We start from the raw sequence: 274,179 nt of genomic DNA on the forward strand, positions 1-274,179 counted from the left end.
TATACTTACAAGTTTTCCAGTTGAAATCAAATACCAGTTTTTAGATTTTATTTGAAGTTAGCTAAAATCAAATGGAATTTTAATTTCCATTTCTTATTCACATCAGCTGCATATCAAGTGCCGAACAGCCAAGTGTCTGGTGGCCGCCACACGGGACCACACAGTTCTGTCTTCATAGGGGTTCAGGTTCCACAGTATGTGCATTTGTCAAAATTTATTTCTTGACATAGTTAAAATCTTTAAATTTTACCTTAAACAAACAAACCTCCATCTAATGATATGCATGTATGTAAATTTTACCCCCCAAAACACCTCTAGTTAATGATATGCATGACGAAGTATTTAAAAGCAAAGTCGCTGATGCTTCCAACTTACTCTGAAATGCATCATAAGAAATAAAGATTGATGGCTACAGGGGTAAGTAGATGGATACGTATGTAATAAATCAAATATAGCAGAATGTTCATCGTAGATTCAGGTGGCTGGGATATATGGGTATTCAGTATACAATTTTTCTAACTTGTCTGAATGCTTAAAAATTCTAATAAGGTGTTGGGGAGAAAAAGAGACATGTCTGCAACGAGCTGCACCTGCATATAATCCCACTGCTAAATCTCAAAATTACAATGCTGAGTGAAAGAAGCCAGACCCCAAAGAGAATCTAGGCATGGCTCCATTTACACAAGTTTTTGGACTTTATAGGTAAGAGGTCAGACACAATTGATCTATGCTGTCAAAGGTCAGAATGTGGTTATCTGTGATGGGAAGGATGCCTAAAAGGGGGCACAAATGAGTTCTCAGGTGTAGATGAAGTTCTATTTTTGATTATGTGTGTGGGTTACAGGTGTGTGTGTTTGTTTTGTGACAATTCACCAAGGTTTTCGCAGAAATTTGCACTTGACTGTATATATAGCTCCATCATCAACTCTGTTGTTCACACTGCCACATAAAGGAAACCAGACCTCTTGAAACCACACTGCCTTGATGTGAAGATCTAATGGAGTGTGAGGGAGATCCCGCCCTGGTCCTAGGTGGGTCACCGGGACTGAGGATGCACCGGGCCTTGACGCTATGTGTTTGGGGAACTTTCTCTCTGTGTGGGTCTTGATTGCATTCTGGAACATGTTCTACAGAAAACAAACCCGTGTTCCTCAGTCCCACGACTGCACCCCTCATGACTGCCAAGATTTCAGGTAGTCCTATGCTCCCACCACTCGCCAACATTGACTTGCCTCTTAATGGCTTCACGGATCAAATGCCTTCTCTTTGGTAGCTCCAGGAACTATGCTCAGAGAACTTAAAGCACAAAACAGCGGGGCGCGTTCTCTAGCTCTTACAGGGTGAATGGTAAGAGCGGCAGAGAGGAGAGAAGAGGGACAAACTGAGGCAGAATAGAAGGAGATTTGTGGGGGGCCAGGGAAACTAGCAAATCAGCAGGGTGAGTAGAGTCCAAGATGCTCAGGGTGTGTCTGACTCATCCCAAGTTTTAGGTTCACCTTTCAGATACCCCCCCCCACTCCCCCACCCCTGGAGGACCTTCTGGTCCATACAGTGCTTGTCCTGCAAGAGCAAGGCGCCCAGAGTAAATTAAAAGCGGGGACATCTAGAAACCACAATTTCTCTTACCAGGGTTATTCAGCAGAACTTTGAGAGCACGCGGGGGGGGGGGGGGGGGGGGGGCGTTGAGTACTCTGGGCCCAGGACAGGGAGTGGGGGAAGAAAGGCCCAGTTGGCTCTGTCACCACGAAGTGTCTAAGAGAAGGGCAGGGGTCCTTGGCGGAGAGATGACCGCTAGGAAAGGCCAAGGAAGTTTCCAGAACTGAGGCTGAAAAGGGAGAGAGGCCTGGGGTGAGGGAGGAGGGAGCCCAAGGCCACAGAATTCCTTGCATCCAGCTCATTTGTGGGAAAAGCCTCCCGCCAAATCACAGGGAGGAGGTCTGGAAGTTCTTCAAAACGCAACCAATTCCTGTAAAGGACAGCGCCTCACCCCCACCCAGAGCTGGAGAAGGGGGCGTCCCTGCCCAGGGCACCACCTGGGCCCCATGGGTTCCCGGGCCGGGGCGGGGGGACTGGGGTTAGAGCTGGGACCCGAGCTCCCGCACCCCGGGGGTGGGGGGAAGGGGCCCCAGGGCCCGCCCGCTCCCCCCTCCTCCTGCCTTCCCTCCCCCCCCTCCTCCTCCCCTACCCCGACGGGACCCAAACCCGCCCCGCCCCCTCTTCCTTATCTCTTTCTAACCTTTTGCATTTTTTAGTCTCATTTCCTGTCGGGTTTTGCATTTCCCTCCCCCTGCCAGCCTATGACACACTTTCTCTCCTTTTTTCTCTCTCACCTCCTCCGGCCTCGGGACTCCGGCCTGGGCGGCGCGAAGCCCCCTGCAGGCCCTGCAGCCCCGGGCGGGCGGCGCCTGGACAGCGGCCGGCCAGGCGGTGGCGCGGGGGGCCGGGGCCCAAGGGGAAGCCGGCGGCCTGCGCGGAGGAGGCGGCGGGCGCGGCTGGCGGAGCATGAGCGCCCCAGGTAGGCAGGGCGGCCGCGGGGGAGGGGGCGCGGGGCGCGGGGCGCGGGGCGCGGCTGGGGGTGCAGCGTGGGGATGCCGCTGCCTGGGGGGCGCCGTCCCGGCGGGGTGCAGGCGGCGGGGGAAGGACACGCGGGGGTGGGGGGAACCCTGACGCCGCGGGGCCCCGGCGGTGGGGTGGGGAGAAGTGGGGGGGTCGTGGGAGATGGCGCCGCGGGGGGGGGCGGTCGCGATGGGGGCGCGGCCGGGAGCAGAGCACGCGCGGGGCGGGGGCGACCTGAGAGGTCCGGGCGGCTGGACCCCATCCCTCCCCCACTCTCCCGGCCGCCCCCCTCCCCAGGCCTTCCCCTGCCATCCTGATTGCTTCCACTTTCCGCCCCACCGTGTCCCCTCCATGCCCCCCTGGGACAGTCTGCGTCCCGGTGTGTCCACCTGGCACAGCCCCCACAGCCCTCCCAGATCGGAGGGATGGACCGGGAGGGGGTCTGCGGCCGTGGCCTGGCAGGGTGCCCCTCTGTGCACCTGCCCCACAGAGAGGAAAAGAACCTTCTCTCACACCTGAAAGGACAGGAAGTTTCCAGACCACAGCGAGGAGGCCTGACTCAGACGCTCCCGAGAAGGTGGGGCCCCTGGGTGCCGAGGGGGGAAGGACAGCCTCTCCCATGGGGAGTGTATGAATGGGGGCAGGAGGGGCCCCTCCTTTCCAGCAAAGCCAGGTGGGACCACCCCAGCACAGGGTTAGGCTGAGAGCCTCCCCCTCCCCCAGCTCTCCTAGGCTCTGGGCCACAGGGATTTGAGGTGAGTTCTCCCTCCATGGCTTCAGAGCTCAGAGCACAGTTGGAGGGGCCACAGGGAGACACACAGGCTGTGGGGAACCGCAGCCTTCCCGGCTGCACCTGCCCTGCATGGACCCAGAGCTTTCTCTGAGCTGGGAGCTTCCTGGCACAAGCTCAGAGCGCGTCCGCAGAGGGCCGTTTGCTTAAACCTGGTCTTGGACCAAACTGACCTCTGTGCCCAGACTGCCCTAAGAGACTTTGATTTATAGTTCAAAAAATGTGTCCTGACATTTACAACTCTCTTGAAGGGATAAGGTTATCAACCTACCAGAGAGGGAAAACGCGTTGATTAGTCGCTTGACAATTTCAGAATTTAGCCAAAACTCTCCACCTCTGTCCTTTCCCTGAATGTCCACTTCTGTTCATTCCCCCAAGGAAGTCATAATGAAATGATGGTCCTGCGGTGGGCCGGGGGTGATCTGAGGGCAGAGGGAGCCTCACTGCCCTCCAGCAAAAAGATTTGGACGTGTATGGATTATGTTAGTACCGGTATCGAGAGGGAAGGCTGCTAGCCTCGCCAGTCCAGTCTTGAGTCAGTGCATGAATGATTCTTTATGTGATTTTTTTCTTAATGGTGGTAAAGTGCGTAACATAAAATTTAGTTGGGTCTGCAGTTCAGTGGTATCAAGCACATTCACACTGTTGTGTCCTTACATTCCGAACTTTGTCATCTTTCCACTCTGAGACTCTGTCCCCCATTAATCACTGACCCCCCACTCACCTCCCCTGGTTTCTGGCATCCACCCCTCTGCGTTCTGTCTCTGTGACTCCTCCAGGGACCTCCTACAAGGGGGTTCATACAGCATTTGTCTTTTTCTCGCTGGCTGATTGCAACGATGAGTCCTCAAGGCTCATCCATACTGTAGTGGGCATCTGAATTTCCTGCCTTTTTAAGGCTGAGTAATATTCCGTTGTGTAGGTGGACCTGGTTTTTGTTTTATCCGTTCATCCTCTTTTTTTTTTTTAAGATTTTATTTATTCATAGAGACACAGGTGTTGGGGGGGCAGAGACACAGGCAGAGGGAGAAGCAGGCCCCATGCAGGAAGCCCGACGTGGGACTGGATCCAGGGTCTCCAGAATCACACCCCAGGCTGCAGGCGGCGCTAAACCCTGCGCCACCAGGACTGCCCTATCCGTTCATCCTTTATGTGATCTTCTAAAATGACTTGACTTGTGAACCTAACTGTTGGTCTAAAGATGAAGATCCTTGTTTGAGTTAGCCAGTGGGTACTGTCTAGGTGACACTGCACTGGGCACTGTGGGGGACACACAGAAGGGATGTGAGACCCAGATGTCCTTGCCCTAAGTAGGTCATGCCGTGCCATCTGTGCACACCATTGCCAGAGCATACTGAGTCTCAAACCAGTTGGAACAGAATTGAAGGGAGGAGGACGGTGGGAGGTGAGGCTGGAACATGATAGAAGGTTCTAGAATGAGACCAGTGCAGGCAGGGCAATGTCCTGGCCTAGTCTTCACTTTGCTACATAGTGTTTCTCTACCCTCCCAAGAGGAAACTAGTTTCCCAGGACCAAAGGGCTGTGTGTCTGGTATGACGATGACAGCAGGGCTGTGTGTCAGGTATGACGATGGCAGCAGACGGTGGAAGATGGAGGCAGCTCCTTGCAGCACGTCACGCATGGAAGGCCAACTTGGGTCCTGATGTTCAGATGATAGAGATGAAGAGGAGCTTCGGAGGTTCAGTGGAGTTCCTCAAGTCCATTTTAAAGTCCCTTTCTGCTCCCTCTTCCCTTGTGCCCATGCTCAGCCTTGGAGGCAGTGCTCCCTATGATGGGGACAGGGTTTACAACTTCGTGTGGACCAGGATTCCCAAATGACCACCCAACACGAGCGTGACTGCTGTTGTGTGCACAATCTGATCTGTGAAACTATTTAAATAATCTAATCAAGGGAAGAAGGCAATAGGAGGTCCATGCTCCACCTTTTGGGTCCGAGGCTGGCTGGGACGGTGGGTAGATGCATCAGGCTGCGGCCCCAGACGTGGGTGCCAGTCACAACAGTTCATCTGTGCTCAGCCTGTGACCTTGGACAGCCCTGTCACGTCAGCCCTCTGAGAGTCATTTCTCCCCAGTGAAATACAGATATTAATACTGATTATTTTCAGGATCGTCGGTTACACCAAGCATAAAATGAGAAAACACGAAATGTGACAAATGACAACCTTTGCTAGAATTACCGAGATCCGGGGAGGAGGAGAGATCGGACACCGAGGTCCATCCAGATTGGGGGCTGGAATTCCAGCTTTCCCACACAGCCCAGCTGGGTGGACTCCCCTGCCTGGTTTCCTTGTCTGCAAACCCCACCTTCTAGGCAATTGTGTGGATATGCTGTATTATGCGATCAGCCTAGAAAATATTTGAGTGGATTTGAACATAGGGACAGAAATAAATGAAAGGAGAACTTTCAAGGTATCCCCCTAAAAACACTTCTCTTTTAAGGACAGTTGAAAGCTGCAGGTGCCCAGATGCCAGCCCCGACCTGGACACGCCTCGTGGGAAGAACATGCCCTGGGCATCGTCCCCTGAACTCTTTATGAGCTCCTCTTGCTCTGTGGGTCAGTGGTTTTAATGGGGTGACTGTTGTCAGGAGGGTAACCTCTCTGGTCATGATCTGTTTGGGGCTTTGAGATTATGATGTCACGTTTGTGTTAGGGTGTCCATGGCCCAGCACCAAGGAGTCATAGGAGATCTGTTCCCACCCTCCTGGGGCTTGTGTGCTCTCTTCCTGTGCCAGGACCGTGGTCAGGCTCCCTCAAGCACATCTGTTGTGTCACAAAGCTGGCAGGGGGGTCATTCCTCAGTGGATGATGCTCCTCACTAGTGGCTGAGCCAGAGGGAGGGGCGTGCAACTCCATACCCCAAAAGAGGGCTCCCTCCTCCCCGTGTGGTTTCTGTTTCAAGGGTGTAGGCTTCCTTCCTGCCCCACTCCCACTCAGGAATGAGCACTCTTCATACACACATGTAGCAGCAACAAGGTGGGGCCTCCCGTGCCCTGCCCACAGATCCTGGTGGTGCCATAAGGCAACATCTGTCAGACTCTGTTTTCTACAGCCACTGCCACTGCCTGGTGTTGGCCCCATCTGCAAGGAGGCGAGATCCTTTAGTGGGAAGATCTATGGTCTTGGAACCAGGCACACCGGGCATCCGCCCTGGCTCTGCAACACACCAGCTGTGTGACCTCAGGGAAGTCATCATGACTCTGAGCCTCAATTGAACATGTGTAAAATGGGTATAAAAAGGCCACCCCTGAATTAACATAGACCAAAGTGTTTCCAAATGAAGGTGCCCAGATGACTTCTGCTTTCAAGCTGTACTTCTGACTTGCTTACTTTTGATGGAGATGGGGGCAGGAGGTAGAACAGAGAGATGAGTTCAATACAACAGAGACCGCAGTGCTATCTCCTAATTTACAAAAAAATCAATGAGACGCAGGAATTGGCAAACTCTCCCTGTAAAGGTCCAGATAGTAAATATTTTAGGCTTTTCAAGCCAAATGGTCACTGTGGAAACCGCTCAGCTCTGTCCTTGCAGCGTGAGAGCAGCTGCAGGCATGAATGAGTGTGGCCAGATTGGACAGTGGCACAAAATGGGCAGTGCCGGATTGGTCCTTGACCATAGCTCGCCAACTCCAGAATTGGGCAACTTGACCCAAGGAGAAAATTCTTTTTTCTTTTTAAGATTTCATTTATTTATTTGAGAGCGAGAAAGAGAGAGAGAGAGCGAGTGCACAAGCAGGGGGAGGGGCAGAAGGAGAAGCAGACTCCCACTTAGCAGGGAGCCAGACTCAGGGCTCCATCCTAGGACCCTGGGGTCATGACCTGAGCCAAAGCAGCCGCTTCACCAGCTGAACCAGCCGCTTCACCAGCTGAACCACTCAGGCTCTGTAAGAGGAAAATTCTTAAAGGACATAGGCAAACAGAATATGAACACAGCAGCCGACACACTTCATTTATGAATTGCATGCAAAGTAATACAACAGGGGCGTGCCATTTTACACCTGTCACACTGGCAGAGGTGAAAAGGTTGAGGGGCAGCAGGCACTCACACACCATGACTTTGATAATATTTACCAACAGGATATGTGAATAAATGCTTTAGACTAGGAATCCCGCTTCTAAGAAATTATCACAGGTAAGACTGTTTCTGCACACCGATATTCATTGTAGCATTGTTTATCACAAGAAAAAGTTTGAAGCCACAAATGTGCCCCAGGAGTGAGGTCCATCCAATACCATGGAATTCTGTGAAGCCATTAATAATGGACCTGGCAGGACTCAAGAGGACGTCAGAGGAGTTTCTGGAACAAAAAAACATTAACACATATAAGAAACTGCTCTATAGGGACCTTGGGGAGAGGGTCTTGGTATTTATTTTGTATTTTGTACTGTTTATTTTGTGTCCTTGTCCCTCTTTTTTTTTTTTCTTTTTTGTTTCTTAGCATCTGTTATCTTTTTGATTTAAAAAAAAAACAAAAAATAAAAATTAAAATTAAAAAAAAAAAACAAAAAACAGTTATGGGCGCAGCCTGGGTAGCTCAGTGGTTTAAGGCTGCCTTCAGCCCAGGGCCTGATCCTGGAGTCCCAGGATCGAGTCCCACGTCGTGCTCCCTGCATGGAGCCTGCTTCTCCCTCTGCCTGTGTCTCTCCCTCTCTCTCTGTGTGTCTCTCATGAATAAATAAATAAAATCTTAAAAAAAAAAAAAAAAACCGGCTATGTAGAGGCCTCTAGATGGCTCAGTTAGTTAAGCACCTGCCTTCAGCTCATGTCATGGTCTCAGGGTCCTGGGATCCAGCCCCTGTCAGGCTTCCTGCTCAGCGGGGAGCCTGCTTCTCCCTCTGCCCGGCCCCCTGCTTGTGCTGACTCTCTCTCTCTCTCTCTCTTTCTCTCTGTCAAATAAATAAATAAAATACAAACAACAGGGGATCCCTGGGTGGCTCAGCGGTTTGGCGCCTGCCTTTGGCCCGGGGCGCGATCCTGGAGTCCCGGGATCGAGTCCCACATGGGGCTCCCAGCATGGAGCCTGCTTCTCCCTCCTCCTGTCTCTGCCTCTCTCTCTCTGTCTGTCATAAAATAAATAAATTAAAAAAAAAAAACAAACAACAACAATATAAAATTAGCTTAGTAGGAGACTCCACTGCTGGTGTCCTAGCTTCTCTGGGTCTCATCTGTCACCCTCTCAAGAGACCCTGACTTCTGATTTCAGCTGCATCTCAATAAGAGAAATCCCAGGGCCTCAGCACCCCTATCAAAAGGCAAGACACCTCCCAAATCTGAACAGCTGAAGAGTTTGTCCATCCACCCACATAGCCACACACCCAAGTGGAGACACAGGTCCCTTCAGGTGCCCGGGATCGGGGAGTGTCTCGAGCCCCTGCTTTGCCTGTCCTTGCGTGTCACCTAAATGGAACCATAGGGCATGTTCCCTTTTACCTCCAGCTTGAGACTCATTGGTTGGTGCAGTGTGCAGTGAAACTGGGGTCCCTGTAGCCGCGTAGCTGGGCGGCACCGTGTAAATGCACTGCAGTTTCTCTACTGTTCTGGCACCGGTTAGCATCTGTGGGTTTGCACTTCAGGGCTATTATGATAAAGCAGCCCTGAATATTCTTATGGAAGTCTTAGTGGCAATGATCCTTTTTTTTTTTTTTTTTTTTTTTTTAGTCTAAAGACGAATAGAAACCCTGTGCCAACATTATTGAGCTTCAGTAAATTGTTATTTTCGTGGATGAATGTTGGAATTAAGCACAACTGTGTCTTAATGACATGAGTGCTTCCTTCCTGGCCTCTGAGTAAAGGATTATGTGATTCATTGACATTTCCTAATGAAGAAAATGGTCTTTTTTTTTTTTTTTTTTTTTTTTTTTTAAAAAAAAGGGATTGGAGTGCAGTTGGTTTGGAGGGACACGTAAGTTGAATAGTAGTGATAGCTCACACTTGCCTCCCAGGCTCCAGGCTCCAATTCTCAGGGGCTTTTCGAAAACAGGCGTGTTAAGCTCCATCATTCCTTGTGGGCACCATGGCCCTGAGCCATCCCTGTTTGTGGACCAAGAGAGGGGTATGGGGAGATCCCCTGTTCCTGGGAGTGTTCCCCATTTCTGCAAGTCCTGTCTTCCGGGGCCCCTATGGGAGGTTCTGCAGCATGGCTTCTACATTCAGGGAGGTTTTAGGTCTCAGAGGAAAGTGGTTCCAGGTAGGGGAGCCTCCTTTCTACGACTACAGCAGAGCACGGGGTGTTCACAGGGAACGGACCCATCCCTTTTACCCTTAGTGTCGGATACCACTTTTATGTAGTGTTGCATCTTTCTTAACTAATTTTAAAATATGCTTTTTAAGGGGCACCTGGGTGGCTCAGTGGTTAAGTGTCTGCCTTTGGCTCAGGGCGTGATCCTGGGGTCTCAGGATTGAGTCCCGCATCAGGCTTCCTGCAGGGAGCCTGCTTTCCTTCTACCTATGTCTCTGCTTCTGTGTGTCTCTCATGAATAAATAAATAAAATATTTTTTAAAAAATTTTTAAATAATAAAATAAAATATATTTTTTAAGCCCAAACTTCTCTGTTTTGTGGTAGTCTGATTTACAGGGCCCAAGAGGCCCTCACGCCCTAAGCCAGTGGCCATCCTCCCTTGTGTGTCTGGGCGCATGGCACCCTTCCCACTCTCCTCCACCTACCAGGCCCGCTGTCCCACACAGGTGCCAGAGACCATCCTGTCTGTGCAGAGTCCTCGAGTGCCGGTACCCTTGCTTTCCCACATCATCCACTCTTCCCTTCTCTCCAAGGACCATTGCCATCCCAGTACAGATATGCTGCAGCTCCGTGCGCCTTTATTTTATTTTATTTTATTTTATTTTATTTTATTTTATTTTAATTTTTATTTATTTATGATAGTCACAGAGAGAGAGAGAGAGAGAGAGAGAGAGAGAGGCAGAGACACAGGCAGAGGGAGAAGCAGGCTCCATGCACCGGGAGCCCGATGTGGGACTCGATCCCGGGTCTCCAGGATCGCGCCCTGGGCCAAAGGCAGGCGCCAAACCGTTGTGCCACCCAGGGACCCCCTCCGTGCGCCTTTAAAGAAAAGACCAGGTCCCTCTGGGTTTCCTGTCCCCTAGCGGCTCCCTGCAGACATGGCTCTGCACTGCTCTCTACCAGCCTGCTGCTGCCACTGTAGCAGGATTCCACAGTGGGGACTTACTGTCTCTCAGCCCTGGAGGCTGGAAATCCCAGATAAGGTGCAGGCAGGGCTGGGATCTCCTGAGGCCTCTCCCCTGGGCTAGTACATGGTCGCCCACTTGCTTATCCTCTGTGGCCTTTCCCTCTGTGCATTTGTTATGTTGGATTGGGGCTCACCCTCACAGCTTTATTTTAACTTAACCACCTCTTTAGCGGCTTTATCTCCAACTACGGGTACCGAGGTTAGGGCTTCAGTGTGTGAATTCAGGAGATGCAGTTCTGCCCATCACCTTTAAAGCAGGTGTCTTTGGATATGTTGTCTACACTGTCATACCCCTCCACTGCCCTCTGTCTGGGACCCAGCACTCTATTTAAATAGTTCTTATCAAGGCCACCGATGGCCCCCTAGCAGCTTAGTCTAGAGGTCCATTCTTCATCCTTCCCAGACCTGACCCCAGCCTCACGTGACAGTCCACCCCCTCCTCCTCAGAACACAGCATTGGTTCGCCCTCTTGATCTTCGTCCCGCCTTGCTGACCACTCCTTCCTACTTCTGATTCCTCCATAATCCTTGACCTAGGGTCTAAGTGCCTTGGGCCTCCTCTCCCTGTGCTCACCTTCAAGGGTGGTCTCATCTGCTCTCACAGCTTAGGAGTGCTCCCTATTTCATCACTGCTAGGTCTCTATCACCTTAGGCCCCCTCTTGAGCTCTAGATGCTAAGAGCCAACAGTCTCAAACTTGTCTCCCTGGATGTGGAGGAGATCTGGAATCCAATTTCTGACTCACCAACCCTGCCAGGAGCTCAGGCTTAAACATCTCTGAGAGGCTCCTGATTCCTGTCTCAGAAACAGGAGTGTTTCCACTTGCTCAGTGCAGAAATCGCACCAGCTCTGGCTAGGTCACGGAGAATGCTATTCTTAAGCTTTGTTGGGGCATCTTTGGGTGGAGACTTGGTCACCAGCAACTGGAGTATCGCATGGTGTGCTGGAGACACCCCTGGGCTCAGAAAGAGGGTATGTGGGGTCTGAGCCACTAACCCATTGGGCAGTCTTGGTCAAGTCCCTGCTCCCCTCTGGGCTCAGTTTCCTCTGATGTTAAGCAATTATACAGGACTTGGGATGGCACATGGGTTCCATCTTGAGGGCCAGTTCCAGGCAGCTAGTAATGGCTTGTGTGAGAAGGACCGTGCTCTGTGATCAATTACCCATGTCTGCTGTGGGTGTAAAACTGAAAATTGAAGTCTGGGTGCCCTGGATTAGTCATCTGTGCACTTGCTTGTCATGACCAAGAACCCTTAGAGCCTTAAAAATCCATGATTGTTCCATGACCTTGAGCAAATCACTTCATTGCCACAAGATTTTGCTTCTTCACGAGCAAGATGGAGATAAATCATCCCTGCCTCCCTACCACCCCAAATTGCTCTGAGCAACACATGAGATGGTGGGTGAGAAATTGCTTTGAAAATAACAAAATGTGAGGTTTTATTGTTATTAATTGACATCTCTGGTCATGAATTCATGTTAGTCATGCCTTCCTCGGAACCATCTCTCTGGGCTTTGCTTTCATTTTCTCCCACTCTGGCAGGACAATGCCATTTGGATTTCCCTAGTGATGATGAGGAAGGGGATGACCATGATGTTGGGTGTGGGGCATAATCTTCTGTGCTTAGAAGATCTCAACATCTTTAACACCAGGGAGGGTGGCTTCCTCTGAGGACTTGCAGGCAGCCAGGGGTGTACCTCTTGTACTACCAGCCGTGCTTTGGTCCCCAGCACTTCATGATGCTTGTAGGGAACAAAAATCTTCCCCAAATAAAATTTTGTCCCCCTTCAGAGTTCATCCTTACTACCCAAATTCTGGAGTTAAATTAATTCTCCGGTTGGGCAGCTGGGAGTGGTTGGTCTTGCTCTGGAGTGGGCACTGCCCTGCAGGCTGTGGGAATCCAATGGAGAGACCCACATCGATCTGTTTTGTCACCTGATAAAAACATCCCTGTCCCCAAATCTACCCGTCTCTCTTCTTTCACCTTGAATGTTGTTAATGCTCTGTGTTTTCTGCGAAAATCCCAAACAAGAGTCCCCATTTGCAGCCTCCTGTATGCATTAACTTTTCCCTCAGACCCAGGGGAGCCATCTGTTCTTATATTATTTGGCTTAAGCGAAGCTTTGGGGGCATTTCTTCTTGCCAGTGGTATATTCTGAGTCGGATTCATTGGCCGGGCTCTTATTTATTAGCGAGGGTGTTTTATTGTAATGCGATTCATTTCCTCTGGCTTCATTCTCCAGCCTTTGTCAAGTTTGTCATGAACAATGTTTGGTGTGGTGTGAAATGAGAAGCATTCAGAACTTTTCTAAGACATAAAGGGTCTTTTTTTTTCTGGTTTGATTTCTTTTGTTTCTTTCTTTCTTTCTTTCTTTCTTTCTTTCTTTCTTTCTTCTTTCTTTCTTTTTGGTTAGGGGCAGAAAAATAAAGGACTCGTGTTTCCTGTAGGCCTGGAAACAGTGAATCAGATTTTTGTTTTGTTTAAAACCTGAAAATCTCAGGCAGGAGTTGAAAGTCTCTGGACAGAGCTGAACGCCGTGTTTAAAGCACTGGGGTGATACCCCTTCTCAGTGGGCCATTCCGCAGGGGAGGGGGTGGCTACCCACAGGGACTGATTTGAGCGGGACCAACAGTATTGCCTGAGTCAAAGCACTGCCCGGGACAGAGTGGGCAGTGACACTTCCTCCCTTGCCTTTCCTGTCCCGAGGGACATTTTCATGATTCAACACCTGGTTGTTGTTCACAGAAGAAAAAGTATAGTAAGTGTGGGCTGTGCCTCCCGGCAGCCACAAAACCTTGATCGAGTTCACTGAACATCTCTACACCTCTCCTCATCTAAAATGGGGATAACAGCATTAGTAGACAAGATACCATCTACCGAGTGCCCAACATCTGCAGCAAGCACATCTCTCAGGGAGACACACAGTGAGGGTGCACACTCACGATACAGGTATACACTGCTCGTTTGCGGGGCTCTAGATCAAGCTCTGAAGGGCCCCTGCCAAATCTAAAATTTATTAAGAACAATTTACTCCTTTATCAGACCTCCCATATGTGAACCCCCATTACTACTCTTATCCACTTATTCATCCCTCACATGTGTCCTGCCCCGCATGCACCATCCACGAGCCTCCTGCTAGGTGCTAAGGATAAAAGGATGAAAAGCTGGAGTCCCTGCGACAACCAGCCTGTAGTGTGGTGAGGAGACAGGTGTGGATGCACCCAGTAAAGGGGAGCAGCCGCGTCTGCCCTAGAAAGTCGGAAAGACTTCCCAGAGCCGGTCAAAGCTGAACAAAAAGTCTGGGAGAAAAGGCTTTTACCAGCGGAAGTGGAGAGGGCCTTCTAAGCAGAGAAGCAGCCTCCACCAAGCCAGGGAGGTGCAGTTAGTGTCAGGGTCAGACAAAAAGATGGGAAGGGGTCGGGGCAGAGGAAGGAGAGGCCACTGAGAGCCCTAGGCTGCCTTGCCAAGGAGGCAGATGCTGTCCTGCGGGTGAGGGCCAGCCGCGGGGCTGAGCAGGACCCACAAGCCGGGATGGATGTGCAGGTTCGAAAGATCACGAGTGGCAGCAAGAACAGATGGGAGACTCCAGGCAAGATGCAGGGCCCCCTCTGACGGGACACAGGCCAGGATTCATTTTATTGTTATTTCAAATAAACTTCACATTGAAGTGTAACATTCATACAAGAGACGTGCACAAACCCTAAGCACTCAGTCCAGGGAGGTTACGCAAAACACACGTGCCTGCGTCACTAGCACCCCGATCAGGAAATAGAAACCAACTGGCTAAAAAATAGTGTAATGAATGATAATAATGACTTTCAATATAGTTATAATTAATAGTATAGATATCTCCCAAATATGGCATGGGACATTGAGGTACTAAAAAATATTGGTAGTCAGGATGCCTGGGTGGCTCAGTGGTTGAGCATCTGCCTTTGGCTCAGGGCATGATCCCAGGGTCCTGGGACCGAGTCCCACGTCGGGCTCCCTGCATGGAGCCTGCTTTTCCCTCTGCCTATGTGTCTGCCTCTCTGTGTGTCTCTCATGAATAAATAAATAAAAATAAGTTTTTAAAAAATAAATAAATGGGCAGCCCAGGTGGCTCAGTGGTTTAGCGCCACCTTCAGCCCAGGTCATGATACTGGAGACCTGGGATCGAGTCCCACGTCGGGCTCCCTGCATGGAGTCTGCTTCTCCCTCTGCCTGTGTCTCTCCCTCTCTCTCTCTCTGTGTCTCTCATGAATAAATAAAATAAAAATTTTAATTAATTAATTAGTTAGTTAATTAATTAATTAAAATATTGGTAGTTTATTCCAAGTACAAACCTAATTGAGTGCTGGACAGAGCTGAACGCCGTGTTTAAAGCTTTGCGGTGATACCCCTTCCCAGTTGGCTACCGGAGCGGCACCCACATTTTGCACATAGCCACACTTTGCACGTAGTGCTTTGTCAGTGACAGTCTGTTTTATGAATATTCCACATTTTATCTGTACTACTGTTGAAGGCTATCTGGGTTGTTTCTGATTATTTTGCCTTTGTGAGTAAGGCTGTTGTGAACATTCTTATGCTCATCTTTGGGAGGTTCATGCCTGTATTTCCACTCAAGGGTGGGTCCACTGAATCATAGAGTATGCTGATAGCTCTAGTAAATACTGTCAAGTCATTCTCCAAGAATGTTCCAGACTTACACTCCATCAGTGCCACATGCTAGTTCCAGCTGCTCCACATCTTTGCTCACACGTGCTATTGTCTGTTTCTTAATTTTAACCATTCCGGTGGGAGTGCAGCCAAAACAAATAGCTTTGTGGTTTTAATTTGCATTTCACTTATGACTAATTAAGTCAAGTCCCTTTTTGTGTGCTTATTGGCCATTTTGAATTTCATCCTTGGTGAAGCACCCCCTCAAGTGTTTTGCCTATTACTCTTTTAGGTTGGCAGCTTCTTATTGAATTATAGTAGTTCTTTATATGTGATATGTAGGAGCCCTTTGTCAGATGTAAGTATTACGGGTATCTTTCTTCAGTTTATGGCTTACTTTTTTTCACCTTCTTAATAGAGTCTGCTGATGAATAAAAGTTTTTAATTTTAACATAGTCCAATTTATGTGGATTTTTTTCTTATAGTCAATTATTTTTTGGAACCTTTTCAAGAAAGATTTATTTACCCCAGAGTTTATGGCTTCTTCTAAGTCTTTATTGTTTCATCTTTCACATTTAGATCTATAGTCCCTCTAAAGTGAATTTTTTCCTTTAAAATTCATTTTACTGAAGGATAATTTACATACGATAAAATGCACCCATTTTAAGTATACAGTCCAGTGTGTTTTGACAAATATATATAGCCATGTAATGACAATCACAATCAAGGTATAGACTGTTTCCATGACCCCATAAAGTTGCCCCAAGTCCCTTTGCCACTCAGGTGTGGTCCATGGACCAACAGCAACAGCCTCACCTAGAAGCTGGTTAGGAATGCAGACTCTCAGGCCCAGTCCCAGACCTGCTGAATTAGAATCTGCATTTCAACAATATTTGAAGGTACTTTGTATGTACATTAAAGGTTTAGAGGCAATCTTAGTTCCTTTGGAGAAAGATGACAAGCCAAAAATGCTGTTTCTATTGTTATAAATAGCATAGCCTGAAGCAAGGCAGAGTAAATGATAGATCATCCAGTTTGGGAGAAAAATGAAAGTGAGAAGAAGGACTAAGTTGGGAAGAAGTTTCGAAGTCATTACCGGAGCACCCTCTATTCCCTACACGAAAAACTTATCCTCCTAGAGTCCTGGCCCCACCCATGTTGGGGCCAGGCTCACTGGAGGATCAGGATTTGCCACTGGGGAGGCTCATGGGGCAGCTGTGTCCTGCTCTGTGCCCTAGACCAGAGTGGAGAAAGCCATCCTAAGGACCAAGCTCAAAAGAGATTTAATTTGGGTATTCTTATTGTTACCTTTTGGACTTTGTTTCAAGTTTAATTTTTATCTTTATCTAAGAAATACATGTGTTGGTTTTATTTATTTATTTATTTTTTTATTTTATGATAGTCACAGAGAGAGAGAGAGAGAGGCAGAGACACAGGCAGAGGGAGAAGCAGGCTCCATGCACCGGGAGCCCGACGTGGGATTCGATCCCGGGTCTCCAGGATCGCGCCCTGGGCCAAAGGCAGGCGCCAAACCGCTGCGCCACCCAGGGATCCCCATGTGTTGGTTTTAAATGTCCAATATTTCCATGTGGCTTATAATAAAAAATAGCAGCCCCTCAGCCACATCTTTAGCCACGCCTCCTGGTTTGAGCCGTCCCCCGAATATCCACTTTCTGCCTCTATTTCCTGAACCTTGCTGGGCTCTTCTGGACAGCTCTTCGACCATTAGGCACTAGATTTCATCCTTCTCTAAGTCTCTAAACATTTCTAAAACATAAATTAAATTTCTTTTAAAAATTCAAACAAATTATACACATACATATATAATAGAGAATACTAATGTATATCCTAATATATAATAATACTAACAAAAAGATTTCACATTTCAGTCTATGGAATTTATTTTTGTGAATGTTTGAAATATCTTTGAATGCATTTCCAGGGGCTGTCCCAGCATATCCTTTCCCCTCTGATCTGCAGTGCCAAATTTCTCAGGAATCAAATTTTCCTCTACCCTGGCTCTAAATCTGAGTTTATTGTTGTATTCCTTAAATATGCTTGTCTTTAGCCAAACAAATACTGGACTGTCTTCTTCCCCTTTTGTTCTCTGCCTTCTCAGGTTTTAATTAAATATTTCCTGATTCCATTTTATCTCCTCTCTTAGGTTACCAATTATACTTCTTTAAAACCTTTTTAAAGAGTTTAGAATATACATTTTTAACTAATCCAAGTTACCCTTCAAATGACACCATACTGCTTCACATGTAGTATAGGCATTTGATCACTGAGTATTTACTCCCAGTTCTTTCCCCCAAACCTGTGAGAGAGATGTCAGTCACCTCACCATTACCGTGCTAGAATTACCGCAACGTGGTTACTATTGGGGACCAGCCACAAACATTACTATCATAGACTGACCCTGACTTATAATGGCTCCACTTACGAATTTTCATTTTTCGACTTTACAATAGTGCAAAAGCAGTGTGCATTCAATAGCAACTATACTTTGAGTTTTGAATTTTGATCTCACTCCCAGGCTAGCAATTACAGTATGATTTTCTCTCGAGATGCCGAGCAGCAATGAGCCACAGCTCCCAGGTATGGGAGCATACCCTATACACTTACAACCACCCTGTACCCATACAACCATTTTTCACTTTCAGTACAATCCATTGAATTACATGGAATATTCAGCACTTTATTATAAAATTGGCTTTGTGTTCAATGATTTTTCTCAACTGTGGGCCAATGTCAGTGTTCTGAGCATGTCTAAGATAGGCTAGGCTGAGCCATGATGTTCAATAGGTTAAAGTGTATTAAGCGCATTTTCAACTTAACAGTATTTTCAATTTACAATGGGTTACTAGAGGTAACCCCATCATAACTTGAGGAAGATCCATACTTGAGAAAACAGTCCTATTTTAGGTCAATTAAGGAAGAGAAAAACGAAAAGATCTTATTTTATATTTATTTGTTCCTTCTCCAGTGTTCTTTTCTTTTCTTTTTTTTTTAATTTTTTTAATTTTTATTTATTTATGATAGTCAGAGAGAGAGAGAGAGAGGCAGAGACATAGGCAGAGGGAGAAGCAGGCTCCATGCACCAGGAGCCCGATGTGGGATTCGATCCCGGTTCTCCAGGATCGCGCCCTGGGCCAAAGGCAGGCACCAAACCGCTGCGCCACCCAGGGATCCCCAGTGTTCTTTTCTTTATACTATCTTTTTTCTGCCTGAGGATCAACTTTTAACACATCTTTCAGGGCAAGTCTGCTGGCCATAAATTCTCTGCACTTTAGCTTATCTGGGAGAGTCTGTATTTCTCCTTCCCTTTTGAGGATGATTTCATTGGATATAGAATTCTAGGTTGGTAATTTTTTCTTTCTTGATACTTGGAATACTGCCCTCCATTCTCACTGCGTGGTGTCTGACGAGAAGTGCACTGTGATTCTTATTGCTTTATAGGTGTTTCCTCCCTGCTGTGAATGCTTTCTAGATTTTCTGTTTATCTTTGGATTTCTGTAGTTTGGATCTGATGTATATAGGTGTATTTTTCTTGTTGTTTATCCTCTTTGGTATCCTCTGAACTTCCTGGATTTGTGCAGTGGTGTCATTAGCTTTGGAAAGTCCTTGGTTATTATTAATTCAAATATTCCTCTTGCTTCTTGTTTTCTTCTTCCATTGCTTATCTAACTACACACATACTCCACCTCTGATATTATCTGGTAATTCTTGCTTATTCTACTCTGTTTTGTTTTTGTTTTACTCCTTTATCTTTCTACACTTCAGTTTAGGAAGTTGTATTGACCTATTTTCAAACTTTTTTCCTTGGCCATGTCCAGCATACCAATTAGCTTGTCAGAGGCATTCTTCATCTTTCTATTTCTTTAGGTCTTCTATAATGTCTTTCAATAAACTTTAAAAATCTCTTTAAAGGTCTTGCTTAGCTTCTATTCCTCTAATCTTTTGGTCTTTGCTGCTCTTATAGTGTCTTTTAAAACCTGGCATTTATGTTTTTACTAGTGTAGAGAAGCACAGGCTTTTTTACATATTTAATCTTGGATTCATAACTATACTGAACTCTTTTAAGTTCTGATGATTAGTCTCCAGGTTTTTTGGTTTTTCTATGCAGATAATAATATCATTTGTGAGTGATAATACTGGTCTTTCCCCTTCTTTTTCATGTCTTAGATCTTTTCTTTCTTTCCTTCTTTCGTTTTTTTACTACATTGGCTAGCATCTCTAACAAAGCATTGAATAGTAGCAGTAATAGTGAACATCTATGTTTTGGCTCCAATCTTGAAGGAAAAGCTTTCAGAGTTTCACTTTTAACTATTATGTTTCCTGGAGGATTTTTGTGCACTTATTTAATTCATTTCTGAACATTTATTTCCTTTTCATTCCTAGTTTTCAAATATATTTTATCTCAAATGCATGTCAGATTTTAACAAGTGCTGTTTCTAGAGTTACTGAAGTGTGTACAACTCTTTGCCTTACTCTTAATTAATCAAATCTCTTTATATTATTTTCTAAACTTAAACCAATTTTGTATTTCTGGAATAAATGTAACTTGATCATGATTTTGTTTATTGTAGCTAGATTTTTTTTCTACTTGGACAATCTTTTTGAGTTAAACCATTCATTTGGGGATCCCTGGGTGGCGCAGCAGTTTGGCGCCTGCCTTTGGCCCAGGGCGCGATCCTGGAGACCCAGGATCGAATCCCACGTCGGGCTCCCGGTGCATGGAGCCTGCTTCTCCCTCTGCCTGTGTCTCTGCCTCTCTCTCTCTCTGTGACTATCATAAATAAATAAAAAATTTAAAAAAATATAAAAAAACCCCATTCATTTGTGCTTTTTCTATTCCCCAACATATGTGTGTGTGTGTGTGTGTGTGTGTGTGTGTGTATAATATTTTTCTTTTCTTTAAGATTGAGATATTTATCGTGTTTCCTTCCAATTCTATCCCTCTCCCACTGGCTTCTGGTCTGAAAGTTATACACTCCATTTTTTATTCACTTAATGGAGACTCAAGACATTTCAACATTCATATTTAAAAAAATGTAAAGTTAACTAATATCTTTGCCCTCCTCCCCCAAACACAAGGACTTTTGCATTCATCTCCAAATACTGAGCATGCCAATGCCAATTCATGAACTGCTGTCCAGTATTTAAATTCTATTATTTTTATTCTATTTTTTTAAATATTTTATTTATTTATTCACTAGAGACACACAGAGAGAGGCAGAGACAGAGCAGTGGGAAAAGCAGGCTTTCTACAGGGAACCTGATGTGGGACTCGATCCCAGGACCCAGAGATCACAACCTGAGCCAAAGGCAGATGCTCAACCACTGTGCTACCCAGGAATCCCTAAATTCTATTATTTTTAAACCCACAAAATAAGCATTATTAGTTTTATTTTCTATAATGTTTGTCTAGATTTATGTTTATATTTACCATTTTCTTTAGTCACTATTCCTCTTTGCATCTAGACCTAGTATTTTTCTTCCTTCAAGAAATAAATCCCTTAGAAATTTCTTTAATGAGAGTCTATTGGCAATAAATTCTCTATTTTTGTTTGTCTGAAAATGCCTTGATTTTGCTATTGTTCTTGAAATAAAATTGCACAGAGTATACAGTTCTGAGTCAGCCAATACATTCTCTCAGTACGTTGAATGCATCATCATCCACTGCCTGAGGTTTCCCTGGTTGCTGACATTTTTCTCATCCCTGAGTGACTACTGTTCCTTTGAACATAGTCTTTTTCTCCCTTGCTTCTTTTACAATTGCTTCCTGTCTCATGGTGTTTGTTCTGCAGTCGTGCCACAAAATATATGGGTGTGGATTGACACTTTTGTTCTCCATCTCAGAATTCGGTGTACATGCTGTATATGGAGATTCACATTTTTACCAGTTCTGGGAAATGCTCAACCATGCCCCCTTCGAGTATGGCCTCTTCTCCTGGACATCCCAACACACGTGATATTCTTTCTGTTGTTCCTCGGTCAGGAGAGAGAAGAACAAGCACGGAGCGTGATGCTTGGCTCAACTGCAGGACCCCAAGATCATGACCTGAGCCTAAACCAAGAGTCAGATGCCCAACTGACTGAGCCACCTTAGTGATTTCTTCATATGTTTTCAGTTGACTAATCTTCACCTGTGGTGTATCTATTCTACTGTTCAACCATCCTTTAAAGGCTTTAAAAACCATAGTATTAAAGACATTTTCAAACGTACACAAAAATAGAGACTCAGATCATGAACACTTTCCATGTCATTATCTGCACATGTCCCTTTGCACTATCCAGTGTGCTTCAGAGCATATCCCAGACTCTGCCTAATTTCATCTAGAGCCGTGTGCTTCCATGAAGTTTTTAACATCAGTTATGATTGGTTCTCTTAGAAATCTACCTATTTGTTCTGAGTAAATTACTTTTTATATTTTAGGTCTTTAGACCTATTGAATATTTGGTTATTTAAGCGTATTAAGATAATATGTCTGCATTCTGCATTGTTCAATTTCTAATATCTGGATTCCTTGTGGATCTGATGTTGCAGCTGCTGTTCTATGATTGGTGACTGGGCTTTGTTTTATCATTTTTTAAATTGTTTTCTGTGTTGGTTTCTTTGGGAACCATCAAATGTTTCACTTAATTTCATAAATGATTTGTATCAGTTGTGAATTCCAAAATAAAAAAATTTGAGTTGGCAGTTTTACAGACAATTTTATTGAACTTAATTTTTTTTTAATTTTAAATGTTTAATTGATGTATGGTTGGTATATCGTATTAAATTAGTTTCAGGTGTACAGCATAGTGATTCAACAATTATAACATTGCAAAATGCTCACCACATTAAGCATATCACAGTTTTGTTGACTATATTCCCTATGTTGTATTTTTTTGTCCCTGTGACATATTTATTTTATGACTGGAAGTTTGCACCTCTTCATCCTCTTCACCCATTTTGCCTCTCCCCTCCACCCCCTCTTTTTGACAATCACCAGTTTTTCCTCTGTACTTATATGAGACCATGTTCTTTGAAACTTTATCTACAGAAAAATTTTGAGGCCTGAATTGAGTGTGTGCTTCTCCAAAGATGATGTGGGTTTGCTTCTGCCCGATGCCTGGGCACCCTATGTGCAGGATCACTTTGTTTGTTTGGTTAATGTAAACATTTTAGTGAAGAACAATGTACATACAAACAATATGCAAATCGTGACTGAGCAGTTTTGTGTCCAGGTGACAGAAAATGATACAGAACTACAGAATTCCCCTGCTGCATCTTCCCCTCCTGGATGCATGTCCTCCCTCAGAGGTCACTACTATCCTGAGCACAGAGCAGTTCTACCTGTTTTCTTTTGAATGGAACCACCTACTCTATGTTCTTTTTTCATATCTGGCCTCTTTTACTCAGCACACGTCTGTGAGACTCGTCCGTGTGGATGCGAGTAGTTGCAGTGTTCATTTACATTACTGTATAGTATTCTACTTTCTTTTTCTCTCCCATGGTTGATGAGCATATGAGTGGCTTCCCTTTGGGGGGTATGATGAACAGTGCTGCCATGAACTTCTGGTGTGTGACCCACGTGAACACACTATGCTTCTCTGTCAGGTCTCCAACCTAGTAACAGAGGAATCAGGGGCACAGGATACTTGTGTTTCTGCTTTCACACTAACAGTTTTCTGTGGTGGTCCTCCTCACATATTTCCACCAGCAGCACAAGAGTACAAGACGATTTAAACTAAATCCTCAGCGTGATGCATTTTGGTCCATGAAATCAGGTAAATTAAGATCCTTAATCTGCATGAAATTGGTGCTACAGATTCACAGAAAGACGTTCTCCTCCTCTCAGCTGAGACTGAGTCAAGTGAATTCTCGTGCTGTCTCCAGTTTTTTTTTAAAAAATTTTTTAATTCTATTTATTTATTCAGAGAGAGAGAGGAAAAGAGAGAGTGAGAGTACGAGCCAGGGGAGGAGCAGAAGGAAAGAGAGAATCTCAAGCAGACTCCCCTCTGAACATGGAGCCCAACACAGGGCTCAATCTCACAACCCTGAGATCATGACCTGAGCCAAAATCAAGAGTCTAGCCTTCTCTAGCAAATGTTTTAGACTACGTAGTCTTCCCAGAAGTAGTAGTTTCTGTCTGCTTTCCATTTTCTGTGTCCATGTGAACACACAACCCATGTGTGTGTGTGTTTCGTTCCTTTACTGTCACATTGGTACAGTTTCAGGAGGGAACAGAGAGAAATGTGTAGACTTTTAACTAGAAATCCAGCTTGAAGCATTTTTAAGTAGTTTTTTTTCTTTCTGTATTTGCTGATGACTTCTCTCCTGATGCCCCTTTCTCTTGCTTCTCAAAACGTGGTCCTCAGACCAGCAACACTGATCTCTCTTGGGCTTTTTTGGAAATTCAAGCCCCGGGCCCCACCCCAGACTCTCCAAGCTGTTTCCCCAAGAGCCCCTGGGGATGCCTACACACAGCAGACCTTGAGGGGCACCACTCAGTGCATCAGGCTCCACATGGGCCCCTTCTCCTGGTTCTGCTTCCTCTCTCATCCTGGCTCCCTCTTTCTTCTCCACTTGGATCCCTGTTCAAGCCAGGAGTTCTGCTGCAGTGGTTCTCAGCCTGCACATTACAAGCAACTTCCAAAACTCACCCTTCCTGGACTACACCACAGCTAATCCCATCCTTATTTGGGACAGGGCCCTGAGCACTGAGCATCGTATTCTAAAATCTCCACAGGTGAGCCAGGTGTACCCAAGAGATGCAAAGATAGTAAGAAACAGCCATGGCCTTAGGAGGTTCTCAGCCTGGAGCTGAGGGAACATTCTAGAGAATCAGAAGCATCCCTGAGGGCTAAGAGTAGATTTCCAGGCATTTAATGTAAATTACCTGCAGTGAATGAGCATAGCATTATTTTAGAGTCAGATGCCTGGACTCTTGGTAGAAGTCTTAGAGCTTTGTTTCCTGAGATCATGGATTCAGTCCAAGCTCTTAGTATTGTCCTGGCCATGCTCAAGCCCTGGTGACAATGTGGCCAAACTGAACTCAATCACTCAGTCCAGGAGCCCCAGCAGGACCCGGGACTGATGTGGAAAGAAACCCAAGGGAAAGGGACCATCCACCAACACCATCCTCCTGATGTCTCTCCCCAGACACCCTGTCCTGATGTCTCTCCCCAGACACCCCTGTCCTGTACTGCTGACAGGTTGAGGGGCCTGTGCATTTCAAGTAGTGAGCCTGGTGGCCTTGACACCACAGAGGTAAAGCAGGCCTCTGCTGCCTGATGTTCCATATTCTTCTCTCTTCATCCTATGTTCTGCATTTTCAAAGAGCCATGCCCTAATGCATCCTAAGGCTAGTAAGTGGAGGATGGGCCCTCTAAGAGCTGGGTTCTCCAGAACCTACTGTCTCATCTGCCAGCTGGACCAGGTACCCTGAGTTTTAATCAATGGTGTTGTGCATGCACCACATGCAGCTTGCGGTGAGCTGGTGCGTGATGTTGCTGTGTGAAGTAACAGCTTCTCAGCACACTTAATGACTTCCTTGAGTGGGTTCTGGAACTGGCTCTTCCTTGAGTGGGTGTCTGTCTCACAGCCAGACAGAGTGACCTGACTTGGCCAGATGAGGAGGGGGCTGACTTGGAAGCCACTCCAGTGTTGAAGGCCTCTCCAAGTTATTACAGGCTGAATTGTGCTCCCCCACCAAAATTCACATGTTGAAATCTGGATCTTCAGGATCCCAGAATGGACTGTGTTTGGAGACAGGCCCTTGAAAAAGGTAGTTAAAGTGCAATGAGGTCAGCAGAGTGGGCCCTAATCCACTCTGACTGAGGCCTTCATGAGAAAAGGAGATCAGGACAGTCACACCCAGATGGACAACCACAGGACACAGGGAGAAGACAATGGTATGCACGGCAAGGAGAGAAGCCTTGCAAGGAACCAACCCTGCCAACACCTCGATCTTGGACTTCCAGCCTCCAGAACTGAGAGAGAATAAACCTGCTGTCTAGGCCACCTGGTCTGTGGTACTTTGTCACAGCAGTCTGTGGACTGACCTTTGCCTTCTCTGGTGTGACTCCCTGCCCCCACAGCTGCAAGAGCCCAAGGCAGGGAGCCAGACACTCCCCTCTGTGCACCAGAAGCTGTAATGTAGTAAATATTACAGTGGGCTACAGCACCAGCTCCTGGAGACTCCTTGGAGGACTTTCAAACACCTACAGCCCTTGGATCCCAAGAGCAGAGGGGAAGGGGCTGCAGTTTGGGTTTGTGCCTTCCCTACTATTCCCCAGCATTGCCCCCACTACCATGGAGCACCTCGGTGGACGCGGTGCTGAGCTCATTTTTTTTTTTTTAATTGGCATTCCTGACCCACTGTGGGAGCTTCTGGGAGTTCATTTTAAAGTCAGAGAGAGAAGCAGGCGCCGGCTAATTCCCTGGTTTGATTGCATGCTAAATCTAGTTTGATATTTTCCCCACTTGGCACATCTCTTTGACGATGGTTGGAAGCAGATGAATGACAGCTCTGGGTGTCCTGCCTCTGCACCTGAGGGGTCAGGACAAAACAATGACCTCATTACAAGGCCCATTGTACTTTGTCTGGTCTTGTCAGCCTTTTATTGTAGAGTTCCTGTTATCTGCTTAGAGGTCAGGAGGCATAGGTGACAGGGATGAGGTCCCATGCCAGAGCCCCGTCTCTGCTAAAGGGCCCTCAACCCACTCATCAAGTAAACTTCCTATTACTAGTTACCTGGCAGAGGCCCGCCCTGCCCCCAGCTCTGGGGCTCAGCCTGGGCTCCCTCCCTGTGCTGCCTGCCTGTCCTCTCTGCCTGTGCTGACGACCCACCCTGTGGTCTCACTCGGGCCCATGAAACCTCTGCTGAGTGTTTTCCTCCACACTGCTGTCCCCCTCTGAATTTCTATTGCATTTTGTGATTAAAAACGAAATCATGGTGGGCCTGCAAAATGGTGCAGGTGCTATGGAAAGCACTTTGGCGCTTCCTCAAAAAGGTTAAACATAGAGTTTGACCGTATGACCCAGCAATTCCACTCCTAGGTGTGGCCCTGAAAGAATTGGAAACAGGTGTTCAAACAAATGCTTGTACATGGATGTTTGTGGTCACCCTACTCACAAGAGCCAAATGGTGGAAATAACCCGAGTATATATTAACAGAGGAATGGATAAACAAAATATGGTAAATTCATATAATGGATGGGTAATTAGCCACAGGAAGGAATACTGACACCTGCTACTGGGAGGGCAGCCTTGAAACCGTCATGCTGAGTGAAGAGCCAGACACAGGAGACCACAGCTTGTTGCACTACATGAAATGTCCAGGATAGGCAATTCTGGGACAGAGAGCAAACCAGTGGTTGCCCAAGGCTGGGGTGGGAGGACCTGACTGCTGAATATGCTTAGGACCAGATAAAGGTGCTTGCACAACACGGTGAATGTATAAAACGCCATCAAACAGTACGCTCCAGGTGGTTGATTTTATGTTATGTGATTCTCATCCCCATGAAAAGGAAGAAATTGTGGACTCTTAGAGCCAGAGGGAACTTGAATCCAGTCCACCCTGTCAGTAAGGCAGGGCTCTGTGTGGGGTGCCTGGAGGTCGAACAGCCCCTGATGTGTGAGGGGCACCACATGATGAGGAGAAGGGGTGGAGGCAGATGGACAAGTGTCCTGGCTGGGGAGAACAGGCAGGTGGACAACTGTCCTGGCTGTCCCTGCCTCCCTGCCTCCTTTCCCCACTCCCCTTGTTATATAGTCATGTAGAAACTTATCATTTTTCATTTTGGCTTTTCATTTTCCAACCATGGCAGTTTAGAGAAACAGCGTAACTCAGTGCTTCCATTCCTGGGCTTTGGTGTAGTAGGCTTGGCCTCCACTGGCAGGCACTCTGTGATGGTGGTCAAATCCCCAGCCTCTCTTAAGCAGCAATTCCTCTTCTGTGAGATGGCATTGGCACCTACCAGATATGTTTAAGGGAGGTACTGACAGGGAGGTGCTCAGGGCCACACCTGGCACCCAGTGCGCTGTCAACAAAGTTAGTCATTAACAACAAAGTTAGTCATTGACAACAAATCATTAGTCATTAGTTAGTCATTAGTCCCCTTCACTGTTTTTGTTTGGGTTTTTGCATTGATCACCAACTCATCCTCTCCCTGGATGGTTAGGGCGACCGTATACCTTACTGTCCAATTCAGGACACTTTTTGTTTCAATTAACATACAAAAAATTTACTCCCTTTGCTGCGTAGTTCTGTGAGTTTGGGTACATATGTGGATTCGGGTGACCATTGCCGTAATCCAGATGCAGAACAGCTCTGTCACCCCAAAACAACTCCCTCGAATTAGTAACACACGTCCCTCACTCCAACTTTGGCAACCACTGATGTCTTCTGATGCTATACTTGTTCTTTTCAAGAATACTACATACTTGGAGCTTTGGAGACTAGCTTCATCCATCCAGCCTAGTGCTTACTTTTTTTTTAAAGATTTTTATTTATTTGAGAGAGAGAGAGAGAGAGAGAGCACGTATGGGAGACAGCACCAGCAGAGGGAGGGGCAGAGGGCAAGGGAGAAGCAGACTCCCCCTGAGCAGGGAGCCTGACTCAGGGCTGGATCCCAGGACCCTGAGATCATGCATGACCTGAGCCAAAGGCAGATGTTTCACCACCTGAGCCACCCAGATGCCCCACCAGCATAATGCCTTTGACATTCATCCACATTATTGTGAATATCAACAATGTGTTCCTTTTCTTGCTAAGTTGTGTTTCATGGTATGGATGGACTATGTCTGTCTCTTCACCCTTTGGAGGACATTTGGGTTGTGTCCAGGTTTTAGTGATTCTGCACCAGGCTGTCATGAAGGTTAGTGTACATACAGGCTCTTGTGGGAATTTAAGTTATCATTTTTCCAGTAGGATTGCTATGGTGTCCTGGTGTGTCATCACAGTGTAGATTGCATGTCCCTGATGGCAAACAATGCTGAACGTCTTTCCGTGTGTTCACTTAGCATCCATATTTCTTTTTTGTCAAAGTACCTATTCACATCTTTTGTCCATTTTTTAACTGGGTTGTTTTCTTAGCATTAACTTTTAAGCATTCTTTTTATATTCTAAATACAGGTCCTTTGTGAGGCAGGTGATGTGCAATTGTGTCCTTCCAATTTGTAGCTTGTCTTTCATTCTTTTAATACTGTCTTTTGCAAAGTTTTTAGTTTTTTGAAAGTTTCCATTTGTCCATTTATCCTTTCATGGACTGTACTTTTGGCATCTTGTCAAGAACTCTGTCTAACCCATGGTCACAAATATTTTCTGTTTTCTCCTAAAAGTTATATAATTGTATGTTTTATTCTTAAATAGACGATCGATTTTGAATTAACGTTTATACAAGGTACAAGATATATGTGGAAGTCCTTTTTTTTGCATAGGGATGTCCAATTATTTCCTCAGCATTTATTGAAAAGACTGTTCTTCTATTGAATAGCTTTGAACCTTTGTCAAAAATCAATTGGCCATATTTCTATGGGTTTATTTCTGGGCTCTATTCTGTTCCTTTGATCTATGTCTGTCCTCCACCAATACCATACTCTGATGACTACCCTAGCTTTATACTAGTTTCAAAATCGGGTTTTCACATTGTTTTGACTATTCTAGTTTCTTTACCTTTCCATATAAATCTTAGAACTAGCTTGTCTATATCTACAAAAAATCCTGCTGTGATTTTTACCGGAATCACATTAAATATATAGACCAATTTGGCAAGAACTCATATCTTTATCACGTTGAGTTTTTTAATCCTTGAACACCAGATGTCTCTTCGTTTGGATCTTCTTTGATTCCTTTCATCAACATTTGTTCAGCATACAGATCCTGCACCCGTCTGGGGAGAACTGTGCCTGAGGTTTTGTTTTGTTTTCTGGGGAGCTTCTTTGCATCAAACCAGGAAACTCTTGACAGAAAGAAGGGACATTGTTAATAATTACTGTAGAGCAATCGACATGAACTAAAGTTGTGCTGGGCAAATGCGGAAGTATCCTATGAATGGTGCCCTCTGGTCGTGAATGTCTCTCTTTGAGCATGATGCTCTGATGGATCACGAAACCACAAATATTGTCTGGCCCACCCACCAAACAGGGGGACTGTTGCTTCTTATAGTTTGGATATCCTACTCGCCCCATGATGAAGTCACCAAAGATTGCACTGGTGTCTGGTTTTGTTTTATATTTTATTTATTTGTATTTCTAAAAATTCACACATGAAAACATTCTTCTAAATTTGGCAAGTAATGTAGACAAAGCTATTAAGTCTTTGTTTACAAGCATATCATCAATCTTGGTGTGCTCCCCCAGTGAAAGCATTGTTGTCAGTTTAGTGCATCACCTTTCAGACCTCTTCCTGAGCACGCGTCCGTAGCTAGGGAAATGCGTGTTTTAGTTTGGTGGCATCATACAATACTTATCACTATGCAAATTTTTTTCTAAATTTAAAAATACGTCTTAGAGAGGTGTCTAGGTGGCTCAGTCAGTTGAATGGCTGGCTCTTGATTGTGGTTCAGGTTGTGATCTTGGGGTCCTGGGACTGAGCCCCAAGTTGGGCTTCCCTGCTCAGCAGGGAGTCTGCTTGGGGTTTCTCTCTCTCCCTCTGCCTCTGCCCCTCCCCCATTCATTCTCTCTCTCTCTCTCTCTCTCTCTCTCTCTCTCTCTCTTCTCTCTCCCTCTCTGAAATAAATAAATCTTTAAAAATAATAAAAATTAAAATATGCCTTGGAGATCTTTCCATGTTAATATAAGCTCTACTTTGTTCTTATCAATGCCAGCAATGTTTTCCACGGTATGAAAGCAGCATGTTTCATGTAATTGGTCCCCTATTGTTGGGCATTTAGGATTCTTTCCAGTCTTTGCTCTTCCTCACCTGCACGTGTCTCCTGTAAAGAGAAGTAAATGTCTCTCCAGGTTAGGTACCAATGTGGAATCGTTTCATGTAGGTTAAACACCGTATGTGTTAATGATTATCACCAAATTGTCGACCAAAATTTGCTGGACCAATTTATAATCTACCAAGACAATGTGAGAATACTTTTTTCCCTGTACCTTTGCCAAAATTTTGTATTACCAAGATTGAAAATTCTTGCCACTCAAATTGCTAAAACATGCTAAAGACAATAATATTAACTAATGCTTATAGACAGTTGACCATGTTCTAGGCACTGCTCTAAAAACTCTACTTATATATTTATATAGGCTCAGTGAATCCCACAGCAACCCTGTGAGGTGGGGTTCTTTATTGTTCTTGTTTTACAGCTGAAGAAATTCAGGTGCAGAATGAAATCTCATTGTTTCAACTGTTTTCAGCACTTAATTATTGCTTCTGTTTATTGATCACAGAAACCTTTGTGACTTGCAGGTTCATTTTCCTTCCACCACATTCCTTGTCTTTTTCTTATTGATGCTCTGTGCATTAATCTTTATTTCGTACATTACAGATGTTTTCCTAGACCATAGCTTACATTTTTAACTTTGTTGCACTGTTTTCCATCATACAGAAGTTTTAAATTATGATGTACTCAGACACATCAATCTTTTCCCAAATGACATTAGCATATTATGCCTTGTTTAGGGAGGCCTTCCTGGTCCCAAGGTCGTAAGCATATTTTGTTTCTTCTAATACTTTTAGAATTCATTATTTAATCTTTAAGTCATTAATCTACCTGCAAATTATTTTTGCAACAGAGCAAGGGAGGCATAGAATTTCCTCCAAATTGTTAGCAAATTATCCCAACAGTCGTTGAGTACTCATTTTATTCTCTTCCTGATTTGGAATGCCACCTTAATCATGCACTGAATTTCTGCACATAGTTGAGCTGTTTGCTAGACTTTTGTTCATTGATCTAATTATTTGCCTCTGTGAGCTTCTATGGCCTATTATTTTATAATATGTTTTAATATCTGTAAAGATATGAGTTGATCTTGTATTTAGCCACCTTGCTCAGCTCTCCTATGTGTTCTAGCAGTTAGTGTTCTCTTTAAAATTCCTTTTTAAATAGCTTTTAATTTATGTTTTTATATTTTTGGGTGTACAGATTGGAAATGATATTCTTTTGCAGTTTTTTTTTATTTTTATATTTTTATCAGCAAACATGCCATATGTTATTTTTGCTTTTTGTTTGCTTGAAATTTCCTTGTGGCTAATACATGGTAAATGTTTGTAAAATTTCTATGTGTATTTGAAAAGAATTTGTTTTCCCTATTTGTTGGGTACAGAGGTCTGTAGATCCATTAGAGAAAACATGTTAATTATTTTTGATCTTTTGCAACTGTACTCATTGGTCAAGGGCTTTATGAAGTCTCTTACTGGGGCAGTGTCTTTGCCAGCTTCTTCTTGTATTTCTCTTAGTTTGCTTTATGTGCTTCAAAGCTGTGTTATGAGGCACGTAAACATTCATAGTGGTTGATAGTTCCTCTTAATCACATAAAAATTTTCTTTGTCTTTTTTAATGTTTTTCCTCTTGAATTCTATTTTCTCGTAAACCCTTTTATATTTGCTGTAATTTATGACACATTGGACTTAGTACCTCATCTTGTGATTCCCATTTCTCATGGTTTTTTAGACTTCTGCCTTTTATAGGAGTGATCAGGTATTCCTGTTCTATTTTTTTTCCTGTAATGATTTGCTCACCATTGTTTTGTTTTGTTTTGTTTTGTTTTGTTTTGTTTCTTATTAGAGGTGGGAGAGGGACAGAGGGAAAGAAGAATCTTAAGCAAACTTCACATCCAGCACAGAGCCCAATCCAGGGCTCGATCTCATGACCCTGAGATCATAACCAGAGCTGAAATCAAGAGTCAGACACTTAACCGGGTGAGCCACCCAAGCACCCCTCATCACTGTTACTCATTGGTCTGGTTATTCTATTCATTGTTGGAGGTGGGTTATTAAAGTCTCCAACTATTATTGTAGAGCTATTTCTCCCTCTAATTCTGTCAACTTTTGCTTTATGTAATTTGGGGCTTTGTTATTAAGTGTACATATGTGTATAATTGTTATATCTAATTGGCTGATTAACTCTTTTATCATTATATAATATCTTTATTTGTCTCTTGCAACAATTATTTTATCTATCTTTTCTGATATTGAGACAGCTGCCCACCCCCAGCTCTCTTTGGTTATTATTTGCTTAGACTATCTTTTTCCATTCTTGTTAGAATTCCATCCTATTGACTTCATTTTAATTTAATCACCTCATTAAAGCCTGTATCTTCACATACACATACATTCTGAGGTACAGGGGTTGGAGAATGTTAACATGAATTTTGCAGGGCCCCTGGGTGGCTCAGTCAGTAAAGCATCTGGCTCTTGATCTTGGCTCAAGTCTTGATCTCAGGGTTGTGGGTTCACACTACATGTTGGGCTCCACACTGGCATGGAGCCCACTTAAAACAACAACAACAACGTGAATTTTACAGACAAAATTCAGATCATAGCAAACAGGTACCATTGTTTCTTCCCCTTGAAATTCTTTCCTCCTTACTGAGGTCCATTGCTTGGTTATTTTTTTCATTGTAGGTCCATGGATGGTAAATATTTTGAGTCCTTGCATGTGTGAAAAATGTTTCTTTCCTTTTTTTTTTTTTTTTACATGAGTCATTGTTAGCTGAACATAGAATTCTAGTTTTAAAATTATTTTCTCATGGAGTTTTTTTCTTGTCTTCTTGAATCTGGTACTGCAGTTGGTCCTTCTGATTCTATTTCTTTGTAGGCAGTATATCTCTGTCAGCTTTTAGGACTTTTCTATATGAGCCTAGTGTTCTGAACCTCATCACAAGGTAAATAGATGAAGTCTTTTTTTTTCCTTCATCTTCCTAGCAAATTGTATGTCCTGTTAGCAGAGGCCTCTTATATCTTTTCAATACTGGAGGGTTTTTTACCCCTAGAATATCTTAGAATTTGCCTTCCTTTCCATTCTTTTCATTTTCTCCTCTGGATCACCTGTAAGAGAAAGGCTGGACCACCTGGCTATGGCTTCCATTTCTCTTTACTTTTCTTTTATTCTGTCCAGCCTTTTGTTTTTTTCCCTTGGATTCTGGAAAAATTTCTCAGTTCAATCATCCAGCTCGCTAATTCAGTCATGAGCTGTGTCCATTCTACAACTTCGATGCACTTGATGATTTTTGGCTCAGTGATGTTTCAAATCTCTACTGATTGAGCCAATATTCTCTTGCATCTTTCTGAGGACATTAAATATACATGTTCTTGTTTGTGACTTGTTCTGCTGGATCTTGTGAACAATTTCTCTGGAGGAGGTTGTTTGTTTTACTTGGTTTTCTTTTGTGGTGCTGGTGTTCTGCAAATGTCCACAATTTCTAGTGAGGGGACTATATATACATTGAATATTCGCTATCACCTGTCTGTTATGGCTGCATCTGTTCACTTCAGCCTTTCTGTGAGAAAGATGATCGCAAGTGTGTTGTGGGGAAAGATACTTCAAGACTTCCTTTTCTTGGCTTTGAATCTTCCTGTGCTCCTGGATCTTGCCTGAGCATCCCATCCCTCATCCTTCTTCCCTCACCCAGGAGCTGCCCTGCCTCTCTGGCCACTAGGCTTCCACCTGCAGGAGGACACCTGTATAATTTACTGCCTGGTCATGGCTGAGGGTGTAGGAGTCTGCTGAGCTGCTCCTGTCCCAGTGGGGCTCTAACCTGTCACCCTAGGGCCACTCCTGTGTCAGACAATTCCAAGCTTGGAATTTGACCTTTCTGCAGCCATCTGGACTTGGGTTTCTCTTTCAATCTTCTACTTCTACTCAAAATAGTCCTCACAATTTCTCCTGCACTGGCTAGGGGTGGGAGAGAAGGCAGAAATTACGTGTTTTACAGAATTTCCCTTCTTCATACAACCCTATATTATGTCTTAAGTAACTGTGTTACATTATTGGGTCATTTTCAACATTTAGTTCATTGAAAGCCCACGGTGCATATGCATTTTTTTTCTGTGTTTTGCATAGGCTTCTGCCATGCTGAGTTTCCCCTATCCTGTCCTTTTACACGTTTTTAAAAAACAAAATTCAGCATTTTACATTTATTTCTATTGAATTCCATCCTGTGGTTTGGACCCTATATTCTTGCCTGTCAAATCTCTCTGAATATTGATGAGTGCATTTATCATATTAACTATCTCTCCCAACTTTGTGTGACCTGCAGATCTGATAAGATTCTCCTTTACACCTTCCTTCACTGTCATTGCCAAAAATGTTTAACACAACAGGGCCCAGAAAGGAGCTCTTTGGTTTTACCACTTGAGACCTTGTCCAAGGTTTATTTATTTATTCAGCAAACATTTATAAAGATAGAGCTGTTGTTGGTACTCTTTAGGTAATGCTGTTCAACAACTCATGAGCTCACTTGTTGGGAAAAATAGTCAACCCAAATTCTATTATCTTATTCTCAAGGTTATCATAAAAAATTAGTCAGAAACTAAAATCAGGATGTACCGTTTGTTAATCCTAGCAGATTAGCATGTAATTGTCTCATTGTTTCCTGATTGCTCTGATATACTGGTTTGTCTCCCTAGTTGGAGTATGATCTGCTTAGGGGAGGGTATTGGTGTCGGTTCCTGGGGAGCTATATAGTCATGCACATGCTCATTCTGACATGGAAGCCATTGTGTTCAACACTACAAATACTAATTCACCATATCACAGTTGAAGAGATGTTGCGATTTTGACTCTATAGATGAGAAAATGTTTTGCGTAAGTTATCCATCTGGTTATGGTGGCGTTTATTTGACTGTCTGACTCCAAGCCCAGACCCTCTATAGTGTACATGCTCCCTCCCCAAGTGTGGCACCACCCATTCCACAATTTGGGGATAGGCTCAAAAAACACTACCGTCTGAAATTCCACCTGACAGGAATTGAGGCAAAATGAATGAGATGATCCCTAGCAGGAGGTCACCCAACCTAAAAAAATGAATTGAACTGGGCTGCTGGAATGCCTATGTCCTTCCCACACCTCATCAGTAGACACCAAGCCAAAGGTAACCCATCTCATTCGTTGGGCTTGTCCACTGTGAGTACCAGTGCCATGACAGAGGAGGGGAGTTCGTATCTGAGAGCAAGAACTGGCCATGTGTTTTTTACCTGCACTATCCTGGGGAAGGCATAGCCTGGTGCTACTGATAACTCCCTGTTTTTAGAACAGACACATCTCTGGAGTGAACATGAGTTCATCATACTTTTCCATGTTGATGAACATGTAGCTGAGATGATGCTTCTCAAAAATGTTTAAGAAAGAACACCAGCCCTATGAGTTGCTCCATAAAGGAAGGATTCTGTGGTCAAACAAGTTGGGAAAGGCTGCCTGCTGCTGTTCCCTTAGGGAAATGTACAAGCTAAGGTACTGAGAAGTCATGCAGTATCCAGGCTTCCAATCATTTCAACCATATCACACACTCCCACTGCTCACTTTTTTTTTTTATTTTTTTTAATTTTTATTTATTTATGATAGTCACAGAGAGAGAGAGAGAGAGAGAGAGAGAGGCAGAGACATAGGCAGAGGGAGAAGCAGGCTCCATGCACCGGGAGCCCGACGTGGGACTCGATCCCGGGTCTCCAGGATCGCGCCCTGGGCCAAAGGCAGGCGCCAAACCGCTGAGCCACCCAGGGATCCCCCACTGCTCACTTTTTGTTGTTGTTGTTGTTGTTAAACATACTTCGAGGGAAATTTTGACCCAAGAGAACTATCATTCCTTGCTGTCATTTTAAACTTGCTCATGGGGCAGATACCTCTTACAACCTCAATTCACTGCTTCAGATCTCATATCACAATGTCTTAACATGGGTTTGTTATTATGCTTATTTATTTCATGCTGACGTCACCCACTGGACTGTAAGTTCCACAAAGGCAGAGATCATACCTGGTTTATTCACCACTGCAAACAGTGCCAAGTGAAGTACAGGCACGTAGTAGCTACTCAAAAGTGAGTACCAATAGAGTAAGTGTGTCTCCAGTCATTATTTTGGTCTCTTGGGGCAGAATTATGTGCAGTTAATAGGACATACTAATTGAGTTTCCATGTGTCAGACCCTGGGCTAAGCTCTTTCTACACATTACTTCATTTACTTCCTGCAGCAACCCTGTAAAGTTTCTAGAGTCATCATTCCCCTTCTACAGATAAAGCATTGAGTCACTTTCCCAGCTCACTCAACCAACAAGCAGCAGAGCCAGGTTCGATCTTAGGCCTGCCTCACTCCAAAGTCTACATTGCTATCCTTTTCTGAAGGAAAGTGACCGCTTATACTAGAACTAAAATGAATTAGCATCCTGCTTTATGAGTCAGCCTCAGAAGAGTCCGGTGACCCAGATGACCCAGAACGAAGGGGAAAATATTCAATTCCCCAAGTTTATAAAACTAAGTCCCATATCCCAAGTGGGGGGTGACCCAGGTGACCCCAAGTATGGCGTAGCCGGGGTCTTGGTCTCTTTCTAGAGATTTCACTTACCTCTCCGTGGTCAAACTTTCCTGCCAAAAGAGACCTAGCATGGCGCCAGGCACATTAAGGCATGCCTTAGCAGCAGAAGTAATTGAGATTCGCTGGCAAGAGTGCTTCCCTGGGACGGTAGGCTGGGTCTTTATGTAGGCTGTGAGCTTCAGGGGAGCTGCTGACCTCTCTCCCAGCCCAGAGTTGTGCTTTACAGTCAGGGTCTGTTCTCTGTAAACTCACTGGAGTTTGGCTGTGGCTTACTGCAAAATGCCCCAGGATGCTGCCCACACTCATATGCACTCCCAGCAGCTGCTTCTCCTCTTTTGGCCACTCTTGCCGCTCCTTTGGAGTCCTGAAGTCCCCACTCTGCCTGGTCTCATGGTCCCTCAGCCCATGGTCCATCAGCTCATGACACTTATTCACCTGGGAGCTCTGCAAATATCCTGTCTGGTGGGGACCTGACATTCCATCTCCATGGTAACCTACAGGAGGCTTGCAATGCTCTGGCCTGGAGTGGAATGTGTTGCAGTCTTTGGATGTGGCCTCCTGCCACAGTGACCCCAGGTGGGGAAGAAGTGAGTCAGGGGAGGGGAAAGAGATGGTCCCAGCACTTTCTGGACCTATCGTAGGTGGAGGGTCAGTTCCCATGCCCTTCTTGACTTTGAGTTCTTGCCAAAACACATCACTGAGCTGATATGACAGTAGGTTAAGGTTATAAGAGGCCCTCCCAGCAAAGATCCATTATTCATAGGCCAGGCTGTGATGAGTAGTTGGGCAGGAAAATAGACTGCACAGGGGAGCTTGTGCAATCTGCTCCAGTATGCATGGCTTCCAAGTGTCTGTGGGGCCCAGGACCAGTGAAGGTTCCACTAGCGATCTAACTGCTGAGCTCCAGGCTCTGCTCAGGGGACAGCAGGGTGAGTGAAACAGACATGGGCTCTAATATCAAGAAGTGTTTGGGGTGGCGTCAACAGTAATATCTTGCATGCACACACTATCTGGTACCTTAATAAGGGTCTTTTATACTCCAGGAGTTAGGTGGTGAGATGAAACAGTCAGCCTTTTTGTCCACTGTTAGCATCCAGTGTCCAAGGCTCACCCTGGTGCCCTGAGTTGTCCCTGCCTCCACTCTTGTCTCCCCAGAGTCTATTTTCACAGAGCAGTCTCCTCAATTTGTTTAAGATGCAGACCATGTCATGTCATGCCTCCTGTCCCCATGGATCCAACACTCTCACCCCTTTAGCCCTCTGGCAGGCCCTCTCTGTGCTGCTCAGGATGGCAGCCACTCCCCAGCGTGACCATCGGGCACTTGAACACAGCGTCTCAACTGGGATGCACCATATGTGTAAATACACTTTGAATCTCCAGGTCTTAGAATCTAAAAAATGCAGGCTATCTCATCAACAATTTTTTTTTATTAATCACATGTCAAAATGTTCGTATTTTGGATGTATTAAGGCAAAATGCATATATTACCGAAATTACTTTTACCTATTTTCTTTTGATGTTCTTTAACGTCACAGCTAGAAAATTTAAGATTATACTCATATTCCCAGCCAATGTGATCTTCCCAGTGGACAGCATAGTTCTGGACCGCTGCAGGCCTTTTCTTATATATGTTTGTACTTGCTTTTCTCTTTGCCGGGATTCCTGGCTCCCTGATGCTTCATTTACTTGGTTCCTTTTCATCATTTGGGCCTTGGATTAAGACTGACGCAAACTTTCCCTGGTTGCCTCATCCAAGGGCCTACCATACCGTCAGCACCTGCTTGCTTCTTTCCTGGCATTAATCACATGGTGTGATTGGCATAATTTATTGACTCTGTTCTCCAACACTCACCTGTGCCAAGCACATTCTAAGTCTTTCACATGTATTCACTTTCTAAAGCCTCCCTGAGACCCTCAGAGTAGATTTTCCCCGTTTTACAGATGGGGAAACTGAGGGATCCCAACCCCAAGGTCTGGGCTCAGTGCCTGCCATTCTGACTCCATGAGGGCAGGGTCGCTGCTCACCTTGAATTCCCATTTGGCACATGTTGGTGCCAAATAAGTATTTGTTAACAATCCAAACGTCTATCACAGATGTTTGGATAAGCAAAATGTGGTCTGTCCATACAATGGCATAGTATTCAGCCATAAAAGGAATGAAGCGCCGGTACATGCTACAGTGTGGATGAAAACACTATGCTAAATGAAAGAAGCCAGACACGAAAGGCCACAGGTTGTAGGATTCTGTTTATATGAAATGTCTGAAGAGGGACTCCATAGAGACAAGCCAGATTGGCTGTTGCCAGGGGATGCGGAGAGGGGAGGGTGAGGAGTGACTGCTAACCAGTACAAGCTTCTTTTAGAGGTGATGACAGTGTTCTGGAATTAGCTGATAGTGGTATATACAACCTTGCAAATATATAAAATGCACTGAATCATACACTTGGAATGGTAGATTTCATGATATATAAATTAGAGCTCAGTTAACATAAATAACTGTGCATTGTGTTGATTGCACGAGTCCACACAGAGGCAAACATGAAAAGACCAGGACTCCCCACTCTTCTCAGGGAGCCATCCAGAAATGCTATGCACAGATGCAAAGTGAGGTTGTACCCATGCCATTCACTCCTCAGGTATTTCTCTGCATCTGCAGATATGCCAGGCCCTTTGCCAGCATGTTGCTGCTACAAACAAGACAGACGGGGTCCCTTACCTGGGGGTTCCTGCACCTGCTGACAGACGCAGGGAGGGTGTGCCCCGGGGCAGCCTGCTTAGCCTGGAGCGCGGGCGCCCCCCACCCTGGGATCCTTGGAGAAAACTCAGGAGCCCAGGAACTTGGCTGGAAGAAATCACATCTTTCTTTTTTTTTTTTTTCATCAGTTCTAATGAAAGTTCGGGATTTCCTTCAATTATGAATTCAGGTGACAAACCACAACAGCATCAGTGACACTTTTAACTTTGTCACAACAGAAATCACAAATATTTTCATATCCCATTATGGTTATTGCAGATACCTCAAAGTATTATTTGCAAGTCCCTATTTCAAAATTGGTGGAGTTTTTGGGCCCCATTTGCAGACATTATTGGCTGTGTTAATAAGGAAGCACACATATTAGAGGATCATAACTTTTAAATGTTTGGTATTTCAAAGTAACGGTTTCCCTGTGTAATCCTCTGTATGTTACATCGTGTATTTATTTATTTTTTAATAAGATTTTATTTAGGGACGTCTGGGTAGCTCAGCGGTTGAGCATCTGCCTTTGGCTCAGGGCATGATCCCAGGATCCGGGATTGAGTCCTACATCGGGCTCCTTGCAGGAAGGCTGCTTCTCCCTCTTTATTTATTCATGAGAGACACAGAGAGAGAGGCAGAGACCCAGAGAGAGAGAAGGAGAAGCAGGGTCCTCGAGGGGAGCCTGATGTGGGTACTTGATCCCAAGACCCCGGGTCACGACCTGAGCTAAAGGCAGATGCTCAACCACTGAGTCACCCAGGCATCCCTACATCATGTACTTAAAAACATCATTCTGGAAGTGGTCCCAGATACCAAATGATAAGAGCGCTGTCCGTGGGGAAGAGTTCCTTGTCCTGGGCACGTCCCAGAGATCCCTGCAGTGCGTGGGCCTGAGAAGGTTGACAGCCCAGGTGACCGTGAAGGATGGTGGCCCACCAGAGATTCGGGAATGCTTCTCATGCCCTTGGAGTGACCACAGTGCAAATTGAAGCTTGTGGTGTCCGGTCCTCAACTGGCCCAAGAGAATGGGAGTTCCCATGTGTTGAGAGGAGGACAAAACAGAGGGTTCTGAGGTCCTAGGAGAAAGGACAACTTCTTCAGAAGGAAATGAGCCTTCCAACCAGCTTTGGCTTGTAGGATTGGCCTTTGTTGTGTGAAAACGGAGTTCAGATGAAGAAAGCTCCAAACAGCTTTCTGAAATACACAGCTAGGGGTGGCGAGCCATCTCAACTCATAGCAGAACACGAGGGGAGCCCTCCACGTCAGCAAGGGCCACCTTCCTGATGGTGAAGTGGATCCACGTCTCTGTTGTAGAAACAGGCAAAGGAAGACACATTACAAATGGCGTGTCAGCCACGACTATAGGATTCCTGGTTTTATTGGTGTGTGTCATAACCTTAGTGTTACTTAAGTATGGTGTGTTGGTGGTTTTTTATTACGGTTTTCCCCTCTTTCTCCATGGCTGCTAATATTTTGTGCCGCAGCTCCCCACTCTCTTGTCACCCATTATCCATTACTGTCACTGCCCTGCCAGGATGTCCTTGGAGGCGAATCTTAATGGAGCTGTCCTGGTTAAAGAAATTCAATGTGATTGAACTGCAGTGAAGAATCAAAATCCAAATTTCTGAAAGGGATGAATAATAACTAGGTATTAAAGCATATTGGTTATTTATTACTGGCAGAAGGCAGGAAAACATTAGCATGTAAAAAGCTGTAAATTAATCACGGCCGGTGATAGGAGACCTGAAAAAGTCACCTCTGTCTTTGTTACCTCTGTTTTGTTATTCTTGATGTGTTCCCGAGTCCCCATTTCTGTCCTTCCGTGATAGATTTTCATCCCAGCTGGCTAGCAGAAGGCAGGAAGAAGAGAGATTCAACCAAAAACATGGTCAATCTCACGTCACCTGGCATTTAAAAGAAGGTGGCAGGGAAATGAGCATCTGTTACCTGATCTGGATTCAAATCTTGACCATACCACCCACTCCAGGGACCTTGGACCAGTCACCTGCTGTCTCCAGATGCTGGGTCCCTGTCAAGTGCACGTGATTCCAAAGCCGTCCTCTTGCGGCTGTCATAAGGATTTCATGAGAAATTGCCTTTATGGGTTTAGTCCCATGGCTGATGGCAGCTGTTGGTGACTGACAAAGGGGCTGAAGGCTTTGCCACTCAAAATGGTACCTGCTGGCCAGCATCGCATTAAACATGCAGATTCGAGGCTGCACCTCCGACCTCCAGCATCAAGAATCTGCATCCCAGGCCCAGGGAACAGCATGGGTGGGCAGATGCAGGGGCATGAGGAACCAAAGCTCTTGGGCGGGGCTGCTGTGCTAGTCCCCATCTTCAGGGATAGCGTCGCCCCACACAAAGGGACTGGAATCCTTCCCCTTTGGGATTCTCAAGCTTTGGGACCATAACTTATAAAGTGTCACTGGGAGCAATTTGGAGGCAGTTCTGTGAGATATGCTGAGCAATAGCAGCATTGCAAGAAAGAGTCTGAAGAACGCTGTTCATCTGGCTGCTATCAGCAAAGTCCCCTTTGTTTAAAGACGTCCATGTGGTTCACACGTCTTGTCAGGATGGAGAAGAAATGGCATGCTTAATTACTGTCACTGTCATAAGAGGAGGATGCAGGCACACAGGGAGGCTCCCGTTTGCAAGCCAGGAAGAAGTTCTTGCCAGAAGCCAACCCCGCTAGCACCTTGATCTTTGGACTTGGAGCCCCCAGAACTACAAGAAATAAATATCTATTGGTTAAGGCCCCAATCTGGGGGGCTCTGTTACTGCAGCTGGAGCCAGTGGAGTTACCAGCAGAGACCTGAGCACTTTTGACTGAGCTTCAGACATTTGTGCAGACTTCTGAGCTTCTGTCCGGCAAAAGCATTCATGTATAGAACCCACGTGTTCAACCCTCTAAACGTGTTTTTTCTCTTTTAAAGATTTTACTTATTTATTCATGAAAGACACACACACACACACACAGAGGCAGAGACACAGGCAGAGGGAGAAGCAGGCTCCATGCAGGGAGCCCGATGCGGGACTGGATCCCAGGACTCCAGGATCACACCCTGGGCCAAAGGCAGGCGCTAAACCACTGAGTCACCCAGGGATCCCCCAAACGTGTTTTTCCCCCATGTGTTCCAAGTTTCTCAGGGCCCTAGAGATTTCAGTCGTGCCTCCAAGTGGATCAAGTGCCAATCTAGGATGGCCACCAGACACCTTCTCCCAGTAACCGCAGGAAGTGCCTTCTGCAACCCTGTGTTGGATGGAAGAGTGGCCTGAATGAGTGCCCATGTTGCTCTTTTGAATTTTAATGCAGAAAAATATGCATTTGCTGCACCTCTGTTGCCTGGGCCTGCATATCCCAAACCTAGATGTGGGCTGTTCAAAGCCCCCTTAGAGACCCAGGCCCTTTGCTGTTCCCTGAAGAAGCTCTGCCCGTTTCACCTGGGTTGAAACTTACCTGACTTTGTCTCTTCTGCCGGGGACCAGGATCCCTGAGCCTTTTAAGGCAAATTAGAGCTTTCCGATGGGACATACCTGGAAGAGATATGCCAGTGCAGCCTCTCTTCCCAGGGGACTTGTGTATGTTAACAGGGGCCTTCTGGAGACAGTTACAGACTTAGGGGGTGAATGTATTTTGCAGGTGGAATGGATGTGAACTTGGGGGACCAGAGGGCACACCATATGGGTTCAGACTGTCCTCCAGAATTCATGTCCACCTGGAATCTCAGAATGAAACCTTATTTAGAAATAGTCTTTGTTACAACCTAGCAATTGCACTTCTATTTACCCCAAAGATACAGATGTAGGGACCCAAAGGGGTACCTGCACCCCAATGTTTATAGCAGCAATATCCACAATAGCCAAACTGTGGAAAGAATCCAGATGTCCTTTGACAGATGAATGGATAAAGGAGATGTGGTCTATATATACAATGGAATGTTTACCATTTACATAGACGTGGACAGAACTGGCGGGTATTGTGCTGAGTGAAATAAGTCAATTGGAGGAAGACAATTATCATATGGTTTCGCTCATATGTGGAATTTAAGAAACAGTGCAGAGGATCATAGGAGAAGGAGGGAAAACTGAATGAGAGGTCATCAGAGAGGGAGACAAATCCTGAGATTCTGAGTTTGTTTCTGGGAAGCAAACTGAGGGTCACTGGAGGGGAAGCAAGTAGGGGGTTGGGGTAACTGGGTGATGGGCATTCAGGAGTGCATGTGATGTGATGAGCACTGGATGTTCTATGCAATTGATGATTTATTGAACACTACTTCTGAAACTCATGATATACTGTATGTGGGCTAATTGAAGTTAAAAAGAAAAAAGAAATAGGGTCTTTGTAGAGGCTCCTGGGCGACTTACTTGGTTAAGCAGCCGACTTTTGATTTTGGCTCAGGTCTTAGTCTCAGGGTCCTGGGATCAAGCGCCGCATTGGGCTCCCCTGCTCGGTGGGAAGTCTGCTTCTTCCTCTTCCCCTCCCTCCATTATGCTCTCATGCTCTTTCTCAAATAAATAAGAATAAAATCTTAAAAAAAAAAAAAAAAAGAAAGAAAGAAATGAGTCTTTTCTGACTGAACTTTTCATAGTTCAGATGAGTTTATACTGGTTAAGAGTAGCTCCTAAATCCCATGACTGGTGCCCTTGTAAAAAAGAAAAGAGGATCTACAGATTTGCAGAGAAGAAAGCCAGAGCCAGGGAAGCAAAGATTGGAGAGCTGTGGCTACAAGTCAAGGATGCCGAGGATTGCCAGAAACTGCCAGAAGCTGAGAGAGAGAGGCCTAGAATAATAGATACACTCTCTTCGAGCCTCCAGAAGGAACTAATCTAGCCCACACCTTGACTTCAGGCTTCCTGCCTCTGAAATTGAGGCCTGAATAAATTTCTGTTGTTTTTAAGCCAGATAGACTAACGAGGCAGTGCTCAACCGTTTCGTACTTCCACACACTTGGAGATTGGTGCTCACACAATGCCAAGGACTCCAGTGGGGTTGAGCTCATCCCTGGGGTGGGCTGTCTGCCACAGTTCTTCCTCCCTCCCCCACTCACCATGAGACCATTTCAGATGGTAGTGAGTGAAAGTACAACTTTGCATCACAGCGGTCACCTTGAATCCACTAATTCTAATTTCTTTTTCTAATGGAGACCTCATTGTACCCTGTAAAACACAGACCTGAAGGGTAGAGTATACGATTTCATCCTTTTTGAAAACTGTGACCCATATCCCATCCAAATATAAACCACTTCCCAACGCCAGGCAGCAAGTTCCCTGGTGTGTCTCCCAGGCAACACCCTGTCCCACCAGAAACAGCCAGTGCTCCTGCTTCTTTGGTGTTGGATGCCTTGCGTTTGAGAACTTCACACAGCGAGGATCCCACGCCTGGCATCTTTCATTCTGCGTATTTTTGAGGTTCATCATATGTATGTTCATTCCTTTCTATTTCTTCCTGTTACTACAGATTGTTTATCCATCCTCCTGTTGATAGACATTAGTTTCCAGTCTTTGACTATCATGAGTATAGCTGTACTAAATATTCGTGTGCCAATCTTTGTGTGGATGTGTTTTCACTCACTGGAGTAGGTACCAAGGGTCCTGCATGCTAGGACCCCAGGTCTTTGCTGGATCATGGGACAAATGTATGTTTAATTTTGCAAGAGCTGCCAGACCATTTTTCAAGGTGGCTATATTATTCCACAACCCTACCAGCTGGGTATTGGAGTTCTCGTTTGCCCGGTCCTCCCCACATTTGGTGTTCTCAGTTCTTTATTATATGTTCTAGTGGCTGCGTGATGTTATTCTTGTTCTTTTAATTTGCAGACCCCTGGTGACTAGTGATCTTGAGTTCTTTTTCATGTCTTATAGGCCATTTTATTTCTTTCTTTCTGAAATACTTGTTCAAGTCTTCCATCCACTTTTGGATTCATTACTGTTTGGTTTTTATGTTAGGGGTTCTTTATATATTCTAGGTACCAGTCCTTTATCGGGAGTATATGTACTGCAACAATTTCTACCAAGTCTGGAGCCTCCCTATTAATTTTTTTTTTTTGATGTTTTGTTTATTTATTTAAGAAAGAGAGAGAGCACAGAGGGAGAGCTAGGAGGAAGAAGCAGACTCCCCGCTGAGTGGAGAGCCTGATGCAGGTCTGGATCCCAGAATCCTGAGATCATGCATGACCTGAGCCAAAGGTAGATGCTTCACCAACTGGGCCCCCCAAGCACCCTGCCTATTCATTTTCCTACTAGTGTTTTTAATGGGTGGTTTTTCAAGTTTTTTATTTTGATGAAGTTAATTGATTTTCTTTCCTTTCTTCAGTCTTGTGGCTAGTGCTTTCTGGATCTAGGAAATCTTTGCCCACCTTGAGATTGTAAAGATAGTCTCTTTTTCTTCTCCAAACATTATAGTTTTGGATTTTAGGTGGGGTGTTTTGTTTTTGTTTGTTTTGTTTTTAGGTTTAAATCTGTGCTCTATCTTGAGTTAATTTTAGCATCTAGGGTGAGGTAGGAGTTGAGGCTTATATTTTTCCATGTGGATATCCAGTTGTTCCCAGCACATTATAAACACTTTTCTGCCACCTTTGAATTGCTTTGGTGTCTTTGGCAAAAATTAGCTATGTAGCTATAGATCTATTTTGGGACTCACTACTCCATTTCATTGATTTGTTGCCTAAGTTTACTCAACAAGAGTCTTGTTGATTATAGTTTTAGAGTAAGCCTTGAAATCCTATCTACTGGGGCGCCTGGGTGGCTCAGTGGTTGAGAGTCTCCCTTTGGCTCAGCTTGTGATCCCCGGGTCCTGGGATTGAGTCCTGCATCAAGCTTCCCACAGAAAGCCTGCTTCTCACTCTGCCTATGTCTTTGCCTCTCTGTCTGTGTCTCTCATGAATAAATAAAATCTTAAGAATAAGAAAAAAAGAAATCATATCTCTATATAAATATATAAGCTATAATTATACATTATATAATAATGTAATATATAACATATAAATGGGTATATAACATATACATATATAATTAATATACATTAATTTATATCATATTCTTCCAATTTTGTATTTTTCCCCAGGATTATTCCTTGCCTTCCTATATAAATATTAGAACTAGTTTGCTAATGCTATACCAAAAAAGCTTTTTGATATTTGATTGAAATGTATTGAGGTTGTAGGTAAATTTAGACCTAACAGACACCTTAATATCTTAATGATATTGAAGAGCCTTCCAATCCATGAATATGATATACCTCACCATTTGGTTTAGGGCTTCTTTATTTTATTTATTTTTTTAGCAATGCTTTGTAGTTTCCAGTGTGGACATTTCATATATCTTTCATTGTATTTAACTCTAAAGTATTTTAATGTTTCTTAGTTTTTTTTTTAATTTTTGAATAGTGACCTTGCATTCTGTGTTGTTGCTAAATTTGTGATTAATAATGAGTAGTTATTATTGATATTCTAGTATGTTTTTATAGATTCCTTTGTATTTTTTTCTGTACACAATCATGATGTCTGCAAATAATGACATTTTTACCTCTTCCTTTCTAATCTTCATTTCCTTTATATCTTTTTCTTGTCTTATTGCACATCCAGAAACTCCAGTACAATGTTGAAGAGAAATGGTTTGAGTAAATATCTTTGCTTTGTTCCCAATGTTAGAGAGAAAGCACTTAGCCTCTTTATTTATTTATTTTTTTAAGATTCTATTTATTCATGAGAGACACAGAGAGAAAGGAGGAGACATAGGCAGACGGAGAAGCAGGCTCCTCTCAGGGAGCCCAGTGCGGGACTTGATCCTTGGACCCCAGGATTACACCCTAAGTTGAAGGCAGACGCTCAATCTCTGAGCTACCCAGGTGCCCCAGCACTTGGGCTCTTATCCTGAAGTATGGTGCTAGCTGTTATCAGCTTGAGAGCAATTCCTCCTATTCTAGTTTGCTGAGGGCTATTAATGTGAATGAGTGTTGAATTTTGCTGAATGATTTCTGTACCTATTGAGATAATCATATTTTTTTTTCCCCTCTAGTCTCTTAATATGATGAATTACATTGGTTGATTTTTGAATGTTGAACTAACCTTGTATTCCTGGAATCAACCCGCACTTGGTCATGATGTATTATCCTTTCTATATATTTCTGAAATTTTGTGCCAAAATTACATTAAGGATTTTTTCATCTATTTTTGTGAAGGGTACTGGTTTTGTTTTGTTTTGTTTTTTTTCTGTACTGTCTTCATTTGGTTTTGGAATCAGCATAATGGTGGGCACATAAAATGAGATGGGGAGTATTACTTCTCTCTATTTTAAAAGAGTTTATGTAAAATTGGTGTAATTTCTATCTTAAGTATTTGATAGAATTCACAAGTGAAACCAGATGAGTCTAGAGCTTTCTTTGTGGGAGAGTTTCTTTTTTTTCTTTTTTTTGTAGGAGAGTTTCTGATAATGATTTCAAATTCTTTAATTGATAAGCTAACTCAAATTGTCTCTTTCTTCTTAGGTCAATTTTGGGAATTTGTGTCATTTGAATAATTTTTGTCCTTTTCATCTATGCATAGGATTTGTGGACATAAAGTTTTTCATAATATTCCCATACTATCCTATCAGTGCCTGGTAGATCCATAGTTACATGTCATCTCTGATACTTAATATTGATTATTTTGTTTTCTCATTTTTTCCTTAATCAGTCTAGCTAGAGGCTTATCAATTTTGTTAATCTTTTCAAAGAATTTATTTTGTGTATTTTTTCAAACTGCTATTATATTTTCTATTTTATTGTTTTCCACTCTTACCCTTATTGTCTCCTTTCTTCTACTTACTTTGATTTTTCTAGCTTCTTAATGTAGATATTTAGATAATTAATTTTAAATCATTCTTCTTTTCTAATATAAGCCTTTAAAATTATAAATTTCCCTCTAAGCATTGCTTAGCTAGCTATATGCCACATATTTTTTATATTGTGTTTTTATTTCTATTCAGTTCAAAATATTTTTGAAATTTCTCTTGCTTCTTCTTTGAGCAATGGGCTATTTAGGACTGTGTCATTTCATTTCAAATATCTAGATATTTTTAATGATCAATTTCCAACTTAATTCCTTTTCTGCAAGAAAACATATTTTATATCATTTTCATTCTTTTAAAGTTATTGACACTTGTCTTATGGCCCAAATTAAGGTTTTGGTGAGTGTTTCATACACACTTGAAAAGGACATGTATTCTCCAGGTGGTCCACAATTGTTAGCTGTCATGTTTTATAAATGCCATTTAGGTCAAGTTGGTTGATAATGCTGTTCAAATCTTCTGTGTCCTTGATTTTTATCTACTTGTCCTGATAACTGAGAGGAGTGTTGAAATCTACAACTATAATTGTTGATTTGTATAATCCTCCTTTCAGTTTTATCCATTTTTTGCTTCATGTGTTTTGAAGCTCTACAATTAGATGCATACACATTTAGGACTGTTATAACTTCTGGATGAATGGACTCTATTATCATTACAAAATGTCCCTCTTTATCTCTAGTAATACTCCTTTTCCAAAGCCTACTTTTGTGATACTAGTATAGCCATTCCAGGTTTTATGAATAGTGTTTCTTTGTTTATACTTTTATCTTCTTTCTTTATATTTAATATGTGTCTCTTATACACAACGTATAGTTGAGTATTTTTTTAAATTTGCCCTAATAGTCTCTACCTTTTAATTGAAGTGTTTAGGCCATTTACATTTACCATCTGAGTGTTTTCTTTATGATGCACCCATTCTTTGTTTTATTTTTCCTCCTTTCCTGCCTTTCTTTGGATTAATCAATGTATTTTTTAGTATTCCATTTTATCTCCTCTGTTGACTTCTTAGCCTACCTCTTTGTGCTGCTTGTGTGTATGCACAGTTGCTCTATGGTTTATAAAATGCATCTTTAACTTACCACACCTACCTTGTACTTATTTCACTTTACATCTAGTATAAAGACTTACAATAGTATACTTTGATTTAATCCTCTCTCATCCTTGTGTTCCATTGACATGTATTTTCTACATGTTATAAAATGCACAATAGATTGTTGCATTTTTGCTTTAAGTCATCACTTATCTTTTAAAGAAATTAAAAATGAAAAATATATACTTACATGTTTACTATTTTTGGCACTCTTCCATTCTTCATGCAGATCCAATTTTCCATCTGGTATCATTCTTTTTTTCCTTCTGAAGACTATTTGTTACATTCTTCATACCACAGTTCTGCTGTGATGAATTTTTTCAGCTTTTTATCAAAGAAAGAGCTTTTTTCCTTCTGTTTTTGTAAGATATCTCACCAGATAACTCCAGGTTGACTTTTTTGTGTCAGCACTTTAAAGATGTAGTTCTATTTTTTTCTCTCTTATATTGTTTCCCATGAGAGATAAACAATAATTCTTATCACTATTCCATTGTATAGAGTGTATCTTTTTTCTCTTTGGTTGAAATTTTTTCTCTTTATATTCAATTTTCAGCAATTTGAGATATGCCTTTGTACAGTTTTGTGTTTATTTTGCTTCAAGTTCATTGAGGTTCTTGAATCTGTGGGTTGATATCTTTCATCAAATATGGAAACATTCTAAAAGTAATTTCTCTCCCACAATTTCTCTTTCTCTTCTCCTTCTGAGACTCCAATTACATGAATGTTAGACCACAGGATATTATCCCACAATTCACTAATTTTCTGTTCGGCTTTTTCAGCCTTTCTTCCCCTCTGTGCCTGAGGTTATTGGTTCTGTTGCCCTGTTTTCAAGTTCACCAATTATTCTGCAGTGTCCAAGTGGTTGTTAAACCCATCTATTTGAATGTATAACTTATATATATTCTAATTTTTACCTCTGGAATTTCCATTTAGTTGTTTCTTGTTTCATACCTGTTTTTTTATTATGTTCATTTTCTTTAAATCTTTGACATATTTATAATAACTGTTTTAAAGTCTTGGTGTGCACATTCCAAAATTTCTGTAACTTCTGGATCTGTTTCTATTGACTGTTTTTTTTCCTTCTAGTTATGAGTCAAATTTGTCAGCTTATACACATGTCTAGTGAAAATTTTTCTTGAATTCTGGGCATTGTGGATACCAGGTTTCTGGATTTGATTGTAATTTGTGGTAAGTTTTGACCTAGCAAAGAGTAAATTTATATATGAATAGGCCTGATCCATTTGAACCTTATTTTTAAGCTTTGGTAGGTATATCTAGAGCTCTCTTTATTTTGGAGTTAGAGTAGTCCTACTCCGAAGATATAGACTTTCTGGGTCTCTGAACTCTGAAGTCTCTCCAGTCTGGCTAGTTGGAGCCCCAACATCTCTGAGTCCTGTGTGTCATCTGAAACTTCTCGGGTCATAAGCAGTTTTTCTCTGCCAAGCTCATGGAGTCTTACTTGTTTAGCTGTAGTTCAAGGAACACCTGGGTGGCCCAGTGGTTGAGTGCCTGCCTTTGGCTCAGGGTGTGATTCTGGAATCTCAGGATTGAGCCCCACATCGCGCTCCCTTCATGGAGCCTGCTTCTCTCTCTGCCTATGTCTCTGCCTTTCTCTCTCTCTCTCTCTCTATCTCTATCTCTATCTCTATCTCCTATGAATAAATAAATAAAATCTTTTTTAAAAATGTAGTTCAGTATTTAGCCACTCTGTGCTGTATATTTCGTCTTGGTGCCCTTCCTCTCAAATTGCAGACTCCAGTAGTCCTGAACTCTAATCTCTGTCTCCTCAGTTTGGTGAAGCTGCCATGCTCTGGGCTCCACCTTTTTGCCTATACTATGTAAAGTACAACCAGGCAAAAAGCCAGAGCAGTCATGAGGTTTACCTCCTGAACTTTATCTTCAGTTATGGTCATCCTAAGCGACCTATTCCAGTGTTGACAAACAGTTGTTTCAAATATCTTGTCACACTTTATAATTGTTTAATATTTTTACTGTTATTCACAATGTATTACTTTCTGCATACCTCATGATTGATCTGAATTTACCAACCAGGTAAGAAAGTTTTATAAAAGGTATGCAGTCATTTAGGATTTATTGTAAGTAGAAATCATGGGGAACCCTGTCCACAAATAACACTTCAAGCACACCCAAAAATCGTGTTGTATAAAATACAGGAATTTTATAGGAAATAATCGTGGGGCTTAATCCTTACTTTGCAAAAGAATCCTTACTTCATTTTACAGAAGGACTAGCTACAAGTAAACAGTGTTCTTCCATGACTCATTGGAAGATGATTGTTGGAAACAGAGATTTGTAATGGGCAGCAGAGCCCGGGTCCTCAAGTTTTTTTGTTTTTGTTTGGTCCTCAAGTTTTAGAAATTGTTTCCAAGTGATGTTGTTGATCAGGAGTGAAGCAAGTGTACCTGAGCTGTTGCCTTGCATACAAGGCCATGACAAAATGAGGGCCACTGAGGCATGAAGTAGGAAGACCTGGTCCCATTCAGGGCTCAGTCACCCCTAAGATCTTGAATATGTTGAGCCAAAATGGAAAGTCAGAAGCTCCATCAAAGGCCAGGCAATTTGTGGTCCAGGAGAGACCAGCACAGGTGTCAAACAAACATTCTAGAAGACTTGGAAGGGGAGTGAACAGGCAAGTCAGCAACCTGCATCTCTGCAAACAGTGAGGATTGAGTTAGAACTGCACTTCTGTGTGCATGAGTCTCCCAGGGAGTTTGTTAAAATGCAAGCTCTGACTCAGAAGATCTGAGATGGGACTTGAAGATCTGCAGGTCCAATATGCTCCAGATGGTGCTGATGCCGTGGGCACACCGATCAGTGAGAGATTTCAGACTATGAGCCAGAGCAGTTCCTCATATGGGGAATCATCTGATGCCTGTGGTGTAGAGGAGATCATTCCGCTAATCCTAGTAAATGGAAACAAGAGGTTTGGATTTACATAGCATAGTTTATCTATGACATTTAACCCTCAAAGCCAGCTGCACCTGTTGGGGCTGACAGTTATACCTGAGGGAGTTCAGGCTCTAGCATCCCAGAAATCTCAGTCGTGACCCTAGAAGAATTCCCTGCAGAGCCACAAGGAGCTGGAACATACTCTTCCTACTTGTTCAAGAACTCAAATGCCAGCAGAATTGCAATATGCTTCAATTTAAAAAAAAAAAAAGGCAAGAAAGAAAACAAATCTCAAAACTCTATTACCTTCTGCCATAAACTTTGTTCTAGAATGTAATATTGTGCGCCCTGACTGCAAACTAAGTCTGAAGTTCACTGCTTCAGCTTCTATCAGGAGGGAAGGAGGCTCTCAGGTCTAACAGGAGTTTGTGTTTGCAGAGTCTGTGCATGTGCACAGCCATGACCTCTGCACGTGAGGTCTGATGCACCCTCACCCCATCCACACACACCTGGGTCTTAGACACTGTGACACCGGACACACTTTGGTTGATGTTTGCATTATTTTAGCACCGATTGTATGGATTGGGTTTTTCATGTTTCACCTTCAGCTTCTTGAATGATGCTTGAAATAGTCCATTTCTTCTCAATAAGACTTCAGAATCTTAGCGAGTTCTGGACTTTGAATTTAACGAATGAACTCATACAAGGATAATAATAATGAAGTCTCCCATTTATCAAGCACCTGCTATATATATTCCAGGCACGGGCTTTAGAAATACGTTCCATCATCACTAAAATTCCACCAGCTGTGGGTATTATGCCTATTTTATAGATGAACTATTTATAGATTATTTATAGATTTTCATTTTATAAAAGAGAAACCGAGGCCAGGCACAGGGTGGGCACAGGGTTTTGCGTGTTCAGTCAAGTGTGAATTACCCCAAGTTGATGTCCAGTGAAGCAGAGTATCGGCAGCTCTTTCTAAGCGCTAGTGCTTTTTCCTTCAGCCTCTTTCCAGCACCCCTGCCCTGCTGTGGAGACAGAGCCAGGCCAGAGTGCCCAGGGGCTTACCACCAACTGGGAGGGGACATCTGACCCGCATCCCAGTCTCTAAGTGACCTTCCAGATCCGAGGCTGCTCTCTGCTCTCCAGGCTTCGGGGATCTGGGCGAAGGGCAGGGGGAGAGGCAAGGGTTAACAGGGCAGCAGATTCTGTTTAATGCGGGATGTCTCTTCCTGCTCTTCGTCTCCAGGCTGGCTTCCATGGCGACTTCATTAGCAGCAAGCTGCTAATTAAATTTCATATTTATGGTCAGAAAATAAAATCATTGGACCTTTTTGAAATAGGATTTTATGAGTTTTGGCTCTGGCAGCTGAGTCAGCAGTCAAGGGCCTACACTATTTAGAACTACGGTTTCAAGGCGGAGATAAATAAAACAAATAACACAGAGGAAGAGTTTGAATCCATCGTCCTTGGGCGGGCCTGAACGCATTTGGGACCTTGGCAGGACAGGCCAGGGCCTCGGGGATGCGGCTGGTACACCAGAGCGCTAGTCCACCTGGGGCGTGTTTTGTGTCCAGGGTCCCCCAGCCCCCATGAGGCTGCTGTTTTTATTACAGGGCCGGATGTTTTGTGTTGGTTTTTTTTTTCCCCCCTTCTTCTTGCCATATTAGAGAAATCTTTCTTCACCTACTACTCAGGCTTAAACTTCACTGGGTGTGTGTGCAGGAAGCTCTTGGATGCCACTTCCTTTCACATGTCACTTAGTGCCTGCTGCCTCCCCCGGAGGGGTCAGGGAACCTTCACTAACTCCTCGGCGGCTGCTGGTGAGAATTCAGCTGCTTCTGCCCTTGCCTGCCTGGCACCCTTCATCTGCATCCTTTGGAAGCCTGGTGGGCATCACTTCATCCAGTCCAGAGAAGAATTCTTAATTAAGTACATTCTTGTCTCCCTGGTGGGGACGTAAAGACTTGAAGGGCATCTGGCCCCGCCCTTCCACTTGGTCGGGCAACCTTTCCGCTGAAGTCCCTTTGGGAGTGAGCAGCTTCACTCAGCCTGGTGCTGGTAGGTTTATCTCCACTTAGAAGGATTTGTTTTCTCCATGGGAAGAAGAAAAATGTGAAATGATGGAAAGACCAGTGTGCAGAGGTAGAGAAGACCAGGGGTGGGCCCTGGTGTCCAGACCCTCTTCTGCAACATGGAGGGTAAAGCGCCCTCCGCCACAGGGCAGCCATGGGGAAGGCTACCTGCGGGAATGCCCACGAAGGGCCAGCTGAGTCTGCATGTAGCAGGCATCGGGCCACTCATGGATAGTTTTCCTTCAGCGAGAACTCCATGCCACCTGTCGGTACTTGGATTGGCTACCTGGGAATTCACTGTGTGGGCAGCTGAAATGATGCCAGAGACCCCTCCTGGATCTGAAACCCATTACCTTGTGTTCTGACCATCAACGATGGAGGCTTCACCATGGTGCTTCCTTTCCATGGATTTGCTGGGGAGTCAGGGAGTCGTCACTCCGTGGACAGTGCCCCAATGCTGCCCACAGCAGACCAGGTAGAGGGAGGCCCTGTGGGAGACATGGGAGCATGCCTTTGATCCCACACAGAGCCAGACCATAAACCCTCCCGCAGCAGCCCGTGTGTTGTGGCCCCCAGAATTCATGTGTGGAGGCCCCAAGCCCCGATGGAGTAGTTTGGAGGTGAGGTAGTTAGGGTTAGATGTGGTCATGAGGGTGGGGCCCTGGTGATGGGGTTAGGGGTCTTATAGGGAAAGGAAGAGATGGCACAGCTGTCTTTATGAGCACACATCAATGAGAGGCCAGGTGAGGACACCATGGGAGGGCGGCCACCCGGGAACCAGACACCGAACCTGCCAACACCTTGACCCTCCCAGTCTGCAGAACCATGAGAAATGAGTTGTTTAAGCCCCTGGGTCTGAGGGATTTTGTTGTAGCGACAGGAGCAGACCAAGACTCTGTGCAACCTCAGGCAAATCCCACGACTTCTCCCAGCCTCGGCTTTCTGGGTAGCGGCCACTGCCACATGGGACTGCTGGCCAACTAAAGGGTTTGCAGTGGAGCAGCACTTCCCTTCCATGCTGTTCGGGTAGGGCCCAGCTTTCAGAATCAGAGCACAGGAACCCAGAAGAATAAAGATCAGCTTCCCCTAGGAGGTTCTCCTGGAGCTCCTCCCTGCCCAGGGAGGGGGACGTGCTGACCTCCTTCCTGTTCGTTTCCACTCACACAACAGTTAGGACCAGGAGATGCCAAAACCCCTTCCTGACCTCAGGACCGACACTGGCCTTCTGAGCAGAGCCAGGCAGGGGCACCCTGATGGGAGAACAGGCAGCGCCCAAGCCCTGAGCGCTGGTCACCTGCAGGTGCTGGGCTCACATTCTCCAGACGTCACGTCTTCATCCTCACACCCCCAGTGAGGCTGGCACTGTCATGGTCCCCATGCGACAGCAGAGAACCCGGGGGCTCAGAGGATGCACTGCAGCCCGGCCGCACCCGCCATGCCCAGAGGTTGCCCTGAATGAGCGCGTCCACAGGCCCCTGACCTTTGGCTTCTGCTTGGCTGTGACGGATGCAACGCAAAGGGAGGACACGAGGTCAGGCAGTGCCCTCTGAGGGGTGGCCATGCCCCTGTCTTGAGGGCCGCCTCCACCAGGCAGCCCTCCCGGTGTCTCCGTCCAGCTCCCCAGTCTCTCTCTCCAGCCCCCCGGTCTCTCCCTCCAGTCCCCTGGTCTTTCCCTCCAGCCCCCAAGTCGAGCAAGAGCTCCTGAGGTGTTGCAGGGCTCTTGCCTCCCTGAAGCTGCCGTAACAGATTACCAGGAACCAGTTAAACAAAGCAAAGTCTAGAGGCCAGAAGTCGGAAATCAAGGTGAGAGCAGGGCAAGGCCACGCAAGGCCGCGCTTCCTTGGAGACTCCAGGAAAGGATGCTCACCTGCCTCTTGCAGGTGTGGGTGGCTCTGCTGTTCCTCGGCCTGCAGCCACCCCCCACCCCTGCTTCCACAGCCACATGGCCGTCTTTCCTCTGTGTTTGTGTGTCACTGGATTCAGGGACACCCTATTCCAGGGAGACCTCGACTTAGGTGCGTCTGCAAAGATTCTCTTACCATATACGGTCATGCTCTCAAGAGGGGCACACTGTCCAACCCAGGACACATGGCAGGGGGACATCAACCTGAGAGGACCAGGTAGAGAAACAGGCAGGAGTCACAAGCGTGGGCTGGCAGCGGCGGTGGGACAATGTCACCACTCTGCAAGCAGAAGGCCTGCCCCGAGGAACCCCACTCCCGGAGCGCTCATGGACATGTGGCAGAGCCAGGACTCTCACCTGCTCCGCCAGGAGGACAGGATGCCAAGGCCACTTTGGAAAACAGGGTGACAGTTTCTTACAGAGTTGAGCAGAATTGACCCAACAATTCTAATCCTAGGTATTTATCCCAAGCAAATGACAACACATGTCCGAGTAACAATGTGTCCGAGAATGTCCCCAACAAGTGAACTTGGGACACAACTCATACGTCCACCAACAGGCAAACAGATAAACTGTGGGACACAAGCTCGGTGTTGAGGACCGAGCCCGTGGCACACACCACAGATGCACACACCCTGAGGAGCTGAGAGGAACAAGCCAGGCCCTACACACTGCTTACTGTGCTTTTCCACTTTTTTATGGCAGAAATCCCAGTACTGGTTGCGGCTGGGGGTGGGGACCCAGCACGGAAAGGGCCATGAAGGAACTTTCTAGGGTGCTGGCCATGCTCCATTTGTTAATTGGCCATAAGGGTGTCTTCTTCTCAAAACTCATTGAACTGTATACTTAAGATGCGTGCAGCTCACTGACTTTAGTGCAATATTTTAGCAAAGGGGAAAAGGAACAGTCCTTTCTCTGTCGATCCATACAGGCTGGGACATAGGAGTGAGGCTGAAGTGGATCTGGCTCCGCCGCCCCTGTAGGGACGTGTTAGTCCCAGGGAAGCCAGGTGGAGGGAAGAGGGGAGAGGAGCTTCTAGGAAGGGGGCAGGGCCAACTTTTATGAATCACTGGCGGGTGTGTGTGTGTGCATGCGCATCACCTGGATCCATCCACCCACAGCTTCCGCTGCCCTCATTTCCCCCAGAGGACACAGACCTCTGCTCCCCCAGGAGAATGGGGTGATCAGAGGCCTGCAGGCAGCGCACAGGATAGGAAGGCAAAGAAGACACAGGTAGTCAGAGAGGAGCTGAGTCAGTGGCCAGCTGTGGATGCCAGGATGTCTAGAGTAGGATGGTGTGTTTGGCTCTGGGCAGCTCGGTGTGAGGCTTGTGGAAGCATCTTTCCTGGAATGTTCCAGGCTCCATCCACACTTCCTCCTCAGTACAGTTCACAGTCAGGAGACCGTGGTTCCTGGGCAAGGTATGGCACAGGGGCAGGCGCCAGCAGGAGGACAGAGTGCGAATGATGCCAGTCTCCTGCCCGCCCCTCCCTCCACTCCTGCACCCCATCCTCTTTGCGCCCCCGTGACAGATGTGGCCCCACCTGCCAGAGAGAGCATAGTCCCCTCAGCTTCTCCAGCCTACCCCCTCTGTGGAAAGTCACCCACAGACTCTGCTCAGAACAAAAATAAAAAGGGAAGTATGGCAGCCCCCTCCCCCAGCCTCCACCTCTGCCCCTGCTAAAAATAGAGGCGGTCTCAGAGGGGGCTGTTGTGTTGGCTTCCGGGGAGGCCGCTGCTCCCTGCAGCATCAGCATTTTCTGGGGGCCTGGCAGGCAATGCGCTGGAGGAGAGGGAGTTTGAGGGGACCACACAGAGACCCCCCTCAGGCAAACCCAGTACCGAACTAGTTTGCAAAGATGTGAGTATATTTTTCCTACTGCCCTTCCTTTTGCTCGGAGGCACGTGGGCACTGAGCTAGTGAAGCCATCTCTCCTGGGAGGGGGGGGTCTGCAGCAGGCTGGGGCTCCTGCATAACCCCCGCTCCCTACACCTTATCCCTCTTGCTCTCATCCACACCATGTGTTTAATGACTTCATGCACGTTCCTTTTTGTTTCTCAATTTCTTAAACAACACAGTAGACTCTCAGCAGCTGGTGCTGGGGCAACTATTTTATGCTGTCACTTTGATTGCACAGAGCATGGAATGCAGCCCAGAGAAGGCCCTCGATAAATGCCTGATCGATTTGGACCAGAACGCTGTCATTTTTATGTGCTGGTGGGTTTGGGTTTTTTTTTTTTTTTTAACTTTCTTCCGATGAGGGATGGAGCAGAGGGCAGAGGAGTGGGTGTGAGTGCCCAGAATGTGCTCTGGTGGGGCAGAGAGGTGCCGGCCCTTGCCCTCTGGGGATCCCCGCCCTCCCTGGGAGCACCCTGCAGCCTCTGGGAGCTTAAGTAAGATAGCATATGCAAAGAAAGTAGCCTGTTTCTAAAGATCCTTCAGAGAACCCAAGGCCCAGCCCCTGCCCAGAGGCAACAGGGAGGGAGAGATACACGCTGGAGCCAGAGCCAGGTGGGAGACCTTGGATCATAACACAGGCAGAAAAGGCACAGCGGGCTGTGAATGACTTTTCTAGGAAGCAGAAGGGCCAGGGCTGGAGGGCAAGTAACTGCATTTCCTACTGAAATGCTTCCGGAATCCATTAAGTCCTGCAGGGCCAAAACTTTTGCAGCCCCTGGGCTCTTAATGCTTATTAGACACAGCGTTGAATGATGTCATGGGAAGAAGCCAGCAGGGTCTGAGGCATCCTTGAAAATGCCAGAACGTGGAATTCCGGGGGTGTCTCAGAGTCACGTAGAGCATAGGGTCGGTCGGTGGAGGAGCCTCCAGGCCTGCAAAGGAAGGTCCCCCTGGCTGGCAACGCACCCAGGGAGCACCAGACGATGGCCTTCAAGCCTGGCTTTGCACACAGACTCCTTCCCAGATCCCCAAACACGGGCAAAGAAAGGGTCACAGCAGCAGTGGGTTCCCCCATCCCCTGCTAACAATACTTGCTCCCAACAGCCTCCAGTCCGAACAGATCTGTGGTGTCGGGGTGCAGATTTGACGGGAGTCTTATTTAATTATAGGTGATCGAGTCATTTGACACAAGCCAAAAAAAAAAAAAAACCGACTTTCCGGTTTGCATCTGATTTATGAGCTTTCGTTTTCACACGAGAAGCTGGAGATTATCTCTGAGAGTAGAGATCCCCACATTCCTGCTCCTGTTGCTCTCGGAGACTGGGGAGAGTGTTTGCATCCCACTGTGTAGGAACCTAGAGCAGCAGAAAAACTCGCCTACAGTGGCTGGCGCCTGCGGGGCGGGGTGGGGTGGGGGGTAGAAAGTGAAAAGAAACACCCACCAGCTCCAGGCCGGACAGATTCATTTAAAGACACTCTTACCTAATAGATCATTAAAAAGGAGAGATTTATGACAGAACTCTCTCCTTAACAAGGAAAATCGAAGTGTTTTGAGATGTTCTGCGACGTTCTCGTCCCATCCTCCCACCCCTTATCATGCACAGATGGGTGGAAAATGTGAGTCTCTGTGTTTTCATGTTTCCAGCTGCCTGGGGGCTTCAACACAGGTGAGCCGGCCTATGGGAAATCACTCAAGTTCAGGGGCTGCCCGCCAGTGGTCTTGGAGGTTCCAGGAGGAGGAAGGACATGACTGTCCTTTCCTGGCCAGACCCCCGGCCAGTGCCCACTGGCACCCGCCTCCCTCCCTCCCTCTGCTGTGCACCTGTGGGTGCTAAATAAAACTGTGAGTTCCTGTTCCCTTTTCTCTGCCCTGGTCCTGCCTTCAAACCCGCACGCCGCGGGCCTTGGCTGCCTCTGCCTCCCTAGGGTCTTTCCTGCACTCAGCAGCCCCTGCAGACTCACTCCTGATTCCCACAGCTGCATGGACCCGGGGCTGACCAGCCGCCACCAGGGCGCTGCAGGGAGGAGCACACGTGCTGGCCTCACTGGTGGACCCGGCCCCGCGCCTGCCAGTCCCATCCCCCACCTCCAGTTCTCTCATTTCTTCATCAGAGTGGATGGTGCCTTCCCAGCAGGGCCCCAGCATGTCATGTGTGCTCAAGAAATTATAGCTGTTTTTATTTATTTGATCTGATCTGATTGATGGAGGTGAAATTCATGTAGCACCTTCCCCCCCTTTTATTATTTTTTTTTTTAAGATTTTATTTATTTGTTCATGAGAGACAGAGAGAGAGAGAGAGGCAGAGACACAGGCAGAGGAGAAGCAGGCTCCCTGCTGATGCGGGACTCGATCCCAGGACCCCAGGATCAGGATCATGACCTGAGCGTCCCTACCCATCCCCCCTTTTATTTATTTATTTATTTAAAAGATTTTATTTATTCATGAGACACACACACACACACACACACACACACACACACACACACACACACAGAGAGAGAGAAAGGCAGAGACACAGGCAGAGGGAGAAGCAGGCTCCATGCCGGGAGCCCGATGCGGGACTCGATCCCAGGTCTCCAGGATCAGGCCCTGGGCTGAAGCCAGCGTTAAACTGCTGAGCCACCCGGGCTGCCCTCCACCCACCCCCCCCTCCCTTTTAAAGTGAACCATTCTGTGGCATTCAGCACACACCTCATGTTGCACAACCACTGCCTCTACCTAGCTCGAAGCATTTCCAACACCCCCCAAAATAAAACCTCATCTACGTAAGCAGCCAGCCCTCTGTCCCCTCCAGCCCCCAGCCCCTGGCAGCCACACACCTGCTCTCTGTGTCCCTCTTCTGGACATTGCCCATAAATGGAATCACACAACACATGGCCCTTTCGAGTATGTGATCTCCTTCGTTTGTATCGTTTTCAAGGTTTGCCCGTGTTGTAGTGAGGATCAGCCCTCGGTCCCATTTCGTGGCTGAATCGTATTCCGCTGTACAAACGTCTTCATTTCTGGAGTCATTGGCTTTGAGGGTTCGAGGCTGTTGCCGGGACTGGGAAGAGAAGCGGGGCACAGGGGAGGTGGCAGAGGGGAACCTTGCTTGGCGCCACAATGCTGCAAAGGCCAGGAGCGAGCCGTGAGGGTCGCTGCCCACTGCCCTCACCCCACCACCACAGTCTGTATGGACTGAACCCCAAGGAGGCCCACGGAGGGCGTGCTGGAGGGGAGCCTCTCCGGCCAGCCTTCCCGAGCGCCGTTGGCTCTGCTCCTGAGTACATTATCACAATTAATTACAGCCAGCCCTTGATTCTCGGAGGTAATCGGGGACCAGAATAACACAGAGCTAATTGAAATGTGGGGCTGCAGGGGCGGTGGAAAGGAGGGGCCCCATTCTGTGGGGGAGCTGTTTATTTTGCAGTTAATTATGAGTGAAGAGACCCTTCCTGGGTGCTTTCCTCCTTCTCTCTCTGCCTCCCAGAAACCTGACGTTTAACTGGACGCACAAACCTATTTTGCTCCCAACATAGTGGATGCTCAATTAATGCATTTTAACTAACTTACCCCCACCCCTTGCCGTCTCTCGGCAAAACGCCCCAGGACAGAAAAACTGACTGGTTTGAATTTCACTTCCGCACCTGCCCAGTCTCACCTGGAAACGCTCCTTGTTACAATAAGTAACAAGGGTGCCGGATGCGGATGTAGGCTCCGTGCTTGATTCTGCCCAAAATGTCTGCAATACATGTTGACATTAAGAGACACACAGAAGGAGGAGAACAGGACGAATCAGGCATCTGGAACCCCCACAAACTGGGTCATTGGTCCCAGAAGGATCGGGAGGCAGAGGTTTGCCCCGGAGTCCTTTCTGAGCGAGTGTGCTGAGTGGTGAGACACCACTCTTATTTTGCTGCCCAGTTGAAGCTAACAAGCACTGACGCGACCTACAGCTTTCCATCACCAGAGTCTTGATTGTCCCTTTCTTCCCGGGAAGCGTGAGCCGAGTTTAGCGTAATCCTAGATTAGGTGACTGACGCCCTCAGCGTGGCACAGTCAGTTACCTCCTTTGCAGAGAGTGGATTTTCCAGCTCTTCTGCACTACGGCCGCCTTTCCTTAGACTCTGCCCACCTTCGCCCCCGCTGTCGTTGTGGCTTTTGTCACTGAGCCATTCTGTCCTGTCCTCTGACATGGAATGAGGACCCAGGGCATGTCAGACACCCACAGTACAAGGGGCGTTGCGCCCCGCTTGGTCCAGGAACATGTCCTCTGAAGGTCAGCTGGTGACCTCCACGATGAGAGACTAAAGCCCTCAGTGGACTCCTGAAAGTGCTGGCTGCTACTGGGTTATCAATGTGCAAAGAATTAGGATTGCAAACCGAGCTGATCTCCCCCACACCAGTGGCTAGAACGAGCTATTCTTGATGACGCAGAAGGCCCTTCAGACTCGGGGTGGGGCAGTGCACCCGGAAGGGGCACTCTGCAAAGAGAGATTGCTGCCCCAATATTGATGCTGTGTTTGGGAACGCCAGCAGACGAAAGAGTCCCTCCCGACAGAATGTAGGACCAGTGGGCTTTTCTGCAGCTCACCCGGTCAGCTTGGTTTGTGACAAGATAGCTCTGTCCCTGGTCAGAAATTGGAAAGACGGGGATTCTAGACTTCTAATCCATGACTGATTGAGAGGCTGAGATAAATTGGTGCTTAGATCCGAATTGCAGGCACAGCAAAACAGGCGGGGTGCAAATGAAGGGCATGTGATCCCATCAGCAGGCTGTCAGGGCGAAAACCCTCACCAAGCCTGCGGACATAGCGGTCTTCCCCGCCGAAGGGAGCAAACTACACCAAGGAAACGAGAGCCAGCGCTTATGCATTGGAAATCAATCACTTTATAAATATTAAACGCCCATTTGTGTAAGATCCTGGCTGGGCCACGGGGTGTACTGGGGTCCCTTTTCAGAAGCTGTAAGCAGCATGGTGGACCTAAAGAGCTGCTAACAAAACCGGGTGGGTGAGATGCCAACCCAACGCCCAGACCAAAGAGTTGAAGACAAATCTTTTACATTTTCGTCTAAGTTCTGTTTGGCGTGGAAGTGATTACACAGGACGTCCGGCAGAGACCTTGTTTCCAACTCCAGTTTGCCATTGGCTTCTGATGCGCTGGATTAAGTGATATTGATTATGTGTCTACTGCGTGCACAGCAGCAACCCTAAGATGTTAGAGCTGCTTGTCCAATTCTACAGACCAAGAATTGGGGGCTCAGAGAGGGTAAGCCACATGCCTAAATCCACACAGCAGCAAATGGCAGAACTGGAATTCAGACCCAGGATGCTCACCTCAGGACCGTGTGCTTTGCAGTAGCACACACAGTGATACCTCCTTATGCAAAGAGTCTTTTTGGCTCGACTCTTTTTAATTTGAGTGGAATTCCTGTGATTCTTTGCCCACGGCCCCTGTCTTCTCTGAGGGGCGATGTCACTTCACACTAACAAGCAAGCGCACTTTAACCTCTCCCGGACAGGCTCCGCACCTTCCTTGCATGTGGGTGCCCTGCAAGTGGAACCCCAGCCACCCAGCTCTGTGGGTCTACAGTGAAGAAGTCTGCAGAGACCGCGCATCTAGCAAAGCTACTCTCTCTTGGCCCTTAAAGCCCCTCCCTCTGTCCTTTTTCTGCTGCCTGCAAAACTGCCCGGGAAGTTGATATAGGAGAAAGTAGAGCTCTGACCTCAAGCCTCGAACACCTCAGGGTAAAAATAAGAAAGTCTGAGGTCCACGTAACACACCAGTCTGCTGCTTCCTGCCCCAGTGTTTCCACCAGACCCAGAGGCCTTTAGAGAAGAAGTCTCTGGGAGTCCCTGCAGCCAGAGCCTCACATCTCTTAGGGGCTGCCCTCCTCCATCAGTGGGGACTCCCTGATTTCACTTGGTGTATGCTCAGACCGTGGTGGAAGCATCAATAAGAGCTGGAGGCAGAGACAGCCCACCCCCAGCACTACCTCTCTGCTCTCACAGTAGGAAACCTGAAATCTGCATTCTTCTAGATACAGTCTGCTCCCTGATTGAAGTCATCGGCAGAGTTATTTTCAAACATGTGGGAACATGTTCAGAAGTGTCGCTGATTTGCCAGTTCTCATGATATTTCACAAAACAGACAGCCCCACGGCCACAAATGCATTTTCAGTTGTTTACCACATGGGTTCGGAGTATGTTTTCGGTGGGCCTCATAAATGCAGAAGAGAGAGCCCAGTGCTCCTTGCTGCTGGGGCCTCAAAGGATGCTCTGAGGCTGTGGGCCAGCCCTGGGCCCTGGAGATAAGTCCATCTGAGCGGCAGAGTGGCCCAGCAGCCCCTTCTACATTCCCCCTTTTAGATCCCTGCGCTGTGCCTCTGAGCTGCATTCTCTGGGCCCAGGCTCACCTGCCAGTACAGCCTCCTGCAGCCTCCCTGGCCTTCCTCCTTCCTCTTTGTCCCCAGCCCAGCTCCCTCTCTACCTTTTGTTCCCATGAACCCAGAGGCTTCCTCACCTCTGGCCCCACCCCCTCTGCCATCCTAACCTGGGCTTGTGCTCCCCCTTCCCCCGGGGTTGCAGTGCCAGCCACAGGACACCAGGAGGAGGTAAAGGGGAAAGATTTAAGGCCTGGATGTGCCTCCCACAGAACCTTCCAGGCTTGTTCCTGGCTGCTGTTAGAGTAAGGCTCTTACCTGATGACACTAGTGACCTTTTCCATGAAATGCAAGGGCCGAGCCTTTTCACTCAGAAGATCCTCACCCCACACACTCACACGCCAGCCCCAGGTGCAGGATTCTGCTTGTTAAGGGTCCACTTTGGGGCTGTGCCTTTCCTATGGCCAATTTCTTCCAAACCACCTCCTTGTTCCCCAAATCAAAAAGTAACTCATGGTTTCCTTCCACCTCTCTTGTAATTCGGCTAGAATTACATCTCTCTAAGATTCCTGCACCAGAATGCATGCTCTGTGTCCCACTTTTGGGTAGTAGAAACCCCAAGCGTCAAGGTCAGACTCTGGGAGGAGACCTGTTTGATCACTTGCTGGGCAGCCCTATGGAGGGAGAGCACCCTGCGTGCAGGCAGTGTGCTGCAGACTCACAAATGAGCACAATACAAGCCCTCTCAAGGAATCACAGCAGGCGTGCAAATGAGCAATGGCAAAACCGGATGAAAAGCACAGGAACACGGATCCTTTCCACAGCAGGGACCTGGGTTCCATGGGGAGAGGTCCAGCAGAGTGGCCACCACATACTGCCAGCTGTCACCAAGTCCTTCTTGGCTAGCTGACTACGGAATACAGTGCTGCAACAATGGAATGTTCTTATCATAATACCTTGGGTCATTAGAACTGTTGCTTCAGCAAATCTTTATTGAAAATCCACCACACGTTAGCACAACTGCAAACCCGATCTTGGCATGAAGCCTTCAGAGGGGGACCGTGGACTCTCCCAAGTTTCTCCCAACCCAAATAATAGAAGAGGAGCCAAACAATCAAGAGTATGCTAATGGAAAAGAATTGCACACCCAGATGAAGCAAAGGGTCCATCTTTGAAAGTACAAAGGTCTCCTGAACTGGAATCAACTGGTGGTCCCTGTGACATAACAGACCCCGTGGCAATGACGGTGTGCTGACCAGGCTTCTAAGGCCAGCGCAGGACAGAGCTGTATGTCATTATCACAAGGCCAAGGCTCCTCCACTGGCCAGCCCCCGTAGCAAGACAACACTTCACGGATTTGGCCAAGTGGTCCAGCCGTGGCTCCTGGAGACCATGGGAGCTGTCAGTTTGCCGTGTGCACGGCTCTGGAATCCAGATGGAGCGAATGCTCATAAAGAGCCAATGTGATAAATTGATACGCATTTCAGGACAATTTAAATCTGTCATTCCTAATTGTGCTTTTTTCTAAAGCTTCTCTGCAGTCATGGTAGAAAAGCAAGAGCTGGAAGGGAGAAGTATCCTTTGGTAATGCAAGAGGTGTGTGCCCTTCCAAAGTTCTTTGCTGCCGTGCCCGTGGGAAGCTGCCATAGAAGCCGGGATGTGTGACAGGCCTGGGGCTGGTGGAGGGCTTAACGCTTGCCATGCCCCTGGTCTCACTTCAGTTGATGTGCCTTGCTCCCCACTGCCCCCCAACGCTGACCTCTACTGATGCCTCCACCCTTCCTAAAAGATACCAGGTTGAGATATTTTTATCCCACAGAAACCATTGGCCTTTTGCCCAGGTCACCTGAAAATCAGTGAGTGGAGTGCCTTGAGGAGCTCCAGGTACGGTTACAGGTGGCCTGGTCCTTGAGGAGATGGTTGGGGAGGGGTTGGGGGTGCTCTGGGTTGACAAACAGGTGGTGCCTAGGATGCTTGGCTGTCGGGGGAGCTGGGGGGGGGAGGGTGGGCTCCTGTAGAAGAATGAGGGCTGAATGAGAGAGGAGAGAGATTCCCATGGACGTGGCAGAGGCTGGAAACATTAAAATGAGGGGCACAGTTCGGGATCTGAGGCAGGACCACGGCAGGCAGGTGAGATAAACTGCCCTGCTCTTGCGCTGCAAGCCAGGAATGTCATCTGTTTGTTCCATTTCCTGGGCTGTGCCTTAGCTCCTGTCCATCTGCTGACCCCTTGGGGGACACTCTATACATGGGCAATACTCAGTCCTTACTGATCTCTTGCTCATTCTGGTTTTGGATCCAGAAAAAAAGAAACTGCACAAATAGAAAAAGCAGTTTCTCAGATTGTGAGACTCAGAAGTCTGGAGCTGAGACCAATATGATTTTCTTAGAAGGCTTGGATCTTATCTGTTTGAAACAAAATCGGAACTTTACACATGTTAGGGGTTTTATTCTTCTCATGAACCAAGAATTCGAAGGTTAAGCTTGGGCCCAAAGTGCTTGTGGCATCCTACTCGGCCATAGACCTTTGTCTTCATGGTCACAAGATAGCTGCTCTGTGGCAGGGCATTGCATGCACATTCCAGGTAGGAAGACAGAGACAAATAAAAGGCTCCTCTCCACTGATTCTGCCCCCACCTCTCTACAGAGCCCTTCTAAATGTCTCCAGAAACTTCCACTTCCATCTCAGTGGTCAGAATTGTGTCACATAGCCATCTGTAGCTGCAAGAGAGGCTGCAAGCACGGTTTCCGATGGGCATAGTAATGCTCCACACAAAATTGGGACTCTATTAATTGCCGAGAGAGAATGGATGTTAGGTCGGCAGCCAGCAGTGTCTGCCACTCCCCTGTGAATTTAAAACGTTAATTGCTGCTTTCAAAATATGTATCAGGGAAACTGTGCTGATTGCTGCACACATGTTAATTGATGGGAAATACTATCATCTCTGTGTTTCGGTTGAATGTGCTGAAGGAGATAGGTTAAGAAGTTAACTGAGATCCCAGGGAAAAATCCTGCAGGGGGGATTTTCTAGCTGTTTCTCTACGTGTCCTTTTTATAGGAATGAGGATTGGGGGAACAGGGCCCACAGGAAGGGAGGTTCTGGTCCTGTTCCGTAAAGCTTCATTTCCAGGGCCATGAACACATACATGGCTGCACCAGTGTCTCCGGTCCTTCTTCACAGGCAATAGATCATCCTTTTAAATAATCCCCCCCCCCTTTTTTTTTTTGCCAGAAGTCTTTTCAATTAAATGGAGGTTTCTTTGGAATAATTAAACCTTCCATCTCAAGCCTCTCACTCCAATCATCCAGCAAATCAATTAACCAGAGATGCTTTTATCTGACTGACTGCTGACCCCTTTCTGGTTCCAGAGCTTTTGCCCCCAGGGCAGCTCTTGGAGAGAAGAGGTATCTGTCCCACAAACAGCTCTTTCCCAAAAGGCTGGACACTATTATTTGAAATAATAACAGCCTTATTGTTTATTTTATTTAGGATTTGATTTTAAAAAAAGGATTTGATTTTTATTTATTCACCCAACAAATATATATTGAGCAGCTAAGAGTAAGTCCCCATGATTAGTTCTATGGGACATGAGACAGACTCTGTGGCAGGCAGCTGAACCTCCCTGAGCATCTCTTCTCTAAAATGAGGATATTGGCATATACCTTATAGGGCTGTTGTTTGAAATGAGATAATCCACATGGAGCATTTAGCACAGCGTCTACCTGTAGCTACTACCGTGTACATTTTCATGGACAGCAATTAGAGGATATGCTCCTGCAAAATGAAGGAATAAACCCATAAAGAGAAAGATATAGAGCCTAGGAAACAAGGAATCTAATTGATTAGATTGAATACTATGCTTAATAAATGTTAGTTGTGGATTGCTAGTTTAATTAAGATCAGATCACTTGGAGTCAGTGAGGGCTGAGTTGGAATCTCCACTCTGCCACTTAGTGGCTGTGGGATCTCACCCCCATTATTTAACTCTCTGATCCACCTCCTTCTCGTAAAGGGAAAAATAAAACCTAGAATAGTAAAACCTATGTAATTGAGCTCCTGTGAAGCAAGGTGACATCTGTGAAGTGCCCAGCACACAGGCAGCACTTTTATGGTTTATGAAGAGGTGAGCTGTCTGACAAGCACTACAAAAGGTAGAATATGTTAAGTGCACAGAATGGAGGTAACTGTTTGATTCTTTATACTTGAATGCATTTTCCCTATTTCCAACTATTGGCATATGTTAATTTTTGTTCATTTTTTTACCAAGATAATCTATGTCATGCAGAGTTGAAATGCAAAGTAGGCTTGTAATAAAAACATCAGTTCCTAGTCTAGCCATCACCCCAGCCCTGATCCCCAGAGGCAACCACTTCTAACTCTTATTCATCTTTGCTTTTTTCTGTTATTTACCTCCATATTTCTAAGTTATTGGTGATATATCCACTTTAAGGCATTATTTATTGAGATCTTCTTAGGCAGAGGACCCATTAGCCCTCTTTTCTGAGCACCCCACTCCATGCATCTCTCCTTCCTCCATTCTCTCAATAATATATTTAGAGCAGTTTCATGTGTTACATTATTTTCACTAGGGAAATATTGTTTATGTTGAGTATGCTGTGATTATTTCCTTTCTTACCTTTTGTTTTTTTCCTAGAGTTAATATTGCCTTTTTTTTTAATTTGTTGAGTTTTTTTTTTATGTGCCTATCCTTCATTATATTTCCATCCAATTCACAGTCCTGTCACCTGCCTGTGACATAATTTATTTCCTAAATTATGAACTATATCAGATTATCTCACTTTTCCCCTGGCTACCTCCCTCTAGTGGACCTTCTGTGATCCTGCCATAATCTTGGCCAGCTCCTTTTTGTCACATCTCTTTCATTCTGGAACTTTCCTTGCTGCTTTGTCCAATTAAATTTTCTGTCTCCTGAGCTCCATACCTTCCTCTTTATTGTTTTATTCCTTCACTTTAACTGGAGCATATCCTCTAGTAGCTTCCTAAGAAAGCGTACATGAGAAATAAATGTTTAGAGTCTTTGGCTTTCTGAAAATAATATCATTCTATTTTCATGCCTAATGGTTTCGGGGTGGGGGATGTAACAGAATTCTAGGTTAAAAAGTATTTTCCATAAAAAAATTGAAGGCATTGCTTCATTGTCTCCCAGCTTCCAGTATTGCTATTGAAAGGTTGAACGCCAAAGTTACTTCTGTCCTTTGCATATGACCTGATGTTTCCTCTCTGGAAGCTATTGGGGTCTTCTCTTATTTCATGATCACCTAAAATTTCACAAGGATGTTCTGAGAAGATTCTTTTTCCATTGATTGTACTGAGCACCTGAAAGGCCATTTAAATCTGAAGACACATGTGCTTACATCTAGAGAATCCTCTAATATTATTTCTCTGATAATTTCTAGCCCAAAAGCTAGACAAGAAAGGAAACAACCTCTGTGCTCTCTTTACAGGATTTCTGTTTTTTTGGATATTAGAGCTAAATTAACCTCATTTTCCCCACTATTTCTTATCTTTCTTCTCCTTAACTTTTTATTAACTTTTTGGAAGAGTTCCTCAACTTTGTCTTCCAAACTTTTTATTGATACATTTCTGATACTTTATTTTTTTTTAAAGGTATTTTTTTTTAATTTTTATTTATTTATGATAGTCACAGAGAGACAGAGAGGCAGAGACACAGGCAGAGGGAGAAGCAGGCTCCATGCACCGGGAGCCCGACGTGGGATTCGATCCCGGGTCTCCAGGATCGCGCCCTGGGCCAAAGGCAGGCGCCAAACCACTGCGCCACCCAGGGATCCCGTGATACTTTATTTTAATTGCCAAGAACTCTTTCTTGTTCTTTGTTCCTTTTTCATAGCATCCTACTATTGTTTTATAGACGCAATATCTTATTTCATTTCAGTGGATTTTAATTACCAGGTTGTGGGGTTTTTTTCTTAAGTTTTCTTTTATTCTGTATTGTCTGCTTCCTGCAAGTTCTTTGTATCAACTTGTCTCTTTTGATCTCTTTCTTTCACATAAAGACTTTCCTGCAACATCCAGTGATCCTTGGCTCTCTGTTTATTCCTAAGTAGAGGCGACAAAAGCAGTGTGTACAAGTTCTGCTTGTTGATTAAACAGCTTCACTGTAGGGCGAATGGGCACCAACTGTGTTTGAATAAATACTAATAACTCACTAAGCAGTTGATTCCTCTTTTGAGAAGCAATAGTTATTCTTTTTAACCCTGAACCCATAGCTGCCATCTTAGAACTCAGTTTTCATTCTGTCTTAAACTTGTGTAAAAATGCTTAAGGTGTGTATGTACATACACTTTCTGGTTATAACCCTTCTAAAAGTAAATTCTTATTTTTTAGAAAGCGATTCTAGGGGCTGTATGGAAATAGGAGTAAGTCAGAGAAACTTGGGTCTAAATCCTGACTTGTGTACTAATTACATGACTTTGAACCTCTCCCAGGCTTGGTTTTCTTGACTATAAAATGGTGATAATGATAGCAATAATAATAATAATAATAACACCTATCTCAGAGAGTTTTGAGGTTTATCATTTATGCTTAGCAAGTGCCTGGTACATAGTAAATAATCTGTAAGGACCAGGGATGATGTTTTAGCCAGTTGAATGTTATACCAATAAGCTAATCTCTCTAGAGACATATCCTATAAGTTTTCCCAACCTTATGACCAAGTCCTTGAGGGTGTAATCAAAATTCTAATAGCAGAAATAGAAAGTTCAGCCTCATTATTGGTTGTCTTGTGTCTCAGTTTTTCCAACCTATGTTGACATGTTGGGTAGTTGTACAACCCTGTGCAAATCTGTTTTTCCTTTCTCATCATTAGAATCTTTCTTACAATTAATTTTGTAAAAGCCTTTTCTTCTGATGATGAAAGAAATGTGTGTTCTCTTGCAAATGCAGAAAAGTACAATTTTCCTTTGCCTTTGCTCGTTGGCCTCTGGACTGCCTGCTGGTCTTTGCTGGGGCACTTGGCCCTGCAGATCACCTGCTTCTCCAGCCCTTGCTCGCAGTGCAGGGCAGCAGTACAGCTGTTCCTGTCCTGACCACGGAGCAGGGAGGCCATGAGGAGACAAAGGAGATGGTGTCCTCCAGAGAAGCATGTCACTGCCACCTCCCCGGGGCAGAGGGCCTGTGACAGCTCACTCCGATCCAAGCTGACACCCGACAAGAGCAGCTTCTATCAGCCCTGGGAGATCTGGTGTCACCTGTGATTAATTCTCAAAGCTGAAACCAAGCAAGTTCCTGATTAAACAGTGATGTCCCAGGGTCCCTGTCACTGCCGAGTAAGAGTGGCTGGTCATGGAGCAGCTGCCTGAAGCCCCCACCACAAGGATCCCAGCAGCTGTCAGGACAGGTGTCAGGCCCAGTGTCGGGCACCCCCTCACCTTCTCAAGGGTTGCGCCTCATCTTTCCACATCCTTGGCCTTCCTCCCCCCGGCTCCTGGAGTGGCCACCCTGGGCATTCACGACGGCCTTGTCAGTCACTATAAGGAACACCACCTTGGGGAAATTACAGTGCATGCCATGGTGTGTTCCTGCCCAAACCCATGGCATGCCGGGGGCTGAAAACATAATTCACAGTGAAGGGAACTCTTCTGGGTTCAGGAATGTGGTTTGCCGCTTTTGACCTAATGAATTAGTAGCTTATTAGAACATCTCCACTCTGCAAACAGTCCTAATGAAGACTTTGTGAAGACCCCCACCCTGGCCAGGACTAACCCCAAGGCTACCATCTGCCCTGCTCTCTGGGCCCAGAGGTCTCAGGTCCTGTAGCCAGTGGCCTTCCAGGCTGGCCATGGGCTGCAACAGAACCCTTCTCCCCAGCAGCTCCTGGCCGTGGTCCACTGTGTCACTGTCACCTGGAGAGAAGGGTGTCTTGGGATTTTTTGACCTTTTCTTCCAAAGCAGGGCATCACTCTGATAGTAGAATGGTTCTCTCTCCAACCTCTACCCTTGTGCCAAGTCAGATTATCTTTCCTTTTATAGATTCCAGCCTTCGCAGCTCTAGATCCAGAGGAAGACTGGCTCAGGGAAGGATAGGCACCAGCCTGGAGGAGCAAGAGTCAGACCTCCATAACGGGACAGCGGCCGCTGTCTGCTGAGCACCAACCACATGCCAGGTACTTTGCTTATGTTATCTCAGGTGTATTAAAAAAAAAAAAAAAAAACAGTAAGTGAGGCTTACCTAAGACTTGACAGGGGAGTGGTGTGGGGAGGTTCAAGGCAGAGGGAGGTGTGGAGATCAGTGAAGTGTGCGGATTTGGTGAAGAGCAGAGGATTCAGTCAAGATGAAACTCCACGAGTCAGCAGGAGACAAACCCTACAGGGCCTGGGGGTCAAGATAAAGACGTTGAGGGTTCCTGGGTGGCTCAGTCAGTGAAGTGTCTGCCGTTGGCTCAGGTCGTAATCCTGGGATCGAGCCCTGCCATTGGGCTCCCTGCTCAGCCAGGAGTCTGTTTCTCCCTCTCCCATGTCCCACTCATTCTCTCTCTCTCTCAAATGAATAATTGAAATCTTAAAAAAAAAAAAAAAAAGACAAAGATGCTAGATTTCATTGGTAAATGAACATTAATACTGTAAATGTTTCTCAGTGAGGGAGGCGAGTGAGACCAGGAGCTGCTAAGGGGTTTGTCCACAGGCAGGTCATCTCACTGTCATGTAAAAAGCTGGGTAAGGGGGATCCCTGGGTGGCTCAGCGGTTTGGCGCCTGCCTTTGGCCCAGGGTGTGGTCCTGGAGTCCCGGGATCGAGTCCCGCGTCGGGCTCCCGGCATGGAGCCTGCTTCTCCCTCTGCCTGTGTCTCTGCCTCTCTCTCTCTCTCTATGTCTATCATAAATAAATAAATAAAATATTAAAAAAAAAAAAAAAAAAAAAAGCTGGGCAAAATGGCCCTTCCTGTAGAACCTGGCTCAGGAGCCTTGACCTTGCTTTTCCCATTGTTTGTGAGAAGGCTCACGTGACCTAGGGTGTGACTCAAGAGTGGACGCAGGCCCCTGCTGGGGGTTGGGGCAGAGCTGACCGTGGTGGGGGGGACCATCCAGCTTGGTAGGCTGTCAGCACCTCAGTGTCTGTGGGCGCGAACCTGGGCAAATTGTTTCCAAGGAAACTGCCCCGAGCTGGACACCAGTTGCCAGATTGATCCCAGAAGACCAGGCTGAGTTAAGCTGAGTCACAGCCAAGTGTGTGGGGGAGGAAATACATCTGAAATTGTGTCCAAAATGGTTTTCTCTTCGAGGCTAGCTACACTATCCATAGTTTTTGCCCATGAAATACTTAGTGCGTTTACATCTGTGTGTGTTTGTGAGACAGTAATACAGTGGACACTGTGTCACCAGAGTTTCCAGGGTGTCCCTGGGCATCACAGCCACTGTGCCGCCCTCACCAGGGGAGCCACCATTCTGGTTTTTATCAGTTACTCACCCCTCAGCGTATATTTTGCTGTATATCCTTAAGAGCATAGGTTAGTCGTGTGTTTTAGAGACACATAGTGTCCTATCGTGTGTGCTCCGTGACCGGCTGCTGTGCTCAGCGCCACATTCCCAGGTTTATCCACGAGGATGGGGGCAGGCTTCTCCTCCTCGCTGCACTGCTGTAGCAAGTGGCGGCCCCGGAGGCACACGTTGCTTATCCTCCCTCTTCCCTCAGGACACTGGTGTGCTTCCTCGGGCTCAGATGCACACTGCCACTGCCCCCACGGACTGTCCTTACACAAGCCTCCTGACCTATCAGGTGGTTTCTCTAGAGATCACACCGAGGAGGGGAGCCTGGGTGTGTGCCCTGCCTACCAGGTCAAGTCAACCTCTTTTCTGATCCCAAAGTTCATTTCAGCCCCTCCGGGATGCCGGGAGGTGAGTCACTGCTCACCTTGGTCTTTGGCCCTTGAGTGGGAACAGGCTGGCTGGGTCATGGTTCCTAATCTGGGAGGACACCATTCAGCCCGACAACATGTCTATAATAAACAGGGACAATCCCACCCCCTCTCTGGGTTGCTGTGACAATGACAGTAGGTGACAGGTGCATCACGCGGCACATGGTAGCATCTCATCCCGGGGGGTACTCTGTCCTTTCTCTTCTGAGGCCCTCCTCATGACCTTCCGCAGCTGTCTGTGCTGATGGCCAGCTCTCATCAGCGAACTGCAGGTGCCTCCCAAGGACAGGGACTGTGTGAGAAACGCCTCCGAGTCCCTGCTCGTGGGACAGTGCTCGGCGCTGGCAGGTGCTCACCCTCCCTCAGCTGGTGGTGGAGGCGATGGCATCCAGTGAATGGCCCTGCGGCTCAGGATGTTCACCACCAAAGTAGGCAGTTCTTACGAGTTTGACTTGACCAGTGTTTGCAAAGCAACTGGGGTATGAGTGATGGAGCAGACGGACACTAGATCGAGGCTCTGTCGTTTCTTTGCATATAAAGTAGGAGGGTCCCCTTCATTTCCACTTAGTGGAGTAAAAGCTTGGCTCTACTAATTTCCTGCTTTGTTTTCATTTTCCTTCTTCCCAGCAGAGGCCACTGACAGGCCAGTCCGGTCCCTGGAGGAGGTGTTTCTGTTGCACTGGGCATGCACATAACAAGTCTCACAAGTGCCTGGCACAGCCTTCTGTGTCTGTGAAGGGCCGCCAGAAATGCTTCTCTGCTCCATCCACACCTGCTTGCCTCCCTCCTTGAGCTGCCATTTAACTAATTTCTAGGTACATGCCTTTGACCCGGTAACAAGCATAAGCCTGCAAGCCTCTGGTTCTCAGTTCACTGTGCTTAGCTACTCTTTGTATGAAGTAGATACATTCATTAGTCAGGAGGCTTTGGGGTGCATGTAATAGTTGATCCAGTTTAAAATGGCTCAAGGCGAAGGGCATTTATTATCTTGCATATGAAGCAGTTCAGTGGTGGGAGGGGTCTGATGTTGATGAATTCAAGACCCAGGAGAGGACATCAAGGACCCAAGTTCTTTCCATCTTTCTGCTCTTAGGGTATTAGCTTTTATTCTCCGGTGATTCCTCAGGTCACAGAATGGCTGCACAACTCCCAGCATGGTGCACACACCTTCACCTGCTGGTATCCAAAAGCTGGATGACAGTGTTCCTTCCTGTGTCCCTACTGAAGATCTAGGAAAAGCACCAGAACTGACTTGCCACAGGTTGTGTGTGTCACAAAGCACTTCACGTGCTTCTTCTTAAACCACTGGTAGAAACCAAACAAGATCTCTCCTCACAGCTCAGAAGATGCCTGGCCTCCCTGGAGTATAAGGCAACTCGATTCCTGAAAAACCTGAGAATTCTGTAAGCGGGAGGAAGTGGGGGGCGAGGGGAGTGACATGGATAGACACAGCAGTGGCTGCCACATGCTCAATAAATTTGTTGAATCGAGTGCTTAGGATACTGAGTCTTTTAAAAATAGTCTAGGTAAGTACATTTTGCTTTATGAGTAGCAATGGTCATACTGACTCTGTGTTGGGGGAGTGGCTGCAGTGGGCATGATCATGTCGCAGCAAACCACAGGCTCGCTACATGATCCGGGTAGCCATACTCTGTATCAGGGAAAGGGCTGGCAGAGGTCAGGACTTTTGTCTGTGAGGCAGGGTTGTGGTGTTGTGCCCAAGATCGCGAATCCGAGAAACCACCGAGGAGTCGACACCGATGCAAACACACGAGGGTTTATTTACAAGCTCGAGCTTGGGTCCAAGTATACCCTACACAGCGGAGCAGGGACCTGAACCCCGAGGTGGGTTTCAGCTTAGTTTTAAGGACTGGTCTAGGGGACCTCCAGAAGGGGTGGAGCAATTCCTCAAATTCTGTTTACATTTTGATATGGGGCCTTCAAGGGCATTGAGCTCTGTTCTCATTCTAATAGGGGCTTCCTACCCTTGGCTTGGGCTCTGTTTTTATTCTAATATGGGGCTTTCTAGGACGTTAAGCTGTAAGCTGTTTTCTTCCTGTAACTGAAGTAAGGTAAAGTTCAGCTCTTATTCACAGGGGCCTGGGATGGCTGTACTTGTGGTAATGCTGAATTTAAAGTGGAATGGCCTTCATTTTCTCGGCCTCCACAGTGGCTGTCTGTGTAAAGTTCTCTGGACGGAATGGGGACTGGGGTTTCTGTTTTTACTCCAAATCAGCTGCTCATCACAGCAAATATGTATGGTCATTCATGTCCTCCAGGCTGCATGAAGCCAACACCCACTTCAAGTAGCTCAGATTAATGCGGAGACTATCGGAAGTTATCGGAGGTCCACAGCAAGGACCATGCAGTGCAGGTGGCCAAGGAGTATGGGGCCAGCCCTGGAGATAGACCTCTTCTGCTGCTTCTTCTGGACCTCGGGGTTTCTCACTGAGGCTTCCCTCAGTAGACCAGCTTCCACTGCCTGCCTCCACCTACTCTGCCTTTGCAGCCTCCCCGCTGCCTGTGCCTTGGCTTCACTGTGACTCAGCTCTGCTCACCCCATGCCACCTTCTGGCTCAATTCCCCAATCACACTCACCGCCCTTCTGTCCCTTCGGCCCTATATGGACACCTCAGCCTGTGGACCCAGTCCTCAGTGAGACAGGTCAGTTGACTGGCCAGGGGGTTTGCTTGGCGCAAACAAGCTGTCAGGGCTGTGATCTCCCCAGAAGACATGAGTGGGGAACAAACATTGGATATTTGTTGGCCTACCTGTTGTGCCATATTTGGCTTTCATCTTTGTTAATTTGTCTTTTTTTTCCCCTTCCAAACTGTATAAGTAATGCCCTGGTACGGGCTTGCTGTAAATACTAATACGGTGTAATGTCCAAGTCCTCCTTGATCACTAACCTCTGAACTTACTCCTCTTCCCAGACACTGCTTCCGGTTCTCTGGACCCTTTCCCTGCACTTCTCTCCCTTCTTTTTTGCACGCATGCACGTGCACACATACACCTGTGTAATTATAGTCTTGCTTGGTAGTGCATTACATAAGTGGTTTTATACGTGTTGTGATGTCTTCTTCCTGACACCAAATATGTATCATTTTCCACACACCAACCAATTCTCTGACACCGACTTGGTGTCCAACAACTCGATTCAATCCCAACACTAATTCTCCAGAGTCAGCAAAGACACTACCCCTGCACAGAGCCTGCTCCAGCTTCAGATGACAGTTTCAAGTCCCCAGGGCCACCCATACTCTCACTGAGCAACTTCAAATCCGAGGTTCCCACAACCCTTTGTCAGGTTTAGTAATTTGCTAAAATGAGTCATACACCCCAGAAAGACACTATACTTATTATAGTTTAAGGGATGCAAATGAGCAGCTAGAAGACGAGGCACAGGGGACTGGGTCTAGAAGTGTCCCAGGTGTGGAAGCCTCTCCCCGCCCCCATCCCTCCCCCATGGATTTATTCACCAGCTCAGAAGCTCCTTGAACTCCACTGTTGAAGGATTTTTATCAAGGTTTCATTACAGAGCCATGATTGATTAAATCATTCACTCTTGATGACTGAACTCCATTTCCAGCCTCCCTCCCCTCCCCAGAGGTAGGGGTGTGGGGCTGAAAGTCATAACCCTCTAACCACTTGGTCTTTCTGGCATCCGGCTCCCCCTGGAAGCTATCTCAGGGGCCCCTTAGCCAAGAGTCATCTCATTACCATACAAAAGACACTCATCACTCAGAAGATTTCAGGAGTCTTAGGAGCTCTGTTCAGAAACCAGGACCAAGACCAAATTTTTTCTTTTTTTGTATTATACCTCATGTATGTATTCTGAAATTTGCCTTTTTTTAAAACAATATGTCTTGGGATGTTTCTATGTCACCACATCCCTTTCAGAGTTTATCCATAGCACAAAAGGATTATGAAGTACTGACTGATGAGCATCTAGCTTGCTTCTGTTGTTTCCTACTACAAATAGCAGTAAGTGTCCATGCAAAACACTGGGGAAAATTAAATATTCATCAGTATAGAAACGGGTAAATAAATTATGGTATATTCTTGCAATGGAATAATACATAAAACAGTCAAATTGAACAATTAACTGAATAGTTGCAGATTTTAATTCCCTGCTTTTAATAATGGATAGAACCACTAGCCAGGAGATCAACAAGGAAACAGAGGATGTGAACAGCCCCATAAATGAACTAAATCTAAGACATCTATAGCACACTCCACCCAATAGCAGCAGGACACATTCTTCTTAAACACACACCTGGAACATTCTCTAAGATAGGTCATTCACTGGCCCATAAGCTAGCTTCAAAAGCTTACAAGGATTGAAATGATACAGAGTGTGTTTTCCAGCCACAGTGGTATTAAATTAGAAATAAATAACAAAGAAATGTGGGGAATTCACAAATATGGGGGAAATTAAACATCACACTTCTATGTAACCAGTAGGTCCAAGAAGGCATCAGAAAGAAATTAGAGAACTTACTTTGAGATGATTGAAGATAAAAATATTACCTACCACAACATAAAGGATGCAGCTGAAGCAGCGCTGGGAGGGAAATGTATAGCTCTAATGTTTTTATTTAAAAAAATCTCAATAACCTAGCTTCATTTCACCTTATGAAATTAGAAAAAGAAGCAAACTAAACCCAAAGGAAGCAGACAGAGGACATAATAAAGATTAGTACAGAAATAAGTGAGTTAGAGGGCACCTGGGTGGCTCAGTCAGTTGAACATCTGCCTTCATCTCAGGTGGTGATCCCGAGTCCAGGGATTGAGTCCTGCATCAGGGTCTCTGTTCCATGAGGAGTCTGCCTCTCTCTCTCTCTCTGCCCCTCCCCTCATTCTCCTTCTCAAATAAGTAAATAAATAAATAAAATCTTTTCTTAAAAGAAATAAGTGAGTGAGGAAGTAGAAAAACAATAGAAATCAGTGAAACCAAAAGTCCGTTCTCTTTTTTTAAATTTTTTTAATTTGACAATATTTGACACACAACGTTATATTGGTTTCAGATGAAAAGTTGGTTCTTTGAAATAACAAAATTGACAAATATTTAGCTAGATTGACCAAGGAAAAGAGATGTCTCCCCACTACTCTCGCCCTTTCCTTCTCCCCTTCCACTTCTCTTCCTCTCTCCCTTTCTTCTCCTTTCCCTCCACCTCCTCCTCCCCTTCTCCTCTTCCTCCCCTCCCTCTTCCTCCCCCACCCCCTCAGGTTAATGAGAATGACAGGGAACTGAGAAAAGAGAAACCATGGATTGAAAGTATGATGGCTGGGGCAGTAGCAAGTTAAAATAGGTATTTATTTTGTTCTCCCTGATTGAAGCAACATATCCCTCAATGCCCTGGTTAGAGTTTCAAGGGCACCTAGATCCAGGGGAACATGATTCTGATTAGTAGAAGCAGAAATATAAAGAGAGGACATTACTACCAACCTTACATAGGTAAAAGCATTATAAAAGAATAATATGAACAATAGTTTCCAATAAGTTATACAACTTAGATGAAATGGACAAATTCCTAGAAAGACACAACTACTGAAACTGACTCAAGAAAAACAGGAAATCTGAGCAAACCTATAACAAGTAGAGAATTAGTAACCAAATACCTACCCACAAAGAAAAGCCCAGGCCTATGTGGTGAATTCTACAAAACAAAAGAAAAAATTCTTCAGAGACTCTTTCAAAGATAGGAAAGGAGGGAACATTTCCCAACTAATTCTGTAAGGCCAATACTACCCCAATATCAAAACCGGTCAAAGACATCATCAGAGAGCAGCCCAGGTGGCTCAGCAGTTTGGCACCGCCTTCAGCCCAGGGTATGATCCTGGAGTCCTGGGATCAAGTCCCATGTCAGGCTCCCTGCATGGAGCCTGCTTCTCCCTCTGCCTCTCTCTCTGTCTCTGTATCTCTTATGAATAAATAAATAAAATCTTAAAAAAAAAGACATCATCAGAAAAAGAAAATGACCAATATCTCTTATGAACATAGATGCAAAAGCCCTCAAAAATACACTACCAAATTGAATCCAACAGCATATAAAAATAATTACACACCATGACTAAGTGGGATTTATATCAAGAATGCATGGTGTTTCTAATACCTGAAAATCAATTAATGTATACACCACATTAACAGAATCAAAACCAAAAAATCACATGGTAATCTCAACAGATGCAGAAAAGCATTGGGAAAATCAAAGACCCTTTCATGGCAAAAGTAGTCAACAAACGATGATTGTAAGGGATCTTCTCCAACTTGATAAAAGAAATCTAAAACACACACACACACAACTAACTGGCATCATACTTATTGATGAAAAAAATGGATGCTTTTCTCCTAAGATCAAGAACCAGACAAAAATGTCTATTCTTGCCACTTCTATTTAACATTGTGCTGGAGGCTCTAGCCAGGGCAATTAGACAAGAAAAAGTAACAAAGATGTCCAGGTTGAAAAGACAGAAGTAAAACTATCTCTAATTTTAGGTGACAGGATATTGCATATAGAAAAATCACAAGAAATCCACTAACTATTACCACTAAGAAATTATATTGGTAAGATTGCAGAATGAGAGATCAACATAGAGCAATCAATTGTATATCTATGCTCTAGCAGTGAACATTCCACAAATGAAATTAAGAAAACAGTTCACATTTACAATGTCATCAAGTGTCCAGAAGTAAACACAGTGGGTTGATTTTTGATGAAGATGCCGAGGCCAATCAAAGGGAAAAGGATCATCTTTTCAACAAATTATGCTGGGACAACTAAATAGCCACTTGTGAAAGAACACAGTTGAAACTTTACCTCACACCATACACAAATATTAATTAAAAATGGATCATGGGCCTAAATGTAAGAGCTAAAGGATAAAACTCTTAGAAAAAATAGAAGCAAATCTTCACAGCCTGAGTTAGGCAGTGGTTTTTAGACACACACCAAAAGTGCAAGTGAAAAAAAAAAATAAATTGGACTACATCAAAACTAAAAACTTTTGTGCTACAAAGAATACCTTTAAGAACGTGAAAATATAACTTTTTCTCAAATAAAAATGTAACAAGAGAATGGGAGGAAATACAAATTGTATATCTGATAAGAGATTTATATGCAGAGTGCATAAGGAATTCCTACCACTCAATAATAAAGACAAGCAACCCAATTTAAAACTGGGCAGAGGTGGTTTTTTTATTGTTTGTTTTTTGTTTTTGTTTTTTTTATAAATTTATTTTTTATTGGTGTTCAATTTGCCAACATATAGAATAACACCCAGTACTCATCCCATCAAGTGCCCCCCTCCGTGCCCATCACCCAGTCACCCCCACTCCCTGCCCATCTCCCTAGTTCCCTAGTAGAACCATCCCTAGTTCGTTTCCCAGAGTTAGGAGTCTCTCATGTTCTGTCTCCTCTTCTGATATTTCCCACTCATTTTTCTCCTTTCCCCTTTATTCCCTTTCACTATTTTTTATATTCCCCAAATGAATGAGACCATATAATGTTTGTCCTTCTCCGATTGACTTTTTTCACTCAGCATAATACCCTACAGTTCCATCCACATCGAAGCAAATGGTGGGCATGGGCAGAGGTTTTGAATAAACATTTTTCAATACACAAATGGCCAATATGCACATGAAATGATGTTAACATCATTAGTCACTAGCGAAATACAAATCAAAACCACACTTCCCACCCACTCAGATGGCTATAATGAAACAGACAGAAAACCACAAGCGTTGACAAGGATATGGATAAATTAGGACCCTCATACATTGCTAGCAGGAATGTAGATTGTTGCAGTTTGGCAATTCCTCAAGATGTTAAAGATGGGCTTTCCAGGTAGTTCAGCAATTCCACTTCTCCATATCTGTCTGCCCAAGATATAAGAACATAGATATAGGGGTACCTGGGTGGCTCAGTCAGTTAAGCAACTGCCTTCTGCTCAGGTCATGATCTTGGGGTCCTGGGATCAAGCCCTATTCAGTGGGAGTCTACTTTTCCCTCTGCCTCTGCCCCTCCCACCTCCCCGCTCTGTCTCATGCTCTCTCTCTCAAATAAATTAATTAAGAAAATCTTAAAAAAAAAAAACAAACTTAGATCTACACAAAAACCCATACGTGAATCTTCATAGCAACATATTTTATGGAAGCCACCCACCCAAATGTTCACCAATAGATGGATAAACAAGATGAGATGATTTGGGTTAGGGATGATGAAAATATTCTAAAATTAATTGTGATGGTTGCATGACTGTGAATATACTAAAAACTACTGAATTGTACACATTGAATTTTAAAAGGTGAGTTGTATGTTCATGAATTACATCTCAATAAAGTTGTTTTCAAAAAATGAATGATTAGATCTATATGTATCAACATAGATAAATCTCAAGAAATGTAGAGAGAGAAAAAAACATGTTGAAAAAGGAAACAAGGAAGCATACAATATGATGTCTTTTATGTGAAATTGTAAAACAAATGCAATAGTATATATTGTTTGGGGAAAGATAAATTCTTAGTAAGATATAAAAACTTGGATGGAAAGGATATACTCCAACTGCAAAATTTCCCTTCTCTATAAATAATTTTTTAAAAATTTTATGGTTTATTTGTCCACTGTTTATGTGTAGTGTATAAAGAAATATATATCTATGTTCGTATCCTTTCCTTTCTTAAATAAGAGGTAAAAGACCGTATGTACTTTGCTCTACTTTCTTTTTAACTCAACAATATATTCTAGAGATCACTCTAAAAGAGTTTATGGAGCTATTCCAGGGAGGCTCCTTTATTAACCTTGTTGGGGCTTCTGTCCAAAAGGAGGAGGGCCAGAGATGGATGACTATATGGAGACATTGAAGGATGAGGAGGATGCCTTGTGGGAGAATGTGGAGTGCAACCGGCACATGCTGAGCCGCTACATCAATCCAGCCAAGCTCACCCCCTACCTGCGCCAGTGTAAGGTCATTGATGAGCAGGATGAAGACGAAGTGCTCAATGCGCCAATGCTGCCCTCCAAGATCAACCGGGCAGGTAAACCTTAGGAGCCGCCCAGGAGGAAAGAGTGGGCGACCTCTTGTGGCGCTTCACAAAATACCCTGTAGTTGGCTCAACCCAAATGAAGTTTCTCCACGACGGAAATTTTCAAACGGGGGTCCACCAACTTCTACCCACCCCTGTTCCCCCCACCAAGCTCTCTGCGTATGGAACTGAGAGGGTCCATGCATTTGGATGGGGAGAAATTATATCTTTATCTACTAACCTAAACCGAGATTTAGCGTTTCCATCAATTATGAATGTAGGTAGGCGATGGATCACAGTAGGGATTAGCAATACCTGTGACTTTGTCAATAACGAAATTACAGATATCTCCATACCACATTACAGCTGTTACACATCTTCCAAAATATCATTTACACTCATCTCACCCTCAAAATTTTAGTAGTTATTAGACCTGCCAAGAGATCGTGTTATTAATGCATTAGTAAAGAAGCACTTTTATTACTGAATCTCAAATGTAATATTTGATAACGGCATCTTTTTAGAATTGATTCCCTTTATAATCCAATTTCTTTTTATCTGTTTAAAAATATTATTCTGAGAAGGGGTCCACAGGCTTTTCCAGACTGTCTAGGGATCCATGACACTTTATCCCAATCTTCAAAGGTAGTAAGTTGGTTTGTAAAACTTATTTTGGTTTCATATACATATGTGTGTATATACGCGCATCTGTATTTGCATCTCTGTGTATAGGCGCGAGGTCACAATGTAAACCTCTATTTCATACTGTGGCTCACAGTTGAAAAGGTTTGAAAATCACTTTCCCACAGTCTGGTGATAAGTAGCTCATATGCTGTGACTCTCTTTTGCATACGTAACAGACATCACTAATCACAGCTTGCTTTCCTACTGAGCTCGGATATAACTTCAGAATCCTCCACACAGTGCTCCAGGCAGCCTCGCCAAACAGCCCGTTAACACAAGATGAAACTTATTAGATCTACCCTGGGACCTCCAGGGGAAAAAAATATATGAAAATAAAATTTTTGAGGGAGGGCCAAGAAATGTAAAGGGTTAGTGGAACTAGCGTAACAGAAACCAAAAACATAAGGCAAATTATATTTAGGTTAAAGATGTTTCTGGACTCTGAGATAATCCCCAAGATCATGGAGCTGTGCCTGCTTCCCATGACTTTTCCTAGCTCTCCACCCCAAGATTTGTCTTCCTGCTCTGAGTCTCAGAGAACCGTACATTATTCTGTAATTGCTATTAAACGTCCAGCCTCCTTCGATCGCAGAAGAGCTGGTGCCCGTATGGTTAATTTCAGCCCTGGTCAGTCAGGAAGCTCTTTGAAACTGTTGGTTTCCTATAACTGCTATTTCATTTATCTTGGTTCTACCAATTTCTTAGAGAAAGGAAAACTAACAGCTACTGAATCCCTGTTGAGGGCCTGGCACTTTGATTTATATTATCTGGACTCCCAGATACCACTCTCGAGCGACAGAATGTGGTGAGACTGTCTTCTTAGAGTTTATTGGGGGATAACAGTCCAGGATAAGACCCGACATGGAGACTTGCATCCAATCAACAGTGTACTCTTCTTCTCACCGGGTGATTTCCATTCCCCTAGGCCGATTATTGGACATTCTACATACAAAGGGCCAAAGGGGCTATGTGGTCTTCTTGGAGAGCCTGGAATTTTACTATCCGGAACTGTACAAACTGGTGACTGGAAAGGAGCCCACCCGGAGATTCTCTACCATTGTGGGTAAGTGGCTTTGCCATCTGAGGCATTTGAACACTGGCAGGAGGGTGTGTGCCTGTCCAGTGGTGAGACAGTTTTCAAGCTATGAATCTATGATGTTAGGACAGTGTCCCTGTGGCACTTTTGGGCTGTCAACCACTCATTTCTGCCTGATGATCAAAGGTAGGTGACAGAGGTGAGCCAAAGTAGGAACCAAGAAAAGTGGGTGTATGCATAACATCCCCCACGAATGTTGGTGGGGTGGAACAGAAATTCATGCTACCCTCTGGATCCTGTCCTGGCCTTGCCTGCTGTCTTGCCAGTACCCCTGAGCCAGACCATTGATAGCCTCATCTCAACTTAACTTCCTAAATATTCCTGAATCAGCCTTCTCTCCCATCTCCACCATTGTCCTGGTCCAGACTCCTCCAACCCCATCTGCCCTATATCCATTCCTGCTCTGCTCCAATGCTCGCTCCACCCTTCATATTACCCTCCCTGCTAAAAACCTTTGGTGGTTTTCCACCTCATCCAACTAAACACCCATGTCTTCAATGGAGCCCACAGGAACCCTACCATGGTCCAGCCCCTGCTGACCCTCCCAGCTTCCCCCTTCTGCCTCTCCATCTCTCTGGACCCCAGCCACTCTGGTCTTCCTTCAGCTTCTAAAAGGTGCCAAGTTCCTACTTCCTCCCTCTAGGGCTTTGACCATATCTTTCCACCTTCCTAGAACGTGTTTTCCCTCCTCAACATTTGAGCTCAACCATTAGGAGCCTTGGAACCTGTCTGCCCAGCAGGCTGGATCTGACCCCCTGCTGCCCACATCCTTAGCTCCTGCGCCTTTACTTGGCAAAATCCTCACCATCTGTAATTCTGTTTGTGTGTGATCATGTGCCCAGGGCCTGGAGAGCTCAGTGCCATGTTGATGTGCGAATGAGTGAATGAATGACTCCCGCCCCACACCTGGGGCCTCTTTGCTTTCCCCCTCCACGGGCTTGATGGGGCACCCCCTCTCCACAGTGGAGGAGGGCCATGAGGGCCTCACACATTTCCTCATGAACGAGGTCATCAAGCTACAGCAGCAGATGAAGGCCAAGGACCTGCAGCGGTGCGAACTGCTGGCCAAGTCACGACAGCTGGAGGACGAGAAGAAGCAGCTGACACTGACACGGGTGGAGCTGCTGACCTTCCAGGAGCGGTACTACAAGATGAAGGAGGAGCGCGACAGCTACAATGATGAGCTGGTCAAGGTGAAGGATGACAACTACAACTTGGCCATGCGCTACGCCCAGCTCAGCGAGGAGAAGAATATGGCCGTGATGCGGAGCCGAGACCTCCAGCTCGAGGTGAGCGGCCTGCACCGGGGGTGCTGCTGGGACTCGGGACCACCCTGTGAGCAGGTGCATGCAGGCACACACAGGCCACCAGAGCTGCTCACTCAGCTGGGTGAGGAGAGTGGGGGACACAGATCTTGGGGGGCACCTAGACCCACTGTGCCTGTGTGCATGCCAACACAGAAGCTTAGCATGACCGCTGAGGGCCCAGGGCCACCATGTGTGTGTGTGTGGACATGTGTACATAGAACCATGGGGGGGCCACTTGCTCAGGACCCAGAGCCACCATGTACATTGTGCAGATGTGCACACATGGACCCAGTGGTTATTCCCACCACCTGCTCAGGACCAAGAGCCACCATGTGAGTGTGCAGACATGTACTCACAGCCCCTCTGCAAAGCCAGGTGAGGGGGAAGATGGAGAACCCAGGGGCCCAGACCGCGAATGACCCTCAGGAAAATCAGCGAGGAGATGAACACACTTGTTCTGTGGAGACCTTCTCAACTGTATCCACAAGGCTCAGCATGGCACTGTGGGACTGTCAATGTACTTATCAATGAACAATCCACCAGCCAAATGATTGATGTCATTAATGAGTTTATCTCCAAAATGGAGAACGGGAGGGGAATTTGCTTAACTCATTCATCCCTTTTATTTATCGAGTGCCACCGTGCACCAGGCTCTTTTCCAGGGATACATAACTCAAGACCAAGGCCCTGCTGTCATAGAGCTCACATGCTAATCAGAAAACAAATATGTAAGCACCTGGTAGTAATAAGTGCTATTAAGAAGAGGGAAGGAAGAAGGATGGGAATAGCAGATGAGGGATCCTACTTTAAGAGGATGGTCAGGAAGGGTCTCTAAGAAGGGGACATGTGAGAAGAGGTCCGAGGTTAGGGAGGGAGCCAACGTGCAAGGCTCAGGGGAAGAGCAAAGGAAAAGCCCCAAGTCAAGGGTATGCTTGGTGTTTTTGGGAACCATCAAGAGAGCCAGTGGGGCTGGAGCCAAATGAGCAAGTGGCACAGAGAAATGGCCAAGGTCCAGATCATAAGGGCATGGTAAGAACTTTGGAATTTATTCCAATTGTGATGGGAAGCCACTGAAGGATTGAGAGCTAGAGAGTGACAGCTGATTTATATCTAGAAGGATTACTCTGGCTGCTGGGTGGAAAATAGACTCAGAATATTTATTAAGCACCTGCCAGATATAAGGCATAGTGCTAAGCACTGAGGGGGACACAGGGATAAATAACCCGATTTCTGCTCAGGTCACTTACAATTTAGTTGAAGCAGACAGATCAGTAAACAATCCACTCGAATTCAGGTGAATTGAGTCAGTGGTGTAGTGGGCAGTAGAGCATTTTTGTCAAGAGCACGAGTTTTTAAATCCTACACATCTGAGTTCAAATTTGACTTCCGGCTTCTGGCTTTTCCGCTTAGTTGGCTTTTGGCCTGTTTACTCATTTGTAAATGGCAAACATGGAAAATAATTCCCATGCCCCAGGGCTGCTGAGACACAGCATCATGATTTGGGCAAAGTCACGGCTGACCCGGTAAGCACTCCATAGCACTGGCAGTCCATGCCCACTTAGATGCGACAGAGGATCTGGACCCAGCACGGAACACGGGCTGACCTTCCAAGATGCCAAGGAGGATTTTTTTTTTTTTTTTTTGGCATGACCAGGAGGAGAGGTTTCTGTGCTGTTGTAGCTAGGATTTGGAGAAGTTAGCCTGTGGCAGCGACTTACATGTTTCTCTCCTAGGACTGTGTCCTATATTATATTTCCCTGATGATATAGTGGGAAGCATGTCTAGAACTTGAAAGAATATCTGGCCAGCTGAGTCCCCAGGCTGCCTCCGTGCCTGCCTCTTCCTTCCTTTCCTTCCACAGGGGCCCAGTGGCAATACGTTCTGTGCTAAAGCCACCACCCTCTGGCTGCCGGGTACCTTGCACTTGTTCTCCCCATGAGCCTAGAATTGTACAAAGGTGCTCGCCTCTTGGGTGCCTCCCTTTCTTGCAGCCCTTGAAGACAGTTTTGAGGTGGGTGTTCTGTGAGGTCAGTTTGGGGAAGCAGACACATTTAGGCACAAAGGTCTAAGAAGTCTTCTCCTGGGCCCACTTCCTGACATTCACCTCTCCAGGACGGACCTCAGCACATCTCCACTTGTCACATTTCCCAACGTAGTAACTGCCTCCTCTGGGAAGCCACTCTTCCAGCCCTGAGTGTGGGTCCTTTAGGCCAGAGATACTGTGAACCCACAGGGCCTCACACTGTCCTTTATACAGCAGTACGGTTTGTCTGGATAGAATTCTGTGGGAAACCCGCAAGGACAACACTGTGCCAGAGGCTCTGGGGTAAAGCCAGGTCATGGGGCCCAGAACCCTAAGCTCTCAGCCACCTCACTCCCTGTGATAACATGAGTTCTTAAGGGGAGTCCCCGAGGGAATTCTCTATAGCACCTTTCAGAATTATCCTCAACGAATCAAAGAAGATGGCACTTTGCTTTACTGCAAAAGGTTTCTTTGAGCTCTTCACTGCAGCTAACTGGAAGAATAGGTGTGGGCATCACAGGTTTTGTGGGGAGTCTGCTGGGGATCCAGGGGAGCATTGCCTTTCCTGAATGTTGCCTGCCAACTGTATTGTCCCCGTGGCACCCTTGGGCATTTCAGATTGACCAACTAAAGCATCGGTTGAATAAGATGGAGGAGGAGTGCAAGCTGGAGAGGAACCAGTCTCTAAAACTAAAGAATGACATTGAGAACCGGCCCAAGAGGGAGCAAGTTCTGGAACTGGAGCGGGAGAATGAGATGCTGAAGACCAAAATCCAGGAGCTACAGTCCATCATCCAGGTGAGGGCCAGGGCAGGGCAGTAGATGGAAGGGGCAGTGAGGGTCTGGGGGCAGACCCTGCCTCGGCCTGTGTCCCACTTGCTGACTGTGTGGCCCACGGCAATTCACGTCATTCCTGCCCCCTCTGTAAAGTAGGGTCACCACTGCACCCCCTCGTCAGAGACATGACATGTGAGCTAACACTTGCAATGCCACAGAATCACTGCCCCAGGCTCTGTGAGACAGGGACAGCCGGGAGACCTGTTTGTCCTTAAAGATCCCAAGAAATTCACCTCTCAGCTCCGCGTGATTTGTTAAAACGACAAGTGCCTCCCTGTATTTCCTATCGCAGACTCATTTTCGGGTATGAAGGAGGAAGTAGCTGAGAAATAACAGCCCCAAACACATCTACGGGGAAAGAAAAAAGGCTTCCCTCCCCTTCCTCCAGAACAATTCCCCCAGGATTGGCTGCCTGGCATTTGAGGTGCAGATTTGGAGCAGAGAATGAATCCCAGGTTAATCGAAGCAGATTAATTGATATTTCAGGGGATGCATCTGGACGGCAGATCAGCCCTCTCTTTGTTGTCACCTACGAAGTGTTTGCAGGAGCAGCAACTGCTTCTCTCGGCTCAGATAAGAGCTGGGGCAGAACAATAGGCGTCGGGATGTTCCTGAGCAGAAGTGGGTTTTATGCTTCTTTCCAGGTGATAAAATTCTTAAATAATAAGCTGCTTAAGGACCCCGAGAGGCAGCGACTCTTTCTCTGCTTCCCTAGCACAAAACCTTCTGCTCTCACAGAGCATCTGTCACTGGCTCTGTTGTCCCCTGCCTTCCGGGGCCACCTGGCTCCCTGCCCCACCACACCCCCAGCATGGTCAACCCTTCCCGTCCACCCACCCAGGCCGGGAAGCGCAGCCTGCCCGACTCGGACAAAGCCATCCTGGACATCCTGGAGCATGACCGCAAGGAGGCTCTGGAGGATCGGCAGGAGCTGGTCAACAAGATCTACAACCTGCAGGAGGAGGTCCGCCAGGCAGAGGAGCTGCGGGACAAGGTGGGAGCCCCCCGATGGAGGAGCAGCATTCCCCCAACCAGTGCCCTCGGGTTTCTGTGCATTAGCAAGATCTCCCCGGCACCCACTCTCTTCAGGGGACTAGGTTTCAGCATGGCACAGATGCCCCATGCGTGCCGGCAGGAGCACCTGGCTGTGCATTATTGTGCCACCCTAGCATCCGCTTCCCCTCCTAACTGCAGGCCACATGAGGGGACACAGTGTCTGCCCTGACCCGCTCCCCATCCCCCCTTGCACACAGTAGGTGTAAAGCAAATCTCAGCCAATTGACTGACCTACAACTGTGGCCCTGCTCTTCAGAGAGCTGATTCTTAGAAGGACATGCGAAGGAAGGAAGGGACAGGCCCATAGGGAGGCTGGGCTGGAAAGCTGCTGGCCCCGATCCATCTCTCCCCATTGCTTACAGTACCTGGAGGAGAAGGAGGACCTGGAGCTAAAGTGCTCAACGCTGGGCAAGGACTGTGAGATGTACAAGCACCGCATGAACACCGTCATGCTACAGCTAGAGGAGGTGGAGCGCGAGCGGGACCAGGTACGGGCAGGCATCTGAAGGTCGTGGGGGCCTGAACCGGGCCCCGCTGGCTCCTACAACAGAGCATCATCCTTCGATACCTCTCTAGGGTCACAGCTACGTGCAGGCTGGGTCACTCATCAGAGGTGTGACTGCAGGCTAGCTCTACCCCGTGGACGCCTCACAGCCCTCTTCTGTAAGATGGAAGTGATAAGACAGCATCACCTGCTAGGGGCAAGGGGCAGGCTCCAAGAGATTCCACCCCAGGACTCTCAGTATAGGGCCCAGCCCCTGGCAAAGGCAGGACACACAGCAGCTGTGGTATGTACTCTCAGGAAAGGTAGCGATTTTTTTTTTTAAGATTTTTATTTATTTTCTCATGAGAGACACAGAGAGAAAGGCAGAGGCAGAGGAAGAAGCAGGCTTCATGCAGGGAGCCCATTGCAGGACTCAATCCCAGGACTCAGGGATCACGCCCTGAGGCAAAGGCAGACACTCAAACACTGAGCCACCCAGGTGCCCTGCAGTAAGGGTCAAGAAAAGAGCAGGAGCCAATGTGGCCAACCCTGGACATCCAGACAGAGACCACATCCTGGGTCTGATTTGGTTGGGTCGGGGTGAAGAAGCAAAGTGGCCTCATCCTCCCCTCCCTGGCAGGCCTTCCATTCCCGGGATGAAGCACAGACCCAATACTCACAGTGCTTAATCGAGAAGGACAAGTACAGGAAACAGATCCGAGAGCTGGAGGAGAAGAACGATGAGATGAGGATTGAGATGGTCCGGCGGGAAGCCTGCATCGTCAACCTAGAGAGCAAGCTCCGGCGTCTCTCCAAAGACAGCAGTGGCCTGGACCAGGTGGGCCCGGGGTGGGGATGAGGGGGCAGTGGGGCCGAGCAAGGCCCCCACACCTGTAGCTGGGTGCCTCCCCAGACTGCTGAGGTGTCCCCATGCCTGTGCGGCAGCCCTGCCCTAACACACCCAGAACAACCCATATCCTTGACCCTCCTGCTCGTCCATAAATTTTGCACGATGAATTTTGAATTTGGAAAATGCAAGATAAAACCCCATCCTGGCCACTTGCTAGCCAACTTTAGACAAGTCACTTCACCAGGTAGCATCAGCTCCTTCTTAGTTGACCATGGCCACCTGTTAACGTCCCACCCTGCTGACCAGCAGCTGCCACCACCATGTGAATGGTTACTGGTATCTGATGCCCACTGAAGCCCTAGCACCTATGAGGATGCTATCCTTTACGGACTGCACGATACTTAATACATGTCACTGTATAAGCCCCAAGGGCTCATGAGTGGATGCTGACATCAGAGCAGATGAGGTTAACGTCAGCATAGCTGTGCATTTGAGTGTTGTCACACATGGGTATATGCTCAGTGCCTTCTGTGCATGAGCTCCTGCCCACAGAACTGTCCCACCAGGAAGGTACGATTATTGTCCTCAATTACCAAGGAACCCTGACCCTAGCAGCTGAGGGCATGGCTGGTCAAGGCCTGCAGAGGTCAGGCCCTCAGAGACTCAAATTTACTGCTGGAGATTAATCCAGGAATGTGACATTTCAGCAGTGTTGTGTGTGACAAGCTGGGTTTGGGCCATGGGGTCTCCGGGGGCCAGGACCTTGGCTCTGGCAGGGTTTTAGGAAAGACTCCCTGCAGAGAGGCTCAGGACTGTGTGGGAACCTCTGCTTGCAGTGCTGTCCCTGGCTCTGCTCGGCCCCTGTAAAGGAAACTGGAAGCTTCTGCATTATGCTGTCAACCCTTTGAACATTTATTGTTTGCAATTATGCAGAAGCTCCAAGAAGACCGAGCCCTAGCAGGGGGCCAGACTTTGGGTAGACCCTTGGGGAGCATTTGCTCCAAGGAGAGATGAAAGCTGTGGGGGCATCTGTCCTGGGTAAGGGAAGATGGGGCCAAGTTCTGGGCCCAGGACAGCCTGAGCAAGGTCCTGTGGGCGTGACACACAGCATGCTGGCGGCAGGCCACAGTGGGTGGTTCTGCTGTCAATGGAGTAGGAGGCAGGGCGGAGCAGGTGATGCACCCCGAGGGGTGACAGCAGGTAGCAGAGTCGGCTTGTGGGCTAAGGCCGTTCGTTGTTCTTCTGGGACCTTGGTGCATTTTGTGCAGGGAAGTAAGGCAAAGAGCTTTGGGGTTTGGAGGCAGCAGCACAAAGGTTGTGTGATTTGGGGGGCAGCTTGCCCTGAGGCCACTGGTAGGACGGTAGGCTCGCATGTGAGGACAGAGATGGTCACACCATCATTCAGCGACAGGTTCTGCTTTTGGAGCTCAGGCCCAGAACTACATCTGGGATTGTGAAGGCAGCATGTCCGACCCCGGGGCCCAAGAACCCCCCAAGGGCCATCACCCTGCTGCTGTGAGCATGACAAAGAGGGAGGAGACAGGGACAGGGAGGTTGGTGACGAAGAACAGGTGGTGCTAGAAGCATGAACTGGGCATCTAGCGGGAGGTGGTGCTAGAACCATGTACCTGGGCTTCAGGGGTGGCGAGGGACACGGGGGTCAAGAAGAAGAGTGGGTGTCCTGAGTTTGCAGCTGGAGGCCCCTGGGAAGGCTGGCCCGCCCCCCATAGCTGCTGGCCACGCTGCCTCACTGGTGCCTGCCTCTCTCCCAGAGTCTGCCCAGGAACCTGCCGGTGGCCATCATCTCCCAGAACTTTGGGGACGCCAGCCCCAGGACCAACGGGCAGGAAGCTGACGACTCATCTACCTCAGAGGAGTCGCCGGAAGACAGCAGATACTTCCTGCCCTACCACCCGCCCAAGCGCAGGATGAACCTGAAGGGCATCCAGGTGCTGAGGGCGGCCGTGGGCGGCTGGCGGGCGCGGGCCCGATGGGACTCCGACAGCTCCGGCCCCATCTGGGGAGGTCCCGCCAGCCCCAGATTTTCCCTCATTTGCGTTAACAAATTCTGCCCCCATCGCTCATAAGCGTAGCAGAAGTTAGAGAGAGAGAATGAAGTAAGCGTTATTTCGAAATCCGTTCATTTATTCAGCAAATAGGTATTGAGTGTCTCTCCTGTGTTTATTGACGCTGATGGCTTGTGAGAGGCCCGCTGGGGAGCTGGACTTACAGCAGCAATCCTGTCCGCTCCGCTCAGCGTCCGGGGCTGTCCAGGGCTCAGTCTCCACGAGGAATGAATGCACGAAATAATCTCACATGAGAGGGGCCGGGCAGCTCAGGGAGGGTCCCCACCCCACCCTGGCAAGGGCCGCCTCATGCCAGGGAAGGGTGGCCAGGGCAGGCTGCCCGAAAGCCTCATGCTTTCCAGAAAATACCCCTGCGTCTGCATTGTGTATGCAGTTCTGCTGGGCCTCATGCCCACACGTGGTCCTTCCTCCATGGACTGTGTTTCCGGCCTTGTCTGATTTGTCCCCTCTGTCCTTGGTCCTCTCTTCCCTCTCACAGCTACAGAGAGCCAAATCCCCCATCAGCCTGAAGCGAACCTCAGATTTCCAAGGTTGGTGCACTCCCAGACCCTCTCCTGTCTTTCTGTCTGCCTCTCCCCATCCTTTATTTCCAATGGGGCAGTCAATCCTGTGCAGTCAACCCGGGACAGGCCTGGGGACCCCAGGTGGAAGGGTGTCCGATAGAAATTAATAGTCATTGTCACAGGACAGGGCAGGAGCTGCAACGTAGAAAGGTCCCAGCTGTGCTACACACACACACACACACACACACACACACACACTGAGATCAGCCCTGAGCCCCTGATACCTCAGCTGGACTCAGTGCTTCTGCTCTGGCTTAGCAGAAGGCTGGCCTGACCTTCCTTCCAGGCTTTTGGCCAGGCAGTCTGGGTCCATCTGTGAGCCCCTGGTTCTCCAAGACACAGCATCTTCAGAATCCTTGTCACTCATCCTCACTGTGACTCTTGGGTGACAATTGGCTAGGGACGGTTTGCCTGGGTAAATCAAGCACCTACTGTGTACCAGGTGCCAATATGTCCATGTGGATGCCCAGAGCCTCTCCTGAGACAGGGCCATCAGTGAAGAGGTAGCAAGTGCCTCTGGACACCCAAGAAAGAGCAGAGGGAAGAGGGCTGGAGAAAGATCCATCAGGAAGGGACACAGTCTCTGGAAGGGCACTCAGGATAGAATGGGGTGCGGGGGCAGGTTTGAGGAGCATGGCATGCTGCTATTCTAGAGGTCGGAGCAGGGAGTGCCGGGAATGAGGCTGCAGAAGGTCACAGGGAAGGAGCTACACGCTGACAGTGTGCATCCCTCCTGGGTCCACAATGGGGCAGGGGAAGGAGGAGTCCTTGGACCTGCTGGAGGCCAGAGGAAGAGCATCTGGGGACAATGTAGCCCAGGGTTGGGGGTCCACCCATCCCTCTTATTGCCAGATCAAGTATCTATAGCACCTTCTTTATCAGAAGGGACGTGTAAAGGCCCTGCGGCCTGTGGGAAGTAGAGAAGTGTTTGCCCCAAGAAGAGGGAAAGGAGGCAGCAGGGTAATGGAACTTCTGGACTCTCCCCAAGCCTTTGCCATTGTCTAGCATGAGATGCCCACAGATTATGATGTGTGCGTGTCTGACGGTCCATGCACAAGGCACAGGGGGCCGGGTGGGAAAGCTGGCTCTCCTGTGCAGCAAGGCAAGAGCTGAGAGAAGTGTGCGCAGAACCCCAGATGGCCCCTGAAGGAGCAGAAGTGTCACCGGGAGCTTTACTGAGGAGGCCACAGACTCTGCCACGATTGGCCCAGTTTCCAGTCGGCCTGTTTCATAGAAAGGGTGGGATCCGTATTGAGGATGGGGTTGCTGGGCAGGGACGTTTCTACTCTACGAGAGACACATGCTCCCAGTTCCTGTTGTTCCACAGAGTGTCGGGGAGATGGGGGGGCCCGCCTGAGTCCTCAGAGACGAAGGACATGGCCCAGCCTCTGCAGAGGCTGCCCCGGGCCCGGCCATGGCAGGATGCACCCGTGTACAAGACCGGGCTCCCTTCTGGGAGCCTACAGCTGGGGAACCCAGAGGAGGGAGGAGGCTGTCCCCACGCTCCCCCCAGGAGGACAGGCCACCCAGACAGGACAGCACCCAGGTGCTCGGTGCCCACAGGAGCTCTTCATCCCCTCTTCCCTGCCTTTCCCTTTGCCTCCTGCCTCCATGAGGATAGGGCGAGGCCACGAAGAAGAAGGCATAGACGCCAGCCCCAGTTCCTCCAGATCCCTGCCCATCACCAACTCCTTCTCCAAGATGGTAAGCCAGGGCCCCAGCGTGTCCCCTTCCGGCTCCAACCTGTGCCTGCCCCCACACTTGCTCACCGTCCTCCGCCCAGCAGGCTGGGCCCCCTGCTTTGCTCTCTGCACCGATCCTGTGAGCAGCATCACTCCGGGGCTGCAGCCCAGACCCTCCTTATGTTTATTTAAAGATGTTTCCACCAGCTCACGATGTATTTACACCTTCTCGCCGCCTCCTTTCCCAATTTAACACTTGGTGGGAGGAACGGATGGGCCTCTGAGGAGCGGAAGTGAACTGCACAGGCGGCGGCTGAAAATTCTGCTGCAACTTGGGGGCCCTGGGCACCTCGGGCAGCCTGCTGGCGCTGCTGGCGCTGCTGGAGCCCGAGACCACGGACCCCAGCCCCAACCCCCCACCTCCGCCTCCCCACGCCCACGGGGTCCCAGCCCCTGCATCCAGTGTCACTCCCCACAGCCAGGCAGCAGAAGGCATGGGATTAGAAATTCTAACCCCAGAGGCGAAGCCCTGGGAAGCTTGTCAGCTCAGCTTCCAAAATCAGGCCCTGGGGGACACAGAGGTTTGATAAGGAATGGCTCCTGTCTGGTTGCAGCTCTGGGGGACAAAATCTGAGGCTTTTATTTAAAGCAGCTCTTGCCAAGAGCTGGCAGGCCTCCTCTCAAAGGGTCGTCCTCCAGCAGCCATACCGCCTGGTCAGCATCTGTTGCTGCCACCACCACCAGGCCCACAGGTCCTCTTGTTGTGCAGAGTAGGTGCCCATGGCTGGCACAGCCCAGGAGCCACGGAGCTCAGCCTGTGCAGGACACAAGGCACTGCCCTGCCCCCCACCCCCACTGCCCCAGCCTTGGCGGACTCCCGCCTGCATCCTCCCCGCCCCCTCCTGAGGTGAGCAGATGTGCGAGCAGATGTGAGCCAGGCTCAGCGCTGCAGCCGCCCCAGGCTGAGCTCAAGCCTTCTCTGGCCAAGGTCGCTGCTGAGAACCAGCTCAAGCAAGTCGGGGGTGGGGATGCATCCGTGTTCAGTTTAGTCCTTGCGTATACAATATTTATGTCCGCGGAGGCACGGGGGTGGGGGTAAACACCCAGCTCCCCATCACACATCTGTGTGTGTTTTGAAGCAGCCCCACCGGAGCCGCTCTAGCATCATGTCCATCACTGCCGAGCCCCCAGGAAATGACTCCATCCTCAGGCGCTATAAAGAAGACGCACCTCACCGCAGGTGGGTGACAGGGGAGGGAGCAGGGTGCCTGCGGGTGCCTTTCCACATCCACTCACTCAGTCCGTGAGCCAACCTTGAAAGGTAGGCAGGATGCTGCCCACTTTAGAGATGAGGCTGAGGCTCAGAGAAGGCAGGTGGCCTTCCCAGGGTCACCCAGCTAGCTACCAGCTGACTAAGCCTATGTCCATTTGCCCCGAGCTGCCCAGAAATCAGGTTCCCCAGTGCCTAGGCCCCAGGGGGTGGCTTTTTTGCCAAAAAGTGATAGACCCCAGAAATTGCCTCCCAATTCCTGCGTCCTGTCCCACTTCCTCGCCTCTTGGAAACCATCAGCATCCCCAGCTGGGAAAACCACAGTGGAGCTCTTCCCCAGACATTCAGATGCTTCCTGTCAGCTGGACATTTGGTGTCTCACACTCAAAGTCAGAGATCACTGGGTGGTTTCCAGAACAGCTGGCAGCATGGAGTGGCCTGCAGGGTGGGATCTGCATCTCTGGTTCTGCAGACAGCCCGGTCTGGGCCTCATTGCTCTATGGCAAGAACCACATGTGAGGAGCACCCTGCCACCTTGCCCCCATCCCGTCCTGGGTGAAGGGCCCAGGTGGGGCTGTTGGGGACTCTGTGACCTGCCCTTCACAAGCCTCCTCGCTCCAGCTCCCTGGGACACCCTGTCCTCCAGCGGAGCATCCAGCCTTATCCAGCCCTCCTGCCCATGCTGCCCTCTCAAAACCAAGGCCTCTCGGAGAGCTGGAACTTCCCAGAATCTTCCCCACCTTCAACCAACCACCACATGGCCTGGAGAGCTCCCACGCACACATGCACTCCCCCCACCCCCATCACCCCGTCCTTCCCTTGTGTCTTACAGCACAGTCGAGGAAGACAACGACAGCGGTGGGTTTGATGTCTTGGACTTTGATGGTAGGTGCCTGGCAGATCTCAGAGACATACCAGTGTGGGGGCCACCTGCCTTCCAGCGGGGACAGGGCCACACCCACCATGGCCCTGACCCTCTAGCTCAGGACAGAGCCCTGTGCCCCCTAGGTCCTCAGGAAACATATGTGGCGTGGATTTGGGGAGGGTAGTGCTTGCTGTCTGCACTGGAGAGCAAGGCCTCATCCCTGGGGAGCTGCCAGGTGGGGGTTCGAGAGTGGGGGTACAGCCTGAGGAGCCTGGCTCCTCTGGAGGCAGCAGGGGCTGTGTAGCTGCTGAGCACAGAGTCGGGTAGGTCTAGATTTTTAAGAAAGAGTTCAATCAACCACAACTGTTTGCAGAAAGGCTGTTGGGACCCTCCTTTTGCAAATGCAGGCATGGAGCCACAGAGAGCTCAGGGAACAGTGGGATGGGGTGGGTGTAAGGCAGGAAGACAGCCTAAGAATCTTTGTATGAAGCTGTCAACCAACCTGAAAATAACGAGTAGTAGGAGCAGGGAGGGGGATAGGAAATGAGGTGGGTGAGCCCTGGGGAGACCCAAGGGTATGTAGCAATCCTAAAACAGCCCCACGGGCTGTTTGAACTGATGTGATTGTCAGGATATTCCCTGGGCCTTGAACATCTGTACAGAGAGCCAGGAATGGGGGCTCAGTCTCCTGGGAGCCACGGACTCTTCCAATGGGGAGGGGGGCGTAGATTTGGTTTAGCCCAGCAGACACTGAGCCCCCGCGCCTCACCTTGCCTGGGGCACAGGACACGAAAACTCATGTCCCTGAGTCCTTGACTTGACCAACACCCAGGTAGTATAGCTGTGAACCAGTGAATGTACCATCCAGAGCACTCGACTGTGTGCAGAAGACGAAGGGGCAGGAAGGGTTCAGAGGCCTCCTGGAGATGCCTCCGTGCCTTGGGTGGCCCCTGTTCCTCCCGAGCTAGAAGCACGGGGCTGGCCCAGACTCCCCGGGTGTGGCCTGCCAGCCCTCTCATTCCCAGGGTTCCCCCAACTCTGCCTCCACCCTCAGCAGCTCAGGCTGCCAGCAGATAAAATGAAGGATTAGCAGCTCTCCCTAATTGGGGACCATCAGAAGCTATCAAGTGTTAAAGAGAGGTTAGCACCTAATAGAGGCTGGGTAATGAGAAGAATTGAAGGAGTTTTGGAAAGGGGAGAGCTCAAAAGAGAATTCTGGGCAGCCATCCAAGGCATTCTGCAGCGTCAGGACAAATTCCCTTTGCAGAGAAGCCTTTGTTATCAGCCCAGAGCCGGGTCTGCACATCCTCCATCCCTGCACCTGGGCCGTGTGGAGTGGATGTCTTTGCACCAAGTCCTCGGAGTCCTTCCCGCTGAGTTGGGAAGAGGGGGCTCCTATACTCAGTGCAGACTCTGCTCTTTGGGTCCTGCCCCAGTCCACATCCCCAAAAGTGGCAGATGGTAAGACCTCAGGTGGTCCCAAGATAAAAACATGGACCCCAATTCAGAAGCAGAACCGGTGCCTGCTGGTACAGACTCCTTTCCCAGGTATAGAAACAGGAGGCTTGAAAAGCAGATAGCTGGTGAGACTTCCCTTAAGAAGGGACTCCGAGGCAAGGGGATGGCTCTGCGGAAGAAGATTCAGTGTAAAGCATCTTCTAGAAGCTTCCTGGCCCAGGCCCAGCAGGAGAACCTCCTGGGAGGGAGGTGGGGGGGGGGCAGGGATTGGTCCTCATGTGCACTGGCTCCTTTGCAGATGACAGTCATGAGCGCTCCTCCTTTGGACCCCCATCTGTTCACTCCTCCTCCTCCTCCCACCAGTCCGAGGGCTTGGATGCCTATGACCTGGAGCAAGTCAACCTCATGTTTAGGAAGTTCTCTCTAGAAAGGTACTGTGGTCATGGGAAAGGGGAGCCAGAGTTGGGAGAAGGGATGGTGGGGTAAAGGCCACTCACCCCCTAGAACTCCCAAAAAGGGACCATCCACCTCCCCTATGTTCTAGAATCAGGAACCACGGTGTCCCAGAACCAGAAACCACCGCCACCTCCAATCAGGCCCAGAGAGGATGGGGGTTGCCCAGGACCACACAGTGTGGTAGAGGCAAGGGGGTGGCACTGGATGTCTGACTGGCCCCAGCGCCCCCCATGAGATGGGGGAAGCCCTGTGGTCTGTGCCCATAGTGGCCCACCTGGTGTGTGAGGAGGAACAGAGCAGCCAGTGTGCCCTTGTTGGCCCAGCCCACAGCGGTGGTCAGCCAGGGTGCAAGCACAGTGTGGCCATGGCCACTGGTTGGAGGACAGCTCAGCATCTTGTGTGCTTTCCCGGCAGGAGCAGGTTGCAAGCTCTCACCTCAGGTGGCTGCTCTTGAAGCTCTCAGGGATGGGATCTCCATGGCATGGCCAGGTAACAGGTGTCCTAATCACAGCCACCTAACCACTGTTTCCTTCCCTGACCCAGACCCTTCCGGCCATCTGTCACATCTGTGGGGCACGTGCGGGGTCCCGGGCCCTCGATGCAGTACACCACACTGAACGGCGACAGCCTCATCTCACAGCTCACCCTGCTCGGGGGCAACGCACGAGGGAGTTTCATCCACTCGGTCAAGCCAGGCTCCCTGGCCGAGAAGGCTGGCCTCCATGAGGGCCACCAGCTGCTACTGGTGAGGGGCCGGGGGCTGGGGGAGGTGGTGGCACAGCCAGGGTGCCCGGGGTCTTCCCCTACTTCCTCTGCACATGTCCTGGCAGAGGGCACACCCCCACCCCCACCCGGAGGAGGGAGTTGGAGGGAGGCAGGGAGCAGCCCCCTGGCCCTAAGTCTCTCTCCTTCCATCTGAAGGCCCTCACTCGTGTGTCTAGAGCCTGTGCGTGCACATGCACACACATGTACACACACCAGTGCACGGGGAGGCAAATGAGTTTAATTGGGATGCTTCCTTTGCTCTCAGCGACATTGAGCTAGTTACTGTTTGGGGAGAAAGGCTTTGGTTTCCCTGTGGGGTGGCCTCACCCCTGCAGCTCTGCCCGCCCATGGAGCCGGGAAGAGCAGTGTGTCTTTGATATCTAGCTGGAAGGCTGCATCAAAGGCGAGAGGCAAAAAGTCCCCTTGGATACGTGCACAAAGGAGGAGGTGCACTGGACCATCCAGAGGTGCAGCGGCTCTGTCACACTGTACTACAAAGTCAACCAGGAAGGTAAAGCCACCAGACTCAAACATGCGCTCGGCCACGGCCAGCAGGACACCAGATGTGGGTGGGACCAGGGGCAAGCATCCTCTGCTGGCTCACCTTTTCAGTGGGAGGAACAAGCCAGGCCCATCCCCATCAGGAGGGACTGGCAGGACAACAGGCAGGGAAGGGCAGATGAATGTGAGCACAGGTGAGCACACACCTGCCCTGGCACACCTCGGTGTAGATGGCATGCCTGGCCACGTGTGGCCGGCCCCTTCCCTGCCTGGCCTGGCTCACCCCTCCCCCTGCCAGGTTGAAGCTTACTTCCTGGTCCTGACTCAGGCAGGGACTCGGGGCTGGCCGCTCCTGCACCAGCAGGTCTGCTGAGCCAAAGCTTGGACCAGGCCTTTTGCTCCGTGGCTGGGCTCCAGAACAATCCCCAGAAGGCCTCACTCCCTTCCCATCTGGCCCCTTCTCTTTCTCGGCCACAGCTCCCAGGCAGTGAGCAGCAGGCTCTGTCTTCCATTTCCCAAAGTCTAAGGCCCCATTCTCACCTCTGGGTTTTTTTCCTGCATGATTATCTCTGCAGCTGGATCTTATTTTTAACCACTAGGGCTCATGAATGTTTCAACAGAGCATAAATAGCCACTTTCTCTCTAGCCGCTCCCCACTGCTGCCTGCTAGCCTGCCCTCCTTCCTGGCAGTGCCCTGTCATTTGGTGTGGAAGACAATCGTCATGCTCTGTCCCTACACACAAGGCCCAGCCTTCTCCTCCTCCTCCTCCACTTCGTCCTCATTACAGGCAGGCTCCTCCCATCTTCCCAGCCTGGCTTTCCAGCTCAGCAGACAGTCTCTGGGCAGCACCCTGCCCACTGGCCAGCAGCGTCCCCAGAGTTGTAGCCCTGTGATCTGGACTCCAGTCCAGGAAAGGTCCTATCCAGCAGGTCCCATCTGTGGGCCTTTCTCTGAGGGGCAGAGAGCTTGGATAGTGATGGGCGTTAACCCTGAGCAGGGGAGTGGGAAGGACCCAACCAGGAGTCCGACACTTCTCAGGAACACTAATCACACAATCCTGCTGATTCCAGCCTGCCTGGTGGGTGTGGCGTGGACATGCTGGGTCCAGCTCTAGGACAGTTGTAGCTTCCACTATCTTATGCAGCTCTGTGCACGTGGGGCTGATTTGGGGATTTATGTTATGGATTTATGCTACAGACATTCAGTTTGCTGGATTTATTGTATTTGTGGTTTATGCCCAGCTTCCTTCCAAAGGGATTTGTAAAAACTCACGCTATAAAGCACAATGGTATTAAATAAGGTTGAAACAGCATGTGCCGTGGTCCTACCACTTTGGAAAACCTCTGGGCACTGTCTACAGAGCTACACGTCTAGCTAATCAGGGACCTAGTGATTCCACTTCTGTGAGTAGAGTCCAAAAAATGAGCATGCATGTCCACCAAAGACACTTATGAGGAAGTTCACAGCAGAGCAAGCCATTGCAGCCAGAGCCCGGAAAGAGCACAGGTGTGCACACAGGAGGAGCGGTAAATGAGTGCCCGTGGCATGCTCGCAGTGATGAAAGAGGACACATATGCCATGTGGCAGCATTGCGGCGAGTGTCACAGATGTAACATGACCAGCAGAAGCCAGACATGGAAGGGCATGTCCATTTCCATGCCATGTGGCACAGCTCTGCTGTGGTGCCAGCATGGGGAATCACAGGGGGGAACAGTATTGACCCAGGAGGCATGAGGGAGGCTCCAAGCGCACTTGCCCAGGTGCATGCATTTGTAAGAACGATGCATGTGTATGAGTCGTGCAACAATGAAAGGGAAGAAAACCCCCCAGTGGTGAGCTAGGCGTAGAGATCATAGCCGAGGTCCTAGACTTGAGGCAATTTGGTGCAAAACTTAGCTCTGAGCTCCTGGGCAGCCAAGGCAAAGAGGAAAACCCACACATGACACAGCTACTGGCTTGTTGGGGGTGTCCCCATGGGCCCCAAGAGGAACATGCCACACAGGCGTGTCTCTGGGGGGTGTCAAGGAGGGAATTTGCGCCTGGAGGTTCTTGGCAGCAGGAGGCCCTCCACTGATGGACGTCCCGAGCTTCCTTTACCCTCTCTCCGTGCACAGGGTACCGGAAGCTGCTGAAGGACATGGAGGAGGGCCTGATCACATCAGGGGACTCCTTCTACATCCGGCTCAACCTGAACATCTCCAGCCAGCTGGACGCCTGCTCCCTGTCTCTAAAGTGCGATGACATCGTGCACGTCCGTGACACCATGTACCAGGATAGGCACGAGTGGCTGTGCGCACGGGTCGACCCTTTCACAGACCATGACCTGGATGTGGGCACCATACCCAGCTACAGCCGGTGAGGCCAGAGCCGGCACCAGGCCGGGGAACTGTGGGGGGCCGCTGCCCCGTAGAGGGGCTCATAGGGCAGCCTTCGCTTGCTGACCAGCAAGCCGCCCATTCCCTCCTCCTCCTGCAGCCTCCCCTGCCTGCCCGGGGATATAGCTCCCTTGGGTCCTGTTGCATCACTAGTGCTGAGGAAACCCTCTTTCGGGCATCGCCAGAGCATCCTGGGCTCTTGATTTTAAGCTCTGTGCTAGTCCTTGCCTTGCCTTGCTGTAGGCCCCCTCCCTGACATATGTGACAGCATAGCAGTAGCGCATCAGGCTTCCCCGGGTTAGGCAGGCAGGCGTCTGTAAAGCACCTGGTGTCCAGCTGCCGCCCAGGCCAGCCCCGTGAGGTCAGCCTCAGCAGCCCCCATCTACCAGGGCCCAGAGGAGTGACTTTGCCACAATCAGCACTGGCTGCGGGACTCAAGCTGAGCTGCTGGGTGCCGTGTCCTCCCTGGTGTGCTCCCAGCACCCCATAGTGCTCCGTGCACTGGGGCAGGCCCGGCCCTAAGGCTCTGCCCTCCCGTCCCGTCCCCCCAGAGCCCAGCAACTCCTCCTGGTCAAGCTGCAGCGCCTCATGCACAGAGGTAACCGAGAAGAGGCGGACACAACCCACCACACCCTGAGGGCGCTCCGGGTAGGTCACCCAGCGGCCTGCCGGCTCCATCGCACCCCCCAGGGCAGGTCTGGGGAGGGGTCCCATGGGAGCCACTAATCTCAAGGGTGATGGATTACGGGACTTGGTTCCTCGGGAACGGAGGAGCCTGCCCCTCGGGGACCTCCCCTCTCTGCACCTCTGGTCTCTGCTAGAACAAATCTCGGGGCTCCTCTTACCCCCCATGCTTGCTCCCCGCCTGGAACGCTTTGATTCCATGACGGGCGCCCTTCCCCTTAGCACAGAGGGGGCTGGAGGACGCCGAGCGTCCTGCCCCGCCCAGCGCGCCTGACCTACTGCTCACTGGTTTCAGAACACCCTGCAGCCTGAGGAGCCACTTTCCTCCAGCGACCCCCGGGTCAGTCCGCGCCTCTCGCGAGCAAGTTTCCTTTTCGGCCAGCTCCTTCAGGTAAAGCGCTCCCGAGCGCCTGCCCACTGCGATCACCGTGGGCTGTGGCTCCGCCCTCTCGCTGCCAAGAAGAGAGGACTTGGCCAAAATAACTGCTTTGTGTTTGTACACCACTTCTAGCTTTTCACGGTGCTTCACAATTCCCATCCCATTTTACTCTCACCGCCACTGGTCGGTAGACAGTCTCTGCACCTGTTGGAAGCTACATCGCTCTCAGAAAAAGATTTGAGGAATTTATGGCTAAAAGAACTGAAACAACTTAGCTATTCAAGTATTAGTAGAAAGATCAGAAACTGTATATCAGGAGAAGAAAACAAAAACACCGTAGGTGTCCGGGTCAGTTGCATCCCTCCGATCGAGCATGAAATTTATCTCTGAGCATCCTAGCAGCCAAGGAAAAAAGGGAAAAGCTATAGATTCTTTAAATCTTCCCAGGCCACAGAAACATTTTAGTTCTTTAGGACCAGAAAAAATTTTCCCTTATATTTAATTCTAAAATGGATTTTTCTTTTTGCATGAATCATTTTACAAGGACATTGAATAGCATAGTAGGTGATAGCTTCAGAAGGGATTTCACAGAAATGCAGAAGCATTCTGTGTGGCCCTTTCTTCTGTTACCTGCTGACAAGAGCTAAGGGAGTAATGTTAAGGTGTGGTCCTGCAAGGATGTTCCTGTGTTGGTACTGTGCTAATCAGGCCCCAGGGAAGCTTGTGTGTCACTCCGCCCCTCCCAGAGAACATAGGAAACCCAGAGAAATGGCTAATGATGTGACCCTGAAACTAGGTAGATACAGACAGGTGCCAGAAAGAAACTCAGAGTTAGGAGGAATCCTAATGAATCTCAGCTGTTCCTACTGCCCACGTCACTGGCCACATGTCATGCAAGAGTCAGAAGCCTTGGGCATCTCTGATGGCTCACTCTGGGGGCCACTTAACCACAGAGCCAGACTATGATCTCAGCTCCTGGATTTTCTTTCCTGCAGGAGGGTGTAGAGGAAAGATCAGAATAGCCCAGGGAGTAGGTGGGAATTTGGATTCTGTGTCCATCACTGGGGCATCTCTCTCCACCCTCTAGGGCTCGGCTCTGAATTGTCCAAGGGAGCAGGGACCCGCCACCCCCTCCCCAGAGCTTACTGAGGCAGGGGGTTCTGTGGGTAGTCTGTGAGCCGTCCTGCCAGTGGGGGCTCCCTGCCAGGGACCTTCCACCCGTGCCCCGCCCCACCCCAGGAATGCACATGGGATTACCAGAGGGACTTGTTGAGGGCCTATCCGGACCAGGCCGCCCCATGCACCCCACCCACACCACCCCTCAACAGGCTTCAAGCATGGTTAGGGAGGAGAGTCGCCATTTGTTTGCTTGCTTACCTACTAATGATTCCCCAAACAGCCAGAGGACCCTCTCAGCCTGCTAGGTGCCTCCTGTGTTTGCAGGGGGCCAGGGGAGGGGACTGAGTCGGCCCCCCAGGGGCAGAGCTGGGGTCTAATCAGAGGTCTGTCTGTGTCTGGGTTGAGAGGCAGCTCTGTGTGGTTAGAAGCAAAAGCTCTCGCTCTGTCCTCTAGTTCGTCAGCAGGTCTGAGAACAAATATAAGAGGATGAACAGCAACGAGCGAGTCCGTATAGTCTCGGGGAGCCCGCTGGGGAGCCTGGCCCGGTCGTCACTGGACACCACCAAGCTCTTGACTGAGAAGCAGGAAGGTATGGCGCTGATGGCCTGGCCCCTCCCCACCTCCTCCTGGCTGGGAGGCTGCAGGGGGGGCTGTGCAGGTCACATGGGTCCCCACTGGAGTAGCTGGAACACCCACTCCCTCCAAAGAGGGGTCCCGGCCTGGGAGGAGCTGCCAGGGGACCTGCCTGGCCTCGGCTGGGAGACACAGCCTTGCGGGGTGGCGTCCCGCCAGGCTCACCCCTAACGAACACTCGCTGCAGTTGGTTTGAGCCCAGATGCCCGTGTTAATTGGAGCTGTTTGCTGTGAAGTGTTCACTTATTGATTTTTCTCCCCACAGCGTGCTTCTTGCCATTTATCAAGCCCGCCAGGGGTCACTGGGTGTATAGTCCCCTGCTGGTGGCAAGCCAGCCCTCCCGCTGTCCTCATGGGGCCAGGCTGGCCCGGGCACCAATGGTCAGAGGTGCTGGGCTCCTCTCCAGACTGGCCCTTCGACAGCCAGGTCAGGGGGCTGCTGGTCCCTGGGGGAGGCAGTTCCTGGAGCTGCCTGGGGCTGGCTCTGCTCTGCTCCCCACACACCAGCCTTGAAAAGGCAGCAAGGAGTCCACATTACTCCCTGCCTCTGGCCCTGGTGGCTTCCCAGAGCTTCCAAAGTAAGCCCTAGGCCCCTACTGCCACCCCATCAGCTCCTGCCACCCCCTCTCTCACCCCCTGCCACCCCCTCTCTCACCCCCTGCCCGCCCACCCCTCTGCCCACACTGCCCTCGCTCCAGCTCTCCACACCTGGCTCCGTGTCTAAACACCAGCCCCAGGCCCTGACTGTCCTCAGAAAACCCATCCCTGTCCATCCCGCTCCAGCCCCCTCCTTGAGAGCTCAGCCCTACTGCCCAGAGTGAGCAGTGGGGCTTGCTATATACTGCTTACCTATCACCTGCCGCCACCACCTCCCTGGCCCCAGCTCCCAGAACAGGGCCCGGCCCATGGGTTACTGTGTGAATATTCCTGGGTGGCCAAGGGGTGTCTTAATTTCTGCAGGCTCCTTGGGACCAGCCAGGCTCCCAGGACATCCGTGCCCTGCACCCTGACGGGCAGGCCGGGGTCTCACAGCCAGCCCTTTCCTGTCCTCTTGCAGAGCTGGACCCAGAGAGTGAGCTCAGCAAGAACCTCAGCCTGATCCCCTACAGCCTGGTGCGTGCCTTCTACTGCGAGCGCCGCCGGCCGGTCCTCTTCACACCCACCATGCTGGCCAAGGCTCTGGTCCAGAAGCTGCTCAACTCTGGGGGTGCAATGGAGTTCACCATGTGTAAGCCAGGTGAGTGTGCCCCGCCGGCCAGGAGCCCATGCCTGCCCTCCTCCTCCTCCTCCATCAGATCAGGTGGCCGGGCAGGAGAGCAGGAAGGGCCACCCACACTCCCTCCTGGCCTGGTGTGCATGGGGAGGGAGAGTCTCGGTCCCTGTTGCCATGCCAGCCCTTGCTGAGTTCACTGTGGCCCCAGAGCAGGGAACGCTGGCCTTCCCTTTGCCTTTCACACTGAAGGTTCAAGACGAAGGGGACATAGTCAGTTAGGAGACATGACCTGGGGTCCCCACTCTGGCCCCCACTCTGGTCAGAGCCAAGCCATCCATCGCTGGGGCTTCCATGCCCTTGATGTGGTTAGGAGGAACCATGATCGTACACCCTACACACAGGAGGCTGCGTCCCAGTCTCAGCTGCAAACTAGAATCATCCTCAGCATCATCTGTATTGAAATAGTGGACGTGCAGGGACGCACATACCAACCAAATGTCAGGTGTCCAGAGGAGGGTAGTTTTGTTGTTGTTATAGTAAAATATACATAACATAAAATTCACCACTTTAACCATTTCTAAGCATCCAGTTCATGGGTATCAAGCACATTCATCTCCAGAACTTTTTTGTCTTCCCAACCGAAACTCTATTCCCGTGAAACACTCATCCCTCACCCCAGACCCTGGCTCTCACCACCTAGTGTCCGCCCCTGTAAATTGGGCTCCCCTGGGGACCTCACGGCGGGGGGGTGCAGGCTACGGTGTCTATCCCTTTGCCTCTGGCTTCTATCACTCAACAGTGTCCTCAAGGTCCATCCCAGTGGTAGCAGGTGTCAGCACTTCCTTCCTTGTTAAGGCCAAGTGGATATTCCAAGGCGTGGGTGTGCCACACGGTGTTTATCCATCATCTGTCTGTGGACACGTTGGGTGCTTCCACCTCTGGGCTATTGTGAATAATGCTGCCATGAACACGGGTGAGCAAGGATCTCTTCAAGTGCCCACTTACAGTTCTTTTGGGGATAGACCTAGCAGCGGGATTGCTGGCTCACGCGGTGATTCTAGAAGTTGTGTTTTGTTTTTATTTTATTTTATTTTTTTTAACAGTATCCTATAGTAGGATACTGAAGCCTTTTTTATTTACTTATTTATTTATGATAGTCACACACACGGAGAGAGAGAGAGAGAGAGAGAGAGAGGCAGAGACATAGGCAGAGGGAGAAGCAGGCTCCATGCACCGGGAGCCTGACGTGGGATTCGATCCTGGGTCTCCAGGATCGCGCCCCGGGCCAAAGGCAGGCGCTAAACTGCTGCGCCACCCAGGGATCCCTTGTTTTTATTTTAAACTTCCACCATCGGGATCCCTGGGTGGCGCAGCGGTTTGGCGCCTGCCTTTGGCCCAGGGCGCGATCCTGGAGACCCGGGATCAAATCCCACGTCGGGCTCCCGGTGCATGGAGCCTGCTTCTCCCTCTGCCTATGTCTCTGCTTCTCTCTCTCTCACTGTGTGCCTATCATAAATAAATAAAATTTTTAAAAAAATTAAAAAAAAATAAACTTCCACCATCATCTGCAACAAGGCTGTACCATTCCACATTCCTACAAGCACACACAGGGGCCCAGTTTGTCCCCACTCTCACCAACACCTGTCATTTGCCCTAATGGTAGTTATCCTGGTGGACATGAGGTGGAGGTGTCAGGGTTTTAAGTGTGCCCTCTAAGGCACCATTCACATTCAGCAACCCACTCCCATTTTGGGTGTGGGGTTGAATGCGTTCAGGCAGGTGTCTACACCCCGTGACCCCAGCCGTAACCAGGAGACAGAACATTGTGCCCCCTTGAGCTCCCCTCCGTCCCCCTGCCCCAGGCACTGTTGAACAGCTTCCCATCACACATCAGTTTGCATTTTCTAGACTTTTCTACAAATGGAGCCATGTAGCTTGAAATCACGTATACCTGGCTCCCTTCACCCCACATAATGTTTCTGAGATTCATCTGTGTGATTGCTCCTGCTGCTGCTAACATCCCTGTGAGCAGGGGGGCCATATCCATTGGGAGTCCTTTATGCAGAGCTCCCCTGAAGGTTCTGGTGAGGGGCCAGGGCTGGGAACCCATAGTATGGAGCTTTCCAAATAGCCCCTGGCCAGGATGCACATTTTGTATGTGTTCACTCCTGTGTTTATCAGTAAGCTCTAACATCAGGGTGGGATGACACCTGAGCAGAAGCAGACTCACCTGCTGAGTCCTGAGAGATGGCTCCCCACACAGCCTTCTGCTGCATGTTGGCACCGACGCACCTGAGGTCTCCCGGAATGCCCGGCTCCGTGGGTAGTGAGAGGCCGCACCCCCTGTGTTACTCCTCTACAGCCCCTGGCCCCTAGGAGGCCCTCAGCAAATAGTATGGTTGGTGGGAAAGATCGTGTACTTTGAGACAAGTGGCTTCCAGCTCTGGTCTACCCCTGCCCACCCCCTAGCTGTTTATTTGGGGTAAGTTATCAACCTGTTTCCTTGCCTATAAAACCAGGATAATGGTGGCCCCTTCTTGTACAGGTTTGAAGCTCACAGATGGGCAGAGCCCACCCTGGGACCAAGTGTACCATGGGTTCCAGGTTCTCAGCCCCCATGTGGAGTGGGCAGGGCACAGACATGAGTTCCACAGCTTGCTGAATGCCAGCTCCTGCAGCCACTGCAGCAACCACCTCCCTTCTCCACGGGGTCCAAGTACTTCCAAAGCCCTCCATAGCCCAGCTTCAGGTGCAGGAACCTTTCAGGCATGTGCACCCTCATGCCCTTCCTCTGCTTGGCTCCCTGGGAGCCTCACACATCCTGCAGGGAGGCTCTGGGCAAAGGATTTTACTCCTGCCTAGGGTTCCAAGGATTTTTGACCTGGCTCCCTGACAATATGAGGTTAGGTAGAAAGCCTGATTAGGAAATCTCACTCAGGGCAGCCCAGATGGCTCAGCGGTTTAGTGCCACCTTCGGCCCAGGGTATGATCCTGGAGACCTGGGATTGGGTTCCGTGTCGGGCTCCCTGCATGGACATGCCTGCTTCTCCCTCTGCCTGTGTCTCTGCCTCTCTCTCTCTCTCTCTCTCTCATTCTCTCTGTCTCATGAATAAATAAATAAAATCTTAAAAAAAAAAAAAAGGAAATCCCACTCAGCTGCTCTAAACTCTGCAAACATGATCTGTCTTCCCCTTGGGGGCCTGTAGGCCTTGTGGGGTGGACGCTCTAGGCTCCCTCCCTCCCCTGAAATCAACTGCAGCTCCTTTCCTCCTGGCTCTTCCCCGGATCCCTTCCCACTCACTTCCAGTGCACACTGAGGACTAGTGTGGGCTTCCCCGGCTAGCCTAGGCTGAATCCACCCTCCTCCTTTCATAAATGGAGAACCTGAGGTCAAGAGATTAAAGATATGTTGGGATCCCTGGGTGGCTTAGCAGTTTAGTGCCTGCCTTTGGCCCAGGGTGTGACCCTGGAGACTCGGGATCGAGTCCCACATCGGGCTTCCTGCACGGAGCCTGCTTCTCCCTCTGCCTATGTCTCTGCCTCTCTCTCTCTCTCTCTCTCTCTGTGTGTGTGTGTGTGTGTGTGTGTGTGTGTCTCATGAATAAATAAAATCTTAAAAAAAAGAGAGAGATTAAAGATGTGTTCAGGGTCACCCAGCAAGTGAGTGGGGCCTCCAGTACATACCTCCTCCAGGAAGCCTGCCTGTCCCCTATTCCCTCCACATTTCCTCACTCCTGCCACAATAAATAGCCCATCACTGCACCTACTAAATTGTTTCATTGTCTTCTGTATCCCACATTTTTCTCCCCAGCTAGGTCATAGGTTCTCAAGTACAAGAACAGCTGTGTTTTTATTCTGGCTGGCCCTTAGTAGATTTTCAATAAATGTTAAATTTCAATAAAAATTAGCTTGATGGATGGAGGGATGGAGTGGGGGGATGGATGAATGGATGGGTAGGTGGATGGGTAGATAGGCAGATGAATGGTGGATGGGTAGATGACTGGGTGGATGGGTGGAGGGATAGATGGGTGGGTGAATGGATGGATAGATGAGTAGATGGATGGATGGAGGGATGGATGTATGGTTGGGGTGAATGGGTAGATGGATGGGTGGATGGATGAATGGTTAGATGGATGGGTAGATGGTTGCATGGATGGATGGATAGATGAATGGTTGGATGCATGGGTGTGTGTGTGGATGGGGAAGGATAGATGGGTGGATGGATGGATGGTTGCATGAATGGATGGGTGGATGGATGAATGGGTGATGAGGTAGATAGATGGATTGATGAGTAAAGCAGGAAACCCTTCATCACCAGTACTGCACCTAAGTGCCTGAGCTACTTTGTCCAGTGAAACTTAATGCTGAGAATTTACCAACCAGCTCTTCTGTGGGCTGCTGTGGAAAGTGTAAAGAACTGCGACCTTGACCCTACCCTTGAGAAGCCTCACAGTCTAGTAGAGGAGCTACGGTTTGTTTAAACATGGCCAGGAGGGGATCAACATGGAGTTTTGTTGAGCCCAGAAAGGGGAGTTTTGTGCTGCCCTCAGGACTGACCTTCTGTCCTCAGATGTTGTCACCAGAGACGAGTTCCTCAGAAAGCAAAAGACAGAGACCATCATCTACTCCCGAGAGAAGAACCCCAACACTTTTGAATGTATTGTTCCTGCCAACATCGAAGCTGTGGCTGCCAAGGTGAGGTGGGAGGCAGGGGGCTGGATCAGGTGACACCACCGGTTGTCTTTGTGGGGCCACCTCAGCCATAGACAAGGGTGGGGTGCAGAGTTGCTCTCGCCTCCCTGTGGGCAAGCCTCCTTCTTTTCCTTTTGCCTTCTGCTCCGTGTTACCTCTCCACATACCCTCATTCTCTGGGCTCCAACATGCACATTTATATTTTGAAACCACCTTCTGTTTCTGATGGTTCCCTGGCACTAGTGTTCTGATTCACATCGTTCAGGGCTGTACATGTGCCTAGTTGCAAGAACAAGGGCCAGAGGCAGGGGGAACATATATCAGGGTGAGAGACAGGGAGAGCGAATGGGCAACAGGAGTCATGGGGGAAATGGAGCGGCAGAAGGGTTATCGGCCGCAACGGAGGAGAGTCTTCTGGAGCCAGACAACGGGATCCTTGTGAGCCGCAAGCAATGAGTTCTTTCTCCTTCTGGGACCTTTCCAAAACAAAGCTATCAGGCCAGCCCCTGGGGGGGTCAGCTCTCCTGGGTGACCTTGGGGTGGGTAGGCAGAGCAGGTGCCCACTGGAGCTCCTCATCTGCCACCCAACACCCCCCATCCGCCACCCCACATTGTCACTCACACAGATGAACACATGGGCAGAGCTGTTAGCCAGCCTGGAGCAGTTAGTTTGGTTTTCAAGTCTGGGCCACAGCAGCTATAGGGAATTCTGATATTGGAGTGGACAGGGCAACAGTGGGCGGGGTCCGAGCTGAGATGGTTGTCCCTGGAGAGGGGAAGCCACCCAGTGGATCTGTGCTGTGAGGAGTCTGGGCAGTGGCCACGCCAGCAGGGAGCCAGCGAGCGCGGTGACCAGAAGGAGCACAGGGACGAGGGCATGTTCCGGGTGTGGAAATTCACTGAGCTGCACACTTAGGAACACACACACTTCCCTGTATTGACCTTCTCTTTCAATGCAGAGCATTTGGGCTTTGGGGGGTTTGTTTTTGAAGTGACACTTCCAGCAAAACAGAGATTGTCCTGCTTCAGAAGGGATGAGCTCATGGGTGCCCGAGAACCCTTGCAGATGCTCCCAGGACTGTCCAGTCCCACCTCCCCTTTCGAGGGTTTTCCACCCTTGACAGTACCAAGAACGCCTTTGTAAGCTGAGGGGAGCAGCAGGTGTTCTGGAAGCCGATTTTGATTTTGATTAAAACCCCTTCATGCCGCCCGCCTCCCCTCAGGCTAGGAGCCTCGGCTCTGCCGCTGCCCACCGCTGTGTGCAGCACTGTGGAACCAGGTGTCCACGCGATCAGGGGCTTGTCCTACAGAGGTCGGGCTTCCCCTTGGGTCTCTCCCCAGTGCAGCTGGGGGTACTCGGGGCTCTCGTCCCTGTCCCTGACCTGCAGAGCCTGGCCCTGCATCTCAGGCCCTGCCCCAGCTCCCCAGAGGGGCTGGAGGAGCTACTGACCACTGACTGCTGTGCTTGCAGGACAAACACTGTCTTCTGGAGGCCGGGATCAGCTGCACTAGAGACTTGATCAAGTCCAGGATTTACCCCATCGTGCTCTTCATTCGGGTGTCAGAGAAGAACATCAAGAGGTTTAGGTAGGGCTCTGAGACCTCTCCTCTCCCTGCCACACCTCTGGGGTCCCCACTGAGAACCACTGGCTGCGGGGTCCCCCTGCTCACCCCATTAGGGGGTCCTCATTGAGGACCTGACTGCAGTCCAAGGCAGCCACGACCTCCAACCTCTAGCAACGGAGACAGTAACACACACAGAACATGTCGGGGGGGTGGGGGGGGACAAGTGCTGGGAGGGATAGCTGCAGGACCCAGGTGGCTGGGGAGGGAAGCTGATGTGGGAGCAGCCCCAGAACAGTGAGGGCAGGCCAAGCAGGTGATGGCAGAGAAGGACCCAGACTTTGGGGTGGGGACAGCTCCAAGAGGCGGTGTGGTGGGCAGTGTGAGGTCAGTGACCTTGCAGCTGAGGGGTCCAGACCACACCAAGGGACATGATCCAACAGGACATAGAAGGCTCCCTCCAGCTGCTGTGTGGTTGGGACCACCCCTGAGCAAGAGCCAAGACCCAGATCCTATCTGGCAGGTGGCAAGGAAAGGTCTGAATCTGTGTTCAAGGTCAAGCCTGTGGTGTTTGTTGCAAGGTTGGCTGTGGGGTTTGGGGCCTGGCCACTACGTGGCACTATCCCTGACCTCACCTCTCCTATAGACAGCTACAAGGGAGAGGAAGAGAGGTTAGGCCACTTGCCTCTTTCACCAGATCTTTACTGGGCACCTGTTTAAGTGCTTGGCACCAGGAAACCCATGAATGAGCAAACGACAAAACTCCCCACCCCACCACTGCACACGCATTCTGATGGCTGCTGTCCAAAACCCATAAACGCCCATGTGGTGGTGAGGATGGGGAGAAGCCTAGCGCACCGCAGGCGGGAATGTGAAACCACGCAGCCGCTGTGGAAGACAGAGGGTCCGCACAGAATGGCCGTGTGATCCAGCGGTTCCACCCCAGGACATCTGCCCAGAAGAATCCAAAGCATCGTCTCAAAAAGATAACTGCTCACCCACAGTCAAGGCAGCCTTATTCCCAAATGTCCAAAGGCGGAAGCTGCCCAAGTGTCCATCAATGGATGGACAGACAAACAGAAGGTGGTCCATCCATGCACTGGACTATGACTCAGCCTTGGAAAGGAAGAACATGCTGGCACCTGCTGCCACCTGGATGAAGCTTGAAGAGATGAGGCTCGGCGAAATCAGCCAGACACAGAAGGACGAATACCATATGATTCAGCATCCGTGAGGCCCCTGGAGGAGATGGATTCACAGAGAGTAGATGGTGGCGCTAGGGACCAGGGATGGCGGATGGGGAATGAGCGTGTTTGTCGGCATGGGTTTCAGTTTTACAGGATGAAGAGGTACCAGAGGTTAGTGGCCCAACGAGGTGAATAAACTTACCATGACTGAACTGTACTCTTAAAGACTGTCAGGATGGGGACTTTTACATGCATTGTACCACAATTAAGACCAAGGAGGGTAATAGCTCCCCTGCCCCATCAGCTAGCCCTGAAAATGGAAGAATTAAAAAAAAAAAAAGTAAACCAAATAAAAGATTTTTTTTAAGTCCCACCTCTTTGGATTTCCACAAGTGACCAGAGTAGCAGGGTTCCCCCCCGCCCCGCCCGCCGCACAGCCCTGTGCTGGAAGGCGGTGGGCACCATGGAGACCCGGCGTGGCAGGTGACAGCCGTGGGGCGGGCAGGGGTCAGGTGGCACAGCGCCCTCCCAGCCCCCACCCCAAGTCTCCCCGCGCCTGGGCTCCCACGCGGCTCCCACAGCCCCCGTGTCCCCCCACCCCTGTCCACAGGAAGATGCTGCCCCGGCCGGAGACGGAGGAGGAATTCCTGCGGCTGTGCCGGCTGAAGGAGAAGGAGCTGGAGGCCCTGCCCTGCCTGTACGCCACGGTGGAGGCCGACATGTGGGGCAGCGTGGAGGAGCTGCTCCGGGTCCTCAAAGACAAGATCAGTGAGGAACAGCGCAAGACCGTCTGGGTGGACGAGGACCAGCTGTGAGGCGGGCCCCGAGTCTGAGCGCAGCCCCGGGGGGTGTCCGGACCCCAGCGGCCAGTGCCGTGGGGGCGAGGAGAGGCCTCTGTCCACCCGGTCAGGGGGCTCCCCCGCCAGGGAGCCCCGGGGCAGACGCAGCTGAGCGGGTGGACACTCAGGTGGGAGCGGGACAGGTTTAGGGCCCCCCCACCCCAGGGCTGACCTGGCCGAGTGGTCCTGCCCTATGGAGTCAGCAGGGAGGCCGGGCCCCATGATGGACACGATGCCAGGCCCGAGGCCAGCGGCCCCGCGGAAGCCTGAGCAGCGGATGAATGTAACGCATGGAACAGGGGTGCTACCCGTGGGGCAGGGACCTGAACGCCAGGGCACCCACCAGCCCTTGGGACGCTCCAAATACACGTTCCCCAGTTGGGGCGGAAGGGGAAACGTGCCATGCTATTATTTTTCTTGCATTAAAATGAAGACATTTCCTTGTTTTCAGCCTTTTTTAAAAAATTCATATTATTTCATCATTTGCAGAGGCATTCCACTCTTGCCGCCACTGTAACCTGCAAACCACTTCTGGAAAGCTTAAGTCAGGCCCTGAATTGTGCATAGGGGTGCAGGCAGGGAGGCCGTACATCCCTGCTTACCCAGGACAGACCTGATTTGTACCGGGGTTTTGGGTGCAATTCCTGGCAGCCCCCTCTTTGGCTAAGATATGTCCTGATTTGGGTGACAAGCTATCAAGCCACTCTGGGAAGGGCCTGTCCTTCCACAGGCTACTTGGGAGCCCCTACCTCTCCAACTCCAGCTCTGAGGCCAGGGCCCCTTAGTCAGCTCCCCCTGCACAGCCTCTCTGCATCTCTGCACATTACGTTCATACATGCAGCCTTACTTCATCTTCCGTTTCAGCGGGTAGGGGTCTTTGTGGGGTGTGCTCCCACTGCCCAGGAGCTGGAGGGGTGTGGGTATGTGCAGGAGAGCTGTGCTTCCCTCCCCAACAGATAGCAAAGGCCCTATGGGTTCTAGAGCTACTCTCCTCCTCGACCCCTTAATGCAGATTTTCCAAGTATGGACCCAACAGGGTGTGGCCAAAGCAGGCCACCATACTGAATATTCATAACCGGGTAGGTGGCAGGCTGGGCTTCAATTCCAGGTCTGTGGGTTCATGGGAACTATAAGAGCAATTGCTTGTTGACAACCCAATACCCACACTCCCTTCCTTACCAACAGAATCCTGTTTTATTCTGGGAAACTATGTACGGCTAAAAGACCACATATCCCAGCCTCCCTTGCACCTAGGGTAATCAAGAAAATGTAAGGTGACAAGGTTTGGAGGAAAGACAAAGCAGACAAACAGCCCTTCCTCTAGTGTCCTGCCTGGAATACAGATGTGATGGCTGGAGCTGTAGCAGTCATACTGGATCTTGAGGTGACCTTGAGAATGGAAACTGCACAGAAGATGGTGGAGCAGAAAGAGAAAAGGAGTCCGAGTTACAGATGGTGTGTTGGAGCCCAGGACTACACTCGGGTTTTGTTTGCATAAGACAGAAATAAATTTTTATCTTGTGTTCAATGGCTGTTATTTCAGTCTTTGGTTATAGCTTGAAGCAATTCCTAACAGATGCAGGAACAGCCCTTGGTCTTAAATACCGTGGGCATGAGTTGATCTGCCAGGTTTTTGCCACATATTCAAGATACGAATAACGAGTACACAAGCTTTTGATAAATATCTCAGTCTAAAAAACAAACGCTGTGGATCCTGCAGCATTTTGACCCTGAGAAGTCAAATGAGCACCACAAAGCTCAGGGAGGTCAGGGGCGGGGGGTCCGCGGTGGGGGTCCTGGTCCCCTCATCCCTCTGTGATGACAAATCGTCCCTACAACACTGAGATCCCAGTTTGCCAGGGAGAGCGGTGCCTTAAAAACAAAAGGCATTCTCCCAAGAGCCAGTTAGTGATGCTTTTTATTTTCTGAAACAGCCCCCAGAATCAAGCTGAATGTGCTAGGTCTGGAGGGGCCATGCTTCGGGAAGCCCAGCTATGGTTATTTAGGGCCGGATAAGCCACCCACCTTGAGAGGCGCTGTGGGAGCTGGAAGGCCTTCTGCTTCCATCTTGGTTGAGCTTTACATTGAACAGTAAATCTTCCCCAAGCCGAGGCAATCGTGGCTCACCACTCAGACCCCGTGTGCTTCCTCGTAAAGTACTTAGAGCCAAGGGGGCAGATGTGATTGCAAGAGGGCTCCAGAGTGAAAGGTCTGCTGATTTATTTATATTTATCTAACTTCAGATTCTCAGGCTTGTGCAGAATAACCAAACTCGTGAATTGCATGTAACTTGAGGGATGGGAGGAGACAAGAAACCACACGGGGGGAGAGAGACCTGAAAAAAATTTCCTGTGGGTTCTTTCCCCCCACCCCCAGTCCTGCCCTCCTCCCACCCCAAGTCATTCTCACCAGGCTCCAGAATGCAGGGCTGTGGGGCCGTGCGTATGCTAATAAGATGGGGCTGGAGGAAAGAAGGTCAGGATTGAGTTTCTGTGTTCTGGGTCAGTCCCCGGATGGAACCATGAAGTCAGCAGGAGGCTGGGGTTTGGCACCCCGGGGAATCGGTCCACGTGAGCAGAGAGCTTTCAAAGAAGCCCCCTGACATCATCTGCCGGAGCTCCGGGCTCTGATTTGTCAGCCGCCAGCAGCCCAGCTGTGGGCAGCTCCGAGGCTGCCTGGGAAGGAAAGCGGGGCCTGCCTGGGGCTGGGCGACCGCAGAGAGTGCCAGAGCTGTCTGCAAAGCCCGGCTGCGGCTCGAGCGATCGCACCAGAGTCTGCAAGCCGTGATTTCCCTGTGGAGCCGGCCCAGGGCTCGGGGAGGTGCCCGAGATGCACACTGGGGCTGGCTGCCCGCACCTGGAGCCCGGGGCCCAGGCTCTGGAAGGGAGCCTGTGCCAGGCTGATAACACTAGTGATGAATGCTTGGGCTACCTCCAAGGACACCAGCCACACAGCTCGGAGCCCCGGAAATCGCGTTGTATGTGTAGATCTACACTTTTCTGGGGAGACACTGCAGGCTTTCTCAGATTCCCCAGGGGCCCTACAATCCCTAGAAGATTAATGGCTGATGCTCTCAGGTTTGAGACATCTCAAACATTAGCAACTGTCTTTTGAGTTCCTACTCTGTGCCAACAAGCACTTTGTAAGTGTTCTTTTACTTACTGATCCGAAAACTTTTCTCCATTTTCTACAGGAATAAACAGGCCCAGAGAGGCTAAGTAGCTAGACCAAGGTCACACAGCTGGTAAGCTGACTTGCCAACTGCAGCCTCTCCGCTGGACCTTGCAATTCAGAGGCAGAGCCCTGGTGGCAGCTGCCGTGGCTCTCTGCTCTCCCAGTGACTGGGGAAGTGGTCAGCGCGGTGCCCGGGGCAGTGGCTGGCTTGGGGGCAGGTCTCAGGATGATCAGATGGGGGAGGATGTGGATTTCCTCTCTGACCGAGGCAGCCTGCTTGGGTTTCTACCTAACCAGGCCACACTTTGGGGGTGGGGAGGGGAGTGCAGGAGGGGATGTCTTTGAGCCCTGGCATCATGCTGCCCTCAAAACCCGCTGCTATCTAGGTTGATGCCCCACTTCCAGCCCCACTACCCTGCCTCTCCTGGATTTGTCTTTGGCCGTCCTGCCAAGGTCAACCAGGATATTATGGCTGCCTGATGGGGAAACATGGTTCCAAGCACCTGCTCCAGCCCCTATATTACCCAGAATGTTCTGCAGGGCTTCTAACAACATCCACGAAGTCTGCCCCTAACAGGAGTCCTGCATGGGTAACCCCATACATGGCACAGACCCCAGCACCCCCCGACCGGGTGGCACCCATTCATGGCCAGGGATTCCATGGTGGATGACCACAGCGGGCCTGGCATTCTGGTCTGGGACTTTTCTCATGGGCCTATCTGACCCATAGGGGCCGTCAGTCAGTGTATGGACAGCCAATTGCCACACCCTCTGGCCTTGGTTAAACTTTGAAGTTCTGAGACCCCAGCCCCTGGGGCTGCTCTCTGCTGCAAAGCCGTGAGCATGGTTTTTGAAAGGAGAGAAGCTTGTGCTGAGACCCCACTCCCCCTTTCCCATCCGGTAAGGGATACTAGTCCATCCAGGGCCTAAAGCCAAACTCACCCCCTTATATCCCAAACCTGCCCCACGCCACCCACCCCTGACTCCATCACTCAGCCAAAAAGCTGGGTGACACCAGCTTTCTCTCACTGAGTCTCCTTTTGTATCTTTCTCTGTGTCTCTGTCTCTCACACATACACCCTCTCCCCATCCCACACCTGTCACACTGGTCCAGGCTGACCTTGCCTCTCACTGACGGCTGGGACACCCCCAAACCACACATATCACACCCAACCACATTAGCCCTCTTGCTTTTCCTCTGGCTTCTAGGGCTCCCACATAGGCTGTTCCTCTTCTCTGATATGCTGCTCCCTTCACTCTGCCTAACTGCTACTCATGCATCAGGCGTCAGCTGCATTGTCAACTCTGGGGGAGGACAGCCTGACCTGACCTGACCTGAGGTGCACACCCATCACAATTCTCATCAGCCCATGTTGGAGTGACTCTCTCTCTTTTTTTTTTTTTTTTTAAGATTTTATTTATTTATTCTTGAGAGACAGAGAGAGAGAAGCAGAGACACAGGCAGAGGGAGAAGCAGGCTCCATGCAGGGAGCCCGACACGGGACTCGATCCAGGGTCTCCAGGATCACACCCTGGGCTGACAGTGGCGCTAAACCACTGAGCTACCTGGGCTGCCCTGGAGTGACTCTCTTGACTGTGAGCTTCACAGGGTGGACAGCAGGTCTGTCTGACCCCTTGGATCCAGTAACTGGGTGCTAGCAGCTGCTGGGATGGACATACAATTAAGTGCAAGTCATCGCATTGCCTTTGGCTCTGCCCAGGGTCCAGCAAGGATGTGAGTGAGTAATGTGGGCCATAGTAAGGCCATAGGGACCTGTGGGGACCATGGGAAATTGGCCAGCATATAATCCATCTGAACGAAGTAGCTGGGACTCAGCTGAATCTCTTGGTGTCATGTAGGAAGCAAACCCTGTCTTACCAGACCTTCTCATTATTCAAGAGAACACTTGGCTTTCCTCTTCAGGCTAATCACCTCATCATTACGAGATGGCTGCCACAGTTCCAGACATCACATCCTCACCTCTGGTGCCCAAAACATGAAGGGAGGATCTCTCCTTTGTTGTGGAGGAACATCTTTCTCAGAAACCCCCAGTAGCCCTTCCCTGATGCCTCATTTAGCCAGTATTGAATTGTATTCCCATTTTGGGGCTGTGCACATTGACACTCAAACACAGAAAACAAGACTGGTCTTTATGGAAAGAAACAATAGCATTTGTCACAGGAGAGCTTGTTTAGATGGTATGGCCTCCTTGAAGAGGTGACATTTGAGCAGGAGCCTGAAGGGAATGGCAACAAGCCGTGAAAACAAAAATATGGGGCAAGAGCATTCAAGCAGTGAGCACAGCAGGTGCAAAGGTCCTGGGGCAGACACCGAAGCCTGCCCAGGCTAACTCAAGTGAAAAAGAAAGATGGGTTCTTGTGTGATGGGATACACTGTCCTCTCCACTGCTAGAGTTCTGACTCTGCCAGTTCAGCGTCTTTCCCTCCCTCCCCACGGAAGGGCTCTACAACTCCCACACTTGGAGCTTTGATATCAGGAGTGGGGAGAGAGAGGCATTTGGGCAACAACTTGGGGGAAATCCTCCAAGAGAGGAGGAGGTGGCTGCAGGGAGAGAAGTCAACAGGAGGAGAGAGAGCACATTCTACAGGGTTAGCATGACCATGTTTGATCCGCAACATTTAAGGAACTCAAGTCTCAGGATTCCTTTTTTGGTTGCTAGACTGTGTTTCTTGGCTTCGGCCATGTTTGAGAGGCCACCCTTGGGTCACATCACCAGAGCAGCTGAGAATATCTGCAACCAGAAAGTTCCAGAACAGCCAGGCCCCTCGAGGGTAGGAAGTGGCCAGCAACCACGGTGGCACTGGGGGTGGCGGAGCCAGACAGAAACAAGGAGAGCCTCAGCGTGGTGGCAGTGTTGACACCAAGGGATTGGGGGAAGCTCCGAGTCAGCAGCCCCTCTCTGTCTGGGGAGAGGTCGTGCCATCTAACAGCACTCCTCTGCCTACCCTCGCTCCTGACAGGAGGCAGGTGGCTCCCCTCACCCCTGCCTGCTTTCTCTGAGTCACTCGTCTTACACTTGGCCTCACATCTGCAGGGCTGGTGTCCTACAGATGTCCCCTGAGCCAGCTGCCGCACGTTCCTGCCGAGGGATGTGTTTGGACCGGCCCATGTCAGGTGTCTCCCCTGGCGTGAGCAGCTGTGGGCACAGGAGAGGCAACCCAGGTACACGCACTCCCGCAAGCCTCAAAGGCCGTTTGATTCTGGCTCGCGATGTCAGAGAAGAGAAAGGCCAAGAGGGACACCAGAGGTGGTTTTGCATGTTGGCAGTCCCCGAGAGCAGCACACAGTCACTCCTCCCTCCGTGACCTTTCCCTGGCTCATACCTAATTTCTCCCGATCCAGTTGTTTAATTGAATTTTTATTCATTTGAGAAAAAGTCATAAACCGAAGGTACAGGTCACCTTTGCTTACAGGGGTCTCTGGGGTCTCTGGGGCTGGGCCAGCCGTGCTCCTCCTGCAGGGTCCAAGCGCCCCCTCCACACCAGCCTGGGTTAGGGACACCGTGGCCCCTCCACGCGGCCAGCCCTCCGCTGGGTGGCTGCCCTTCCCGCCTAGCACCCTGGCCTCTTGTCATCAGACCTCTGTGGATGAACTGAGCTGCATCCATGGGGCTGAGGGCATCCCCGGTGTGGGCAGCCCTTCCTCACCCACATGACTTTTCTACCATTTGTGTTGCTCATCTGCTCACCACCTGGGCCTCTGAGCATCACCTCAGGTGAGCTAGGGAGGGATGGCCTGCACCCTTTGCTTCGAGGCTCCTGGACCTCTGACTTTGAAGAAGACCCTCACGCCAGCTGACGAGTGAGGCCCTCTCCAGCAGATGATGCCACTGCTGTGTGCCAGGCACTCTGCATGTCATTTCCAAGCCTGGCACCGATCTGTCCCCGTGGCAAACATCATCCCATTTAACAGATGGGAGAACTGAGTTTCAGTTGCTGAGAATGGACAGAGATTTGAGGGGGGGACCGGGGGGTGCTCCTCACAGCTGGCTGGGGCATCCTTGGCAGAGCTCACCTGGACCGCTCATCAGGCTCCACTATATGGGCGGAGGTGGAAGTCATACTGGAGTGCCCAGGTCTTCAGGAGGGACAGGGACAGGCCCCCCCATGGAGGGTGCTGAGGGGCAGGTGGGGCTTGCCTCCATCCCTCCCTGTCTGCACTGCCCTTTGCACTTTGTGGTGCCAACAAAGCCCTCTGCCCACAGGAGTGCAGGCCTGGGTCCCTGGGTCCCTTGGTCCCCAGGTCCTCGAGTTCCTCAGTGTCTGTGTCCCCAGGTCCCTGCATCCCTGGGTCCCCAAGTCCCTGGGTCCTTGGCAGGGCCACAGCAGCATGGCTCGCCAGCGACAGGAAGTGTGGGGTTCACAGGAAGGGGGCGGGTGAGGAGGGGACGTGCACCAGGAGATGATGTTTGGCTCGCTGGTTTGTTTGGATGCTAAAATTAGCCGCCTGTGAGTGAGGGGCCGCGGGCTCACACTCTTCTCTTAGCGCTGGCTGCTTCGAAACCCCAGGTGCTCGTCTAAAAATTGTATCGAAAGTTTCCGAGCCGGTATGGCTGACTGGAAATGAGTGTCTAATACAGGAATCTCCTTCTTTCCTATCACGTGTCATGTTTGGCTCTGACCTTGTTTTGACCGATGCAGCGAGTCTCCCCCAGCTTGTCTGACTGGACACCAATGTCGGTCTGAGGCTGTGTGTGTGTGTATGTGTGTGTGTGTGAGAGAGATAGAGACAGAGGCAGAGACAGAGAGACCCAGACCAAGGTTCAAAGGCCATTAGTTCCTCCAGTACAAACTGCTCCTTACCCTTCCTGTCCCCAGCCCAAGGGTGGACAGCAGGTGCCTCGGTGACAGCATGCCTGCACCATGAGGGGTCCTCAAGGCATCTGTGGGCTGGCAGATGCATGATCCCAGGGGACATGGAAAGGGGACATTGGAATTTCTAAGATAGCTTTCTGTAACTCCTTGAAAGTCACCCGCTGTAGAGTGAGGCCATAAAACCTGGGTGATGAGCCACATGGAGTAGCTGTGAGGCCCACACAGTGGAGCCCCCAAATGGGCCACTCTAGTAAGGCCAGGGCCCCTGGGCTTCTAAGGTCAAATTTGCCCAAATGTTCAAGACCAAACAAGTGTGCCATTTGCCCCCAAAACAGATTCCTCATCCCCTCCATACGTGGCACGCCCACCAGCCGTCAAACAAGAGGCCCAACATTCAACCTGAGTTCCCAGACTAACGGGCTGTGCCCTTCACATCCTCTCCCCCGACTCTCAGACCTCCCCACCACCGGTCATCCGGCCCCCACTCCCCTGGCATCCCCCCGGCCAGCAGCAGTTCTCACCGCTTTGTGCACCAGGAATCCCTCAGGCATCTGAAACCCCTCAGAGACCCCCGCCTCTCAAGGTAGCATTTTCTCATGCATAACATAAAGCTCATAGGATTGTAAAAGAAAACATCTTTGTTGAAATACAATTATCAAAGTATTTAAGAGTAAACTCTTAGACTGGTCACTGATGCGCTTTCTCGCGAATGCATTACGATAACAAGATTCGACAGCAAAATCTAGGGCTGAGGATGCCAGCGTCACTGTTTCTGTCCTGATGAGCAGGAGACTGTGTCCAGTCGCCTGCGGGAGCATCAGCGACATGCCCAGACACCGTGTTTCTGTTGGCGAGCAAGCCCCAGGGACACGTCCACCCCCCATGGTTCATTGCCCCGTCTGTACTGGAAGGAAACACAAACATCAATCCAGAGTTAGACAAAATGAGGCTGTGATTTTGTCCGGTCGGAACTCGCACACAGACCCCCTGGAGTCTGCTCACAGCCCCAAATGAAGAAGCCCTGACAGAGGGACCTGTCCGGAGCACAAGTTGGGTCTTGTTCACCCTTCTATTCCCAAACCTAGCAAAGCCTGGAGCCGGCAGGAAGCGGCACTGAGACAGGGCCAGGGAGCCCAGCCCGGCCTCCGCGGTACAGGACAGACAGACCAGGGGGCCTGGGGTCCCAAGTCCCGAGGGTGGAACCGGCGCCCGCCGCGTGCTTGCTTTGGGCTCGGGGGCCCGCCAACAGCCGAGCGTGTGTCTGACCTTGAGCATGGCTGGGGTGTGCGGTCAGGGACCCCTCAGCATAAGGAGGCAAATCTTCAACTAAAGCTGGAGCTGGGGAGGCCTGGCCCAGAACTCACCTAGGGCCTTCACCGAGGAACAGCTACCCTGCACACTCACAGCCAGACTTTGCACCAGATAAAAGGGAGGAACATCCCGATGAGGACACAGGGGAACAGCCAGGGCTAGTCCTGCTTCTCTGTGCCCAAGGGTGAGGGGCCCCTCCTGGGGCTGCGTAGGAAGGTAGGAAGCCCGGGGGGGCAACAGGCTGCCCTCTGACAGGGCTCTGGGCCCAGCAGGAAGGGTGAGGGCCGGGCACTCAGCAACACTTGCAAGACCAGGTTCCTGCTGCGTTCCAGGTTGAGATGAGGGGACAGGAGGGCTGCTAAGACTCAGGCATGTTGCCATGGGAAATGCGATTTCTTGCCCCCACACCCCCTACTCGGCTCTTACTGGTTAGAAGCGGATGTTGGGAAGGAAAAGTACCAGATGCCCAAAACCTGGAGCAGGGGCTAACTCGGCAGGGTGTACACGTCTGGGAAAAATCTCCATGCAGCCTATTGCTCTGGGAGGGAAAGCATTAAATATCTCTGTTAATCTAGCACTGTTCCTTTCATGCTCGATTATAGTTAGCAGCCTCAAGGATCTAAGACCTCGTCTGCTTGGATTACCATCAGCTGTTGTGGGTTTGTTTTTGGTTTTTTTTTTTTTTTTAGGGATTTTTCTTTTCTTTCTTTCTTTCTTTCTTTCTTTCTTTCTTTCTTTCTTTCTTTCTTTCTTTCTTTCTTCTTTTTCTTCTTTTTGACACACCTTGTGTGTGTGTTTGTGTGTGTGTGTGTGTGTCCACAAAAGCACATGAGCATGCACACCTGTTTCAGCAAGTGCACTTATAGGCTGGGAAGACTTCGAGTACCCTCTAGTGGCAGGAAAGGCTTCACTGTGCTGTGCCTGTGTGTGTGTTTGGGTGTGCACATGCATGCATCTGTGTTTGAGCTGGGTGTGCAAACCTGTGTCTACTGTAGTGTGGGGTATTAGGTCCATGGCGGGGGGGCACACACACATTCATGGAGCACCCCTGCCACCACTTCCCTCCATCACCGCCAGCCCCACTGGCAGCCTGGAGGGAACCAGGGAACCTGGCGGCTGCTGTCTGCCCTCCAGTGTACCCCCCTCCTCTTCAAATTCCCCCAGGCAGGCTATGGCCACCTTATCAAACCCTGTCCCCCATAGATCCTCATCTTTGGGCCCACTGACCCACTTTTCAGTCAGAGAGACAGGGACAGGCCACTGGTCCCACTGGGACCCCCATTCCCCTGACCAACAGTTCTGCAATCCTTGGTGACATAAATCTCCCAGGATTAAGCCTTCCCTGGTTCTGCAAAGACTTGGCTTCCTGTGTCACCTCCAGGGCCACAGGCTTTTCCCACACCAGCCTGCCGGAGCAAAGGGCTATTGACTTCTCCTCTGTAAAATAATATGGTGCCAAAAGGGCAGGCTCTTCTTGGCTTCTGCCATTTCCCCCAGTAACCTGGACCCTGTGACGCCCGGCGCTCCCCCAGAGGTCCCCTGACCCCAAAAGTCATATCAATAAATCCAGCATCCTCACGCTGGCCCCGGGAGACCTATGCCAAGGAGAAACTTCTCTCGGTGATTCCTGAAGCTCAGTGAGGGGTGTGTGAACCTGGCCATGCCACTCACACCTATATGAACTTGCACAAGTGTTTCCAGCTGTAAAATGGGCGTGACGCCTTGTATAAAATTGGAAGACAGTGCCGCGCGGACTGTTTACACGGACATCCATGCCCAATCATAGTATAAATTCCTTTAATGGAATGATGAATAGTCGCCTGCAAACGTGGCTCTTTCCCAGATGGGAGAAAAAGGAAAAGGCTTTGGGGCAGGGAGGGGGAGAGGGACCTCAGTCACAGCTGTCATGGTCTATTTCTTGCACGAAATCCAAAAAAGCACCTGCAGGGCAAGTAATAGAATTCAGGGGAGCTGGAAGGCAGGTACAGGGCAGGTCCATTCTGCTACTCTCTAGTTTTCTCTCTGTTTGAATTATGTCATGAGCAGATAGTAAAATGAAGGAGGAACATCAACATTCCCTCAGGGGACTGCTAGGAGGCCAGAGCCATGTGCTCACCCCGTGTGCATCGTGCCTGCCACCTGCTGCCCAGCACCCACCAGTCCTGACCTGGGGCCAGACTGTCCCCCTCAGTGGTCCTCTGTCCCTTCCCAGCCCTGGGAGAGCCAGCCGATCAGGTCCTCCTTGGGAGCGGGTTTGCTTTGGCTTGCGGGGTACGCAGTTTAGCAACAGACCTCAACCTGAAAGAACAGAGTGACAGGCTCAGGATTAGGGAGCTTGTCCCAGTATGCAATATGCAAGTGACATTGGGAACTATACAGACTTTTAAAAAATAATATATAATGATGTGTATGTGATATACATAAATAATATATATGTAATATATTAAAATACATATATCATATAATATACAGTATAATATGAGCATACAGGACACATTGGAGACATTTTTTATTTTTGTGTTGTGGTTTCAGAGAGCAATGCTGGCTTCTCATAAACATTCTTTATAGAAGAAAGTTCAGTTTATGCTGAAGAACAAGTGACTTCGTCTACAGACGCTGAGGTGGGCATGTCTGCAGTGAGGTGGGGGTCTGAGTGGGGCACAAGTCCTGCCTCCTCCTGCTTACCATAGGATGGGCAGCTTTTTTTTTTACTATACAAAGGGACCATCCACTCACCAAAAAATTATAAGGATTAACTAGTTTGTCTGAAAGACAATGGGATGGTACCACACTTGGCTTCCTTTCTATCTGAGGACCCAGGAACAACCCACACCTTTGCACCCGCTCATTCGAGGGGGCAGGGGTGTAGGCCTAATGACATCTCGCCTGGGCCCATGCCAGGGTGACCCAAGGTGGTCCCAACTCTCCTGCTCACCTGCTCACCTGCTGGGCTGCCTCAGGCAAGTGTCTGTCCTCTCTGGGCCTAAGTGTCTCCATATGTAGAATCAAGGCGCCCTCAGCACAGACAGTCTGGGGTTCCCTCTCCACCCGACTCCTCTGTCACACACGCAGCCTGTATCCAAACTGGTGGCTTCACCCATCAGCTGCTGCCTCATTGGCAGGTCCTAGCTTACTGATGGAGGCAGCACTGCCTGCTGGGTCCCTCACCAACCTGCTGGTGTTTGTAGACTGGAACCAGGACTGGCCCAGAGGCCTTACAGGTACCTTAGTGGGAGACGGGCAGGGCCTGAGCTGGGGAGGGGTCCAGACACCCAGGAGCTAGGCCATCCCCCTGCCTCACTAGCGGGAAGGTTGCACCTGAGGTATCCTGCCCAGCGTCACACAGGAAGCCCCGAGCAGGGCCCAGATGGATGTCCAGGTGCCCTGATGGGGACCACTGCATGGGAAAGGCAGGGAAGTCTGGTGCTGCTCCCAGCCTTTCAAGCAGGTCAGGCTTAGCCTCTCCTGCCCCTGCTTCCAGCCCTTTGGGCTCCCCCCAGGCAGGTCTGACTCTCACAGCAGGACCCCTGCTCCCGGGACACCTGCACATCCCCAGCCCTCTGTGAAGCCCCCTCCCCCTGGGCCTAAAGGAGACCCTCATTCTCCCTTGGCCACAGGGCTGAGTCCTGGTGATGTTTGCCCCTGCAGTCCCCACCCACACTGCCCATGACATCTGGGCCACGCCTGGGGAAGCTCATTGGGAATTGTGGCTCCTGCCAATCTCCCCTCCTCGGTGGGCCAGACACACCACTCTTGAAGCCTCAAAACACCCAGGAGGTAGGTGCTCCCACCATCTCTAGCTTAGGAGGGGAAACAGGCCCAGAGAGGGCAAGTGGTGTATTGAGGCCAGGAAACATGTAGCTGAAATTCAGGCCAGTGTCACCCTGAAATATTGACTCTGTGATGAGCCCTCCTCACCCACCCAGAGCATGTGGTGACATGGACGAACGTGCTCACAGGGATAGCGCCCCACAACTAGCAGGCCCTCGAAATTACTTTAACTTGGCACTGAGCAGCAGCAGGCTTTAACGTGTCATTTTTGGACAGCCGGGAGGGGTGAGTGGGGGACTCCCACAGAGCCCCAAGAATCATTAACCTCCCTGGGACATCTCCACTTCTGGTCCTAGCACCTGGCAGGGCTCCCAGCCCCCATGCAGGGAGGGGACAGGGACCCTCCCTTCATCCAGCTTGTTGTGGGTTTATACCTGAGCCAGGCAGGTTTGCTCAGATGAGGGATGAGGCTCCAGCAGATGACATGACTTTCCCAAAGCCCCCCTGACCAGCAGAAGCTTGGAGCTTTGGGGAGCATGTGCCACCCTGGGGAGCCCGTTGCTCTCTCCTGTAGGATTTGGCTGCAGCGCTGTGGCCCCCGCCCCACAGAAGAAGCCCCCTGAGGCTGAGCCCACCTCTGCGGAGACATGCACCCCCCCACCCCATTGTGGGCTGAGATATAAATTAAAATTCAATTTCATTAAGCCAGTGAGCAATCAATCCCTGGCTCCAGCTAACAATGCCGGGCAGGGGGCCGCTTCCTCCGTAGCTGTAATTCACCGGCCTCCCCCGCTCTTGTTCACAAACTGCTAGAGCAGCACTTCCCGCCCAAATTTATGGCGCTGGCAGCGTCTGGGGCCTGAGTTACAGCTGCAGGTTTGATCAGGGACTGCATTATTCTGTATGTAATCCTCACGCCCTGACAGGCGGGGAAGGGCCTGTTGTTCTCCCAGAGCTGGGCATTGTTCTACTGCCAGCCAGGCTCCCCTGGAGCCTGGGATCCTGGGCCCTGGGCCCCAAGCCATCCAATCCCAGGCGGAGACCCACAATCAGAGAGCTCGACCCCCCGTGGCGCTAATGCTGGGCTGAACATCCACCCAGGAGGAGGGCGTGCTGGAATCCCATTTCACAGATCGACAAACTGAGGCAGAGTTTGCTCGGGCAAGCCAGGCCTCAGCCCAGGCCAACTAAGAGCAGAGTTCACTGCTGAAATATTCCTCCAAGTGCCCACCGATTGTGTCCATGCCCACTGCAGCATTGCTTGTAATAGACCCAAATCAGAGCAAAAGAAAGTATTTGGTAGTTCACAGAGCACCTAAATTATGGACCCACGGAATTCTAGGAAGAGCGAGGCTGTTCTGGGTGTCCTGACATCCAAAGAAGTCCAAGATGTACCGGCCCGTAGAAGAAGAAAACTAAACCTTATATGCAATACGTGCATGAAGCACATGTATACATAAAAATGTGTATACACATGCAGGCTTGTGAATGTGAAATGTCAGCACAGCTCACCTCTGGGCTGCAGAATTGGAGGGAGGAGGGGAGGGTCTGCTTCCCACCTTGTAAAGATCTGAATGTTACAATGAGCACATAATACTTCTGTAATGATAAAAACCATAAAGCTTTTTTCAAGACCCATATGCTCCCCCGCAGAGCATCTGGCTGCATCTAGAAGTTTCCATATCCCCATCTGGACGTCAGATGTTCACACCGGTGCCCAGAGTTCAGCCATCTGTGCCCCCCCCCGCCCCCCACCCCCGCTGTTTCCTGCACCCACCTTGCTGGAACTCTGGGCACCTCTTGCAAGGACTGGGGCATCTCTGACCTTTTGGGGTGGCCCTGGAAAGGGGTATGATGACTCAGGGGCTGCAGAGCTGCAGGACATGGGGGATGGCCAGAGCTGGAAGCAGAAGGTAGGGAAGAAAGAGGATGAGGCCCAGAAAAGCAGGGGCCTTGCCCAGAGTGCAGCCCTAAGGTGATGTCTCCTGACCTCTTTCAAAGATGCTGTGGGTCTGAGTCAGTTTTCTGCTCTGATAATTCCTGCCGTGTTAGGGAATTCCCAGGATCATGGAGCAATGTTGCCCCAATGTGGGGGACGAGAAAGGTGGGCCCCTCCCCATTTCACATTTTTCTTTTTTGAGAACCAATATTTATTAAATCCTATTTTACATCCCCAAGGGCTACAATTTCCAGACACGATCTGTGCCCTCCATGGACTCACAGGCTTCGAAGCAACGTGCATGAAGTCAGCCTGGACAGTGGTCCAGCACGAGAGCCTGCAGGACAGGCATGCTCAGGGAGAGGTGCCATGCCCAGTCCCTCGCTCCATCATCAGCCCTAACCCAAGTGCAAGCTACCTCACCTCCCACTGGACACAGGAAGGGTCTCCCACAACCACTCACGCTCCCTCTGCCTGTTTGACCCTCTGCTTCCAGAGAAATCTTTCTAGATGCAAAGACAGCCTGGTCCCTACAGCTCAAGGCCCTCCAGGGCTCCCCATTGCCCTTGGGACAGAATCTGCCCTCCTGTCTAGTTTCCAAAGCCTGCACTATCTGGTCTCTGCTTCCTGTCCCGACTCTATCACCTTACCCCTTACACACACACATATGTGCATACACACTCACACCCACACATGCACACAAGGACACAAACAACATACACTCATGCACATAGGAACATATAGTCATGTATACAGGTACACATATATACACACCCCCACTGACAACATGTGCACACATGCACACACTTGCACATACGTGTACACACAGAGAAGCTATTTCTGTGCGTGTGTGCATATATACCCACACATGTGCACCCTCAACCACACATGCACACAGTCACACATGCATGCACACATATACTTACAGGTGAACATGTGTGTACGTATTCACAGACAGACACTCATGCATACACCCTCACACCCACCCATGCACACAACTCACACTCCAGCCGTGAAGAACCCTATGCTCTCCCCCTTCTCTCCCGTTGCTGTCCCTCCCCTTTCTGGCTACTTCCTACTCTTAGGACTCAGCAGGGGGCGGAGAGGCTCCGTTGCACCTACACTATCACTGTGTTCCCCCACCTTCAGGATCTATGGCTAATTTCTACTTCCCACCCCCTCAGATCGGGCCACACCACATGACCAGTCATGGCCAGTGAGCTGTGTTGTTCCTTAGAGCACTGAATTAACCATGGGAAACTCTCCTGATCCTTTCCCTTCACAGACCAGCACACGTTGGGGGCTCAGGGAAGGGGGATGCCAAAGGTCAAAGCTGCCTGGTCACTACCAGAGGACAGCTGCCTGTGCGCGAGATGCATGGACTCACAGACAACAGCACATGACCAATACAGGAAGCCTTATCATTCTAAGTGACAAGGTTGGGGATATTTGTTACAGTGCTGTATCTACAGCCCAAACTGACTGTCACATACATCAAGCCAAGCTTCCCTCTAGAATTCCCTGATCACCAATTCCTCCTCTCCTGCCCTTCTTCTGGTGCCCACAGCCCCTGAGTTGCCCCCAGTACACCTCCAAACACTATATCGGCACTGCCTGCCCAAGGCTCTGTATGCTGCAGCGACACGGCTCCAAGGATCCTAGATCCTACTTCAGGACACCCAGCACAGAGGAGGGGTCCAGTACATGACTGATGAGCTAATGCCCAATTGGAAATCAGCTGGGCTTTGAATGGGGCACGTCCCAGGTGGGGGAGTACTGCATAAGCCATGGCATAGAAGCAGAAACAGCCCAATGGAGGAGATGCTGGAAGAAGGTGGGGGCGGGGGGCAGGCACTGGCTGGTGGGGCAGCAGCAACGGCAGTGCGGGGGGATTCAGGGCAAACTGCCTCCATAAGTATTACTGAGCATCCTTCACCAGGAAGATGGGGCCCCAGCCCAGAAACCTGGTCCTCAGCCTAGAAGTCAAGACTCCACGAATCCCACAGGCAGGGCACCAGCCATACCAGCTGCACAGGGTGGGCGCAGCAACTAGGGCTGCCAGCAGTCCCACCCTCTCCCACCTGGGTGCTAGCACTTCCCGGAGCCCCATGTGTCCTTCAGTGGGAAGGGTGGACAGCAACGTATCCCCAAGAGCAACAACCCCTTATGGGGCCGAGCTGGTCTTTGCTGCTCACTCGGCTTCTTTGTGAGTTGAAATGTATTTTTTTTTCCTGTTCCTAATTAACTCCCTGCCACCCTGCTTGCAGTAAAGCCTGATTTATCTCTGCCTTTCTGCATGCAGGGGACGGGCTATTTAATCTTTGCTGCGTGGACTCCAGCACACCGTCTCAATGAAATGCACATCCCTCATCCTGTTAGTATCCTGCCAGCCCTCTTCCATCTCCCTGCTGTCCGCGAGCCCGGCTGTCCCGGACCACTGCTGCTGTAAATCACAGTCTCTCCTCTATAATAACACCCTCTGCCCTTTGGCCTCACCTGTCAGCATGGCTCGGACTGTGCCAAGCAGCAGTTAGTTGCTCACTCCCGTTGGCAAACCTGGCAAGCCAGAACCCGGACCCAGGTGTCCCCCAGCCCGGCCTCCTGTGGCCAGTGCTCTGCGCACTCCGTCAAGCCCAGAGGTCCCCTTTGGGCAGTTCCCACGCATGCCTACTCCCCGGGGGGACCTTTGGCCAGGGGAGCATGCTCTGCCCACTTGCAAGGCAGACCAGGCTGTCAGAACTTAGCATGCCAGGAGCCACCCCAACCACAGAGGGGCAGGAGCAGTATATGGTGAGCTGGTGACTGGAAGGGAAAGCGAGCCCCGATGGGTAACGTTCACCGGTTCTGTGTCATCCACGGCTCACATCAACCAGCCACATGCTGCTGCTGCCACCGCCGCTGGAAGCAAAGTTAGGGAAAGACAGGGTACCCTGGGTCTTCCCCACTGGTCCCAGCTGCCTCTGCACACCCTGGGTGGGAAGGGGTGGACTCAAACCCCAGCCCCTCACCCTCAAGGGCGCAGGGCCAAGGAATGTTCCACACAAGCATAAGCAGGAAGGAGGGGACTCCAGGGCAGGTGCCCAAGGACAAGTGGGCGGAGCAAGGAACACAGCCTGAAGCCTGGGCAACTTTCCTGGCACTTTGTTTGTTTGGCTGTTTCAGAAACTGTCTGCAGAGCAGGTGGGTCTTGGCCAGAGCCGTCCCATGGCTCCCAAAACTGTGCCCGGCATGGCACCAACCCCATCCTCTGAATGCTGATGAACGGATTTCTTTTCCAGAAGAATGAGCCTGTGAATTCTATTTCATGCCAACCACCCAGGCATTTCTCCCCAAATCACAAGTTGGGTCCCTGAGGCATTTTTTACTGACGGCATCAACTATGTTCTTCACAGCCTACGGGGCTGGTGTGCTGTCTGGCCCCACGTGGCCTCGGCCTAGCTGCAGCACCTAGAGCAAGGCTCGGGACGTAGTCCACCCACATGTATAGCGTGGAGCTGGCCCTAGCCCCGGGCATCCCCCAGCCGGAATGCACAGAAGATCCTCAGCTAAGCTTACGGAAGGCCGATTCCCGGATGCCATCTCCGGGCTGGGGGTCTGAGAATCAGCTCTGGGTAGTGCCTGAGAATCAGCATTCCTCATGAGCTCTCAGGCGATGCTGCTGCTGCTGGACCACGTGGCCCACTTTGAGCCTCTCTGGAGCCCAACTCTACCACCCATCCCCACCCCCAGGCCAAAAAGCTGGTTCTCTAATTTGCCTGAGAGCATCAGGCCACATATCAGGCCGGAGTGCCCAGAATGCCAGAGGGACTTGGCAGCAATCTGACACCGGTTGGTGGGCCCCAGGCCAGACCAGCCGGGAGATTTGGTCTGAGCTGGACTGGCCATTAGAATCAAAGGGAGTTGGTAGCCAGGATTGAAATCCTACATGTCACCCACAGTCCCTGCAAGACTGGCCCTTGCCACCTTCACAGCCTCGTGTCGGATACAATTCCTACCCCTATGTGCTCCCACGATGCTGTTTGTAGTCCATCCCTTGGCGATGTTCTGGTCCCTTGTTCTCTGACACCACTGGCCCCTGGTTGACATACCCCCTGGGTCAGGACCCTAACACATCAGCCTGGCTGGCAGCCTCATGGCAGTAATGCTACAGCCCCGGGGCAGCCAAGGGAGCCCACTGAGCTGCCCGGCCCAGGTGGAGGCAGCCCGTTCCTGCCCTACCGACTACTTCCAGTGAGCCCCTGCTGGCCTGGCTGAGATTGTTGGGAGTTGCCCTGCTATTCAAGGCTCTCCCTACACACCCTCCTTCCTTCTGTGCATCGGACCTGCATCGTAGTCTCAAGCTGAGTCTTCTCACGTGCTGGTCTGCCAACCAAATACTACTTTGGTGAAGTGTCCATTCAAACCTTTTGTGCATTTTTTGTTGGGTTGTTTCTTTGCTCTTCTTTTTTTTTTCTTTTTTTTTTTTTTTAAGATTTTCTTTCTTTATTCATGAGAGACACAGAGAGAGAGGCAGAGACACAGGCAGAGGGAGAAGCAGGCTCCCTGTGGGGAGCTTGGTACAAGACTTGATTCCAGGACTCCTGGATCATGACCTCAGGCAAAGGCAGATGCTCAACCACTGAGCTCTCCAGGTGCCCCTTTTTGCTCTTGAGTCTTGCGAGCTCTTTATATATTCTGGATATGGGTCCTTTGTCAGATATGGGCTTTATTGCAGCCTCATTTTAACACCAAGGCCCAACCCCAAGGGTGGATCTCTGTGCATCTCAAGGTCAGCCATTTATTTGTAAGACAAATCTGTAGCAGGACCCACTCAGAGACCAGGTGCCAGGCCATCCTGGAAGGCTGGGGGAGAGCAGGAGCTGACGGGCCAAGAGGGGCTAGCCAGATAAAGGCAGAGAATGTGTGTTGAGAGGAAGAGGAGAGAACATTCTAGACTGCTCTGTCCAGTAGAGTAGCCACTGGCCACATGTGGCTACAGAACATTTTAAATGTGGCTCGTGAGACTGAGGAATCAAATTTTTTATTTTAATTTGAAAACTGACACTGAATTCAATCATTGGGAAACTTTTAAGTACGTTTGGTACACCTGGGGTAGGCGAATCTCTTTTCCAGTTGTAGGTTTTGTGAAATCTAAATGCAAGTCAAGTATTTCTCATTAAAATGTAGCATCAGGGTTGAGATGTGTTCCATGGGTAAAACACATACCGGACTTTGGACACTGAATCTACATCATCAATAACTTTTATATTGATTACCGTTGATATTTTGCACATATTAAGTAAAGTGTGGGTTTTTTAAAAAAAAGATTTATCTAGTTGAGAGAGAGACAGAAATAATGAGAGAGCACGAGCAGGGAGGAGGGGGAGAAGCAGGCTGCCCACGGAGCAGGACCCTGGGATCATGACCTGAGCCAAAGGCAGACGCTTCCCCCACTGAGTTACCAAGGTGCCCGGTAAAACATGTTCTTCAAATGTATTCTAGTTGTTTCTTCTTCCTTTTATAATGAGACTACTAGATAATTCCAGGTACCTACACGGCTTGTGTTTGCAGCCTGCATGCTATTTGCAAGGTCAGCGGCTCTGCTCTGACTGTGGGAGGAGAAGCCCAGGACGCCATTAGCACCTGCTCACCGCCCGGCACACACCTGCACACACCTGCCCCAGCTCACGGCAGGCAGCCTCCGCAGGCCAGAGCATTCTCCGTGGATCCTAGGAACGATGGCACGCCCCTACCACGTGGAACAGGTGTGTTTGTTTTAGAGAGACCAGTGGTAATCCTGGGGGCATTACCTTCCCTGAAACACGCAGGGGGTGCACATAAACACACTCCTTTCAACCCCACGTCCCTCCCTGGTGGGCGGGCAGCTGTCCCCTCGGGGGAGAGTGCTTAGAATGCCAAATCTTGACCATTAGAACACAAAATGTGGCTTATTTTCTCTGGGAAGAAAATAAGATCTGGAGAATAGATTGTCCCCATTCCTAAACTAGATGGAGCCCCTTCCAGCCAGGGAAGGAAAGAGGAGAGATAGAGGGGGACCACGGGGGTCAGACATTACAGGGGATCCGAGAGGGGGTCCTGCAGCCTCCCACTCTGGGGAGAGGAATGGGAAGCCCCCAGAGCCTGGACATCTGGGGACACACAGAACCCAGGGAAATCTGGTAAGTGGAGGGCACTCGGGGCAGTGGCAGGGAGCACAAGCAGCATGGAAGTCAGTAGGGGCAGCGAGCAGGCTACCAAGGAGGAAACTCTCTGAGGCCTGAGTTTAAATGACCAAGTTTACTCAGAACTGGCCAAGATGGCTTTTTCTGCCATGGGTCAAAATAGGGGCTCAAGACAGGAAAACACAGTCCTGGTGTTTGATTCACCTGAGTGCCTGGAGTGAGAAATGCATCCTCAGCACCACTCCCTTCCCAGGGTGGTCTCAGAAGCTTCCAGAACTCAGCTGTGTGGCTGAAGGCAGGTGTGGCTAGACCCCCAGGGCTGGAAGCACCCACCTAGAGCTAAGACCCTGGCCAAGGGACCAGGGCATATTCCCTTGGAGCCATGTCAGGAGGCTGACCTTGCTGCCCTGGGTCTGCTGAGCATCGGATAGGGGCCAGCAGCCTAGGAAGGGGAGCTGTGGGCTGAGAATGGCCTCACTTATCCCAGCGGCCAAGCCCAAGGCTGGTGGGCAGGCATAGCAGGCAGTGGTAGGGCTACTGGCTGGACGAGAGTGACAGTCACAGGCATCCCAGGTCTGGACACCAGCGACCCTCTCCCCATGCCATCCTGCTTTCTCAACTACAGCGGCCTGTAGCTGGGAAGGGGGACACAGGCCCTGGGCCCACGACGCTGGTCACCCCAGTCTGGTCCCGGGGAAGGAAATCCAGGCACTAATGAAAACAAATGGCAGCCTGGAAAACTCATTTGTGGCTCCCAGATGAGCTTCCCCCCACGCACCTGCCCTCCCCCTGCTCCCACAACCCAGCAGAACCCACTCTGCGTTTCCTTGTGTGGCATGAGCACCACCTGGTGGTGGCAGATGGGAATTTCAAGTCAGGATCTTCAGGATGCTAGGGACACCCCCAGCCGGAGGATCTCTGGGGCCAGGATGGAACTACCACAGAGCCTAGCTGCGGCTCAGCAGGAACCTGAGGACCTCAAGACAGTGGCAGCAAGGTATAGCTGCGGGGACCCCACACCTCCCAGCCCACCTGGACTTCATGCATTCATTCCCCCAAACATGTATTGAGAGCCCACTTCATGCCTGCTGTTGGGGATCTACAGATCACGGAGTGTCCACCCTAATGGGGGAGGTGGAGAATGAGCGTGTAAGTAATGATGTAATCTTGAATCTTTTTTTTTAAGATTTTATTTACTTATTCATGATAGACATGGGGGGGTGGCAGAGACACAGACAGAGGGAGAAGCAGGCTCCATGCAGGGAGCCTGATGCAGGACTCGATCCCGGGACTCCAGGATCACGCCCTGGACCAAAGGCAAGCACTAAACCGCTGAGCCACCCAGGGATCCCCGGTAATTTTATAATGGGTTCAGTGTTGTGAGAATTCTCAAAGTCCAGGAATAGAGTCCAGAATGCTTCTCAAGGTTTCCGTGGGGCTCACCTCAGCCTCATCCCCCAGCACTTACCTTGACACAGGCCCTGGGCCCCATCCTCCCAGAGCTCCCTGCAAGTCCTTATCTGCTGTGCGGTCCAGGCCTCAGAGCCCTTGCACGTGTCATTCCCTCCAGCTGCTGTGCCCTGCCTGCCCCACCCCTGGCAAATGTCACTTGCCCTTTACAACTAAACCCAAAGGTCACCTCTTCCATGAAGTCTTCCCTGATTCTCCACAGGCAGAATCAGCACCCCCCCCCCCACCATCACCACCATAGTATTCATGCACCTTATGTGGTGCCTTCCACAAGGTCAGAGAGTAGAGTCACTCTGACCACAGGGTATGGAGCTAGGGAGAGCTTGCATCCAGCCCTGACTTGGCCACTGCAGGGTTCTGAGGCCATGGGCACGATTCCTAACCTTTCCTAGCCTGAATTTTCTCATCAACGGAAAATGGGATTTAAAATAGCACATACCACCTAGTTGAGAAAATTTAATGCTTTAATGTCGGGAAAGTGCTCAGCACATCTCCTGGCGCATAGAAAACATGTTAGGTAAATACAAGCTGCAATCGTATGATATTATTGTGCCAAGGCCAGACAAGCAGCTGTTTGTTGTCTGGCTTTCCCTGAAGAGCTCTGAGTGTCTCTGTGTCTTGCCTTATGAAGAGGGCCCTTTCCCGTTGTCCCAGAGCTGTGATCTGGCCTCCAAGCTGGAGGGAGAGAACTATCAGGTGCCCCCAGGCAGCAGTGACACAGGTAAGATGTCTTCTCAGGGCTGAAGTGGCCCAAATGCTAGCTCCCCGTCTCCCCATCCCTTCATGCCAGCCACACAAGCAGACAGCAGCTGAGGAGGATGGGGGAGAAATCGGGGGTCCTGGGGGGGGTGTCACTGTCAAGTTAAGAAAGAGACCCTAGATTTGTTTTCCCTCCTCTCCCTCCCTGCCACAGCTCAGGCTAAGCAGAGAGGGAGGAAGAGGAAGGAGAGGCAGTCGGTTCCTCCTCCCTGCCTCCCTCCTGGGGCTCTCAGGTCAAGGCCTGGCTGCTCTGCAGGAGGGGACAAGATGAGCGTGAAATTGGATTTGAGATGGAAGTTTTAGATTCAACCAAACAGGCCTTTTTATTACCCAAAAGTGCCCGGGAAATGACAGCATCTGTCCAAGCCCTCGCAAAGGGACAGGAAGCAGAGAACGAGAGAGCAAGGCTGAGGGAGTGAATCACTAGTGGGGAAAACCAAACCATTTCCTGTGCATTCCCGACATAGGCCATAAACAGCTCCGCTCCGCCCCAGAGCCCGGTGCGAGCTGCTGTCCAACCCAACATCGCAGGAGGACGGGTTATGCTCCCCACCCAGGAGTTCCGTGCCACAGATGTGCTCCCTGTGAGGATCTTCACCCTAGATGCCTCCCCCTCCTACACCCCTGCCCCCACTCCCCCACCCCTGGGCCCATGCTCTCAGTGGACTCAGAGCCTCACACCTGGTTCGATGCTCTTCTGCCATGAAATGGCCAACACCTTTTGAACAGGGAACCCCACATGTTCATTTTGTATCAGGCCCTGTAAACTATATAGTCCGTCGTAGGACAGCTCCTTGCTTCCCAAGGAAGCTCCTCAGGCTCCAGGGCTCCTGTGCATACTGCTCCCCATAGGCACCTTCTGAGGGGTCTCTGAGCCTGGGCAGCCCCCCTGTTCTTCTCCTTCCCTGGGAAGCAGGCTCTGAGCCCACCACCCATTACACCTCTGTGCTCTGGGAGCCTTGGTCTGTGCAGACTACCAGAAGGGGGGCCCAGGGAGCCAGTGAAGACCACCATGGGACTCTGCTCTTGCCTAGTATTTGCAGGGCAGGATGGTGGATGGAGAGGACAGTGCTCCCAGGCCTATAGGGTGCAGAAGCCTTCAGGAAGTTAGGCAGCATTTCCAGACAGCTGCAACGGGATGAGAAGGCCAAGTGCAAGGAAGGAGGTGGGGCAATAACAGGAATAAAGTAACTTCCCACGTGCCAGACTAAATTCCTCCTGGCTGTTGATCCACTTCATCTTTCCAACCATTCAGGTTCAACTAGTTCCTGTCTATTTTACAGAATAGTAAACTGAGACACAGGGAGGTGAGTAACTGGTCCAAGAGTCAGCACAGCTAGCAAATGCCATAGCCTAGTATACGCAGGATATATTTTGTGCCCTAAGAGTTTTTCCATATATTATCTCTAACCTTTGCAATAATTCCATAGGAACTATTACTACTACTATCCGAAGATTTTGGTATGTGGTTAAGATGGTACTTCCTGGTCCCTCCGTTGAGGAAGACACAAGTAGCTGTGGATAAGTTTGGGGTTTCCCCAGAGAACTAGAACCAACAGGGTACTATATACACATAATGTTATGTATATAATATATATAATATATGCACACTCACAATGATATATATAATATGTTACATATATTAGATATAATAGATGTGTGTATAATGTAGCATACACATATATCAAGAGGCTTATATTTATATACATCAAGAGATTTGCTTTTAAAAATTGGCTCACAGGATATAAGGTTGACAGATCTGAACTCTGTAGGGTAGGTAAGCAGACTGGAGACCCAGGATTTGTTACTTCAGTCTTGAAGCAGAATTCCTCAGCTTTGGGAAACCTGTTTTTATTCTTAATGCTTTCAACTGATTGAATGAGGCCCACTCACATTATTGGGGGTAATCTCCTTACTTAAAGCCAATTGATTGTAGATGTCAACCACGCCTACAGAACACTGTCACTGCAATGTCCAGGAGTAGTATTTGATTAAATCACTGGGCACAATGACCTCCCCAAACTGATACCTAAAACTCACCATCCCAAGTTCTGGCCAATCTGCTGTGTGCAGAAGCAACATTGTCACTTTTGGGTTGTGCATTTCATTGTTGGTGCAAAACCCTCCAGAGTTCTTTCTTTCCCTCTGCTGGGTGACAAGCAGTCTTCAAGATGGTAGCTGCCGGGCCAGCCTGGGTCCTGGAATGAATTGACATAAAGGAGATCTCAGGGGCACCTGGGATGCTCAGTTGGTTGAGCATCCAACTCTTGATTTCAGCTCTGGTCATGATCTCAGGGTACTGAAATCGAGCCCTGCTTTGGGCTCCACACTCAGTGCAGAGTCTGCTTGGGATTCTCTCTCCCCCTCTGCCCCATCTCTCTCTCTCGCTTTCAAATAAAATAAACAAATAAAATCTCAAAGGGAGCCCCCCACCCAACCTTTATGGAAGTGGCAGCCAGAAATGATAAGTCTTAGATTTAGGGGAATTTCATGAGGCTACCCTAAGTCTAAAGAACATGTGTCCTTCTGCTTGACCTTGCATTTGTGCAGCCGTTGTGAGCTGGCTCGCTGTTTCTTGAGCATTTCCCCAAAACATCCCCAAATCCTAGCCAGATCCTAGCCTGCTCCTCAGAGGTGATGTGAAAGTCTCCATGTGTGTTGCTACCAAGGATGAAATGATAACCCATACCAACCTGTAATGTTTGAACCTTGACAAGCACCTGAGACAAAAAGTCACCCTACTGTTCAGACTGTTGACTTGGCTCTTAAAATTGCTGACTCTTAGCTCCCATAAATGTTCTTCTGGCACTTGGGGTCAAATTAAGTAGGACCTAGGTTCAAATAGGGAAGTGCCTCAGCCTTGAGTCCTGGGTCCCACGACTAATTCTTCCTTAAAAACATGCTGACTCTGGGTGAAATAATCAGCTAGCAAGACAACTCTCTTACAAACCATGGCAGGCAGCCTCCTGAAGAATTCCCTTGTCCACTTCCAAGAGAAATGACAAGGCTTGTCCTAAAAAGAGGGTCCTCCATGATGCCCTCAAGGCTCTTGGAGACTATGCCTGCCATTCAACCATCCAAATACCCATCCACTCATCCTTCTGCCCATCCATCCATCCATCCATCCATCCATCCATCCTTTGTTCCCTCCTTCTTTCCTTCCACCTATCTACTCATCAAGCAGTGACTGAGTTCCTACTATGTGCAGCTGCAGGGCTCCAGCTGTACATAGATAGACTGCCTCACTGATGCAGTTGGGGAGATATTCAACATATAACGACACAAATAGTTTTAAGTGTGATAAATGTTTGAAATGGAAAGCGTGGGGTACTAGGAGAATAGATAATGAGAACTGGGCCTACTTTGGTAGGGTGTAGGGGGAAGTTTGGGGTTAGAAAAGGCTTCCCAAAAAAGTATGGTTTGAGCTTAGCCCAAAAGGGCTGGGAGACAATTGAGAGCAGGACAGTTATGGGAGCTGAGGGAGTACCTATGTCCTGAGGCAGGAACAATCTTTCTCCAGAATATGAGCAAGAGATGCTAAATTCTCCAGAATTTAGCTTGTGGGGGGCAAGGGGAGGAAAGAATAGTGACTCTATTCCTGGTCCCACAGAGGGGGAGACACATAATGCCATAAAGGGAGAATAGGGTGCCAATGGAGGCAGAAACACAGGGGTGAAATTTTGGCTTTGCCGCTTCCTTGGTATGCAATTTTGGGCAAGAGACTTTACATTGCCAAGTGTTAGTGTCATTGTATAGAATATGAAGGTAGTAATAGTAATAATTAACATTTACAGAGACCCTACTTTTTGCACATCTTTCTTCTTAAGACTTTACAGATCTCATTTAACCTTCAATAATTTCAGTTCTGCTGTGGTACTATCATAGCATTATTGTTTGCACTTTGCAGATGAGAAGCGGGGCACAGTGAGATTAAGCAATTTGCTTAATGCCATACAACGAGTAGAGGGTGGAACCAGGATCAGAATGGACTATTTATTAGACCACATCACCACAAGGCGGTTGCAGCAGTAAGGATACGCCAGGTTAGCAGGCAATAACAACCCCAATGATTTTTTTTCCTCTGATACCATAACAAACAAGTTTAACAAGCTGGACTCGGGGATCCCTGGGTGGCTCAGTGGTTTAGCGCCTGCCTTCGGCCCAGGGCATGATCCTGGAGACCTGGGATCCTGGAGACCTGGGATCGGGTCCCATGTCGGGCTCCCTGCATGGAGCCTGCTTCTGTCTCTACCTCTCTCTGTGTGTCTCTCATGGATAAATGAATAAAAATCTTAAAAAAAAAAAAATAAGCTGGGCTGTTTGCTTGGATGGTCTATTTCTAATTTCTAGAACTTTAGAGTTTTCAGAAGACATATTAATGTTAATAGCATCAAATTTAACTTGATGCATTTTTAAAATAATTATGATAACAATATCAAATTTAATTGCAACATGGTCAGAGAATGAGATCTGGATGATACCAATCCTTGAAAATGTGTTGAAACTTGTCTTCTAACATCCTTTGTGGTCAATTTTGGAAATGTTCCTTGTATTTGTTTTTGGTTTTGTTTTTTTAAGATTTATTTATTTATTTATTTATTTATTTATTTATTTATTTATTCATAGAGACACAGAGAGAGATACAGAGACACAGGCAGAGGGAGAAGCAGGCTCCATGCAGGGAGCCCGACATGGGACTCGATCCCGGGTCTCCAGGATCACACCCCAGCTGAAGGCAGCGCTAAACCACTGAGCCACCCGGGCTGCCCTGTTCCTTGTATTTGAACAGAATCTGTGTTCTGTAATAATTGGCCTCACTGTTAAACCTATCTGTAGTAGGTCAAACTTGTTCATTGTTGCTTGAGTTACCTACTGGTGCATAGCAAGTCAGTCCAAAATCTTAGTGACTTAGCACATGTCATGTGGTCGTGATTCTGCAACCTGGACTCAGCCAGGCAGCTGTTGCTGGTCCTTCCCTTGGTGTGGTTTGGCTATGGGTTGCTTAAGGGCATGGCTCAGCTGGGACCCTGCAGGGCAGCTGGAGCAATCTCCCTTTGCAGGTAGTTCCAGGGTCATCACCTTTTCCCACAGTCTCTCCAGCGCAACAGCTGAACCTGTCAAGGCAGCACAGGGCTCTGAGAGCACGGAAAACAGAAGTTATCAGGCTTCCTTAAGGCTCAAAACTTAAACTGGCAGGGTATCACCTCGGCCACACTCTATTTGTCAATCCAGATTGACACATCCAATCCAGATTCATGCCAGGAGAAGTGGTTCTTTGGGGGGCCACCGAGGTAAAAGAGTCACACATTCATATTTTTTGATTTCTTGAACTATTAATTATTAGCAGAGGTGTGTTTAAAAATCATAAAAATAAATGAAAAATAAAAAACAAACAAAAAAAGAGGTGTGTTTAATCCACACCCACACCCCAGCAGTGATGGTGGATTCCTCTGATTCTCCTTGAGATTGTGTCCATTCTTTCCTTTCAATGTTTGAGGCTGTTTTTAAGTGCGTACAAGTTTAGAATTGTTATATATTACCAGTGCCATAAACTTTTTTATTGTATAAAATGACTCTTCACCACTAGCAATGCTTTCAGACTTAACATCTATTTTGTCTCCTATTAATATAGATATGCCGACTTCTTTCGTTGAGTATTTGCCTGGCAAATCTTCCTTCATTCTTTTACTTTGATCTTTTCTGTGTCATCAGGTATGAGCAGGTAGCTGGCTGGACCTTGTTTTTATTTTATCCAGTCTGACTCTTGTTACCTTTGAGCTATTTTAGTCTGTTCACACTTATTTTGATGAGCCATATATTTGGATGTATTTACACCTCATTCTGCCCCATTCATCCTGCTTTTTATTCCTGTGTTTCTAGCTCCTTCGTTCCTCACATTCTTCTGTCTTGGTTGACTTTTGCTTCCTCATTCCATTTTTCCCGTCTGCTGATGTGGAATTTGCACACTCTATTTCTCTTCATTTTGTGTTTACCCTAAACATTTCAGCATGAATATTTAACTCGACAAAGTTTAACATTAATCAACATGTTTATTCTCCTCTCAAATAATTCAAAGATCTTAGGGTACTTTATGATCATCCCCCATATATATATATATATATATATATATATATACCTTTGGTGTCCAGTGTTCAAGTTCTATTTTTCCTTAACTCCACAAGTTAAATTTATTATTTAATATATAGTCAGTGATAAGAATTACCTATATATTCACAAACTGTCCTCTCTTTCTTTCTGTAGGACAGAGCTTCCTTCTGAGATTATTTTTCATCTTCTTAACACACATCATAGTAGATTGCCAAAGCTGCCATAGCAAAAATACTATAGACTAGGTGGATTTGCAACAGAAATTGAATTTCTCACATTTGTGGAGGCTAGAAGTCCAAAATCAAGGTTTTGGCAGGTTTGGTTTCTTCTATGGCTTCTCTCCTTGGCTTATAACTGGCCATCTTGGGCAGCCCAGGTGGCTCAGTGGTTTAGCGCTGCCTTCAGCCCAGGGTGTGATCCTGGAGACGCAGGATCAAATCCCACGTCGGGCTCCCTGCATGGAGCCTGCTTCTCCCTCTGCCTGTGTCTCTGTCTCTCTCTATCTCTCTCTCTCTGCCTCTCATGAATAAATTAAATATATATATATATATGTCAAAAAATACAAATGAAAATTATAATTGAAATAGAAACATAATAGTATGTTAAGTTGCAGACTAAGACACAGATGAAGAGAGTAGACAGGAATACAGACCTGAAAATATTACCTTGAATCCAACACAAAAATACAGAGAATAAGAGACAGGAAAGATCTATTGAACATATTAGCTAACCAGGGTTCCAGAGGGGCTAGAGAGAAGAAGAGGCAATATCTGAAGAAATCATAGCTTAGACTTTTAAGTTGATGAATGCTCAGCTTGATAAATGGAATCTAGATGGAGATATACTATTGTGACTTTGAAGGACATTAAAGACAAAGAGAAGACCTTAAAAGCAGCCCGAGAGAAAGCAAGTATAGCTAGTGTTTATATGATAGTCACTAGGGGCCAGGAACTGTTCTAAGCCTTTGCATGGATTAGCTTTTGTAACCCAGAAGCAACAACGGAAAGCGAGAGCCGATTGGGCTGCCCAGTTTTCATTTTTAGATGTATTATTTGGTTCTTGTTCACATCTTCCCAGACTTTTTTTTAATATTCTCTTATCCCTTATTCATACTTTAAATACCCTCATTTATTTCTCTTTTTTAAGATTTATTTATTTATTTTAGAGAGAGCATGCATACACACACGTGCATGCAGGAGTGACAGAGAGGGGCAGAGAAAGAGGGAGAGACAAACGAATCCTAAGCAGACTCTTGGCTGAGCATGGAATCCGACATGGGGCTTGATCCCAAGACACTGAGCTCATGACCTGAGCTGAAACCAAGAATCCAAAGCTCAGCCACCCACGCACCTCTCCTTCTCTTATTTCTTTAGAGATATTAAGCATATTGATTCTATCATCTGTATTTGACAAGTCTAGTATCCCACATTTTTGAGTGTGATTTTGTTGTCTGTAGTTTGGACTGGCTTTCATTCATGATGCCTTATTTTATTCTGTGTTCACTGGTTGTTAGAGAAATGTACGCTCACTTCCCTTGGAACTTAATCTGTTGATAAATGATTGACGTCCGTAAGTTGATTTTACCAGCTCTTTCACTGAGCTTGTAGTCCTTTTTGGGCCTGGATTTACACAGGTATCTTCTATCAGACTCTCTACCTTTAATGATTTTTAGGCTTTATCTCCCGCAGCCAGGAAAATAGAAAGTCTGATCTTCAGGGGTTCAGCAGATGTTGTCAGGGCAGCTGGTGGCTTTACCACTAATCCACTTAACTCTGAATTTTTGTTTCCGCTTTGACTTTGGCCCTTGAGCCTTCCTTACTCAGCTCAGTGACTCTTTAAAGAAGTTTTGAATAGTTTACAAGGCATTTTTAATTGTTGCAGAAGGGTTGGTCTGAGTATTTGGTCTACAATCCTGTCAGAAAAAGAAGTCTCTTTATTACTTCTCTTTTCCATATCTTTCCCCCCATCCTTCTAGAACTCTTAGCATTCCCATGTAACTCTCCCACCCTTCCTCTCATGATTTCCATCTCTTTATAGTTGTCCTTTAGGTTTTGAGATACTTCTTCCATTTTATCTTTCCATTCTCTCATCTTGTTTCGATATTTCTCAATAGTTACCATCATCATTTATTGTTGTTGCACAATGCCATTTTATTTATTTTATTTTTTAAAAAAAGATTTATTTATTTGGAAGGGGGAGAGGGGTAGAGAGAGAGAGAGAGACTCTGCATTGAGCACAGAGCCTGATGCAAGGCTTGATCTCATGACACTAGGATCATGACCTGAACTAAAACCAAGAGTCAGATGCTCAACCAACTAACTGTGCCACCCACTTGCCTGTACAATGCCATTTTATACCATGAGCAACTCTTCAAAGATGGAGTGACAATAATGGTGATGGGATGATGATAATAATGATGGTGATGATGGTGGTGATGGTGATGATGGTGATGAAGATAATGATGTAAAGCATTCATCTATTTACCATTAGTTGAGATGTTCTATTTCTTCTCTCTGGCACCTGGGTCCCCTTAAGCCTATTCAGACTTTCTTTTTCCTACTCAGAGCTCTTTGGCTTTCAGGGAAAACTCTTAGGGTCTCTTTTTAGTGAGAAAATATGATGCAACAGGCAAGATGTTGCTCCTCTGATGAGCACATAAAGGAAGCTCCATGTTTTAGCAGTTGTAGCTGTTGCCAAGCTCTCGTTCTCAGAGACGAGAAATCTTTCAGTACCTTTGCCCATGCAGCTCTCCCACATTCTCCCCAGGCCAAAGAAGACCTCACATGGACCTACATTCATAGGATGCAAGGGGATTTATTCTTTTTGGGAACTGCAGAGTCCTGGGCCTTATCCCAGGCCTTGGAGCTGCTGACCCCCTCACTCCCACCCAGCTGGAGAGTGAGAGTCCTGTGGCTGTTCTCTTTTCTAGAGATTCCAGAGAAGCTCACTATTCCACATATGCATTCCAGGCCCTGCCATTGGACCCTCCCTCCTGGCTGCCCCTTAGCTCAGGAGGTGGAATTGAACACAAGTTGGGAGGAGCATTCAGGCCACCCCTCCCACCCCTCTACCAATTTTTAAACACATGGTGGCCATCTGTTTACAAATTTTGATCTTGCTTATTTTTAGGAACTATATGTTATTTCATCTATATGGCTGTACCTTAATTTATTTAACCTGACCTTTTCCCGGGTTTTAGATTGTTATACAGTGTATTGTCCTTATGAATTCTTCATCATCATGCCAGTGTTATTATTCTAAACTTCTAGCAATGGGTCCCCAAAGTTCCATGATAATGATAATAATGTTAGAAATTATTGAATGTCTATGATATGTTAGGGCTTTCCTTATATGTGTTAGCTTATTCAACATTTATCACAGCCCTATTTTTTTCATGATTCTATTTTATTTTATTTTTTTAAGGTTTATTTATTTGAGAGAGAGAAAACAAGAGACAGAGCACAGGTGGGGGCAGGAGAGGAGCAGAGGGAGAAGCAGACTCCTGGCTGAGCAGGGAGCCTGACCCGGGGCTTGATCCCAGGACTCTGGGATCATGACCTGAGCTTTTTTTTTTTTTTTTTTTTTTTATTTATTTATTTATGATAGGCACACAGTGAGAGAGAGAGAGAGGCAGAGACACAGGCAGAGGGAGAAGCAGGCTCCATGCACCGGGAGCCCGACGTGGGACTCGATCCCGGGCCTCCAGGATCGCGCCCTGGGCCAAAAGCAGGCGCTAAACCACTGCACCACCCAGGGATCCCCCATGACCTGAGCTTTAGGCAGATGCTTAACTGACTGAGCCACCCAGGCACCCCCCCTGATTTTACATATAAGGAAACTAAGTCTCAGAGGGGTTAAGTGAGTTGTTCAAGGTCACATAGCTAGTAGGAGATAGAGCCAAGTTTCAAAGTTCTCATGCTTTCATCCATTTCATACTGCACATGTGGAATACACTGGGTCAGGTTTCCAATCCAGCTTCTGCAATTTACTCACTGTACTTCCCCTGACATGTGACATTAACTTCCTGGGACCCAGAATCTTCTATTACAATAATCTCTGCCGTGCCTCCCTCCCAGGAGGTTTCAGAGGACAAATGAGTTCATGTATGTGGAAGCACTTCAAAAACTATAAGGTGTCATACAAATGTAAGGGATAATTAAGAGATTATTAAGTACACAGATAAACTTGTTTACCTCAAGCACCTGAGCCCTTTGACAAATATAAAGTATGTCCAGAGACCTTATCAAATCCCCAAATTGGACTCGGCATAATAATTGCATAAACACAGACACAAAGTTATTTATAAAGATACATAGCTATTTGTAAATGTCGTCCAGAGCACTTACTTGTTCAGAGGATTTTGTGAATCACCTTTTCATAATTTCTTTTGACTGAATGAAGAGCTAATTCTGGTTCACTGCTGAATTCTACATTTTCCTCTTTATTTGTTCCTTAAACAGAAAAATTCCTATTTCCTGTTTAAGAAACGCGGCTTTCTGAAGCCTCTGCAAATCCTTTTCACTTCTGTCATAAAATTTGTGTTTTGTCTTCGTGCAGAAAAAGGCATTTTCATAAAGAAGACGTTTTTTTCATCAACTATTGCAGGATGACGGAATACTAAGTAATATGTTGACTCACAGGTGATAAGATTCATGCCTCTGTAAATGACATGCTGCATATCATTAGCACTCAGGGACCTCAGGGAGTTGAGGTCCTTGCATACCCTGGTTCTGGGGCAGAAACTAGGGATTCTGAAAGTCTCCACTGTGCTTGGTGACTTGAGCATCCTGGCTCCCTAACTTCCCTAATGTGGAAGTTTCTTGACACAAAGAATGCATCTTTTCCACCTTTGGCTTCCTCTTCCAAAGTCCCGGGTATCTGGCATTTTCATGAGTATGCAGAGGTTATTTGCAGAACGGGAGGACATAACATCACAGATCACTATTTCTTTTTTTTTTTTTGTATACTTTTTTAATTGGAGTTCGATTTGTCAACATATAGCATAACACCCAGTGCTCATCCCATCAAGTGCCCCACTCAGTGCCCGTCACCCAGTCACCCCGTCCCCCCGCCCACCTCCCCTTCCACTACCCCTTGTTCGTTTCCCAGAGTTAGGAGTCTCTCATGTCCTGTCACCCTCTCTGATATTTCCCACTCATTTTCTCTCCTCTTCCCTTTAATCCCCTTCACTATTTTTTATATTCCCGGTATGAATGAAACCTTATAATGTTTGTCTTTCTCCGATCGACTTACCTCACTCAGCATAATACCCTCCAGTTCCATCCATGTTGAGGCACATGGTGGGTGTTCATCGTTTCTAATGGCTGAGGAATATTCCATTGTATATATACACCACATCTTCTTTATCCATTCATCTTTTGATGGACACCGGGGCTCCTTCCACAGTTTGGCTATTGTGGACATTACTGCTATAAACATTCAGATAAAGGGCTAGTATCCAAGATCTATAAAGAACTTATTAAACTCAACAGGAAAGAAACAAACAATCCAATCATGAAATGGGCAAAACACATGAACAGAAACTTCACCAAAGAAGACCTACACATGGCCAACAAGCACATGAGAAAATGCTCTGCATCGCTTGCCATCAGGGAAATACAATTCAAAACCACAATTAGATACCACCGCACACCAGTGAAAACGGTAAAAATTCAAAAGACAGGAAACAACAAATGTTGGAGAGGATGTGGAGAAGGGGAAACCCACTTGCACAGTTGGTGGGAATGTGAAATGGTGCAGCCACTCTGGAAAACTGTGTGGAGGTTCCTCAAAGAGTTAAAAATGGAGCTACCCTACAACCCAGCATTTGCACTGGTGGGGATTTACCCCAAAGATACAGATGCAGGGAAAAGCTGAGACACCTACACCCCAATGTTTATAGCAGCAATGTCCACAATAGCCAAACCAATCACTGTTTCTATCACTCACCCCTCTCTAATCAGAGACAGAGATCCAGCGAAAGAGAGAGCAGGGCTCCAGTCGGCCCTGTGTGGAACCTCACTACTTGAGTCAGTCGTTTGCAAGCTGATTTTTACTTTTTCCACCTGGTGAGGACAGTTTGGGGACAGGATCATCTTTAAGACTTGCTAAAATAATCCAACAAGGAGGCCATTAAGACTGAAGTGACTTAGGAAAGCAAACCAAAATAGAAGCCTGTAAATGCTTCAAGGTTACAAAATCAGAATGCTAAAAAGACAGCCAATCACAAACAGCCAGCTAGCCTATATAAGCTATAGCCAATCAATTTCTTTTCTTTGCTTGGGGCACTTTCTCTATATAGGTCTTTTCCTTGGCCCACTCCGAGGAGCATTCTTAACCACTTCTGGTTTGACACTTCCCAATTTGAATCCATTTTTGCTCAAATACTGCAAACTCTTACAATTTTTAATATGCCTCAGTTTATCTTTTAATGGACCATGGTTCCCAAATCTGGCTAGTCACCTGGTGAAGAGATAACCTGAGCTCCTTCCAGGAAGTTCTGACTCACACTTCATCTGGGACAGGTATGAATCTGTAATAATTCTCCTCTTCCCTTTAATCCCCTTCACTATTTTTTATATTCCCCGTATGAATCTGTAATAAGGTCAGCTAACTCCTAGCAAGAACTTTCTTGGGTCTCAGCAGTGTGCCAAGTGTTTTATGAGTTCATGTTTTCGGTTTATGCCTTCATAACCATAGGAGGCAGATGCTATCATCACCCTCATTTTGCAGAGATTAAAGCTAAAAACAGGGGATGTTAGGAGGATGGGTGGGAGTTGCTTATAAACTTCTGCAACCACTAAGGGATTGAAAGGAGATTTCAGCTCAGACCCAGCAACTGCAGACCCCTATCACTGTGCCACATAAGATTTTTTTTTGGCGGGAGGGGGGTGGGGGGGCAGGGGGTAGTTAGTTTCTGGTGATTTGGATGCTTAGCCAGCTTTTAGAGAAGACAGAAGCCCAAAGGCCATGCCACTCTCAAAGGGTGTATGTGTCTGAAAATGTGTGTCCCCTTCCCCCGCGTTTCTGGAAGGAAAATGGTTTAGGAACAGCATTCTCTGTAAACCTAAGGCGAGCAGCTGCACCTCCTATTGGCATCTTCGGGCTACACAAAGTTCACTGGGCTAGCCTCCTGCTCTCGCAGGTTGACCCAATCTGGGAGCCCAGGGAGCATCTTTCTGTACACCTGGCACTTCTGGTCCCTCCCCGTTTCGCCAAGCCCCCAATCCCAAGCCCGTTCGCCGTGATTGACGTGAGCCCGGAGCAATTATAACCGGTCATGGCGGACGGCCGCTCCGCCTCCCCAGCGGCCCCGCCTCCCTTTCATTCTGAAAGAAAGAACCTCATCCCCGGCGCCCAATGAGAAGCGCCCCCACCCCACAGGTCCCGCCTCTTTCGGCGCCGATCCCGCCCCGAGGGCGGGGGGACGCCCGCCTCCCGGCGCGGCGCGGCCCAATCGGAGGGCGCGTTCCCCCGGATGGACGGCAGCCGGCCCAATCGGCGGGCTCCGGCGGCGCGCGCCCCGCCCCTCCGCCGGGGCCGAGCGGCGGGCGAGAGCGGGCCTCGGGGCGGCGGCGGCGGCGGACGGGCGGACGGACGCGGCCTGAGGGAGCGGCCGGCTGCCGCGCGGGGCTCGCCTCGCCCGCGGCGGGGTCCATGGCCTGAGCGGCCATGTCCGGCGTGGTGCGGACCCTCAGCCGCTGCCTGCTGCCGGCCGAGGCCGGCGGGGCCCGCGAGCGCAGGGCGGGCGGCGGCGGGGCCCGCGACGCGGAGCGCGAGGCGCGGCGGCGCAGCCGGGACATCGACGCGGGGCTGGCCCGCGAGCGGCGCGCCGTGCGGCGCCTGGTCAAGATCCTGCTGCTGGGCGCGGGCGAGAGCGGCAAGTCCACCTTCCTCAAGCAGATGCGCATCATCCACGGCCGCGAGTTCGACCAGAAGGCGCTGCTCGAGTTCCGCGACACCATCTTCGACAACATCCTCAAGGTGCGCGCGCCTCCGCGGCCCCGCCCGCGCACCTGCGGCCAGGTGTGCCCAGGTGTGCCCAGGTGCGCGCAGGTGCGGGCCCGGGTCTGGCCGCAGCTCCCGGCGGCCGAGTGTCCCCGGCTTTGGGGTGGGGGTGAGGGGGGGCCTGGGGGGGCGCGCTGACCTGGGGGGGACCTGGCTTGGCTTGGTGGGGGTTGGCCTGGGGACGCTCTGACCTGGGGGAGCACTGCGGGGGGGGGCGCTGACCTGGGGGAGCACTGGCCTGGGGGGGCTCTGACCTGGGGGGGGCACTGGCCTGGGGAGGCACTGCCCTGGGGGGAGCACTGGCCTGGAGAGGCACTGCCTGGGGGGGGCGCTGACCTGGGGGAGCACTGCCCTGGGGGGGGCACTGGCCTGGGGGGGCCCTGGCCTGGGGAGGCACTGCCCTGGGGGGAGCACTGGCCTGGAGAGGCACTGCCCTGGGGTGGGGGTGCTGACCTGGGGGGCTGCTGGCCTGGGGGCTTGGTGCTGGCCTGGGGAGGCCCTGACCTGGAGGGAGCGCGCTGGCCTGGGGGCGGCGCTGACCTGGGGGCGCTGTCTTGGGGGTGACCTGGCTTGGCTTGGTGGGGGTTGGCCTGGGGAAGCACTGCCCTGGGGGGGTGCTGGCCTGGGGAGGCCCTGACCTGGGGGCGGGGGGTGGGGGTGGGTGCTCACCCCGTCTCCGCGGCAGGCGGACCCTGGCATCCGCCTGTCCCTTCTCGAGGGCTGGGGGCACGCAGAGGCGGAAAAGCCGGCCGGCTTGGGCGGATTGGGAGGGCCGGGTCCTGGACACCGTCGGGGACGCGCCCTGGCAGGATGGCTTCTGCGCGCTTCCCACACTGCCCGCCCCCTGGGGTCCGGGAGCCTTTCTTTTCCTTGCCCTCCCACGAGCCGTGTAGACAGGAGGGCAGACCCGCCGCAAGTCTCTCCTGTGTGGAACTGCCTGTTAGGAGAACTTCAGAGCGACACAAAGTAGCGACTAGAACAAGCCGAGCGTACCCACGCCCCCTCCCCCAACTCCGCGCTGGTCTGCTCCTGAACGCTGCTTCACCTGGACCCCTGCCCCGTGGCTTGAAGCAAATCGCAGACCTCCTATAACTTCGTTAGAAAGTATTTTAAGCGTATGCCGCCAGCAGATAAGGCCTCATTTTAAAAACTGCCACGGTACCCTTACCAGACCTAAGAATTAGTTACTCCTTACTTAAATATCCTCAGATACCCAGCCAGGGTTCACATTTCCTCCGCGGCCCTGTAATTGTTTTGTTGGTCTGCATCAGGATACAAATTAACTCCTTGCTTTGCAACTTTGAGTGTATCTCGTAAGTGGTGTGTAATCGATCGTCTGGCTCTCTTATTCCTTGTTCCTCTTATTCTTGGAGGGGGAAAGTGGGGAGGGGCACAAAACCTGTAGAGTTGACAAAGTCTGGGTTCTAGTCTCTTTCTACTGTGAGTCTGTGCCAAGGGGCCCCCAAGAAAGGAAATCTGGAGAAAATTGATCACGAGCAGCAGAAAGTAAATTCTCTCCTGCACCTAAGGTCATTTCGGGGGTTTTCTGGTTGTGTTTTTTAGTTTCTCCCTACTCCCTACTCGCCCTGCCCTCTCACCTACTCTTTTCCCAGGCCCATTTTGGGGAAAGCAAATTACAGGTATGTCTCAAAGCAGAGGTAGAGGAGAGTTTGTCATACCAGACAGCTGTCTGGAGAGTACATTTTATGGTGCCCCAAGGGACTTTAAATTTAGCAGAGGGCTGTAGAAACCCATCTAGTACATTTCTTTCACTTCACCCATGAGAAAGACGCTCCAGGCCTCGCAGGAAAGTGGCTCCTCGTTGGGATCTGAGCACTGGAACCCTGGGTCTGAACTCCCAGGCCTTCCTCCTTCCAGGCTTGCACTGGCATTCCCACTTTCTGTATTTGTTATTAAAATAATTTATTTTAATAGAAATAGCTCTTTTAGAATCTTGCGGGGAATGAAAGGAAGAGAATCATTTGAATGATAAAACCCTCCTTTCCTTTTCACCTCTTTGAAAAGCCTCTCTGTGAGTCAGCTCTGGCCAGTACTTCATCAACTTTAAGGCTAGGAGCCCAGTGTGATTCAAGGGATCCACTGTGTGCTTAAAATTCCCCTCATCTTCTGGGGTAAAGTGCATGTCATTGTCTTTCTCTATCACAGAGCCAGATTGTATTTTTGCTGCTTTTCTGAACCTCCAAACCAAGCAGGTATAAAAATATGAGTATTTGGCTGACTCCTTCCCACTTTCTTTTAACTCTGGAGGTGGAGAAAATGTTTAGAAACATAGACTCTCAAATCTAAGTCGTTGTGTTGAGTGCATTTTAGAAAACTCAGTCTTAACCTTTTCCCGTTGCGCAGAAACATTAACTTGTACTGCCTTCCCAATCAAAAGAAATAAAATTTGTTAGCATCCTATTTTCCTTTCCAACCTTTTGCTAACTGTAGTTCTATTTTAAATTCACTTTACCTGTTGTGACTATTTCAATAACTAGTTGGAAATTCATCTTCCAATTTTTTTATTCTTCCAATTTTTAAAACCAAAAATTCTTTTTGCCACACCATTTTTAGGCCAATCGATTTGGGAATAGACCTTTTAAATTAATTGCTTTGTAATGGCTTTAGTAATGGACATTTGAATGATACTGTTTAGCGTGTTATCTATGTCTTCACATAGATTTGGTGTTAACAGGCTGTTTTTGAAGTACTATGTGTCATGCCCGTTGTTGCCCTGTCCTTCGTGAGTGACATTTAGTTTTTATCATGCTTTAGATGGTATTGTCCCATTTAGCCGATGAGAGAATTGAAGATAGTTTAAAATCTACTCAAGGTCAGCTACCTAATTTAGTAGGTGGCAGAGCGGGGAACAAAACCTAGTCTTAAAAATTTTTTTTTTTTTAGTTTAATTGTGGGATAATTGTGGAGTTCCATCCAGCTGTAAGAAATAACACAGAGAGCCCATGTACCCTTTACCCAGTTACCTTCCATGGTAATACCTTGCAAAACGGTGATACAGTATCACAACCACAATATTGACAATGAGAATCAAGATACAGAATATTCCCATCACCATTAAGGATCCCTTATGTTGCCTTTTATCGCCACTCCTTTCTGCCCTTCCCTGACTCTGGTGATAACTGATCAGTTCTCCAATTCTATAATTTTTATTCATTCCAGATTATTATGTAAATGAAGCCATGCAGAATGTGACCTCTTTTATCATTCTGCAAAATTCCCTGGAGAATCACACATTATTGTGTGTGTATTGAAAATCAGTAATTTGTGCCTTATGTTTGCTGAGTGGCATCCATGGTAAGGATTTACCACAGCCCACCATGTAACCATTCACCCATTAAAAGGCTTCTGGGTTGTCCCAGTTCTCTACCTGTTATGAATAAATTTGCTATGAACATTCACGTACATGTATTTGCACATACACACATTTTCCTCTATCTGGAATAAGTGCCCGGGAGTGCAGTTGCTCAGTTGTATGACACTTACATGGTTAATGTTACAAGAAACTGCCAAACTTTTTAGAGTGCCTGTGCAGTTTTACATTCCCACCAGCAACGTCTGAGTGATCCAGTTCCCCCACATCCTCGCCAGCATTTTGATGTCCCTTTTTTATTTCAGCCATTCTAATAGGTGTGCAAGAGTTAGCTCATCACTGTTTTAATTTTCATTTCCCTAACAGCTAATGATGGAAAGTATCTTTTCTTGTGCTGATTTGCCATCCATATATCCTCTTTGGTGCAATGACTCTTCATGTTTTTTTTTTTTTTTATCTATTTTCTACCTAGGTTCCTTGGTTTTTATCGCTTGTTGTTCATTGTGTTTTATTGTTGGTGAATGTTTTGAGACGGTTTTATTTATACATTTTAGATTCTGGTCTTTTGTCACATATTATGTTTTACAAGTATTTTCTCCCAGTTTGTAGCTTTCCTTTTCATCCAGAGCAAAACCTTTTTTGATGAAGACAGTTTATCAGCTTTTTTTCTTTATAGACAATGCTTTCAATATCAAGACTAGGAACTCTTTGCCTATCCCTAGGTCCCAATATTTATTTTTTTCTCCTAAAAGTTTGGTAGTTTGGGGCACCTGAGTGGCTCAGGGTTGAGTGTCTGCCTTTGGCTCAGGTTGTGATCCTGGGGTCCCTCAGGGAGCCCGCTTCCCCCTTTGCCTGTGTCTCTGCCTTTCTCTGTGTTTCTCATGAATAAATAAATAAAATCTTTTTAAAAAATAAAAATAAAAGCTTAGTTTTACATTATACATTTAAGTTCCTAATCCATTTTGAATTAATTATCCCATGAAAATGTGTGAGGTTTACTTGGAAGTTTATAGTTTTTGCTTTTGTTTTGTTTTTGCCTTGAATTTTCAGTTGTTCCAACACCATGTGGTGAAAAGCCTGTGCTGCTTCCATTGAATTGCTTTTGCACCTTTGTCAAAAATCACTTGGCATATTTGTATGTGCCTATTTCTGGGTTCCACTAATCTGTGTATCTCTCCTGCCATTATCACATTCCATTGATGGTAGCTATTCAGTAGGCCTTAATATTAGATAGAGTGCTTTCTCCCACTTCATTTTCCTTTTTCAAGATGGGCTTAGCTATTCTAGGACCCGTGTCTTTCCCTGTATATCTTAGAATAAGCTTGTCTGTGTCTATAAAAAAATCTGGGTCACCTGGGTGACTTAGTTGTTGAGCATCTGCCTTCAGCTCAGGGCATGATCCCAGGGTCCAGGATAGAGTCCTGCATCGGACTCCTTGCGGGCAGCCTGCTTCTTCCTCTGCCTATGTCTCTGCCTTTCTCTGTGTGTCTCTCATGAATAAATAAAATCTTTAAAAAATCTTCCTGGAATTTTTATAGCAATTGCATTAAACCTATAGATCATTTTGGGGGAGAAACGACCTCTCTACTTTGTCGAGTCTTCCAGTCCATGAACATGGTATGTCTTTATTTCTGTCTTCTTTGATTTCTTTATCAGCATTTTGCAATTCTCAGACTCGGTATGTGTTTCAAGTGTATACTAAGTATCTTACTTTCCTTAGAGCAGTTGTAAATGATACTATGCTCTTATTCTCAGTTTCCACATGCACCTTGTTCATATACAGTGATGCAATTGATATTTTGGTCTTGATTTTGTGTCCTGTAAACTTGCCGAATAAACTTAATGGTTCTAAGGGCTTTCCTATAGATTCCTTGGGATTTTCTACACAGATTATCATGTTCTCTGCAAATAGGGACAGTTTTACTTCTTCTTTCCCAATACACATGGTTTTTATTTCTTTTTCTTTCCTTAATGCAATGGCTAGAACTTCTGGTATTATGTTGTATGAGAATGGTGAGAGGCATATTTTCTGTTTCTTTCCTGGAGTTGATGATTTGTATCTTTTATTTTTACAGTCTTCTTAGAGGTTTATCACTTTTATTTATTTATTTATTTTGCCCATGAAGAACCAGCTTTTGTTTCAATAACTTTATGGCTTTCTTCTTTTCAATATCATGTATTTCTGTTCTTATTTCCTTCTACTTCCTTTGGGTTTATTTTGCCCTTTTCCCCCTAGTTTCTTGAGGTAAAGATTTGGATTATTTATTTGAGATCTTTCCTCTTTTCTAATTTAAGCATTTTAAGTGCTATAAATTTCCCACATGGCACTGTTTTAGCTGTGTCCAACATATTCTGATATGTTGTACTTTAGCTTTTATTCAGTGTCATGTGCATTCTTATTTCTTTTCAGATATTTCCTTTGACCCATGGATTATTTTTTTTAATATTTATTTATTTATTATTTATGATAGGCATAGAGAGAGAGAGATGCAGAGACACAGGAGAAGGGAGAAGCAGGCTCCATGCCAGGAGCCTGACGCGGGACTCGATCCTGGGACTCCAGGATCGCGCCCTAGGCCAAAGGCAGGCGCTAAACCACTGAGCCACCCAGGGATCCCCGACCCTTGGATTATTTTGAGGTGTGTTTTAGTTTCCAAGAATTTAGAGACTTTCCTCTTATCCTTCTGTTATTGATGTCTATGACTTAATTAAGGTCAGAGAACATACCTTGGATGATTTCAGTTCTTTTAAATACTTAGGTTTGTCTTTTGGCCCAGAATATGGTCCATCATGGTATATATTCTGTGGGCCTTTGTTGGTGAATATTCATGGGCACTTGAACAAAACATGTATTTGTTGTTTGATGGAGTTTTCTACACATGTCAGGTATTACTGTTGATATTGGTGTTGAGTTTTGTATCCTTGCTGATTTTTTTTGTTTAGTCATTAGCTAAGAATAAGATGTAGAAGTCTCCCAGCTATAATTGTGGATTTGTCTATTTCTCTTTTTGCATTGTGCATTTTGAGACTCTGTTGTGTGGTATATAAACATTTAGGATTATTATGACTTTCAGGTGGATTGATCCTTTTGTCATTGTATAATATCCTTTTTTGCCTCTAGTAATTTCTTTGCTCTGAAGCCTACTTTATCAGATATTTTATTTTATTTAAGATTTTATTTATTTATTCATAGAGACAGAGAGAGAGAGAGGCAGAGACACAGGCAGAGGGAAAAGCAGGCACCATACAGAGAGCCTGACGTGGGACTCGATCCAGGGTCTCCAAGATCATGCCCTGAGCTGCAGGCAGTGCTAAACCGCTGCACCACCGGGGCTGCCCCAGATATTTTAATATAGCCACTTTTTAAAAATGATGTTTTCATGTTGTGTATTTCCCCATCCCTTAAACCTATCCACATTGTTGCTTTGAGATGAGCTTCTTACAGATAGCACATTGTTGTGTCATATTTTTTTTATTTTTATTTTTTATTTATGACAGTCACACAGAGAGAGAGAGAGAGAGAGAGAGGCAGAGACACAGGCAGAGGGAGAAGCAGGCTCCATGCACCGGGAGCCCGATGTGGGATTCGATCCCAGGTCTCCAGGATCGCGCCCTGGGCCAAAGGCAGGCGCCAAATTGCTGCGCCACCCAGGGATCCCTATGTCGTATTTTTTTAAGTTCTGTCAGTCTTTGTTAATTAATGTGTGTATTTAGGCCATTTACATTTAAGGTAAGGTAATTAATATGCTGGGCATAAGTTTCCCATTTTGTTATTTTTCTGTTTGTTTTGTTTTGTTTTTACTTTCCTGTGAGTTAAACATATTTTAGGATTCCATCTTCAGGGCAGCCCTGGTGGCGCAGCGGTTTAGCGCTGTCTTTAGCCCAGGGCCTGATCCTGGAGACCTGGGATCGAGTCCCATGTCGGGCTCCCTGAATGGAGCCTGCTTCTCCCTCTGCCTCTTTCTCTCTCTCTCTCCCCTTCTGTCTCTCATAAATAAATAAAATATTAAAAAAAAAAAAAAAGGATTCCATCTTCATCAGTTGGTGATTGATTTTTTTAGTATGTCAATTAAAGCTTTGTTTACTTTTCTTGGTTGCTCTAGGTTTACAGTATACATGCATAGCTTTTCCCAGTGCACTGGCATTAGTGTTTTACAACTATGAGTGAAACGTGGGAACTTCCATTTAGATCCCTTTACCCTCCCCACTTCTTAAATGTATATATGTTTTTAAGTATTTGTTATTATACATTGAGTACCACATCAGATGGTTTTATGTCAGTCATCAAATATGATTTAAGAAATCTGTGAGAGGGGATCCCTGGGTGGCTCAGCAGTTCCGCGCCAGCCTTTGGCCCAGGGCGCGATGTTGGAGTCCCAGGATCGAGTCCCACGTCGGGCTCCTGGCATGGAGCCTGCTTCTCCCTCCTCCTGTGTCTCTGCCTCTCTCTCTATCTATCATAAAATGAATAAATTAAAAAATCTTAAAAAAAGAAAAAAGAAATCTGTGAGAAGTAAGATAGTTATATCTGCCCGTGTTTTTACCTGCTCTGATGGTCTTTCCTCCTAAGGCTCTGAGCCTTCTGTTACCTTTTCTTTTCTGTTTGGAGAACTTCATTTAACCATTCTTAAGGGTGGCCTTGCCACAACAAATTCAGCTTTTCTATATACAAGGATGTAGCCCCTTCATCCTTGAGATCTCTTTGCCAGTTATAGAATTCACAGTTGACACATCCTTTTAGTACTTGTAAAATGTGCCTTATTCTTGCCTTCATTTCAGATGAGAAATTCACTGTCATTTGAATTGGTCTTTCTATGTAAGTAAATGTGTCCTGTCTCTCTAGTTGCTTTTAAAATTGCACATTGGTCCTTTAATTCAGAGTTTAACTATGATTTGTCTGGACATAGGTTTCTTTCAGTTTATTATGTTTAGGGTTTGTTCAGCTTCTCGAAAATGTACATTTGTGCCTTTTGTCAAACCTGGGAAGTTTCGGGCCATTATTTCTTCAAATATTTTTTTCAGTCCCACTCTTTGTCCCCTCCCTCTGAGACTCTGGTGATAGGAGGGTCAGTGGCTCTTCTTACTGACCTCCCAGTCCTTGAGTCCTTGAGTCCTTGAGTCCTGTTGAGTGGGATGTGACATCAACTCTTCCCGGCCTGGTTGATCCCAGGGAGTATTAGGAACAGCAGAATGGCAACCAGCCCAGCCTCCCACCCCCTTCTCCTGCCCTCTGGGACTGGATCAGGGTGGAGGCCCTGCTTCCCACTAACACCAACCTGGTTGGGGAATTGGAGCACTTCCTGCACTTCCAGACTTGAGTTAAGAGAGGAGATCCTGGCTTGGCCCTGCCAACATTACCTGGGCCACTTAGAGGATGCTTCCTGGTTCTTCAGGGCAGGAAGGGGAAGTGGAAGATGAGCTTTTCTTTGCACCCTGCCAAAACCTCAGTGGCTGATGTATGCAACTTCTCTGTTAATATTTGGCTAGAATAGGATAGGTGTTGCCAAAGTGGTCTTCTGTTGTAAGACCACCTTTTCCCCAGTCCTGCTAGGGAGAACAAGCTTTTCTCTAGCTCTTTCCCTCTGTGCCTTTGGGCTGTTCTAGCTCAGAGACTATGCAGCGCCTTGTCCTGGACAGGTAGGCAGTAAGGCTACCTGGGAACTCCCCACCACATGGTTCCTCAGGTCCTGAAGTCCCAGCAGACTGCCTTCTTGTCTCCACCATCTTTCCTATGCTTGCTTGCTGTGTTCTGTCCAGAGCATCTCTGGTGGTAAGGGAGAGGACTCAGGAGGCATGGGGCTACTCCATCTTGCCAGAACCAGAAGTTTCCATCATCCTGGTCTTCTTATTCTAAGTCCAGGACTCCTTCAGGCTATCATTTTTAACTTTATGACCTCACACTACCATCTGCAGGGATTATTTAACTCTACTCATTGCTTTGACCACCCACAAATATTCCCAGTAAGACTTCTTATTCATTCTTTTCCTTTTTATAATCTTGAAGATGCTGGTCTTTCCCTCCCTGTGTGGGCTATCCCTAAAGTTTGTGTGTATGAACTTGCTTGGTAATACTCTGGTGATGGCAGGTACCTCGGCATTTGTGGGCAGGCTTCAGACCGGCTTGGCTTTATTTCCCAGGGCCTCCACCTTCCTCACCTGTACTTTCAGGATCCATTTGTGAGGAACAAATCCCACATCCAGCTGGAATTAGATACAAGATAAGCCATTTGAAAGGTTAGCATTTTTTTGATGGACAGAAAATCTCACTACCTTACACAGAGTTGTGTGAGTGTATCATTTAACCACCCAGAGATGGGACCTCCTAGTGTATGCTTATGTGGGTGATATAGAAACCTTGTGAAGAATGAGATTATTAGAGTTAGTGGTCTCTTGTTGACACTGAAACAGAAACCAACAAATACTTTGTGATTATATACCCAAGGTGATGTGCTCGCCACTGTGGGGTAGGGGTTAGTTAATGGTGCACCCTGCCCAGCATCGACCCTTCAAGTGCTGTGACTAGCTGGGGAGATGGTTTCACTCTTTAACATAGAGTCTGAATGTATGGCATGTTAATGTCATTGTAAAAGGAGACTGGTGGTTCAGTGAGAATGGGGAAGATTAATTCTGGCTGAGCTACCTGGAAAAGCCTGTGAAGGAAGTATGATTTAAGCTGGCCTCTGAAGGCTCCATGGAGTTTTAACAGGTGGAGAGAAACATCCAAATGAAACCATCTGGGATCCCTGGGTGGCTCAGCGGTTTGGCGCCTGCCTTCGGCTCAGGGCGTGGTCCTGGAGTCATGGGATCGAGTCCCATGTTGGGCTCCCTGCATGGAGCCTGATTCTCCCTCTGCCTGTGTCTCTGCCTCTCTCTCTCTCTCTATCTCTCTATCTCTCCATCTCTCCATCTTTCATAAATAAGTAAGTGGAATCTTTAAAAAAAAAAGAGAGAGAGAGAGACCATCTCCATGCCATGCATTTCTACCAGTTAGGACAGAGAATTCTAATAGTATGGATCATTAAGGAGTGCAGGAGCTAGAGAGAACTTTCTAGTGCAGAGGACTAGTCATAATGCAGTGGCTGGCTAGAGACCTTGGTCAGGATGCTCTCTATCTGAAAGTTGTGGCACTAGAAAGTGTCCTGCATGTGTCCTGTTCAACACATGCACATAGTTTAAAGGGGTCCCTTGCCATCCTAAGCCTCAAAGTGGGCCTACTTATGCTGTGTGGACTGCAGGTTAAGCAATTTTGTGGTAAAATATCTGAGATTATGTTAAATTTATGTAAATTGAGATCTTTTGTAGGATTATTTCCTGTGTCATTATTTTTTGAGAAGGTGAATAGGACTTCGAAGAAGCTTCCACCGCTGTTCTGTATTTTTAAGCACTTTGAAATTCCTGGCCTGCAGAGTCTTTGTTTCTTGGGTTCAGAATCACTTTGCACCTGCTGCTATGGTGGGTTTGTGTGAGAGCAGAAGCACTTCCAGGGTCTGGAAAAACAGCTGGGGTTTTACTACCTTGTTGGCTAATTGCCTTTAAGTAAGCAAATTTACTTTTACACCTGGACACACATGGTTGGTCCTTTGATAATGCCAAGAAACAAAAATGTCTTTTTTCTATTGGTCAAAAAAATCCAGAGGCCTGTCTGGTCCTTGTTGGGGATTCTTAGCACATGGACAACTGGTCTTCCCCTCCAGCTTTCAGACTGACATGTTGGTTATTTTAACCAAACCAATTTTAAGGGAGCAGTTTTGACCTTCCAGTCATCTGTCACATGAGATTTGGAACATAGCTGTGCTTGATGTTAGATAGTGTTCCGTTCATAGCTCATGATTATTTTCTGTTATTACAGAGTTAAGAGTGAGGCCATGGATCCTATCGGTTGTAAATGGAACTGAAAATCTATACTTAAGGCTTATCTAGAGATGTAATTACAGGGTGATCTTCAAACCAAAGAAGCTAATGTGTGCTGGACCTGGCGCTTCACTTGCGTCACAGCAAACAGTGTCCTCCCTCCAGACACACTGCTTTACTTCCTGTTCTAACTGCTGTAGTTTGTATTGCAGCAAAAGCCATGGTCCTCTTTGCCTCTTCTGTCCAATGGGCCGGACAAAGCAGCTGCTCGGTTTCACCTGATTGCCCTTTGAGTGAGCAGAATATGAAGAATAGCTGCTGGCCACATGGTTAGATATTTTGAATGATTCTTTTGTGCATTAAGAAGTTTGTCTGGGTCCTATTAGGGTGCATGTTCAGGTAGGCCCAAGCACATTGGTGTATGGAAAGGAAAACTGCATTCTGCAGTAGTGGGTCGGGAAGCTGACACTTCATTGGTTCGGTGGTCTGCGTCCATCTGGAACGTGAGCTCTGGAAGTGCCACATCTGTAGAACAGAAAAGGAACAGTTGTAAAGCTCAGGAGTATTTGCAAGTGGATAGAAAGGAGCTGGAGAGCAGCCCTGCCATTGTCCTGGATGACAAGAAAATGTTCTCCGTCCCTGCTTTCTTAAGCAGAAGCCAAGTAGACTCTCTCAACTTGGGCACCTGTTTTACTGCCTAAAACCATGGCACCAACTTTGATGGCTCTGTTACATACATCAAGACTCAGGAGTGAAGACTGATCTTAATGAATATTGACTGGTGTTAGCCAGTGAACCCAGGCCTGAGGGAGTCAGATTCTGAAACTGAGTTGAGTGGAAACTAAGCCACCAGAACACTCAGATTCAGAACCCATGTCCTGTGCAGGGTTAAAATTGTCATTGCTTTGAATGTTCTGATGATTGTGCGTGGTGTTGGTTCTATCCTTGAGTGCCTGTCTGGGACAGTCAAAGGGAGGTTCCCTGCTGGCCCAAGAAAAGGCCAGGATCGATGTTGGGGCCACAGCTAGACCTGCTCCCGACCTTCAGAGCCAGGCCTTTTGCTGTGCTGCGTGTACGGCAGCGAGTCCTTTGGCACTGCATACCTACCTAGCTGGCTTGTGTGGGGACAGGAAACACATAGCAGGGCGTGCAGGAGAGGAGACATCACTGGTCAAGTCACTGGCTGGGTGGGAGCCCCAGCCTTGCTGAAGGAGGCTATCACAATTGTCTGTCTGCAGGCTGTATGATGAGATTCATGTCTGGGACAAGTCAGTGACCCAACTGCTGAGATAAGCCGTAGCAGGGGGTTCAGTGCACCACAGCGGCTGACTGAGCACCATGGGTGGCAGGGTGCTGGCTTTTTCAGGGTAAAATGGTGCTCCTCTTTGAGGACAAGTTATACAGCATGCTGGGTGAAAGACTTGACATTTAGCAAGTTGGGAAAGGGATTGATTATTTAAATTCTCCCTTTGCTGCTGGTTTCCAATATAGGTGAAAGGGAGTAGCTGCTTCAGAAGTTTGTTTTTGTAATTTTTACAAACCTGGGATGTTTAATCTGTGTCTTCCCCTGATACCAGTTCTATATCTGATATTGTTGGCACACCTAGGATGACCCCAAACTGTGTATTTGTGGCCATGTACATGTTTTCTCAAGAAAATGAAGCTCTGTAAGTCTTGTTTTAGGATGGGAAGGGAAAGATTTTCCCCTGGACTCTGATGACTTGATCAGAAACCTGTAGGTTGAAAAGTCCAAGTGTGGAGCAATGTGGGAAAGGAGAACCCTCCCTGAGAGGTTAGCTGGTCAGGATTGAGAGATGGAAGACTGGCCTTCACCTTCTTATCAGTACATATTGATGCGATTGGGTTTTTTTGTGTGTGTGTGTGTGTTTTGTTTTGTTTGCCATTGGGTTTTTTTTTGTTTTTTTTGTTTTTTATGATAGGCACACAGTGAGAGAGAGAGAGAGGCAGAGACATAGGCAGAGGGAGAAGCAGGCTCCATGCACCGGGAGCCCGACGTGGGACTCGATCCCGGGTCTCCAGGATCGCGCCCTGGGCCAAAGGCAGGCGCTAAACCACTGCGCCACCCAGGGATCCCTGTGATTGGGTTTTTAAACAAACATGCCAGCACTCCTAGAACATCCTGCTTAAAGCAGATGTCTCATTAAAAGTAATCATCTTGGGAAGCCACGCCAACATATACTGATGAAGTGTGTGTTTGTGTGCGAGATGCTGCAGAAGCCAGGAGGACGTGCCTGCCCAGAAGGAAGAATACCTTTTCTTGTATCAGGAGCTTTGGTTTTTGTGTTTGAGGCCCCTTCTCTGTTACCTCCTTTGGTCCTTAGTAACCCCGTAAAGTCAGATTGGGGGCTTTACTCTGATGAAGGGGAGATTACAGCCCCAGTACTTTCTTGCCTTCCTCCCCTTCCCCCTGTGCTAATGGGAGGAGGAGTGAGCTGCCGGACCAGTGAGTTTTGGAGAAGGATGTACACTCTGGTCTGTCACCTTCGAGGCTCCCTCCTCTGGAGCCACCCCACCCTGCCCACCGGGAGGCAGTGTTTACAGCTTCACTGTAGGGCGGTCCCACCTGTGTCTGTCCAGCCATGCCAGAGAATGCTAACTGCTCGCTGGTTTGCAGAAACATTAGGGGCTTGACCGAACCTCAGAGTCCCTGAGTTTCTGCCCTCCCCACAGCGTTCCTCACCGGGGCCATCACTCACCTGTCTGGACCTGCTTCTGGACACTGAGTTGTTTCAGGTGGCCCTGAAACACTCGAATCCATTTGACATCATGTTCTGTGGAGCGGCACAAGATACAAACCCTCCTTCTGTGTGATAGCTTTCGACTTCTTTTATTTATTCAACAGATTCCCTACATACTGCAGCTATAACAAGGAACAAAACCAAGTTTTCCTTCCCTCTATGGGTAGAGCTGCCATTAGCCCCACACTGTGTCCTCATAATCCACAGACTTTGAGTTGGGTATTCTGTGACTTGAGGCTGAAAGCACAGGAATCCTGGGGAGGCACCAGGTCTGGGGTGAGCTGGAAGAAAAGAATTCAGGCAGAGGAATTAAGAAAGAGCACAGGAGCAGATGCCCTGAAGCAGTAGGCAGGAAAGAAGCAGGCTTTTAAGGAATTGAAAGAACGTTCTGTGGAAATGCTGGATGGCAAGGTGGTAGAGAGAACCTGGTCAGGACCTGGCAGGGCCACCTTGGCCAAGGTAACTGGTGACAGTGGGCAGCGAATGCAGAATTTTGAGTGGAGGATTGCCTTGATTCACTTTTTAAATGCTCCATCCAGGGCAGTGTGTTAGCATGGGGCAGGTTTACAGAACCTGTGATGGCAGTTTCATATGGTCCAATGTAATATTTCGAAACCACTGCAACCCAAAGCAGAAAGGCGATTCTGGGGCCGTGAGGCACATCTCTTGGTCTCTGCCCCACCCCCAACAGTAACGTTGAAGAACGAAGGCAGGTCCGTGCACCCTGAATGCTCTCACTAGTCTTCTACTTCTCCAGAAGCAGACCTGCGTCTGGAATGGAGCCCTGGGAAAAGTTACGGAAAGCGCTCAAAAGCAAAGGAACCTTGGCAAAAGCAGAATCTGCACTGAGCCAAAGCTCATGAGACGGGAAGTGAGTTTGAAGTGCTGGACATTTTGTAGGATTTCAGAAGAAAGCCCACTGTGCCCCAGACAGGGTCCACTTTCCTTCCCCTGCCCCACCCTCAGACGCCGATCGAAAGCAACATCCATCTGTCAGACTTCAGCTCTGGCCTGGAAAGACTGCTAGAGATGCCATCAAGGAAGCTGCCCCAGAGCCCTCCTGCCAACAACAGGTTGGTGGAGAGAGGCAGCCTGCCTACCCTCTGCCCTGGATCCAGAGGAGCGTGGGGGTGGCACACGAGAGGGAGATGAAAACCCGAGTCTGGAAAAGACGGTTGGCTGTGAAAGCATGTGTTATATATAAGACCAGAGTCCGGGAGTCCGATACAGCAGTAACAAGAAGAAAGGACACATGTAGGGTTAACGAGACACGGAAAGGCCACACACACGGTTATGTGTCTTGAAAGTCAGACACAGTGGTGGGGGGGCCGGGGGCGGGCGGTGCATGGAAACTTTGTCAGGGTGTGGGGATGGGTCTGGTTCTGCCTGCCACCCATCTCCCACAGTTGGGGAAGTGGGGCGCTGGGCCCAGCGCTGCAGGCTGCAGGCGTCTACGCCGAGATACAAGATGAGATGCGAGATGCACACCTAGACCAACCCCCCTTCCCTGGGCCAGGGAAGCCTTCCTTTTCTCTTCCCTGCGTGAGGCCTGCAAGCCAACTCTTGTGGTCTTACCCATCTCTGTGTCCCGCTGTGGCACTGGTCATTAAAGAAGGATCTGTCTGAGCAGAGGGAAACGTACTTCTTTGGGCACCTGCTGAGCTGAGGGCCTCAAGAGCAGGAACAGCCACGTGGGTTTTACTTTCCTGGCATTTAACCCACTGTATGCTTAACAAAAGCAAGTGGGATCCGAGGCAGGAGGGTCTGGGGGTGGGGGCAGGAGGACCCAGGGGCAGGCACCTACAACATGTGGTAACAGCTCTGGCCTTCCTGCTGCCTTCCCTGGTGCCATGTAACAGTGCTGACTACTTCTGCATGTGTGTGGCTCTACGGTTTTCAGATCTCTCATGTAATTATCCTGTTTGTTAACTGTGGCAGCTTCCTAATCAGGTGAAGAGCAGGTTGGGAGCTCCATTTCAGGTGAGAGACTGACGATCAGTGCTCTGTAACACACAGAGGCATTAACAAGAGGGATGATGTTGACTTACTTAGGCTCCTCTTTTTAAAAAATGAATGTATTGCTTGAGTAGTGCTAACCTTCCCAGCAGTGGTGTATGGTTTCCTGTGCTACAACAGCAGCAATAGGTCTGGAAACTCTAGCACAGTGTGACAGCTGTCTCAGGTGAGCCCAAGCACCACCCAATCTCACCTAGGGCACTGCACAAAACTCTGAAACACACGCCTGCCACAGCAGTTCATGCTCTATGATCTATTTTAAAAATATATGTAACCATGCTAGGAAAAAATACTAGAAGAGTAACAAAATACCACATGTTTATTTCTGTGAAGCAATTATGAATTTATTTATTTATTTTTAAATTATGATAGTCACAGAGAGAGAGAGAGAGAGGCAGAGACATAGGCAGAGGGAGAAGCAGGCTCCATGCACCGGGAGCCTGATGTGGGATTCGATCCTGGGTCTACAGGATCGCGCCCTGGGCCAAAGGCAGGCGCCAAACCACTGCGCCACCCAGGGATCCCATGAATTTATTTTTTAAAATGTGTTTTCTACAGTAAGCATTATTTTAAAGAGTGTCTTGATAGTAATAATTTTATAGTGTGAATCTTCAGGGATATGTTCTATATTATTCACATAATTAATATAACTATAATAAATATAACTGATATAGTAAAACAGTCCAGTAGTGATTACCTACAGCCTTTCCCCCCCTATGTTAACTCTCTACAGCTACAAGGATATTTTCATTTTTAATCGTAGGTGTTTAACTTAATTTGTGGTTTGAATCTTCCTTTAGAATTTTTGTAATCTTGAATATTTTCAGAATGTGTAAATATTTACCAAGGAGACCACAGCATCTTTAGCATTTTTTTCAACATTTTTTTTCTAATTGGAAACTTGTCTTGTTTCCTAATTCTCAGTAACTTCAGGAAAAGAGCCACCACGTTGCCTGAGCTCTCTTTCCTATATCTGGTATACAATAAAACTCTTCTGACAATGTAAATGCCTTTTTCTAGTCTCTTGTTAATTTTTAAAATCACTAACATTCTTAAAGGATTGAGTATGAGTTTTAAATGTAGGTGTTTTTGAAGTAGATTAAAAGACAAGTCTTAAGCCTTCTTAAGTCCACCAGTTTTATAGGTAATTGGTGATATCTGTGAATAGTTTCTTTTGTATTGTTTTTATAATTAATTAATACTCAAATGATTGTTTCGTCAATTATGACTTTTTCCCCAAATAGTTTTGACATTGATCTCCTCATCTAACCTATTTTATGTAAACAACATGATCCAAGAGGAGACCATGAAGTACTCAGTAGATAGAATCACAGATATGTTACAATTAGGCTGTAGGGGTGTTGTCTGGAGGAAAGGTTCTCCCTGCATAAAACATTCTTATTTCAGGCTGGAACAAGTCAGGGATGCCAGGTGCTCATCTAATTCAGTGATGTGGTTGAGTTTCTGGTCAGTTAAATAAAAGAAAAAAGAAATTACACCTATCTACTAGAAAGGAAGAAACAAAATTAGCATTGTAAGTGGTAAATATCACCCCGAATATTGTTGGGATTAAACAGGGTTCCAGAAGTTTCTGGATACAAAATAAATGTTTGTGTTTGAACATGTGAGTGCATGCACTTTCCTATAATAGAAAAGTATCCTGGGGTAGGGAGGGAAAAATAAAATAAGATGAAATCAGAGAGGGAGACAAACCATACTATAGGAAACAAACTGAGGGTTACGGGAGGGAAAGAGGGTGGGGGATGAGGTAACTGGGTGATGGGCATGAAAGAGGGCATGTTATGTAATGAGCACTGGGTATTGTATGCAACTGATGAATCACTGAACTCTACCTCTGAAACTAATAATACATATATATTAATTGAATTTAAATAAAAATTTAAAAATATATTATGTTCATAACAGCAACCTAGGATAAAATTATAGGGATAAGCAAGAAGTGAGTAAAACCTATAAGATTAGAGCCATAAAACTTCACTGAAGAACATAAAAGGTCTAGGAAAAATTATTTTTTGTGAATGGAAATTCTTGATACTGTAATGACGCCAGTTTATGAATGGAACCCAATACCAGTCAAATCCCAGTTTATTTTACTTAGAATTTGACAGAATGATTCTGAGGTTTGCATGATGGATAAATGTGTGGTCTTAACTAATAAAATTCTGGGGGGAAATGCAGTGTATTTGGAGCAGTCATCATGAGAAATGTTGAAGTGTGGTAAAGCCACCATGATTAAAGCAGAGTTGTACTCAGGAATAGGCATGGACTGTGAAGTAGATGCGAATCCCAGACTGACCCACCTGTACCAGGGCCTTTAGAATATCATGAATATCATATTTCAGAACAGTGGGGAGCAAGTGATGGTTGAATAAATGGTGCTGTGAAAATGGCTAATCATTTAGGAAAACAAAGATCCCCTTCTAAGACTCTAATTCTATAGGATTAAGGGCAAAAATATTAAAATACTAGAATAAAATGTGGATGGATACTTCTGAGATCTCAGGCCTTTTCAGATTGTGACACCAAAGACAGGATAAAAGAGATATGGGATCTTTTTGACTCCATAACAGTTTCTGAAATTCTGCTTGGCGAAAGAGAGCATAGAGTTGAGCAAACTGGGAAGTAGTATTTACAAGATATGATAAAAACTTATGTCCTCAGTCCTCTGATATTCTTCCATCTACTGGTAATTTCCAAATTTACCCATTTATTTTTTTAAAGATTTATTTATTCATGACAGACACACAGAGAGAGGCAGAGACACAGGCAGAGGGAGAAGTAGGCTCCATGCAGGAGGCCCGATGTGGGACTCGATCCTGAATCCTGGGATCATGCCCTGAGCCCAAGGCAGATGCTCAATCACTGAGCCACCCGGGCGTCCCACCAAACTTACACATCTAGCCCTGTCCCTTTGGGACTCTTATACCACTGTCTCCTTGTCGCCTCCACCTGAGGGTCCCACGGGCGTCTCAAATGTGATGTGCAGTCCTAACTCCTGACCTTGCATCCTGCTGTCCTCTGTCTGGTCCTGCAGTCTCTCCCCAGGTGGCCTCTGATGGAGTCTGTCTGCTGGCTCTTCTCTCAGTTTAGGTGTTTAAAATCAGGACAACAGTGTTTGAATTTTGATCAGACATCAAAAACTTGACCAGCAAAGTTGCTTTGATATGACCTTCTTATTTTTGCTCTGCTTTGTTCATAATCGAGGTCACATAACAAAATTAGCCATTTTAAAGTGAACAGTGACATTTAATACATTCACTGTGCTGTGCAACCATCCCCTCTGTCTACTTCCAGACACTTTCACCACCCCAAAGGGAAGCCTGGACTCCTTAAGCATTGGCTCCCAGTTACCCCCTACCCCAGCACCTGCTGATCTGTGCTGATCTATACATTTACCTGTTCTGGGTATTTCATATAAATATGTAGCCTTTTATGTCTAGCTTTTCTTTAAGTTAATGAGCCTTGTTTTTTAAGAATAGTTTCAGGTTTACAAAAAATTGAGTGGAAGGTACAGACTTCCCACCCACCCCACCCCTCCCCTCCTCAGAGTATCCCTACTGTTAACATCTTACATCAATATGGTACATTGTTATTATTGATGAACCACCACTGACACATTATTATTAACTAAAGTCCATAGTTATATTCGGCTCACTCCTGGTGGCTACAGTTTTGTATTTTGACTAGTGTATCCATCATTGCAGCATCACACAGGATAGTTTGGCTACCCTAAAACCCCCCTGCCTTCTACCTATTCATGCTGCCCTCCTTTCCCCCTAACCCCTGGTGACCACTGATCTTTCACCATAGTTTTGCCTTTTCTAGAATGTCATATAGTATGAAGCCTTTTCATTTTAAATTTATTTATTTATTTATTTATTTATTTATTTATTTATTTATTTATTTATTTATTTATTTATTCATGAGAGACAGAGAGAGAGGCAGAGACACAGGCAGAGGGAGGAGCAGGCTCCATGCAGGGAGCCTGATGTGGGACTCGATCTTAGAGCTCCGGAATCATGCCCTGAGCCAAAGGCGGATGCTCAACCAGGAGCCATCAAGGCATCCCATATGAAGTCTTTTCAGGTTGGCTTCTACCATTTAGCAATATACATTTAACCTTCCTCCATGTCTTTTCATGGCTTAATAGTTCATTTCTTCTTAGTGCTGAATAATACTCCACTGTCTGGGTAGACCACAGTTTATTTACCCATTTACCTGTTTGAAAGGATATCTTAGCTGCTCCCAAGTTTGGAAATCCTGAAGAAAGCTCCTATAAAAACACTTGTGTTTAGGTAAAAACTTTCAGTTCATTTGCATAAATGCCAAGGTATGTAATTGCTGGTCTAAGTTTAATTTTGTAAAAACTCACCCAACTGTCTTCTACAGGGACTGCACCATTATATATTCCCAGCAGCTTTGATTGAAAGTTCCTCTTGCTCCATGCCCTTACCAGCATTTGGTGTTGTCAGTGTTCTGGATTTTAGCCATTCTAGTAGGTGCCAAGTGGCATCGTGTTTTAATTTACAATTCCCTAATGACATAGGATGGGGAATATTTGTCATGTGCTTATTTACAATCTATTTGGTGAAGCTCAGACCCTTTGCCCATTTTTTGGGTTGTCCTTATTCTGGAATTTTAAGAGTTTGTTGTATATTTTGAATACCAGTCCATTATCAGATGTGCATTGTGATGATTTTCTCCCAGTCTGTGACTCATTTTCTCATTCCTGTCAGCATAATGTTGCAGGGCCCATCTACACCGTAGCATGCCCTGGCACTGCCTTCCTTTTTATGGCTGGGTAGCATTCTACTGTGTGAATGGACTATGATCTGCTTATCCAGTCCTCCGTGGGTGGACATTTGGATCATTTCCTCCTTTTGACTCTCGTGAATAATGCTGTGTGAACATTCATGTGTGGGCCTATGCCTTGTGTGGACAAATTTTTATTTCTCTTGAGTTGTATACCTAGGAGTGGAATTGCTGGAACACCTACGTTTAGTTGTTTGAGGAACTGCCAGAGTGTTTGCCAATTGGCTGCACCATTTTACATTCCCTCCAGCAGTGCACAGGGGGTTCGTTTCTCCACCTCCTCGCTAACACTTGCTGTTGGCTGCCTTTTTTATGATAGCATGTGTGATATTGATTTGCATTTCTCAGTGGCACTGAGGATCTTTTCATACGTCTATTTGTTTTGCTCTGCTTTTAAGACTCTTTAACTTCTTGACTTTCACCTCCTATTTAACCAAACCTGTGTAAGGACTCATCATATTTTTATAATGATCATCGTATATATATTTGAGAACTACTGACCATTTTTACCAACCAGATGCCAAATAATTAGAAATACGAAGAGATTTTAAAGAGTTTTTTAAAAATTATTTTAAAGAGAATGTTGAGAATGTAAAACTGGGATGAAAATACGTCAAAGGAAAGTATGTCAAAGGCATGTTCTTCTCCACTGTCTTGATTGCTGTGTGCCTGCATTTCTCCAATAGCCGTTTTGCTGGTTTGTCTGCTTTGTATCCTTCACTCGACTGTTAGCATGAGCCTTCTCATGCAGTTTGCAGAAGGCTGTGTTTCTGCTTCAGAAATTATGGTAGTCCTTAATCTCCACATAGATCCCATAACTTCTGAACCAGAACTGATTGCGGTAGCTGTATGTGGGCACAGGTGTGCTCCCTGTCTTTGCTAGGATGGCTCCCTCCCTTCCAGGGCCTTCTTTTTTACTTGACACTTTCCTTACTATGTGGCTTCTGTGTATTACCATCTAGAATGAGGACACAGCCATTCTGGGAGGAGGGAAAGTCTTCCTCCTGAACTGCAGGTCGGGGAGTCTACCCTTTCAGCTCAGCTCTCACCTTGTAATTCATCCCTAGTATGAGTGTGCTGTTTGTTTCCCATGGGTAACCCGGACTGATTTAGGGCATTACACTGTATCACCTCTCTTTTGAGGGCAAGCGCATGATTAAGATGGTCACCAGGGCTTGTGTGCCACCCAGGGCCAGGCTGTCACTCTCTGTGACCTGCGAGGAGGCTCCCTCAGGGGTATACTCTGGGTCTTTCCATGTATATACAACCACCTGGCAGTCTTGTGAGAATGCAGAGTCCCATTCAGGCCTGGGAGAGAGTGGACCTGGGACTTGGCATTTCTGGTAAGCTCCCAGGTGAGGTCTGGGCTGCTGCTGGTCCTCACCACTTTGAATAGCAAGGGTCTGCACTGCAGTGTAATTCATAATGCTAACAACCCACAACACCTGACTGCCAGCAGTATGGGGTACTTGGTTAGATTATAGTGTATAATGGGTACTACACAGCCATTGAGAAGTCATGTAACTAAGATTTATTGAATGCCCCTATGTGTTAGGTGCTTAGGATGAATCAGTGGGAGGAAAAAGTACCTGTCCTCTAGAGCTTATACTCTAGTGCAGGGAAATAAGTGGCCAGCATAATCAATGTTAACTTTTCTAGAGTGATGGAAGGCATGAGGTGCCATGGGAAAAAGAAGAGCAGAGGGAGGGAGGAGGAGGGGAGTAGATGAGAGCCTGCTGTCAGAGGTGACCTTTGAACAGGGGGAGGAGGCTGGAAGCTAGCAGGGGGGACATGGGGAAAGTGCTTCTCACAGAGAAGATGCCAAGAGGCTGGAGCCTGGAGACTGGGTAGTGGCTTGGAACCAGGAGGAACCCCCCCCCCCCTGCGAAAGGGGAAGGGAGCCAAGAACGGGTGCAGGTCCAGTGGGGCCATGTACTCTGGCTTTATGTCTCAGGGACACAGGCTCCATGTGATGGTTTTCCCCAGAGGAGTGACCCCACTGATGGTAGTTGGACGTTCATGGGTTAGTGGTTGCTGTCATTCCAGAGGGAGAGGCCTGGGTGCAAGGAGGAGAGATGGTGAGAGATGACCAGGTTCTGGGAATGTTTTGAAGGCACTAATATTGAAAGTAATATATTTGAGATGTGGAAATGTGGTCGTGATATGTTTAACTAGAAAGGGAATGAGCTATTATTCTTTAAGGTCCAAAGTTTGAGTGTAAATAAATAAATTCTCGGGGGGGGGGGGCATGATTATATTCACCAAAATGTTATGAGTAGTTATCTCTAATTAAAGGGGATTTATTCTTATTTTGCTTACTTATGTAAGCATAGGTATTACTTTTATCAAAAACAAAAACTCTAAATAACTTTCTGTATAGTTTTACTGCAAGCCCTTTATTCTATCAAGATTGTTCATTTACATTGCACTTTCTAGATATTAACTGTATTTTGCACTTTATTGTGCCAACATGATTTTTAACTTTTTGTTGTTGTTGTTAACTTTGTATGTCTGTCCAACTAGAATTCAAGATCATTTGAGGTTCAGGATGTCGTTTTGGTTTTCTCTGTACTCCACCTTGTAGCAGATTCTTCAAAGTGCTTATTGGATGAACTGTTCCAGTTCTTTTGAGGAAGGACTGGGCCCTTTCCAAAATGATTTTCTTTTTCTAAATCTGCAGAAGTTTGTTATCAGTGTGATTGAAAGACCAAGAATGTCTAATTCTTTCTGGCTCTCATCTCCTCATCACATTCTCCATTCCTGTTACCTTCCTGGGGATACAGTTTGCCCTTCCTGCTATCAATTCTTCAGTTACATCAGTAGCCTGTTCTATAAATAGCCTTGTCCCTGCACGGAAATACAGGCCCCTTGGGTTTCACAGTGGGCGTGGTGTATGTGGTGGGGAGGAGGACCCATCCGTGCTCGGGGACTGGCTCTGGATTGTATATAGTCCAGCAAGTGTGGAAGAGACCATCCAGCAAAGCCCGCCACAGATGCCTGAGACCTGACTTTTTATGGTTCCAAATAATGTAAGAGTAGTCACGAAGAATTAAAATTACTTATTTGGAGGCGTAGTAGTGGTTAGTAACTGTAGTGTTCCTGAAAGGTTTATTGTTGCTAATCTCTTAAACCATATTGAATTCTGGTAAGTGTGAGGTCAGGGAACGGGCATGAGGAACTCTGATGATAAATCCAGTGCTTTTAGGAGTGGTTTTAGCAGAGCATCTTGGTGGGGGTTAGAAGGGTGTTGAGGATGTTAATTTTGTTCAGCTTCTTTGCAAGTCACTGTCTTTAGAGCTCAACAAAGGGACTCCCTTAAGATAGATCTTAGGTTTGGGAAGTTAAGACTCCCCAGATCTGAGGTCTCTATTATTCACAATTAACCATTCCTAGTTATTGGACATATCACAAATGTTGGTTCAGATGGGAAGATTGTCTTTGAATTATGAGGATATTGTCCCAGTGGCATGTGGTAGGTGAAGAAAGAAATAAACCTGCAAAGTAGAACATCTCAAAGAAAAAAGTAAGAGTCCAGCAGCAGCTTCAGGATTTGCAAATTTAGGTAAAAAGTTATAAAAACAGAACATAGGAAAGCTGAGTAGATAACATTCTAATGTTTTAAAGCTAGATTTAAGAAATTGTCGTGTCAATCTGAATCTTGGCAGTTTGTGTGCCTATATTACATTTTTGCATGGTTCTCAGTCAGTGCATCCTAGAATGCCAGTCCTGGGGGGCCATGCAGGGACCTGACCTAACACACCTCGTATCCCTAAGGCCTGGCACGGTATGGGTGTGTAGGCATTTATGTATTTGCTGGATGTGCAAATAAATATTTTTAGAGGAAAGAAGTCTGAAAGAACTTGAAAATCAAATTTTAATTTTGATGATCTCATAAAATATTTTTCGTGTTGTAATAACATGAAGGTTAGGACCATCCATGTATTTCCTGGCAACCAGCCCTGTGCTGGTAGATTTGCCAAGGGAAGAAAAATCACCTCCTGGTCTTGTGTAGGGAGGTTTCTTTCTAAGGCCAGGTGGAAGTGGAACACAGGGTGCAGAGGGTAGGATGGCCAGAGGAGCCACCGTTACCTGCTGGGGAATGTTCCAGCCTGAGTTGCTTTGTCCACCCAGTGAGTTAGCAGGGAGTTACAGCCTTGTTTCCTTATATAGAGTCATGCATACTGATTGGGAGTTTCATGAGTAGCCAGTAAAGGTGATTATTCATTTTTCTATAAAACTGGAAACACTTGGGTCTAGTGTCTCTGCCCTCAGTTGGGGTCTGACATCCATTTTCTCACAGTTGTATTTACTATTGAAAGGAATGCTGGTGGGTTAGTTCATTCACGTGATCTTTCTGCAGGAGGGCGGTGTAGGGGGAGGGGAAAGCCTTTGGGCACCTGACCCCTGTTGAAGAGAGTCTCCCTAAATAAAACCAGAGTGACCGACTGCTTTTATTTCTCAGCCTGTCTTTGTAGAACGTCAATAATCTAAAAATCTTCAGAATAACTTTTAAGCCTACAATAAGCAGAACATTAATCAGAAAATCATTGATTTGTATCTTTCACTTAAATCTTTGTACAATGTGTGATTTCCATGGAGTTTTGTCTTTGTTAATTAAGATGTGGCTGCAGTTGCATCTTTATAAAGTTGTAAGGTTGAAACTTTACATGGTAGTCAGGTAGCCAGGCGAGTATAACTGATTTGTGGGAGCAGGTCTGGGAGTCACACAGCTGGCAAATACTCACAGGGGAAGCCAGCCCCACTGACAGCGGCAGGGAGAGTGCTGCAGGGAGGGGGAACAGTGCCTGCAGAAGCCCGGAGGCTGGGTGTGCCCGAGGATTGGAGAGACAGAGAAAGGTCAGTGTGGGTGCAGTGTGGTCAGCAATGGCAGGGATGGGGAAGATCACACACCGGCTTGTAGGCATGCATTTAAAACCAAGTGTGGTGGGAAGCCACTGGAAAGTTTTCAGTGGAGAACTGAAACGATCCGACTTGGTGTTTATATATAAAAGGATCACTATGTGTACCAAGTGGGAAATGGGAGTGCGGGCCAGAGTACAGGCAGGGACATCACTTGGAGAACCTGAGGAGTCCCTGCGCGTTACACTGGTAGTAGTTCAGTTAGGTGGGGAGCAGGGGATGTGGGTTTTTTGTTATCTTGCAAGCTTTGACTCCCCACCTATGAAATGGGGATGATAATTGTAGCTGTCTCCTGGTTGCCCTAAGAGTCAAGTGAGTTAATGCCTGCCAGCCTGGCTCCCTGGACATAGGGTTCAGCTAATGCTGGCTTCATTCTTAGCATTGCGATTGCCTGCTCTTACCACCTTCTACTCAGGGGCAGCCACAAGCATGAATTTGATTGTATTCAGTCTGTGTTTTGATACTTTTAGTACCTGTGTGAGTATCCATAATCAGTATACATATTTCATGTGTTTTTAAGAATTTAAGGGACACCTAGGTGGATCATTCAATTAAGGGATTCTTGATTTTGGCTCAGGTTACAATCTCAGGGTCCTGGGATCAAGCCCAATGTTGGGCTCTGTGCTCAGCAGAGAGTCCACTTGAATCCTCTCTCTTGGCCTCTGCCCTTCCCCTACCACGTGCACACGTGGGTGTATTTGCACACCATACTTAAATATTAAAAGAATTTACATAAATTGTATTTTGAATATATTATTTTAAAAACTGGTTTGCTCAACAATATGTCTGCAGTGTGTCTGCATTGGTACATACAGATCAATATGTATGTATGTATTATATAATTAGCATAATTACATAATTTGTAATCTGTTCCCTACTAACACATAGCAAGATAGTTTTCTGTTTTCCCTGCAACCAACAAGGCGGCACTGTATCCTCTTCATGTGTGCAGTGCACTGTGGCTGGTCTCTTCAGAGCAGGTACTTAGACATGGACTTGCAAGGTAAGTTCTGTGCCCTCCAGCTTTGCACGGAGTGTTGTCAAATACCGCTTCTCATGGAAAGTCTTAGTGAAGCTGTTAAATGAACTGGAAAATCATATTCCTTATATCAGATAAGTGAAAAATTTCCTGTGTATGTGTTTGAGTACACAGAGTGTTGGGACGTGTCAAGTACATGAGCTAGAGGAGCCACAGAAAATACACCCAGGATTTGTTCCTTTTTTAAGATTTTATATATTTATTCATGAGAGACAGAGAGAGAGAGGCAGAAGCCTAGGCAGAGGAAGAAGCAGGCTCCATGCAGGGAGCCTGATGTGGGACTTGATCCCAGAACTGGGATCATGCCCTGAGCCAAAGACAGGTGCTCAACCACTGAGCCACCCAGGTGTCCCCACCCAGGATTTGTTCTAATCAGGAGTAGTTAGGCATACAGACACGGAGATGGCAGTCATGAAGAAGTTTATACCGACAGATTTTCAGCAAAGGGGTGTGGCCCACTACCCAGGGCCACTCGGGAAGCACCAGGGCCAGTCAGGAGACAGAGGGAAAAGTAAAAGCATGGCCAGGGGCCTTTGTGGTACTTTCATGGGAAAGAGTGGGCTGAGCGGAGTGAGCAGCTGACAGGTGGTGGTGGCGTGGATAGTTGGGTGGGCTCCTGTCTATGGGGATGTCCCAGCTGGCCCTGGGTAATTAGGGCAGAGGGGTCCTGCTTCCTGGGCTCTGCATTAGGTGGTTTGCCAGTGAAAGGGAGTTAGCTAGCCGGGGAAGGGGCAGTCCCTCCAGGATTACAAGGCTGCAGAGATGTTAGAGCATCATAAACACAGAAAATAGAGAACATGAATACAAGGAGAAATAATTCAAAGATAGTTGCAACCTAGAGTAGGAATGCCCAGAGACATGAAATCACTCTTTTTTTTTTAAACCCCCCCCCCCCCCCGCAAGCCTGTTTCCCTCCAGTCTGCAGTGATCACAGTGGTAGGGTCACTTGAGGCCCTTCTGGAAGTGCCCAGCTCAGGCTCCACCCTCAGGGAACTCTGATTCCATGGGTCTGGAGTGCAGCCTGGACATCAGGATGCTTAAAACTCCCCAGTGACTCTCGCAGCAGCCAGGGCATGAGAAGTAGTGGTCTGCAGAGAGAGGACCCTGATAACCCTTTCGTGGGGTCGTAATGTCAGATACACTTGACTTGCAGGCAAGAAGGAAAAATCATAGGAGTCAGCAAATGTTCTTAGTAAAGAGAATAAATATTTTAGGCTTCATGGACCAGGAGTCCATATCATGTCTATTATGTAGATATCCACATAATAAGAAAGAAAATTAATTTTCACACACTTTATGATGAAATTCAAAATGTAACAATGAGAATTGTTATGTAGAGTACAATTTTATGTAATACAGGTATACTCTTGAGAATAGAATTCTTTTCTGGGGGGAATGACATTGAATTTAATTGGGGTTCAAACTTAGTGTTACTACCACCAAATCAAATGCAAATATTTATTCCAATGAACCATTGTTAGCTCACAGGCCAGACAAAATCAGAAGACAGACTGGATTTGGCCTGCAAGCCTCGGTCTGCAGACCCGCCCCACCCGACATGAGTGGGCTGAGAGTGTCATTCTGAATTAGGACTGGGAGTCCCTGCCACTCCCTATTTCTGCTTTGCAGGCAGGACAGCGTTCCCTCTGCTCTGGGTGGTGCTCAGACCAGGGTGGCGTAGGGAAGAACATTCTTTGGTATCATGGTAGTACAATATAGACCATTCATGGTGTCTACATCTATAAAATCTAGAGGTTTGTATTTTTCTCCCTCAGATTCAGACTGAACTACAGGCTGCTTATCAAAGCTCAGCTCTAGACAATATGGGTCCGCAGAGTAAACGTGGTGCTGGTGCTTTCTGTTTGCCAACACATATGTGAAAAGTCTCTGCTCTACCCTGATCCACTGCCATGTGATGAGGGCATTTATAAGTAGAACCCTCTGTTCTGTTGTCTTGACAGATTGTGGGGAAATATTAAAGCACCTCTGTGCATGTAGATAAACTGATAACCCAAAGAGCCAGGCTCCCAAATGGGTTATTTCCAAATCCATATTGGCAAACTTTTAAGATTGTTTGGTGAAATGATACTAACATTACGTTTCTCCTAGCCTTAAGTTAGTTTGTAATATATTTTTTTAAGATTTTATTTATTTATTCATGAGAGACACACAGAGAGAGGCAGACACAGGCATTGGGAGAAGCAGGCTCCCTACAGGGAGCCCCATGTGGGACTCGATCCCGGACCCCGGGATCATGCCCTGAGCCAAAGGCAGATGCTCAACCACTAAGCGACCGAGGCATCCCATGTAATATTTTCAAACCATAGTCCAGGAAAGCTCCTGAGGCATTCACTGTACCTCGGCTGCCTGCAGAGCCTGCACCTAGCAGGCTCCACTATCATCTCTCACCCACTCCTCACTGGCCACACTCCAGCCCTTCAGGTGTTTGGTTTCAGTTTTTCAAAACTGCTAAGCTCAGTGCCTTGCTTCCCTTCCACTGGGAAAGCTCAGCCTGCTGCTTACCACATGGCAGGCTCCTTCTCCTCCTCAAGGTCAGCTTATCACCTTAGCAACCTTCCCTGACAACCCTGCTGACAGTGACCTACAGATCCATTACTGCCTCCAGAGCACAGGTCCTGTCCAGGGGCTGGGCTGCGGTGATTTCTTCTGTCTGTGACTCGTGATATCCCTCTTCCCTTTAGTCTGCATAAGCTTCAGGAGTGGCCCATCTGTCTTGTCTCTGCTGTGCAATGTTGGCACCTGCTGGGTTTGACGATGACCTGGACTGGACAGAAGGGACTGCCCACAATGGGCTAGAAACATAATCCTTATCCCCTGCATGGTCTGTCGGGTGCCTACTGTGTGTTCGGCAGTAGAGAGAATGGTGGCTGCATCACAGGCACTGAGCTGCACGAGCATGTGGCCTCATGGGGACACACAAATCATTTCAGGGCACTGTGGTAAGGGAAGGGTGAGCTGAGGGCTCCGTGGAGGGGGGACAAGGGCACAGTACAGGAAGGTGCTTATGGGGTTGGCAGTATAACTCGGGAACCCTTTTTCTGTCAAACATTGGCTTAACGACCATTAATGGATAGAAAGATGATATAAGGAATTCCTGAATTCCTATCTAGAGGGTGATTTGATTTGAGATTCTTCTAACTTTAAAATTCTGTAAAATTCTGTGCCATGAAAAAAGCAGGAAAAGGAAATCAGGAGTTTGTGGTGGAGGTTATAGTTTTAAATGGGACAGCAAGGTAGGGCCTCTATGAGGTTACTCTCAACTAAAGATTCTGTTGGCAGAAGAACTTCCCGAGAGTCTCAGTTTGGGACTCTGACTTGCTTTGTGAGCCAGAGTTGAGAGGGTCTTTATTCTGGCATCTTTCCTTGTCCTTCATTCAGGTTATGGGATTCGCAGAGCCAGATGCTGACCTGCATGGAGCAGGTCAGCAGAGGGAAAGCCGCCATCCACCCTGGGCCCAGCCTGCCCGCTGAGTGCCACTGCAGCCTAGGGCTGCAGTCTGGGGCACCGCACTGCCTCCTGAGCAGCCCCCGTCTTGCCCATGAGCCTGCAGGCCGGCAGACACAGCCACAGCCTCAGATCCCAGCCTTGTGACTAATCCCAGGGCCTCCCGATTTTCCAGTTCTGCTCTTACACTTCGCACTGGTCAATTACTTGCGTTTCCGTCTGTTTTTTCCCCTCACACACTCCTCTGCCCCACCTTTTAGGCCTGGTTAATTTTTCCCATCTGAGTGTTCTCCCTGGATGACTGTCATTTTGTCCCTGGCATCTTCCTCTCTCGGCACAAGGTGAGCTTTCCCTGCAGGGATAGCAAGTGTCCTTAGTGTCTGTAACCCCTGCAGCTAATGTCACCCACCGGCCACTCTGTCCCCTCTGGGGGGCAGAGAGGGTAGGGGCTACCTGATGGACTTTGTACTGTGTCTGTCCTCATCTACTTGTTAAATAATTTAAAGTCAAAAACATGGTCCTGCTGAGAAGGAGCCTTCAGTTTCATCAAAGCTGATAAATATTTACAGTTTTGAAACTGTTTCATCTTCGAGCTAAAAAAACATAAACTGTAACCTCTTCTGATTGGAGATGTAGTAATTACATTTTAAATGTCAGTTCGTCTGATTTTGTGTATGTGCAGTTGGCCCTTGAAAAACACAAGTTTAGACTACACTGGTCCGCTTACACATGGTTTTGTGGGTTTTGTCTTTATAAATACAGCACATAATTTTCCCTTCTTTATGATTTTCTTAATATTTTCTCTTTTACAGCTCGCAGTGTTGTAAGAAACAGTATGGAGTACGTAGACCATGCCAAGTATGTGTTAACTGACTATTGGTGTTCTCCCGAAGGCTTCTGGTCAGACAGTAGGTTGTTAGTAGTCAAGTTTTGGGGGAGTCAAAAGTTGATACATGAATTTTCAACTGCGCAGAGGGACGGAGGCGGCACCCCTAACCCTTGCTTTGTATGGGAGCCAACTGTGTGCATCCTGCAATCTACCTACAAATGCTGAGTAACTGTCATTGTTCACCAGCTTTATCTTTACTTAAAGGTATAGGTTTTGTGGTGGGTGCATGTCTTTTCCTGTACTTACCCACCCCACCCAACCCCCTGCATGGTACCCACATGGACTTGGAAGTTCACCAGGAGTGTCTGTGCGTTCAGCAGCTTTAGCAGTGCAGTCAAGGAAATTCAGTGAGTCTGAGCAGGAGCCTGAACTCACCCGGTTTTAGTAAATTACAGAGGTCTGAAGACTGTGCTGGTGTCTTAGCAGCTTTAAAAGAAAAAGAAAGCTAAGGAAAACACTGCCCAAATGATTTATCATAATTTTGAGGAAAAGCAGATGTGTGTCCTTAAGGAGATATTCTTACTTACTTGAAAACTAAAAATAGGTTTTTTTCATGGAATTAGAAACACGAGGATTAACTTAGTCTGCAGGTTTCTGGTGAAGAACAGTCTGAAATGTTGGTTGTGTTTAACACTTGAAAGCCTTTGGACTACCTCTTCTGTAGTGGTAGTGTGGCATTACTAGGGAGACTTTTTGGGGGGTTCCCTACAACCTCTAGGTAACTAACACTTTCTGGGCTAAATGTCAGATTTCCTTTGGTTTTATATGGAAGAAATATGTGACTTTTTACCCGATTCTTTCTGGAGTGTTTTGTTTTGTTTTTTAAGATTTATTTATTTATTTATTTGAGAGAAAGAGAAAGAGTGCAACCGGGGAGTGGGAGCAGAGGGAGAGGGAAACAGACCCTCTGAGTACGGAACCTGATGCAGGGATGGGGCTCAATCCCATGACCCTGAGATCACGACTGAGTCAGACATTCAACCAACTGAGCCCCCCCAGGCACCCCTGGAAGGTGCTTCTTAAGGAGAGACATGGATGCTTGCTGTGTTGACATCATCTGCAGAACCTGTTTGTAGGGAGCTGCTCCTTCCCGTGTGTCCTGCAGGGACATCTGAAACCAGCACAACGTCAGTGCTGGCCCAGCAGGCCCTCCATTAGGGCTGCCTGATGGAATCACATCAAGTGTTGCTCATGGGGACTCACTGTTCAGTAGAAATAATTCTCGTTTTACAGCCCTTCTTTACTGCTTTCCATCTTGTGAGTATAGGCAGTGTACTTCCACGTACATTGATTTTACTTTGAGGTTTCTTCTCTGAATTACTCTACTGGTCATTAATAAAATCGATCTGAGTAATAAGCAGCATGTGTATTCTCCAGTCCCTTTCAAAGATGCTGATGTTTTCTTCTGTCTTGGGGCTCCCTGGGCCACTGTGGATTGACCAGATTTCTGGTGGCTTTGTTGATGTTTGTCTAACACGTGAGCAGGCCTGACACCTGCAGCTGCGCCTCCGAGCATAGTCACGGTGCCATGGGGCTGCTGTGATGGAGAGCACTGCTCTGCTGGGTGCAGAGCCAGGTCAGCAGCTGTGACAAATAGGAATAGGAATGGAGACTTCCTTTCTATGTCTGATATCACTGCCTGGCCCCCAGCCTGCCACATGCCCTGCTTGGGAATGTCAGGCTGGGGCTTCCACTAGCTCTGTGTTCTTGCCCACATTCTGAACTCTTCTTGCTGTTGGAAGAGGAAGTCTCCTCACCTAATTATGGGAAAGTCTTCATTGCTTCTGGTCCTCTGTGTGTCTTGTCTGAAAGGGCCGAGCTCTGGTCTCAGTATCTTCCCTGCAGCCCTACTTCCCTGTTTGCTCTTATCACCTTCCCAGGGCCTGCTGGGCCGGGTCTGCAGGTTGGGAGTAGGTCTAACATTAGAAGACTGCTCCAAGCATAGTATGCTTTTAAATAATTATTTGTATCTTATTAATCATAAAAGCATTTGTATATTTTGGAAAGAAGCAATATACAGATGTGGGGCATTTCTTTGATTTAAACTTTGTCATGCTACAGTTTTAATTTACTTGGTACAGTAAATTAAGCTATCTCTTTGGTTGAACTTTGCCTGTAAACTGGCTTTTTATCTTGGACGTATAGGAAGGAGATAGTTTTTAGAGGAGTTTCCAGACCCATTATACAACTAAATTACTATAAAATGATATATGAGCCAATATTAATTTATTAATCTCAATAATGATTCCTCATGTGGGATAAGGTTTCCAGTGAGAAGCAAATTGAAATGATTGATGACATTCGTTTGTATGCCGTTTGATCAGTTTGGGTATAAGATTTAGTAGTTAGTATATAAATATGTTACTTGCAGTGTTCCTCACTATAGCCTCAGCAGTAGAAAGGGTGGTTATCCTTGATTAGCAGATAAGGAACCTGAAATCCAGGCATTTATCCTCTCAGTGAGTAGACCACCTACTGTGTGCCAGGCCCCAGGAATATGGGAGTGAACAAAACAGACCAAGGACACCCCCCCCCCCAAAACTCCACCAGGGGCCAACCAGTCTGGTAGAAGGAGAAAGATAATACACAAGATGCATGAGTAAACCATAGATCCATTAGCCAGCTTGTGGTAAGTGCTAAAGAGAGATATTAAGTGGAGAAGAGGTAGGACAAGTGGGCTTGGAGTGGCAGAAGGTCTCAGTCATGGATAAGGTGGCCAAGGAAGGCCTTGCTGATCTTTGAATAAAGAATCAAAGGAGCTGAGGGAATGTGTTATCTAAAGCAACCTAGGGATATCTGGAGCCAAAGCGTCTCAAACCTCAGGAACTGGAAGTACAAAGGCCCTGAGGCAGTAGCAGGGAGGCCATGTGACTATAGTGGAGCAGCCTACAGGAGACATGAGGGGGAAATGAAGTCAGAGAAACAACAAGGTCAGGTCATGTGGGACCTTCTGGGCCTTTTCAAGGACCTGGGCTCTTACTCTGATGAGACAGGGACTCTTAAAGAGATTGAGCAAGGAGTGCCGTGAACTGAATTTTGAAGATGGACTGGAGGGGACGCATGCAGACATGACCTCGAGAGGAACATTCCTGTAGGCATAACAGTGGCAGAAAACTGCCAAACCTGCAGCTAAGCTGTGCCGCTCTGTGTGCGGTATTAGAAATCACTGCATATTAGGTCTGCTTCTGTATTTAAAGAAGGAAGTGATGGTGTATGAGTCACAAGGAAACACATGCACAGATTCATGAAACACATAGTGAAAATCCTGGAGGCTCTCTGCTCTTTTATAAGTGCTAATTAAGCATAGATGGAGATTTTCATTCTCAAACATTGAAACTGTTACTGGTCAGGTCTGCAAAGCCAGCTACCCCAAGAGCAGGGCCTCCTTGTAGCAGTTTGGAGCTCCAGAATGCAGAAAAGGGCCCAGCTAATACTGGGGCTGGTAGGTGCTTTGACCTATGCAGCTCCTCAATGGAGCCAGGAAGCCAGTCTGCAATGTTCCAGGAGCTCCCTTGGATGCATGAGTAGCTGCCTCTCCTGTTGCTCCTCTGCCCAGGTGTGAGTACCCCAAGACTTAATCCAAAAGAATCTTAGCAGTTAAGTGGAGTCTGCCTCACACTGATGGTGGATGTATTGACATGGCCACGTGCAACATTGGTGCTATTTATGTTCTGCCATAGTAACTTTACTGTCTTTTCACTTTTCTCCAGTTAGTCCTGTAGTCAGCCTCAGACTTCCTAAAGGATAGCTTCAGAGAGAGGAATGAGAGCTGTCAGGCTGGTGTGTTGTCCGGGCAATTTTTCTGCCTCTTACACTTTATCTTAATGCCTCACTATTTCAAGGATTTCTGTCTGTATAGATAAGAATTGGCATTAACTCTCCCATCAGATTCAAGGCTCTCCTGACTGGGAAACATCTAAGAACTCAGGCTAAAGGTTTTACATCTTCTTTCTGCCTTCAAGTGAGATGCTTCACTGGAAGTGCTGGTGGCTGAGCTTCATTCTCTAATTGGAAGCGAGAGACTTTAGATATTCAAGCATTTTTATTAACAGTTACTTCATGATTTGATCTATTTTTAATTAACTCACTTTTATTTATTTGGTTTATTATTAATAGGACTTAGAGGGGGAAAATGCTTCTATAAAAGCTTATTTGAAGTAGAGAAGCCAAATGCCTATTGATTTTCTATTTTTCCCTTACTTTGGGTTGTCAATATATGTGTGTGTGTATGTGTACACACTCTAAATTTGCTTCATTTTTTCCTTTTTCTTTAAGATTTATGTTAGAGGACATGAGTGGGGGGAGAGGGAGAGGGAGAGGGAAAAGGAGAGAGAGAATCCCAAGCAGACTCTGTGCCCAGCACAGAGCCCAACATGGGGCTTGATCTCACTACCCCGAGATCACAACCTGAGCCAAAATCAAGAGCCAGATCCTTAACCGACTGAGCCACTCAGGCACCCCCATCAATTTGCTTCATCTTCAGTTGGTAATGATTGGGATTTCTGTTGGAGCTATGGTTTGAGGATGTGACTGGTTAAATATTATTGTAGGACAATTTTAGCAAAGCCAAACCAAATAAAAAAACAATTTTAGGAAAATGAAAAGTTACCAGCTATAAATGTGTACATGGGTACAGTGTGTCTGGAGAGCATTTCAGAATACTTATCAAAAGCCTCAAAAATGTGTGCATACTTTTTGACCCAACAATTCCATCATGCAACTTTAAGGAATCTCTCACAGGGAGAGTAGTCAGATATGTGCAGCAGATAAGCCCATCCAGGGAGCTCCTGGCCTTGTTATCCATACTTTCCATGCTTTGGAAACAACTCAGACATTCAGCAGCAGGGGATCAGTTTAATTATAGCCCGCCCCATATGTGGGATTACTATGCAGCAGTTACAAATCCTGAAGTTTTGAAATAGTTAACGACATGGGGAAATGTTTATGATCTATTGCTAGAAATGTTTTTGAAGATTTAGAAGATGTTTATGCATACACAAAGAATTCTGTAAAGAACAAGACCAATAACATTCTGCATTAACAAGTCATTTCTAAGTAGTAATATTCATGAGGACTTAATTTTCTTCTTAATTCATTTCTATGTTTCCTCTGTTTTCTACGCTCAAAATATTTTTGCAATCAGGAAACAAATTCCAACTTAAGAAATGTTCCCATAGAGTGATTCAGTCCAACAGAAAATGTAATGTAAGCCACACACATACTTTAACCACACTAAGAAAGGTAACAAAGAAAATTAATATATTTTGATAACCCAAAATATCAAAGCATTATCATTTCAACCTGTGATCAGTATTAAAAACTAAAGGATACTTGTTTTTATTTTTCATACTAAGTTTTTGAGATCTAGTATGTATTTATAACACATCTCAATTCAGACTGGCTACTCTTCCATTGCCCAGTAGCCATGCGTGGCTAAGGACCTCTCAGTTGGACAGAGCAGCCATCGAATGTTCTAATTCTGTGCAGCTAAGGTAGTTTACATGAATAAATAATAAAGAAGTTTGAGGATAAATACTAAATATCATTCCAAAGGGGAAAAAAATCCCATAAACGCTACAAACAGGTAACAAAGCTTAATGTGCTAATTCAGTGTTTTCAAAAGTCAGGATCCTTTTTACTCTTTGTTTGGAGATTAAAGTATGATCTGAACTCACTAAATTTTCTCTAATTTAGCCAGGCATAAGCATATCCCATACTTGTAGATTTTAATTGCTATTTTAAAAAAAAAATCTTCTAGAGAATACCAGAAATGTGAGGTCCTCAAAGGTTAACTCAGATCTGGCTGTAGTCTCAGGCCTGCTGTCAGCAGTTGAAAGACAGATGGCGGACAGACCACTTCTCCCCTTTCTTTGTACCTTCACTTGCCTGATAAATCCACAGAGGTGGAGAATATAAATAAAAACACCAGCTTTAGAATCACAGAATTGCACTTAACTGGCTATGTGATTGAGCTTCAGTTTGTCTCATCTGTAAAATGGACACAGTGCTGCTCACCTTGCAGTATTATAAAGCAGAAATGAGCTAATGGATGTTAAGCACTTACCACAGTACTGTTCACGTGGCAAGTACTGTTGTGTGAGCAATGGTAATGTGTTACTGTAGCATCCCTGACACAGCCTTTGGATTGCTGAAAGAGCATGGATTTTGTACATGTCTGCATCTGCTCGTTGGACACCCTGATCAGAATTTGAAGGCTTTGTGGAAAGATAGCATTTTTGTGACCTCTGTGCAGTTGTTTCCCACAATAAGCCAAGGCCCCAAGCTGGATCAGGCTGGAAGCAGTGGCAGTTATTCAGGGACTGGCTTCTGATGTGCATGTCACACATCTGACCTTTGGACAAGTCAAAAAGTGGTCTTTCCAAAGTGCATGTTAACTGCTTGTCCTGATTAGTGTCTACAGGGTAGAAAATATCATGAGATGTATTACCAGACCTTACCTTGCTGTCCAAGATGTCCCTGACAGATTGGCCAGGATTGTGTTCCCTCAAATGCAGTCTGGTGGCACTATTCCCAAAGGACAGGGATGTCACGATTTTCTCACACCACCTCCCTCAACCTCTTTCCACTCTGTTATCCGTCCTTCCCCAAACCCAGCTCATTACTGTTGGGAGTTCTGAGATCAGCTCAGTTCCCTAGATTTGAAGTGCTAGAGACACAAGAGAGGACCCACCCCAGAGCAGACCCTGAGAGAGTCTGTCCAGTGGCTCTCTGACTACAGTGCTCGGTAGAAAATGCACTTTACCCAGTGTGGGTGTGGGTGTGGATGCCTGGACATATACAGACACATCCATCTGTGTATATATCTCTCCCTGTGTATACAGATCTTGCTTTAAAACAGATTTTTTTTTTAAGTAGGCTCCACACCCAAAATGGAGCCCCATGCCTGAACTTATGACCATGAGATCGAGACTTGAGCTGAGAGTCGGGTGCTCAACCCACTGAGCCACCCAAGTGCCCCAAAACAGAATTTCTATGAAACACTTGTGGTAACTATTTACAAGTCACTCAAATATTTACCATTACGTTCTGTTTCATTTTTTAAAAACTCAAAACATTATTTCACTGTGTGGATCCTGACTTGAATCTTGAAAACACTGAATGAGTGTATTAAAGCTGTGTTACGGGGAGGGGCAAGATGGCGGAGGAGTAGGGTCTCCAGGTCACCTGTCCGCAGCAAATTACCTAGAAAACCATCCAATCATCCTGAAAACCTACGAATTCGGCCTGAGATTTAAAGAGAGACCAGCTGGAACGCTACAGTGAGAAGAGTTCACGCTTCTATCAAGGTAGGAAGACGGGGAAAAAGAAATAAAGGAACAAAAGGCCTCCAAGGGGGAGGGGCCCCGCGAGGAGCCGGGCTGAGGCCGGGGCGAGTGTCCCCAGGACAGGAGAGCCCCGTCCCGGAGGAGCAGGAGCTGCACCAACCTTCCCGGGGGGAAAGGGGCTCCCCGGGAATTGGAGCAGGATCCCCAGAAAGGCGGGGACGCCCTCGGGCTCCCTGGGACAGTAACAGAGGAACTGCGCCCCGGAGAGTGCGCCGAGCTCCCTAAGGGCTGCAGCGCTCGGCGGGACCCGGAGCAGCTCGGAGGGGCTCGGGCGGCGGCTCCGCGGAGGGGGCTGCGGGGCTCCGGGAACAGCTCGGAGAGGCTCGGGCGGCGGCTCCGCGGAGGGGGCTGCGCGGCTCCGGGAACAGCTCGGCGGCGGCGGCTCCGCGGAGGGGGCTGCGGGGCTCCGGGAACAGCTCGGAGGGGCTCGGGCGGCGGCTCCGCGGAGGGGGCTGCGCGGCTCCGGGAACAGCTCAGCGGCGGCGGCTCGCGCAGAGGAAGAAGCTCCGCGCGGAGGGGGCTGCGCGGCTCCGGGAACAGCTCGGAGGGGCTCGGGCGGCGGCTCCGCGGAGGGGGCTGCACCGCCGGGAGCGCGAATCCAACAGCGCAGGCCCCGGAGCACAGGGCGCCGGGACACAGCCCAGGATCCGGCCTCCCCCGGTACAGGCAGAGGCCGGGAGGGCCCAGGACAGCAAGGACGCTCCTGCCTGGAACTGAGCAGATCAGCGGCCCCGCCCCGGAGCCCCCAGGCCCTGCAGAAGGAGAGCCCCGGAGCTACTGCGGGGGCTGGATCCAGGGTCCCAGAGCTGCCCCCGCCACTGTGGCTTCCTCCCGGGGCCTCACGGGGTCAACAACCCCCACCGAGCCCTGCACCAGGCAGGGGCAGAGCAGCTCCCCCAAGTGCCAACACCTGAGAATCAGCACAGCAGGCCCCTCCCCCAGAAGACCAGCGAGACGGACCAGTTCCAAGGGAAGTCAAGGGACTTAAACTACACAGAATCGGAAGATACTCCCCCGTGGTTTTTTTTGTTTTTTGTTTTTTTGTTTTTGTTTTTGTTTTTTTTTTGTTGTTTTTTTTTTGTTTTGTTTTGTGCTTTTTTTTCTCTCTTTCTTCTTGATTTCTGATTGCTTCCCCCACCCCCCCTTTTTTCTTTTTTCTCCTTTCTTTCTTTTTCTTTCTTTTTCTTCTCTTTTTCCCCTATTTTTTTCTTCTTTCTCTTTTTTCTTTTTCTCTTTTCTTTCCTTCTCTCTCTTTTTCTCCTTTTCTCAATACAACTTGTTTTTGGCCACTCTGCACTGAGCAAAATGACTAGAAGGAAAACCCCTCAAAAAAAAGAATCAGAAACAGCCCACTCTCCCACAGAGTTACAAAATATGGATTACAATTCAATGTCAGAAAGCCAATTCAGAAGCACTATTTTACAGCTACTGGTGGCTCTAGAAAAAACCATAAAGGACTCAAGAGACTTCATGACTGCAGAATTTAGATCTAATCAGGCAGAAATTAAAAATCAATTAAATGAGATGCAATCCAAGCTAGAAGTCCTAACGACGAGGCTTGACGAGGTGGAAGAACGAGTGAGTGACATAGAAGACAAGTTGATGGCAAAGAGGGAAACTGAGGAAAAAAGAGACAGGCAATTAAAAGACCATGAGGATAGATTAAGGGAAATAAATGATAGCCTGAGGAAGAAAAACCTACGTTTAATTGGGGTTCCCGAGGGCGCGGAAAGGGACAGAGGGCCAGAATATGTATTTGAACAAATCCTAGCTGAAAACTTTCCGAATCTGGGAAGGGAAACAGGCATTCAGATCCAGGAAATAGAGAGATCCCCCCCTAAAATCAACAAAAACCGTTCAACACCTCGACATTTAATAGTGAAGCTTGCAAATTCCAAAGATAAGGGGAAGATCCTTAAAGCAGCAAGAGAAAAAAAGTCCCTGACTTTTATGGGGAGGAATATTAGGGTAACAGCAGACCTCTCCACAGAGACCTGGCAGGCCAGAAAGGGCTGGCAGGATATATTCAGGGTCCTAAATGAAAAGAACATGCAACCAAGAATACTTTACCCCGCAAGGCTTTCATTCAAAATGGAAGGAGAGATAAAGAGCTTCCAAGACAGGCAGGAACTGAAAGAATATGTAACCTCCAAACCAGCTCTGCAAGAAATTTTAAGGGGGACTCTTAAAATTCCCCTTTAAGAAGAAGTTTAGTGGAACAATCCACAAAAACAAGGACTGAATAGATATGATGACACTAAACTCATATCTGTCAATAGTAACTCTGAACGTGAACGGGCTTAATGACCCCATCAAAAGGCGCAGGGTTTCAGACTGGATAAAAAAGCAGGACCCATCTATTTGCTGTATACAAGAGACTCATTTTAGACAGAAGGACACCTACAACCTGAAAATAAAAGGTTGGAGAACCATTTACCATTCAAATGGTCCTCAAAAGAAAGCAGGGGTTGCCATCCTTATATCAGATAAATTAAAATTTACCCCGAAGACTATAGTGAGAGATGAAGAGGGACACTATCTCATACTCAAAGGATCTATCCAACAAGAGGACTTAACAATCCTCAATATATATGCCCCGAATGTGAGAGCTGCCAAATATTTAAACCAATTAATAACCAAACTCAAGAAATACCTTGATAATAATACACTTATACTTGGTGACTTCAATCTAGCTCTTTCTACCCTGGATAGGTCTTCTAAGCACAATATCTCCAAAGAAACGAGAGCTTTAAATGATACACTGGACCAGATGGATTTCACAGATATCTACAGAACTTTACATCCAAACTCAACTGAATACACATTCTTCTCAAGTGCACATGGAACTTTCTCCAGAATAGACCACATACTGGGTCACAAATCGGGTCTGAACCGATACCAAAAGATCGGGATAGTCCCCTGTATATTCTCAGACCATAATGCCTTGAAATTAGAACTTAATCACAACAAGAAATATGGAAGGACCACAAACACGTGGAGGTTAAGGACCATCCTGCTAAAAGATGAAAAGGTCAACCAGGAAATTAAGGAAGAATTAAAAAGATTCATGGAAACTAATGAAAATGAAGATACAACCGTTCAAAATCTTTGGGATGCAGCAAAAGCAGTCCTGAGGGGGAAATACATCGCAATACAAGCATACATTCAAAAACTGGAAAGATCTCAAATTCAAAAGCTCACCTTACACATAAAGGAACTAGAGAAAAAGCAACAAATAGACCCCACCCCCAGCAGAAGAAGAGAGTTAATTAAAATTCGAGCAGAACTCAATGATATCGAGACCAAAAGAACTGTGGAACAGATCAACAGAACCAGGAGTTGGTTCTTTGAAAGAATTAATAAGATAGATAAACCATTAGCCAACCTTATTAAAAAGAAGAGAGAGAAGACTCAAATTAATAAAATCATGAATGAGAAAGGGGACATCACTACCAACACCAAGGAAATACAAACGATTTTAAAAACATATTATGAACAGCTGTATGCCAATAAATTAGGAAATCTAGAAGAAATGGACGCATTCCTGGAAAGCCACAAACTACCAAAACTGGAGCAGGAAGAAATAGAAAACCTGAACAGGCCAATAACCAGGGAGGAAATTGAAGCAGTCATCAAAAACCTCCCAAGACACAAGAGTCCAGGGCCAGATGGCTTCCCAGGGGAGTTCTATCAAACGTTTAAAGAAGAAATCATACCTATTCTACTAAAGCTGTTTGGAAAGATAGAAAGAGATGGAGTACTTCCAAATTCGTTCTATGAGGCCAGCATCACCTTAATTCCGAAACCAGACAAAGACCCCACCAAAAAGGAGAATTACAGACCAATATCCCTGATGAACATGGATGCAAAAATTCTCAACAAGATACTAGCCAATAGGATCCAACAACACATTAAGAAAATTATTCACCATGACCAAGTAGGATTTATCCCTGGGACACAAGGCTGGTTCAACACTCGTAAAACCATCAATGTGATTCATCATATCAGCAAGAGAAAAACCAAGAACCATATGATACTCTCATTAGATGCAGAGAAAGCATTTGACAAAATACAGCATCCATTCCTGATCAAAACCCTTCAGAGTGTTGGGATAGAGGGAACTTTCCTCGACATCTTAAAAGCCATCTACGAAAAGCCCACAGCAAATATCATTCTCAATGGGGAAGCACTGGGAGCCTTTCCCCTAAGATCAGGAACAAGACAGGGATGTCCACTCTCACCACTGCTGTTCAACATAGTTCTGGAAGTCCTCGCCTCAGCAATCAGACAACAAAAAGACATTAAAGGCATTCAAATTGGCAAAGAAGAAGTCAAACTCTCCCTCTTCGCCGATGACATGATACTCTACATAGAAAACCCAAAAGCCTCCACCCCCAGATTGCTAGAACTCATACAGCAATTTGGTAGCGTGGCAGGATACAAAATCAATGCCCAGAAATCAATGGCATTTCTATACACTAACAATGAGACTGAAGAAAGAGAAATTAAGGAGTCAATCCCATTTACAATTGCACCCAAAAGCATAAGATACCTAGGAATAAACCTAACCAAAGAGGTAAAAGATCTATACCCTAAAAACTATAGAACACTTCTGAAAGAAATTGAGGAAGACACAAAGAGATGGAAAAATATTCCATGCTCATGGATTGGCAGAATTAATATTGTAAAAATGTCAATGTTACCCAGGGCAATTTATACGTTTAATGCAATCCCTATCAAAATACCATGGACTTTCTTCAGAGAGTTAGAACAAATTATTTTAAGATTTGTGTGGAATCAGAAAAGACCCCGAATAGCCAGGGGAATTTTAAAAAAGAAAACCTTAGCTGGGGGCATCACAATGCCAGATTTCAGGTTGTATTACAAAGCTGTGGTCATCAAGACAGTGTGGTACTGGCACAAAAACAGACACATAGATCAATGGAACAGAATAGAGAACCCAGAAGTGGACCCTGAAATGTACGGCCATCTAATATTCGATAAAGGAGGAAAGACTATCCATTGGAAGAAAGACAGTCTCTTCAATAAATGGTGCTGGGAAAATTGGACATCCACATGCAGAAGAATGAAACTGGACCACTCTCTTTCACCATACACAAAGATAAACTCAAAATGGATGAGAGATCTAAATGTGAGACAAGATTCCATCAAAATCCTAGAGGAGAACACAGGCAACACCCTTTTTGAACTTGGCCACAGTAACTTCTTGCAAGATACATCCACGAAGGCAAAAGAAACAAAAGCAAAAATGAACTATTGGGACTTCATCAAGATAAGAAGCTTTTGCACAGCAAAGGATACAGTCAACAAAGCTAAAAGACAACCTACAGAATGGGAGAAGATATTTGCAAATGACATATCAGATAAAGGGCTAGTTTCCAAAATCTATAAAGAACTTATTAAACTCAACACCAAAGAAACAAACAATCCAATCATGAAATGGGCAAAAGACATGAAGAGAAATCTCACAGAGGAAGACATGGACATGGCCAACATGCACATGAGAAAATGCTCTGCATCACTTGCCATCAGGGAAATACAAATCAAAACCACAATGAGATACCACCTCACACCAGTGAGAATGGGGAAAATTAACAAGGCAGGAAACAACAAATGTTGGAGAGGATGCGGAGAAAAGGGAACCCTCTTACACTGTTGGTGGGAATGTGAACTGGTGCAGCCACTCTGGAAAACTGTGTGGAGGTTCCTCAAAGAGTTAAAAATAGACCTGCCCTACAACCCAGCAATTGCACTGTTGGGGATTTACCCCAAAGATTCAGATGCAATGAAACGTCGGGACACCTGCACCCCGATGTTTCTATCAGCAATGGCCACAATAGCCAAACTGTGGAAGGAGCCTCGGTGTCCATCGAAAGATGAATGGATAAAGAAGTTGTGGTTTATGTATACAATGGAATATTACTCAGCAATTAGAAACGACAAATACCCACCATTTGCTTCAACGTGGATGGAACTGGAGGGTATTATGCTGAGTGAAATAAGTCAATCGGAGAAGGACAAACAGTGTATGTTCTCATTCATTTGGGGAATATGAATAATAGTGAAAGGGAATATAAAGGAAGGGAAAAGAAATGTTGGGAAATATCAGGAAGGGAGACAGAACATAAAGACTCCTAACTCGGGGAAACGAACTAGGGGTGGTGGAAGGGGAGGAGGGCGGGTGTTGGAGGGGAATGGGTGGCGGGCACTGAGGTGGACACCGACGGGATGAGCACTGGGTGTTTTTCTGTATGTTGGTAAATTAAACACCAATAAAAGTTAATTAAAAAAAAAAAAAAAGAACATCTGCAAACATCTACAACTAAAAAAAAAAAAAAAAAAAAAAAAAACAAAAAAAAAACAAAAAAAAAAAAAAAAAAAAAAAAAAAAAAAAAAAAAAATAAAGCTGTGTTACCTATTTGTAGTGTTTATGGGATTTCCCCCCTGGGAATGATAGTATTTATTCTCAAATTTCTTTATTATTTACTGTACTTTGGCAGGAAGGCTTCATTCCGCCTTGTACCAGTATTTGTCTTTATAACCTTTAATGGATGTTTAGTCCAAGGAGATTCCGGGGCTTAGAGCCTGCCACTTGAAAGGGAATAGGAAAAGTTGCTCTCTGCGAGGCTCCGAGAGGTGACTCTAGAAGTCTGCAGTCTGCTGGCTCTTGAGTTTTGACATTCAGCATGGATTTTCACATTCCATTTGGGGAGATCTGAGGAATTCTGAACTCATGTGGAATTCCTTGTTTATTTATTTATTTTTTAGCTTTTAGGAGCACCAGTCTTTCCAGGGTCCCCAGAAAAAGCTCATGACAACAGTTTGCTTCTCCCACACACTTCCTAAACCCAGAGTTTTTCCTTACAGTTCTGTTTCCTGGAAGTGTGGCTGCTGTCCCATGAAATTTAATTTGTCTTAAACTTATCCAAATCTCACCCCTCCGGAGCCAGACCGTCCTGTGGACCCACCTCACTCATTTCGGGAGAGCTGGCTGATGGTCGTGTACTCTCTCCACTGCCCCCTCACCTCCCACCCCTGATGACTTCTTTCTCTTGCTGTCAGCTCACATCTCCTGTGGGGAGGCCTGCTGCCTGTTCCCTGCCACACCTGCATGGCTCCCTCCCACTGCTGATTGTGCAGGCAGCTGTTCCTTCCCAGACCCTGTGATCGATCATTGATTATTCGCTGCTCCTGCAGAGTAAACTCCCCACTTCTCTGCCCCCTGGCTTTGGCCTGCTCCTCCCACCGATGGTGCTGTTCCCAACCATCCCACCACCTTTCTCCTGCCTCTAATTGTGGCGTTCCTCTCTGGCCTGCGCATCCAGTGCTCTGTGCTGCTGCTGTGTCCTGGAAGCTCTCAGGGCAGGCGACGTGTTTACCATCTTTTTGCCCCCGACCTCCATCTTCCCTGGCACTTGTCCTTGCATGAGGGACGTCTCCATGTACAATTCCAGAGCAGAGCAGTAGCCTGTCCTGTCAGTGTCTTTGTTCCCAAAAGCTGGGGGCAGGGGGAGGGGGGACAGGAGAGGGCAGGGGACCCGGCCAGAGGGCTGCTGCCTCTGTCCTGTAGTGGCACTCTGAGGATCAGACGGTCTGCTTGCTGTTTCCTTTTCTCACTTTTTCTCTGCCCTCTCAATTAGAAGCTCTCATCCACTTGAGCTTCAGAGACAAACGAAGAGGAGCCATCTGCCTTTGCTTGCTGGACTCATTAACTTAAAGAAATGTATCCTGTTTACATTTCTGGCAGCATTTCTTTTATTTGGACGGTGGCCAAAGGCAAACAACTTGGCCCTAGTGGGTTTAAAAAAATAATAATAATATATTTTTAAAAAGAACTTTCCAAGTAGATATGCTATTATCTGATTGGGTGAACATTCTAGACCTTCACATGTTCTTCATGTCACTGTTTCATTCTGTAGAAAAAGCTAATTTGATCCACTAGCATTTTAGATCTATCTTGGCGTTAGTATTTACTGTGGGAAGATTTTAGTAAGGAATGACTGAGAAGATTTGGTTTGATTAGGCGCTAAACTAACAACATTTATTTTGAAATGAGATAACAGGATTTGCAAGTTTTGGTCTCCGTCCAGTGAAACTGAAAACCCCCCAAATCTACATCCCCAGCAGACAGGGAATCTATTCTTTGACAAAAAGTTTAAAATGCTGGATTTATAAGTTGTCTTAAAAATGTACTCTTTGAACAGTTTCAAGTGTTACATAGTATCAAGATGAGGTCACCAAACTGCTTAAGACTTATCTGTTCACCTTTGGATAACTGAATAAAATGTATGGTTCTCAAAAAATTAATACTTCCATAACATTGTTACTGAAAGAACAGCTCTCCTTAAAGCTATCAGTGAGACAAGCAAGTTGTCTTCTGCCTTAATTCTTTTCTTCTTTTTCTTCTGAGTGTATATGGATTTTCTGGGCTTTACATTTCAGGAAATAGGTCTTTTCTTACAAAAGAAAGAGGCAAGGTGTTTTATTATTGTAGTACATCCGCTGTACAGTAGTATCTTTCTTTCAAGACATTAGCAGCTCTATATAATGATGGTGACATAAGCAGCTCTATATAATGATAATGAGAGCCATCAGTTCTGCTAAAGTACAATAAATAGAAATTCTCCAAAGATTTTATGCTCTCTTGAAAAAGGAAGAAAAAGAAGGCTCCAATTTTAGGCAAATGTCCCAAAGTAGAAACCTCTCCTTTATCTCAGTTTTGGGTATTCAGAACAAAGTTGGCAGAGAGTAGTTTTTCACTAGGATAAATTTTAAAAGGCAAGAGGGACCTCTTTTTTCTTGTTGCTTTTTCCCCTCTAAATGAAGAGACTAAGATATAGAAAACAGACCGTAGCTAACTGGCATAAAGTTCATCAGCAGTTTTGTCATTTCCCTGGGTTTTTAAAAAGAGAAATAAGGAGCCTTTTCTTGGTGTTTGTGTGAAGTTAATTTGGACCAGTTCCAGGCTTGCCTGGGTGGCAGTGTACAGTGGGAACACAGGCTGCTTTTGGATGGACCAGGGTTTTCTAAGCCAAACCTGTGTTCACCCCAATAATTAGGGAAGGCCTGGTTTGTGCCGTTTTGAAAGCAGTCTTGGAAACGATCACTCAGGCTTCTAAGTCCATTTTGATTCCCGGCCTTCATCTCAGGCATATAAAAATGAAACTCCCCAGGGAGCAGAGGTTCCGTTTCCCTTCTGAGTGAAGATGTGCTACTTGTGAAGCTGAACTGTTTTAATGTGTAAAAAGAGCACTGAAGTGATACCTGGTGTGTCAGACCGAATTTGCTGTGTGTGATTTGTGCGCGTTGGACCATCAGGAATGTAGGTGGGTTGGTTACCAGACTTGGGGCTGGGGCTGGGGGTGGGGGTGGGCCGAGGTTCCGGCCCAGCACTTTTGCCAGTCGAGGGGGGCCTCATGTGCCAGGATGGTGGGGAGCTTTGTCTGATTTACATGAAGGTGCTGTGACCTGTAAGACAAGAGTCTTACTGGAGAGATCTCTTCTACCTTCTCTGGATGCAGACATTTTTCTGTTGTGCGGAATGTGGAGAATATGAAACATCTTTGTTTTCTTGGGTTCTTGAAGCTTTTCAGTATTGTCCTTTTGGGCAGATGGGAGTTTGGTGTGACGTTGTCAGAAAAAGTAAGGAGATGGGAAGGACCCAGAGACAGGATTGGGGTGGTTGGGACCCAGAGGGAGGAGAGCTGAGGATTTATTCAAGTCCTCTTTCCCCACTGGGTGGGTTCTAATCCACTGTTGCCACTTGTTGACGTGAACCTGCTCTTCAAAAGCTCACTTTGAGACCCATGAAATCGGAACATTTATTGTCATGGCTGCTGGTTAACTTTTTTTTTTTTTTAACTTTTTATTTTGAAATGATTATAGGTTCTCAGGAACTTGCAAAGATAACAGGGAGGGGTATCACACAGTTTCCCCCAGTGGTTACATCTTATAGAACTGCAGTGCAAGTGTACCACCAGAAAATTGACACACTGGTGTCTGTCTGTGTGTGTGTGTGTGTGTGTGTGTGAGAGAGAGAGAGAGAGAGAGAGAGAGAGATTCTGTGACATGCTTTCTCCTGTGAGGGTCTGTGTAACCAGCCCATCTCAGCTCCCTCACCTCCAGGGTCCTCCAGCTACCCTGGCACAAGTCACCCGCCCTCCTGCTTCCTCTACCATCCCCAGTCCCTAGCAGCTGCTCATTTGTGTTCTGTCTTTATAACTTTGTCACTTCAAGAATACTCTATAAATGGAATCACGTAATAAGTGACCTTTTGAGATTGCCTTTTCTTACTCTGCATAATTTTCTTTTTTTTTTATGGTGAAAAAATTTATATTTAGATTTATAGCCGGCTGGACTCAGTTTAGATGATCCTAATTTTGTTGGCAACATCCAAAGCATCATAGTCAGGAGCCAGTCGAACGTAGGCTTTCTTCTCTCCATCAGGCCTGATCAAGGTGTTGACCTTGGCCACATCAATGTCATAAAGCTTCTTCACAGTCTGTTTGATCTGGTGCTTATTGGCCTTGACATCCACAATGAACACAAGTGTGTTGTTGTCTTCTATTTTCTTCATGGCTGACTCAGTAGTTAAGGGGAACTTGATGATGGCATAGTGATCAAGCTTGTTTCTCCTGGGGGCGCTCTTTCGAGGATATTTGGGCTGCCTTCGGAGACGCAGGGTCTTGGGTCGTCGGAATGTAGGTGACGTGTGGATCTTCTTTTTTTTTGTGACTGTGCATGCCTTTCCACACCGCTTTCTTAGCTTTCAAAGCCTTTGCTTTGGCTTTGGCTTTGGGAGGGGCAGGGGCTTCCTTCTTCACCTTCGGCGCCATCTTCGTGAAAGGGCTCTGCATAATTTTCTTGTGATCCATCCAGGTTGTTGCATGAATCAAGTGTTCGTTTCCTCTTACTGCCAAGTCCCATTCCGTGGTGCAGAGGCTCTCACGGTATGTGACCATTTCTCTTTTTAAGGACTTTAGTGTTCTCCAATAAAAAAAAAATAAAAAATAAATTTAAAAAAAAGGACTTTAGGGTTGTTTCTAGTTCTGGGCTGTTAGGAATAAAGCTACTCTGGACATTCTTGCACAGGTTTTTGTGAGGGCATACATTTCCATTTCTCTGGGTTCATTTCCCAGGAGTGAGGTGGCTGGAGTATGATAAGTATATGTTTAATTTTTTAAGAAACTGGAAAATGGGGATGCCTGGGTGGCTCAGCAGTTGAGCGCCTGCCTTCAGCTGAGAGCGTGATCCTGGGGTCCAGGATCAAGTCCCGCATCAGGCTCCTCGCAGCGAGCTTGCTTCTCCCTCTGCCTGTGCCTCTGCCTCTCTCTCTGTATCTCTTGTGAATAAATAAATAAAATCTTAAAAAAAAAAAAAGGAAAAACTGGAAAATGCTTTTCCAGAGTGGCAGTGCCATCTCACACCCCCACCAGCAATCTCTGTATCCTCACCACCATCTGGTGTCATCATTCATTTTGTTTGTGTTAGCTGTTTTATAGTGTGTAACAGGGGTGTGGGGATTGCATGGGTGGTTCAGTTGGTGAAGCATCTGCCTTGGGCTCAGGTCATGATCCCAGGGTCCTGGGATCCAGCCCCATGTCCAAGCCTACTTCTCCCTCTCCCCCTGCTCCTGCTCTGTCTTCTCTCTGAAATAAAATCTTTAAAAAAATGAAAATAGGCTCAGGTTTTTTTTCTCTCTTTCTCTCTCATCTTTATACCTTCTATTTCTTTTCCTTACCATACTGGCTAGCACTACCAGTACATACTGATTGGCACTGCTAAACGTGGGCATCCTTGTCTTGTTCCAATTTTAGAGGAAGGGAATCACACCTTCACCATCAGTTACAGCAGTAGCTGTAGGTTTTGTCAGTGTTCGTGAAGTTAAGGAAGTTTCTCCTGCATTCTTAGTTCTTGAGCCTTCTTATCATGAATGGGTGTTAATTTTCTTAATTCATAGGTCTTTCTCTCCAGCTGGATTCCAGGTTTCTGGAGATCAGACTCTGCTTCATAAACGTGTTGTTATCCGCCATGCCTAGCTAGGTGCTTTACCCTGAGTAAGCCTCAAACATGTGGGTCAGTAGAAATGGGTCTGGATCCTGATGGCACACGAGTGTGGGCTATAAGGAGGGAACTCACAGGAACGCCTCTCACCAGCAGTCCTGGTCTGCTGGGAAAGATGGAAAAGGAAAGATGGCAGCTACTCTCCCTGGTCCCCATTACCATTCAGCACAGTGGTTCAAGGCAGAAATGGGAGGTGTAGGCACCAAACCACCGCTACAGCAGAGATACAAGGAAGGCAGAACTGATGAATCTGCCCTGACTCGAGTGTTGGAAGTGAAACTTTTTAGGGTAACTGCCAACTACAAACCACTGAGGTGTACACTTTAAATGGGGGAATTGTGTTATGTGACTTATATCCAATAAAGCAGTTATTTTTATTTTTTCAAAGCAAGTGCCAGGTGGGCAGTTAGATCCTGTGTTCTCTGCACCAGGGTCTGAGTTACTGCTCCAATTGTGCTGGGCCTGCCACACAACCCTGAGTCCAAGAAGGCTTTAATGCACAGGCCAGGCCCCCTGCCATTCTTTGCTGGGTACAGTGTTCACTGGGTCCTCTCAGAACTCAGAAACTGCTTGGATACAGTATTGCTAATTGGGAAACACTACCCTAAGAATGATGAACTGGACCTGCTTCCCGATGGGGCTGTTGTCCCCAAGACCATATCTCCTGCGGCCTGGACACCTCAGCTCCTATATTTGAGGCAGTTTCTCCATCCCTTTGGCCCATCTGTGAGATAAAGGAAGGGCCAGAAATACATTAACAGTGAGCAAGTAAGCAAAATAATGAAAACGGTTTTGCATCATCACTAGCAGTGGTGGTATTAAATCTAGGATGTACCCCCCCCAACCCCAAAGCTGTTTTGGGGATGTGAGGGGAGGCTGCTCAGCTGGTGGTTCATTTTTGTTTTGTCCCATCTCCATATTGCTGGTCACCTATCTGTGTCTCTCCACTTGCTTTTAGCTGGAACAGGCAGTTGTGTCCTCCTGATGTCAAGGAGCTGCCAGGTGTCAGCGAGTGAAGACCTGGGCACCTTGATGAAACGAACCAAAAGACAGGTTCTGGTTCCCAAGCTGGGAGTTTCCTGCTTGATGACAGTCGATGCCCGTGCTGAGATTCTCTGTTGTGAGGTCGTCTTGGAAGCACAATTAAGCCCTTTCTGTCTCTTTTATCTCATAGGGTTCAAGGGTTCTTGTCGATGCCCGAGACAAGCTTGGCATTCCATGGCAGTATTCAGAAAATGAGAAGCACGGCATGTTCCTCCTGGCCTTTGAGAACAAAGCGGGGCTGCCGGTGGAACCTGCCACCTTCCAGCTCTACGTCCCCGCTCTGAGCGCTCTCTGGAGGGACTCCGGCATCAGGGAGGCTTTCAGCCGGAGGAGTGAGTTCCAGCTGGTGAGTGAGCCATGCCTGGGCGGCACGAGTGTGTTCTATGTGGCTGATGTTAACCTTTAGTAGAAGTTCCTTGAAGACTGTCCGAGCACAGGCAAGCTGCAGTTTGCTGTAAATCCTAATGTTCAACAAAAAACATGTAAGGGAGGCAAATCAAGCTATCTTTAAATGGTTCAAGAGGGGCAGCATGAATTCAGGCTGGCTGAGTCAATGTTTTGTTCAAGGAGTACAGAAGACTCTTAAAATACTAAAATGTGGTGTAGCTTACGAAGCTCAAAGTGTTTAAGGCTTGTTTATAGCCTGGTTCTCCTTAGAACCACTTTCCAGCTTGTACTGTGTGGCTCCTTGGGAGCTAATCTCAACCTTCCCAGTTGTTCTTTTCAGATTCTTTCCTTCCATTTTAAAGTCTGACAGTTTTGAAATGCCTGGTTGTCTCTGTCATTTAGTTTCATAGAAGATATGCCTCTTTGCATTTTGTTTTTTTCCTAGCTATCCTTCATTCTCTGTAGACCAAGTAAGTATCTGTTTGCCCTATCACTGGCACAGCTGTGCCTGTCCCTGCCCATCCACAACCCCCACACCCATCCCTGCCCACACCCCAGGGCTCCAAGCACCTGGGACTCTCACACCCTCTGCCCCTGGGAGCTGGGACCCCGAGTTTGGAGCCATCAGCCCTCTCCTTTCTTGAGAGTTTTGCCATAATATGTACTTTAAAAGTTTTCTCTATTCTCAAACGTTATATAAATGGTTTCATACTGTATATATGCTTCTGCAACCCACAGTTCTGTGTTGCTGGCATGGCTGTGGTTGATTCATTTCCACTGCAGCCCTCCTTTCTACCGTTGGAATAAATCAGGATCCATCCATTCTCTCCTAGGTGTGCGGTGGCCTTTGTTATGTGTATGTCCTGAGACACGTGTGCAGGGGTTTCTTTGGGACATGTCCCATATGAGCAGGATTGCCTGGTCATTGGGCACGTTGACCTCCAAATAGACAAGTTATGTCCGATCATTTTCCAGAGTGGCCATAGCAGTCTTGCCTCTCCCAGCAGCCGAAGAGATTCTCTGTTGCTCTCTCATCCTTGCTGATATTGAGTATTATTTATCCAACTTTAGAAATTGTAATAGTATCTCCTTCGGTTTAATTGAAATTTCCCTGATAATGTTTTTTGGCTACATGTGTTTTCTGGGCCATGCCTATTCATGCTTTTGCCAGTTTTTTCTAACGAGTGATTTGTATTTCTCTCACTTTCTGGAGAGGTCGTGCAGGCAGTCTGCGTGGTCATTTTTTCCATACAGTTTCCATATGCTCTTGACCCTGTCTCCCCTGAGGCTGTCAATGCTGGGAGATAGGTGCTGTGCTGTACTGTAAATGGAGCTACAGACCTTACTCTAATTCCACCATCCTCCCACAGGGGACTTAGCTATGTGCCAGGCTCTGGCTCCGGTCCCCATGCTGCGTTAGTGGTCATGCTCCTTATTCTCTGGTCACTGACAGTCCCGCGTCTTTTCCTGGTTTTTGTGACCTCAACACTTAAAGAGCACTGGTCACATATTTTGTGGAGTGTCACTATTTGGGTTTGTCTGGTATTTCCTCATCATTAGAATAAGATGATGCATTTTTTTGGCAAGAAAAACACAGAAGTGATGGTGTGCTTCATTTCAGAGGTTCAGTTCCTGGTGACATGAGCCTGCAGCACTCAGGGAAGGCTGTGCTTGCCAGGTTTCTCTGCTGTAAAGTTACTCTCCTTCTTGTTACTATTAAATATTTGGGGGGATACTTTGAGACAATGCAGTTACCCTGTTTCCCCTCAAGCTTTGGCCCATTCCTATTAATGTCCATTGGTGGATCTTACAGGTGACATTTCATAACCCTTTCTCATTTTCACTTTCTTTTTCAAGTTAACTTTAAAAATGCAGGTAGAAGAGTCAAAAGAACTGGAGGGTGTTGTTGTCATGGGAAGGAAATCTTAATCTTCTAAGGGACAGGAATATCAGAAACAACCAGGGAAAACAACCTCTTAAGTGTGAATTTGGGATTCAGGTCTTTTTCCCTATAAACTGATATGTTTTGGGAAAGAAGGCAGAAATCGCTACAACCATTTGAGAGTTTACTGAAGGAGCAAGTATAAACATCCAGAACGGATTATTTACAACTCCTGTTGAATAAGCGCTCCGTCTGGGGGACGTGTGGTAGGGCGGTTTTGCCAGACTTCTGTCTACCGTGTTATGTTGTGTGCAGCATCCTCAAGCAGAAGGGGCCTCCCTGCTGAGTAAGTCAAGGCTATGTCTTCTGAGTGATCACCATGAGGTACTTGGGCCTCAGAAGTCATTCTGCTTGTTTCTCCATTCATTCACTCACACAGCATTTAATGGAGCACCTCCTGTATGCTGGATACTATGTAATATGCTGAGGATACAGCAGTGATGAGACCAGCCATGTGCCTGTCCTCAAGAGCCTTTAATCTAGACCTCACTTCGCATGGGGTTCAGCTAAGAGGCTGCCATAATATGAGTATTGGCCTGTTTCCGTCTTGTGCCCTCCACCAGCTGGGATCTCTGAGGACACGGTGCCTGGGGGGGTATACCGTTCCAGGAAGCTAAGTGTTTTTCAGGACTATCCTAATGGGCAGCGTTGACAGTGGGTTTGGTTCATCGAGTAGTAGGTATATGGGTGCTTATTGCCATACTTTGTACTTTTCTATGTGTTTGCTTTTATTTTTAAAAATTAGAGCATTTTCGTAAAATAGGCAGACAATAGGCCTTCACAGTCTTCACTGCCGAGGTGTACGGTCCAGCCCGTGAGGAGTGTGAGCATCGTCATGCAGCATGATCAGCCCTCCCCTACCCCGTCTGCAGCTCAACCCTGGTCTCTCTTCTCTGTGGATCTTTTTCTTCGTGTCAAAACCTTTCCAGGGTGATGCTTCACCAACTTGTTTTTAGCTTTTTCTCTCCTCCCTGGGTGACAAGCTGAGAGATCCAGCAGCTCTGAGAATTGCTGTCAGCCAGGTGTTGGATTTTTTCCTGTTCCCTCTGCCCTCTGGGTTTTACTTGCCATTCCAGGCAGAGACAGAAACAAAAAGGAGAAGAAGAAAGGCCGAGTCTGGTGACTGCCTTGTGAGGGCCCTTTTTCCTTGGTGGAGAGGTGAATGGGTGTGTGGGGAGGGAATTCTCCTGCTCCAGAGGGGGTCTTGCCCTTATGTGTGCACTGATGTCAACTGCCATTTCATACACAGAGTTTGATACATCCTCTGCAGCTCAGGAAAAAGATAACCGTAGTATTTTAGGCCTTATCTTTCAAAATGCATTTACGTAAGACCTAGCAAGACACTAAGCCTAGAGGTTTTTCTCATAGGTGTAACAAACACAAATATTATCTACTTTTATAGCCTTTTTCTAATAAAAGAGAATTTTGGAGTTTTAAATGTTCCTGGCAAATTAAGAACTAGTTAATGTGCTTGTAATACAGAATATGGATAATATTTCCACAATTTGCTTTCTGTTATACTTTTGAATTTACGGTCTTGTTCATCAGAAGGGTACTCCTACCCTGAAAGGGACTGTGGGTTTGCACATCAGAGCCCTCCTCGCTGGGCGTGGGCAAGTGGACTTTCAGTGCCTTCTGCATGCCAGGCACTATGCAGAAGTCAAGTCCCATTTATTCTGAAAACTGGTAAGACACACTTTTGCAAACAAGTAATAGCAGGAAAATATGCCAAGAAATATAACTGGGGAATAGACAGGCTACATAAGGCATAAAGGGAGAAAGTAGGCCATTCCGCCTAGGCAGGTAGGGGCCGGAGGAGACGTTTTGGAGGAGTTTTGTAAAGATTAGGTAAAATGAACCGTTGGGGACAGTCGGGAGCGAGGCAGCAGAGGGAACATAGCAGAAGTGGTGCGGTGCCTCAGGGGCTCCAGGGACTGCCCTGTACCTTCCCTGGCTCTGCCCCCATCTCTGTGCTCAGCCTGTGCGGCTCTGGCTTCCCCTGGGCTTGTGAGGTGGTGGCAGCAGAATGAGGTCTCACCAGCGTGGCCACTACAGGAGCCAGGAGGAGACTGGGCATGGTGGCCAGGGAAGAACCACACAGGGATTGGTTCAGCCTGGGTTCACTCGACCCTGTTCCTCATTGTGGACAAGGGGCAGGCCTCACAGCAGTGAGGATCACAGCTACAGCACCTTCACTGTGGCCACACAGGCCACGTGGAGCAGCGCAGAGTCACCTGTAGGCAGCAGAGCCATTGAGGTGTTCAAAGCAGATGACCAATCTGTTTGCATGGTGAGAGAGTGAGAACTTGAACCAGCACAGAGTGGGTGATACACAGACTCACCGCTTCCAATTTAGCGCTACGCAGGGGAGGGGGAGGGTGTCCTTTTGCACAACTCTTTGCTTGTTATATCGTTAATTTTCATCTTCATCGTTGGACTTCCCCAGCCCCCCAGACACGCAGGGTGAGCCGTGAGAAAAATCACTGGATGCTGAACTCTCTGGATAAATTAGACTGTTTTTGCTTTTCACCACATGCTTTTGAGATTGTGGCTGGTCAGCTACATTGATGACTTGGTGCTACTCTAGGCCAGGTGAACCTTTTTCCTGCTGGGAGGACTGGACAACAATCCTGGGGGTTTGGTGCCTCCTGTTGGACTCCTCACATGACTTCCCACTGTCTGACTGTGGCCCAGCATTTGTGCAGATGCACTGCACACACAGGACAGTTATCCTGGATTGTGAATCACTTTTTACATCCTTTCTGTTCTTATTTCCAAGTGGCAGGGCATTGTGCTTTCTTGAGGATGTCTTCTCTTGCTGTGGAAGATGGGACCAAAGGCTCAGTTCAGAGGAGCACATTTATGTTGACTGCACAGGATTTCTTGATTTCTGGAAATCAAACGATTCTGCTTATTACACAGAATGATTTTTGTTTTCTGTCCCATTTGAAGGAATCAAGTCCCTGTAACATTACCAGAGGTTGCTGGGAAAGAGGCTGGGTGTTCAGGCTGAATTCTAGATGCAGAGGAAGGTCGTTCATCACGATTATGTATGTGGATGCTTCCTCCTTAGAATTCACTGGGTGTGACGTTTTCAGAGGGAAATTATCCTATGGCTTAGGGAGTAGCGTGCTGACTATAAAAAGAGTCGCTGGAATTGCCAGCCTAGCGCCTGACATAAAATCCACATGTGTCAGATTCAGATTTTGTGGCGCCTGGGGCTTCAGAGTTACTCTGGGCTGATTGCATAGCTCTGCTAGGCAGGGTCTGTGTTGGCTTTGCTTGGTCGCCTACTCCTCCTGCCCCCCGACGCCAGTGGATGTGCTTTTTAAGGGCTGTAAGATCATGGTTTACAAGTTCTCAGGCTTGGAATGCCCCCCCCCCCTCTCTCTCTCTCTTTCTCTTTAAGATTTTATTCATTTATTCATGAGAGAGAGAGGGGCAGGGACACAGGCAGAGGGTGAAGCAGGCTCCAAGCAAGGAGCCCGACGTGGGACTTGATCCTGGGTCTCCAGGATCATGCCCTGGGCTGAAGGCAGGCGCCAAACCGCTGAGCCACCCAGGGATCCCCTTGGAATGCCTCTTTATAAAACTCCAGGATAAAGTAGTGCCCCAAATTCCCCTTAGCATTCCTGAAACAGACATTGGTTGGGCCGGGTGATAGTTCCATCATTTTAGTATAGAATGAACCAGTCCCTTTTCAAAAAAGCTGGATGCTACAGGTTCGTGGACCTGGGCTCACTTAGTAAACCTTTGAGATGTTAGAGAGCAATGCTAAGCTGAAGATGAGGCAATTTGTAGCTACAGTATCTTTTTGTAGCTTTCTCTGAGGGTATGTGAAACAAAGGGACTGACACACCCAGCCCCATCCTTCTAGGAACAAGTGTATTCCATGATGGCTTGGCTGTTGCTTTCAGCCACATAGGAACAGTCCCCTGGTAGCTGGTGGATTAGAAATGAGACGGGAGGTAGCAGCATGCCTGACAGGTGGCAGGTTATGTCCACGTGCTGTGTGGGGAGAACATAGGCATTTCCACTGTGTCTTGAAGGCCCTGTGGCTGGTCTCACCAAGTTTCTGCCTGCCTGAATTCTAGCCAGGCACCTTCCATTCACTGGATTTCTTAACTCTCTCCCCTTCTCTCTGCTATCAAGATACCCTACTGTCATGACTTGTTTAAATGCTATAATCAGAGGTTTTAAGCTAGAGGAAGACAGGAAACCCCAGCAGGTACAGTGAGTGCAGTTTCTTGTAGTGCAGTTTGGGGCATTTCAGAGAATCTTTCTGCTTTCCAACGGTACTGGTCTCCTGCTGTTTGTAGCAGCTGGTAAGTGTTCTACGTGTCTGCTACTGCTGCAATATTTGGTTGCACGTGGCAGAAAAACCGAAATGGGAGGGACCATATTTTTCTGGGACAGCCAGTCCAGTAATGGGAGGGTGGGCCTCCGTCCAGGTCCTTCCCAGTGTCCTTCTGTGGACCCCTTTCCTATACTCGTGCCCTCACCAGACAGCAGGAGGAGGGTGCAGAGGAGTGTCCCACCCTCTTCCTTTCAGGGCCACTTCCTGCAAGTCCCACATCCTTGGAGCCTGAGTCTCGTCACCACGCCTATGGAGGAGGCTGCTGCCTGTGGGCCCTGCTGACTGGTGTGGCTGAGGCAGAGGCCCAGTGTGGCCCAGGGTGGCAGCCAGCAGCCTCTGCCAGAGTTCTTTTTGCCTCTAAGGTGATTGGGGGCAGGGTTAGTGCTTAGTGTGAGGTCTCCGAGTGATATTAACTCTCCTGTGTTGAGGACCAAGACAGTCATAATAGCACATAATGTAATACCCTGAAGTACCATTTCTGGGCCAGTAGGGATGCCTCGAGACTGTGCTTTCTGTCTTCTGTGTCCTTTACATTCTATGGAGTTCATTCCTTCAGCAGATATTTGTGGCACAGCCTCCCTGCATCCTGGGGAAATAGCAGCAAACAAACAGCATATGGAGCTGACTGTCTGATAAGAGGAGACAGTCAATAAATTTGTAGGCACGTGTGTGTGTGTGCCCAAGTGCACGTATGGTGTCTATTAGAGGAAAACCCGAGGGAACTGAGGTCGTGTGTGGAGAGAGGGGCCTACTTGGGTAAATAGGGCATCACAGGGTGGGGGTTCTTTAGCATAGCTTCAGTTCTCCTGACATTTGTGTCTCCTTCTGCTATGGTAATCTAGAGTGTAGCCTTGGAACTCTGTTCTGAGTCTTGCTCTTAAAATTACTGGACATATCTGCCCCAGCCCATCCTGCTCCACATAGGCTAATCCTGACCTGTGTTGAGAACCTGGGCCGTCAGCACAAACCCACAAGTGGAAGTGAGATACAGAGCATGGCACAGGCACCTGGGCCATATTGTTGCAGCCTCTGTATCTGTCCTGGGGCTCTCTGGGAGCCCAAACTCCTGTAGCTTCCCTGAGTGACATTTGAGAAAGCCCTGAGGGTGGGAGAGCAGGCCTCATAGGTGTCAAGGGGAAGAGGGAAGTGTCCTAGCTGGTAGAGTGACCAGTGCAAAGGCTATGGGTTGTGTGGGTTGGGGTCAAGCTTGGTGTTCAGAGCCCAGTGAGCAGGTAGGGTAAGAGGGGATGAGTTCCCAGAGCAGAGGGACTTCTGGGGGGCTTTGAGGGGTTATTGGAAGGGCATGGGCTTTGGGCAGAGATGTGGTGTGGTGTGGTGTGATTTACATTTTAACAGGGTTGTTTTGGCAACTGTTTTGATAATAGAAGCAGGGAGGCCTGTTTGAAGACTTTTATAATAATCTAGGTGACAGGATGGTGGCTCAGATCAGCACGATCATGGTGGAGGTGATGAGAAGTGGTTAGGTCTGTATGTCTTAGAACTGGAGAGGAATTTGGAGGTCCTCTGGTCTCACTGCCCACCCAGCTTAGGGACCCCTCCACGTCAGCCCTGTGGCTGATACTGAGCCCAGTATTTTATTTTATATTCTAAATTGAAAAAAAAATAAAAATAAAAAAAATAAATTGAGAACACTGTTGCAGAGTCCGTTTCTCTTTGCAAATGACTCCCAGGCCTCCTACCCCTGGAGCAGCCCCTGGAACCAATGGAAGTAAACCCCGTGGTCATGATGTCGGTGTCCCGCCATCTGTGCTCTGCCAGGGTCACCATGTCAAACCTCATGTCCCCTCTCTGTGAAGGACAGTCACCCTTCATTTGCTTCAGGTTTCAAGACAAACCGTGCCAGGAGGGTGTTGAGCAGCTCAGACACCCACACACACCCAGGTAAAGCGTCAGCCCCTCCCCTCCAACCCCCCCCCCCCGCCCCCCGTGCTGCCAGGGAGCAGAGGGGGTTCCCAGATGTTGGTTAGTGACCTGGGCTTTAATCAGTGAGCCTTGAGGTCCACAGGCAGTTCCTCCTCATACTCAACCATGTGCACCTTCTCAGGCCTCCCATCCCCTCGGCTGTCCTGTTTTTATTCTCCAGCCACACTGACTTTATTCTTCCTTATGTTTTACCAGCTGATAAGTGGAAAAGTTCCATGATTATTAGTTCTTTCCTTAAGTTTATTAGCCATTTATAGTTCTTCTTTTGTGAGTTGCCAGTGATACCCTTTACTTCCTTTTTTTTTTTTTTTTTTTCTTTTCAGGAACAAGTTTCTGTTGACATGCTAATCTATTACCAGGTGCTCACTGTTCCTAACACTTTTTTTTTTTAACCTTTGTATTTTGAAATAATCATAAATTCACAGGAAATTGCAAAGATAGCCCAGAGAGGTCCCTGCATCCTTTAGCCATTTCCCCTCATAGGTCAATCTCACATGACTCCAATATAATAAGAAAACCGAGAAATTGGGATCAGTGTGTGCATGTGTGTGTATGGTTCCAGGTCACATGTGAACATCCCTGGAGTCAGGACTCCATCACCCCAGACCTACCAGTGCTGATCCTTCATAGTCTCACACCACCGTTCCTCCCACCCTTTGCTCCTGGCAACCACTGATTTGTTCTCCATCCCTAAAATTTATCAGATTGAATGAATGGAATCATATAATGTGTGACCTTCTGAGGCTGACATTTGTCTCCATGTATCAATAGCTTGCCTGTTTCTGTCTAAGTAGTACTCCCTGGTATGGAGGTGCCATGGTTTGTCTGTCTCACTACATAGGTAGCTAAATATGCAGATACGATACAGATGTATATACATATATACGAAAAAAGGCATCAAGTTTTTTTACCTTAAAAGAATAGCTCGGAAATGTTAGGAATTAGTGAATAATTTCTAGAGAAAATAGAGTTCTATTTCAGGACTACAAGGCTAGAGATTACTTTTTTTAGTTTCAGTTTGATACCGTGTGTGTGTGTGTGTGTGTGTGTGTGTGTGTGTGTTTAACCTTTCAAGCGAAGTTAACTTTCACAATGTGATTTGTAGGGGAAAACTCAGCCTTCTTAAAACTAACTGTTCATATCAGAGGGACTTGAAATTCTCTAACTAAATCTTCCTGTTTGATACCAAGATGGTTTGAGGCCTGGCCTAGAAGTTGAAGAAATTTGCCTGCCACGACACAGCTAATGAACGGTCTGGCCAGGATTACGATTCAGGGAACCCCGAGTGGGCCAAGCCTTTGAAGGCTCGCCTGGGTGGGGGGTGGGGAGCATGCTGAGCTGTCCTCTGGCTGGGGAGGCATGCTGAGCTCTCCGCTGGGTGGCTCTTGCTTCAGGACACAGAAGCAGGAAGCAGAGCTGTGCTATTCTTGGATCGGGGGCCGGTGAGAAACTTATGTGTTCCTGCTCATGATGTTGCCCTTTCCCCTTCATTTCATTAATCATGAATAGGATTATATACTTACAGACTTCTAAAATCTACTCCTGTAGGGGGAAAAATATGAAGTGTTAAGCATTTAAACATAGATCCCTGTGAATAACGTTATTTCAGGCTCTGCCTCCGGAGGTCTTGTAAGCTGGTGACATGATGATTCAGGTAGAAATGTTATATATGCAGGCATACCTCATTTCTCTGTGCTTCACAGATATCATTCTTCTTCCCACATTAAAGGATTGTGGAAATATTGAGAGCCCCAGAAATGGAGCCTGAATGTGGGACTGAATTGCAGCAAACTTGAATGGATGAGGAGTTGCTCCTTATGGATGTGCAAAGATGGTAGTTTCTCGAGATGGGATCCATACTTGGTGAAGATGCTGTAAGGATTGTTGAAGTGACAAAAAAAGGATTTAGAATATTGCATAAACTTAGTTGATAAAGCAGCAGCTGGGTTGGAGAGTTGAATTTTGAAAGTTCTCTGGTAAAATGCTATCAAGCAGCATCAAATGCTACAGAGAAACCTTTCGTGAAAGGAAGAGTCCATCAGTATAGCAAACTTCATGTTCTTATTTTAATAACTTGGCATGGCCACCCTAGCCTTCAACCACTACCCTGATCGATCAGCACCCATCAACATCAAGGTGCAAGACCCTCCACCAGCAAATAGAGTACGACTCCTCGAAAGCTCAGGGGATGGTTAGCATTTCTTTGCCAAAAGCATTTTTTATACTTAAGGCACGTACCTTGTTTTCCTAGACATAATGCTACTGCACACTCAATAGACTACAATATAGTTTAAACATAGTTTCTATGTGTAGTGGGAAACCAGAAAATTCATTTGACTGGCTTTATCTAATGTTCACTTTATCACAGTGGTCCAGAACCCAACCTGCAATGTCTCTGACGCGTGACTGTGGTGGAATTAATAATGGAATATGTTACATGATAACAAGACCAGAAACCTCAAGAGAAAGAATAACAGATTTGACTGAGTAAACATTTTTAACTCTTGTATGGCAAACATCAGCATAAATAAAGTTAAAAGAGAAATGACAAATAGGAAAAAATTGCAACATATAACAAAGCTTTATATATATATATATATATATATATAGAGAGAGAGAGAGAGAGAGAGAATGTATAAAACAGCTGCAACATGAAGAGCTCTTATGAACAAGACCCTGTGAAAGAAGTAAAATTACCATCCTCACTATTATCCGTGGAAGTGCAAATTAAAGAAATGAGTGACTTTTTTCAGATTATTTATTTTAGAGAGAGAGAGTGCGTGCAGGGGGAGGGGTAGAGGAAGAGGGAGAGAAAACCTCAAGCAGACTCCCTGCTGAACATGGAGCCCAGAGGGGGGCTGGATCCCATGACCCTGAGATCATGACCTGAGCCAAAGCCAACATTGGACGCTCAACTGATGGAGCCACTCAGGCAGTAACTTTTTGTTGGTTAGATTGGTCATGATTATAAAGAACAGCTTGGGTTGATTGAGGTCCTGGGAACCTGGTACTGTCATCCATAGGTGGCAGGAGAGTAAAGTGATGTAGTTTCTCGGTGTGTGTCAAAACACAAAGTGTTACATCCTCTGGCAGTAATTCATCTTCCAAGGAATTTACTCTGAAGGAGTAACTGTAAGATTTCTGGCTTCTAATTACAGCAGCCTAGTAATCCAGAGACTTTTGCTGAAGATAACTAAAATGCTAGATAGAATGTTGAAAACAACTTCATGAAAGTATCTAAGTGCCGAGAAAAGATGGTAAAGACTCACCAGGGCAACCCCTGAGAGCGTGAGACCTGCAGAGGTACACAATGCCCTGGCAGCTGTTCCCCAGAGATGTGCAGTCATGTAAACCACAATCCTGAACTACAGAGTTTCATAGACCTTTCAGGATCTATAAGAGGCCAATGTTGAGGACTCTGATAGGAAAGTCCTGTGAAGAGCAGGGACCTCATGGGGGTGTGGGGATGAACCAAAAGTAAACCCACAAAGTGGGGAGAGTGGAGAGCATTGCCTGACTGCAGAGCCAGGGCAGGGAGGGGGAAGAGGCAAAAGGAAACCCACATGGAGGTAGGCTCCCTGGAGGACTCAGTGCTGGGCCTCATAAGAATAGTCAAAGAAAACGCAGTGCTGTGCATTTAGTTTAAAGTGACACCAAACAGGTAGTGTGCCCAAGTACCTGGTAGAAGCAAATGGAAACCTCTCTGGGAAAGACATTTCAAATTTAAACCTTGGAGATTCCCCAGAAATGTTTTTAAAGATGGGTTTCAGGGAAGCATTGTAAAGATAGCCAGAATCACAGGGAAACAGGGCACAATGTCTTGAACCAGAAGAAAGGAAAGCAAAATCTGACCCATGGTGTTTAGATACTGGACTTACCAGACTCAGACTTGAAAATAACTATGTTTGGGTCACCTGACTGGTTCAGTCCATGAAGCATCTGGCTTTTGATCTCAGCTCAGGTCTTGATCTCAGGGTCAGTGGTTCAAGCCCCATGTTGGTCTCCATGCAGGGTGTGGAGACTACTTAAAAAAAAAAAATTAAGTAAAACAACTATACTTAAGATGTTTAAGAAAATGAAAGTTAGAAAATATCTTCAGGGGAAAAAATGTGGAAACTATTTAAAATGACTTAACATATCTTCAAAGAATAAACTAGAACTTCTAGAATTAAAAAATACAAAAACCAAAACTAAAACTCAGTGGATGTGTTAGTTTGAGCCCAATAAAAGAGAATATTAGTAAAGTTGAAGAAATGCAAGACTCAATTTCAAGAATGTGGAACAGAAAGAAACAGTGAAAATAAGAAAGCTGAGAGGTGCAGAGCTTGGTGGGAGAAGGTGTAATGTACATTTAAGCAAGAGTTACAGAACGAAGCCTGGAGCAGAGGTACTGTCAGAAGAGATAGTGGTAAATGGTAAAACATTAGGTCATGGTCAAGAATCCCAAAGAGTTCCAAGCAAGATTAATTTAAAAAAAAAAAAAAAAAAGACATCTATAACTAGACCTGTCACAATAAAACTGCAGAAGCCAAAGACTGAAAAATCTTAAAAGCAGCTTCAGAATATGATAGAGATGAACTTTCAAGGAGGGACAATTTGGCAGTTTTCTTCCCAAAAGCTACAACAGAAACCATAAAGAGTGAATGATGCTTTGAGGTGGTGGTGTCTATGAGAGAGTATAACCACTAATCTAGAATTCTATAAAATGAAGGGCAGAACAGAGACCTTTGAGACACAGAAAGAGCTTATTATCTACAATACCAAAGACTCCACTTCAAGCAAAAATGCAAGTGATTCCAGATGGAGGGTTTGAAACAAGAAGGATTAAAGATTAATTTATCTATTATTTTTTTTCTTTTGTTGGACATGCTTTTAGTGTCAAATCTAAGAAGTCATTACCAAATCCAAGATTAGGAAGATTTACCCCTGTGTTTTCTTTTTATATTTAGGTGGTTCTCTTACATTTTGATTGTTGATCCATTTTTGAGTTAATTTTTATATATGGAGTGAGATAGGGGTCCAACTTCATTCTTTTGCCTGGACATCTAGTTGTTCTGACATCATTTGTTGAACATCTGTCCTTTCCCCATTTAGTGGTCTTGGCTCCCTGGATGAAAGTCAGTTGGTCATATGTGTTGGGTTTATTTACTATTCTGTTGGTCTATATGTTTATCCTATGCCTGTAACACACTATTTTGATTACCATGGCTTTGTAGTAAGTTTTGAAATTAGGAAGTGTACTTCTTCCAGCTTTCTTTTATTTTTCTCATTGTGGTTTTGATTTGCATTCCCCTGAGGACTAATTATGTCAAGCTACTTTTGAAGAAAAACAAAAGTAGGAGGGACTTGTCCTTCATAAAGGTCAGCAAACTATGGCCTGCAGGCTAACTTTCATGTGGCTTGTGTTTGTTTGGACCCCCAGCTAAGAATGTTTTTTACATTTTTAAAAGCACAAAAAAGAAGAATATGCAAAAAAGATGACTATATGTGGTTCACAAAGCCTCAAATATTTACCATCTGGACCTTTACAGGAAAGAAGTTTGCTAACCCCTTCTCTAATAAATCTGACACTAAGATTTGTTTAAAAAACAAAACCAAAAAACTTTAATAACCAATACACTGGGGAATGGGTGCAGCAGAAGAAGGTAAGTAATTGGTGGAACCATGAGGAGAACAATGAAATTCACCCCATAATATACACTCAATTTCAAATGCATAAGCAGCCTAAATATGAAAAGCAAAACTACATCATTTTTAGGAGGTAGTATAGGACAATCTATATGATCTTGATATAGGGAAGAATTTAAGTGACTAAAAGTGCAAATGCAGGGGCGCCTGGGTGGTTCAGTTGGTTAAGTGTCTGACTCTTTTTTTTTTTTTTTTTTTTTATTTATTCATAGACCCAGAGAGAGAGGCAGAGACACAGGCAGAGGGAGAAGCAGGCTCCATGCAGGGAGCCTGATGTGGGACTCGATCCCGGGTCTCCAGGATCACACCCCAGGCTGCAGGCGGCCCCAAACCGCTGCACAACTGGGGCTGCCCACGTGTCTGACTTGATTTCGGCTCAGGTTATGATATCAGGGTCATGAGATTGAGCCCCACGTCAGGCTCTCTGCTGAATGAACATGGAGCCTGCTTAAGATTCTCTCTCTCCCTCTCCCTCTGTCCCTTCACCCCACTGCTCACACCCATGCTCTTTCAAAGGGAGGGAGGGAGGGAGGGAGGGAGGGAGGGAGGGAGGAGGAAGGAAGGAAGGAAGGAAGGAAGGAAGGAAGGAAGGAAGGAAGGAAGGAAAAGAAATACAAATAAATGCAAAAGAAAAGATTAATCTGACTGCCATCAAATTAAGAACTTCTGTTTATCCAGAGACCCCACCAGCTGTGGGAATGGAAAACATGTTCATCATCTATAACTGACAAAGGAGAGGTGTCCAGAATGTTTTAAGAACTTCCAGAAATCCACAAGAAATAGGCAATTCAATAGAAAAATGGGTTAAAGTCTTAGCAGACATTTTTAAAACAATGAAATGATAGTATATGCTCACCAGGTTTGCAAAATTAAAACATTTGACAATTCTGAGAATTGGCAAGGATAATAAGAGTAATGGGAACTCAGAAGCCCTGGTGCTGGTGAGTGTATAAATTGTACACCTCGTGTAGAAAACAAATTGGTATTATTTGCTCAAGTTTAAGATCTGCATTCCCTGTGGCTCAGTGGTTCCAGTCCTGGGTATATAGAAAAGTGTGTGTGTAAATGTGCAGGGCAGCAATATTTATAATTGGAAAAACTAACATGTTTCTCAGCAAATGGATAAGTAAAGTGTTTTTTATTCCTGAGTCCTTCATAGAAAATGGACAAAGGACAGCTCCTGTCAACAAGTATCCTGATGTTGAACCAAAGGCAGACATGAAAGCAGATGTACACACAATTACATTAAAATGCAACAATGTTGCTGAGTACTTGCAAAGGTGATTAAACTACAGGAAAGAGTTAGGAAATGGGGGATCCCTGGGTAGCTCAGCGGTTTGGCACCGGCCTTCAGCCCAAGGCGTGATCCTGGAGTCTTGGGATCGAGTCCCACATAGGGCTTCCTGCATGGAGCCTGCTTCTCCCTCTGCCTGTGTCTCTGCACGTGTCTCTCTCTCTCTCTCTCTCTCTCTCTCTCTCTCTCTCTCTCTCTCTCTTTGTGTGTGTCTCATGAATAAATAAGTAAAATCTGTTTTAAAAAAAAGTTAGGAAATGTTACCACGAGCATCAGGGACAGTGGTTAATTTTACAAGTCAGGGTGGGCGGTATATGAGGGCACTTCTCAAGTGATCTGCGTGGTCCACTTGTTGACCTTGGTGGTTGCTGTTTCTACAGTTCAGCTGTACATTTATCTCTTATGTGCTTGCCTTATGTCAAGCTATAACTTACAGTAATAATGATAGATATTTGAAAGGGAAAATACACTTGGATGAATATGCAAAGGTTATTTGTAAAAAATATCGATTGTATTGCTCATAAAAGCTAAAACAAAGAGGAGATACCCCGAATACTCTCCGGTAGGGATTGGCAGACCACAAATTATGTTACTGACCGTGGATCAGATGCTGTATAGCTATTAGAAAAGCTAAAAGGGAGCCATGTACACTGACGTAGAAAGAAGTCCCTGACATATCAAGTGAAAACTGATCAAGCAGCAGTACGTATATATGAAAAATACACACACACACATATATGTACATACTTATTACTATATATGCATATATACTAACATAGAGAATTAAAACCTGGAGTGAATATGTCCACTGGACTACTCCAATTACTTTTTATTTTATATATGTCTAAATTGCAAATATGAGTATTTTAAAGATTATTTTGGGGGCACCTGGGTGGATCAGTCAGTGAAGTGTCTGCCTTCAGCTCAGGTCATGATCCCACAGTCCTGGGATCGAGCCCCAGGTCAGGCTCCCTGTTCAGCAGGGAGTCGTCTTCTCCCTCATCCTCTGCTCCTCCCCCTGCTTGTGTGCACGCGCTCTCTCTCTCTCTCTCTCTCTCTCTCAAATCTTTTTTAAAAATTATTTTTAATCATGGTAGAATAAATTATTTTTATAATCAGAAAAAGCCATGAAAACATTTTAGTATGATGTGTAAAAACATCTGCAGAAAACAATTTCATAAATCTTTTGCAATAAGTAAGTAAATAAATAAATAAATAAATAAATAAATAAATCTTTTGCATTGTTCCTGAAAGAAGGCTGAAAGTCTCTAATTAAGTTAAATGTGCTGTTAATCTGAAAGTTTCAAAGGATGGCTGTATCACCTCCCCTCCTTTGACCATATTTCAAGAATGCAGTCCACTCCAGCAAGTGCTGAGAGAGCCTTGACTCTCAGAGCCCTTTTTGCTGCTTGTCATGGGAGCCTCTATCCTCAGCTGTCCAAGGGCAGCACACCTCCTTTCAGATCGACTCAGAGCAGTGAAAACACCCAGCATCATGCTGGCATGTCTGCCCAGGAAACCAGTGTGCTGATTTAGAATTTCTCCTGTACTCAGCATTGGGCCATGGGCTGCGGACCCAGGCTTTTCTTCCTTCCTCTGTGCACCAGGGTTCAGGTGCCGGCAGCAGGCACCTGCACCTGCCAGTGTGCGGAGAAGTCCACATAAGCCTGACTCGGTCACGAAGACAGCCCTTCACCAAGATGGGCTTCTCATGAAAGTCATCATTCAAGGACATGGGACACAGGAGAATGGAGGCCACTGCTAGGTTGATAAGATTGATAAGTGGTCATCAGACTGAAAAATGGGTCATATCTAGTGAAAGAGGCATCTAGAAAAGCAAGGGTTGCCCTATTCAGGCTGTCCTTAGGGGAACTTTTCTGAGAATTTTGCATTAGAACTAGATGAAATGGTGGATTTATGAACTTGTTATGCCTTTTTTCTTAATTGTGGTAAAACATGCCTTTTCTTTGTTGAGTCGCTAAGCCTTTCTAGCAGGTCAGTATTAGCAACTGAGCAAGTGTATCCCAGTGAGTCTTGGGAAAGTTTGTGTGCAAGCATTTCCTCAGGGATTCCTTGTGGGTATGGACAGCTGACCACCTAATAAATAGGTCAGGAGACTGGTTGGGACCCTCATCTTCTCATACTGGAAAACACCTTTGCTGGGATCACAGGAGCACCTCGTAAGTTCAAAGCTTAGAAATAAACGCAAGGCTTTGTCTGTGTGCCTTCCAGAACTGTGCAGGCAGGTTCCACAGCCCTCTGAGCTCGATCGAGCTGCTGTAACAGAACATAGATGGGGCAGCACAAGTAGCAGGCATCTCTTCTCACAGGTCTGCAGTCTGGTGGTCCAAAATTAGGGTGCCTGCAGATTTGGCTCTTGGAGGCAGCCCCCTTCCTGGCTTGCCAGCAGCTGCCTTCTCTCTGGGCTCTCATGGCCTCATCTTGGCATGTGGGAGAGAGCAAGCTCTGGACTCTTTTCTCTTGGGAGGGAGAGTACTAATTCCACCATGGGGCTTTCTCCCTCAAGGCCTCCTGTAAATCCATTTACCTCCCCAAAGCCCCACCTCCCAGCCCCTCACGTTGGGGCTGGGGCCTCAATGTAAGAAATGGGGCAGGCTGGGGGACACACAGACATTCAGCCCACGGCAGTGACCCTGCCCTCACTCTCTCTTCCCTCCTGCCTTTCCCAAAGGCAATTAACCAACCTCGTACTCGGCTCACTTCAGTCCTTTGTGTTTCTCCATTTCTTGAAGAAGACACGTTTTATGTGTTTGGCTGCATAGCCAGATCTGTGTTGTTATTTTTACGCACTGGAAAAAGGATGCCTTTCTAATTAAAATAGGATTGTCCTCCTCCCTTTCCAAGAATTTTGAACCCAGAGTGTTAAATTGCATTAAAATATTTATTTTAAAGGAGACCCCAGCCCCCTGAATTTTGAGAAAAGCAGAATTACGGGAGAGAAAGGAAAATACCTACTGCATAGCTGTTTTGCATCATTCTGGAGCATTTTAGCACATTCTCCAGAGCCCATTTCTGCGTTTGTATCTCCCAGGCAGTATGAAGGGACAAGTCATGTCTCACACCAGATGTGACCATCCTTGGAGTTCTGGTGGGAGTCATGGTTTTGCCTGAGTGCAGGAGGTCGGTGACTCCACAGTAGCCTATGTTCCTGAAGGGCCAACAACCCCACGGTCTCCCTTCTCCCACCTGGTTGTGCTCCTGATGTGAGTGTTGGGTACTGGTGTCTGACCCAGGCTCTGTTGTCAACTTGCTCATCGCCAGCAGCCTTTCTCTCCTCTCTCCTTTCATGCTGATTCTCAGATTTCAAGTATCTCCTTCTGCATTTCCCCTTGCAGGATAGCCTTATGCACCCCCCTTTAGTCCATGGGTGACCTATCCCTTCCCTTTGCTGGTGTCATGGTCACTACAGAATTGCAGAATGATTCTGTAGCCAGAGAAAGGCTGACAGGTCGCCAGCACTGCCACACGTGTTGTCTGGGGCAGGGGGAAGGTGGGCAGGGGGCAGCAAAGCCAGAGGCCTGGGCTTCTCTGCCACTAACTTTAGCCACTTGCAGACTGCCCCGCAGAGCCCTTGTTCCTCATCCATCTAGGAGGGTTTATACTACCTGTCTTGTAGGTGTGCTGTGTCAGGAGACCATGTCTGTGGACACGCCTGAAAGCAGAAGGCCCACATAAAGGAAAGGCATATGGAGCTGTTGCCAAGATGCTGCTGCATTTAAGCAGCGCTGCCAGCGATTGGCATGATTCTTCTTAAGTGAATTTTCTGCATTTTAGCACCAAAATCACTTATTCATGCCCCTCTTGAAGGAACTTTTTCAAAATTTATCCCATACTTCCCTGTCCTTTAAATGTAGAATGTTCATTTTTAAAAAGAATTTTAACAGCTTTGTTGAGGTGTAATTGACATAATAAACTACACATATGGAAATTGTGTGATTTGGTAAGTAAGTATGTATACACCACAAGACCGTGCCCACAATCAAGATAATGTAAGCATAGAGCAGGAATGTGTGGGTTTTATAATCTGTGTGTGTTTGTGCATACGCCTGCTTTTTCTCTGCTGTTTTGGAGTTTTGAAGCCACGTAAGCGATTTGGGGGTGTTACGATATTTACTCAGTTTCTTTAAGAGAGCTATCACTAATAAGAATCGCAGGGAAGGTGTGTGAATCAGTGACCTACAGGTGTTGTATTGTCCCAGAAAAGTGAGCAGCCATCAGGCTTCACTAACAGGACCGCTGGGGCCAGGCCTTCTTTGTGTGGGAAGCTCCTTTACGTATTTTGACACACAGTCAGTGCCGCCTTACCTGAGGCCCCTTCCCCTCCTGGTGTGATTTGAAAGCCTGGTACATTCTGTGTGATTCACAAGCAGGATTTGATGGTTGGAGTCCTTTGCTAAGATCCCTACCACTTGAGAGCAGGCTGTTTGATTAGAGACAGGTGTTCATTACTCAAGGTTGTTTTGCTTTTCTGCTGCATTTATTAATGGCACTGGTGGAGAGCTGTAGCTTGCAGCTCTTTCTGAGACATGGGGCATAGCAGTCCTCCTGAATTCTGCTGACTACGATGAGGGGAGTGGGAATCAGGCTCCCTTTCCTGGTTATCTTTTCTTCTTTCGCTATTCTTGACCTGCTCTTTTTCATCCAGAACTTTTTACTTAAATCCTCGTCTCCCAAGACCATTCTGGCTGGCTGATAGCTCATTCCAGCCAACTTATATCATGGTATTTAACCCAAAACAGGTTGTAAAATCAAGAAAAAGTAGTGTACCAACTCCAGAAGAGGGATAACTTGGTTAAGCCTAAGACCTTAGAAGCTGGGAGACTTACTTCTCTAGGGCTCCCCCCCACCACCGTCTTTTTTAAACTTTGTGAATTTTGTATTATATGTGTGTGTTATCTATTCAGAAGCTTTAATTTTAAAATGTTAAGTAATTCATAATGTAGTGAAAAGCTCAAGTTCTATGAGGAAAGTTTGTTACCAGCAAACTTGAAAGAAAGATGTCAGTAAACTGAATTATACAATTCACACTTCTTAGAATATTATTGATTGTGATATTAATAGTGATTTGCATATATTGGGTGCTTAACTGTGCGGCCACTATGCATGAACCATAAACCAAACCCCAAGTAAGAAAGTGGCTCTTCAAACACAGATTTTGCTTCATAAATATGTGCAACATTGTCTTTTTATTGTTGTTAAGGAACCAACTAATAGATAAGGCTTTATTCATATTTTTGTTCTTATAGTTGTTTGGTTTTATTCATCTTTGAAAGTGGTTTGTATAAAAAGGGAGATAAATCTAAGTCTGAAAGGAGTATTCAGTAACGGGTGTAGATTTATGTTCTTAAACTTTGTGCTTTAGCTGCACCTTATATAATTAAGATGTTTGATGAATTAATGATGTGTCCTGTTTCCTGACACTCCCACTATCTGCTCTTCCTCTCATTCATTCTGCTCCAAGCATACAGGCCTTCTTGCGATCCCTTCAACATTCTGACCACAGTCTCTGGCCTCAGGGCCTTTGCACTTGCTGTTCTCTCTGCCTGGCATACTCTTTCTTCTACATCTTAGAAAAGTTGATTCAAATATTACCTTCTTAGTAAAGTTTGCCCTGGCCTTCTTGATTCACATCACAACCCCACCCACTGCTGCCTGTTACTTTTCCGTTTCATTCTTAAAATACTTTTGTTGGAGAATTTGTTATACATATATATATATATATGCATGTGCATATACACGCATCTATGTATATACATTACATATAAAAAGAAGTATGCCTATATTAACTCTCTTTTCACAAACTGAACACATCCATTTAACCAGCACCCAAATCAGGATATGAAATCACCAGCATCCAGCATCTCCAGACCCCTTTTCTTGAATGACTCTCCCACTCTCCAGAAATAATCCTGACCTTTAACAGCATAGAGGAGTTTTGCCTGTTTTTGTACTTAATATACATGGCATCATACATATTTTACTCTTTTGTTATTAGTTTCTTTCCATTGGCATGTTTCCTGAGATTCATCCACATTGTGGCATGGGTTGTAAATCCTTCATTCTCATTGGTTTGCAGGATAATATTATATGAACATAACACTATTTAATATGCACTCTCCTGTTGGTTCTGGAAACTGGAAAATTCACAAATTCACAAATTCACAAATCTGTGGAAATTAAACAGCATCCTCTTAACCCAAAGAAGAAATCACATGGGAGACAAGAAAATACTTAGAAATGGATTAATAACAAAGTCACAGCATACCAAGACTTACAGGGTGGAGTAAAAGCAGGGCTAAAGGGGAATTTATGACCATAAATGCTGACATTATAAAAACAAGAAATATCTCAAATCAAGCTAATTCTACAATGAAAGGAACTAGAAAAAGAACAAATAAACCTGAAGCTAGCAGAAGGGGAGAAATAAAAGATGAGAGCAGAGACAAATGAAATAGAGAACAGAAAACAATAAAGAAAATCAGTAAAAGCAAAAGTTGGTTCTTCAAAAAGAGCAATACAGTCAACAAATGTTTAGCTACATAAACTAAGCGAAAAAGATTCAGGTTCTAAAATCAGAAATGAAAATGAGAACTAACTACTGATTGTATAGAAATAGAAAGGATTGTAAGACAGAACTGTGAACAGCTGTAGGTTGTCAAATTTGTCGGCAAATTCCTAGAAACACAGAACCTAAGACTAAATTAGGTAGAAATAGAAAAGCTGAATGGACCTGTGAGTGGTAAGGATATTGAATCAGTAATCAGAAATCTCCCAACAGAGAAAAGCTCTGGAACCAATGCCTTCACTGGGGAATTTTAACAAACATTTTAAAAAGAACTAATACCAATCTTTCTCAGGCTTTTCCAAAAAAAAAAAAAGAGAGAGAGAGAGAGAGAAGGGAACACTTCCTAATTCATTCTGTGAAGCAATCATTATCCTGATAATAAAGCCAAAGACTGTGAGAAAACTACAGACCGTATCCCTTATATCCATAAATGCAGAAATCCTCAACAAAACACTAGCAAACTAAATTCTGTGGCATATTAAGAGGATCGTATACAATGACCAAGTGCAATTTATTCTGGGAATGCAAGGGTGGTTCAACATATGAAAATCAATCATTTTAATACCCCATGTTAACAGAATGAAGGATGAAAGAACACATGGTATTCTCAGTGCAGAAAAAAACTTTTGACAAAATTCAATACCCTTTGATAAACACAATCAACAAATTATTAATGAACGGAAATTACTTCCACAAAATAAAAGCCATATGAAAAACCCACTGCTAACATCACACTAAGTGGTGAGAGACTTGAAAACCTCTCCTCTAAGATCAGGAACAAGACAAGCCTGCCTACTTTCACCACTTCTGTTCAACAAAGTACCAGAAGTTCTAGCCAGAGCAGTAGGTAAGAAAAAGAAAAGGCAACCAAATTGGAAAAGAAGTAGTAAAATTACCTCTGTTCTGTTCATAGATGACATAATTACAATGTAGAAAGCCCAAAGATTCCACAAAAATCCTGTTGGAGCTAATTAATGAATTGAGCAAGGTAGCAAGATAAAAAGTGAACATGCAAATATCATTTGCATTTTTATACATTAACAGTGAACAATCTGAAAAGGAAGTTATGAAAACAATTCTATTTACAGTAGCATTAAAAAGAATACTTAGAATTAACCAAGAAAGTAAAAGACTTGTGAATGAAAATTACACATAATGCTGAAAGAAATTAAAGGAGACATAAATAAATGAAAACATGTTCATGGATTGGAAAATTTAATATTTTAAAATATCAATTCAGGGTTCCTGGGTGGCTCAGTCGGTTAAGCATCTGCCTTTGGCTCAGGTCATGATCTGGAGGTCCTGGGATGGAGTCCCACGGTGAGCTCCCTGCTCAGGAAGGAGTCTGCTTCTCTTTCTTCCTTTGCCCTTCCCCCCCATGCTTTTTCTTTCTCTTTCTCTTTCTCTTTCTCTTTCTCTTTCTCTTTCTCTTTCTCTTTCTCTTTCTCTTTCTCTTCTCTCTCTCTCTCTCTCTCTCTCAAACCAATACAATCTTTAAAAAATGAAGATGTTAATATTATCCACAGTGATCTACAGTATTAGTACAATCCCTTTCAAAACCTTAATGATGTTTTTCCATTAATAATATAAGACAGGGAACACCTAGCTGGCTCAGTTAGTAGAGCATGGGACTCAGTCTTGGGGTTATGAGTTCAAGCCCACCTCATGTTAGGCAGGGACTTAAATAATAATAATAATAAATACTCCTTGTGAAATTCACATGAGATCTCAAGGGACCCAAAATAGCTAAAATAATCTTAAAAAAAGAACAAAGTACAATACTCAGACGTCCTGATTTCAAAACTTACAATAGGGATGCCTAGGTGGCTCAGTGGTTGAGTGTCTGCCTTTAGCTCAGGGCCTGATCCTAGGGTCCTGAGATCAAGTCCCATATTGGGCTCCCCACAAGGAGCCTGCTTCTCCATCTGCCTATGTCTCTGCCTCTCTCTCTGTGTATCTCATAAATAAATAATTAAAAATCTTATAAAAAGAAAAAAACTTGCTACAAAGTTCTAGTAATCAAAATCGTGTACTACTTGCATAAAGACAGACTTATCAATCACTGGAAGACAGTAGAAAACTCAGAGGTAAGTCCTTGTGCTATGTTCAAATGATTTTTGACAAGGGTACCAGTGACACTTACTGGGGAAAGGACAGTCTTTTCAATGAATGGTGCTGGAAAAACTGGAAACCCACATGTAAAAGAATGAGGTTGGAGCCTGCTCCCTCTGCCTGTGTCTCTGCCTCTCTCTCTCTCTCTCTCTCTCTCTCTCTCTCATGAATAAATAAATAAAAATCTTTTTTTAAAAAACTGATAAAACTGCAAGGAGAATAGATGAGTCCATTATCATAGTTGGAAACTTCAATACTCCCTCTCAAAAATGGACAAATCCAGCTGGCATAAAATCAGTAAGGACACAGTTGAACTTAACACTGTCAGCTGGATATTATTGACATCAAAGACTACCTTATCCAACACCAGCAGAATTCACATTCTTCTCAAGCTCTCCTGGAACATTAACCAAGATAGACTGCATTCTGGACCATAAAGCCACCATTGCAAACTTAATAGAAATCATACAGTGTCTGCTCTCGGAGCACAATGAAATTAAACTAGAAGTCAAAAACAGAAAAATTGTTAAGAAATCCCAAAATAGGGATGCCTGGGTGGCTCAGTGGTTGAGTGCCTAGCTCAGGTCATGATCCCAGGGTCCTGGGATTGAGTTCCGCAGCAGGAGCCTACTTCTCCCTCTGCCTGTCTCTCTCTCTCTCTCTCTCTCTTTCTTTCTCTGTGTGTGTGTATATGTGTCTCTCTGAATAAATAAAATCTTAAAACAAAAAAAGAAATTCCAAAATATTTGGAGATTAAACAACACATTTCTAAATAACAAATGAGTCAAAGAAGAAATTTCAAGAGAAATGTTTTTTAAATTTTGAACTAAATGAAAACACAACTTACCAAAATTTGTGAGATGCAGCAGCAAAAGCAGTGCTTATAGGGAAATTCATAGCATTGAATGCATATATTAGAAAAGAAAAAAGATCTAAAATCAGTAGTCTAAGTTTCTACCTTAAGAAACTAGAAAAAGGGCAGCCCTGGTGGCTCAGCGGTTTAATGGCGCCTACAGCCCAGGGCGTGATCCTGGAGACCCGGATGGAGTCTGCATGGAGCCTTTCTCCCTCTGCCTGTGTCTCTGCCTCTCTCTCTCTCTCTCTCTCTCTCTCTCTCTCCTGTGTATTCTCATGAATAAATAAATAAATAAATCTTTTAAAAAAAACAAAAAAAGAAACTAGAAAAACTAAGTCCAGAGTAATCAGAAGAGAATTACAGCAGACATTAATGAAATCAAAATAGGAAATCGATAGATAAAATCAACAAAACTAAAAACTGTCTCTTTGAAAAGATCAGTAAAATTGATAATCCTTTAATCAGGCCATCTAAGAAAAAGAGAGAGTGGACACCAGTTACTAATGCCAGAAATGGAAGCAAGGATCAACAGATCCCATGGAAATTGAATGGATAATAAAGGAATTCTACAATCTATTTCCACAGGTTTGATAACCTAGATGAGATGAACCAATTCCTTGAAAGACACAATCTGCCAAAACTCACACATAAAGAAATGGGTGATCTGCATTGGCTTACATCTATTAAAGAAATTGAATCAGTAATTAATAACTTTTCCAAATAAAAAGCACAGGCCCAGATGGCTCACTGGTGAATTCTACCAAACATTCAAGGAAAAAATTTACCAGTTCTCCACAATTCCTTTCAGAGAATAGAAGCAGAGGGAATAGGGCAGCCCTGATGGCTCAGCGGTTTGGCGCCACCTTCAGTCCAGGGCGTGATCCTGGAGACTCGGGATCGAGTCCCATGTCGGGCTCCCCGCATGGAGCCTGCTTCTCCCTCTGCCTCTGCCTCTCTCTCAATCTGTCTCAAGAATAAATAAATAAAATCCTTAAAAAAAAATGTGGAGCAGCAGAAATTCTTAAACATTGCTATTGGGAATACAAAATGGTACAGCTATTTTGGAAGACACCTTGGTGATTTCTTACAAAATTAAACATACTCTTACCTGTGATTCAGCAGTCATGCTCTGAGGCATTTACCCAAAGGAATTTAAAATGCACATCAACACAAAAACCTGCATGTGACTATTTGTGGCAGCTTTGTTTGGTAAGTGCCACAACTTGCAAACAACCAAGATGTCCTTCAGTAGGTGAACTTATTCATAAACTCTAGTCTAGGGGATCTCTGGGTGGCTCAGCGGTTTGGCGCCTGCCTTTGGCCTAGGGCACGATCCTGGAGTCCGGGATCTAGTCCCGCATGGGGCTCCCAGCATGGAACCTGCTTCTCCCTCTGCCTGTGTCTCTGCCTCCCTCCCTCTCTCTCTCTCTCTCTCTCTCTCTATCATAAATAAAAAAATAAATCTTTATAAATAAATAAACAAACAAACAAACTCACTCTAGTCCATCCAGATGGTGGAATGTTATGCAGCTCTAAAAAGAAATGAGCAGGGACACATGGGTGGCTCAGCGGTTGGGCGCCTACCTTCGGCTCGGGTCATGATCCCGGTGTCCAGGATCGAGTCCCACATCAGGCTCCCTACGAGGGGCCTGCTTCTCCCTCTGCCTGTGTCTCTGCCTCTCTCTCTCTCTCTCTCAGTCTGTGTCTCTCATGAATAAGTGGATAAATCTTTAAAAAAGAAAAAGAAATGAGCTACCCAGCCTTCCAGGAGAGAGGGAAGAAGGAAAGGGGGAGAAAATACTCAGTGTCCAAGGAGAGCATGGCATTCCCCATGCCCACAGCTGGTGCAAAATATTTAAAAATAGTAATAAAAGAAATAAAAAGAAATGAGCAATGAAGCCATGAAAAGACATGGAGGAACCTTAAATGCATACTACTAAGTGAAAAAAGCCAATCTGAAAAGGTTCCCAACTGTAGGATTCCATGTATATGACATTCTGAAAAAGGCAAAACTAGGAGACAGAGATCAGTGGTTGTGGCTGGCACAGGGCAGGAGATGATGAATACACAGGCCTGAGGGTTTTTTAAAACACTAGGAACATCTTATTATGCCTGTGTCCAAACCCATATGATGTACACACTAGCAGTGAACCCCAAGGTAAACTATGGACTTCAGGTGATGATGATGTATCAGTGCAGGTTCATTTTTGGTTTAAAAAAAAAAGGTCTGGTCAATGAGTGCTGTTTATCAGGAAGGTTGTGGGGGCGGGCAGGAGGTTTATGGGAAATCTCTGTACTTTATTCTCAATTTCAGTCTATTAAAAAATAATTATATTTTTATGTATTAGCAATGAATAAAAAGTAGCTTAAAGTAGCTTTTATAGTAGCATTAAAAAATACAACGTACTTTGCATTAAATTTAATAAAAGATGTACAAAATCTTGGAATATTCTAAAGAATTACAAAAACATATATCTGAGACCTAAGTAAATGGATGTACAGGTAAATAATAATTAGAAGATCTAAACATGTAGACTGATATACCATGTATAGGAGTCTGAAGACTCAATATATCTACCTATAGGTTCAACAAAATTCTCTGGGCTTTTTGTAGAAATTAACAATTTGATTCTGACATTTATATGGAAATGCAAGGAACCTAGAGTAGCCACGACAACTCTGAAAAAGAATAACAAAGAATATCACACTACTTGATTCCAAGACTTACTGTAAATCTACAGCGTATGATTAGCATCGTGATAGGCAAATAGATCCATGGAATGAGATAGAGAATTCAAAATTTTGATTTTGTTTAATTTTTACCATAACATGTATAAAATCAAATCAAGGTCCAAAAATTAAAATCTGCATTTGAAAGACACTTTTAAAAGAATGAAAATTATTTGCAGTTAGATATCTGATAAAGGATTCGTATCTAGAATATATAAAGAACTCCTTAAAACTCCATAATAAGAAAACAAATTACCCAGAATTCTTTTAATGGACCAAAGATTTGAATGGTGATTAAAATGGTAAATTTAAACACGTGAGAAGATTGAGTCAGTATCTTGTCTGTGCACAAATGCAAGTGGAAACCACATGAGGTTCCCCTGCACCCTCTTAGAAGAGCTGACCACACAAGTGGTGATGTGGAGGGATTGGCGCTCTCAGGCTGCTAGCAGGAGTGTAAAATGGAGCTGCTGCTTTGGAAAAGTGTGTAAAAAAAAAAAAAGTGTGTTTATTAAAAGTTAAACATAGGGGACCATGGGTGGCTTGGTCTGTTAAACATCTGCCTTCGGCTCAGGTTATGATCTCAGGGTCCTGGGATCTAGTCCCGTGTCTGGATCCCTGCTTAGCAAGGTATGCTGCTTCTCCCTCTGCTGTGCGCACGCTCCCTCTCTCTCTCTCACTCTCACTGTATCAAATAAATAAATAAAATCTTTTTAAAAAAAGTTAAGGGGCACCTAGGTGGCTCAATGGTTGAGCATCTGCCTTTGGCTCAGGTCATGATCCCGGGGTCCAGGATCAAGTCCCACATCGAGCCTGCTTCTCCCTCTGCCTGTGTCTCTGCCTCTCTGTGTGTCTCTCATGAATAAATACATAAAATCTTTTAAAAAAAATAAAGATAATGCTCTTTGTTCATCGGGTCAGGTTTTAAGTGGATTCTTTTCCTGTGCCTTCGAAAGTAACTCATTGAGCAGAGCCTTCTTTGAACATCACTGTCTTTGTTTACATAGTCAGCTCAGCAAGGCCTGGGATCTCTCTGCTTTGATGGGAGGGGAAGGAAAGGACCGCCTTTCTTACAGAGCTCCCAAGACGAGGCAGTCTTCCTTTGGTCTCTGCTGTCAGGCCAGAAGTTGCTACCTTCCCTTCACTGCAGGGTCAGAGTCATCTGAGGGCTCTCCTCTGTGGGTCCCCGAAGGTGGCTACATTGTACTGTGATTCACATAAAATATTTAAGTGTAATTGTTTGAAGACCGGGATTTACTTAGTACTTTCCGAGTTTGCATCTGTCAAATGAAACATGCCAATGAGCGGAGTTTGCCAGATGTGTCTACCAGGCAAGCTGCCTTAACGCTTCTTCTCCTGGACTGATGTAGCATCGTAATAACTGCCACAGGACTTGTGTCCTTCCAGTGGGAAGTGTGGTGCGGAAGTTGAAACTATTGGCACCCATTAGAAAAATTTAATTATCTGGACTTTTTTTTTCTCCTTTTATGGAAAAGAAAGACAAACTATGTCTTCCAAACATGGAAGACAGAAATATTTTATTAGGAGAGATGACAGGATAAGGGAGGGACAGAAACAGTAGATTTAAAGCAGTATCCCTACCTTGTGCAGTTGAGTTTATCCATTGTCCATACATAATAAGTTTGGTTATTGTTTTGCAACTCTAGACACATGGGATGTTGTTTTTTCTTTGGAAAGCTGAATGAAACACTGTGCATGTTGAGGTTCCTGAACTCTGTATGCATTAGGCTCTTTTCTTTGATTGTAATAATTTCATTCGCTAATTGTATTCTTCCTGTGATTGCTGCACCAGGAAGTCATCAGAGCCTAATGCTCACAAGATCCATGTTCATACGATCTTAAAACACTGCCAGAATGCAACAGAACAGCTTGGCATTTAAGCAGGGAACAGCCAAGGAACAAATGGGTGCTGTAATTCAGGTCTGTAACGATCCTGCATGGGGAAACAAAGTCAGAGGCAAACTTCCTATTAGCTTTCAGAAACTGTGAGGTCTTAAACTAAAAAGAGATGCCAGTTCCAGGGGAGCCACATTGCCCTATCACTAGCCTTGCTGCTGATGTCATCCCTGAACTCTCTGACCTGCTGGAGTTTTAGTGGCTACTGAGCCACCATGTATCTACATGTAAAATCGGTGTGAGCATGTAATTTGATAACACGAATCAGGGCATGTTGTTAGGGGGGGGGGGGGGACTTGCTGATAATTTCACCAGGACCATAAGTTTGAAATAGGGTGCCCAAAGCAAACTGAGGCATATGGTTATCCTCTTCATAAATGGCAGTGAACTTGAGTAAAGTCATGCATTTTAGATGTATGCATGGCTATCTGTGCATCCTAACAATGTTGAGCACAGAGTCTATTTTCCTCATAATGCTAAGCCCATCTATAGTTGGAACTGAATCTTACCTTTACATGTTACTGTCATCTATTTATATCATTATTATAAAGTTTTTGCTTTTTATAAGTACGAAAAAGTGCCTAATCCTCCCTCCTCCAGTGGTCAGGAAAGAGCCTAGACTTTTTTTTTTTTAGATTTTATTTATTTATTCATCAGAGATCCAGAGAGAGAGAGAGAGAGGCAGAGACACAGGCAGAGGGAGAAGCAGGCTCCATGCAGGGAGCCCAACAGAGGACTCGATCCCAGGACTCCAGGGTCACACCCTGGGCTGAAGGTGGCGCTAAACTGCTGAGCCACCCGGGCTGCCCCGAAAGAGGCTAGACTTAAAAAGTAATGAAAGACCACTTTTCACTTATCAAATGGCAGGGGGAAGAGGATTAGATTGCTAATATCCGGCCCTGTGGTGAGGCCAAGGGAAAATATATCCTTCAACCTTTGTTCTTTGGGATATAATTGGTAGAACCTTTTGGCGAGGCAATTTGCCAGAGTGATTACAAATGTAAATGTGGACAATCTTTGGGCCAGCAGTTCTGTTTGTAGGAACATAGCTTACGGACGTGCATGTCCCAGGAGTGGCATGTATGTATGAGGACAGTTACTATGGCATCGATGGTGGTAGCAGAAATTGTAACTGTAGAAATGCCCACCAGTAATCCTACATAAGTACATCGCATGCATCACCCTTCAGGATCCTGGATGGTGGTTAGAAGGAATGAAGATTCACATAACTCTAAGACATGGTAAAATCTAAGTTGAAAAATGATATGCAGCATGTGATCCCATTTATATAAGGCCAAACAAATACTAAAACTAGTAATTTCTACAGCTACGTCTGTGCATGGAATTTAGAGACAGGTCTGGAAGAATGGGTACCAAATTGATAGTAGTGGCTAACTGTTGTGGGGGGAGTACGAATGCTTTTATCTCGGTTTTAAACTTTTTTTACTTGTATGTATTCATTGGTTACCTAGCTTTATAAATGAATGATTTTTTTATGTCTATAGTTGCATTAAAACAATTTTGGAAGAGAAATGGTCACTATTAGCATTTGGCTTCATTCTAATCTTTTTTTCCCTGTGCCTTCTGTCCTTGATTTTTTAAGGGCAGATCTCAGAGGACTCTTGGATATTTCCATTCTGAGCAGTCCTCAACATAGCTAGTGTTTCACTGAGTTTCCTACACCAGAGAAAGAGTGGGGAAGCGTTGGTGTGGTAGGGCAGGACCTAGATCGGAAGGTTCCTCACCTTCATTAGGTTAAACTCGGTAATGGTGAAGCTGAAAGATACAGATTCAAATCAGCAGTTCCTCAGCCCTTACACTTCTGTGAATTTTGTGTATGGATTTTGGTGATGGAAACTTGCTTATTTGGCAGCAAGACTTAATCTGACCTGACCTGCACTTGCTTGTTAGCAAAGCCTAACCTCACTTACCTTTGGGCATTTATAGTCTACCTCCCTACTGATTATAAATACTCCTGTGTGTGTGTGTGTGTGTGTGTGTGTGTGTGTGTGTGTGACATATACATGTATATTACTACACAAGTATTAGCATAGGTTATAAGGTACTACCCTAGGTCCCAACTAGGGACATTTTGTAATGTATAGCATATGAACCATATTACTTCCCCAAATCTGAAAATTTCTGAATTCCAAAATATACCTACCTAGTCTAGAGGGTTTCAAGGTAAGGGATTGCAATACACATGAATCAGTAAAACGTGAAATTTGAAACAACCCGGCCAAAAGTTAATTTTAATTCCTAAAAAACGAGGAGATATTTGCTCTCATATGAGGGGCTTATGTAAAAGATATTTGTGTCATCACTGTTCACAATAGCAAAACACTGGAAATATGCCAAATGGCTATTGATAAGGTCAAACAAATTTTTATTACATCTATTCAGTTGAATGCTATATTTTTAAAAATATGGGCCCTTAAACCACATACAAAAATTAGCTCCAAATGGATTACAGACCTAACCCTAAGATTAGGACTATAAAACTCTTAGAAGAAAATTAGGGGGAAACCTTATGACACTGGCAGTGATTTCTTGAATAGTATACCTGCACATGCAGCCAAAACAAGAATAGACCAAGAGAGCGACCTCAAACTTTAAAAACTTTGTGCATTGGAGGACACAATCAACGGAACAAAAAGGCAGCCTATGGAGTGGGAAAGTCACATATCTCATGAGGAGTTAATATCCAGAATATATTTTTAAAAAACTACAACTCAACAACAAAAAATAGGGACACCTGGGTGCTCAGCAGTTGCGTGTCTGCCTTCAGCTCAGGGCATGATTCCAGATCCAGGGATCGAGTCCTACATCAGACTCCCTGTGAGAAGCCTGCTTCTCCCCTCTGTCTCTGTGTTTCTCATGAATAAATAAAATCTTTTTTAAAAAATGGACAAAGGATTTGAATAGATCTTTCTCCAAAGATGATATACAAAAATGGCCAACACTGTACAAAAGGTGCTCAACATCAGCAATCAACAAAGAAATAATAAATCAAAACTATACTGAGATATCACCTCACACCCATCAGAATGGCTCCTGTCAAAAAACTGGGAAATACCCACAACACCAGTGTTGGGGAGGATGTGGAGAAATTAGAACCCTTGTATGCAGTCGGTGAGATTGTAAAACAGTATGACTGCTATTTAAAAAGAGCATCAAAAAAAAAGCATCAAGGTTCATCAAAAAATTTAAAGTAGAACTACCACATGATCCAGCAATCCCACTTAACATACAAAAGAACAGGTGCGGGACGCTTGGGTGGCCCAGCGGTTTAGCGCCTGCCTTTGGCCCAGGGCGTGATCCTGGGATTGAGTCCCTGCATGGAGCCTGCTTCTCCCTCTGCCTGTGTCTCTGCCTCTCTCTCTCTTTCTCTCTCTCTCTCTCTCTGTGTCTCTCATGAATAAATAAATAAAATCTAAAAAAAAAAAAAAACAGATGCTTGCACCCTCATGTTGGTAGCAACATGATTCACAGCAGCCAAGAAGGGGAAGGAACCCGTGTCCGTCACAAATGGATGGATAAATAAAATGTGCTCTATCCATACAGTAGAATATGATTCAGCCTTAAAAAAGAAGGAAGTCCTGCCATGTGCTACAGCATGGATGAACCTTAACAATATCTTATTAAGTGAAATAAATCAGCTAGACACACAAAAAATAAATACTGTATGATTACACTAACATGAGGTATCTAAGGTAGATTCATAAAACCAGAAAGTGCAGAGTGGTCCCTAGAGGTCTGGGGAGCTGCAAGGGATGGAGATGTTGTTTAATAGTTAAAAGAATTTCAGGTTTTTCAAGATGAAGGAATTCTAGAGATCTGTTTTATGACTATGTGAATATACTTAGCACTCCTGAACTGTACATTTAAAAATGATTTAGATGGTATATTTTATGTGTCTTCACCACAATTCTAAGAAAAGTAGATGTCTGTGTGATAATGGGCAACATACTACAAGATATGCTGCTAGTGATAAACACCAGATGCAAATCTCCCTGCTTGTTAGTGGTGAATATATGAGTCACAAAATCCAGAAGGGAGTTCTGGAGTTTAAAGAGTCCCCACTATTCCCTGCCCATTCATTCATTGGACAAAATCTGCTTGCTTTGACTTTTGCCATCAGCCTGGCAAGATTAATGTTACTTTCCCCTTAATTTCAACAAAAATGATTATAAACCTCAAGGGCGAAAATTTTAGGAAAACTTAATAGGGATTCCAGGGATTGTGCTTCTTTTCCCTTTAGAAAGGATCCCCATTTTCTTCAGTACAGGTTGTTACTTTGTCACCATGCAAAATGCAGTAAGTAGACCTACCTCAACAGTCCTACACTCAGCCTCAACAGAAGCATTTTAAAAAATTAAGGCTTCCTTAAATCTCTGGGGCCTCCATTCACTAAACGGATTGGGCAGAGCAAGTCCAGCTGTAATTAATCTCTGCATTCCGGTCAGGATTCATTGGCACGTGCTGTGAGAAATGAGAGGTACTTCAGATGCTGCCTAGTACCCAGCTGGGGTTAAAACTGCTGGGGACGGGTGGTATTCAGCTCCCCTCAGGCTTGCAGACAAGCCAAGAAATGCAGACACATTCATTTGTAGCTACAGCTCAGAGGACAGACCTTGGTTTTGATTAAATTAGCTGATAGGTTCTGGGTTAGAAATGTTTTTGGTTTCTTTCCCTCAACTAAGAGTATTAGAACCAAAGTCCTACAGGATTTGTGAATCTTTTTTTAAAGTTATGATTTTAGCAAAATATTTGAATGAGAGAAAATTCTTTAGCATTAAGTCAAGTAAAAGCATGATTCTGGATCCCTAAACTGTGGTAGAGAAAATAATTGATATGTAGAAACAAAGTAAAACCTGATACCCAGACGCAGCAGAGAGAAGCCTGAAGTCTAAAAGTGGAGCTCCACCATGGTTTGGAGAATTCAGATAATTGAACAAATTAATTTGATACAGAATCTCAACTGTAATCTGGTCAACAAAACCCCAGGAACATAAGATGCACATCTCAGTGAATAATAAACCGGTGAAGAGTCCTGGGCAACAGCCTTGGGAGACTTCTAGAAAAGGCACAGCAACCTTTACAAGGACTCCTTTTCCTGCAGTGTCTTTGTATCAGACGATCTGTTTCACCTGTGAGTCCCTGAGGCGGCCCTTCTGCAGACAGGGCACCATCCCATCCTTTATCTCTATGAAAGAATTTCTTAAACTTTGAGTAGGAATTTACTTGGCTGGCTTTTTCAAGTATTGTTAACCATTTTCCTCCAATAGCATTGTTGCTCTTGTTCTCACAAAGACAAAAAGCCTCTGGTTATAATTTTTTAGCCTTTTTTTTTTTTTTTTTTTTTTTTTTTTTTTTTTTTGAGATCATGTCGAACTTCTAGAAGTCGCAAGAGGCATTCTGAGAACCGCTGTGTGCCTCATTGGCTTGCGGACAGCTCCCTTCCTCCCTCCTTGCCCCCTCTCTCCCCCCACCTTCTGTTTCAGTCTTTATCTTACAATTTTTTTCTGAATGCTTTTTTTTAATCCTTGCTATGTCTCTACCTGACATAGTTCCAATCAGGTACCAAAATCTTTTTAGTTAAATTATTAAGGTAATGATTTTGCCTTCCTTTTTTCATAAAGACACATTATTGTTTTTTTTTTTAAGATTATATTTATTTATTCATGAGAGACACAGAGAGAGAGGCAGAGAGAGAAGCAGGCTCCATGCAGGGAGCCCGATGCAGGACTCGATCCCAGGACTCCAGGGTCATGCCCTGGGCCGAAGGCAGGCACTAAACTGCTGAACCACCCAGGGATCCCCCATAAACATACATTGTAAAGAAGGTTCCCCCTCCCCCCTGATATTTAAAAGAGAGTAGACTTTTTAGCCTCACATGGAAAAGGAGTTTGGCAGTCGATAAATGTGAGGAGAATATGTAAAATGCAGCCTGACAGGCTTCTTGGGCCGCATGTGTCAGCGCCTGTCCTGTGGGTGGAGGACCTGTGGTTGCTTCTACCCAGACCCCCAGTGTGAGTGCTGTCAGAGAAGATACACCCTGGGAGTGACTCCACAGACTGGCAGCTAGACCAAACGAAAGCACTGGCTCCTGCCTTTCTTTTTTAGGGGCTTCTAAGAGGCCAAAGCTCTGTATCAGTGTAGGGAGACTTGGCAAAGTGTAGCAGGGCCCCTGTCACCTGCTGTCTCTGCACCCCACATACGGGGCCAGGCGTGGCCCTTTGAGGGGACCATGCAGGAGGCTGGTGCTCCCTGCACAGTTATCAACTTGAGGTCCTTTTCATTGATATTCAGGGTCTGTGTAACTTCCTGCTGCTGTTTTGTTAAATACCAGTGACTTAATAAAGATGAAAACAGCCCCATAACCAACTTTATAATTGGAACTTTACCTGCCACAAAAATTCTGAGCCTCTGAAATAGTTCTCCAACCCGAACTACTTAGAAGTTATTAAATGGAGATGATTAATTCTCAGTGTGAGCAAAACAGGAGCATTCTTGAGTAAATAACTTGGTTTTATGGAAACTTTTTTTTCTCTTTCAGCAGCTTTTTCTAAGTGTACCATTTGGTGACTCTGAGTGAATTGAACCGTCCTCATAAACGGCTCAATAAACGTAGGCCCCTCATGCCCATGTACACATAACCCCAGGCAGCCCCTCATCCCTTCTCTGCTCTGTTGGTTTTCCAGATGGTTTATGTGAATGGAGTCATGCAGTATTTGGCCTTTAGTGTCTGCCTGCCTGCCTTCCGAATGATGTGTCTGAGGTTGGTGCCTGCTGCAGCATGGGTCAGTGCTTTATTCCTTTTCATCCCTGACTAGTATTCCATTGTGTGGATAAGCCACGTTTGATCTATTCAGCTGTGTGCGATAGACATGTGAACTGCTGTCCATTCTCTGGCTAGGGACACGGCTTGATTTAAAGGTGCCTCCCAAGAGAGCTGAAGCTTTGCTCTTTGGAGGTGATTTTTACAGTACGAATTCCGGATCTCTGAAGAAGGGTGAGTTTGATCCTTTTTGTGAAAGAAAGGAGTGAATTAGCCTTCCCAGGTAAACTCAGTGGAGCGTGGGGGTCAGGACCAGACCTTACCCCGTCATTAGTGCTCATTTCAGCCTCAGCCGAGCTGGTCACCAGGAACCGTGTTTCTGGCTGGGCTGAGGGGCAGGGGGAGGCACCGTTAATAAATCTAGTGCTTTGTCTTCTCAATGAATGTTCTGTTCTTAAAAGGAATTTCGTCTACCAGTTTCAGTGCAGAATATGATAAAATATGTGTCTTCTCTGAGCATTAAGAAGCAAGATTTTGTGAAATAACCCTACAATTCACTCCTTTATTGACTGAGTTTAAAAACATTTTTCGGAAAAATCAAGCAAAATTCTCCGTTTGAGGTGGAAAACATGTTGCTTTGAGAAGCAATTTATTGACACCTTTCAAATGTCCCCTTTGTCCAGAAGGTTGCTGCTGCTCAGGCTGTGGGTGGCTTACCTTTCCTTTGGCTCTGTTCCTGGACAAATCCCTGATGTTGTTCTAAGGAGGTACCCCAAAAGTAGCCTGAATTGGGGTTTATGCACATTCGTGGGCGTTCCACGAAGAGCACACTCCTGTAGGTGGCACTTTGCTCCTGAGGTCCAAGTTCTAAGTTGGCTCTGTCTGGCGCTGATTCTTGACGGCAGAAAGGGGACTGGGTGTTTATTTCACATCTCATTTTCTACTGCAGAGAAGGAAAAAAAGACAGGGAATTGATCAGGACTTTTAGCTACTCACTGAGGTCTGATCTCCAAATTGCTTAGCAAATCGGTTTCACAAAAGTTATTACATAAACTTTCATCTTTTGCCCTAACCTGAATGTTGCTTTTACAGGTGGTTTTGGACAGGCTCCTCTTGGTGACAAAGCAGAACCTAAATAAAGATCATTTGCTCATTTTGTTTTGTAAGGTAATCTTTTTTTAAGGTAGAAGTTCACTAATGTGATTTTTTTTTAGGCTAATTGAGAGCAGTTAGTGAAGGTTCCATATGTTTAAGTATGGTGGCACAATCCAGTAGTAGATACAACACAGTAACCAGTAGGTGCCTACTTCCAGACTCTTCTTTGCGATGCTTATCTGGAAAGTGTAAATCTTTGCATGGTTCTCTCCAGCTATTTTAGACCTTGAGATAGTTCTTTTTTGTTTTCAGCTAGCTTTAGATCATAGGACCATGTAGTCAAAAAAGGAGTCCATGCACACGTATCAGAGCCTCATCCCACTCAACAGAACTACACTGTTGCCGGGGTGAGGGAGTTCAGGGAGCTTTTTCAGACCAAGTATTTACTCAGACAGCTGGCAAGGCCAAAGGAAGAAATCCTTTATAGGCTACCTGTGCTGGAGCTCTGAGCATTCTCTGCCAGATGAAGCACATAAACTGTGCCAAGTGCATGCTGACATCCGTACTGCAATAAAGTCATTCTGTCTGGATCTCTCTGAACTCACCTCACATGCTGTGGGGCATCATTTTCTCCTGGGAGTTACCTTTGGCTTTTGTACCATTCTGTGCTTCCTTAGGCTTTTGTGGTGGGGGGTGGGGTCTCATGAAATCCTGCAAACGTTGTTAGCAGAGAAGTTTTCAGTGATTCTGGAAGGAGAGAGGACTCCAGAGGCAGTGGTCAGTCTCTTCAGAGTATTTGTGGAGGGGTGGGTGCTGAGTCAGTGGTCCTGTGGTCCAAGAGCACCGGAACCCTTAGCCTACAAGCCCTGGTGGCGAGGGCATAAAGCACAAGGGCTCTTTATGAGGAGCAGAGCCCTGGCTCACCAGCCACAGCGTCTGGGGCATCCCTGCCTTTGGCTTCCTGCCCCTGGCCCTCTCCTCCCAGCCAGCCACAGCTCTGGTTGCTTCCACGAGCAGAGCTGGCCTTTTGCTCCAGAGAGCCAAGCTGAAGCATTGCGGATGAGTCAGTTTTTGGCAGAGAGAAGGCTGCTTTGAGTACTTCTCTTTCCCTTTTGTTCAGCCCGAGGTGGGGGGAGGATAAGGCTGGGTAAACATCCCACTGAAGAGCACCCTGACCCCTTGGCTTTGGCTCTCCTCCACCATCGAGGGGGAAGCAGTTGGCTTCAAAGCTCTGCCCAGTCCAGATGATTTATTCTCTCATTGTCTTGCCTCTCTGAGTTCTGTTTCCCTGACAGGTCATATGACAAATAAGATGACTGTCCTCATTCCGATTTTTTAATTTAATTTTTCGGAAGCACATTTGGACTTAACTCTTATATAGAGAGCTTAGCGTGTGGTTCTTGGTGGTCAGTTACACTGCTTGCACGTTACACCCAGCTCTGCACATGGGCTGCTTAAGAGCTTGGCCTTTGGGGCTGAGCAGCTGTTTCAACCTGGGGCCAGTGAACCTCTAAGCTTTGGTTTCTTCAAATAGGAAAATGGGAATAACTAGACTGTGTCTGGATTAAATGGGATAATGCACATCAAGTGCATGGCACCGTGCCTGACACCGCAGAGCTAAGTGAGTGATGTTGTGACCCAACCACATACCCCACCTGCAATCTTTCATACATCGAGTATGTGCAGCATCTCCCAGCTGGGCACTTGCTAGACCCTTATAACTCCTCCTAGCAATGAAACCTGTGTCACCCTCCTCAACCCTAGAGTCAGAGCTTTTGGTGTTTTGAGTCAAGGTTTTTGACATATTTTGTCTCACAGATTTCTCTGCTGTCAGATTTTGTGTTAGGGGACTGAAAGGAGAGGCGGCAGTTGTGGAAGAAGGAGGATGAAGCTGTGGTGTTCGTGATATGTATGAAAGGGTCATGGGCAGGCTCTGGTCATGGCTCATCTGCTGGGCAGCTGGACAGCCTGAGTTGTTGTTAGGCTCTGATGTTTGTTGGTCTGACCGATGAGACAGCGTGGCTGGGAGCCGAATTCGAAGTAGTGATCTAAAAAGCTGTGTGGCGCTAACCACAACCGAAAGTATCAACACAATCTTCGTAGTTGCCGATCTTTTTTAGTTCTTTTTTAGTGCAACACGGCCGGCCGAAGTCTTTTGTTTCTCAGTAGCCTATTCTGGCAACTATTCATGAGGTTGTTTTGTTTTGTTTGCAAATTCAAGCATATATGAAATAAGGACCAGTAGTTGCCAAATTGTACATCAAGTGAAAATATGTTTGAGTTTAGGATTGAGAGGCTGGTTTTGGAAACACGTACACTGTGAAGTAGGGATTTTTTTTCTGTCCTTAGAGATTAAACAGATTAGCTAGCAGTGGTTCTGGAGGATGATACAGTCCATTCCAGTGGCTACAGAAGAGCTCTTTCAATCTCCTCTTTCTTGGGGGCCGCCCAGCAGACTCAGGACATGGAGCATGCAGTCCTTGGTCTTGGGGTTGTGAGTTCAAGCCCTATGTTAGGGTGTAGAGATTGCTTAAAAATAAAATCTTTAAAAAAAATATGTTTCCTGGCTTTTCCTTACTTTTATTTTCCCTCTATAGTTTCTCAAAATCTGTCTGCAAATCAGCCATCCTTGGAACCATATGTGTGTCAGAGGCCTGGTGTCTAAGAACTGGCAGCTCCCATTGGAGCCCCAGCCCATGTGCCTGTGTCCTGGTCTGGACACAGCTCTGGGTCAGGGTTCTGGTTCTGAGTGGAGGGGACAGGGTGCAGCAGACTGGAACATGAACCTCCCGTGAACTCCTGCACAGACCAGGTTTTCTTCCATGAGCCTGAGTAGGAAAGGACTCCCACAGCCAAGGTCCAAGTGGCAGAGGAAACGGGTTGGGGTTTGTGAGGTGCATGTCACATTGTGGCTCCATTTAGATTTTCTTGTTTCAGGCCCAAAACAAGCTGGCCCCAAATGAGTCACAGACTATGAGGATTGACCAGGCTGCCCTTGTCCCCACTGTGGAGGACAGGAGGCCTTGGAGTGATGAAGAGTCCAGGCAGAAGAATGCCACTCCAGCCCCCCAGAACTGTTGTGGGGCGGGGGGGTCCTCTGTCCTCCCAGGGACCCGAGGGCTGTTCTCCATCAGGCTCTCAGTGTTTTCAGTGAAGCAAGCGTCTGGGGCCTTTGGAAAGCTGTGCTGCTGGGGCGGCCCCACCAGCAGAGGATGTCCCTAGAGGGAAGACTGGAAGTGGTAGGAGCTAAACTTAGCTCCCTGGATGAGCTGCTGCAGAAGGAAGGGAAGGGGGATGTGGGGGCGGGGTGCAGAAGCTTAAAGGGACAGCCACAGGCTTTTAGAGGTGGTTCTGGTGGGACTCACAGGGTGTGAAGTGTACCTGGGTAGACCTGCACAGGCTCTGGGGAGGCATCCTGGGAGCTCAGTGGATCCTGTGTCCTAAGGGGTGGGGGCTGCATCCTGGGGGGGGCCTGAGTCCTGGGGTTTGGGATGAAGCACACCCCATGCCCAGAGATGAGGAGAACCTCAGTGTTGTCTGCACGGCTAGAAGGGCACTTCAGGCTCTGGTGTCTGCTTGCCCCCTGTCTGGGACTTGGATTGGCCTGTGACCAGTGATGAGCCGACTCCATGTTCCAGGACTGGTACAATGTTTGTGAGTCCATGCCTCAGTTTCTTTCAAAGGCAGGGCTGCCTAGGAGCTAGCCTGGGTAATTGGTTTGGTAAAAGTGATCTCTCCTCCACTTAGAAATCCTGAGTAAATCCTAATGACTACCTCTTTAGTCCTCTGTCAACATTTTACTTCGTCCCCAAGGCACAGGACAGAGGGGATGGCTGGTCAGGAGCATGCACCCTGCCTCACCCAGCACTAGTTTCCTTGCTTGCCCAAGCACCTGTTTCACATATGGCCACCAGAGGCCTTTCTGCTCAACTTCAAGGTCCTCAGTCTGCGATGCCAGGCATCTGCCTTTTTTGTGTAGTACTTTTTAAATTATGTTGTTTTCCTGTGTTCATGGTCCTGTGACAAAGCCACTGGTGGCCGCAGCCCAAGCAGCCTGGTGGCAGGAGAGGGGGCAGATAGAAAGCAAGCAGCCTCCACCAGGGATCTAGGGAAAGTGCTGGCCAAGGGTCTTCAGTGAGACCAGTGCACTTGCCTGAGAGAAGGCTAGAGGGGAGTTGCCAGCTGGGGCGGGGTGGCTGGGGGGTGATTTTGTGATGCCCTCACTACATTTCTGTCTCTCTGTCTTTCTTCTTCTTCTTCTTCTTCTTCTTCTTCTTCTTCTTCTTCTTCTTCTTTCTTCTTTCTTCTTTCTTCTTCTTTCTTCTTCCTTCTTCCTTCTTCTTTCTTCTTCCTTCTTCCTTCTTCTTTCTTCTTCTTTCTTCTTCTTTTTTTTAAATATTTTACGTGTCTATTCATGAAAGACACAGAGAGAGAGGCAGAGACATAGGCAGAGGGAGAAACAGGTTCTTTGCAAGGAGCCTGATGTGGGACTCGATCCTGGATCCCGGGATCACGCCCGGAGCTGAAGGTAGACACTCAACCGCTGAGCCACCCAAGCATCCCTCTCTTCTTTTTTAAAATTGTAAAACATATTTCTCATATCCTGCATGAGTATAGAAGAGGATCTGAAAACATATATACAATTTAAATATAACAATTCCCATATCTGTACCTGCTGCTCAGAAGAAGAAACTTGTGGTAATTTACCACCCACCACCGTGCATGCTCTGACTGTTCAGTATGCCACTGCCGCATCATAACTGCTCTTCTGATCTGGGTCCATCATTCCTCTTATTTGTATTTTTACCACCAAAGTATCTCTAAGCAGTACAAGGAACCCTTATAACATGCTTGGTTCTAACCACTCTGTGCCTCAGTTTAATCGTCTGTAAAATGGAAACAGAAATTCGTACCACAAGCATAGTTTTGAGGGTTAATTGAGTTAATAAGTGTAAAGCACTTAGATCAGCACCAGCACTTACAAAGTAAACATCATATGTGTATTTAGCTACTATAACTATTGTGTTTAGCTTTCCCAGTTTTTAAGCATCATGTGAATCAAGAATACTGCCAGTATTTCACTGTGACTTTTTTTTCTCATTCACCATAATATTTTGAGATTCATCGTGTTGATGCATATGCTGATAGTTCCCTCTTGCTCATTCTCATGGGCTCCTCTAGAGAATGCTGCCAGTTAGTTATCTACTGGACTTGGGGTACCCTTTGGGTTTTTCCAGCTTTGGCTTTGATGATCCTGCCACTGGGAGCGTTCTGAGTGCAGTGGTTCTGAGTGTGGTCTGGGGGTCCTGAGACTCTATCAGGGGCCCCTCAAGATCAACACAACTTTCAGAATAATACTGAGATATCATGTGTCTTTTTCACCGTCATTCATTTGAGAGTAGATGGTGGATTTTTCCAGAAGCCACATGACATCATGTGATGATGTCATCACTCTGATGGCTAACAGGACTCATGTTTGTCTGTTCCTGTATTTTTAAACTCTGTCGGGTTCTAATTTCTAATACAGTAAATAGTGATAGTTTGGTAGAAGGGTTTCCTTTGTTTAACTTGAATAAGTCAGTAAAAGTACAGGGGCTTTCCAAAAAGAACCTGAAGAAACAAGACTCTGACTAATCCCTTTTGTTCTGAGTTAACTAATGACTAATGCAAAGTAAGAGATCTTTCAGACACTCACTAGATCTGAGAGCTTCTGTTTTATGTAAATCAGGCAGCTCCATAAGGAGGAGGAGTCATTCCTTGTTGCCATTCCAGTGTGGGGGCAAGTTTCTCTAGAAAAGGCCTAGACTGCAAACACAAGTGAGGAATCCACCAGGTTATCTAAGAAAATAATGTCTAAGCCAACACTAGGAGAGTCTGCTTTGAAAAAAACTGTGTCGGGATCCCTGGGTGGCTCAGCGGTTTAGCGCCTGCATTTGGCCCAGGGCCTGATCCTGGAGACCCAGGATCAAGTCCCACGTAGGGCTCCCTGCATGGAGCCTGCTTCTCCCTCTCTCTCTCTCTCTCTCTCTCTCTCTCTCTCTCTCTCTCTCTGTGTGTCTCTCATGAATAAATAAATAAAATCTTAAAAAAAAAAAAAAGCGGTGTCTTCACTCACTGACAAGCATTCAGTACCTAAGTGCCAAGACACTGTTGAAGCTGAGGGCTGGCAGGTGAAGCTAACCCTTCCTTTCTGGGTCGTGTGTCTCTGCTGGCCGTGTTGCAGTGTAGCCAGGTGAAGCCACCACACAGTGAGCTGTCCCTCAGTGTGTGCAGGTCAGGAGTCCTGGTGCCTGGAGTTCACTGGGTACACTCTCAGGGTCTCTCCAGGCTGAGATCAAGGGGTCCTTTTGGCTGTGGCCTCACCTTAATGGCCTTTGCAGCTAGCTCCCCTGTCATCGGCAGAGCTCATCTCCTTGCAGTTGTGTGGCAGAGATTTCATCTTCCTACTGGCTGTCAACCGCCACCACTCTGAGTCCCAGGGGCTACCCTGGGTTCCCTGTCATGGGGCTCCTCCTATCACAGCTTGATGCTTCTTGGGAAAGGTTCATCTGATTAGATCAGACCCACCTCGGATCTCCTCCCTGGATCTACTCAAAGTAGCCAAGGAGCTACTCGAAGAGTACTGCTCAAAGAGTCCAGGAGCTCTGCCCCGGCTCGAGGGAAGGAGACTGTACACGGACACAGTCCTTGAGGCTCATCTTAAAAGTCTGCCAGCATAGACATCTTTTCCTAACCCAGGAGCACAAAGATCGTCATGTGTTTTTTTCAAGTCTGCAGTTTTAGTTTTGGTTTTTACATTTAGGTCTGTGACACATTTTGAGCTAATTCTCCTGAATGATATGGATAAAGGTCTGTGTTCCTTCCCTCCCGCCCCCCATACAGATCACCAGTTTTTCCAGCACCATATTTTTGAAAAATGTCCCTCTCCCCCACTTGAGTTCCTTGACAACTGGCAAAACCCACTTGCGTCTCTGGGACGTCCTATTACCAGTCTCTCATTTTGCTCAGTTGTCCGTAAGCCTTTTCTTTCACCAATCCCACTCTTACTCCCATTTCATAGGATGTCTCGAAAGCAGACATTGTAAAGACGTTTTTCTTTGGTAAAATTAAGTTATTGTAGATCACTTTTTAAAAATATGTTTTTAAAATGAGCTTGTCATTTTCTGCCCAAAAAAAAAAAAAAAAAGAAAAAAGCCTGCTGGGATTTTGCCTGGCATTGTACCAAATCTTAGATCAATTTGGGGAGAATTGGCATCTCAACAATATTCAGGCTTCTGGAATCCAGGAACACAGCACATCTCTCCAGTTACTTAGGTCTTAAATTTTTTATGCCTGTGTTCTACACTTTCTAAAGAAGAGGTTTTTACCCTTTTTTAAAAAATCTGTTTTTAGCTACCAAAAGTAGCTTTTACCAAAAGTAAGGCAGGAAATGTAAGAAAGGAGACCTGGAAGCCTGAAGCACACAAATCCAAAAAGTTCCTATTGGCAAGTGACAGAAAGTGCCAAGGAATCCCCCCCCCCAAAAAAATGTCAACTAGCTAAGTCAGTTCAGCAAGGTTACAGGAGACAAGCTCCACATATTTAAAAAATGAACTTTATTTCTGTGTACCAGCAATGAGCACATGGAAACAGAAGTTTAAAATAACCAATACCATCAACAAATGCTCAAAAGGGGAAAATACTTTTATGTAAATTTAGCTAAATGCATACATGACTTGTAGGAATAAAAGTGACAGGACATTCCTTAAAGAAGTCAGAAGATCTGAACGGATGGAGAGGACCAATCACACTCCTGGATTAGGGGACTTACCAAAGGAACAGTGTCCATTCTCCCCACATTTATATACAGATTTCTGTTCCTACTAAAACCTCACCCAGACCTTCTATAAATATAAATATTATTATTCCAAAATTTATACAGAGAGGCTTGAGCATAACCAAAACCATTCTGAAAGTGAAGAATAGAGTATGAGGGGCTCCTGGGTGGCTCAGTGGGTGATATGTCTTGTCTGCCTTCAGCTCAGGTCATGATCCTGGGGTCCTGGGATTGAGCCCCATGTTGGGCTCCTGTTTATCCCTCTCCTCCCCACTCCTACTCTCTCTCTATCTCTGTCTCTTTCTCTTAAATAAAAATTTTTTTAAAAAAAGGACTAACGACAAACAATCAGTGTCTCATGTCGAGACCTTGTGTGCAGCTGCAGCAATCACCACAGTGGTTTTGGCGGAGAGAGGGGCTCATGGGTCAGGGGAACCAACCAAAGGTAGCACCACACAAGTATGCCCAACCAATTTTGGCAGAGTTGCAAAAGCAGTCCAATAAAGGAGGGCTAGCCTCTCAAGTGTGGTGCTGGAGCAGTTGGATATCCATAGACCAAAAGAGAAAGGAAAAGAACTGTGACTAAATCTCATGACCTTAGGCACAACATAAACTGGAGCAGTGATTTAAACATAAGATACGAAGTTTTGAGAACATCGTAGCAACTCTGGGACCTAAGGCTGGATGAAGTATTCTTAGATATGACCCCAAATATATACAAAACCCATAAAAGAAAAAAAATCATTTTTGAAAAAAAGGTCAATTTTGATTTCCTCAAAATTAAAACTTTTGCTCTGCAAAAAGACCCCATTAAAAGGCTACAGACAGATTTGCCAACCCCAGATCTAACCAAGGACTCCTCTCTAGGATACGTAAAGAATTCTTGAGACTCAAAAGTAATAAACAGTCCAGCTAGAAAATAAGCAAAAGATATGAAGAGATCTCACCCAAGAGGGATGTGCATGTGGCATGTAAGTACGTGGAATGATGCTCAACATCACTAGCCACTGGGGCAATGCAAATTAGGGGAAATGCAAAACCATGCTGAGATACATATTAGAAGTTAGAAAAGCAAAACTGGGAGCCATACCAAAGGTGGGAAGGATGCAGAGAAATCCAGTCTCTCCCACATTGCTAGCAGGAATGTAAAATGGCACAACCGTCCTGGATTATATAGCCTCTGAGTTTCTTCAAAATCCTAAATATGTACTGAACCATGTGATCAGCCAGCCCACTCCCGTGCACTTACCCAGAGAAGTGGAAACTGTGTCCACCCAGAACCCATACACAAATGTTGACGGGAGCTTTATCTGTACTAGCCAAAATATGGCCACAGCCAGGATGTCTCCAGATGGGTGAATGTTGCCAAAGAAGCCACGGTGCATCTCTTTCATTGGAGACTACTCAGCAATAAAAAGGAACAAACTATTGATAACACACAACTGGTTGGACCTCAAGACATTCTGCTGACTGAAAAAAACAACTTCAAAAGGTCACTTGGTGTATGATTCCATTCAGGGTACATTCTGAAATGAAACTATGTGATGGAAAACGCGTCTGTGACTATAGAGTGGCAGGGAGGTTAGCAGCTGCCGGGAATTAGCGATGTCAGGAAAGAGGGTAGGTGACTTATAGGGATGTCTGGGGGCAGATCTTTGTGTTCACAGATCACTTCTCCCCCTGTTGTGGAGGGGACACTAATGACACAAATTTAGGGATGTGATAAAGTGCATAGAACTGAACACACACACTGTACCAATGTCAGTTCCCTGGTTTTGATATTGTACTATAACATGTAATCCTTGAGGGAGATGGGGTGATAGGTACACAGATCTCTACTATTTTTGCAATTTTCTGTGTATCCAAAATTATGTCAAAATACAAACTATGTAGCAAAACAAATTATTCCTAAATATATCATGTTTCTTAGTGTTAAGTAGAATTGCTTTCTTCAGATTTTATATTCCAATTGTTTATTGCAAATATTTAAAAATACACTTGATTTTGGTATATTGACCTTGTATCTTGTAAATTTGCTAGACTCACTTATTGGTTCTATTGTTACTTTTTTTATAGATTCCTTAGGATTTTATATGCAACCAGTTATGCAATCTGCAGTTTTAGTTCTTGCTTTCTGATCTTACGCCTTCATTTGTTTACTAGATTTTTTGCTTTTCTTGTACTGGCTAGGCCTCCTAACATGAACTATAAATCAGAGGTTTCTACAACTCCCTCCTCGGGTTTAATTAATTTGTTCGAGTGGTTCACAGAACTCAAGAAGACAGTTTACTTACTAGATTACCGGTTTATTACAAAGGCTACTAAAGAATACAAATGGGGGTGCCTGGGTGGCTCAGTTGGTTAAGCTTCTGCCTTCAGCTCAGATTGTGGTCTCAGGGTCCTGGGATTGAGCCCCACATTGGGCTTCCTGCTCACCAGGGAGCCTGCTTATTCTCCCTCTGTTTTTGTGCATTCACACACACACTCTCTCTCTCTCTGTCAAATAAATAAATAAGATATTAAAAAAAAAAAAGATCTAAACGAATAGCCAAAGAGATACATAGGGCGGGACACCTGGGTGGTTCAGCAGTTGAGCATCTGCTTTTGGCTCAGGGTGTGATCCCGGGATCTGGGATCAAATCTCACATCGGGCTCCTTGCAGGGAGCCTGTTTCTCCCTCTGCCTATATCTCTGCCTCTCTCTGTGTGTCTCTCATCAATAGATAAATAAAATCTTTTAAAAATAAATTTAAAAAATCAAAAAAATAATTATAAGAGATGCATAGGGTAGTGCCATTCCTGAAGGGTCCCAAGCACAGAGGCTTTTGTCTCTGGAATTGGGGTACACTGCCCTCCCAAAAAGGGATACATTTTTGTTGAACAATCTAGAAGCTCTCTAAACCCTGTAGTTTGGGGATGTTTATAGGAGGCTTCGTTACATAGGCATGATTGATTAATCATTGGCTATTTGGCAATTGATTCAACCTCCAGCCCCTGCCATTTCCCTGGTGGTCAGGGGTGAAGCTGAAAGTTCCAACCTTCTAATCATGGTTTGTTCCTCTGGGGACCAGCCCCTAACTGTAGGAGCTTTCCAAAAATCACCTCATTAATATAAACTCAGGTGAGGTTGAAAGAAGCTTGTTATGAATTACAAAAGATACTTTTATCTCTTTATCACTTAGGAAAATCCCATGGCTTTTAGGAGCCCTGCCTGCCAGGAGACGAAGACCAAATATACATTTCTTATCATAAATCACAATACCACAACTTGCTGATGTTTTGTGAAGAATACTGTGTCTATACAAGAAGACTTTGGTCTGTAGTTTTGCTTTTTTGGTAATGCTTGTCAGTTCTGGTATCAAGGGTTGTGCCTGGTGGGGGGCACCTGGGTGGCTCAGTGGTTGAGTGTCTGCCTTTGGCTCAGGGCGTGATCCCGGGGTCCTGAGATCAAGTCCCTCATCGGGCTCCCTGTGAGAAGCCTGCTTCTGCCTCTGCCTATGTCTCTGCCTCTCTCTGTGTGTCTCATGAATAAATAAAGTCTTAAAAAAAAAAAAAAGGTTTTTGCTGGCCTCATAAAAGGCATGAGTAAGTGTTCTTCCTCTTTGGTTTTCTTTAAAAGTTTATATAAGATTAGTGTTACTTCTTTTTTTGAGTGTTTGATAGAATTCACCAATGAAACCATTGGGCTTAGGTTTTTCTTTTGGGGAACATTTTTTATAACAAATTCAGCTTTGTTTTTTAACAAATTCAGGGTTTTTTAAAGTAAATATAGTTCTAGTCAGATTTTCACTGTTAGCAAATAAAAATTTTTAAGGCATTTTGTCCATTTCATCTAAGAAGTCCAGTTTGTTAGCATGAAGTTGTTCATAATGTTCTCTTAATATCTCTGTAATGTCTTTAGGGTCTATAGTGTAACTCCTGTTTCATTGCTGATGCTCGTGATTCCCCTTGTTCTTACTGACGGGGCTAAGACATTATACATTTCGTTGGCCTTTTTGAAGAACTAACGTTTGGCCTCATTAATTTTTTTCATTATGTGTCCATTTCCTATTTCAGTGATATGTGGTCTTTATTATTTCCTTCCTTCTACTCACCTTGGGTTTTCTTTGCTCTTTCTTTTTAAGCTCTTTGAGAAAGAAACTTAAGTCAATGATTTTGGATTATTTTTCTTTTCTAATATAAACATTTATTTTTAAATTTTAATTGCAGTATAGTTAACATACAGTGTTATTTAGTTTCAGATGTACAGTGTTGTGATTCAGCACTTCCATACATCACTAATATAAACATTTAGAAGTACAGATTTCTCCCTAATTAACACATCTGAAAAAAAATTTTTTTAAGATTTTATTTATTTATTTGAGAGAGAGAGAGCGGACAGGGGCTGGGGGAGGGGCTGAGGTAGAAGGAGAGAGAATCAAGCAGACTCCCCACTGAGCACAGAGCTGGATTCGGGGCTCAATCCCAGGATTCTGAGATCATGACCTGAATCCAAGTAGACATTTAACTGACTGAGCCACCCAGGAGCCTCCCAAATATTTTCTGACGTACTTTGTGATTTTTTTTTCTTGGTTTCTAGTATTATTTCCATGTGACACATGGAGTTTCCCTCTCCTTGCTTACATTTCCCATCTGTTCTTGCGTGTTGTGCACTTTCTGCACTAGAACCCTTAGCATATGAATCATATTATTTTAAATTACCAATCTGTTAATTCCAAAACCTCTGCCATATCTGAGTCTGGCTCTGATGCTTGCTTCATCTCTTCAGGCTATGATTTTTGCCTTTTTGTGGGCATTGTCATTTTCTGGTGAATGTCCGGCATAATGCATCCATTGCTGGCTCCAGCCACGTCTTCTGTCCCCAGTAAACTGTAAGTCACTGTATTCACCTGCTTCTCCCAGGTGGGGGCAGTGGTTGGCCCTGTAACATCAAATCAAAGATGGATCTAAGAAGGGTTGTTGGTTTTCAACTTCTTCAGCTTTTGTCTTGTGAGGACTGGAGTGACAACTTTTAAGTTCTTTACGTGTGGGACCAGGAAGGGGGGATCCTGTGGTGGATACCTTTAGGAACTGGCTGAGCCCTCTCCCTACCCACCCCACCCATGCTCCCCTCCCCCTATGATGTAGGTGCTTGATTATCTGGAGGAGAAAAATGTCTAAAATCATGCTCTGGAATTTCTTTCTAGCTCATTTTTCTGTGGTAGTCTCTGTGATACAATTGAAGAATCTTAATCTGTGATTATTAAGGGCTGAAATTGGAATTTGTACCACTAAACTTGCAGAAGTGTCTCAGGAATGAGCCTAACGGCTATTCCTATACCCACAAGTTCATGATGTACAGACAGCAGCACCTTAAAACCCAGACAAGATGCCAGTGAGATGCCACTTCACACCCACTAGTGTGGCTACAGTTAAACACATAGGGGTTTACAAGTGCCAGTGGGACGGGAAACCTTCTCATCTCTGCTGATGTAGATGCACATGGGTGTAGTTACCATGGAACACAATGTGGTGGTTTCTCAGAAAATTAAATATAGAATTGCCATATGACCCAGAAATTCCACTACTAGGTGTATTATATGCCCAAAAGGATTGAAAACAGGTGTTCAAATGAAAACTTTTGCATGAATATTCCTAACAGTAGCCCAATGCTGGAGGCAGTCCAGAAGCCCATCCACTGACAAATGAATAAACACTGTATGGTGCGTCCATGCATTGGGATATTACTCAGCTATAGAAAGAAATAGAGCCCTCACATCTGCCACGACATGGGTGAACCTTGACAGCATGATGCCAAGTGGACTAAGCCAGACCATTTATATGAAATATGCAAGATACAGGCAAACCCAGGGAACCGGAAAGCTGTGGGCGCATAATTGCCTTTGGGGGTGACAGCAGGGTGAACAGTTTTCAAACAAGGTAAAGCTGATGGTTGCACATCCCTGTAATACACTACATGCCACTGTGTTATATACTTTAAGATTTTATTTTTTTTATATTTTATTGATTTAATCTCTACACCCATTGGGGGCTCGAACCACAACCCCAAGATCAAGGGTCTCATACTCTGCTGACTGAGCTAGCCAGACACCCCTATATATACTTTAAAATGGTTAATTTTTTTGTTATGTGAATTTTACCTCCGTTGAAGAAAAAGAAAAATTCTAGATGAGAGGGGACTTGGCACTCTAGAGTGCCCACTCTGGACCTTTCCCTGAGGTCTTTTTTCTTTTTTTTTTTTTATAAGATTTTATTTATTCATGAGAGAGAGAGGCAGAGACACAGGCAGAGGGAGAAGCAAGCTCCATGCAGGGAGCCCAATGCAGGACTCGATCCCAGGTCTCCAGGATCATGACCCGGGCTGAAGGTGGCACTGAACTGCTGAGCCACCGAGGCTGCCCTCCCTGAGGTCTTAGTCATGGATGGGAAGAGGCAGCTGTCCCTGGGAACTGGGGTGAGGGACTCAGAGGTGGGATATGGGGATTTCACAAGCATGGGTACACCTGTATAGCAAGGCGGTCCTTGTGAGCAAGGCTTGGGCCAGCTTCCTCCGCACTTGCATATTCTGGGGCAGAAGTCCCAAAGCTCTACCCACCCTTGACACACTGGCAGGTTCATTGGTTGTAGTTTGGTTTCCATTTTGAGGGGTTGATATTTTAAATAAATTTTGTGTGTTTTTTTTGTTTTTTTTTTTTTAATTTTTTATTTATTTATGATAGGCACACAGTGAGAGAGGCAGAGACACAGGCAGAGGGAGAAGCAGGCTCCATGCACCGGGAGCCCGACGTGGGATTCGATCCCGGTTCTCCAGGATCGCGCCCTGGGCCAAAGGCAGGCGCCAAACCGCTGCGCCACCGAGGGATCCCTAAATTTTGTTTTTAATTATGCAAGATACCTACATGGTTCCAAAGTCAAAATCCATTCAGAGACATCTAGCTTCTGCCCTTGTGCCTCCTGCCCTGTTTTCCCTTCCCCTATCCTGCATCATTTCTATCTTGCTGATTTATCTTTCTGTCTCCTTTCTTAAATATAAGCAAATAGTAACTGTCTTCATTTCCCCACCATTCCAATTACACACAAGGAGCCTTCCTATTTTGCACCTGCCTTTTCTCACATGGCCATGTGTCAGCCATGCACTCCCCACAGCTGCATGTGACACAGCTGCGTGAAGATAACGGGCTTGGTCCATCCAGCCTTCCTTCTGTCTGTGGACAGTTGGGTTCATCTGGGGCTTTTTTTTTTTTTTTAAGATTTTATTTACTTATCCATGAAAGACACAGGGAGAGAAAGGCAGACACAGGCAGAGGGAGAAGTGGGCTCCCTGCAGAAGTTCAATGTGGGACTTGATCCCGGGACCCCAGGATCATACCCTGGGCCAAAGACAGATGGTAAACCACTGAGCCACCCAGGTGTCCCCATTTGGGGCTTTTGATATGGTAGAGGTGCTACACTGAACCTTGTCCCTGATATTTTAGGGTTATAAATTAGCAACAGAAGATTTATAGGCACCAGATTAAAATTTGAGGATCTCTGTTTCTATGATGTGTATTAATATGGTGCTTTATCTTTTTCCAGAACACTCTCAGAGCTTTGATATCATTTATTCTCCCAAAACCCCAGTGAAATGTCCTAGGTATTGGCAAAGCCTGAATTCACAATGAGGGTTTCTCCTCTTGGGGATTAGATCTTTTTTTTTTTTAAGTATTGGTAGTTCTCTATTCAAACATGTTGTTTGGTTATCATCTCCATTAAGCTGAAGTTAAGTCCTAAATTTGATAGTAAGTAATGAAAATGAAAATTTGACCTTTGGAATACTTTGTTGTCGTTTTTTATATATAGCAGTTTTAAAATTTGTATTTGTTTTTTTTTTTAATTTTTATTTATTTATGATAGTCACAGAGAGAGAGAGAGAGGCAGAGACATAGGCAGAGGGAGAAGCAGGCTCCATGCACCGGGAGCCTGATGTGGGATTCGATCCCGGGTCTCCAGGATCGTGCCCTGGGCCAAAGGCAGGCGCCAAACCACTGCGCCACCCAGGGATCCCCTTAAAATTTGTATTTGTAATTTGTTATGTTTAAACGAGTAAACTTCCAAGTCCTCTAGCTCACCATTGACCAGCCCCTGTGTCTCCATCCCAGCACAACTGACGGCATTTTAAAATATAAAAATCAGGGACGCCTGGGTGGCTCAGTAGTTAAGCTTCTGCTTTCAGCTCAGGGTGTAATCCTGGAGACCTGGGATCGAGTCCCACGTCAGGCTCCCTGTATGGAGCCTGCTTCTCCCTCTGCCTGTGTTTCTGCCTCTCTCTCTCTTTCTCTCTCTCTGTGTGTATGTGTGTGTCTCTCATGAATAAATAAATTTAAAATCTTTTTTAAGATTTTAAGATTTTTAAGATTTTAAATTATAAAAATCAGTGTCCCTAGGTCCAGGAACTATAAGAATGCTCCTGTGCACGCAGATAGGATTTCAAACTGAAAAGCACAGCCCCAGGTGGAGATCCTTGGAGCCACCGTCCCTTGATGGCCTCCGACCCCACCTGCACACCAGCTTTGTCAGTGGTTCTTACCCAGCAGGTGCTTCTCATGCACTCACCTCACTAACACCCGTCCACCTGAGCCACTGGCAGGACATACCAGCAACTGAACAAGGATGCAGGAGAATGGGGGCACACCGCTGGCAGGGAGGCAGGTGTGACCAGTCCACCTGCAGCATTGATCTTGACTGCTTGGTCTTGTGCACTGTTGAAAGAACCCAGTCTGTTCTGTGGCGGTCTTGAATTAGCTGAATGAGGAGCACATGGTCAGCCCATGTCCACCAACGGGGCTGGTTCGTGATGCAGGGACGGGGTGGGGTATGTCTGGTGATTTGGTGACGGAAATTTCAAAGCAGCAGCAAGCCCACTACGTGTGATTCATCCGAGGCAGGGGTGGGTAATGGGTGCTCCCAGGGAAGATGTTGTGAGGAATAGAGTTCACTTGCCATGAGCCTCATTCTCTGTGGGTGTGATGTCTTCCAGCCACATTTGCCACTCTGTGACACAGCTGCAAGTACTCCAAAAAGACCCACTGCTGCTTGAAACTGCCCGCCCCCCCTTCTCCATCACCAGCACCCCCCCCCAGACACGTCCAGCTGCTGGTAATAAAAATGCATATCTTGCTAGGAGTTGGGTCAGAGAGACAGTGTGATGTCAAGCATGTGCCTGGTGGCCTCTGAGCACAACTTTGCAGATCTGTGCCTTGTCTACTCCGTGAATCCATTGGTGTTATTAAAGTGACTTAGGGACACCTGGGTGGCTCAGTGGTTGAGCATCTGCCTCTGGCCCAGGGCCTGATCCTAGAGACCCAGGATCAAGTCCCGCATCGGGCTCCGTGCGTGGAGCCTGCTTCTCCCTCTGCCTATGTTTCTGCCTCTCTCTGTGTGTGTCTCATGAATAGATCGATAAAATCTTTAAAAAAAAAAATAAAAATAAAAGTGACTTAGATTTTCAGATCAAGGAGTGTTATAAAATGCCCATTTCTCGTGTACTCTTTCTCATCAGACCACATGACTGCAGTGGCGTCAAGAGGACCCTGGGACTGTTCTGTCACACATGAGACTCTTTTTGTAAAGGTGCCATCTTGATCCATTTAGGCTGCTGACAGACATACCTAGCCTGCGGTTGTGAGAAATGTTCTGGAAGTTGGAAAGCCGGAGGTCAGGGTGCCCACAGATTCAGTCCGGCTCCTGGTTCACGAACAGTGTCTTCTCACTGTGTCCTCATGAGACAAGCGGCAGGAGCCAGTGCTCCAGGTCTCTTTTACAAGGGCACTGACCCCATTCACGGGGCCCCACTGCCCAATGCCATGGCACTGGGGGCTGGGTTTCAGCACGTGATGGGAGGGTGGGAGCACAGTCTGTCTGTAGCAGGTGCCAAGTGGTTAATTCCACGGTGGCACATCAGCTCCGGCCCCTTGCCATCTCTCCAAAGACATGACTCCATCCCCCTAGTGTTGGAAATCTATCAGAATGGATGTTTTAATGAGTGGGTGCTCTGGGAACCTTGAAGCCCATGCAAATGATTGTTCCCTAGGCTGTGTGTGGAATCCGATGGTGCACACTTCAGTCCCTGGCGGTTAAACCAGTGTCCAGACTGTGGTTCCCACTCAGCCTGGTGGAGCCACAGAGCATGGAGCTCAGCGACTCCTTGCTGGTTTGAACACGCTGATTCTCTTCCCTCCTCCCCTTTCTCCCCATGATGGAGAGCTCTGTGGATGGACAGCTCCAAAGCAGCCCTCACATGGACCTGAGAGCGCCCAGAAGAAGAGGCAGGCCTGGCATGAAACTGGGTACCATACCCTCCTCGTCCACCGCCCCCTGCTCAGAGAGCACGCAGGCCACCGGTCGTGTGGAGTGGCAGAGAGTCTTAGATAAACCTTGTAGCTTTGAAGGAGTGAAAGGATGGTGGTGTTCAGAGCACAGCTGGGGTGACCCTGACTTCAGGCTCACTGGGGGTATTTCCATTCAGACTTGCTTTTTCATACCTTATACTTAGTTCATCCTTATTATATTCTCTAGGGGTACTTTCCCTTTCACATCTGTGCCATTGGGGTAAGCACTCATGTCTCAGTGTCTCCCCAGGACAGTTGTCATGCCTTGGGGACAGAACATTGGCTGGGGCATCTGCCTTGCCGTGACTTGATGCCCAGCCAAACCGAGACCCCTGGTCGGGGAGCATTTTCCAGTTTCTTTTTACCTTGTACCACCACCGTGTGCCTCAGAGTGGCCCAGAGCGGCCCGGGCTGCCACCTGGCCACCACCAACTGGCCTCCGGTGCATGGACACGGTGGCAGGCAGGCAGATCCTGCTGGAGTCTTCATAGGCTCTCCTTCACCCGCAGAGCCCCCGAGTGGGAGGCAGCGGGGGGTTGGTGAGAGACAGGGTTATGGGGGAGGAGCAGTCCCAAATCAGGTGGGTCAGGTGGGTTCACTGTCTGCAGAGATGGCTATCCCCACACCCAGGCTGGTGTCAGAGGGGGCGGAGTGGCAGAGACTGGGGTGCCACCTCTCCCACCTGGATGTCCCCAGGGCAGAAGGCAGGCTGCACACCCAGCGCACCCTGATGTTCCAGAGGAAAACTCACCCTCCTCTGTGCTAGAATGTGTGGAATGCCTCTGTCGCCCTTAAAAATGCTCTCTTCTGGGATCCCTGGGTGGCGCAGTGGTTTGGCGCCTGCCTTTGGCCCAGGGCGCGATCCTGGAGGCCCGGGATCGAATCCCACATCGGGCTCCTGGCACGAAGCCTGCTTCTCCCTCTGCCTATGTCTCTGCCTCTCTCTCTCTCTCTCTCTCTCTCTCTCTGTGACTATCATAAATAAAAAAATAAAAATAAAACTGGAAAAAAAATGCTCTCTTCTAAGTCCTCCAGAAGCTATCATCGTAACACGGAAGGCTGATTCCGCTGAAGGAAGTTGCCTCCTTAGTTTCTTCCTTTGGGCCTGGAGTAGGAGACCCCCTGGGGGAGGGCTCACATCGGGCACCTGCCCCGGATGTGGGCTTGTCCGAGGGGACTGTCCCCGGGGCTGTGTAACGGAGCGCATACGGCCCAGCGCGTCCTGGTAAATTGCGTTCTGCTTCTGGAGGGAAGACCGCCACACCCGTGCGCTTACCCTCTGTTCAGCACACTCCCATGAGCGTTTCAACGCCCTCCAGACGCTTCTCAAAGGGCTGGAGAACTGCCTTGTATCAACATTCGGTGCAGAGAATGTCCGGGGGGTGAAGAATTGGCTTTCCTGCCTCAAGAATCCTGACTGAATCCGGATCCCCAGGTGGCTCAGCAGTTGAGTGAGCGTCTGCCTTTGGCCCAGGGTGTGATCCTGGGGTCCCGGGATCGAGTCCCACATTGGGCTCCCTGCATGGAGCCTGCTTCTCCCTCTGCCTGTGTCTCTGCCTCTCTCTGTGTGTCTCTCATGAATAAATAAATAAAATCTTAAAAAAAAAAAAAAAGAATCCCAACTGAAGCTTCTCCTGATTCTAGGCTACCTACCAATCAGGTCTTAGGAATGTGGGCAGTAACGGTGGAATGTTAGGCCCACATCCAAAAACTGGAAGGTGTTTGTCACATGCCTATTCTTGAAGATTCGCCCTCCTTAGAGACCACGTCTGCGGAGCCCACGGCCACGTCTGTCCAAGCAGGACTGCTCAGAGGCTCCCAGTGTAACGTTCCAGCTCTGGAGCCAGCCAGCCCGGTCAGCGGGGCCAGCTCCCTGCCCGTCACCTGAGTCATGCAGGGGTGCTTTGAAAACAGTCTGAGTTTGAATCTTGGGGCCACAGCTAAAGAAACTGCATTTAAAAATTCTCTCAACTGTGTTTTTAAGTTTTAACAATTCCTGATGCTCGTGGTCCCTTTGCCTTCCCGTTTATACAGATGTGAAATACCACTCATATGATTCTATTATGATCTGCTGGTGGCCAGATCAGGGTTCTCCACCAAGACTGAGTCGTGCATATTTTTCCTCTGTGACAGGGTGAATCGGTGAAGTACTTTCTGGATAACTTGGACCGGATCGGCCAGCTGGTGAGTACAGACTCCACCCCGAGAACCGTGAGCCAGGGTTAAGGAGCGCATGCGTGGAGGTCAGAGCAGCCCCTGTGACGTGAGCGTGCACACCGTCCCTGTCCACTCCAGACTCTGTGTCAAGGTGCAGCATGGCCATGGCCTCCTCCTCACATTCCTGCCCTGACTACCACAGAGGACACAGGGACTCTTTAGTGAACAGAGGATTTCCTGGAACTTCTTGTTCCGGGAAACCCAGACAAGCACAAGAACAAACTCAGGTGAGGGATTTCACCAAAGATGGGGCTCCAGAGTCCTGACCATGATGCTGTCGTAGCTCCTAAGGTATTGGCAACATTGGGACACCTGGGTGGCTCAGCGGGTGAGCATCTGCCTTTGACTCAGGGCGTGATCCCAGGTCTCCACATCGAGTCCCACGTCGGGGACTTCTCCCTCTGCCTGTGTCTCTGCCTCTCTCTCTCTGTCATGAATAAATAAATAAAAACCTTAAAAAAAAAAAAAAGATCGGCAACATTCCCTGATATCAACCCACATCCAGCTCATTTGGGGGTCTGCCTGGGGGTCTCACTCATGTTTTCCTGAGTGTGTGGTTGGAATTCATCCTTCACCACTGGGCCACACTATTCAAATGTGGGATAGTCCGTAGGTCTCTCTCTCGTCTGTCTTGCCTTCTTTTCCATTTATTTGTTGAAGTAGCTGGATCATTACTCTTGCATGGGGGCCTCTCACGCAGATCGCTATTGTTTCGCTGTCCCCTGCACCCCTCTGGAGGGGCCTTGTCATCCCTATTTGGTTCCTGGCAGGGCCACTGCCTGAGTGCTTGTGCCCAGCAGTCATGGAGGTTTTAGCCGGGCAGCACCACGGTTGCTGAAGACTCCCAAGGATGGCATATTAAGTATACTGCAGACTTAATCTAACCAGCATCGCAAAACCTCGATTAAATTAGTTCACAGTAGGGTTCAGGAGCGCATACGCCTGGAAGTCAGAAAAGTAAAAGGGGGCTGTGGGCAGAAACAGAACCAGTGGTCAGCCTCCTGTGGATACGAACATGAGTGAGGTTTCTGGCTGGGGCTGATGGTGGGGATTCCAACAACTGGCCTCTGCCCGGCAAGCCTCTGCTCATTTGAAACAAGCTGCTTCGTACCTTCACTTCCCATCCCGCAGCCAGCGTCTGATTTTACAAGTGAAATTTGCTTTTGGTGTTTGGTTTAACTTCTCAGGCAAGTCCATCAGACTCTTGATCCTTATTTTCCCGTGTTCTTCTTCACCTGCTAAATTTAAATTCTTCCCTTCTTCCATATTTTACAGAATTACTTTCCTAGTAAGCAGGACATCCTGCTGGCGCGGAAAGCCACCAAGGGCATTGTGGAACATGACTTCGTTATTAAAAAAATCCCCTTTAAGATGGTGGACGTGGGTGGCCAGAGGTCCCAACGCCAGAAGTGGTTCCAATGCTTCGACGGAATCACATCGATCCTGTTCATGGTGTCCTCCAGTGAGTACGACCAGGTGCTCATGGAGGACAGGCGCACCAACCGGCTGGTAGAGTCCATGAACATCTTTGAGACGATCGTCAACAACAAGCTGTTCTTCAACGTGTCCATCATCCTGTTCCTCAACAAGATGGACCTCCTGGTGGAGAAGGTCAAGACCGTCAGCATCAAGAAGCACTTCCCAGACTTCAAAGGTGACCCCCACAGGCTGGAGGACGTCCAGCGCTACTTGGTCCAGTGTTTCGACCGCAAGAGACGGAATCGCAGCAAGCCACTGTTCCACCATTTCACCACCGCCATCGACACGGAGAACATCCGCTTCGTGTTTCATGCTGTGAAGGACACCATCCTGCAGGAGAATCTGAAGGACATCATGCTGCAGTGAGAGAGGGCGCCCCTCACTGTTGCCCATAGCAGCCTCAGTGGCTGCTGCTTAGACCTCTTGGGCCTGGAGTGGGCTTCTCGGATCCGTGCCCCCCGCGCCCAGCTCAGGGGTACCGCCGCGCCGGCCACACCGCCACGCTCCAGGCCCGGGGACATGGACACCTGGATGTGAGCTACTGAACCCGGGGCGTAGTCAAACTACTGAGAATCCAAGGGGTCACTTTGGTATTAATTCATAATACCTAGTAGCACAGCCTTCTCTCTCTTTACAGAACTGTATTCCTTCTCTGACACAGTTTAATCGAGGATCATGTGCGTGTGGCAGATGTGCACACACACACGCACTCTGTAATGACAACACAAACCAGCGGGCCTTGCAGATGGCTTTTTCCTCTTAACTTGCGAGTCTTCCATTGAGACAGATGAACCTGAGAGCTTAGCCTAACGGTGGTTTGCGGGAGGTCAGGTGTCTCCGCACCACCCCCAAAGCGAGCACGTTGCCTTGTAAAACCCTAGTGCCAATTTCTTGAGAGACCCTGGTCCAGGCACACTGGCTGAGGCCAGGGGCCCCTAGCTTTAGAGGGTGGGAATGGGAGTGGGTTTGCCTTAATGCCCTACAGCCAGCACACTGGCAGTGGGTGCACTCGGTGCCTGTTACACGCACCTGCCCTCCCTCCCCACCAGCCTTCGGGTGGCTGCTGTGTCCTGTACATCCTCTTCCGACACCTACACTTGGCTGCATCCGCACTCCCTTCTTTTGGAAGGTAGCAGAGTGCTTCCTCTTCCTCTCGGGGCTTCTGAAAACTGGCAGGATTCCTAGTAGAGCCTTGGTGAATGCCACAGCTGACTTTCAGAAAGCCCAGACTCTCAGAGCTTCTGTACACTGCCACCACCCCGATGCCTTTGGACAGCCGGTCCCTGCTCTCGGCTCTGCTCCAAGTCTTGATTCTTCCCAGGGTCTCTTGCTTCCATTAATGCACACGCATCACAGGCAAACACTACCCAACACATCTGTTGTCCGGGAGAAGCTGCCCAAGCCTGTGGGTGTGGACGTGGGCAGACGAGTCTCCCTTCCGTGCACTTGCCCACTTACCCTCATGCGGGGTCTCCCCGGCTGTCAGATACACTGCATCCTAAGCTGGCCCCGCTGTGCATTCGTCTCCTAGGAAGGTCTATCCCATGTGGTGGAATTTCCCCCAGCATTTAAAAGAGAACCAAAAAAAAAAAGCTTCCTCCAGCCAGCCTCAGAGCGTGACTGTGGCCGAGTAACGCGTGTCCCAAGGCCACCCTGTCCCGATCCTGTGTCCCTTCCACGTCTTCCTCCTGGCTCCTTTCCGGCGAGCAAGATAAACATTCATCTTGTGGCAGATGCTGACCCACAAGGGAAGGGAGCACAGCCTGCCCCTGAGTCATCTTGTTATCAGTGTTCCTAATGAGGAGACAACATGAAATTCTCTTTCGCTCTTGGTGCTCAAGGCTTTGTGTCCATGTTTGTTGGGGTTTTGGTTTTCTTGGCTGGGAAAAAAACGTTGCTGTTTTTGTACTGCTTCCTGGGGCTCCTCATAAACCAGAGGATGTGACCCAGGGTCAGTGCCGATGACCATGGCTTAAAGAAAAAGGAGCACCCCTGGCGGGCTCCCTGGGGGCAGTCTGGGGTCCTTTCTCGCGGCTGCAGGGGCCCACAGCCTGCTGCATGAGGTGGTGGCCCTTCTTGCGAGTCATGGCCAGGGCCTCAAGCTGCTGCTTGCCAGCGGGAGCGCTACCACCCAGGCCCAGGCCGCTGGCCATGCTGCTCGGGGCATCTTGGGCCAGGCTTAGCTGGCTGCTCAGCTGGCTGCGTCCACACTGCTCCAGCCTCTCTAACCCACGGAGTGGGAGCACACCAGGGGAAGGGCTGGGGCTGCGCACTGAGCTGCCCAGAGAGCGGGGCTGGCACGATCTGGGTCCACAACCGGCTTCCCGGACCGGGCAGGGGGGAAGGTCTGTAAAGGCCCCAGCTCAGAGCCCCGGGCTTCTTTGGGATGGGGAAAGAAAACTATTTGCAAGGCTCAACTAAAACCATTCACAGCTTTCCCACACATAGACTGTAGTTGTTTTTGTCTCCAAAACTTTCGGCTTTTGTATTTTTTAATTTTAATTTCACTGTTATCCTTGATTATTTGTCTTTTTTATTGAGTTGTTGGAGAAGCAGGAGCTAGTCGTGCCTCATCTATTATTGCAAAATGTAACAATAAACTTCCTCAAAATAAGATCTTTCTTCATGGTTACACTGTTTATGTAGAAGGATGCGTGAACCGTTTTCCCCAAAATACTTTCCCATTTGTAGAGATGTGGTCTCAAAAGACTTTGTGTTTAGTGTCGTGATGTGCCGAGATTCCAGTATTCATATTCTTGTAACTTTTTCTACTTCTTGGATAAAAGAAAAATAAGTCCGGTTATTTTAACTCCAAGATCCAAAAGTACTCTCAACACTAGATGATCAGTGAGGACTCTCTTGCTGGGGCTTACTGGGGATGTCCCAGGCAGACACGGACTCGGTACTGCTTCTGGGATGAAGGCACCCACCGGGATGCGCAGTCTGCGCGGACGGCTCACGGCTCACATTTTACTCCCTGCTCGCCCTGGCTGGAGGGTCCGCTGTGGTGAGGACCACCCCGCTCTCCCGGTGCTCCTTAACATCTGCCCTCTGCTCTCAAACCCAACCCCAAAATTCAAAGCCCGACAACACCAATCCCCACTGTCCCTGAAGGTTCACTGTCTCTGATAACCAGCTTTTATATCTCAAAGTGCGCTGAACAGAGCCCAACACACCGAACTGTCACAAGTACTGCTTTCTGTGAAAGCATAGGAAACACAGCTTAGAAGCCAATAAAAGCGACACACAGAGACGTGTGTGTGCGCGTGCGCACGTGTGTGTGTGTGTGTGTGTGTGCGTGTGTGCTGCCCTCACGTAGTGCAAGTGAGCGAGGCCCCGAGCGCTGCTCTGAGGTTCGGGAGCCCGAGGAGAGGGAGCTGGTGATTGACACTTGACGCAGATGAGCCCCGCTACCGGAGGTGGCCAGAGGGAGGGGCAGGTGGGGACTCTGCTGCCCTGGCCCCTGAGGCTCTTCTCCCAGCCACAGGATGGAGAAACCTGCCACTCCGTAGCATGAAGGCCTCCTAGCATGGTTCATCATTTCAGGGGTCTTTTCCAGAAAGAGGCATGCAGGTGATGTCCAGCAGCCGTGGCCTGGTGGGGCGCTGCTATGGGTGTTTACGTGAGAGGAGGCACAAACTCCTAGAGAAACGCCAGGGAGGAGCGTGCTGCATGCTCTCCATTATCTCCAGGCTGTGGGCTGAGCTCCTTGGGTTCCGATTTCAACACTCATAAACGTGGGACAAGACAGTGATTCTCCGCTCTGACGCCGCGGTCAGATCCCCCAAGGAACTTCGCAGAGGCTGCGAGCTAAGCTACCCAGGCAGGGCCTATGCAGTAGGAGCACGGTCTACGCGGATTCCCAAGCCCCCAGTAATCTTGTACAGCCAGGCAGAGAGCCTCTGAAGCAGATCAACGATCCTGGAGGATTTTTCCCAAGCTGGATCCTCCGCTTCGCTGGGTGAGAATTCTGCTTCATGATCTCACTCGGGCACCAACTCTGGCCCTCGCTGTGGCCAGCAGCCTACCTCAAGGAAACGCACTGGTGAGCTCTGGCCGAGCCTTTCCCAGCATGGGGCGATCTCCAGTCTCTTGGTCCCATCTTCTCCATAAGGCATGTCAGATGGGCCTTGGTAGCCTTGTTCTGAAACGGTCCCCGGAAATGGAGGGAGCAGGTATGTGTGGTTCTTTGTGTCACTGATGAGGCACCAGGGCCGCCAGCCCTGGTTGGGAGGTGGTGTGGGGACACTGGGCTTGAGTGCCATTCACAAGGCACTCCTGGGCCCTGACAAGAAAGGTGTTGGTCCCCCGAGGAAAGGAGGCTCCCTTGGTTCACAAAGAGGATTCAACAGCTGGCCCCTGGGCCATGTCAGCACTTAGGGGCACAAGGTGTGCTGGTGGGCACCCAAGCTCAGAGAAAGGTGTCGGCTGAACCTCAGGCGGTGGCTGCAGGTAGAGAGAGGCCTGGGCTGCAAAGAAGCCCCTGCTGCCTCCCCACTCCCGCTGCGAGGTCTGACTTCCACCCTCTGCTGGGGAAGGACTTCAGGGCTCTTGGACTTGGAAGCAGCCTCTCCCGTGGTGTTCAGATGGTGTTTTAAAGTGGGTGGATTTAATCTGCCCACGGCTGCTGTTCTCTTCAGGTGAAAACCTAACAGGTAGCTCCCCGGGCCCCTCCTCTTGCCTGGCTTCCCTCCTCAGAGGAGGGTGTGTGCCTGCAGCGGATCTGACAATCCTGATGGCAGTGACGCCTCCAAGCTGGGCCTGGAGCTGCCGGGTTGTTAGAGCTGCCTTGTGTGAGCTCTGGGCTTTGCCTAATTGGAAACGGAGAAGCAGGGCGCCGCTGGGTACACGCGGGTTCCTAGGGACCTAGGGACTGGTTTCCCTGTGTGGCAGGGGCTGGGTGTGTGCTTCTCCCACGGGAGAGGGCAGCAGGCTCTCCCAGCTGGCTGGTGGACCGGGTGGGCCTGTGCTCTGGGGTCTGACCCTGCCCTGTGGCGGCTCACCCTCCTCTGATCTTACCAGCCAGCAGCAGAGCATCAAAATGTCATTGTGGGCATCTTAGCAAGAGGGACCTGGAGACTGCACCTGGCTGACAGTGCATGTGGCTCAACTGGAAAATTAGGTTCTTGATTTTCCAGCTGCTTCTAGGCACTTTTTCCTTTCAGAGGGTTCTCTGTTTTATGTCTTCTAACAAGAACCAGAGTGAAACACAAGAGCAGCTACTGGGGAGTTCCTGAACAAGCCCGAATTTCCTATCAGGCCAGGAGACGGGCTACCTGGCGCACTGATGGGCAGGACCGGCCATGCGGCGGGTCCTGTTCTGTGATGACAACGGGGCTGTTATTCTAGGCTTGTCGCTTCAGAGCCTTTTTATTAACCGTGCATTCACTTTGTTTTGTGTTTTTAAAAGCTGATGTATTTCTCCCCAGTGAGCATGCTCCCAAGCTATCCACAGCCAAGGTGGAGTTCCCTGTGGGAACAGCACTTCCCCAAAGGCTGGCCGGCATGGACCACACATCATCCGGTAAGGCTGCCCTGATGTTGGGGAAGAGCAGAACCCCTCCTCCCCTGGTTCTGGCCACTTTTCCCAGTGGACATCACAGTGACCACCAGGAAGGAATATTGAGAGCAGGGTTTCCAGGAGGCACCGCTTTGTGACCCACAGCCAAGGCCAGAGACCGTCTGTCCTGCCACCAAGGGTCCAGGAGCATTTAGGGGCGACGCGTGCTCCCAACATGCCCACGTGCCCGCACCCCACATAGGAACTGGCCTCATACACAGAGGCCCTCCTGCCTCCTGTTAGATTGTTTAACAAGCCTGCTTATGAAGGAATCTCAAACAGATCTCTGTGGAGGCTGTCCACCTCTAGTATCTTAAAGATTCATCTTTGGACATCTTCAGATTGATATAAAACATTCCAAATGTCATTTTTCTTAACTCCATTCAAACCACTAAAATTGGCAGGTTAGGGGGGAGGGGCAAAAAAAAAAAAAACAAAAACAAAGAAAAAAAATAAAAATAAAAAAAAAAAAATAAAATTGGCAGGTTATCCTCTGACCCAGGTGTGGTGTCCCTTGCCCAGCCACATCTTGGCTGGCCCTGTGCTCACCTTACCTGCCCCGCTGCACGGCCTTGGTGCTGAGTGTGCACGGAGGACCCCGCCAAAGGGCCAGGCTGCTGACATTGAGGCTTCAGTGTTCCCTAGGGAAACAGAGCCCAGAGCCTTTCCGGGGTCTCCACTGAAGGGAAGTCCAGGAAGAACAGCCCCCTGCTCAGCTGCAGGCACCACCCTGGAAGTTCGTGTAGAGCCAAGCCCGCCCCCGGTGCTGCTGGGTAGGCCTCCGTTTATGAATACCACATACCAGGTGAGAATACATACCGCGAAGGGTAAAAACTCTACAGCCACGGTGCTTGGTGTACCATGTTTTGTGAATGTGATTTTTATAAACGTACTAAAATTCACCTTAAATGCATTTGTTTTCCCATCGTGTTGGATCCCACCAGACCCCAGGTCCTGCTGCCCTGCAGCTGCAGCGTATGACATCTTTAGGAGGGAAGAGCACATGTGAGCATGGATCCTGGAGTGTGTGTTTCGCGGCGCAGGTGCCTTTCCAGAAGCCAAGGTCTCCCAGTGGGTTTCGTTGTGCATGTGGCACTCCTGACATGTGTCAAGGCCACCAGTGAAAAGTGAGGTGAGTGGGTGCTCGCACCCTTGGATCTAGGCCCTCACTGTCCTCTGCCTCCATGACCCCATGCCTGTTTGCCGTTCATCCTCTCGTGCGGGTCCCCCTGGCAGGAGCACCCTGTATGGCCAGCGTGGCTCCACAGCACGCTATCCACACATCCTGACAAGTGCAGATGTGCAGCGTTCACAGGAAGATGAGCAAGCGGCCAGGTGAGAATGTGGAGCTCCAGCCTCGAGGCAGAAAGATGCCGTAGGTAGTATATATAAAACTGGAAATAACAGCCACCCCCCACCACCAAAAAACAAACAAAAATGAGGCGGTGTGATAAGTAGGATTCCTAACCCATCCCCAGCAGTGAATCAGCGTAGCAGTCCTGGAGACATGGCTGTGTGCACGGACCAGAGCCCCCCACGCTGCGTGGCCCCGTGTGCACCTGCCAGCCCAGCGGGTCCAGCAGGCACCCTGCCTCCCAGTGGGAATGGATGCCGACTCAGTTCAGAGGGTGGATTCTCTTGTTTGCAGCTGGACTTCCAGCAGCTCACCCTCTTCCCTCCAGGCTTTTCTTCATGCAAGTTGATAGCATGTATCAATTTTAAGAATAAAAATATAATACATAAGCGTCCGGGAAATTTGAACCACACAGCATTTACTCCGCACATCGAGGTCCTCAGAAATCTCGGTACTAAGATGCCTGTGGTTTGGGTGAATTTCCCCTCAGCTTCAGGACTTTTAAAAATACGGACAATGCCACTCAAGTAGTTTGATCCCGTTGTGCCTGAAGCTCATGTGCTCGGGATGAAGCAGGGGCCACCGAGCAAGGCCAGGGGGTGGCAGGGGTATGGGCTGCGGGGCTCGGGCCAGGGAGGGCTGGTTATACTGCTGACCAGAGCTACACACCCCATGGAGCTGACCAGAGCTACACACCCCACGGAGCAGGGAGAAGCCAGAACTGGGGAGGGCAGGCTCCAGGCAGGGGGTGGAGGGAGAGGTAGTGCCGTTAGGGCGCCAGTGTCCCCACCTCCCCTGAAGCGTCTCTCTGGGGAATGTTCGGGGGGAAGCACCCAGGTCATTTTTAAGGGATGTGGTGGGACGTGGCTGAGGCCTGATGCCATTTGGATGAAAGATCTGCCGTCTGGATGTTTATCCTTCCATGTATTTCTCCTGCTTGCACACTTAGGGCAACAGACGGAGCTCCTGCCTGTCCTGTGATGCTTGGCGGCCTCTCTCAGAAAAGCCCCCTTCTGCCCAGTGGGGCCCCGGTGCCCGATTCTGCACGGCGCTCTCGCTCTGCTCCCGGGACCCTCCTTGCACCCAGCTCTGTCTCTGGCTTCTGTGACTCTCCTGCCTGTCGCATGTGGCCCCCAGGAGCGTTCCCACAGCTGGACAGAGGGAGGAAGGCCCCACGCCAGCCTAAGGACTTGCAGGAGAAGGCCCATCCATGAAGAACAGTCAGGAACACTCCATCTGACACTGCTCTTCCGCTAGCCAGTGTGGCAGGAAACAGTGAATAACCTTTTGTTGCTAAAAGTCCAAATGAGGGCAAATAAAGTGATGTCAGCCTCAGCCGGGCTCCTGCAGCTGGGAAGCCCTCTGTTCCAGGGGCAGGTGATTGTGTGCCTACCTGTGCCACGCAGGCCAGGGGCTACTGGTGAGTGGACCCCAGGCCAGTGAGAGATCCGCTACACAGACTTACACAGACTTCCCTCGGCACAGGGAAGCCGAGGCCATGACAAACACAACAGGGTGCTGGGCACATCAATGGGACCTAGAAGGAAGCCGTGCTGGCCGCGGAGAGAGCTGACATTGAGCTGCGGGAAGGAGGGACAGCGCCGGAGCAGCCGTGCAGCAGGCCTGTGTGCAGGAGCCCCGAAGGAGAGGGGACAGGGGACACCAAGCCTCACCCAGTTTCAATACAATGTTGAGTGAGATGCTCAGGTAGCGACCGCTTGGGGTGGCCTCGCGGGGAACCCGGTGGATGGCGTTCCTGGTTAACTTGTTGAGCTCCTGGGGTCATCTCTGAGGCAGGAGATGGAGGCCTGTCGCAGGGCCCCACTGCCGCACTTCCCTGGCAGCGCTGGGGTGCAGGCTGCGGCCTTCAGGCGTCTCCAGTGAGGGCACTCATTGGTCGTCCGGGTCATCACGGGGCCGGGTGGACTGAGCACATCAGTGCCCCAGGACATTTCTTGGAAATTGCCTTTTTAAATAAATCCCGGACTAGCTTGTTTTCATTTGTGCCTGTGCCCAAGAAGCAAGTTCAAAAATAAACCGCGGTTACTCTGGGTTCTCATGAATCCAGGTGCTGCGGGCGGTGCTGGGAAGGGCTGCGCCGTGAGGCCGTGGCTCTCCAAGCCTGCTTCTGGACAGCCGCTCTGCCCTGGCTCCCAGGCTGCCCTGCGGCGTTCCCGTCTCTCCAAGGGCCACAAGTTGGCTATTTACCTGGGCGTCCTTGAAACCAGGTTCCTGTCTGCTTGTAACTGCCCCACCACGACCTGGAGTCCTCCCGGCCTGGCTGCGGCCCCACCTCTGCTCCGGCAGCTGCCCGGTGAAGCCCTGACCCGATCCCCGGCCTTCCCAGGGGGTGCTCGTGCTCAGCTGGGGACTCGCCCTCTCTGGACAAACAATCCACGAAGCCCCAGCGCCTCGGGCTGTGTGTAAGCTGGCACCTTCACCCCAGAATGTGCCAGCCCCCCACCCACGCCACACCCTGGACCTGAGGGCACACAACATCCTGCAG

At 47.2% G+C, this 274,179-nt stretch overlaps 2 protein-coding genes across 4 annotated transcripts; both read left to right on the top strand.

The window, feature by feature from the left end:
* The first annotated feature begins 2,301 nt into the window (after nt 1–2,301).
* Nucleotides 2,302–117,556, top strand: CARD11 (caspase recruitment domain family member 11). Of its 3 annotated transcripts, XM_041746996.1 has the most exons (26): nt 2,302–2,515; nt 58,365–58,444; nt 72,504–72,637; nt 83,209–83,421; nt 85,019–85,156; nt 86,153–86,478; nt 89,138–89,317; nt 90,198–90,350; nt 90,775–90,900; nt 91,537–91,734; nt 93,519–93,695; nt 94,312–94,363; nt 96,018–96,100; nt 97,218–97,318; nt 98,181–98,233; nt 99,970–100,102; nt 100,671–100,872; nt 101,277–101,403; nt 103,509–103,749; nt 104,321–104,417; nt 104,749–104,844; nt 106,405–106,540; nt 107,642–107,821; nt 112,368–112,492; nt 113,961–114,076; nt 115,850–117,556. In XM_041746996.1, exons 3-26 carry the CDS (start codon nt 72,631–72,633, stop codon nt 116,052–116,054), a joined length of 3,465 nt encoding a protein of 1,154 aa, XP_041602930.1. In that variant the 5' UTR covers nt 2,302–2,515; nt 58,365–58,444; nt 72,504–72,630; the 3' UTR covers nt 116,055–117,556. The 3 variants fall into 3 exon arrangements, with proteins under 3 accessions (XP_041602930.1, XP_041602929.1, XP_041602931.1); XM_041746995.1 differs by lacking the exon at nt 58,365–58,444; XM_041746997.1 differs by lacking the exons at nt 2,302–2,515; nt 58,365–58,444 and adding an exon at nt 57,962–58,087.
* A 35,609-nt stretch (nt 117,557–153,165) lies between these two features.
* GNA12 (G protein subunit alpha 12) lies at nt 153,166–267,373 on the top strand. The gene is made up of 4 exons (XM_041748651.1): nt 153,166–153,590; nt 205,323–205,538; nt 263,197–263,247; nt 264,556–267,373. The coding sequence occupies exons 1-4, from the start codon at nt 153,279–153,281 to the stop codon at nt 265,123–265,125; spliced, it is 1,149 nt and encodes a 382-aa protein (XP_041604585.1). The 5' UTR covers nt 153,166–153,278; the 3' UTR covers nt 265,126–267,373.
* Nucleotides 267,374–274,179: the final 6,806 nt, after the last annotated feature.

Source organism: Vulpes lagopus, chromosome 3 (genome assembly GCF_018345385.1).
Source record: "Vulpes lagopus strain Blue_001 chromosome 3, ASM1834538v1, whole genome shotgun sequence".
Classification (NCBI taxonomy): Eukaryota; Metazoa; Chordata; class Mammalia; order Carnivora; family Canidae; genus Vulpes; species Vulpes lagopus.

Excerpts from the sequence above, each read along its gene's own strand:
- CARD11 (XM_041746996.1), top strand. Across the intron at positions 85,157-86,152 it reads GAGATTCTCTACCATTGTGG|TGGAGGAGGGCCATGAGGGC; the intron begins GTAAGTGGCTTT and ends CCCTCTCCACAG. Across the intron at positions 112,493-113,960 it reads TCGAAGCTGTGGCTGCCAAG|GACAAACACTGTCTTCTGGA; the intron begins GTGAGGTGGGAG and ends CTGTGCTTGCAG.
- GNA12 (XM_041748651.1), top strand. The coding sequence starts at position 153,279 with ATGTCCGGCGTGGTGCGGACCCTCAGCCGCTGCCTGCTGCCGGCCGAG. Across the intron at positions 153,591-205,322 it reads TCTTCGACAACATCCTCAAG|GGTTCAAGGGTTCTTGTCGA; the intron begins GTGCGCGCGCCT and ends TTTATCTCATAG. Across the intron at positions 205,539-263,196 it reads GGAGGAGTGAGTTCCAGCTG|GGTGAATCGGTGAAGTACTT; the intron begins GTGAGTGAGCCA and ends CCTCTGTGACAG.